Source organism: Nycticebus coucang, chromosome 20, assembly GCF_027406575.1.
Source record: "Nycticebus coucang isolate mNycCou1 chromosome 20, mNycCou1.pri, whole genome shotgun sequence".
Taxonomy (NCBI): domain Eukaryota; kingdom Metazoa; phylum Chordata; class Mammalia; order Primates; family Lorisidae; genus Nycticebus; species Nycticebus coucang.
The window spans coordinates 63693855-63979952 of record NC_069799.1 but is presented as its reverse complement, the minus strand read 5'-3'; the positions used below and the strand labels follow the sequence as shown (position 1 = coordinate 63979952).

The 286098-nt window shown below is 41.8% G+C and overlaps 4 protein-coding genes, 1 long non-coding RNA gene and 1 pseudogene across 11 annotated transcripts; 4 read left to right on the top strand and 2 right to left on the bottom strand.

The window, feature by feature from the left end:
* Positions 1–13927: 13927 nt before the first annotated feature.
* On the top strand, positions 13928–14928 carry LOC128572635 (threonine aspartase 1-like; annotated as a pseudogene).
* A 3784-nt stretch (positions 14929–18712) lies between these two features.
* ITIH2 (inter-alpha-trypsin inhibitor heavy chain 2) lies at positions 18713–52392 on the top strand. Its single transcript, XM_053572953.1, has 21 exons — positions 18713–18940; positions 20885–20959; positions 22853–22885; positions 25000–25169; positions 27905–28009; positions 30547–30709; positions 32352–32459; positions 32971–33099; positions 33267–33383; positions 34997–35165; positions 37926–38051; positions 39853–40034; positions 41978–42163; positions 42403–42542; positions 44366–44535; positions 46676–46810; positions 48388–48501; positions 48955–49153; positions 49669–49841; positions 50454–50565; positions 52085–52392. Exons 1-21 carry the CDS (start codon positions 18857–18859, stop codon positions 52230–52232), a joined length of 2838 nt encoding a protein of 945 aa, XP_053428928.1. The 5' UTR covers positions 18713–18856; the 3' UTR covers positions 52233–52392.
* A 7709-nt stretch (positions 52393–60101) lies between these two features.
* On the bottom strand, positions 60102–87135 carry KIN (Kin17 DNA and RNA binding protein). 3 transcript variants are annotated; one of them, XM_053572144.1, is made up of 14 exons: positions 86930–87068; positions 86184–86298; positions 81984–82078; positions 78096–78139; positions 77889–78011; positions 76146–76327; positions 72412–72460; positions 71539–71599; positions 70288–70414; positions 68851–68901; positions 65771–65839; positions 64899–64998; positions 63437–63537; positions 60102–60430 (listed from the first exon to the last, which is right to left on the bottom strand). In XM_053572144.1, the coding sequence occupies exons 2-14, from the start codon at positions 86220–86222 to the stop codon at positions 60368–60370; spliced, it is 1104 nt and encodes a 367-aa protein (XP_053428119.1). In that variant the 5' UTR covers positions 86223–86298; positions 86930–87068; the 3' UTR covers positions 60102–60367. The 3 variants fall into 3 exon arrangements, with proteins under 3 accessions (XP_053428119.1, XP_053428117.1, XP_053428120.1); XM_053572142.1 differs by lacking the exon at positions 86184–86298 and having other exon boundaries at positions 86930–87135; XM_053572145.1 differs by lacking the exons at positions 81984–82078; positions 86184–86298 and having other exon boundaries at positions 86930–87094.
* A 90-nt stretch (positions 87136–87225) lies between these two features.
* ATP5F1C (ATP synthase F1 subunit gamma) lies at positions 87226–109621 on the top strand. 5 transcript variants are annotated; one of them, XM_053572149.1, is made up of 10 exons: positions 87253–87370; positions 88616–88712; positions 95681–95715; positions 96454–96585; positions 102375–102579; positions 103143–103286; positions 103396–103460; positions 105136–105291; positions 105872–105968; positions 108828–108870. In XM_053572149.1, exons 3-10 carry the CDS (start codon positions 95697–95699, stop codon positions 108832–108834), a joined length of 825 nt encoding a protein of 274 aa, XP_053428124.1. In that variant the 5' UTR covers positions 87253–87370; positions 88616–88712; positions 95681–95696; the 3' UTR covers positions 108835–108870. The 5 variants fall into 5 exon arrangements, with proteins under 5 accessions (XP_053428122.1, XP_053428121.1, XP_053428123.1 ...); XM_053572147.1 differs by lacking the exons at positions 88616–88712; positions 108828–108870 and adding an exon at positions 109484–109621 and having other exon boundaries at positions 87226–87370; XM_053572146.1 differs by lacking the exon at positions 88616–88712 and having other exon boundaries at positions 87226–87370.
* A 196-nt stretch (positions 109622–109817) lies between these two features.
* On the bottom strand, positions 109818–117148 carry LOC128572318 (uncharacterized). Its single transcript, XR_008376169.1, has 3 exons — positions 117035–117148; positions 115890–115993; positions 109818–114860 (listed from the first exon to the last, which is right to left on the bottom strand). It is a non-coding gene; the product is annotated as an uncharacterized LOC128572318 (long non-coding RNA).
* A 116-nt stretch (positions 117149–117264) lies between these two features.
* TAF3 (TATA-box binding protein associated factor 3) lies at positions 117265–280249 on the top strand. Its single transcript, XM_053572138.1, has 7 exons — positions 117265–117635; positions 123070–123312; positions 238016–239844; positions 252160–252242; positions 273519–273765; positions 277499–277605; positions 278356–280249. Exons 1-7 carry the CDS (start codon positions 117470–117472, stop codon positions 278468–278470), a joined length of 2790 nt encoding a protein of 929 aa, XP_053428113.1. The 5' UTR covers positions 117265–117469; the 3' UTR covers positions 278471–280249.
* Positions 280250–286098: the final 5849 nt, after the last annotated feature.

Below are 286098 nucleotides of genomic sequence, written 5' to 3'. Positions count from 1 at the left end.
GGGGACCTGAGAGCGGCACGTGTCCCTGGCTGGGAAGCCGAGACGAAGCAGCCCGGTGCAGAGGGGACTAGCAAGGCCCTTTGGTGCTGTTCTGGCTCAAGGGGACAGATTGGAGTGCTGTGAGGTAGTATTTCTAATCTTTGGTTATTAATCATGAAAATGAATGCTATTATGTATCTTGGTTACAAACTACTGGTGGTATTTCCATCTTGCCCTAGGAAGAATAGTTGCCCACCAGCCGCCCACACCTGGCCATCTTCCTATCTGGTAGATACACAAAGTAGCTGGAGCCACTGTTGTTTCCTCTTCCAGAAGACAGTCACCTCTAAGACGTGTTTTAATGTCTCTGTGACAATTCCATCTGAAAATGGATTTGTCATTTAGGGCCAAGGACTGGGAAATGGTGAATGTGGATAATGGGACATCCGTCCTGTTGGATATTATTTAGCCATTAAATAATAATCACGGGATATCTAGAAACACAGAAAATGTTGACACTATACTCTAAAGAGAACAGCAGTGTGGTTATAATTAGATAAAAATACACACGCATGCATGGGTGGCGCCTGTGGCTCAAAGGAGTGGGGCGCCGGCCCCATATGCTGGAGGTGGCAGGTTCGAACCCAGCCCCAGCCAGAAACTGAAAAAAAAACAATACACATGCATGGACATAAAAACCAGGAAAAACCTGAAGGATGAAAGCAGTGGACGGGTTAGGCTGTGGTGATATCACTTGTTAAAATAGTTATGTACTCTGAGTGAAATGTTGTCTGTTCAACAAAGAAATGTTCAACACAAACATGTTGCTACTGTGAAATCCGTGAAAGAAAGTCATTGTCATTAGCAGTTAATCATTTAATAGCTTAACTGCTGACTAATTAAAGAGCATGCAACCAAGAAGAAATAATAACCGTAGCTGATGCAGCAAAGTTTTCTACAACAGGGCGGTGCCTGTGGCTCAGTTGGTAGGGCGCCGGCCCCATATACCGAGCGTGGGGGGTTCAGACCCGGCCCCGGCTGAACTGCAACCAAAAAATAGCCGGGCGTTGTGGCGGGCGCCTGTAGTCCCAGCTGCTTGGGAGGCTGAGGCAAGAGAATCACTTAAGCCCAGGAGTTGGAGGTTGCTGTGAGCTGTGTGAGGCCACGGCACTCTACCGAGGGCCATAAAGTGAGACTCTGTCTCTACAAAAAAAGATTTTTCTACAACAAAACCGCGTAGAAACCTTGTGGGAATTGTGTTCACATCCTGTCCTCGTTTTTCATGAAGGAGAATAATCCCGAATCTTCTAGAGTCAGGGTTTGCCTATTTTTCTCTAGAGAGAAAAATAACTATTTGTGAACTGAAAGTTAAATTGGACAAAGCCAGGTCATTCAAAAGGGGACGGAACCATGGCTATGATTTCAAACCTGTTAACTTCAATAGAATAGAGATTCCATCTTCTCTTTCCCACCATCCCTCTCTCTGGTAATGCTGGGAGGGCTGAACTATTTTCACACTTATATCTGTCCTTTTTTCCAAATCTGTATGAAGTTTTGCAGCAGTCCAGCATTAAGAGGGTGAGTTTTACTTTCTGCTTCTTGGACGACCCCCTGATTCTGCCCAGGGCCATGGTGCTCGTGGACTGTGAGGTTTGTTTTAAGGCTGGTTTCTCCAATTGGATCAGTTCTGTGAGGAGAAACATCTTCCACAACTTCTGGCACTCTGCTAAATACAGAGTTAGCACGTGATGGCCCTTTAGTGGACGGGACACATGAGGGTGGGGGGCAGGGGCCAGCCCTGCTGGGAGTGAGGGGCTGCACCACAGTGCAAACTTGGCCACCACTATCTAGCCACGGGAGAGAGCTTCTGAATGTCCAGGGTTTGCAAACTGTTAACAGTCCAGCATTCCATGTGACACTCAAGCATCTGTATCATGTTCTTGAATTTAAGACACAGGGAAAGTTTTCCAAGACTGTGGACAAGCATAGGCAATGATCTATTAATAAGCCTTATAAGTAGAGCTGAAAAGAATTGACTGACCCCTAAGAAGCAGACGTGTTTGAATAAGGGCCAAGGTGTCCCTGCACACACTGGTTCTTTCATCCTATTTTTCATTTTACCTCCTCAAGGAGCCGGTTTTGCACTTACTGGATACATAAAATCTCAAAGCCAGAAAAAATCCTGAGAGAAACCTAGTCTCAACTCAAATCTGATTTTTCCACAGAGACACCTCTGGGGGATTTCCAGGACTACATGGCAGGGGTGACAAATCTCAGGCAAAGACCCAGGTGTAACACTGGCAGAATATCAGCTCAGCGACAAAGGACTCAGAGTCCAAGAACGAATAGAAGCTCTTCCCCCTGGGTCGGGGATGCTCCTCTGTCCCAGCTATTTCTGGGAAATGGCTCCCCCAGTAGCTAAATGATAGGCCCAGGGATTCCAGAATTTTAGAACCAGACTCGTTGACATTTATGGGCCATCATCAGCTTTATCTTTGCTTTCTGCTTGAGACTACCCATTGCTGGGCTCAAAGCCCTGGCTAAAGCAGCCAAGGCTGAGATTAAAGAGTTGAAAGCAGGTTTAGTGCTTGTTTTCTTTTTCTCTCCCTTGAATTTACGTCCTGACACCCCATAACTCCTCCCTCCAGTTCAGGCCCCCTGGACCATCCTCCTTTTGAGTGTCTGTTCTATTCTAGGCCACCCCTTCTCCCCCTCCTGGGTCTCCACCATTTCTTATCTACTTATATGGCCTTATTTTTTATTGTCCTCCCCCCCCCTTGGACCCTTGACAACTTCTTATAATTGCTACAGTTTCTTAGAACCTTGCAGTTTTGTTTTATTTCTTGACCAAAGGATCTGGGGTGAAACGGGTTCCTTCTGGCTCAGGGCTTTCGTAGGACCCTGACTCACAGGTGTCCAGTTACACCCTCTGCTCATCTATTTATTACCAAGCATTGTGTGTCTTGTGCAGAGCAATCTTTGAAGGAGGAAATAAAGGAGGCAGTGTTTAAAGTTTATAATTGATGATTGACTCAATTAAGCAGCTATTCACAAAGTCCATATATGCAGGGACCTAAAAACTAGGAAATATTTTAATTTTCTGAGACCCAGTTTATCTGAGTCTCTGATTTCCTCACAGGTAAGGAGTATATCATGTTTATTTTAATATCCGCAGACTCTGACACGTGGCCTGGAATATAGTAGACTCACAGAATGCCTGATGAGTGAGTGAAAGGATGCAATCTCCCATTGTGTCACCTGTGCTGGTCATACACGATGTAATAGATGTTTGGGACATGGTCAGTGACGTGACAGAAAATATGAAGATATGAAGGTGGAGCTAACAAGAGGGAGATAATTAGAGCTCAGTCATGATATGTAAAAGGGGAGGAGGCCAAAGTCATGGCTGTGGGCTGGAAGGCCTCATTGTAAAGCAGAAAATGGCCTTTTCCTTAATCAGAGTTTGAAGGCCAAGCAGAGAGGAGAACATCAAGGAGGCAGAAGGAGAGGGGACAGGTGGAAAAGGCTTTGACACTGGGGAAATAGCAATAGCAAGGTTCACGTCTGGGCACTTCCCTGTGGAATTTTTTTTGAGCTGACCAATGAGAAAGTGTTAATTCCTGACATTTTTCTCTACCTCCTTGGAAAAGGAGAAAAATGAAGTCAGGAGGGTGTGTTTGGTTTAACTTTACAGAACTGTCCTTTGCTTTGCTCTAAGGTTTCTCTCGCTCCCATCAATGGCAGAGTCTCACCTGAGGCCTTGGAGTAGATGAGTGCAAAGGGCATCCCCAGAGAGGCAGGGAGGGGCAGGGATGGCGAGCTGCTGGGGGAACCAAGTCTTCTGACGATTTGGAAATCCTGCCCACACATCCCACACACATAGCACCATATACAGGTGCAGCCGTCATTACTATTTCTGTTACCCATGTTGGCTCCCATTACCAGTACTATAATGTAAGTAGCTGCACACAAGTATCAGTACTTTTTTAAGGACGTCCGTTCTCCCGGCTGTCCGTCCACTATCCATTCAGACCTACAGGGACACCAGTTTATAGCTGTTTATATAAAAGGCTCTACACATTTACCAGCATTCTGGGAGGCCAAGGTAGGTGGATTGCTTGAGCTCAGGAATTCAAGACCAGTCTGAGCAAAAGCAAACCCCCATCTCTACTAAAAATAATAAAACTAGCCAGGTGTGGCACCAGGTGCCTGCAGAGGTTACTGTGAGTTATGACGCCAGGGCACTCTACCCAGGGCAAGGGACTGAGACTGTGTCTCAAAAAAAAAACCTGTATACTATACATTCCTGTAATGTTCCTAATCATGAAAAGCCAGAGCAGCGTCAGCCGCTGACAGTGACCTTTATCAAGTCAGCACACACGTCTACCATTCAACCCACCAAGCCTACTCTGGGGAATTTCTGGTACAAATGAACCTGCTCACACGCAAACGATGTAGGTACAAGGTTACTCATTACAGCATACATTTGTTGGAAGTGTCCAGAGATCAGACCAACCCAAAAGTCCATTGATAGGAGTCTGTGGGATGCTCAGAAGCTGTACTGAAGATTAAGGAAGGTTTCTCTGTACTGCTGTAGAAAGGTACCGGACAGTATACGATCAGGGCAAAAAGAGCAAAGTGCATCTGCCTTGGTGTAAGAAGGGAAGATAATAAGAAAGGGGGTCTGTATTTGCTTGTTTGGGCATAAAGAGATGGTATGAAACAGAAACCACCAAGAAAAGTGCTTGGGGGAACAGGGCAGATTCCTCCAGAGGAAGGGAAGGATTTTTTTTTTGCCAAATACATTTAATGGTTCATTTTTGTTAATACTGTGGATGTGCTATTTGTTCGGGGCTAATGAATTAATTTAATATTGCAGCTTGTTGGGTAAATGCTGCCTCAGTAGCACACAGAGAGAGGGAGCCCCAGTCCCCACTTACACACACACTTGTGCACACGTACACGCGCCCTCCTCAATTACTTCCGGTTTCCTAACCACTTGGGTCCTTTCTTGTTTCTTTGCTTTGCCTGGACTCTTTACTCCTCTGGAATGCCTCCCTCTACCTCCTCACCCAACGCTGCCATGTCACTTCCTCCAGGGTGTCTCCTCGTTGCCTCAGGAGGGTCAGTGCTAGTCAGGCCTCCGATTTAAGAGTGCTCAGCCCTCAGCTTACATGTCTATCTTTCCTGCTCAAGCAAGACCCAGCAGAAGGCAGGCTGTGTCCTCCCGTCTCTGTGTACCTCATCAGCATTCGTGCTGTAGCCCGAGCTTGAGAAATGTTTGTTGAATGAATAAGGAAAACCTCATTAGAATGATACACTTTGCATTTCATCTGAAATTTCATCTGAAATTTCCATAACCCATCTGCATAGCCACTGACTGGACACGAGACCTCAGATAAAGTATTCACCTCTGTGCAGAGGAGCACGGTCAAAGAGCAGCATGATATTGACTCCTCTGTTGCCAAGAACATTGCAGGTCACAATGATCTCTTATTATTATTTATTCATTTTTCTGGGAGTTTTATAAACACTGGGGAAAGACGACTGAATTGTAGACCCTTATTAAAATACTATATTGGAAACTTCATCTTCTCTTAGAACACTGGATTACTGGAAGTCTTCAATCCTGCCTGGAGGAGAAGCAGGTTCTAATTCATCCTTGTGGACACTCTCACCCAGACCCCTTGTCCCTTCAAGAATCTTATCCCCCAAACCCTGCTCTCAGAAACTGCTTTCTCCAAATAGACACACTAACAGTATTTCTCCCCCCTGAAAAACCTTAAGGTTTATAATATGTAGTAATGTATTTTTAATGTATCCCTGAAGTCATCAAAAGACACAAAGAACATTAATTTCCATTGATTTCCTTACAGTGCTCCTCTTCGAAAGAAAATCAGAGCCAGCGCTTCACTCCTGGGTGCTGGCTGCACACGGCCATCCTTGCTGTTGGGCATCTGCGTTAATGTGCAGTTCAAAGCCAGGCGAATAGTTCTGGAGACATATTTATTAGTTGACCAATGGTTTATCCCTAGAGGGAGACTCATGCAATATTGAAAAAATCTCAGTCCAAACATAACAATAGTTTATATTGTCTTTTGGAGAGTTGCCTAGAGCAAGTTGTATCCTAGTTTTCACCTGCAATAGCAGGAGACCTGGGATAGCACAGAGAATTGGCTGCTGCTATGGAATAAGGTGGAGGTTCAGTGCAACCTGCCTCCACAGCAGATACTGATCTCAGCCTCGTACTATCTCTGACTCCAAGGCATGAAGACAGAGAAGCCAGAAAAACTTGAAGTTAATCTGCAGGGTGTGTTTTCTCCCCAAAGAGTTGGCAGGTGTTTTTCAGACAGATGTTGGGGGTGTGCCCAGAGAGCTTTTGCCAAAAGCCACAGATGTGTGTTTGGAAGGGTTTTAGCTAAGGTGAGGGAGTGTTGATTTTGTGGTTGATGCCCAAGGGATATATCTCACACCATCAAACCAAGACCGAATAACAAAGTACCATTCTTGAGTTCTTTAAGTGGTGCTAATAGACTTGTCACCTGGCTGCAGGGAAGAAAGCCTCTTCTCTGTGGAATATTCATAGTGATTTGGATCTCACAAGCACAGACTTGCGGAACAAAAATATCTAAGCCTTTTTTTCTCTATCTCAAGGTTATCTTTGTACCACATTCTCATTCCCCTGAAGAAACTTTTCTCTTGCCAATTCATGATAAACCATCTATACGATTTTTTTTTCAGATCAAAGGATTGTTTTTCTAGTCAACTTAGGGATAATTGACTTCCCACCCCATTGCTAAATTGGTTCTAAGTTCCATGAAGTCTTGGGGGATGAGGAGGGGTCACTTGACTTCAGTCATCACCTGTGTTATGGACTGAATATCTGTGTCCCCCCAAAATTCATTTGTTGAAGCTGTAACACTTCATGTCATGGCATTAGGAGGTGGGGCTTTTAGGAGGTAATTAAATTTAGATGAGGTCATGGGGGTGAGCAGTTATGATGGAATTAGTACCCTTATAAGAAGAGGAGAAGAGACAAGGACTTGCTCTGTTGCTTTTGTAGCTGTTCCCCCTCTCCCTCTGTCATTGTCACTAACTCTGTGTCTCTTTCTCCCCTCCCCCTTCCCTGTCTCATGACAGCACAGCAAGAAGGCTGCCATCTGCAAGCCAGGAAGAGAGCCCTCACTAGGAACCAAATCAACCAGGGCCTTGTCTTGGACTTACCAGCCTCTCGAGCTGTGAGACATAAGTGTCTATTGTTTAAGCCACCAGCCTGTGACACTTTGCTGTAGCAGCCCAAACTGACTCATGCAACCTGACTGTGCTGGCCTGTGCACCATTCCCTCAGCTTTAGAATCATGTCTGCCTCTGTGCTGGGCTCCATTAAGTGGTTCAAAATGCCCCTGTGGCTTCCAGTTACAAGGGTCATCGCCGTCCAGCCTAAGTCCCCTCCTCCTATCTGCAAGGACGGTTTTTCTGAGTTTCTATATGGCCTCCTGCCTCCTCAGACACCTCGGGAAGGCTGACATTTTCCTTTTCTTTCTTTCTTCCTTTTTTTTCTTTTTTCTTGTACAGACAGATTCTCACTTTATTGCCCTCGGTAGAATGCCGGGGCGTCACACAGCTCACAGCAACCTCCAACTCTTGGACTTAGGCGATTCTCTTGCCTCAGCCTCCCAAGTAGCTGTGACTACAGGTGCCCACCACAACACACAGCTATTTTTTTTGCCGCAGTTTAGCCAGGGGCTGGGTTTGAACCCACCACCCTCGGTATATGGGGCTGGTACCCTATCCACTGAGCCATAGGTGCCACCCTGGCATTTTCCTTTTCTCAGGAGCCATGGCTTGTTGAATAATTCATAGACAGGACACCAAAAGCACACTCCATAAAAGAAAAAAAAAATCAATAAATTGGACTTCACCAAAACTTACAACTTTTGTTTGTAAAAGACTTTGCTAAGACATTTTCAAGTTAGGGTATACCTTAAAACAACTAAAAGAGTAAAATTGGAATGTTCCTAAACAAAGAAATATTAAATGCCTGAGGGGATACCCCAATTCCCCTGATTTGATTAATTCACGCTGTATGCCTGTATATGTATCACATATCCTATAAAAATATATAACTATCATGTGCCCATAATAATTAAAAATAAAAATAAAAATTTAAAGAGGTTTATTATTTCTTTTAAGGAATTTCTCACACAATTATGGAGACTTGTGAAGTCCAAAATTGCAAGGTAGTCCAGCAGTCTGGAGTCCCAGGGAAGAGCTGAAGTTCAAGTTCAAAGGTCTCTGTCTACTGGAGAATTCCCTCTGGCTCAGGAGAGGTTGGTCTTTATTCTGTTCAGACCTTCAACTGACAAGATGGGGCCCACCACATTATGGAGGGCCATCTCTTTTCCTCAAATCTACCACTTTCAATGTAAATCTCACCCCCAAAAAACACCCTCACAGAAACAGTCTGAATAATTTTAGATGTAATACCTGGCATTGTGGCCTGGTGAAGGTGACACATAAAATTCACCATCACACTACCGTGCTGAGTCGTATCTGTTCCTGGTTCCCTCTTCCGTGTCTCTCCTGATAGGACACGCCTGGCCAAGTGAGGAGGATTTTGTTTGTGTTTGAAATTCTTCCATAGAATATTTTCTTAGAAAAGAAACTTTGATTCCACGAGGTAGGGTGTGTTCAGCTGCCTGGAGCAGCACACGCAGCCAGCAGCCGCTCACTTGCTCCCTGGTACTTATTTTTCGAATAACAAGAATTCCAAACACAGGAGATTGCCACCATTGATTCAACTGTCCCATCTGTTATCAGGGTCCTGTTATCTGCCTAGTCATCTGGCCTTTCATGCTGTTTTTTGTCTGTGGAAGGAAGGTCGCCATAGCTTCAGCTTTTACGCCCTACGGGGTGATAGATAAAGCAGAGAGAGCAGCTCTGCTAAAAGGTCCGTTGTTTTACCAGGAGAGAAAAACACTTTCTCAGAAGCCACCAGGGTGGTGGTGGGGTGATTATGTGGTCATCCCACAAGCCAGGTGGAAGTTTGATACTTGCTCAGTGGTGTCAAATTATCAGGACTCCCAGGTACTGACCAGTCAAGACTGGCCACCTGGGACTGGGCACATTGCCTCCTGGGAAGAAACTAAAGTGGTGGTAGGAGGGCTGTGGAATAGGGAGTCACCTGTGCCATGGGCCCTGTTGCCTCTGGAATAAACAGACAGGGCTCACACAGTCACTCGGGCTCACACTCTCTCTTCGGGGGTATTTCACACGTCTCCATGCTCCACTCACCCCAGCCTTCGCAGACCGCACACACCCCCACACGCCCCTGCCTGGGAGCCTTTTTTCTTGCTGTTCCTCCTCTGAGAAGATTTTCCTGCTCCGCCACCCACTGAGCCCTTCCCATCCGGGACACCCCTCTCCATCGCTGCTTCCTCCTGTCTGGATCGTCCAGGTCACCAGCGTCACTACCTTCACCCCTCCAGGGTCCTCGAGGTTTAGTTAATTGTGTGATTTCCCCTTCCCTGTGAAATTCTTAGATCACACAGGGCAGGAGCCACACCTCTCCCGCTCTCCAGGCCGTTTAGCCCACGCACAGTGGCCGACACGCTGTGCGGCCCTTACCAGGTCCTGGAGACAGTGTGCTCAGCGAACCCTGCAGCGCCTTTCTTCCTAAAGTGAACAGTGACGTGGTAATGATGACACTCAGACAGCCCTTACCTTGCTCCAGGTGCTATTTGAAATCCTTTGCAAAGATCAATGCTTGGCAATAACCCTGTACAGTAGGTATTATTCCATTTTACAGGTGAGGAAACCGAGGTACGGAGAGCTGAAGTAATGTGCCCAAGGTCAAAGCTGGTATGTGCTGCGAACTTAGGGGACCTGACCTCACAGGTGGTGCTGTCACCCTGCTGTCGGGGTGTGCTGTGACCTGCAGAGTCTAACAGCCTGCCTCACACAGAGAAAGCAGTCCGCGCACACAGGCTGGTTGACTGGCTCAGTAGTGTACTGTAAATGCTTCCCTACATCTTCCGCTTTGTACCTGCAGTTTCTGAGTAATACCTCATGAGTGAATCACCCTTGTATATTCATTGTGTATGTGTATTTTGGGTCAGGATTAATCTATAATAATAGCTCTAATATATGACTATTTAAATATGTTTTGGGAGAAGAAAAAAAGCAGGATTGGTTCTAGTGCTCTTGGTGTGTGTTTATTTACTGCCCCTGAAGTACAGCCGTGTTATTATTCTAGCATGATGTAGTTGTATCCTGCGTGTCTCCTTTGCCGCCAGCACAAGGAGCTATTAGCCCTTCTTGTGCCGAGTTCATTCATCAGCGCCGACTCCTACATCAGCTCAAATAGGTGAGCACTTCCCGCCATCTAGTGGACACACGTTGAAGACGGCATTGATTCCGTCCAAAAGCCACAGAGAAATCCCTGGGTGAAAACAGCAGAAAGTTTGAATGAAACTATAATCTTTCCCCCAGTAAGTAGCTGCTCCAAAATCATTCTTGACATCTCGCCCATTGCTGCCCTTGGTCCCTGATTCTGCACAGTAGCTTCCCACCAAAAACACCCTCAGCATTTCTAGAAGAGATCACAGAGGCTTGTTTGCTTCACGGTATGAGGCAGGGGCTCTGGGCAGAGTCAGTGCCCGGCGAGAGGGGTTCAGGCTGGGAAGCAAGGTGCCAGTCTGTGGTGTGCAGGGGCCCTTCCTCGGCTAATGTCACTCAGCTGTGCTATTTTCACAAATGCTCTCTGAATGTGCTGTTCCATGCTCGGCAGCAAGCTCAAGGGCCTTCCCCAAGATTCTTGCAAATTCTGGGGCTTGTTGTTAGGGTCATGCTGACTTTCCTTCATGTTCAACCCCCTGTATCAGAGCTCTCCTCTGGGGCCAGACACTGGACCAAGATCCAGTTTCCTTCTACTTCCAGGCTTAAGGAAAGATTCCCCCATTGCCTTGGCATTAAACCTGGCCATGCACCTGGCTGTGGTCAGCGAGCTGTGAACAGAAGTGACGTGCAGCTCTGGCAGGTAGGGGCATTCGACCAATGGACCCCTCTGGTTTCTCTTCTCCCTGGTGTGTTTTCTTTTATCACAAATCAAGGGTGTATGTGTGTGTGTGTGTGTGTGTCTATTTTTAGTTTTGCTTGTGTATGTGCCCATATACACATGGTTAAGTCCTCACTTGGTATTATGGGACCACAGACATCATCATGAAGGTTGCCAGTGTGTAAACCCATCTTAATCAATGGGATAAAAATATAATTATTCGTTCACCTTTAACTTGTTCTTCAAAACTTGAAAAGCTCTCTTACTATTTATAAATGCATAGGAACATTTAAAGTAGTAAAATGAATATTTATTTAATACACCACACATTAAAACATTGAGAATTAAAGTACTTGATTTCTTTGTTAAAAATCCTAGTGGTAGTGGTCTGACAGGGCTCTCCCCTCCTTCCTGTGTATAACTTCAGAGCCACAGTGAGCAGCTGGTCTATGCCTGGGACAACTGCCCAGGCCTTTTCTAAGTTTGGATGCACATCTGAATTTTTGTTGTGTGTATTTTCAACAGTCAAATATCTCCAAGAGTTCCTGCAGATGAGTTTTTGCCAGTGTCACTTTCTCTGAGACCTCTTATCATCACAACCACTTCCCTCATTCACCTTCTCAGAGTTCTGGCCGCACACCTGGGTTTGCTGACACTCCGGGTCTGCTGTGTCTTCTGCAATCCCACTTCCATCCAGACTCACATTTCACTCTCAGTATTACTGATTTTGATTCCTTGCTACACTTTCTTCTTTAGCTCTCATTCTCTTTTTCGGTAACCCACTTTCATAAAGTGTCCCATGGTGTTTTACTAGGATATATAGAGGAAGCACAAATACGTACTCTGCTGCCCGTGTGTGAGCCCCGTAGTGGACACGCAGTGACAGACTGTGGAAAGACTTGGGAGAGTGGAGCGATTGGTCACCAATCCTGCATCAGCAGAAATGACCATTATGGATGATGCATCACTACGCACATGGGCACCTGGAATGGAGATCCGGCAGCCAGGTGGGTGTCAGGGCTCACATCATTCCTCACCTGGAGATGGTCCAGTAACTGAAATCAAAACCACATTGTTGGGGGGACCAGAGTCACACGTCTTCAACTGAATGACAGTAACTGAAATCCACGCACATCAGAATCGTGGGAAGCAAGGACTGGCTGTACTGTGATACTCCATATACATCACTGCATTTTCTGCAGAGAAATACACTATTCCTCTAAAGCCAAAAGCAGCTTCAGTCAGCTGTGATTTTAGGTATCATTGTTTTCCTGTCTACACATGAGAATACTCAAGAAGTGTGAGTCCCCTGTGCAGGCAAACAAATGGACAACCTCGTCTCTGTCTAAAAGAACTAAAACTATAGTAAGTTTGTTTGTGCTGATAGGTCCTGTATGAAAAGTAAGGCCACACGTGGAAATACATGACATAGGTGTGTTCAGAGGCCAAGTTTCTGTGGGTTGGTTGCTTCCTTGCTTGGTTTTGCTCTAATTTGAAGAGTGCCCTAGAATGGCACAGACCCCAAATCTTCTCTTTTTGGTCTGTATTCTGACGATGCTCTTTTCATAACTTATCTCAGGTGAGATTTCTAGGTAAGGGAGGAAGGCAGGTAGGAAGATAACAGGTGTTCTGAAATAAGTGAGAGATGAGAAGAGGCCGGGCATGGTTGCTCACGCCTGTAATCCCAGCACTCTAGGAAGCCGAGATGGGAGGATCCCCTGAGCTCAGGAGTTTAAGACCAGCCTGAGCAAGAGCCAGACCCCATCTCTACTAAAAATAGAGAAACTAGCCAGGAGTTGAGGTGGGGACCTGAAGTCCCAGCTGCTCAGAAGGCTGAAACAAGAGGATCACTGAGTTTGAGCTTTATGGGAGCTGTGACACCATGGCACTCTACCCAGGATGACAGAGTAAGACTCTGTGTTTAAAAAAAAAAAAAGCACCATATTTGAAATACATGTAGAAAACAGGCCTCCTCCATATTTTGCATTAGAGTCAGATATACCCATTTATAAGTTAGTTCAGCTTTGACTTTGAACTTTTAACTATATATCCGGTCACAATGATAGGATTGAAGCTGCTTTCATAAATCTGTGACAGCTACTCCAGGCTGCCAGCCAAGCCACCATGAATTGCAGAGCGGTGAGTCTCTGGTCTACCGGCATTTCTCAGCATTCTCAGTGAGCACTTACTGAGTTATTACTTTGTTCACACATTATGAACGACTGTGAATTTTTTCCCCATATCAACAGTATCCCCTCTTTAACAATGAAAATACATTGCGGCATTAGGAAGGTTGAGAACCACTGCCATAGACTTCCTACGGATTTTCACATCCATGACAGTACATATTCTTGGGGCACTTGTGGTAGTGATTTCCACCCTGTCAACCAGCAGCTTCAGCAACAGTGGACACTGTGAATTCACCACAGTGAGTGGTGGGGGTAGGGTAGGGAGGCGGGAAGGGTTCCGAGTTCAGGACCCAGTGACCTGAACACACAGGAACCTCCATGCTTCAGAACGTCATGACAGAGCAAACGCGTGTGTTTTTCTAAGACCTTAACATCTGGAGATATGCCATCAGCCTGGGAAGGGAGTGGGGCCCAGCCTGCCTCTTAGTTTGGTTTATTCTGAGGAGATTCTCCAAACTAGAGTAGAATCATCAGAGATGAAATGAGTGATGGGAGGTGCCATAACAAAAGGTGAAAAATCGCAATTGTTTGTGAAAAGCATGCTGTTACCGCCCAGAAGCATTATCTCAGCAAAGAACAGCAGTGGTGACAAGGTTTTTCCGTGAGGTGTCTGCTGAGGCACCCCCTGGGCTCCTGGGGGAGCTCGCCCAGCCCCAGACAAGGGGGAAGGATCTGTTTTCTTCTTTCCATTCTTTCAGAAGTTATGTTTGCCCCAAAGATAGGCTGCTGTGCGTTTCAAAGGCTGACGGGAAAACCTAGGCAGAAAAATAGCTCTCAGACACCCTGTGACTCAGGCTCTAAGCGTAGCAAGGAGCTCCAGGAAACTCCAGAAGCTGCCCAGGGCGCTTGGCATGAAGATGCATTAAAATTCTGTCCAGACAAGCTCTCAGCTGGCAGAATTCCTCCCTGCTTTCTAGTTGGAGAAGGAGCCTACAGATGGGCAGTAGATCATGGAATACCCTCCTTCCCTCCTAACATCATGACCACAAGATTCAGTTTAGCTGCATTTAAAAGAAACAAGAGGAAACTAGACTGGCAGAAAGGGTGGAAACAGCTTTCATTCAACTAAAGAAAAGAAGGCAATCAAGTGAAAAGGAAAACGACTCAGGCACTTTGGACACAGTAGGTGCTGTGGTTGTGGACCACGAAGGGAACGTTGCTGCTGCTGTCTCCAGGCAGGCTTGGCCTTGAAACATCCAGGGAGAGCTGGGCAGGCTGCTCTTTATGGATGTGGCTGCTGGGCTGAACATACTGGAGCTCATAATCCCTACTCCCACTCATTCTCAGTGTTGTACGCACCATGCTGGCTAAAGAATGTTCACATGCCTTACAAGCTGAACATGCTCACCAAGCTTTGTTGGAAACTATGCAAGTTTATCAGCTCACCTTTCCTTGCCAGTGAGGACGGTGCACTTGGTGGAGTGATTGTTCTCCGATCGTGCAGATGTTCAGAGCCCGACTCCTCCCAAAATAAGCAGACGCTTCTAGTGGAATTTCTGTGGAGCCACACGCCAGAAAGCATGTGTGTTGGATATATGTCAGCCCAGGGTGGGAAAGCCAAGACTCACATTTCAAGACTCCCTCCTGGTGCTGTGGCAGGACAGTCCGTGGCAATCGAAGGTGGGGTTTGCCACCTGGAGAACCCAGTGAACTGACCCGTCAGACTGAGCGTGGAGCCTTTGAGATGCATTTCACAACCTGAACTATTTGGGCTTTTTAACTGAAATTAGACGTTTTATCTTCCTTGTTTTATAATTCCTATTGCAACCTCATGCACCCTCGAGGCACAAGTGCTGCTGTAGCCAGTGCTTGGTGACAAGTGGGCCCAGGCGGGTGAGTAGGACAGTGCACGCCTGGGTGTGCATGTGTGTGCGTGCGAGTGCGTGCGAGTGCGTGCTTGCTTCTCCCTTGATGAAACAGAAACTCCTCATTGTGTAACCTAAGACCAGGAATGATTAAATTGTCTTTGCAAAATGTGTGCTTTAACTGTTTACGAGTAAAACCTAAAGTTGCAGGAAACATTTTTATTTCATAAAGACGTACCAGCTGTCATCAGTGTAATGTGTCAGACTGAAGAGTAAATCTACTTGTCTAAATGATTTTGACAGTGGTAGTGCTCCTTTTAATAACAGTAATAAGTAATAAAGCGTTTTTACTTGATACCCAGTTTAAGTGGATCCTGTGGTAACTTAAACTGTTGCTCTCATCCCTCATATGGGGCATTTTTCTTTAACAAAGAATGGTTTCAGGGAAACACAATCTAGCAGAGATTAAGGTCAGAACCTCTTTGAATAATAGTCTGATAAAGTTTGTACTTCTTTCCACAAGCTTTTCTAAGCTTAAATATTGCATAATCTGTGAGCTGTATGTACTGTATTATGAACGGATATGTAAAGAGGTCATACAGTAATGCACAGTCCTTAATTGTGTATAATGGAATGTTATTTACAATATAACTGTAAATAAGAAAGCAAAGTTTATGGGAAAATTCAATATTATCTTTGTTTCTTGTTTAAATATATTTTTAAGATAAAGTCACAAAAATAAAAGAAGCATATTACTGGGTATCGTGTGTGACTCTGCTTCACAGACTAATAAATTATCTTTTGAATCCTAAAAAAAAAAAAAAAAATTCTGCCCAGAGCAGAAGCTGCCAATTTCAGTCAGTGCTGCATCCAACAGGGTGCATTTCTCGTCGGTTGCAAGAAAAATAAAATCCTACCAAGACTGATCAATGTATAACATTTCCTCCCTGCGTTAGCCTTCTTACCCTGAAACGTGAAAATAGCTTTACGTGCTTATCGCACAGGAAGGGTTCAATGGCAAAGGAAGTGCAAAATTAAAAGGATGAAATCTAGTAAAACATTGGAGTGTTTAAAGAAACAAAAAATGAAAAGCAGACAGCAGTTGTACAAAATGGTCTATGAAGGAAAACCTCATAAATCATTGAGCAGACATTTATTTGCCATCTGTAGAGTGGAAGGAAGTGGGCTGGCAGGTACTGAATTAAGGTTACCATCACAAATTGGACGAACAGATAGAGATGGAACTTTGTGGATAAAAATGGTACTAAGTATCCAACACTATGCTGAGGTGCCCCTTTTATTGCACCTGTGAAATTATTATCTGCATTTCTTTATATGTAGACCACCTGTTCTCAGGGAGGAGCTGGTGGCTGTGTGAGGTGGTGCAGGAGGGATGCGGGCTTTGGAATCTCAGACTAGCATCCCCCAGTTCGCCTCCAGGGACTCTGTGCTAGTTGTTCAACCCCTCCGAATCTGGGTTCTTCCATCCTCAAGCTAGGGGCAAACGTCACACCTTCTGGGGACAAGACATGATTGCAAGAGGGACTTTATCTAACAAATGCAATCAGTGTGACCTGGCTTATTGTACCCTCAATGAATCCACAACAACAAAAAAAAAGAGGGGCAAACGTAAATGGGAGTTTGGCTCAGTGCTGGCAAATTGTAACTAGTTACGCTAACTATGTCTGTATTTTTTTCATTTCGCTGTTTTCTCTGGTAAGTGCCTTAGAGCATATCAGCACGGGCAGGCCACCCAGTGTTCACTCTGGCTTTTAAAACAGAATTCCTCAAACCATTTTGAATTTTTGTTAGATGTGATGGGAGGTATGGTTTAAAGTTAATTCTTTTTTATATCATTATCTAATTGTTCCAGTAGCATTTATTCAGGACTGGATTCTTTCCTATTGTTTCAGGTTTATAATGCATTTCCTACGAAATGTACTTCTGGACTATTTTACTCCATTTATGAGCGTTTATATTTCTTTTCCTTGTCTTCTTCCTTTTCCTTCTTCTTCATCTTCATCTATATCGAGAGCCTGACTTAAGTGTCCGTATTTTAAAGCAAAAACTGTGTTTGGGTTTCTTTCTTTCCTCCACATGAAGTCAAAAGACAGTTTCAAACAGCTGACCTATTGGCCCTCTGTTCAGTTACATCCTCCCAGCGAGGTCCAGAGCCAAGGAGCCCGCTGAGTCTGGTTAGAATAGGACCTTCTGGAAAGAGCGCTGACTCCTGGTGTCTGAGGGCACCGCAGACCTTCTGTCCTGATGCTGGTAGACGCCCCCTGCGTGATTGAACTTTCAAAGAGTAATTGTCCCAGCATGGAATCCTGCACCAGGTGCTGGGTGGAAGAGCACCCAGAAAGCAGAACCCACAAGTCCATCCAGGGAAAGAAACCACCAGAAACCACGTGGGCGTTCAAGTTCTCAGCTGATTAACTGGTGTCCACGGCATACTGGGAGACTCAGACTCAAGAAAACACCAGGGACATTTATATTCTACATTTAGGAAACATCACGTGTACCCTTGTAAGATGCACCGTAGAAGTATAGAATATGAATGTCTTAACACAATAACTAAGAAAATGCCGTGAAGGCTATGTTAACCAGTTTGATGAAAATATTTCAAATTGTGCATAAAACCAGCACATTGTACCCATGATCACATTAAAATACATATCTATGATTTAATTAAAAAAAAAAAGGAAAGAAAACACCAGGGAAGCAAACTTGCCACCTGCCTGGGGCAACAGATAAACTGTAGTTTAAATGCTCACCTAGAAGACCTGCCAGAGACAGGCACAGCAGGAGAACCCTCCCGTGTGGAATCGTGAAGAACAAAGGCTTTGGGGTCAGGCCAGCCCTGCCCTGAGTCTCCACTCACTGTGACATGTGGGGAGAGTCAATTAATCTCATCTTTCCTCAACTGTAGACTGACAATACAGTCCACACCTGAGATGGTTCCTTTATTGAGAAAAATGCCTGACCTCAGGAGGGGTCCAATACATCTTAGTTATAAAATATTTAGATTTTATCATAATAATTTCTAAATCGTGGCTCAGATATTATTATTATATAGGCGACAAAGGAAAAGGGATAATATTATTATAACAGGCTTCCTATAATATAAGTGGGGATGGTCAATTGGTCACTAATCTGAGCTGGTTGACTAGGGAAGCAGGAAGGAAGCTCAGATCTCAGTCAAAGACACTCACAAAGCATCTCACGGAGACTGTGCCTGCTGTCCCCCACGGCACCTCGCCCAGTTGCTGTAAATAATAGGCACTCAGTTACCAAGGGAGAGAGAAATGTTCCCAGTGAATTCTCTGCTCAGAAAACCATTCTGTGCCTACTCCCACTTTTTCAAAATTTCTTCTGCTGAAATTTAGACTAGAGGATTTTACTTGCAGGAACTTCACTGTAGCTTTTCTCTCTCTAACTCTATTTCTTGCAATAGCTCCTCAGTGGGTCCTTTAAAAAACGGTGGTGATTATCTTTCTGTCTCTCTGATTTTAACATCCATTGAAATCAGCAAAAGGAAAAGAAAAAAAAAACAAAACAGCATTCATCTGCCCCTGACCTGTCCTCTCAACAAGCAACTGCGTCTGGCTTCGCTGTTTGAATAACCTCTGGGTGCCGATCCACCCCCACAGCTCAAGTTTGAGCTCCAGAACAAATATTTGTTTCAATTTTGAGCGAAGTAAGAGAGGTTTTTTCTGCTTTCTCACAGTGAACCGTCCTCCTCTGCTGCTCCTTTGAACGTGGCTTAGCAGGAAGGAGTGGAGTGCGCCGGACCTCCTGCTCGGGAGCCTGCGAAGCGGTTCTGCAGAATGAGGCGACTCACGTGTTTTCTCATCTGGTTTCTTCTTTCTGAAACACCAGGCTTTGAAATCCCCACAAATGGACTTCCTGAAGTAAGTACTTCTAGAAATCTCCCTGTTGTTGGCCTACACCTAAGTTTACTAAATAACCTATTGCAATTACTTTACGATGGCCTTATTCTGTGTGTAACAGAAACTTAGGATAAAACTCATCTGAGAACAGATGTTTACTGTTGTAATTACCAGAATGTGTATTTACCCTTTAAAGCATTAACAGGATTTGCAGGAGAGTTAAGTCAAGTTCAGTGGGTCAGCATTGCAGTGTAGCATTTATGGAGTGCAGCGGCTCACTCCTTATCTAGAAAATGGGTAATCAAGACCTGTCCAGAGGTTTGCCATGAGAATTAAATGATGTACATAAACTGTGTAGCCCAGCATCTGGAGTACTTGGTGTTTAATAATTATTAGCTATGATGATGAAAAAATACCATTATCACTTTCTACTAGGAGTGTAAGAAGTCTTTATGGAAGCACCATGGTTTCTTCCACTGACATAAACAATGGCTTTGTAATGAGAGCGTTTAAGTATTCCTGTTTCAGGAGAAGACAGCAGGTGGTCTTCCAGTACAATGTGAGAACAAGTCCCATGGAGCTCAAGGTCTCCACATTGGACCCTTAGCCCCCAAAGTAGGGAAATTCTTGGACTTGAAAGTCATACAAGAGATATTTTCATGCTGAAAAAGCAAAGTGTGTTATGAGAATACCTTGCAAAGGCAGAGATTTGCAGATTGCCTGCAAAAATGCTCAAGAATACAAGGGCATGTTTACAGGGGAAAACATGACCCTTTCTGCTTAGAAAATATCATCTTTTCCTCTTTGAAAACCAGCAGAGTGTGGTAAAGTCTCCAATTGAAGCCAAGCCACCCAAATATGTTGGTGCTTTTTCAGTCATTTTTAAGGGTTATTCCTTTCCTACCTGTATATTCTTTTCATTTTTTTTTCAGTTTCATAGAATTTACTTGAGATTAATATGAGGGTATAAATGATTAGACATACTGTTTGCATTTCTAAGGTAAAGTTCAAGCTGCAGTTGAGCCCTTCATCCTGGGGTGCTGAATGACCTTACATATTATACCCATTGGGTAAGAGGTTACTAACCCTCCTCCCTTCTCCCTTTTCCTCCTCTCTCCACCCCACTTGAATATACTGTGCGGGTGTGTAGTTGTTTTTCTGTTGGTTTCATGTTAGTATTGAGTACACTGGATGCTTGCTTTTCCATTCCTGTGATACTTTATTAAGACTGTGCTTCACGGGTGGTGCCTATGACTCAACGGAGTAGGGCACTGGCCCCATATGCCAGAGGTGGCAGGTTCAAACCTAGCCCTGGCCAAAAACTGCAAAAAAAAAAAAAAATAATAAATTAAAAAAATAAAAGAATGTGCTTCACCTCCAACCAGGTAAATACAAAAGAGGTAAAGCCATTTTTTAAAAAAAAGAGAAAGAGAGAGAGACTTTACATTGTACCTATATTTTCTTTTTTATTTTATTTTATTTTATTTATTGTTGGGGATTCACTGAGAGTACAATAAGCCAGGTTACACTGATTGCATTTGTTAGGTGAAGTCCCTCTTGCAGTCATGTCTTGCCCCCAGAAGGTGTATCTATATTTTCAACTTGGGCAGATGTATGGTTCCCGTTCGTCCAGACACTGCTAATGACTCCAAGACCCACCCAAATACTTCCTGGGGCCCCTCCCCAATCACAGAGGCCCTTCAACTCTACCTGTCTCTCCTACCATCTCCTGGCAAACTAAAAAATGAATTCCCATGTCCAACAGATGTAAGGATGTTAGCTTCCATGTAGACACCTCTGAGACCTAACTAGCAAACATGTATATATGAATAAACAATTGTATTTTAAAAAATAAGCTTGCTCACAGGGGAGGAAAGAATATAAGATAATGAATACCACCAACTGCCTCTTCGACTGTAGACCTTTTCTAAAAATAAAAATAAACACACTGCATTCTTTTTTAAGTTTGTAGAGTATGAAGATCTTGTGGAACTGGCCCCAGGCAAATTCCGATTTGCTCCCGAGAACCGGAGACAGCAGGTACAGTGAGCTTCCCTGTCACAGGGGGCGTGAAGGAAAGGGCTAGCCGTGTCTTCTGCTAGGTTTTCTCAAGACCTTTGATTTTTAGCAGAGAGGCGTCAAAGTGGTTTTAGACCTAGGTGGAAGTGTTGTCCAGGTGAAATAGAGTCAAACCACTGCCTGGATCAGGAGCCCGAGTCCCTTAATTAAGGTGTGTGTTCTTCAAAACTTAAGAATGATTTTACCACCTTATAGGGAAGGATTTCCCATTAGGAATACTAGGAGGACTTTTCTTTTCTTCTTCTTCTTCCTTTTTTTTTTAATTTTTTTGGAGATAGGTCTTACGCTCTCCCCCAAGCAGGAGAGCAGTGGCATCGCTCACAGCAGCCTCACATTCCTGGGCTCAAGTGATCCTCCTATTTCAGCCTCCCAAGGAGCTGAGACCTTAGGTGCCTACCACAATGCCTGGCTAATTTTTCTATTTTTAGTAGAGACAGGGTCTTGCTCTTCCTCAGTCTGGCCTAGTACCCTTGCCTCAAGCATTCCTCCCACCTCGACCTCCCAAAGTGCCAGGATTACAGGCCTGAGCCGCTGCACCCAGCCTCAGGAGGACTTTCTTATTCCAGCAGCGACAGACACTTCCCGTTGCAGCCTCACACTGTCCTTCCTCTCGTCACTCTGTGTTGGGAAGTGGCAGGAAAGATAGCAAAAACCCTCTTAGTAGTGGAGCGAGTGTCCTGGCTTTCCCACATAGACCCACGGGCTGAGAAAGGACTTGTTCGTGGGAGCAGTACACGCTAAGCTGACCAGTGACTTAATTTGCATGAGTATGAATATTTTATTTTCTAAAAATCTAAGCCTTTTGTGTAGAACAATTATATTAAAACCCAATAGGCAAGACTTTAGGTCAAAGTCTTTAGCCACAAGAAAGAAAAAATCGTCATTGAGCATTGCATTCAAGAACTCTAAAATAAGGATCTGGTGACCCCACCACGTCACAGAGTATGCTCTAGAACCTTGGTTCACCCCACACCAGGCAAGTAGCTTATATCAACACCTGGCTTATATGTATAACCCATAAGACATTCAAGGTTCACCCTTTACTCTTGAGCTGTTCAGTTTTCACAGGCAGAAGGATCACCTTTGTCCCACCCACAGGATAGTCACTTAGTGGGTAATCCTCTAGTGCAGTGGTGAAGAGCACAGAATGTTCCAGGTACCAGTCACCCATGCTTGGTTCTGGGGCTACCCCCACTTCAAAGTCCCTGCTGTCAGGTAGCTTAGTCTGAAGGAAGGGGCAGACATTAATCAAATCATCCCTCAAAAAGAAAGGGTAATTATAAAGCACAGTGAGAGCACAGAAGGAAGAAATAAGCTGCTATGAAAACACTCAGCAAAGGAAGCTGACTTGGTCTAGTGGGTTAGAGGAGCTGGGTTCTGAAGTATGAGTAGGAGTTCGCTATGTGGGCCTAGCAGACAGAGAGCGCCTGACAGGAGGAGCAGCACATTGATTGGGAACAGCATGGCCAAAGCCCCAGGGTAGGGTGGTGTATCCAGATTGCCATTCAAGTGAATTAAAAAAAAAAAAAAAAACAGACAAATAGAGTAAAGGGGAAATACTCCCAGTAGGAGTATGGCTGAGCGTTCTTATTTTAAAGATATTTGGTTTAGCATTATAGCAAAGTGTGACATACACACAACCAAAAATGGTTTGGAGAGTCATTCAGAAAAATTCACCAGCAGGAAATTAGTTTTCAAGAATCCTTGGTATTTACGTCTCGGCTGCAGTGAATGAATGACAGCTCAGTGTTGCAGCAAAATAAAATTTTTTTTTTTGACTGAGAAAATGTTTTTTGCCCTGGAGGTAATAAGTAACACACAGTTGAAGAATGATTGTCTAACTTCCTTTCACAGAGAAGCCTTTCCGGAGAATCGGAGGAAACGATGGTAAGTTTGCTTTGATTTTGACTTTGTTACAAAATGATTTTCCTGTTAACGATTACCTTGAAATCAATCCAGGTGTCTCGTTTATCTCCATCACTGTTTACCTGACTTTTGAAATACTCCCTTGCCCAATTCTGCTTGGATGTGTTTCTGAAATCCAGCATTGAAGGGTACTGTATTTTCAAACAGGAGTGAGGCCACTGGGAGCCGAAAGGTCTTTTCTCTTTATTTTCTCAGGTTTTACCAACAGCACAGGTTTCATCCCCCCATACGTATTATTTATTATGACTTAACCATTTTGATTTAAAATACGATGACCGACAGCTCTGGAGAAGGAAAGAGTTGCTGTGAGATTACTTTTTTTTTTTTTTTTGAGACAGAGTCTGACTGTGTCACCCTTGGTAGAGTGCTGTGGCATCACAGCTCACAGCAACCTTAAACTCTTGGGTTTCAGCGATTTTCTTGCCTCAGCCTCCCAAGGAGCTGGGACTACAGGTGCCTGCCACAATGCCTGGTTATTTTTTGTTGTTGTTGTAGTTGTCATTGTTGTTTTAGCAGGCCTGGGCAGGGGTCAAACCCACCAGCCTTGGTGTATGTGGCCGGCATCCTACACACTGAGCTACGGGTGCCGCCCATGGCTTTTTTTGTTGTTGTAGTTGCCATTGTTGTTTAGCAGGCCTGGGCCAGGTTCGAGCCAGCCCTGGTGTATGTGGCCCAGGCCCTAACCACTAAACTACAGGCATTGAGCCTGGGAGAATACTCTTAAACATCAAATGGCCCAGTTCCCTGAGATGCTTCAAGTAGACCTTCCTGTGGCAACAAAACAGCCCACAGAAGAGGTTATGTGGTGCTTTCTACACTGAACGGGCAGAAACTGCCAGAAGTGCCTGCTTAAGTGGAAGGACGCACACCGAATTAGCCAGGATGTCACCTTAGCCGAGGCAAGTTGCCTGTTCATCAGCTGGAAGGTTTACTTTTGGCCCACAAAGTTTTAGGCATGTCACCTTGGATTGAAATAAGCAATCGTTTTGGAAAGAAAAGAAGCAAAATCTAATGAGTCCCATAGTTGCCACGGACTTGAAGACGCTTGCAGCTCCCAGCTACTTCCTAAATAAAAGATGTGGGTTTTGGTGCCTCGCCTTGGAACATCACTGGCAGCCTTGATTTCCTTTCTTTTCTTTTTTTTTTTTTAAAGCCATAGTCTTACTTTGTAGCCCTTGGTAGAGTGCCGTGGCATCTCAACTCCAAGCAACCTCAAACTCTTGGGCTTAAGCGATTCTCTTGCCTCAGCCACCCAAGCAGCTGGGACTCCAGGCGCCCGCCACAACGCCCGGCTATTTTTGTTGCAGCTGTCATTGCTACCTAGCTTGCCCGGGTCGGGTTCGAACCCGCCACCCTCGTCGTATGTGGCCGGCACTGTAACCACTGTGCTACAGGCACTGAGCTTTCTTTTTCTTTTTTTTTTACACTGTGGTTGCTTTAATTTGGCAGAGATGAGAAAAGAAGGTCCAGAGCCTTGGACCAAAAGTCCCATTCTAATGCCCTCCCCATGACGAGCGCTCACTGTGCAGCCCCGTTGGTCTTCTTGTGTTTGTTTTAATTGGGGGGAGGAGGAAAAGACTGAAGATGAAGTAATAGATGAGACTGAAGAGATCAGGGAGCTGTGGGGGGTTTGGGGGGCCGCGTAGGAGTTGGCACCATAGCACCCCGCTGCACCTCACTCTGAAGACACAGCCGGGGTCCCTGCCAAGCCCAGCAGTGCATATCCTTTCCCCACCTGTGGCCCTGCATTTAGCGTTATTTCCTGGATGTCCTCAATCCAACCTGACTTTCCCCAACCATTTTCTGCTTGTATTCTAACTTTTGAAAGAATTATCTTTAGTAGACTTCTTGAGCTAAAAAGACATCTCAAGGTGTGTCTCAAAACAAGGGCAGACTTGCGCCTGTCGGGTATTCCAGGAATCAAGAGGGTGCTTAATACACCTGAGTTATAGTACTTACTGAGCCCTGGAATCATTACTAACAAGGGAAGTGTGCCGCTGATAATAAATCGTCAGTAACAAGTGACATTAGAGCCCCATTGGTAGTGAGGCTGTGTGCTCTCCTGCCCATTTCAGGGAGACGTCGACCAAGTCACTCTGTATAGCTACAAGGTCCGGTCCACCATCACTTCTCGGACGGCCACCACCATCATCCAAAGCAAAGTGGTGAACCACTCCCCCCAGCCTCAGAATGTCGTGTTTGATGTCCAGATTCCCAAAGGAGCCTTCATTACCAACTTCTCCATGTGAGTAACCATTGCGTGAAACCTGCAATTGGTTGTGTGCTGCTCACAAACTCACAGCCCTCGCCGGTAGGGTGGACCTTAGTGACCCACTGTCCCAGGGATCTCCTCTGCAGAGCTGTGGGCCTCCTGGGTGATCAGAGGGTAGGTCCCAATTGTTAGTTTCTGTTCAAAGTATCAGAGTTAGTGAAGGATTTGCTTTTGGTTTGTAACAAGTTACACCAAATTTAAGGCTATCTCTATTGTAACAACCTCCCACTTACTTGCATTTTAATATGCTTTGAGGGGAAAAGTACATGGAGTTGTTCTAGCTTGCAGGAAGCCACATGTGAGGGTGTGTGAAGAAAGTCAGTGCCATCCATTATATGTTTCTGTAAGGAAAAGAGAAAGTTGAGAATCACTGATTAAATCCAGTCTCTACCTGGCCCTTGACTACCTCTATCACCCCACAGATGGGTCTCTCGTCTATTTCCTTAGTGATAAACTCATTCCTTCTCAAGACCATGGTTGATAGCTCTGCTAGAAGTATTTATTATATTTAACTTAAATATTTTCCATTTTCTATGTAATGACTCTAGTTCTACTCACATGGAATTAAAAATAATCTCTACAAAAAATATAATAATCTCTACAAAATACATAGTGAAGAGCTCCTGGATGAAACGATGGCGTCATCTGAGTTTGGCTTCAAAATCATTGAGGCAGAAAGTATTGGCCGAGCATTGATCATGGTGTAGCTGAGTGAGGGGGGGTTTCATGGAAGTCCCTTTTATTATTCTATTTTTGTATGTTTGAAAATTTCTATAATAAATAAAAAAATTTTTTAACTACGCTGATACTTTTCATGTAGTAAAAGCCAGTAATCTTGCTCACTTGAAGGCTTTGTGCTACAAGGCTAAACACTCCCTGTTACTCCACCCGACTGGAGTTGTTGTCTGGGCCCTGGAGCATCCAGGTGGCTGTCCCCGGTCTGGGCTCCAGGTGGCTGCCCCCAGCCTGGGCTCCAGGTGGCTGCCCCCGGCCTGGGCTCTAGGTGGCTGTCCCCGGCCTGGGCTCTAGGTGGCTGTCCCCGGCCTGGGCTCCAGGTGGCTGTCCCCGGCCTGGGCTCCAGGTGGCTGTCCCCAGCCTGGGCTCTAGGTGGTTGTCCCCAGCCTGGGCTCCAGTTGGTCAGTGTCTTTCTTGCATTGACTAGAACAGAGCCCAGTACCCTGCACCTAGTTTGACTATTTTTCATGAAGACATTAGGTGGAGTTACTTCTCATCTGCTTTTGCCTTTCATAGGTAATTTGTAATAAACATGAATAAACAAAATAAGGGGTCAAACCACCAGGCGCTGTGGCTGCTAAAAACTACTGATCCATGTTAATTATATTTCCTAAACAAAGTGAACTAGGTAGGAAAAAAAAGCATTATGTGGCTTTGGTGTCTTTGAATTGGCTCAAAAAATCACCACTGTTTTTGGTCAGCCTTTCCTAAAAAGCAAGAAGGAGAAGAAAAGGTTTTCTGTAGAATTATACAACACCGTTTCTAGGAATGACATTTAAAACTGTTGTTAATAAATTCTGATTTTTAAACCACATAGTCGGAACTTGCTCGTTCTGGGGCTCTCTCCTTTCTCTTGTCTTCATCCTTTTCTTTCTGTGACGTCGCATTCCCTAGATTTGAAGTGACAAAAGACAGGATGGGGAAGCATACATTTATTTTAGTCCCCTCCGGGGAGGGAGGAGACAGGGTTGAATGCATCACACCAGAGAAGAGGCTCGGCGCCCATAGCACAGTGGTTACAGCACCAGCCACATACACTGAGGGTGGCAGGTTCAAACCCAGCCCAGGCCTGCTGAGCAACAATGACAACTGCCACAAAAAAATAGCCGGACGTTGTGGCCGGCACCTGTATTCCCAGCTACTCAGGAGTCTGAGGCAAGAGAATCACTTAAGCCCAAGAGTTGGAGGTTGCTGTGAGCTGTGACACCACAGCACTCTACTGAGGGCGACATAATGAGACTCTATTTAAAAAAAAAAAAAAAAGACTAGAGAAGATACTATTTAATCATCACAGTTCAAATCTTTCATGAGCGCTCATGCTGTTTACCACCCCTCCACCTCATATTCTCTCAAATGCCCGACTTCTCCTGCTGTCATACTGGAGGGTAGTATTCAACAAGGCATCTGGGGGACACAGCCTTTGGTCCATTGCATTCTCCCAGGCTATGCCAAGTTCTTTACTCACAGAAAAATGTTCACAAACCAAACATAATGAGATAGTTCGTGATTCATCAGTCACCTCTCCTAGTCACATTTGTCATTCAAAACGGATACCCAGAAAGAACAACCCTTAATCTGAAGGATAAAATTTAAAAATGAGAGAAAAGTTTAAACACAAACAAGAGTACAGAAGGGAAGGTTCTCAGGATGGGAGCCTGCCCAGCCCCCGCGGTCACACTGTCCAGTAAAGGGCGAGTTATTAAAATGTCTCTGGTTTCTTTTTTTTTAATTTCAGATTAATATGAGGGCGCGACTGATCAGATTACAATGTTTGCATTTGTTAGCTGGGGTCCCTGTTGTGGTTGTACCCCTCACCCGGGAGCTGGGCCTTATACCCTTATATTGTACCCATTTTCCTATAGATGCAAAATGATCAGAGATCCCCATTCATTAAATCAAGCCTGTTGAGTGGTGTTAGTTGTTTTGTTAAGACCGCTATTCTGACCAACTGGTGGCCTTCTGTCTTTTTCTAGGACTGTGGATGGCACGACATTTAGGAGTTCCATTAGAGAGAAAACTGTGGGCAAAGCTCTCTACTCCCAGGCCAGAGCAAAAGGCAAGACAGCGGGGCTGGTGAGGTAAGGGCTGGCCGAATGGCACTCACCTCCATCCACATCCGTGTTCCTGCTCTCATTCCAACCCTGCAGCAAACCAGCCTCTGGACAGGCCCAGGGTCTAAGCAAATGTCAACTCTCTCAGTCAGATGGTAGAATGCAGTATCGCTATTTCTATTTCTTCTCTTTAATCAATGGAGTTTGAATGATCTCACATTGATTGTATTGATACCACCTGTCTTACAAGTAGAGGGATGATCTGTAAAAAAGCACTGGTTTTTCTAAATCGGAGGTCCTCAAACTTTTTAAACAGGGGGCCAGTTCACTGTCCCTCAGACTGTTGGAGGGCCAGACTATAGTTTAAAAAATATATATGAACAAATTCCTATGCACACTGCACATATCTTATTTTCAAGTAAAAAAACAAAACGGGAACAAATACAATCACACTGCCTCATGTGGAGTTTGACGACCCCTGTTCTAAATAGTACAGAGAGGAACTCTAGAAATATTGGTGATCTTGTTATAAAACTGACCATATATATGGAAGAAAAAGTCTGGAATTTGTTTTAGTGATTGAATCTGCCACATTTTTATGACATGGGGCCTTTTAAGCATTAGGTACTTGGTTTGGATTTCATGGATTTATTTTTCTTTGTAACCTTAAATGAGACACTGGGAATGCCAAACCATTCAAAAAGACACCTCTTATGCAAGAAACTTCAAGGGACTTTCAGTGTTTTAGTCCTTAACACTGCGTATACGCAATCTCCTGCCAAACCCTGCCTCGTTTTTTTCCTTCGTTGCCTCCTTTCTACATACCCAAACTTATCTTTAGTGCAAATTCTTTTCATTGAATTCAAGCATTTGTTTATGTAACAAAAGTTCATCAGATGTCATCTGTTCTGTCAGAGGCAGGAGGAACTTAGAAGCAGACACTGTCCGGCTCCTGCAGGGGACAGACAAGAAACCAATACGCATAATATCCACCAATAGTGGGGCAAGCGCTAACATTGAGAGGGATTAAAACACCCTCTGACAGATTGCTTGAGCTCGGGAGTTCAAGACCAGCCTGAGGAAGACTGAGACGCAGTCTCTACTAAAAATAGAAAAACTAGCTGTACCTTGATGCAGGTACCTGTAGGTACTGAGGCAAGAGATTGATTGAACCCAGGACAGGAGTTTGAGAGTTCGAGGTTGCTGTGAGCTAAGATACTGCTCTACCCAGGGCAACAGAGTGACACACTGTCCAAAAAAAAAAAAGAAAAAATTCAAGCAGAGGGACCATTTCTGGTATTGCTTCAGGTTAATCTTTTATGTTTACAAACCATTTTGCCATCTTTATCCATCATTTTCATCATCTCATCCATTCATTATTCACTCCACAAATATTTATGTGTAACAGAAACTCTTCTAAGCACAGAGCTCTCACGCTAGCCCACCCCCAGGTAAACACGGGTCCCCCTCCCCCCAGGAACTCTGCCTGAAGGTTTCCACCAGGCCATGCCCCTTTGCCCTTCTGCAACTCAACGTCCCACGCTGACTGCGCACATGAACTCCCAGATCCCAAATGGGCTGATCATGTCCCAGCTCCCTTGCTTATTTAATTATTAAATAATTTTTAAAACTCATTCATTATTTATGCTAGAATCACCCTGATTTGATAATCCTGCTGTTTTCTCTTTAAAATTGTTAATGCCTCAAAATCCATAGTTATATTGGACTCGATATGTACAGTGACCCTATAGGATCTTACACTACAAATACAAGTTCACCAGGATGAAATAATAGAATTCTTCTAAAAATAGAAAGAGGTCAGGTACAGTGGCTCACACCTTTACTCCCAACACTTTGGGAGTCTGGGGGCCTGGTGGGGGGGAATCACTTGACGCCCAAGAGTTTGAGATCAGCCTAGGCAACATAATGAGATCCCATGTCTACAAAAAAGAGGAAAATTAGCTGGGAGTAATGGTGCAGCTGTAGTCTCAGCTACCTGGGAGGCCAAGGCAGGAGGATCAAGTGGGTTCAGAAGTTGGAAGTTGTGGTGAGCTATGATCACGCCATGACACCCCAGCCTGGGTGGCAGAGAAAGACCATCTCTAAAGAAGTAAAAAAGTTAAATATTAAAATAAAGGATTCCTACAGTGAGTCTCCAATACAGCATGGGAATTGTGAGCTATCTATGGAGTCAATCTTGGGTGTGAGGCCTGGTCCTAGAATTGACTAGTGGTGGGGCCTTGAGAAGATTATTTATCCTCAATGAGACTCTTTTATTATAACATGAAAGATCAGGGTAATGACATATCCTCCTGCTTTTTGCAGATGACACTCAAATCAGTAGGCAGCTCTGGGAACAGAAGATGGGGTAGAAAGGAGACTGAAGGCCCTGTTGGGATTGGCGGGATCTAGGTGCTGCACTTGCCCTCAGGGTATGTGCTGTTCATTTCCATGAACAACTGAGAGGCTGGATTCCCAGGAAAGTCTCCACACCCCCTGCCTAGGTTCTGGGTTGTGCAGCTGAGTCGCACATGATGGCTTCCATTGGGGTCTCTCGCCTTCAGGAGCAAAGCTCTTGATATGGAGAACTTCAAAACAGAAGTGAACGTCCTTCCTGGAGCAAAGGTGCAGTTCGAACTCCACTACCAGGAAGCCAAGTGGAGGAAGCTGGGCTCCTATGAACACAGGCTTTACCTGCAGCCAGGAAAGCTGGCCAAACACTTGGAGGTGAGTATGGATTTGTGGGGTGAACAGTGACTCCATCCTTGTATGGTCCCTACCCCTGATTTATACGTTGTCCTCACTATTTGTGCTGTTTGATGCCACTCAACTCAGCAGGACAGTCTCATGCAATGAGAAGGTCGTGGGTTTGGAGCCGACCATGCCCTGTCCTTGCGGATTTCAGCCTCAGCTCTGGCCCTTAGCTGTGGCGCAGCAGTTTCCTGGGGCTGCCGTAACAACGCAAACTGCACAGAACACAACAGAAACGTATTTTCTCAGAGAACTCCAGCATCAAGGCATCAGCAGACCTCCACTCCCTCCGGAGGGTCTGGGGGCTCTATTCCTTGCTGACATCCCTTGATCTGCAGCCAGGTCGCCCTGTCACTCCAGTCTCTTCCTCTGTGGTCACAGATCCCCCTCCCCTGAGCATCTCAGAGCCCACTCTGCCTTTCTCTTCTAAGAACACCTGTCACTGGATTTAGGGCCCACCGGCTAGTACATACAGAATGATCTCACCTCAAGATCCTTAATTGCATCTGCAAAAACCCTTTTCCCAAATAAATTCACATGCATGGGTTGCAGAGATTTGATGTAAACATTTCTTCAGGGAGTAGCCACGGTCTGACTCACAACAGTCATCTCCAGGGATAAGTTATCCAGAGGTCCATGGTCTTATCTCTACAAAGGATATTATAGCAGGGGCTCACACCTGTAATCACTACACTTTGGGAGGCCAAAGGAGGAGGATGACTTGAGACCAGGAGCTTGATATCAGACTGGACAACACAGCAAGACACCATCTCTACATAATGATGCGATAACAGACTTTTGTTCCTTCGTTGTAAGTGAGTCAGCCACGCTAGACTATAATAAGCATTCAAGACATGGCATTTATGACACCAATTTTGTCAAGAACAACCAAAAAGGATTTTTCCCTGTTGAACTCTGTTCAAAGCAAGAAAACAGAAAGAATAAAAGGCCTAAGATGTGGGGAAAATGGTCTATTCTTGATGAATCCTCACGGAGAAAATGCGGTACAATTAACAGTGACTCGGCTTCTTTACCCCCCAGGCAACATGAAAGCTCTTAAAATAAAAAGACTAGACTAGAAGGAAGAAGGGGAATAAAATCCCAGGGAGACAAGGCCCAGAACGGGAGGACTGAACTGACAGAAAGCGGTTAACCTCTGTGGTGAGATGAACCACAGCCCAGGGAATTTATAAAACAACTGCACAGGGGATTGTGGTGCCAGGCTGGGAAGACTGGAAGATGAGGAAAGAATCAGAGGACTTACCGGGGATTTCTCTCTCTCTCTCTTTTTTTTTTTTCCCCTAGACAGACCCTCACTCTGTCATCCCGGGTAGAGTGCCGTGGCCTCACAGCAACCTCAAACTCTTGGACTCAAGTGATCCCCTTGCCTCGGCTTCCCAAGTAGCTGAGACTACGGGCACCCCCCACAACACCCTGCTAGTTTTTTCTATTTTTAGTAGAAACAGGTCTTGCTCTTGTTCAGTCTGGTCTGGAACACTTGTGCTCAAGCAATCCACATGCCTCGGCCTCCAGAGTGCTAGGATTACAGGCCTGGTTCTTGCTTAAGGATCCTTTAAAGACTTTTAATGCTTCAAGTACTTTTCTTTCCCATCTCTAGGTAGATGTGTGGATTATTGAGCCTCAGGGAATAAGATTTCTTCATGTTCCCGACACATTTGATGGCCATTTTGATGGAGTTCCAGTCGTTTCTAAAGGACAGCAGAAGGTACCATAAGCCTTACATGTCCTCCCTGGGACACAGAGCAACACTCCCAGTTATTTCATTCCATTTGACAGCAGACTGTACCTTCTGGAAACTCATTTTCCCTGGGTCATCTACTTGATCAGCAGCTAAGAGACAGTTTTCAAAAAATATATGGTAGGTTTCCATCCATCACAGCAAGAGCCGTGCAGCTTACTGCCTTCATGGCCAGTGAGAACCATCTGTGACCCCTCTGAGGTCAAACTCCTCTAGGAACATTTCACAGACTCTTTCCAGAGCAGGTCATCATCCCCTCCATGGCAGTGGGGGCGGGGGAGGAGGACAGTCTTTGATCTCTTTTAAAAAGGCCTGAAACCTGGCAAGTGGTCTGCAGGTGGGCAGACACTCCCCTCAAAAGCCCTGGCTGTGTCCCTTCTGTCAGGGCTGCAACCCCGATGCAGCATGGCCACTGGGCAGCGCCACTTCCCCTGGAGAAGGCTGGGGACGGAGGCCTTGACTCCGCCGCTCCTTCCAGGCACACGTCTCCTTCAAGCCCACGGTAGAGCAGCAGAGGATCTGCCCCAGCTGCCTGGAGACCATGGTGGATGGGGAGCTGGTGGTGCTGTATGACGTGGACAGAGAAAAGAAGGCCGGCGAACTTGAGGTCAGCAAGACAGATGCCGGCACACCCACCAAACTGGCAGGGGAAGGGTGGGCAGGCGGCCACCACGCCCGCACCTCCTCACCACTCCTCTTCAGTCCCCGGGACCCCACCTTCTCACCTCCTGAACATTAGTCAGGACTTGACTCGCAAACACCTCTGTCTTCCAGGTATTCAATGGGTATTTCGTCCACTTCTTTGCTCCTGAAAGCCTAGACCCGATTCCCAAAAACATCCTCTTTGTTATTGACGTTAGTGGCTCGATGTGGGGCGTTAAAATGAAGCAGGTAAGCGCTCCCTCCTCTGCAGGGGTACCTGGGCCTCTCCCTGACTTCTTGGGTATCCCCCTGAAATGCAACTGTTCAATCTTCCTCCCTTTTGAGGGTGAAAATTCAGGGAGTGTGGTCAGTGACGGAGGGTGTGAACTCTGCCTAAAGCTGTGGGAGGACTGCATGCTCACAGGCGTACACCCCGCTTAGCCACCCCTCCCTCCACAGCTCCCAGGACACAACCCCTCAGTCTCTCCTCCTTCCAGAGTTCTCTCCCTTCTCATCTCCCTCTTTCTAGATTCCTCTTCCCTCCCTTCCTCTCTTTTCCTATTTTGTGCCCAAAATTTTCTTGAAAACCATCTCTTCAACCTTTGACAAACTTGAGCTCTGAATCAGCGCCTCCGACTCTGACCACGTGGGTTCTTTCAGTTCTTCTGTCTTGAAGATCTTCCCATGTTCACATGCAGCTTTTAGAGCAGCACATGCAGATCGCTTCTAGTTACATCGTAATGCCTCAAACGTGGTTGTTTTTCTCACGTTTTTGAAACAGTTTGGAGCTCATCATAGGCCTATTCAGTGGTAAGTGGTATAGATGCCACTCTAAGAACAAACAAGGAAACAGCCGTCCAGCCCGTTGGAACAACCAGAACCATTCATTCAACAACCACTTTTCTTTGAGGGAGAGGTTGTATTTTATTAATTTGTTTTTTTTAATTTTTTGAGACAAAGTCTTGCTCTGTCTCCTGGCTAGAGTGCAATGGTGTCAATCTAGCTCACAGCAACCTCAACTCCTGGGTTCAAGCGATCCTCCTGACTCAGCCTCCTGAACAGCTGCAACTATACGTGTGCACCAGCATGCCTAATTAATTTCTCTATTTTTGGTAGAGATAGGTGTCTTATTTTGTTGCCCAAACTGGTCTCAAATTACTGTCCTCAACATAATGAGACCCCCATTTCTACAATTTTTTTTTAAATTAGCTCGGCATGGTAGCATACACCTATAGTCCTAGCTACTCTGGAGGCTAAGGCAGGAGGACAACATGAGGCCAGCAGTTCAAGGCTGCGGTGAGCTGTGATGGCACCACTTCACTCTAGCAACAGAGCAAGACTAGGTCTCCAAAAAAAAAGACAGTAAATATTTAAGAATCAAAAAGACCAGGTATGGTGCCTCACACCTGTAATCCCAGCACTTTGGGAGACCAAGACAGGAGGATGCTTGAGGCCAGGAGTTCAAAACCAGCCTGAGCAACAAATCAAGACAGATGTGTCTGGAAAAAATAGAAAAATTAGGTGGGCATGGTGGTGCACTGTAGCCCCAGCTACTCGGGAGGCAGGAGGATCACTGGAGCCCAGGAATTGGAGGTTGCAGTGAGCTATGATGACACCACTGCACTTGAGCTGGGCTAACAGAGTGAGAATCTGTCTCAAAATAATAATAATAATGATAATAATAATAATAACATGTTCAGAATAAGCAAAGGATAGGTCTGTGTTGACCAAGGTGAGTTCAAGAGGTTTTTTGAAAGAAGCTTAGCTTGAAAGGTGATGAGGATCAATGATTAATCTCCCCAGTTTTTTCTCAAGCTTAGATTTTATGTAATGAGATCCTTCTTTAATCTCTTTCCAACTAGACTGTGGAAGCAATGAAAACCATACTGGATGATCTGAGAGCTGAAGACCAATTCTCCGTGATCGATTTCAACCATAACGTTCGAAACTGGAGAAATGATTTAGTTTCAGCTACTAAAACACAAGTGGCAGATGCCAAGAGGTATATTGAGAAAATCCAGCCCAGTGGAGGTGAGTGGCGTGGCTTAAACCCCCGTAGGCTCATCCTCCATTACAACAGCCTTGCACAGTCTAAATGGCCTTTCTCAAATCACACATATATTAGTGAACGACGAATGCTAAGTTTGGGACGAAAGCACAACGTGTAATCCAGCCCATACAAGTCTTTAGCCATCCACCCTTTCCCAGAAAAGGGCCTAGTAAGTGACAGTGTGTTTCTTTGTAGTTTTTCTTTTTTTTGAGACAGTCTCAGTTTGTTGCCCTTGGTAGAGTGCTGTGCTGTCACAGCTCACAGAAACCGCAAACTCTTGGGCTCAAGCAATCCACTTGCCTCAATTTTTTATTTTTAGTAGTGACGGGGTTCTCACTCTTGCTCAGGCTGGCCTCGAATTCGTGAGCTCAAGTGATCGACCTGCCTCGGCCTCCCAGAGTGCTGGGATTACAGGCATGAGCCACAGCGCCTGGCCTAGTGTGTTTCTTTGTGACTTACATTTCATAAAATGTTAGTCTTTAGAGCAATGTTTTTTAAGCTTCTTCTTTTTTTTTTTTGAGATAGAGTCTCAAGCTGTCACTGAGTGCTGTGGTGCTATAGCTCACAGCAACCTTCAACTCTTGGGCTCAAACAATCCTCTTACCTCAGTTTTTCTATTTTTAGTAGAGACAGGGTCTAGATTTTTTTTTTAGACAGAGTCTCACTATGTCACCCTTGGCAGAGTGCCATGGCGTCACAGTTCACAGTAACCTCAAACTCTTGGGCTTAAGTGATTCCCTTGCCTCAGCCTCCCAAATAGCTGGGACGCCTGCCACAATGCCGGGCTATTTTTTTGTGGCAGTTGTTTAGCTGGCCCAGGCCAGGTTCAAACCCCCACACTCGATGTATGTAGCTGGTGCTGTCACCACTGTTCTATGGGCGCTGAGCCTAAGGTCTCAATTTTTGCTCAGGCTGGTATCGAATCTGTGAGCTCATGCTATCCACCTGCCTCAGCCTCCCAGAGTGCTAGGATTATAGGCACGAGCTATTACACTAGGCTTTTTTCAACCTTTTTTATCTCACGGCACACTTGAACCTATAGTTAAACTTCCAAGGCACACTTAAATTACATTGATCAAAGAAAGAGTAAGGCTGGGCATGGTGGCTCACACTTGTAATCCTAGCACTCTGGGAGGCTGAAGCAGGTGAACTGCTTGAGCTCAGGAGTTTGAGACCAGCCTGAACAAAAGTAAGACCCCATTTCTACTAAAAATACAAAAATTAGGGCAGCACCTGTGGCTCAAGTGGTAGGGCGCCGGTCCCATATGCCGGAGGTGGCGGGTTCAAACCCAGCCCCGGCCAAAAACCAAAAAAAAAAAAAAAAAAAATACAAAAATTAGCTGGGCAATGTGGTGGGTGCCTGGAGCCCCAGCTACTCAGGAAGCTGAAGCAAGAGGATTGCTTGAGTGCAAGTTTGAGGTTGCTGTGAGCTATGATGGCACAGCACTCAAGCCAGAGTAACAGAGTGAGACTCTGTCTCAAAAAACATTAACAAGAAAAAGAGTTAAAAAAAAAAAAAAAGAATATACTTACTGTGTTTTGAACGTCTTTCAAAAATAATTTAATTAATGATCTTTAAAATTTTTTGCAGCACACTGGTTGAAAATCACTGCTTTATGGGGCCTTGGTGTGTATCACACTTTATGGGGGCAAGACATGATTGCAAGAGGGATTTTACCTAACAATTGCAATCAGTGCAACCTGGCTTATTGTACCCTCAGTGAATCCCCAACAATAAAAAAAAAAAGAAAAAAAGAAAATCACTGCTTTAGACTATCGCAGAAGGGCTGATTTAGAGACCTTCATTTGTTTTTTTTTGGGGGGTACAATGTGCTTATTTTTATTTTATACAATCTGTCATGGTTATATCAAGCCCATCCACACAGCTTTCACCTCATTTACTTGATTATTGTGCCAAGACATTTATGTTCTACACTTGACAGGTTTGACTTGTACCTTGTCGTATGCTCCATGGTGTGGTCCTGCCTTTTACCCTCCCTCTGTCAAACCTCCCCCTCCCCTCCCCTCCCACTCCATTTCTCTCCTTCATCCTGGGCTATAGTTATGTTCTATCTTTCATAAGAAAGTGTGAGTAAATACAAGTTGGTTTCATAGAAGTACTGAGCACCTTGGATACTTTTTCCTGCACTCTTGAGACACTTTACTCAGGAGAATATGTTCCAGATCCCTCCATGTAAACATAAAAGAAGTAAAGGACCCATCTTTTTTAAGGCTGCATAGTATTCCATGGTGTACATATACCACAATTTATTAATCCATCCATGGGTCAATGGGCACTTGGGCTTCTTCCATGACTTGGCTATTATGAAATGAGCTGCAATGAATAATCTGGTGCAAATATCTTTTTTGCAAAGTGATTTTTGGTCTTTCGGATATACTCCTAGTAGAGGGATTGCAGGATCCAGTGGCAGGTCAATTTTTAGATCCCTGAGTGTTCTCCGATAGAGACCTTAATTTGATGTTTAAATTGTACCTTGTTGTATGCTCCATGGTGTGGTGCTTTATAATGGCTAATTCCAAGGGGCTGGTTTACTTCAAAGTGAATAATTTCACTACCTTGAGAGGACCACCAGCCTGATCAGGATTGGTGTTTCTTAAAAAGCAGTCAAATAATTTTGGTGTGGAGTACATGATGTGTCAGTGATCACCAGGCAGATGAACTTGAGTCAGGGATGGGATCTTGTGTGTGTGGAAAGCAACGTGCGATGTTGCCTCAACAGGCACGAACATCAATGAGGCCCTCCTGCGGGCCATCTTCATTTTGAACGAAGCCAATAACCTGGGCTTGCTGGACCCCAACTCCGTGTCACTCATCATTCTGGTTTCGGATGGAGACCCGACAGTCGGCAAGTATCGCTTCAACTTTCTCCCAGCCAACATTTCCACTGTGGCCCCCTAGGGCGGTGGTGCTTAAAGTGGGAACTCCAAAGGTATTGGCCCAAGTCTCCAAAACGTTTTACACACACTTGATCTTAGCCAAAAGGCCGAGAAGCGATTCCAAAACATTTTAAACCCATGCTTCCCAAAGAGAGCTTCCTGCCCCTGAAGCCCTCACCCACTGAGACTAGTGATCAGCCCCTGCCAGCGGTGCCTAGGAATGTCCCCACGTCACCTGCACAGTCTGGGGACATTTGAGTTTGGATTTTCCTAATGTGTTGAGAGGATAGCTGATGCAGGCTGGAAGAGCGTTTTCATTTCCTCAATGTGAGCTGAGTGAAGAAGGTGTGTGGACATGGGGTTGAGGAGGGCTGGTCCCCTCTGGAGGCCACAGTGACATATCCCCTAGCATTCTGCACATTCCCCCCGGCAGCAGCTGGAGAGTGGACTGCTCTCTGCTACTGCCTTTAAGTGAATCGTTTTTCTGATGTGCAAACCAGCTTCGACATCTGCCCACTTCCGCGGTCTACTTCTAGTTTTACTTGTTTTGTTCGTGTCTTTATCCTGATGAATGTAAGTAATACAGAATGCTGGATTGTGTTGCCTGAGTGTGCTGTCATGTAGACAAGGACCGTGTCCAACTCGTGCCACAGCTGAAGGCAAAGAAAATAAATGAGGCAACAGGCACAAGGGCCCCCGGGGCGTTGGGAAGACCGGGGGCTGCTGGTGGTGACAGGAGACTGAGCCCTGGTTACACATTTGCTGCACACTCAGTGTTTCCCGTCAGCTCGGATTACTTTCAAAATTCAAATTTTGAATAGAAGTAGAAGGAAGAAATAGAAACATGCTATAAAAAAACTTAACTCTGTTTCTCCCTCGTGTCTCTCAACTGTCTGCTTGCTGTCCCCAGAGTCAGTTACTGATTACCAGTTTCTTGTGTATTTTTCCAGAGATAGTTCATGCACACCTGTGCTCTCTGTCTACACAGTTGCACGGATGTGTGTGTTTATCCACAGTGAAAATGCATCCACCCAGCACATACACACACCATTCATAAATGTCTCCTAGACACACCTATATGGACCTTGTTTCTTTCTCCTCTTAAAATGTGTCTTTGAGAATGTCAATGGAAACACACAAAGAATTGTTGTGTCCTTTTTAATAGCAGGTTGGTGTGTCACTGCTTGAATGGACCATAATTTATTTATTTTATTTCTTTTTTTTTTTTTTGAGACAGAGTCTCACTATATCACCCTCAGTAGAGTGCTGTAGCATCACAGCTCACAACAACCTCAAACTCTTTGGGCTTAAGCGATTCTCTGGCATCAGCCTCTCAAGTAGCTGGGACTACAGGCACCTGCCACAACACCCGGCTATTTTTTGTTGTAGTTGTCATTGTTGTTTAGATGGCCTGGGCCAGTTTCTAACCCGCCAGCCTCGATGTATGTGGCTGGTGCCGTCACCACTGTGCTACGGGTGCCAAGCTTAAATGGATCATAATTTCACCAACCTCCCTCACTGGTGTCCATTTGTTTCCGATATGTTGGTATTCCCAAATATTATCTCTAAGTACCAGTGTCCTACTTCATTTGCACCTGGATGGATGAGCGCATCTGCGAGAAAAAGTGCTCTAAGTTGGGTTACTGGGTCCAAGGGTGAGTGCATTTTAAATTTCGGCCAATTTTGGTAAACTGCCTTTCTTGGATTTTTTTCGAGAACATCGTAACATTGCTTCTTTATCCCTTTCCTTTCTGTCATCACCAACTTCAGGTGAACTAAAATTGTCAAAAATTCAGAAAAACGTGAAGCAGAGCATTCAAGACAACATCTCCTTGTTCAGTCTGGGGATGGGGTTTGATGTTGACTACGATTTTCTGAAGAGGCTATCTAACGAGAACCGTGGGATTGCTCAAAGGATTTATGGAAACCAGGACACATCCTCCCAGCTTAAGGTAACACTTTCTTCTGTCCTTTGCTTTTCTGTGCTCAAAATCGAGTAACTACCCATATCTCATGCTTAAAAGAAGGTGGCTGAATCAGACTCAGCATTATCATTCTTCCAGCCATCCTCGGTGATGAGAATCGGGAATTGTTGTACGTCCCCATTCACTCTCAGTGTATTTCTGCACTGACAGTGAGACACACTTCCCTTCGCCCTAAACAAAAAAATCCCCTGAGGCACCATCAAAGCTTCTTGTAGGGGGGCGCCTGTAGCTCAAGCAGCTAAGGTGCCAACCACATACACCAGAGCTGGCGGGTTCGAATCCAGCCCGGGCCTGCCAAACAATGAGAACTACAACCAAAAAATAGCCAGGTGTTGTGGCAGGCACCTGTAGTCCCAGCTACTTGAGAGGCTGAGGCAAAAGAATTGCTTAAGCCCAGGAATTTGAGGTTGCTGTGAGCTGTGACACTACAGCACTCCAGGACTATAGCTTGAGGCTCTGTCTCAAAAAAAAAAAAGAGCTTCTTGTAGCTTCTGGGTCCCCCCTGAGCACTTGGTCTCCATGTTATCATGTCTTTGGGGGGACCTCACCTAATGTGCATGATGCAATGGTACCTTTCAAAACTATTAAGAAATAAGTCTAATTGTGATGGATGTGATACTTAGTTCAATGTAAGCATTTCACATTGTGTATCAAAGCAGTACCCTGAACCCCATAAATGCATCAGTGTACACAGTTATGATTTAATAAAAAATAATTAATTAAAAAATAAATAAAGTACATTGTCATCTTGGACATCAATTTTTATCACGTAAAACAGATCAAACTATGGCCTGTAAATTTCCTTAAATATAAAAGACACAAATTACTTGTTTATTTTGAATAAATGGGCAAGAAAACAATTTAGGGAAAAAAGAACAAGCCTTCCCGCCTTTTGTCTGTGCCAGACACTCTTTAAACTTGGGGACGGGTAAGGGATAAGGTAATAATTTGAGGAATATCAACCCAGCTGATTTGTTTCAGGTAATTTGAGGGTACGAAAAATAAGGTTATAATGTTTGTACTTTTTAGGTAGAGTCTTATAATTGTGTTCAGCTCCCGAGAGGCGTGTCACACCCCTACCACTGTGCCCGTGAAGTGGGAGCACGTCCATCTCCTCCCTCCTCCCCACTCCCTGGTCAGCCGGCCCCCCCCCTTGAGCTGGTTTGAGTTTTTCTCTCATGTGGGTGTGTATTAGCTCATCTACTGGCTTCACATTAGAACTGAGCACACTGGATTCTTGCTCCTCCATCCTTGTGATACTTTACTAAGAATAATGTCTTCCACGTCCATCCAGGTTAATACAAAGGATGTAGAGTCTCCAACTTTTTTGATGGCTGAATAGTATTCCATGGTGTACATATACCACAGCTTGTGAATCCATTCCTGGGTTGGTGGGCATTTAGGCTGTTTCGTGATTGTAAATTGAGCTGTGATAAAAAAAAATCTAGTGCAAATGTCCTTATGATAAAATGATTTTTTTTTTCCTTCTGGGTAGATGCCTAGTAATGGGATTGTGGTTTCAAATGGGAGATGTAGTTTGAGTTCTTTGAGGATTCTCCATATTTCCATTTTAAAAGGTTGCATTAGTTTGCAGTCCCACCAGCTGATTTTTTTTTTTTATTATTATGAGTATGAGATTTTTGCACTGATCATAACAGAAAAGAAAAAAAAAAGTCTGGGCTCTTATATCCAGGGTCATATTCTTTACAAGTCTTCATCCTCTGTCTGTCTTAGCATTTTTTCTAGTAATTGTGAGAACTTTTCCTTGTCCCAGAGGTCCCATAAGAATAATTACGAGGTATCTGCTAAGCATCTGAAGAACCTAAGAGAAAAATACATCTACAAGATGGCAGGAAAATAATGATTTCTCTGTTCTTTTTTTTCTTTTTTTTTTTACTTATGAATTGTAGAAATTCTACAACCAGGTCTCTACTCCATTGCTCCGGAATGTTCAGTTCAACTATCCCCACCCGTCAGTCACAGATGTCACTCAAAACAGCTTCCCTAACTACTTTGGAGGGTCGGAGATTGTGGTGGCAGGAAAATTCGACCCTGAAAAGCTGAAGGAGATACAGAGCATTATCACTGCCACCTCGGTATGCTTCCTCTGTCCCCCATGGGGTGCCCTGGACACAGCCCTCTGCCTTCCCAAATCACATGTGCACCGTAAAAGCATGATGTGAAGGGGAGGACGGCAGACCACGTGTGCCTCTGGAGGTGTATACTCACACCCACCCCTCTCGTGTTCCTATCCATGTACAGCAAGTACCACACACGTGACTCGATTAACTCTCATTCTCTTCCCTGGTGTCTTTCCCCCAAACCTTGGGCCCAGGCCAACACGGAGTTAGTCTTGGAAACCCTGGCCCAGATGGATGACTTGGAGGATTTTCTGTCAAAAGACAAGCACGCAGACCCCGATTTCACCAGGAAGCTGTGGGCCTACCTCACCATCAACCAACTGCTCGCTGAGCGGTAAGCAGACCAGCGCGCACACACCATGGGGATTTGAGAGAGTGAACCATCTGCCTGGATCAGACACCAAAAGAGAGTTTAGAGCCGAGAAAGGCAGTGAGTGAAGACAGGTTTGGATTACTAACACCCCCCGGGTCCGACACTTCAGCTGAAGCGGGTTCTCTTCTTTCTTTTTTATTGAGCTATAACACAGGGTAAGGTGTGCAAAGTGCATTAATTTTCAGTGTACAGTTTAATGCATTTTTACATCACTCACCACCCAGATCCAGATAGAACCACGAGGGTTCCCTTATTGTCCTTCCTAGTCAATGCCCACCCCATCACTACCACCAGTGGACGTCGCTATGTCAACATCTGTCCTCATCGATTAGTTCTGCCGATTACCACAATTCACATCATCACACACCTGCATTCTTTTGTCTCTGCATTTTTTCTCTCACTGTGCCGTCTGTGAGATTCATCCACGTCACGTGCGTATCGGTGGATCATGCGCACTTACTCCTGAAAACAGGTTAGGGTCTAAAGAGAAATTCACAAATGACACGATTATGCTGTCCCCTAAGGAAGGCCTCCCCAAAGCTCACATATGTCACCTCCAGCTTCTCTGCCTGGCTGCATCTGTCTCTCCAACATGAAAACCGTATCAGTAGAGTAGCTGCACCAGGGACATGAAGATGGTTGATGAAGGATGCTCTGCCCAGCCTTACTCCACCTGCTAATAGTAGATCAGATTCTCTAGGACGATGGGACAGGAAGGTCTAAACTAGGTGGGGAAATGAAACATGGTTGTATAACTGGACTCTCAGGGAAAATCCCTACGGTCAATACGATTATAAAAAATACGAAAGGCCGTAAGCTGTGGCTTTGAAGTGAGAAATATCCCTGCCTGTCAGACAGAAGCATGCTGGGAGTATACACAGGCATAAAGCAAGTTGTTGCAGAAGTTAAATATTGATTTTTTTAAATTCCTATCAAAAGATTAGTGGTTGCCAGGGAGTGAGGGAGGGGGAGGGATGAACAGGTGGAGCCCAGAGCATCGTCAGGGCAGTGAATTTACTTGGTATGAGCCTCTAGCAGGGGTACCTGCTGTTATGGGTTTGTCTAGGAAATAAACACAAAGAGTGAGCCCGAATGCAAGCAAAGCGTGGACTCCGGGTGATTAAGAAGTGTCTGTAAAGGGTCGTCAGTTGTAACAAACAAGCCCCTCTGATGGGGGATGCATGGTGACGGGGGCAGGCTGTTCCCGGGGAGGTGGGGGGGTGGTGGTGGTGGCAGTACACAGGAAGCTTTGTGCCTTACCGTGAACCTAACACTGCTCTAACCAATAGTTTTGATTTTTTTTTAAACCCACGTGGCATGGTGGCTCACACCTATGATCCCAATACTCTGGGAGGTCAAGGCAGGAGGATCCCTTGAGCTCAGGAGTTCAAGACCAGCCTGAGCAAGGATGAGATCTGTCTCTACTAAAAATAGAAAAATTTGCTGGGCCCCTGTAGTTCCAGCTACTTGGGAAGCTGAGGTAGGAGGATGTCTTAAGTCCAGGAGCTTGAAGTTGCTGTGAGTTAGGCTGATACCACCTCACTCTAGCCTGGGGGACAGAGACTTTGTCTCCAAAACAAAAACCTACAGGACCGCATGGCTAGATGAAATACTATGCTAAGTTTCTTGAAGCCAGTTAGTTCTGTCTCCTGGTCACCTTGTGCCCCTCTGCCCCCTGGGCCCCAGGTAGGACACCAGAAGTGGGGATGCGGCAAAGGGGTACAGACTTGAGTTCTCCCTTAAATGCAGTGATGTTCTCTAACATCTCTGTTTCTTGGATACAGAAGCCTGGCTCCTACAGCTGCCACCAAAAGGAAGATTACAAAAACGATCCTGCAGATGTCTCTTGAACATCACATTGTGACCCCACTGACGGCGATGGTTATTGAGAATGAGGCGGGGGATGAGCGTATGCTGGCCGACTCTCCCCCGCAGGACCACTCCTGCTGCTCAGGTTGGTATGCTGCCCAGTGGGCATCCCAGGGCAGCTGTCACCTACCCCCGCCCACCTCTCGCCCCTAGTCCTGCAACCCTGAGTGCCCAACTTATTTCAAGTTCTTCCCGCCAACTTATTTCAAGCATCAATTATTGCTGTGGTCTTTAAACATTTTTGCTCTCATATCTTCCAAAGGAATTTTGAAAACCTCTGGATACACCCCCTGATATTTTTTTTAAATCAACGTTTAATTTTTTTTGCCTTCTTTAAATAATTGCAACAGATAAATTTGTGGAATATTGTATATATTGACCTTTTAAAATCAAGGTCAAAATAAAATAAATAAATATATATATATTTTTATTTGAGATAGAATCTCACTTTATCACCCTTGGTAGAGTGCTGTGGCATCTCAGCTCACAGCAACCTCAAACTCTTGGGCTTAAGAGATTCTCTTGCCTTAGCCCCCCAAGTAGCTGGGACTACAGGCACCTGCCACAATGCCCGGCTATTTTTTTGTTGTTGGTGGTGGTGCTGTTGTCATTGTTGTTTTAGCTGGCCCGGACCGGGTTTGAACATGCCAGCCTTGGTTTATATGGCCGGCACCCTACCCATTGAGCTACGGGTACCACCAATGTAATATATTTTTAATTACTGTTTAACCTGTCACTCTGCAAGAAAAATGCTTAGAAATTTAAATTTAATTTAAAAATTATGACCATAGGACTCTGAGTGATCAAAATTTTTTTCTGGATTGAGTTGTATTGAAATTGCTACTAATAGTCAAGTGATCAAAATAATATAAATTTATTACAAATTTTGATACATATAAGTACAATTTGGTTGGAAATGATCGCTTATTGAGAAAAATGTGGCTGAGTATTTTTTCATGTATGTGCCCATGGGTAAATATTATGTATGGATAGATTCAAAGAGAGAATATTCAGCATCAATTTCACTTCTAAAATATTTTTTATAGGCATGAATCCCAATAAACATTGTTAATAAAGATAAGCAGACAGAGCTGGAAAGAGCTTGTTTACTGTTACACTACTCACTTATCTGAACTCTTTTGAATTTATGTGCCAAAACTCACATACGGATTTGCATTCACAACATTTTGATCAGCTGACAACCCAAGCCCTTCTCCAGTTTTGTAGAAAGCAAAGAACTGGAAACCATCTGACTGGCAGAAAGATTTGTTACCTAGTCATTAGAATTGTTCTGTTTCTTTGATATTTAGGTGGTGCTTCAGCTCCTGGGAGACTGTGGGTGAGGACTGTGGGTGAAGGGAGGCCAGGGAAGAGCCCGGCTTCTGTCTGTAAATGAGGAGAAAGGGGTTTCCTTAGGAGAGGGTGTGTGCGGAAGCCGAGAATCTTAAAAATTGCCTTAAAATTGATCCCTATCTCTAAGTCCTGTACAAAGTTTCCAGGCAGTCTCCATAGTCGAGGTGAGAGACCTTTTCCTTTTCTTTCCTAGGGACTGGTTTGATGGAAACATATCCTTGAGAATGACCTTTATGCAATAGAGGGATCATTTTCCCCATTTTTAATTTTGGGCAAGGGTGTTGCCAAGTTTACCACATTTGCCCAGGCTTCAAGGAACTCTGACTAAAGATGTCCCGGTTACACCAGCCTGGAGCCTCACAGACAGATTGATGTAGGGGGTTTGTATGACCCAAATTAGGCTGATTTTGCTTTGCCTTTTTATCCAGTGAGTCTCTCTGTCTTTGAGAAACTAATGTGTGCCTGTTCCCCAGGGTTAAGGTCAGGGAACTGCTTTGGGAAATTAAATTGCTCCATGTTGTTTGGTGAGTGAGTAGAGAGAGATGCAGAGAGGTTGCCACTGTGACCTAGGGCTTCTCCTGGGCATTCGTTACCTCCGGCTAAGGCTGGGGCACTGGGCACTTCCCCAGCTCTGCACGGCAGCTCCCACTGCCACCCTGGCTCAGGGTCCAGACTCTGGAGAAAACCATATCACAGGTCCTCTTGGGCAATGCCAGAGGGAGCCAGAGAAGAGAACACTCTGGAATAAAAATATAGAAGAAACGCTTGCCGGATGGCCTCTGGGGACTGCGTAAAACAGATGCCTGCAACTCTGAGCAGTCTCAGGGGAAAGGCGAACCCGGAAACTAACGCACGCAGCTTCCTCTGCACAGGTGCCCTGTACTACGGCAGCAAAGTTCCCCCAGACCCAATCCCCGATTGGGCCAACGCTTCTCCAACACCAGTGGTTCCAATGCCCGTGGAAGGTCGGGTGCTGGAGTCAACGCCCCCACCACACGTGATGCGAGGTAGGCGGCTTTGACACTGCTTGCTCATCCCGGAGTTCCACCTCCATAATCCCAGGAGGCCACAACCTCTCACGGGAGAGAAAGACCCAGTTAAATTCAAGGAGGGGAGAGGGGAGAAGGGGTTGGGGAAGTTCCCACCCAACGGGTACAATGCTTGGGGATACGGAGTGAAACCCACTTCCCAAGTGAAAGCCACAACTATGGCTCGGACTTTGATCTTACAGAAGCAAACTGTGTAACCTAATTGTACGGATCTTCATATTACCCTGACATTTAACAAAAGAAAAGCTGGCTCCTTCTACCCCCTGGCGCAGCCTGCCGGGGTGCGAATCACCGGCCCATGCTCACTCCCACAGCCCGTTTGTTACCTGGCCCTGATTGTACCATTTACGTGGTTCTGTCTCACCTGGAGGTCATGTCTGCATCCTGCCCCGCAGGGCCACTCTGTGGAAGGTGCAGAACACGATGTATCTGGAGCTGCACCAAACGTTGCCAAAAGTACTGTGTTGCACCTAGTTTTTCTTTCCCCTTCACCAAATATTTGTGGAATGGTTAAATGGAAAATTTTTTAAAGAGCCCAGAAAGGATCAGCTGGATACTCCAGTTCAAGAAGACAGCAGTAATTTCTTGGGAACGGCTTGATTCTTCATTGCTATTAGAATTTATTACTATTACTCTATATGCCAACAATATTATGTTACTTTATTTTTCTACACCATATGGGGCTCCTTAAAAAGATATATCTCTGTCTGGGTGCCGTGGCACATGCCTATAATCCCAGCTCTATGGGAGGCCAAGGCGGGAGGATCACTCGAGCTCAGGAGTTTGAAACCAGCCTGAGCAAGAGTTAGACCCCATCTTTAATATAAATAGAAAAACTAGCCGAGCACGGTGGTGGTGGTGGTGGGCACCAGGAGTCCCAGCTACTCAGGAGGCTGAGGCAGGAAGATCCTTTGATCCCAGGAGTCTGAGATTACTGTGAGCTATGATGCCACAGTGCTCTACCCACGGCGACAGAGTGAGATTCTGTCTCAAAAACAAACAAACAAAAAATTCTATTTATCTCTTTATACAGGGTGTCTGTAAAGTTTGTGTGCAATTTAAAACTTATAACTATGTTAAATTACACACAAATCTGATGTGTATTATATATGTGGATATGGGTGTGTTTCTTATTACTCTGGCTTTCCTATTTTTTTTTTTTTTTTTTTTTTGCAGTTTTTGGCCAGAGCTGGGTTTGAACCCACCACCTCCACCATATGGGGCCGGCGCCCTACTCCTTGAGCCACATGCACCGCCCTACTCTGTCTTTTCTATTTCTTTATCTCTAGCATCTCTCTTAGTACAGGCATGAGAGCTACAGAATAAACATCCATAGTGTTTGTCGAATAAAATAAAGTTCTAATGGAGCCTCCCAGGGGAAAGGACGGTCTCCAGCGCCTGAAACAGAGCCTGGCATATAGTAGAAGCACAATACATATTTGTTCTGGTTAAATAAAAGGGGTTCTGGAACAAAATACCTATTCAAAATTGTAATATCTTCCTTTTTTCTGATTTTGTTTGTTTTCATTTTCCAGTTGAAAATGACCCACATTTCATCGTTTACTTACCAAAAAGCCAAAGTAATATTTGTTTCAATATTGACTCAGAACCTGGAAAAATCCTCAACCTGGTTTCTGATCCAGAATCAGGTAAAATAAAAAGAAATCATATTCAAATTAGGCAATTCGATCATTCTCACATTTTCTTGTCACTATCTGGGATGCCTTTCTTTCGCACCTTAATTGGAGATTTTTATTTTCCAACTTCTGATATTAGTAAGGATTATATTATACATACATTTTGAAGTATTTTGAACAATTATAGTTCAAAAGTATTTTGAACAATTATAGTTCAAAAGTATTTTGAACAATTATACCCCTTCTCAGCATGAACTGGCAGATATTATTTAATATAATTAATTTAAGTTCAGTGGTAAAACAAGAATCACAAGGAAAAAAGTTACATAAATCCTGAAGCAAAATAATAATTTTCCCATATCGTCAAATCTGAATTTTGTTGTCCACACATGCAAAAACCCCCCAAAAAACCAAAAAACAAAAACTTGTACACAAGAGAGAGAAAACCCTTTTTCTTTTCTGTAGGAATTTTAGTCAATGGTCAGCTTGTTGGTGCGAAGAAGCCAAATAATGGAAAACTAAGCACCTATTTTGGGAAACTGGGATTTTATTTCCAAAAGGAAGACACAAAAATAGAAATCAGCACGAAAGACGTCACCGTGAGCCACAGGTCCCGGACGTCTGTCTTGTCCTGGTCAGACACAGCGCACGTCGTCAACCAAAGGCAAGTATGATCCATCTGAATCTAGGCCTGTCCTTGACCAGTGATGGCATAAATCAATCCAGACACCAGTGACATCGACATAGAAACTTAAAAATCATTGTTCTAAATATGAGAAAACTGAGATTCAGAAAAACTGTGTTCCTGGAAGCAGGGTCAGTGGTTTTGGTCACTATCATGTGCCAGGGCCTCGTCCAGTGCCTGCCATTAGTAAGCACTCAGCGCATACGTGTTGGGTCCATGAGTGAGTCCACAGCTGACTCGACGTCAGACAAGGGCCTTGAACATTACAATTGTCCTCATGCGTAACATCTTCCCCATTAGCATCTGTTTACACACACACATACGTACTGAATTCTAGAGTTGGGAGTTAAAACAACATTCTACAGCAAACTCATTGTAAATAAAACTCTAAGAAAACTAGTGGGAGGGAAGAGTTCATACTCTGGGTGAGAAGAATGACTTTCTAGAAAAGTCTGTTTTGGGTTTGATTAATTCCATCTGGACTTCCATGCCAGCGTGCTTATCTCCATGAAGAAGGAAAACGCTGTGACCATCACCCTGGATAAAGGAATGTCCTTCTCTGTTTTACTTCATCGCGTTTGGAAGAAGCATCCGATTAATGTGGACTTTCTGGGCATCTATATCCCCCCCACCAACAATTTTTCACCTGAAGTACACGGGCTAATCGGTAAGATGCCGACCGTCCAGCTGGGGTGGGGCCACACTGGGTCCTTATCAACTTACAGAACAGCGGGTAGAAGTTGGGGAGTGGCGGGTGCAAACCCAGGGGCACAGAGGCCCTGCGCAGCAGTGCAGGGGAGTCAGGAATGAAGCCATCCCAGGCAGGGCTTTCAGCATCACAAACTGGGCACGTTATGACAAGGGACTTAAAGTAAGTTTTATGGTAAAGACTTTTTCTAACTGAAGAGTAGTGAACTGGTTTAGGAAGTCTGTGATAACTGTCCCCAGGATTTTAAGAAGTTGCACCCCAAATGCACCCCAAATGAAACAATACACAAGGTTCCCTACTTGAGCTGTGCCCTCAAGTGCCAACGTCACCCACCTGCCGTCAGGGCGGTCAATTTACTAATGGTTCAGTGGAGGAACCTTGCGTGCAAAATGATTTTGAGCAGGGGAAGAGCAAATCACCGCTTCTTTTCCCTCTCAACTGGTCTCTGTCCACTTGTCTTTGTACCCTAGACATTCAGCAGGGAGGACCAAGATGCAGTTGGCCGGATGACAAGCCTGTCTTTTTATTCTGCGTCAGATATAAACAGATGTCTGGGTTCTGTTTTGCTAGGCCAGTTCATGCAGGAGCCCAAGATACACATCTTCAATGAGAGACCAGGGAAGGATCCCCAGAAGCCGGAGGCCAGCATGGAGGTGAAAGGGCAGACGCTGACCGTCAGCAGGTGGGTCTCGGGTGCACCACACAGGGCCCCTGTTAGAATCGGACCCCCACCTCCAAATAGAAGGGCAGGAAAAGATGCTGCAAGCCCCCCCCCCGGCCCCACATCAAACTAAACAACTCGTTAGGAAGAGACACTTACAGCAGTCCGCCTTAAATGCAAATAATAACCAGACCTATGGTCTTGTAATGTCAAGATTAACCTATTGTTCTCATTTTTCTACATCAGAAGCCTAAGTTCACAAGTGGGATAACTGACAAAGCTGATCAAAAGAGAGCATCTTAGAAATACCCACCCGGCGCCACCGTGCTGGAGAATGAATGGACGTTTTTATTCAGGGGCCAGGGCCTTTTTGAGTGTGGATCTTCTGACTGCTTTTTTGGTGGCTTTTTCTTACACAAACCAGACCCGTGTGCTTCATTTGAAGTGAGAACTTAAGACACTCATGAAGCGTTCTGAGTGTAAAATTCTTATAAATCTTTGTTTTCTCGAGTCCTTTACAGTTACCTCACCCATGCCTAATTTGATACCATTTTAAAGCATTTTTTGCCTTGTTAGAGTTTTTGCGAAGCAGCCTACTTTGCTTTACTAGAAGTGACTCTAGGCTTCCTTATACTTAACCACAACATTATGATGATAATTAAACCTTAAAACCGCAGTACTAGGCACCACCGCAAAAGTAGATTCGGGAGGGAACAAGGTGCGTTCTCAGTGAGGCTGCCACTTGGCTGGGATCGGTTTGCTAGAGAGCGGTAAGTTCTTAATGCCAGTGGCACCTTTGACAGAAGAAAAAGTGAGCAGAACTTAAGCATGCTCATCAGAAGTCATCTGTAGCTGGTAAAAGGGCATTTTCTCTACTCTAATGACATAAAGTAAATGCTGACTCTCAACCGCATCTTCTCCAAGCACAGGATGGTGGTAGCTAAGAGTGAGTTGATCTGGGGGTTGTATAGTCACATACACTTAAGGCTCGTTAGCAAACCTTGTCACATCACTGGTTTCTTTGTCCTTCACGTGGAGGGCATGAATACGCTCAGAACGGCTGGCACCACCTTTAAATATAACACTTGTCCATTAAGTGAAGTTAGGAGGCGTCTCACATTCCTTCTTCAGGTAAATGTGAGGCTGGCCTACAACACTCGGGAGTTCTGTTCTTACCTTCTTTCCATGTGAGTTAATTTCTTGCTCTTTACCTTGCTGGAAAAGTCCACCTGGGTCAACCTCTATTAGGGTTATTTGAATTAGCTATGGGTGCAAAGTTTATTCTCTGTCCTTCCAACACCAAGTCCCAGGTTCTGACATTCCTTATGTCTTGGGGAGGAGGGAGAAGTGGGAGGAGGACAGATAGGGTGATAGAGAAGGGCACAGAGAACGAGTGGGAAAAGAAGACTTCTCGTGCCTGCCCAGCCATGCTGTGGCCTGTCCCCTAACCTTGCCCATGGTCCCCCTGGCAGGGGCTTACAGAAAGATTGCACCTGGGCCATGGTCTGTCCCCTAACCTTGCCCATGGTCTCCCTTGCAGGGGCCTACAGAAAGACTACAGGACAGACATAGTGTTTGGAACAGACGTCCCCTGCTGGTTTGTGCACAACAATGGAAAAGGCTTCATCGACGGGCGTTACACAGACTACTTTGTGCCTCAGCTCTACAGCTTTCTCAAGAGGCCTTAAAGGTTTACAGAGTTTTTGGAAATTATATGTATAAATACACATTTTTTTCCATGCTGCCTTTGCACATATTCTTCAGTTTGAATAATTAAAGACAACCAGATATTATAGTGGTTTATAAAGCCTATAAACCTATCTGAAAAAATAAATGTTTTACAATGAAGTTTTAGGATTTTGTTGTGTTTTCCAATACTGAGGTGTGTTAATCAAGCAGGCATCTGGACAGAGCCCTGGATTTAGCATTTGCTCCGGTCAAGTTTTGTTATCGTTGAAAGTTAGGTTGTCAACTTTGCAGAATAAGTACATTTTTAGTGTTAATTATATGGGAAGTTCAATGATAAGAAGTTATTTGGTGAGTGTGGACTATAAATGGGGGAATTTGCTTGATCTTAGTTGCTTTATTGAGATTTATCTTAAAACCCTGTGGCTGGTTGTAGGGTTAGAGGTAAGTTTAGCCAGCACAGCTGCAAAGGTGCCCAGGATGGCCCAATATGCTGAGCCAAGATTGTTCCCAGTGTTGGCCCTGAGACCCTTTTTGGTTGAGGCCTAGATCAGCCATACTTTAAGGCTTGGATTAGCCATACTTTTCTAGAAAAACAGAAGCAGAGGATTAATTATAAACATTGGCTCACGTGATTACAGAGGCTAGTAAGTCCAAACTCTGTAGGGTAGGCTGAAGGTCCAGGAGACCCAGGAAGAGCCGGTGTTGCTGCTGAGAAGCCAGAAAGGAGACATCCCTCAGGGGAGAGAGGAGTCCCACTGGAGAAGTCCCTCTCCCCTGGGGGAGGGGAGTCCCACCAGAGAGGTCCATCTTCCTTGGAGGAAGGGAGTTCCTTGGAGATGTCCCTCTCCCCTGGGGAACGGGAGTCCCACCGGAGATGTCCCTCTCACCTGGGGCAAGGGAGTCCTACCAGAGATGTCCCTCTCCCCTGGGGGAAGGATGTTCACTGGAAATGTCCCTCTCTCCTGGGGGAAGTGAGGGAATCCCACCAGAGAGGTCCCTCTCCCCTGGGACAGGGGAGTCCCACTGGAGAAGTCCCTCTCACCTGGGGCAAGGGAGTCCTACCAGAGATGTCCCTCTCCCCTGGGGGAAGGATGTTCACTGGAAATGTCCCTCTCCCCTGGGGGAAGGGAGGGAGTCCCACGGGAGAAGTCCCTCTCACCTGGAGCAAGGAAGTCCCACCAGAGAGGTCCCTCTCACCTGGGGATGTCAGCCTCTTTGTTCTATTCAGGCCTTTGGCTGATTGGACCCAGCCAATCACATTAGGGAGGGCATCTGCTTTTCTTTTTTTTTTAAATTTTTTTTTTATTTTTAATTTCTGTGTGCTTGTTCATTCTTCTTTGTTCTAAGTACTCCTTTTTTGTTGATTTTCTTCTTTCTCCTGCAGTGCTGGCTATTTTTGATGTTGTTGGTAGAGCCGGGGTCTTACTCTGGCTGACTGCTGCTCATATGGGTTGTGAACCTCTGAGCTCAGGCAATCCACCAGCCTCGGCCTCCCACAGTGCTGGGACTACAGGTGTGAGCCACCACGCCCGGCCGGCATCTGCTTTTCTTAACCCCACCAATCCAAAATGTTACCCTCAACCCAAAACACCCACACAGAAACATCCAGAATAATGTTCGACCAACTATTTGGGCAGCTGTAGCCCAGTCAAGTTGACACATTAACAATTAACCGTCACAAGGTCTTTGTTAGTTAACCTCATTGTGTTCACATAACTGTTCTCCAAATAAAATACAACACAATTGGGTAGGGGTCTGTTTATCAAATAACCACCACATATCAGCCCTGCTTCCCTGATCATATCCCAAGAGGACCTTGGAGTTGTAGTTGTTCCCAAATTCTGCACATATTTAAACTTGTGCAGCATACTGCCCTGGATGGCTAATTATGCAATGTTAACGTTACTAAGTGAATTTTGAGAGAATTATAGTTCCAAATTCTCTGAACACCCCCTGTTAAGTTTCACACAAATTTAACATACCTTGACCAGAGCCTTTCTTTGTTCTTCAAGCAGAACTTTTATTTTGTTTATATTCAAACAATTCCTGTAAGTAATACCACTTAGATTTTAAACCTTATATCAGACTTTATTTCTTTAAAAAATCTATTCCTAAAATGAACATATTTTCAAAGGCCAAATTGCTAAAATTGTGTTTAAAAAAACACATTTTATAGGTACTTTTTAATGAAACTCTCCATAATTTCCAGAAATCAATTTTCATTTTAGAAAGTAGACAAAACTCCCGTTTGATATATCCAACTTATATTTGATAAGGCAAGTGCCTTTAGACCTAATTGTAAAATGTTATAGAAATGTATTTATTTCTATTATCTAAAGATAACCTCAGTGCTGAAGAGGTAAATAGTGCTACCTTTAAGCTGTATTTTTCTATTAAAAATGGATATTTATTGAAGTTTTTAAAATCCTATAACTTTTTCCATTTTCCAGTCAAAAATACTAATCTTATACTACAAATATTCAACCACAAGCTTCAAAAGTAGGATCTTATAATTAATTTTTACTTGGTAAAAATCTTGAATTTAAAACTCCTACCTGCAAATACGTTTAGTTTGATCTCTAGTATTTTAGGTGTGTACAATGGTTCAAAAGTAATAAAGTAAATCTTGGGGTATATAATTATATGCAGAATATTCGGTAAGAGTCCTATTAAAATGAATTAGATTTTAGATTTAAAATCAGATCCATACATATAATTCGAATTATCAAAATTTCTATTAAGCCAGGCACACTTGGCTCAACCCTCTAATTCCAGCACTCTGGGAGGCTGAAGCTGGAGGATCGCTTGAGCTCAGGAGTTCGAGACCAGCTGAGCCAGAGATAGACCTCATCTCTAAAAATAGCTGGGGGTTGTGGTGGGCACCTGTAGTCCCAGCTACTCGGGAGGCTGAGGCAAGAGGTTCACTTGAGCCCAGGAGTTTGAGGTTGCTGTAACCTAGACGACACAGCTCTCTCCCAAGGGTGACAGGTGAGATTCTATCTCAAAAAATAAATAAATAAATAAATAAATAAGTAGAAAAATTAGCCAGGCATGTGGCATGTACATGTAGTTCTAGCTACTCAGGAAGTTTGAATCCGGAGTTTGAGGTTGCTGCGAGTTATGACAATGCCATGGAACTCTAGCCTAGGCAACAGAGTGAGACTCAGTCTCAAAAAAAAAAAACTTTTATTAATAGTTGGTGTTTAGAAATTTATTGCCTATAACGCTAATCTTATTGAGACCAGAAATCTTATTGAGAGCAGAAATCTTGAGACCAGAAATCTGCCTCCTTTATATAATTAATACTGAATTATAAATCAATTTTTTCAAACACCAAATAAACAATAGTTGGAAAGAAACAACTCTTGTACTGTCTTCCTCCTGATTAGTTTCTATTTACTCCTTCACTGATCAACATAGTGTCATTGCACCTGTTTATGAACACGGCATCTCTATGCTGGATAATGATCCAGTCGGGCCACTGCCTCACACATTTATTATTCCCCTGTGCTGAGAACATTCAAAAGCCTCTCTTCTAGCTACTTGGTTACACGATCTCACCTCTAGATGAGTTTCTAAAGGTGTTATGCCTTTCAGCAATGAGGGCGAGCAGCTTGACAACCTCCTACATCATGTCTGTTCATTCTGTGGGGCACCTTGCCACTGACTGGTGGGGGATCAATGCTACGTTCTACACAGAACACTGGCATTCAGTTTAAATCTCAGCTGGCGCATTAGAAGGCTGCTATTTGTGAGATGATATATTGATCATCTTCGGGACTTAAGTAGTAACCTATGTTCGTACTTTTCCTAAGTATCAGTCTGCTGCATCGATGCCATTAAACCAATGAAATCGATGTATCTTATTGTCAAGAAAACATGGGCCTACGAGAAAAAACAGACTCCTGGCTCACATCATACCTGGGTGGCAAGTTTATGTTTACTTTTAAATTACTGAAAATTAAATAAGTTTTCTTGGAGTTGGAAACCATCAATCTAAAGAAATAAGTAACTGAACAGAATTTAGAAGCATCTCGTTTCATGTTTAGAAGAATGACCTATGAATCAGAAGTTACTAGAATCTACTGACATGCAGTGTTATGCAAATCACTCTGCATGCTTTGAAGGGTCACTAATGCCATCAAGGGGCATTTTGTCTTCAGTCTTATCCTGACTGAGGGAGAGATGTGATCCAGTAACATCAAAGTAAAATTTAGCTGGCGAGCTGGATGGATATATATATAGATGTTTATATGCTGTATGAACTTAGTATTTTCTTTTCTTGACTTTTCACATTGGACAAGTCTATTTCAGACTTTTTTTGAAATATCCATGTAAGAGAAAGAAAAATCAAGGATGCTTCCCTTTAATGGTGTGAATATTCAATTATCCAGTTAACATTTCTGGGGCCACTTGAGTCAACCTAATGGCTAATTTACAGTCCAATCTCCTTCGTACCCTAATTCTGAGATTCAGAGCAGGTCCTGAAGGATAGACTGGGATCAGTTACCAGTGTCTTAGGCCCAGCAGGGTCAGGTCAGAATTTCAATGAACGGCTCCAGATCATCAAGTTTCTCCTACTGGCCTATCATGTCGGGGATTATCATTGAACACTGTCACTTCCATGCGACATGCCCCTTGGGTCTACACCTGTTTCTGATTCCTATTTTCAGCACCTAAAATAGGAGCTTACATACCAAAGACACTCAGTAGTTGCTGAATGAATTTGACTCACTCATGTTAGCAAAACCTAACAGGCAATTGGAAGCAGATGCCAGAAGACAAAGGAAAAATCAGCAAATAAAGCAATGAGATTCAATGGCATTCTGATGAAGAAAACTCAGGGGATCTGGTCTCTGAGGATAGCAATGCAAACAAGTTAATATGACCATCTGCAGATTGATGAGGACAAGTCATAGACCGGGAGAAAATATTTGCAAAAGACATGTATGGTAAAGGACAGTTATCCAAATATTACAAAGGACGCTTAAAAACTCAACAATAAGAAAATGAGTACCCAATTAAAAAAATGGGCAGAAGATCTGAAAAGAAACCTCACCAAAGAACATCCACAGTGGGAAATAAACACATAAGATGCTCCATGTCACAGGTCATCAGGGAAATGGGAATCAGAAGAATGAGATACCAGCACACATCTATTAGAAGGGTCCCAGTCGGGGCACTGACGCCACCAAACGCTGGTGAGGATGTGGAGCAACAGGAATGCTTGCTCATTCCTGGTGAGGACGCTAAATGGTGCAGCTACTTTAGAAGGGAATTTGGTGGTTTCTTGCAAAACTAAACATACTCTACCCATAGGACCCAGCAATTGTATTCCTTGGTATACAAATTAGTTGAAAACTTGTTGAAAACCTGCTCACATGTTTATGAGGCAGCTTTATTCACAATTTCCAAAACTTGGAAGCAAGTAAGATATCCTCTGGTAGATGAATGTAAGAATAAACTGTGTTACACTCGGAATATTAGTCAGTGCTAAGGAGAGCTGCGCTATCAAACCATGAACAAAAACACGTGAAAGTAAATCTGAAAGCTAGATCATAGGAAAAGGCAAAACTATGGAGGTAGTAAAAAGACCAGTAGCTGCTAAGGGACTGGAGGAAGGAAGGGGGAAAAGGGAGTGCAAGGATCTTCCAGGACAGTGAAACTACTCTGTACGATACCTTAATACCTGCAGAAAATGCTCTAAAAAGTGTATGTTTTAAAAAAGAACAGCTTAGGATGCTTCAGAAGTACAAGTCACCGTAAGACCTGATTTGTGTCTACAGTCATTTCACTTAACTGCTATTGGGGTCTATGGAGTTTAGAGGGAAACAAATGCTCCAAAGTCTAGACTCATATTTTTATGCTTCAGGTATGTTTTATGTAATTTAACCTCCAGTGTGCTACTTTATTTTATTCTGAGATAATTTCAGGAAGATGTTAAAGAAAAGAATTAAATGTGGGAGCAGACACGAAACATTTCTTTCTCCAAAGAAGACCAGTGATGTGATTCTAAAGTTACAGATTTGGGGGAGCACATAGAATCTGCCAGGCTTTACTCGTCACACTTTCGTTATTCTCATGGAGATTCTTCAGGCCAGGTTTCCCCGAGGCCAGGACCAACCGGTTGGCTGTATCTCAACATCACCAGTTACTGAATACCTGCTGTGTCCGGGTTTACAGCTGATGCTTGGCGTGCACTTCCTGTAGTCCTCACATCAAGCCTGCAGGGACATGTCCTTTTTGACACCTTATACGTTAAAACCCTGCAATTCAAGAGCATTGATGATCTAAAGGTTATGTAGCTAGTGCACAGAACTACCAGAATTTGAAGACCGCCCAACGGCAAAATCTAGTTGCTTTCTATACTGCATTGTCAAGTCATTTCGTGAAAACCCTAATTCATCTCTGAAGCCCATTTTCTGTAAAGCTGGTGACATCCTATTAGTATTTCTTAAACTCCCTCTTATGTTTCTGATGTCAGCCTATATTATCAGCACCTCCCGAGTCAGGCCAAGAGAGATGGGGGTGGGAGGCATGACACAGGACCCAGATCTGGCCCAGTGGCATATTCCCATCCTCATGTTTGGAGTCATCTGTCCACAGTGAGCCTCAGCCTTCAGTTTGAGCTGTGTCAGAGCATAAACCTTGTGTGCCTGACAGTGGAGCCAGCACAGAAAGCTGGAGACAGAGAGAAACCAGCCCTGAGACACTGTCCACACTGGGGCCCCACTGCCCTGAAGCCAGTGTCTGCCCCTTCTCAGTTACACAAACCAGAACAGCCCTTCTGCTTCCCTTTGGCATGAGCAAGTGTGAGGCGGCCTTTGCATCTTAAAATAACAGCAGCTTCCCTTATTTAAAACTGTGTAGTTCAACATTGCTGGTGGGATTGCAAAATGGTGTAGCCACTTTGGAAAATGGTTTGGTAGAAATGAAAGATACGTTTGCACAAAATCTTGTACATGGATCTTCACTGTAGCATTATCTACAAAAGCCAGGAAGTAGAAAATACCCAATGTTTATCAACTGATGAACAAAACCCCAAAATGTAACACATCCATACAATGGAATATTTAGGAGTAAAAATAAAGGAAGCACTCCTACAAGCTACAACATGGGTGAACCCTGGGAACATCACGCTAAGTGACTCCTACAAGCTACAACACAAGTGAACCCTGGGAACATCACGCTAAGTGACTCCTACAAGCTACAACATGGGTGAACCCTGGGAATATCATGCTAAGTGACTCCTACAAGCTACAACATGGGTGAACTGTGGGAACATCACGCTAAGTGACTCCTACAAGCTACAACACGGGTGAACCCTGGGAATATCATGCTAAGTGACTCCTACAAGCTACAACATGGGTGAACTGTAGGAACATCACGCTAAGTGACTCCTACAAGCTACAACACGGGTGAACCGTGGGAACATCATGCTAAGTGTGAGGAGCTGGTTTATGAAAAACCCCACACTGCAAGATTCCACTGATACGAAACGTCCAGAACAGGCAAGTCCATAAAGACAGAATAGATTAGCAGCTGCCTGCAGCCAGGCAGAGGGGGAGAGGAACTGGCTGTGTGCGGGGCTTTATTCCGGAATGCTGAAAACCTACAATTAGATAGTGGTGACAGTTACACAACTCTGCAAATGTACGTACTAAAGCCACTGACCTGCACCCCTGATATGACCTGTACGGTGTAGGAATGACATCACCATACAGCTGCTACTATGTTTACAGTTTGATGTTTTAAAATTTAATTACATTTATAGTTCAACTTTACCACTCCACTACTGAAAATATAGTGTGTAGGAAAGATTTCCTCCAACTATATGATTCTGAATTGTTTTATATAAAACACTGTACAATAACATTCTTTAATGAAGATACAAAATCATTAAATATTACAAAAGGAAACAAAAATAATGGGCAAAATTCCATAGTTTTGATACTTCAGGAGACATTATTATATTTGTCTATAAGTTTAGCTAACCAACTATACAATAATATTTTCAAAACTCCATTTCTTTTATACAAAAGAAATACCCTAACACAGTAGAGTCTCATAATGCCTTGGTGAACACCAATTTGATGCTTTAAGATTTTAATGTGTTGTTGACAAATTTTCAAACTCAGGCAAGTTTGGAAATGTCTTCATATTGAATTCCTTCAACTCTGCGTCCTTTTAAAGGGCCCTACAAATTAAAATAATTTAAGAAGTTAAAAACACATATGTTAAAAAAAGATACCACAATTAGAGATACAAATTTACCTTTTCCATATCCCTGAAACACCATTAAGGTAGTTAGCATTTCTGTAACTCTATGAATTTTACAGACAATCTTCGGCCTTCTCACTGAGAACTACCCCGTCTTCTTTGATGACACACCTACAATGTGTTATCATAGACACAGTGGCAGAGCTCGCCTGCTGTGCAGCCTCCGCTCTGCTTCCTGGCTCGCCCTGTTGTTAGGTGCAGCCATGGACTGAGTCCAGAGCATGGAAGTGAACAGAGGCGACGGCTCAGGCGTGCTTCCCTCCACGTGCCCCTCATCTCCTCCTGCCTGAAGGACAAGCATGACAGCTGGAGACACCACCTGCTGAAGACGGCACAGCCAGGGAGCTGAGAGGACCCCGACTCACAAATTACCGCTGGGACAAAAGCCATTCCCTGAGCAAGGATACCCATTTAGAAGAAGTTCACTTCTATCGTGTTTGTTATGTTAACCATTTTGAGTTTTCTTTCCCTTTTTCATAGCAAATATCACTCCTGTAAGCAATACAGACACCCTAATATGTCTTGTTTAGCTGTAACTGCTATGTAAGTCTACAGTATAAAAAATGCACCCAATTTTAAATTTATTTTCTTCTTTCCTTCATATGCAACAAAAACAAAGACATTATCTATCACCAAAGGGGATATAACTTGGGAACACACAAGCTAAGAATATGAGGTCTGGACTCAGACCCCACCAAGTTCAAATCCTGTTTTTAGCCAGTGACTTAACCTTTCTGAGCTTCAGTCTCTTAAAATCTTCTCTGGGCCTGGTTATCTGCCAGTGGGGTAAGAGAAGTGCCTGTATTATTGGTTGTTGGGATTTATACAATGGGAATTATGTAACTCATTACATAAATGAATTAAGACATAGAAAGTGCTAAAAAAATACCTAGAATTTAATCTATGAGCTCAATAATTTTCACCTCATTATTATTATTAAATCTTTTGTTTAAAATTTGAAAGTTTTTCCTCTTACAACATCACGATGACTATGAAGACACTAAGCCTAGACTAAGGTTTTAAACTTTTCTTTTAACTGAGAATAACTTCTCCTAAAAAAATGCTTTTTGAAATTGTCATTCTTTTAATATATAATAATCACTGTATTTAAAGGAAATAAATTCCCAGATAGTGCACGACCTAGGTTGAATTCTTCATTATTATGGCCAATTACACTTTGCTAATAAGAACTGCATATCTAGAGAATAAGGTGTGAGCCAAACATTTGAGTGTATTAGGCAAATAGCTGTTCAGAAACAATTTATTAGGTCTTAAAAATCTGCTTAATAAATACATAAATTCAAATATTGTAACTGACATTAAAATTTAAGATGGCAGAAATGATAAAAAGAGGAGAAACTACTTGAACAATTCAAATGACTCAGAGAAAACTTGGAGACAGAAAACAAATACATGTGCATACAAACACAGAATTTTTTTTTTTAAATGGGGACAGGTTGAAAAAAGAAAAGAATAAAAAATTAGCAGGTAGGCTCCGCGCACGTAGCACAGTGGTTACGGAGCCAGCCACATACACTTGGTATAGCGGGTTTGAACCCAGCCCAGGCCAGCTAACCAACAGTGACAGCTACAACCAAAAATAAATAAATAAATAAATAACTGGGTGTTGTGGCGGGTGCCTGTAGACCCAGCTACTTGTGAGGCTGAGGCGAGGGAGACATAGTAAGACTCTGTCTAACAAAAACAAACAAACAAAAAAAACTTTAAAGAAACAAAATCACTGCATGCTAGCCCAGGCAATAGAGCTAGGCCTTGTCTCAAAAAAAAAAAAAAAAAAGAAAAACCTAACTATACCTATATATCGAGCTCTTTAAATTTACAGTATTGATCTCTGCTACCTTAAATGCTTTGTGGAAGAAGGGTGGACATTTGAAAAAATGGTTGACTCTGTGGGTCCCATCCCATTAACTGTTAACTATAGTACCCTTATTAATTTTGCTATGCCAAATTGAGTTTTATATTATATGTAGAGGGGGGGAGTCAAGTGAGAAAACCGCACATGTGTATACAATTTTATAAACTACAAAGACTGGAAAAGAATAGACCAAAAAAATAAATATGTATGTGTGCAAATATGCATGTGTGTGTGTGTATACATATATATATATATATATTTTTTTTTTTTTAAAAGAGATTTTATTTAGGAAGAACCAAGAGAAAGTTTAGAACACTTCCAAAGAGCGTTGGAAGTGGGCCCCTCTCATGGAGGACAAAAGGTGAGAGGGAGACCGAGAGGCAAAAGCCCACAGGGGACAAATACTCCCTCCCTTTGAAACTGGCTGCAAATCCTTGGCTAGCCTCTCTGCACCTCCAGGCAGTACGGCCCTTTTCTATTGCAGACCAAAATACTAATGGGGGTTATAGCAGGCTGGAGGATTATGGGTAATTTTAAAAATTATTTCTATTAAATTATATTTTCCAGGTTTTATACAATGAGCACACATTCCTTTTGTAATCAGAAAACAAAATGCTTTAGCTATGGCTGAGTCATTGGAAAAAACAAGATTACAGGGTGGCGCCTGTGGCTCAGTGAGTAGGGCGCCGGCCCACTATACTGAGGGTGGCGGGTTCAAACCTGGCCCGGGCCAAACTGCAACAACAACAAATAGCTGGGCATTGTGGCAGGTGCCTGTAGTCCCAGCTACTCAGGAGGCTGAGGCAAAAGCATCGCCTAAGCCCAAGACCTGGAGGTTGCTGTGAGCTGGGACGCCATAGCACTCTACCGAGGGCAACAAAGTGAGACTCTGTCTCTTTAAAAAAAACAAAACAAAATTATGATGTCCAAATATCAGGGAAGGCACACAAAAACCCAAATTCTACAGTAAAAGAGTAGTCCTTTAAAAGAAAAACTATGGCACATTTTCAAAGAGTTTTGAAGTTTTCTCTGTACAAACAAACTTACAGTTTCAATGACTATAGTAGCTGAAAAAGTCTTCTCATTGATGGACTCTAGGGTACCTTCATTCCCTCTGTAGCCTCCATTTAGAACTAGGATTCTTTTTCCTACAATAGGAAAGAATATAAACCTTAATGCAAAGAAACACCCACATTTTTCATCACAGCCACTGGATGAACATAATGAAAAATAAAACCCTTTCCTAGACTAGAAGTTCTTAATTATGAAAATTTAGCTTGCTTTAATTTGTCTCTTTTTAAAATTCATAAGACAGCTTGGAAACTTTATACAAATTCAAACTTATGCCTCCATACGACTGAGCCACTTAAGTACCCCAAGAGAAAGCAATGTATCCACACACAGACCTGTACATGAATGCTCATGGCAGTTTTTTTAAAACAGCCCAAAGCCGTAAACAACTCAAATCCCCATCCGAGGTGATTAGACAATCTAATATATAAGCCTATATACGTATTATTGGTTGAGCACCCCCAGTCTGAAATTCAAAATGCTTTAAGATCCAAAACTTTACGAGCACCAACATGATGCCATAGTAGAAAATCCCACATTTGGTTGAGTGTGGTGGCTCCTGCCTATAATCCTAGCACTCTAGGAGGCTGAGGTGGGAGGATCACCTGAGGCCAGGAGTTTGAGACATTTGGGCAACATAGTAAGACCCCATCTCTTTTTTAATTAGTCAGGTGTGGTAGCATCACCTATAGTCCTAGCTAATCAAGAGGCAAGAGGATTACTTACACCTACGAGTTAAGGCTTCAGTGAGTTATGACTGTACCACTACACTTCCACCTGGGCAACAGAGCTAGATCCTATCTCTAAAAACCATCTATTTAGCTATTTATCTAGATAGATATATAGATAGAGATATATATAAAAAATTTTCCACATCCGACCTCATGGGACAGGTTGGAGTCAAAACATAGTTAAAATTAAAAATTATTCAAAATATTATATAAAATTACCTTCAGGCTATGTGTATAAAGCATATATAAAACATAAATGAATTTTATGTTAAAACTTGGGTACCAGCCCCAAGATATCCAATTATATATGTGCAAAATCCAAAATCCAAAAATCTCCAAAATCTGAAATACTTTTGGACCCAAGCACTTTGAATAAAAGATATTCAACCTGTAATAACAAGGCTAATATAATAAATTCTACCCATATATGTCTGTGTTTTGCTTCAGAAAAAATATGTACTCTAGGAAGGTGAACATCCATTCTTGCCACAAGACAGCGGGATCAGTGTGAGCCCACTGTTCCAACACCGGAAGTCAGATGCAGAAGAGTCACACTGGCAGTCAGCATTTCCGAAATGGAAACATGTCTATAACCATCAAGTAATGTCAAAATAAAAACAAAACAAAACATGAAAACCCCCTGGTTCTAAGAGAGGAACTGCTCATTTTGATGACATACGTATGAAATGGTCTACAAACACATTTACCTGGTGCTGGAATTACTGTCTCTAAGTGAGTCTGGTCAAGTTTCAGCTTGTCTCCAGAATCAATCATCTTTACAACAGCCGTGTATTTGTCAATTACTTCCTGTCATGGAAAATTAACACTTGTATAATTAAATAAGTGAATGCTCATTTAAAAGGATAAAAGTAAATAAAACGAAAACAAATGAAATTCCAGTCAAAAGATAAGACACTATTTTCTAGATTCCACATATGATTTCTCAGTCTTTGGTTGTCAATAAGGAACTCGATTCAAAGTTCAGTTAAGGTTCTCATCTGGAAAAAAACAAGACATTGGTGACCTTAGAATAAGACTTTATGAAATCTAGTGGGAGGGGTAATTTTGCCTGTTTTAAAGTACAGTAGAAGAGCAATTCAGGTATGCGCAAGGCCTGGTGCTGGGATAAAACTATATTTAGGAAAAGCAAAAGGAATAAAAGGACTGGAATGTTGTTAAAAAGTTTAAAATCCCAGAGTAGCCAAAAGACAGTTTTCTCAGGCAAAACACATGGAAGCCCTCGTGAGTCCTCTGAACTTTATACTGCCCTTCACTTAAAAACAATGTATTTTGCTGATTAACAAGGCAGGCAGGCTGAGTTTTTGAAGAGCTGCCCATGGGATTTCATACATGTTACTTGCCCCAGTAAGAAAACAGTCCAGGGTTAGATACAAACTATGGTTGGAAAAGAAATATTTCTCTAACAGTCATGAATTCAGCCTCCTTTTCATGGAATAATCAGGAACTTCAGGTGTAATACTTCTGCGACTAGGGCTTGCTTTTCAAGAAACACCAAAATAGCTTCACAGGATGACCCGCGGCTTCCCTCACAATTCTACCCATAATGGTAAGCTCTTACCTTAACAACACCCTTCTTCTTATGGTATTTCTCACCCAGTTTTTTGGTTATAATTTTTACGACAATTTCCTAGAAAATAATAACAACAAAAGATGAAAGGAAAAGACACAAATCATCTTTTCTGATTTGCTTTTTCCTTTTAAATCATGTTCGCCAAAAACCATAGCAAAATGTAATTTTTCTGCTAAATAAGAAATTACAGAGTGCTAAGCCTTCCCAACAAGGACAAAACATTTCCTTAGTAATCCTTTATTTCTTGTTCCTTTTGTTCAACATGGTTACCAAGACAGGAAAAATATTTACAAAATGCCTGATTTCTACAGTTGAAGGTTTTTTGGTGTCTAGGACTTTTATCTATAAATTTCAACTCTATTAATTCATGTCTTTCATAGGCAGCTTTTTCCTCCCCATTTCGGAAGTGAAAAGTGCCAAGGGTATTAAACGGTCAGCGCTCATTGCTGATGAACTCAGATGGCAAGAGTCTCACTGGACATTGCAGTGAATGGAGCCTTAGAGCACATGCCGGACAATCTTCTCAATGGTCTTTCAATTTTTGATACAAATGTGATTCCTCCAGATTACATCGTACTTCTAAGCATCTAATTCTCAAATGGGATAGAAGTCTGGGCTTGTTTTGCATTAATGAATTCTAACTTTGCCTCCTTACATGTTATAGTTGTTCTCCTGATTTGGATTACCTAACTGCTAAAAATGAAAATTAAATTGCCCAACTTACTGCTACATTCACTGCAGTGATTCCATATTTGCTATTTCAAGTGAATATATTAAAGAGTTTGTCACAAACACTTCATAAAGCCATGCTTAAAATTATGTTAACAAAAATTTAGTCAGGACTTAGGGGAAAGAATATTTCATAGTCAAAAGACATGTTTAAGGGAAAACCTGAATGGTCTCTCTAAAGCTTCCATTCTAAAACTTTCTAAATGAAGCTAATTATTGCTAAAACAACTTCCCTGACTAAGCCATAATATTTCTGGGCTAAATATTTCTTTAAAGACACTATGGGCTGACACTCTAATGGAAGATAATTTATTGCATCACTGTATTATTGACTCTTACCCACACCACTTTGTTTGAAATGACTTTTTTTCTGAGTTCAGAAAGAAAGCCCTCCAAGTCTCTCTCTGTGGATTCCTGGCTATATTAACACACACTGACCACTTCAAATTGAAGGACACTGAGTCATTAGAGGACTGCTAGCTGATCTTCGCTTGCAACAAAAACAGAAAATTATCAAAGAGAAATTTTCTGTGCATGAAGATGTTCACACAGAAATCCAGCACAAAACCCAGGGAACATAACTGGCCTATAAACACAAAGAAACCCTCTAGAAAACAGAAGGCTCAGTGAGTAGGGCGCCGGCCCCATATGCCGAGGGTGGTGGGTTCAAACCCAGCCCCGGCCAAACTGCAACAAAAAATAGCCGGGCGTTGTGGCGGGCGCCTGTAGTCCCAGCTGCTCGGGAGGCTGAGGCAAGAGAATCGCGTAGGCCCAAGAGTTAGAGGTTGCTGTGAGCCGTGTGACGCCACAGCACTCTACCCAAGGGCGGTACAGTGAGACTCTGTCTCTACAAAAAAAAAAAAAAAAAGAAAGAAAAAGAAAATTATCAATTATCAAGTTTAAACTTTTGAATTATTCTCTGGTTAAGAACTACTATTTTAAGTAAAATCTTGATTATAATTTAATAAGCAATATATGAAACTATTACTATTCAAATACCAGTTACTCTAATAGAGAAAACAAATCAAAATTCACAGATGGTTTCTTACCTAAAAGTCCTTCCTTTATTAACCTTGTAAGTACAAAAATTAGACTTTTCTATCTCATGAGATACCTCTGAGTCTGTAATCGTCCAAACCTCCACTCACAGATCAGCACACAGGGGCTGAACTGTGCAGACACGGAGGGCACAACTTACAGACTCAGACTGCCAGGGAAGCCCTCCTCTCCACTCCCCAGCGGACCCTGGGGTGATGGTTCTACTTTATGCCCTACTTTCTTTACCTGTACAATGGCAACAATAACAGGAACGACCTTAGAGGGCTGTGATGAGAAATAACTAATTCATACAAAGTGCTGATTTTCTATTTAACACAGCTAGTACTTTCATCTTAAATAATTTATTTCATGATCCTGCATGTGATCAACTGTGGAAATGCTTCCAAGAAAATAAACTAAAACATAGAAACCAAATTATTTTCATGCTTTTAGAAAAACAATTATGAAGCCTTTCTCGAATTAGAATCCTGGACCCCATTTTGAGGTTTTTATTCATTTTATTTCTCAAATCAGAAATTATGGAAATGATATGCAAGTATGATTTTTCACTCCCTATTATTGATAAACCAGATTCTTTAAGAATAATTAAGGCACCCTGAAAGGTTTATGAAAACTTCACATCTTAGTAAGTCCAACAAAAAGCATAAAAAGAATAATTAAAAAAACTATTAAATATTTAAAAATTATTTTTACATTATATTAAATACATAAAAAGTAAATAAGCAGGGCAGCGCCTGTGGCTCAACAGGGTAGGGCGCTGGCCCCATATGCTGGAGGTGGTGGGTTTAAACCCAGCCCCAGCCAAAAAAACTGCAAAAAAAAAAGTAAATAAGCAATAAAACATAAAACTTCCTTGAGATTGTAAAATTAAAACCTGCTTTTTTCCTGCAAAGCACCTAATAGATACTCTAACTTCAGTAAGCTATAAATTAAAAACCAACACTTCGGCAATTACAATTCTACCTTTTAATGCCATTTCTGAAAACACAACATTTTGTCTGACAGTGAAAATCGAAAATTCCTGGCTCCAAGTTAAGATATTCATACATAAATTCAGCACCAAACTCAGGAAACATAACTGGCTTAAAGTAAGAAGAAACCTTCCAGCACAGCTGCCACCAAACTCAAAGATCCAATAGCAAGAAAAGGCATTAGAAATTATGAGTAAATCCATATATACAACTTACAGATGTTTGAGAAATTCAGTAATTTATATCAAATGCTACTCAAATCTTTCACTTGAACTTAGTTGGGAACTTAAACTCCAGCTGAATACTCACAGGCTGCAGCCAGTAATCTGTCCGGGCTGTTCTTTTTTTCTCCTCTTCAATCTGCAGAACACAGAAGACCGCCTTAAGATTATCTCTTTAAAATCCTCAAGTTACTTCAAAATACTATTCTACGTAGGAAAATAACACTATTTTTCACATACTTTACAGAAGACAGATGATACAGTTTGCTCATTTGCAAGTTCTGATAAATACAAATAAACATTATTTATAATTAGTTTTCTGTTTTTAAAAAACCCTGGATTTAAAAAAAACATGTGCTAGAGCAAGTCAAGTGCCCCAGAAAGCAAATAGAAGCAACCCCTGTCCGGCCAGTACGGACAGTCCATCTGGCAGCGCCACACCACCCTGCCTGCTCTGAAAGCTGGAAAACGGGCTGTGTGTTTGTGCAGTAAATATGTAACTCTTGCGCCAGTTGAGCATTGCACAGTTAAGAATACCGTCTAATAGCAAATTGAAAATGACACTAAGTGAAGCACAGGGAAGAAAAACAGATATAAGAGTAACCAGAAGGAAAAAAGCCCTGTCGGCCCTCACTGCACTACATCTCAACTCTCCCCTTCCTGACTGCTTGCAGTTAACCCTCAGTACCAACTTTTGATGGGATCAACAAATGAATTTTTGGTTGATTTTAAACCTCAATTTAAACTCTGCAGCTTTCCAATATGAACAAGGACTATTCTAAATTTAGCATGCATTATATTCAAAAGTAGATCTGACTTTCCATCTTACTTTGGATTAAAATTCTATTTTTTTTGAGACAGACTCTCATTCTGCTGCCTGGGAGTACCATGGTGTCAGAGCTCACAGCAACCTCAAATTCCTGGTCTGAAGCATCCTCCAGCCTCAGCCTCCTGTGGAGCTGGGAATACAGGCACCCACTACCACACTGGGCTAATTTTTCTATTTTTAGTAGAGAAAAGGGTCTTGCTCTTGCTCAGGCTGGTCTCGAACTCCTGAGCTCAAGTGATCTCCCACCTCGGCCTCTGACAGAGCTAGGATCACAGGTCTGAGCCACTGTGCCTGGATTGAATTAAATAAAAAAGAAAATTCGCATCATGTGACAGCTAGCTTTCTCTTGCTAGCTAGGAGGTGGTAACAGGAATTCAGAGGCACCGGGAAGGAGACTACTAGTTGGAGGAGAGAGGGTACCAATGAGGGATCACAATTTCCCACTGAACTGTACTGAACATAGTTGCATGGAGAGTTTCAAAGACCCCACTCGAGGTGAGAAACCGAATCTCCTGGGGGTGGGGGCAACTCTGTTCAGATGGAACTGCAGCTAGGCTCCTACTCCCTAACTCACCTATGAAAATTTCCTAACTTTGTAATATTTAATGATTCACAAAGCTATTCAACTTTCCTTAGGGTTAAATTATATCATCCCTCTAATTGCTAAAATGCCCCCAAGCAGCTCACAAGCCGCACCTCCATGATCTCATCCAGCGCAGATTTCTTCTTCTTTTCTTTGGATGGCGCTGAGCTCTGGGAGGATTCCTTCCGTTTCACCGATGCTGCACTCCCTATCGTCTTCAGTGCGCTCGGGCCCAAAGAACTGATGAAAAGAAGAACCAGGCTGGTTAACAAGAACCATACATGAAGAAATGCTTACAAAGTGCAAAATTCTCAATACAGAATCACCTTGTTACAGAATTCGTTTATAGCAGATTAGCCAACACAATGAAGGGCCTGCCTGCATCTCTTGCAGGATGACCAACACTACCAGAACGTTGAACCCGTCCTGTCCTCAACTCCCTGCACCCTCTGCTCCCCTTTCAGTGAGGGCCCCCAATGTCAGTACAGCAGAGTGATGGAAGCTTAGACTTCGGTGTTAGGAACGTCAGGGTTTGAACTTTCTTCTGTTAGGACCTTGATTCACTTTGCCAAGTCTGAAATCCTCATCTACAAATGGAGATAATAATATCTCCACCTCCTAACTCAAATACAAAGATTAAATGAGATGTTTTTAGATGACTGGTAGAAACCCAGTGTGTTACTGTCATTACAGTGCTAAGGAGTTGACTACTTAGTATCTATTCTTTTTTTTTTGTAGAGACAGAGTCTCACTTTATGGCCCTCAGTAGAGTGCCGTGGCCTCACACAGCTCACAGCAACCTCCAACTCCTGGGCTTCAGCGATTCTCTTGCCTCAGCCTCCCAAGTAGCTGGGACTACAGGCGCCCGCCACAACGCCCGGCTATTTTTTGGTTGCAGTTAAGCCGGGGCCGGGTTTGAAGCCGCCACCCTCGGTATATGGGGCTGGCGCCTTACCGACTGAGCCACAGGCGCCGCCCCTTAGTATCTATTCTTAGAAAACCACAACACAGAGGGTAAAAGAAAAATGTACATGCCAGTTAACATTTAAGCTGTGATATGTGGGCTATGATAAGAAGATAAATGGTTTTATAATAGTGCAGAACTGCTGTATGGAGGATTCACAGTGAACCAATGTGAACCATTTAATCAGAACAAGTCTGTCCTCAAAAGATCAAATCTCATCATACACGGGCTGATAACAGCTGCTAAAAATCAATCAAACAAACTCCCAACCAAGCAACAAAAATCAAAAAAGAAGAAAACTGTAACCAGAAAAAAATGATTTATGATGCTTTAACATGTAATAACCACCTACATTTCACAAAAACCCAAAAGTTTCAAGGTACCTGTGATTAGAGCTCACCTTGACTTTGAAGATGCTCCTCCTGAGGAACTACATGCTCCCTTATTCAAATTGAATGTAACTAGAAGAAAAAGATTATCATTCCATATGTATATTTCAAGAAAATGATAATTGAAATTTATCAGATAAGATACCACAAGGTATTCATAGAAGAATTCACAGGAATCTTAAATAAAAGAGAGCTAAAACGCTCCCATCCAAAAGATCACATATTCCTGGAAAAAATGTCCGAGCCTGACACCCAGAGACCTAAGAGGGACCCTACATGTCATGTCTCTGTAGCAGACTACACTGCTTGCTTCCCCATTCATCCCCCTTTTCCCTGGCTAACAGTACTCCAAGTTGGTTTATCCATATCTCTTGCCTGTGGCTTAGCGGACGCAACACCATCTTCATCTCTAGGGTAAATTCTGGTTGATTAAACCAATCAACCAATGACTGCTTTTAAGGTGGATATGTGACACGAATCTGGCCAATGATATTCAAAAGGAAGCCTGGTGGCAGGATTGTATCCTAGGAAAAGTTTCCCTGCTCCTATAGTAACTCCAGAAAAGATGCTCCCTGCCATTCTCTGGACAGTGCTGATTCTGGTTGTGAGGGCTGGCATGTTGGCAGCTACCTTGTGTCAATATAGCATACAGAACCACCTTACCTCTGGGATTCTTATTATGGCAAGATATTTCCTTACTGTGTAGGCTAATTATAGTCAATTTTGTTATTTGGCTAATGGTATTGCATCTGATTCATTAGGATTCCTTTCCATTTTATAGATAAGAATAATCCAACCCAGACAGATGCCTTTTTACCAGACATGTTGACATGTTGCTCATTTTAGCAAAGCCAACACACACACAAAAGGAAAATTAAAACTACCTTTCTCTTCATCATTTTCTCTGCTTAATTCCGTAAAAACAGGGACCTCCTAAAAAACAAAAAGGTTGAAAGTTTTGATTCACTGTTTATTTGCTATCAATATTTAATAGGCCTAAATTATGGCATGCTACTTGTGTTGTAAGGCAACTCCAAGATGATTAATATCTTAATTAGATGCTTTGCAAATATTCTCCACTTGGTAATTATTCTAAAGGACAAAAAAGGAGATTTCTGTTTCAAACTATCGTTCACCTTTTTATTTCCACTGCAACTTAAAGAGGAAACAACACGTAAGGCAGTAAAGTTCAGGAATCTTATCCAGAGCATTACTTTAAAAAGCAAAATCTTTCCATATGATGGTATGATTTAGTGCAATAATTATAAGCCTTAGAATAGACTCAAATAAAATCACACATATGAAATCCATCCTATAGCCCTTCGGCTTTGTAATCTGTTAGCCTCATCATCTCCCTAAAAGCCTCAGTTATTCTCTCTTTAAATTGGGATAACGTATATGCTTAGAGTTGTTATAAGAATTAAATGGGACAAAAAATAGGAAACACTTAGCATAGGTGCCTGTCATAGTAAGTTTTTCCTAAATACTGTCATTTCTTTTTTTTTTTTTTGTAGAGACGGAGTCTCACTTTATGGCCCTTGGTAGAGTGCCGTGGCCTCACACAGCTCACAGCAACCTCCAACTCCTGGGCCTAAGCGATTCTCTTGCCTCAGCCTCCCGAGTAGCTGGGACTACAGGCGCCCGCCACAACGCCCGGCTATTTTTTGGTTGCAGTTTGGCCGGGGCTGGGTTTGAACCCACCACCCTCGGTATATGGGGCCGGCGCCTTACCAACTGAGCCACAGGCGCCGCCCTTTTTTTTTTTAATACGATTGCAACCCCTAGTTTATTGCATTTTGTTGTTGTTGTTGTTGCAGTTTGGCTGGGGCTGGGTTTGAACCCGCCACCCTCGGCATATGGGGCCGGCGCCCTACTCACTGAGCCACAGGCGCAGCCCCTAACTGTCATTTCTACTAATAAAAAAATGTTCTTCGCCAGGCACCGTGGCTCACGCTAGTCTAGCACTCTGGGAGGCTGAGGTGGGAGGATCACCTGAGCTCAGGAGTTAGAGACCAGCCTAAGCAAGAGTGAGAACCCATCTTTATTAAAAATAGAAAAAACTAGCTACACATCATGGTGGACACCTATAGTCCCAGCTACTTGGGAGGCTGAGGCAGGAGGATCTTTTGAGCCCAGGAGTTTGAAGTTGCTGTGAGCTAGGCTAAAGCCACGGCACTCTAGCCTGGGCAACAGAGGGAGACTCTGTCTCAAAATGAAAAAAAAAAGTTCTTGAGAGATCTAGCTAAAATAATCTTTTCTTAGGTAATAACCAAGTAGTATTTCACACAGCAAGGTAAAAGAACATAACACTAATTTAAAATAATTAATACTTTGAGACCCAGAATGAGGACACACTGATTAGCAGGGTTGCCCCTGCCTTTCAAGGTGAAGATACTGGTAAGACAGTAAAAGGCAGGGTATGCATCTACCTGAAGAGTGTGACAAAATAAGGGGAAGGTCTTGTAATGTTAAGTTATAACATTACCAAACAAGGTTATTTCAAAAAGTAAACGAGTTTCCTCTGAACTAGATGTAATCCTTCCTAATTCCCATAATAAGAAATTATATTTCCTCTATTGAATACAGAGGTTTAAATTTCTGAAAAATGTGAGAATTTCAAGAATAGCTTTCAATATTAAGCCAGGGCTTAAATTTTATAATTACAGCAGTTTTAACCATTGTTCCTGTTTTAATTTAGTATAGAAAACTCCTTAAAAAATGGGTATCTATTAATGCAATGTCGTAATAGACACACATACACACACACTGCCTCGCTTATCAGGAAGTTTAATTAGCGTGGTGTAATGCTGACCCTAGCCTGGTCACTACCCGGGTTGCACCTCTTACTGCCTGCTACTCCCAGCATCACTCCTCACACTGAATGCTAAAACAGGATGTGCACAACAATGGTCACAGCCGCTGTCTTCCTAAGAGCCAACAGCTGAGAGCTGCCTCAGCACAGGATGAATAAACTGTCACATTCAAAAAATGGGATATTATACATCAATTAAAAAAAGAATGAAGGGGGTGGCGCCTGTGGCTCAGTTGGTAGGGCGCCGGCCCCATATACCGAGGGTGGCAGGTTCAAACCCGGCCCGGGCTGAACTGCAACCAAAAAATAGCCGGGTATTGTGGCGGGCGCCTGTAGTCCCAGCTACTCGGGAGGCTGAGGCAAGAGAATCGCTTAAGCCCAGGAGTTGGAGGTTGCTGTGAGCCGTGTGACGCCATGGCACTCTACCCAGGGCCATAAAGTGAGACTCTTGTCTCTATAAAAAAAAAAAAAAAAAAAAAAAGAATGAAGAACACACATGAATCATACAAACATTGTGCTTTGAGTTGCAGAACCAGACGCAAAAGAGTACATTTATAACATCTGTCAAGAACAGATGAAACTAATTGATAATCACTAGTGGCTCTGGAGCAGTGGTTACTTCTGAGAGACAGAGGTATTAACTGAAGGAGTGTGAGGGAAGGAAATGTTCTGTGTCCTTATCTGGGTGGCGGTTACACAGGTGTGTGTACTTGCACTGACTCACTCTCTCCTCTCCCCCGCCCCATCATATTTGTAAAAGTTCAGGCTGGGCATGGTGGCTCACACCTATAATCCTAGCTCTCTGGGAGGCCAAGGCAGGTGGATCACTTGAGTTTAGGAGTTCAAGACCAACTTGAGCAAGAATGAGACCCTGTCACTACTAAAAATAGGAAAAAAAAAACTAGCAGGGCATCTTGGTGGGCACTTGTAGTTTCGGCTACTTGGGAGTCTGAGGTAGGAGGATCGCTTGAGCCCAAGAGTTTGAGGTTGCTGTGAGCTATGACGGCATAACACTCTACCCAGGGTGACAGTGAGACTGTCTCAAAAAAAAAGTTCTTTGAATTGTGTGTACAAGTAAGGTTACTGCACTTCATATACTTTAGTTGATGTATGTGAGTTTTGGGACAAGTTTTAAAAAACACTAACTGGCCAGTAGTTTTGCATACGCACCAGGCTGTATTTTCCTGCTCACATACAATGGCTAGAACTTAAGCTGCGGGGGCCAGTTTTCTGCATTTTTTGGTCACTATGTGTTCCCAGTTCCTAGAAAGGTACTGGCCTACAGAAAGCACTGTCAAATTTTTGTTAAAAAAAAAATGCCTTGACCTACTTATTCTCACACTGAACCCCTTGCCTCCCCTGGTTTCTGCACATTCTCCTCAGCTGAGGGGCTGTCCGTACCTTCCAATGTTCTTTATCCCCCTAGGCTGGGTCAGTGTTGGCCCGGTGGTCCCCACACCGTCCATTTACCTCCAGCACTGCTGTTGTTACAATCAGTTGAAATTATGTTTACATATTGTCCCATTAGGTGGTGTCCCTGTTTTAGAGACAAGGAAACTGAGGTCCAGAAAGATTATACTACGTAACTATACAAGACCGTGAAGTTAGCAAGTCAGGAACTGAAGTGAGGTCCGTCTTAACTCCAGAACACCTCTGAAACGTGTGCTTTGACACCATAGCAACACCTCTTCTCTTAGTTATGAACAATGTCTATAAAAACTTGATGCAAAGATTAAAAAAGAAAACAACAACAACAACAAATTTTGCTTCTTTGGATCTTCTTACGTTGGAGGATATGTTGCCCACCTGTTCCTTCCCTTCCAGACCTCTTCTCACTTGCTCTTCAATAAATTTGGCGGTTTTTTCTTCATCATCAAGATCCTGTTTCTTCTTTCTCTCTAGTTCCAGCTGCCGTCGGATTGTCTCGGGGTCCCTGTCTATGTACTGAATGTACCACCCTTTTGGTGTCTCGTCCACTTTGCACAAGCCTTAAAAAAAGCAACAGACACCACAAATCTGCATAGATCCAAAGCAAACTGTAAATATAAATTGTTCCATCTCTGAATATTTGTTTACAAATTCATTCAAAGACAAACATATTCAAATACACAAATTCATGTCACATATAAGTTTTTCATGCTTATACTTAATGAAACTGAGATACTACAAATGGGATATTTTCTTTGTCTTTTAAAACAGAAAATATTATTATACTGATTTTTAATGGTTAGATTGAGGCAACTATTTTTTAATTTTTTTTTTTTTGAGACAGAGTCTCACTATGTCACCCGTGGTAGACTGCCATGGCATCACAGCTCACAGCAACCTCAAACTCTTGGGCTTAAGCGATTCTCTTGCCTCGCCTCCCGAGTAGCTGGGACTACTATAGGTGCCTGCCACAATGCCCAGCTATTTTTTGTTGTAGTTGTCATTGTTGTTTAGCTGGCTGGGGCTGAGTTTGAACCCACCACCCTTAGTGCATGTGGATAGAGCCATAACCACTGTGCTACGGGCACCGAGCCTTTTTTAAGCTTTTTATTTTATTTTGAAGAGACAGAGTCCTACTCTGTTGCTCAGGCTGGAGTGAAACAGTGTCTCATCACAGCTCATTGACTCCTAGAACTCCTGGGCTCCAGTGATCCTCCCACCTCAGCCTCCCAAAGTGCTGGGATTACAGTTATAAGCCACTGTCCCAACAAGGCAACATACTTAAACAAGGAAAACATACAAAAGAAGTATAGTGAACCCACCATATCTTGTGGACTTTCCCATCTGCTGTTGATTATTTAACCAATAGCAGATGGGAAATATTAGGGAAAAAATGAATTTTGTCTCTGTAACAAACTAGTACAGATATTTTTTTAATCATTATTCCCTAAACAATAGTATAATATCTATTCATATAGCATTTACATTAGGTAAGTTGTTTAGAGATGATTTAAGTATCCAGGAGTATGTTTGTGGGTTACACACAGAAACTGTCATTTATAGCAGGGCCTTGAGCATCCGTGGACTTTGCTGTCAGTGGGAGGTCCCAGAACCTATTCCCCATAGATATTAAGGGACAGCTGTACCTTATCAAGCCTGTCTAAGTATTTAATATTCAATGAATACATGGTATCTGTTAATATAAAACAAAACTTATTCCTCTAAAATGGAATAAAGTAATACAATGGATAAACAAAACACTGACACAAAATTTTTCTCCTTTTTCATACCCCAAACTTCTTATCCTGTGAAGATTAGAGAAGGGAAAAGAAAAGGCAACTTAAAAAAAAAATACCTTGAGATCAGAGTAAAGAAAAAAAGTGGGAGATGGGAGGATGGAGACCATCATGTCAGTGACAGATCACTGTCCAAAGAACTATTCCAAACGTTTGCATTCAATTATAATAAACATATCAATCCTGGAATACTTTGCTCCTCTCCTCCAGTTTTCCAAGTGCCCTGCATCCTTTGTTTTATGAATTTAGATAGAAATTATGGTGCTTCTCTCTCTTCCATCAATGGAGCCACATAACAACTATTCACATAATCTCTCCTTCTCACCTTCTCTGCCCAGCCACTTGGTAAAATCAGTCAGAGTCTCCCACTGGGTGGCGTTCATATGGATGTGCTCTCGGTGGCTGATGTATTCATTGTACACGATGTTGTTATGGACTCTCTTAGTGCCTAAGAACAAAATACCACTCGGTTGACCCTAAGAAGATTGTAAGGTAATAAAGTTATTATGTGTGCAATACTTAAAATGTTTACCAAAGCGTCTCCTGAGAAGTTCTAGAAAGTCGTTCCGGAATTCCCTATAAAGAAAGAAAGGAGAGCATTAAGTTTAAACATCATCTTCCTGAAATTTAAGCAATCACAGAGTTTTACTGCCCAAATAAAATATAAAACATCTGTATGAATATCTGTTGCACCTTTAAAAACTGAACAAGAAAAGAATCCCCAAAGATTATAGCTTTAAAGTATTAAAGATTAAAAAAAAAAGATTAAAAGTTAAAAGTTAGTTTTGAATGGAAACTTTTTATCTTAGTAAGCAGCCATAGCGAAAGCTACCACATGTATTTGGAGAGGATCCTTCCTATCTCTCTTTGTATTTTTTTTTTGAGACAGGGTCTTGCTTTGTCACTCAGGCTGGAGTACAGTGATAAGATCATAGCTCACTATAACCTTGAACTCCTGGGCTTAAGCAATCTTTCCACCTCAGCATTCAGAGCATCTGGGACCACAGGCATGTGTCACTATACCTGTACAACTTTCACTTTTTGTAGAAATGGGGTTTTGCTGTGTTGCCCAGGATAGTCTTGGATTCCTGGCCTCATGTGATCCTCCTGCCTTGGCCTCTAAAAGTGTTGAGGTTACAGGTGTGAGCCACTGCGCCTGGTTCTCCTTCATGGTATCTATTAATGGTGCCAAACGTGGCAGTATAGCTTCATTCTACCTATATAACAACATTGCTTTTCTACATGAATCTGGCACTTAATGTGTCCATCTGAGCTAGATAAACATAAGTGAATACAACATAAACTGTGACCTTCAAGGAGGTTACGATCTAGCACAACTAATCATACTGGGAGGTTAAACTGAAAAGAAATGCAACAAAATGTTGCAGAAAGAGTTAAGGGAGATACCCAGAGGTGATTTTAATATGGGCAAAGAAATATAAATAAAACTTTTATAAGTGAACTGGCAGAGAAGGCCATTTCCAGCTGGCACAGGACATGAAAGCATCACAATTGAAAAATGACACTCAACCTAATTTGGGTAAAGTTTAGGGCAGATAAAAATGAGGGTGAGGAAGGGCAGCACAGAATAAAAGGGAAGATGTGGGTGGAAAGTAAAAATAAAATTCAGGCTTAATTTGTAATTTGTTAAAATCTGTGATTTAGAAGAGATAACCCTGGTGGACAGGAGAGAACAACAGTTTTTAAGTTGTGGTCCTCACAGCAGTAGCATCAGCATCCCCTGAGAAGTTGACAGAAATGCAAACTCCAGATCCCCTATCTCAGACAGCAGGTGCAGGGCCTGCGCCCTGTGAGCAAGCCCCCAGGCGCTTCTGATGCCAGGAGGGTATGTACAGGAGGGGCCGAGGCCGCAGGTTGGGAGACCAGGAAAAAGTCACTGAAGTACTCGAGATGAAAGATGCTGAGAGCTATTACTCTGGCAGTGACAATGGAAAGGATGTCCTTTAAAAGAGCATTCTATGGAGAAGTGACCAGAGGGAATTCCAAGAAAACTCGAGGTTTGTGCTAGGAGTCTGGGTAGATGACTATCAGCCAACACAAGACAAGAAGCAGGTGTGGTGGGAGGCATACGAGTTCAGCTTTAAAAATGTTGACTTTGCAATGGCCTTCAAAACACAGGTTAGAATTATCCTGGGGGCTGTGAGGGGTAGGGGTGGGAATCTATAACTCAAAACTGCTATTAGGAATGAACATCAAGATGAGGCTCTGTCCAAACATAAAGATAATGGTTAAAAGAACAGGGGGACTTATGGAGACTGTGTGGACTGGGATGAAAAGAAGTGGAGTGAGCACCGTGAAGAACTCCCTACATTCCAGGAGCTTAGAGCGGAGGAGGTAAGGAAGAAAGAAAGTGCGAAGGCGTGAAGACCATGGAGGGAGGAAAACCTCCTGAGTGGGAAAACCGGCACAGAGCAGTACAGTTCAGAGCATTATCCTGGGAAGATCAAGGAGGATAAAGGTGGGAAAGGTGGGAGCGACTCTTCAGGAGGGTGGAAGGAAGGTAAAGATAGCTCTTGCCAGAATGGGGTTTCCGGTTGTATGACTTAGGTCCCAAACTATGTGTCACACTTAACCCCGTGTATTCAAGATGGTTTTAGGTGGTTCGCAGGTAAACAATGTTTGCCACTGTCACTGTTACTTGCACTAAAGGAGGTGAGCCTGCTGGCAGCTCAACACAGCTTAGGGCAGAGGGCACCAATACCTCGCTGGCAACCAGTGTGCTCCCACCGCCATGCACCTGCAGTAAGAATTACCCAATCCTCAAATACACGTCTTTCCAACATTCTGTGTGGTGAAATGAGAATTATGAACAAATCACTTCTGTTGCTGTACAACAACTGTCTGAGAAAAGCACCCGAGTGCCTGAAGTGGGAGCTGAAACGTCTTCTTCATGGAACGCCGTCTTAGCATGAAAGAACAACTGACATATAGACTCATTTTGTGGTGGGTATTGGCATACATTTTCTGAAAATTAGAGTGAGCCTGTCACATTAGGGAAAACAACTGACAGTAGCTGTTGCCGATGATAAAATTTGAGCTTGCACAGTAGTATCTGCCACTGTGAGTCTGATAAGCTTCCCAATGTTTAAAGATGTTTCTGAGGGCATCAGTATTGATGTTAGTGAATATGATTCAGTAACATTGGTAAAAAGTGTCACCATTTGGAAGATCTGTGAAATTCAGTAAGACGGTATATTTCAATCAGTGCACGATGTTATAAAACTGTGCGTGGGTCTAAGACCCACCCAAAGTAGAAGATGACCCACAGATTGTAATGTAACAGCACAGAAAGCTCACTGACCTGGTCCCAGATTCCACATTGAAGCTAATCTTTAAGAAACTGCCAAACACTGTGTTTTGATACAGTATTAAACAATAATATCCAAACTTATCTGGAAAGCTTATTAAAATACTGTCCCCTCCCAACTATGTATGTATGTAAAGGCTAGATTTTCTTTCTGTGCTTCAGTCAAAGCTTTTCAACCACCAAACAGAGAGAGATGTGTGAATCCAATTGTTTTCTATCAAGTAAGACATTAAAGAGATTCATAAAAATGTAAAAAACAAAGCATGTTTTTGATTTGGAAAATGTAATTACTTTTCATTTAAAAATTTTAACATATAATATGTATATTGTTATGTTTAAAATTAACTAATAAATATATTTTTAAAAATGTCTCAGTTTTGATTTTTTTAAATCAGTTTTGATTTCTAAGTGTTGACACATGTAACTCTCATAAACAGAAGCTCTTTGGGGTCTCCAATAATTTTTAAGAGTGTTGGGTACAGTGGCTCACCATAGTCCTAGCACTCTGGGAGGCCCAGGTGAGAGATACCTTGAGCTCAACCTGAGCAAGAGCAAGACCTGGTGGCCGGCGCCTGTAGTTCCAGCTACTCAGGAGGCTGAGGCAGGAGGGTCACCTGAGGCCAGGAGCAGGAGATACCATCTCAAAAAAAAAAGTATTAACTCAATGAATCTTTATATAAACCCTACAGAGGATCAAGAATACTTGGAAGAGGTTGCTATTTTTAGTGCCATTTTATAGATGAGCAGCTAAAGAACAGAAAAGCTAAGTAGATCATCCAGAGGCACACAGGAGAAAGGGCCTTGACTTCTGGGAGTCTGCCTGTGGGGCCCCTGTATTAGTCACAAGTGGGTTAGAAGGAAAAAAAGTCTCATATGTTTTAAGTGGATGAAAGAAAAAACTACATTGTAAGAAACAGTTTTATAACAATTTCACACTACAAAAAGTTCTCGAGATAAAAACTGAACATACAGAGAATACAGTTATCATGTTAACATACAAGAAATAATAGAACCTCAAATAAAATATTAACCATCTATTAAACATCCACCTGAATAAAGCTTATGTGATAAGAAGTTCCCTGAGTTACTTACTCTGAAAAATAATCCATAAACTGCTGAGGATTTTCTGAAGCCAGCAATAGTTGCCTCTGATGAGATTCGGACATACAATGACACTTAAAGCCATTCTACAAAAAATGTGAAGGTAGTAGTTAAATTCCGATTTAGGTTATGAAAATGCACTCTAAATAGAAGTATTTAATTAAACCCCCAAAATCTGCTCTTTGATGATAAATTGTAAAAAAATAATCAAATCACTAGTTGTAACTATCCTATCAGGTTTTTAAAATATTTTTTATGAAGTTGAGCTTTGCAACTCTGCTTCTCAAAGAATAATCCTTGAGATCAAAGAGAGCAAAATCGTGCTGTAGAAAACAGGCATTAGTAAGAAACATCACTAGGCACAGTAAGAGAAAAGTGATTTCCCTTCTCGTTCTCAAGTTCGCCATTTCTTATTGAGCACCTTCTTCACACGGTGTTATACTATACAAATGGTGTGAGATGGATCATTAGTGAATTTTCACCCCCAAAACTACTTTCACTCTGCTTCATCTCCTTATCTAAAATACACTGTGGCCTGTTACATTGTTCAACATATTAAATCTGTACTTTCTTAAGCTGGCTGTAAAAACACATACAAGTCTTGCCTTAGTTTCTATGTTTTCCACTCACTATTTGAACCTGATTCTTCACAAGTAATAGATAGGAAAATACACCTCTCCTACATCACCTATTCAGTGAACCATCTCATATCCAATCACTGAGCCCAGGAACCTGGGCAACATCTGAGATTTTTTCTAATTCTTCTGTATTTAATTTGCCAGTAAATCTATTCAATCTTCTTAATAACTCATTTCCCATCCCTCTGCTCAATCCCATTTTCACTGTCCTGTTTTCCAGTCAATCTCACTTGAAGCAGTTTCTTAATCTTTAGTCCACAGACCACCCATATAATTTTTACTTCATCTGTATACTATCTGTAAGAGTCACAGTTATTATTTAAATTTATTGTATAAGAAAAGTTGCTATCAACCTCATAAACAAAAAATCAGTATAGTTTTCCATAAATTGAAAACAGAATAATGCTATTAAACTGTAGAAGTCCACGAGTAGAATGGGGAGGTGAATACTCTGGCTCCAAGCTTCCTCCTGCTCCGTCTTCCAGTATAAGTAGACAGAAGACAAGGGAAGGGATTTGCAGGGCTCAATGTTGCCCTCCCCCCGGTTGCCCTCCCAGATAGGGAAGAGGAATGAACACTAAAAGCAAACAGGCCCAGAACCACCAAAAGAGCCTAACTCTGAAAACTGGGAATGAAAGGAAATAATCATTTATTCCTTTCTCCCAAGAACTGCATTTCAGAATAAGCAAATAGTCTTAGTTGATGTGCAAAAGCTCACTTGTACAAAAAATGTGGCTTGGGGGGGTGACTCACACCAGTAATCCCACCACTTTGGGAGGCTGAGGCAGGAGGATTGCTTAAGGCCAGAAGCTGGAGACCAGCCTGAGCAAGTTAGACCCCTTTACTACCAGAAGTAAAAAAAAATAGCACACCTGTAGTCCTAGCTACTTGGAGACTGAGCCAGGAGAATCACTTAAACCTAGGAGTTGGAGGTTGCAGTGAGCTGTGATTATACCACTGTACTCTAATCTGGGTTGACAGAGAGAGACTCAGCCTCACCAAAAAAAATAGAAAGAATGGCAGCCAATAATAAATGTTGAAATAATTAGAAAAATAACCACTTTGCAACTCCCAATAAAAGAAGTGACTTAAACGAGAATGCTAAGGAATCCAGATATATGGGCATGATTTTAAAATATCAGTCCACTAGTCAACTGCTCTTCAAGGGAGAAAATATTACTTTTCGATATTACTTTATAGGCTGTCACCTTTACTCAATTTATCCCTACGATATACTATTGACTTCATTACATGATGTACTGTGAAATAGACAAGATCATCTATAAAGCATACTACAAAGTGGGCAGCGCCTGTGGCTCAACGGGGTAGGGCGCTGGCCTCATATGCTGGAGGTAGTGGGTTCAAACCCAGCCCCAGCCCAAAAAAAAAAAAAAAACTGCAAAAAAAAAAAAAAAGGTTATATAAGAATACTACAAAGTATTAATCTGTACAAGAGCAACTTATAAAGTATTTTTCCTCAAAATGTTTAACTTGAACCCAATTAAGCCTTCAGATTTCATTTCCAGTTGACAGAAACTGTAAGAGTTAGAGGAATTGCTTCTTGGCCTCTTTGGCAAAGATCAAATGTAAGATCTAGAAGATGAAGGCAAAAAATGACCAGAAGAAAACAATTCAACAAAGTGTGAATGGTACAAGACAGTAACTGGCCGAGTTCCCACAGCAAGGCAATGTCAAGATGAAAAGGGTAGAGAGGAATAGGTTCTATTCTAAATTTAGAATTTAGAAAGAATCAAAGTTAGAATGAAGTCTTAATAACCCAGAGCACAGAGGACTTTTAGGGTAATGTAACTATTTTGTAAGATTTTGTAATAGTGGGTACAAGTCATTATGCATTTATAACCAACAGAATGGACAACACCAAGAGTGACACCCACCTCTGAGCTTTGGGTGACACTGATGTGTTAATGTGGATTCATCCACTATAACAAACATACCACCCTGCCACAGGATGTTGATAATAGGGGAGAGGGTACACTTTGAGGGAAGGGTCTATATAGGAAATTCCTGTATGTTCTAGTTTGCTATGAACCTAAAACTATTTTAAAAACTAAAGTCTTTTAAAAAATCTTAATAACTGAATCCAATTCATGTCTTTAGATTGGATCTTTAAGAAACACTTGGGAGACAATAGAGGAAATGTGAATATGGAATGTGTATTAGATAATACAGAAAGATTTTTATTAACTTTCTTATGTTGATGACCTACATCATGGTTATGGAAGAAAGCGTCCTGCTAATTTACATATGCCTATTTAAGTGTTTGGGGCTGAAATATCCTGATGGTTGTAATTTACTCCAAAATAAAACTAAACAGCCTTAAAGAAAGATGGAGACTTTACCTCTTTCATGTTTACATGGATGGAGCTGGAACATATTCTTCTTAGTAAAGTATCTCAAGAATGGAAGAAAAAGTACCCAATGTACTCAGCCCTACTATGAAACTAATTTAGGGTTTTCACATGAAAGCTATAACCCAGTTACAACCTAAGAATAGGGAGAAGGTGGAAAGGGAGGGGAGGGAGGGGGGAGGTGGGTAGAGGGAAAGGGATTGATGGGATTACACCAGCAGTGCATCTTACAAGGGTATATGTAAAACTTGGTAAAAGGTCTGTGAAGCTAGTGATTGATGCCCCATGAATATATCAATGTACACAGCTATGATTTAATAAAAAATAAATAAATAAATAAATAAAATAAAATTGCTGAAAATAAAAAAAAAAAACTAAACTAAACATGGCAAAATATTTAAAGTGTTTTAAATCTGGATGTTATGGATTACATGTTGGTGTTCTGCCAAAATTCAAAATGTTGAAACCCTAACCCCTAAGGGGATGACATTAGGAGGCAGGACCTTTGGGAAGTCATGGGGTTTAGAGGAGGCCCTGAGAGTAGAGCCCACATGATGGGATTAGTGCTCTCATAAGAGGAGAAATGGACTGGAGCTTGCTCCTTCCACCTCCTGAGGACACAGAAGGCAGCTGTCTGCAAACCAGGAAAAGGGGCTTCCCCAGAATTTGACCAGGCCAGTTCCGATGGCTTCTCTGCCTCCAGAAATATTTAGAAATAAAGTTCCGTCAATTAAATTATCCAGTCTAATGATATTCTGTTATAGCAATCTAAGCCACTAAGACACTAGGCCAGGGCCACATGAGGTGGTGTGATTGTATTTGTTCCCGTTTTGTTTTTTTACTTCAAAATAAGATATGTGCAGTGTGCATAGGAATTTGCTGATAGTTTTTTTTTTTTTTAAACTATAGTCCGGTCCTCCAGTGGTCTGAGGGACAGTGAATTGGCCCCCTGTTTAAAAAGTCTGAGGACACCTGCACTAGGCAATGGATATGTGGATATTCATTAAATAGAAAGAACTAAAGAGAAATGAAAAGAGAAATATCTCATCCCCCACTTGCAGAAAGACTGAATTGGACTAGTCCAATTTCCTCAATGTTCTTTCACCCCTAGCGGATACACTCTCCAGGGGAAAATATGATCACATCACTGGCCTGCTCTCATTTCAACAGCGTTCATCTTCTACCTCTTTAATGGAGAAAAGTGTAGCTCCACAGCACAGCATAGGTCTTCAAGATCTGCCCAAAGATCCCTTGAGCCAGTTTACATCTGCTTCACTCATGTGAAACTCAACGACAATCCTACAAGTAGGCACAATTATTATTCCCACTTTACAGATAAGTAAACAAGCAAAAGGAATGTAAGTAATAACTTGCCTGAGACCACACTGCTAGTAATAAGTGGCAGAATCTGACTTCATAATTTTGACAGTCTGACTCCAGATAAATCAATAATCTTAACCACATTATTCTGGGCCTGGCATATTGTAGGTGCTCATTAAATGCTTGTTAGATGAGTATTGTGGAAGAGCCTCGTTTTCCTTTTTCCTGATCTCAAAAGGGGTGTGTATCCTAATCATTCCGATTCTGAGAGCCAAGACAAGTCACTGATTACGTCTGTCGCCGTCCCGACGTGCATCTGGCACTACACGACTCGCGCCCCCAGGAGGTTGTAAAATCTTTTCTGACACCCTATCCTGGGGGTGGGGACAAGTTGGGAGGAAGGAGGTGTCAAAGACCACAGATTGTCGCTAGGACAGGACTGTAGAGAAGGACGTCTCTACTGTTGGGCAGTGGACTCGCCCACTGCAGACCCCAGAAGCCTCAAGACCCGGAGCCCGAGATCCGCGCCCTGAGCCCCCTAGTCAGGGACCAGAACCTGGATTCCCACCGGGGCCCTCCTAGGGGATGGGGCCATCGCGGGCCCACTTACCTCGTCCCGGCACTGCTTCTGACACATCTGGCAATACCAGCGCAGCTTCTGAAGCCCCTTGGATTTAATCCTGTTGGCAATAGCCTTGGGAGTAAGAAAATCTGACTTTCCCATGGCGACCACCACAGCAACCACTCTCTGGAGTCCAGCGCCCTGCCAACCGGAAGCGGAACCCGGCTGACAGGGGGGGTGGGCGGGACAAACTCCACCTCAGAGGCGGAAGGAGGCGGGCCTGGGAAAGCTGGGTTCCAAGGCTCGCGATACTTCTCTCGGTTGGCGCGAGGAGGCGAGACAGAAGGAGAAAGCGGAGTGGGAGGGGCGCGCTGGAGCTTCGGCGCAAGCGCAGGGAGACCTGTCCCCGACCTTCAGCCTGGCTGCTAGCACCATGTTCTCTAGGACTGGCGTCGTGGGGCTCTCGGTCTGGGCCTTGCAGCCACGATGGTATGCAGCTTGCGGGCGGAGCGGGAGGTTAGCAAGGGAAGTAAGGGCCAGGTCGGATGGGTGGAGGAACGGGCGGGGATGCACAGGGTAGGTTCGGGACGGTGGGTCCGTATCAGGCCCGTCGCCTTGCAGAGGCCCGAGGCAGCCGCGATGCGGGAAGCGGCTCCGAGGCCGGAAGGGCGAGCGCTGGGGCCGGGCCGGGCTCCGGCGGAGCAAGGTCACGCCACATCCCCTGAGGCTGGGTCATCTTGGCCCTTGGGACTGCGACCTTAGATCAAAGTCATGTCAGGGCGGCCTTGGATTCATTCAGCCAATAAGTTGCTCCCTGAGCTTCGGCGGCGAGCAAGGCACCAGGGCTCGGAGAGTCTTCAGCAGGGCCCGCAAGGTGGCAGGGGGAACCTGAGAAAAAGCCTCTAGGTCCAAGCTGTGCTTTTTGTCCTTGAGGGGGACACTAGAGAAACGAAAACGAACAAAATAAGTGTTCTCTGCGCTGATGGTCGTCGGGTGTAGAAAGGACCTTAGAGATGTGTTAGCGAAGAAAGGAAAGACACCCGGCACTATTTGAAATACTGGTGCTGAAGCCGGAACCCTGCAAGGTCAAGAAGTTGTCCTGAGGAGGAGATAGATAGGCCTTAAGGGGGCGGTGTTAACTGCCCTGCAAGTAAAGGGTGCTACAAGTTTTGAGAATTGTAAACATTAGTTGGCAGGCCTGGGTGAAGATGCATATTAAAAGGCCTAGGAGTGGGCAGATAAAAATTGGTTTGGGGATGATACTCTGTAATAGGATGAAATGTTTTGAAGCTTGATAGTATGGAAGAATTTTACACACGGTGCTAAGCTACAGGTTGTGTGTTAGCGCTTCCCTGGTTTTACAATATGGGGGAATTCTAAGAAGCTGCGAACTAAACTAGATTTTTGCATCCTAATTTTCGTAAAGGGACTTTTAAAGCATTTATTGAAATCGTTTTAAATTAAGCAAAGAATTTATGTCAATACACAAGAATATTCATGAAATTGTCACTTTATAGTTGAATTCTGCATTGTGCAGGTTGTCCCATGTTAACCACTCAGTAGACTTTTGCTGGGTGCCTGCCCTGCACCCTTTAATGCTAAGAAAAGTGCTAAAATGTGGTAGTGAACAAGTAATATGGTCTCCCTGAGCTTCCTGGGGGCAGTTCTTGGTGGGCAGTTGTCCCCTCTTACTGTGCATCACTGTTATCTGTCAGTATGTTTATTTTTTTACAGAGATGGCGTTTTGCTCTGTTGCCCAGTCTGGTGTCAAACTCTTGGGCTCTAGTGATCTTCCCTCCTGAGACTCTCACAGTGCTGAGATTATACAGACGTAAGCCCAACCTATTAGTATTGTTAGAACTGTAAAGTATTATTCAAGTCGATCCTTAAAACGTAGAGTTTCTGAAATGAAGACAAAAATATTTTACATAAATTTCTAGAAACAATCTTTTTACAAAAACACCTGTAAGATAATTTAAAGATCTTTTAAGGTGGCGCCTGTGGCTCAGTGAGTAGGGTGCTAGCCTCATATACCAAGGGTGGTGGGTTCAAACCCAGCCCCGGCCAAATGCAACAAAAAATTAGCTGGGCATTGTGGCGGGCGCCTGTAGTCCCAGCTAACTCTGGAGGCTGAGGCTAGAGAATCGCTTAAACCCAAGAGTTTGAGGTTGCTGTGAGCTGTGTGACATCACGGCACTCTACCAACTGCCAAGAAGTGAGACTCTGTCTCTACCAAAAAAAAAAGATTTTAATAAAAGATCATTTTAAATAAGAGCTCTTAGTCTGAGACAAACCACTGTTAGAAACCAAAATTAGAACCTCTATAGTGGATAAAGTTGCTAGTCCTGACCTTAGTCCCTTTGGAATACTGGTTTTAAATGGTCAGACATCAGTGTTCCACTCTGGAAAGCTTACTCTGTCTTTTCACATATTCCACTGCTCTTGGTGCTTCCTATCTTTCCCACCTTTTCTGCCTTTTGAATTCAGAAGTTAAAACCATCTTATGTTTCACACTCTACAGAATTAATTTGGAATGGGAGAAAACTGCCTTTGCCGTCACTGAACTGTGAAGAGTCATTTCTTTGGCTCTGTTTTGATTATTGAAAGCTTTTAAAAGTGCAATCTGTTAGTATAATGGTGACCCCCGCCCCCAGGGATGTAAAGTGAACATTAGTCTTGATTAAAGCCTTGGTGAAGTTACTTTAATACTTATTTAGAGTATCAGCAAAATAGCCTAAGTTTTTGGAAATTAAACTTGTTTTTTAAAAAGTTGCATTTAAAACAGTGGAAATTAAAAATTTAAGAAAAGGGGTCCCTAATTACTGTCTTTAAATCTGGAGAAAACACATTTCTGTTTCGTATTGTTCTGTATAACTGGTTTATAACAAGATACCAACATTCACAAATTAAACGATGTTCACTGAAAAGAAGAGAGAAAAGGCAGGTTGTCATCTGAAATCATGAGAGCAGGTATTTATTGGCAAATGTAAAAAGAGTAAGGCAGCAGAGTGTGGCACTGTGTGGTAAAAGACGCTGGCGCCCAACTGCCCAGCTGTTGGGGATTGAATCCTAATTGCTGCTTACTGGCTGTGTGCTTGTGGGCAAGTTACCTGGTGTCCACACCACAGGTTCCTCATCCTTTAAATGGCAGTAATAAGAGTGCACAATTCATGGGGTTAGTGTGAGGTTTACAGGAGTATTTGCAAAGAATCTAGAATAGTGGGAGAAATGCAGTGTGGATCCAAATACTGTGTATCTGTTGAAAAATAAAAACGAGTTTATAAGCCTCATTGCTACATAAATATGTAAGCAAGTTTATTACACTTGCCAGAGGAGGAAAAGAAGATAAACAGTCATGGGTGTGGGTTGGAGAAGTGTGGGGGAGGCATATTTTGGTGGAGGCAGGTGATGGACTTTTACGAATTCAGTGTTAGAATTAAATGCACTTCATAATTGTCTTTTCCTTGAGAATACTGTTACTTTTTAATTTTTTCTTTTTATGGCGTAAAAGACTTTAAAAATCTGTCAAACTATGATTTCTTGGGGGTTAATCATTCCTGGCTTCCTTACCCACCACCTCCCGCTCTTCTAGCAGTGCGGTATGGTCGTGCTAGGTAACGGTAGTGCACAACCCATTTGATTCTCCATCCACTGTGTTTTATACATTTCAGGTTCTCAATCTCCTGAGGATTTCTTGGGATATGGTGATTCAGAGTAGTCTTAATCTTCTCATTGGCCAAAATCCTATGTTTAGTAAAGCAAGCCATCCCTAAAGACAGTTCGATTAGTTCATGGCTGTTCTGTACTCACATTGTACTTAAAAAATAAAGTAGTAACAAACATCTTCAGAGCTAAATGAAAGCTGAACATGAGCACCTTGAAACCCGTGAGATTAGGGCATGTGCACAGCAGTCACAAAAGGTGCTTCTTTGTCCCTGTCACTTGGAATACTTATGGAAGCCACAACATTCCGCGTTTGTCTAAATACGGTATGCCATTTAAATTTGTTCCATGTGGTGTTCTCCGACTAGGAACTGGTGTCAGTTAAATTGAAGTGTCTGCCTAAAACCAAAACATCCAAATGTCATTTGGTACAGCCGATAAATTTAGAGTGTTCTGCGAGAAAAGTCATTACTAAAATGAAAAAGTTGGCCAAAAAATGGTGTTACCCTCTTCAAGTATCATTCTGTCAGATAGTCTGTACTCTGGAATAGCAGAGTTTGTCAGTATTTGCCAACTTTTATCTTTTCCTTTAAGAGATCGATTCTTGAAAACAAACCTAATATTTTCCACATAATCTCTTTCCTCTCATTTTTAAATTTTTCTCTGTGGCTAAGTATTACTACTATTGAGCTGGATAATTAAAGAATTTTTTTTTAATTAGCTAATTAACTGTTTGGTTATGATCTTCCAGAATTTTTTTTGTTTTTTGGGGGGAGGGGGTTACTGTAGCCTCAAACTAAGCTCAGGTGAACCTTCTACCTCAGCCTCCTGAGTAGCTACAACTACAATTACATGCTATCAGGCCTGCCCAGATTTTTATTGTCAGTACAGATGGGGTCTGTTCGTTGCCCAGGCTGGTCTCCAACTCCTGGGCTCAAGCATTCTTTCCACCTTGGCTTCCAGAGTGCTGGGAATATAGTCAGGAGCCACAGTGCCCAGCCCTAGAATTATTTTTATGTACATAATCACATAAGACCATACAACATGAATTATTTTATAACCTGCATTTTTAAAATTATAATGGATAGACTACTTTTTAGTACCGTTTTAAATTAATAGAAAAATTGAGCATTTAGTATGGAAAGTTCCATATACCCATAATAATATATTATTCTCCCAGAATAATGTATACTACAATTACTAAACCATATTGATAACTTTAAGAGAGAAAGTCTCCCAGGCTAGAGTGCAGTGGTATGATTAAAGCTCACTGCACCCTTGAACTCCTGGGTTCAGGGATCTCCCTCTGTGTCAGCCTCCTAAGTAGCTAGAACTATAGGCACCTGCCACCATGCCTGGTCTTGGTACATTATCATTAACTAGAGTCCAGAATTTCATGAAGGTTTACTCCTTTTGTTATACAGTTCTACAGATTTTGACAAATTCATAATGACATGTATCCACCATTACAGTGTCAGCTTCATGCCCTGAAAATCCTCTGCTCTCCCCCAAACTCTCAACAACTACTAATCTCTTTGCTGTCATTATAGGCTTGCCTCTTCTGGTTTGTCATTTACAGAAGTTAGAATCGTACAGTAGATGGTCTTTTTCAGAGTGCCTCCTTTCATTTAACGATATGTACTTAAGGGTTTTCCATGTTTTTCTAGCTCATTTGTATGTAGGTTTTGTGTGGGCATAAGTTTTCAGCTCAACTGGGTAAATACCTAGGAATGTGATTGCTGGATCTTACGTTAAGACTATGTTTAGCTTTGTAATAAACTGCCAAAGCATCTTCCAAAGTGTCTGTACCATTCTGCATCCCTGCCTGCGGTCAGAGTGAGTTCCTTTTGCTGCGTATCATCATCATCTGGTGGTGTCAGTTTTTGAGGTTTTATTCATTCTTGTAGGTATATAGAGGTATCTTGTTTCAATTTGCAATTAGCTAATGACATGATACTGAGCGTCATTTTATTTTATTTATTTGTTTTTTGGGGGGGGTGGGGAGACAGAGTCTCAAGCTGTCACCCTGGGTAGAGTGCCGTGGCATCACAGCTCACAGCAACCTCAAACTCTTGGGCTCAAGTGATCCCCTTGCCTCAGCCTCCTGCACAGCTGGGACTCCAGGCATCTGCCACAACGCCCAGCTATTTTTTTTGTTGCAGTTGTCATTGTCATTTAGCTGGCCAGGGCCGGGTTCGAACCCACCAGCCTAGTGTGTTTGGCCAGCGCCCTACCCACTGAGCTACGGGCGCTGCCATAAGCATCATTTTATGTGCTTGACTTGCCATCTGTTCATCTTTTTTGGTGAGGTGTCCACGTCCTTTGCCCATCTTTATTTGAGCTATTGTTGCAGTTTTTTAAGTTGTACATTTTATTTTTTAAAATACAAGTCCTTTATCAGAGATATGTTTTCAAAATATTTTCTCCCAGTCTGTGGCTTCTCTTGTCATTTAACTGTGTTTTACAGAATGGGAGTTTTAATAGGTCAACTTCTTTCTGTCATGGGTCACGTCATTGGTGTTGCATCTACAAACTCCTTGCTAAACCTGAGGCACCCACATTTTCTTCTGTGGTATCTTGTAGAAGTTTTATAGTTTGGAATTTCACATTTAGATCTGATCCATTTTGAGTTAATTTTGTGAAAAATGTAAAGTCATTGTCTAGATTAATATTTTTGCACATGGGTATTCAGTTCTTCTGGTACCATTTGCTGAGGGGATATCCTTCATTGAATTGTTTCTGCTCATTTGTCAAAGCTTAAGTGGGCGGACTGTATTGTGTGGGTCTGTTTCTGAGCTATTGCTGTATCTTCATAGCAGGTCTCAAGTCAGGCGGTGTGGCTTCTCAGCTTCGTTCTTTTTCAGTATTGTTTGGCTATTCTGAGTCTTTTGCCTTTCCATATAAACTTTAAAATAGGTTTATTGATATCCACAAAATAACTTGCCAAGATTGTGACTGTGTTGAATCTGTAGATCAAGCTGGGAAAAATTAACACCCTTGCAACATCGAGTCTTCCTACCCATGAGTAGAGAACCTCTCCTTATTTATTTATATATTTGACTTCTTTCCTCAAGAGTTTTCTAGTTTTTCTTCATATAGATCTTGTTTTTATGTCTTTTTAGCTTTGGTAAAGTGATAAAATATGCATAATATAACATTATTTTAACCATGCAATTGTGTGGATTTTTTTCACATCAAGCTCCAGCTGTCCCTAGCTGGTGTGTGGAAAGCAGTTCACTTTGCTGTGCCTGAACTTTCTATCCTGCAGCTTTGCTACACTTGCTTCTTGGTTCTAGGAGGATTGCTTTTGTGTTTATTTTTATTCTTTGGGATTGTCTACATAGATAATCGTGCCATCTATAAACCAAGACAGTGTTGTTGCTTCCTTCCCAATCTGTATGCCTCTTGTTTCCCTTTCTTGTCTTAATTGTCTTAGCCAGGACTCCAGGGTGGTGTCGTGTAAGGGTGATGAGAGATGTCCTGGTCTTGTTTGCAGTCTCAGAGAAAGCTGCTAGTTTTTCACCATTAAGTCACAGGTTTTTAGGTATTTGCTTTGTATCAAGCTGAGGAAATGTTTTTCTATTACTGGTTAAACGATAGACATTATCATGAAAGGGTGTTAGATTAATATTGACCTAACTTTGCTTACCTGGAATAAATCCTGCTTAGTCGTGTGTAATTCTTAATACATCGTTGAGGGTTTTTACACCTGTGCTCACGAGATACTAGTCACCATCCACTGAGATCATTTCATTAGAAACCCTCAATTAGTCTTACTGTTTTCCTGTCCACTAAAAATTTGCTCTCACATCAGTCTCTTGTTGCGACCCAGTTCCCAGTTCTTGCTGGCTTGTTCTTGTCTGGAGGCTGCCGCAGCCTGGGGCTCTGTGTCTTCAGTGTTAACCAGTTGTGCTGTCTCTGCTGTCTGAGATACTTTGCTGAAATGCTGACCCAATTTGTGGGCTTATAAACATTGTTTCCTTGCTTCCTACAAAGTAATACTTAAACCGGTTTGTGTGTGTGTGTGTGTGTGTGCGTGTGTGTGTGTGTCAGTCTCACTATGTTGCCCTGTAGAGTGTCATGCCTTCACAGCTTTAGTGGTTCTCTTGCCTAAGTCTCCCAAGTAGCTGGGACTACAGGCGCCCAAAGGCTGTTTTTTGTTGCAGTTGGCATTGTTTAGCTGGTGCAGGCCGGGCTCAAACCCGCCAGCCTCGGTGTACGTGGCTGGTGCCATAACCACTATGCTATGGGCGCCAAGCCGAAACTGATTTCTTTTTTAATGTTTAAATATCTAAGTAGTAGCTAGCCCAGCCCATGTCTCCAGCTTCCCCTTCTGCCCTATTTCACTATTCTCTGAACATGAAATCCTCTTTCAAAATTCTCTCCCACTCACAGATATCCCCTCCCTAGGCCCTCCTTTCTGTACAAACTCCGCAGTCTTTAGTTCTGCCATGTAACGTTGCTGCCAACACAGGCACTTCATGTGGATTCAAAGGCCAGAAGATAATATGTTTTTAATGTGTCCTCCCCACTGGGGCAGGGATTCGTGTATTTATCTTTCACTGGCATTTAAGTCTACTCATTTTTACTTTTGTGCATTAGCACTTTACTTATGAAATGGTAAACTGCTTCTTGTGGTTAGAGCCCATGTCCTATTAACCAATGCTGCTTAGCAAATGTTTATTAAATTGAACTGAAAACGTTAATCACTTCAGATAAACTAACTGTACTTTCACACAGGTGGCCATATTAGACTGTACCATTGACTTTGCTGTTGAACTAAGGAAGTCAAGGGTTGCTTTTTAGAGGTAGCTGAACTTGATTTGAACTATAGTTGGACATTCTAACAAGTGGAAGGATTTTCTGTTACAAAAGGGATACAGATGAGGCTGTGGGGATCGGAAGGGAGCATTATGGTTGCCATGGCGGTTTCAGAGGGACATAAGTGACAGAGCCAGGCCATATGAAATAAGGCTTTTCATACAAGGTTTGGAATTCAAATGTATACCTGTCTATTCATATACATCCAGAGTCCCGTATTTGATAGATTGTTTCTTTATGGGGTGTTGTTTAAATAAATATATTAACTCTGGAAGTTTTTTTCTTATATGATGTTTCTAAAACCTTTATTCTCAGGGTCCAAGTTCGAAATATGGCAACTTTGAAAGATAGTAAGTATTTATTTCTATCAATATATGAATTACAAAAAACCTAAATTTTGCCAAATGAGACACTTAAAATTGTACTGCTTTGACCCAGTGTATAGTTGGGCTAAAAAGACAAAATGAATCTATGTTGTTCATGGGACATGGAACTCGTTTTGGAAAAGACCAGTAGGAGGTGGCACAAGAGAAAGTTCTGTTGATTCTGTTGCCTGTAGAATGATAATACTATAACCAGAAAAAAATTATACTGTTTGCATGCGTATATAAAATAAATGTTATGGAGTGTGTGGTTGAGACCACTTTTCATACATTTAATGTTCTGAATACATAATATACTGTTCTCTTATGTTGCTATTTGCTTTTCTAAGTAATAGCTAGTCTTGTTCTTTTATTAGTACAAGTTCTAACATTAAGACTGGTTTGTGGCCTGAGCAAGAACAAAACCCCATCTCTATAAAACGTAGAAAATACAGCCAGGCATAGTGGTGCCAGCCTGTAGTCCCAGCTACTTGGGAGGCTGAGGCAGGAGGATCACTCGAGCCCAAGCATTTGAGGCTGCTGTGAGCTATAGTGATGCCACTGCACTCCAGCCCAGGCAACAGGTGGAGACTGTGTTAGCATCACATTATTTATTGATGGTTTGAGTGCTAAACTAATCCTACCCTGCACTTTAGAAAAATCTCTCAGTAAATCCACAGTTAAATTATAATTCCTTTGTCTTAACACAGCACTTCTATTTTTCAGTTACCAGGCGACTAAAGTCCATCAAAAACATCCAGAAAATTACCAAGTCTATGAAAATGGTAGCAGCAGCAAAATATGCCCGAGCTGAGAGGGAGCTAAAACCGGCTCGAGTATACGGAGTAGGATCTTTGGGTAAGAAAAGAGTAATTCACAGTTACAAAGAAGTATTTAACCTAACAAAGATTACTGAGGACTTTTATTTAGTGACATTGGGTGTATTCAGTACACACATGTACTCGTCTTTCATGGATGTACTCTTGACGTGCAGTTACAGCAGCTCTGCAGGCAGGAGCTGTTAGAGCCTCTGCTTCATGCAGTCACAGCAGCTACACAGGCAGGAGCTGTTAGAGCCTCTGCTTCCTGCAATCACAGCAGCTCTGTGCACGCAGGAGCTGTGAGAGTCCCTGCTTCGTGCAATCACGGCAGCTCTGTGCAGGCAGGAGCTGTGAGAGTCCCTGCTTCGTGCAGTCACAGCAGCTCTGTGAGGCAGGAGCTGTGAGAGTCCCTGCTTCATGCAGTCACAGCAGCTCTGTGCAGGCAGGAGCTGTTAGAGTCTCTGCTTCGTGCAATCACAGCAGCTCTGTGCAGGCAGGAGCTGTGAGAGTCCCTGCTTCGTGCAGTCACAGCAGCTCTGTGCAGGCAGGAGCTGTGAGAGTCTCTGCTTCGTGCAGTCACAGCAGCTCTGTGAGGCAGGAGCTGTGAGAGTCCCTGCTTCGTGCAGTCACGGCAGCTCTGTGCACGCAGGAGCTGTGAGAGTCCCTGCTTCGTGCAGTCACAGCAGCTCTGTGCAGGCAGGAGCTGTGAGAGTCCCTGCTTCGTGCAGTCACAGCAGCTCTGTGCAGGCAGGAGCTGTGAGAGTCTCTGCTTCGTGCAGTCACAGCAGCTCTGTGCAGGCAGGAGCTGTGAGAGTCTCTGCTTCGTGCAGTCACAGCAGCTCTGTGAGGCAGGAGCTGTGAGAGTCCCTGCTTCGTGCAGTCACAGCAGCTCTGTGCAGGCAGGAGCTGTGAGAGTCTCTGCTTCGTGCAGTCACAGCAGCTCTGTGCAGGCAGGAGCTGTTAGAGTCTCTGCTTCATGCAATCACAGCAGCTCTGTGAGGCAGGAGCTGTGAGAGTCCCTGCTTCGTGCAGTCACAGCAGCTCTGTACAGGCAGGAGCTGTGAGAGTCTCTGCTTCGTGCAGTCACAGCAGCTCTGTGAGGCAGGAGCTGTGAGAGTCCCTGCTTCGTGCAGTCACGGCAGCTCTGTGCAGGCAGGAGCTGTTAGAGTCTCTGCTTCGTGCAGTCACAGCAGCTCTGTGCAGGCAGGAGCTGTGAGAGTCCCTGCTTCGTGCAGTCACAGCAGCTCTGTGCAGGCAGGAGCTGTTAGAGTCCCTGCTTCGTGCAGTCACAGCAGCTCTGTGAGGCAGGAGCTGTGAGAGTCTCTGCTTCGTGCAGTCACAGTAGCTCTGTGCAGGCAGGAGCTGTGAGACTCTGCTTCGTGCAGTCACAGCAGCTCTGTGAGGCAGGAGCTGTGAGAGTCCCTGCTTCGTGCAGTCACAGCAGCTCTGTGCAGGCAGGAGCTGTGAGAGTCCCTGCTTCGTGCAGTCACGGCAGCTCTGTGCAGGCAGGAGCTGTTAGAGTCTCTGCTTCGTGCAGTCACAGCAGCTCTGTGCAGGCAGGAGCTGTGAGAGTCTCTGCTTCGTGCAGTCACAGTAGCTCTGTGCAGGCAGGAGCTGTGAGACTCTGCTTCGTGCAGTCACAGCAGCTCTGTGAGGCAGGAGCTGTGAGAGTCCCTGCTTCGTGCAGTCACAGCAGCTCTGTGCAGGCAGGAGCTGTGAGAGTCTCTGCTTCGTGCAGTCACAGCAGCTCTGTGCAGGCAGGAGCTGTTAGAGTCTCTGCTTCGTGCAATCACAGCAGCTCTGTGCAGGCAGGAGCTGTGAGAGTCCCTGCTTCGTGCAGTCACAGCAGCTCTGTACAGGCAGGAGCTGTGAGAGTCTCTGCTTCGTGCAGTCACAGCAGCTCTGTGAGGCAGGAGCTGTGAGAGTCCCTGCTTCGTGCAGTCACGGCAGCTCTGTGCAGGCAGGAGCTGTTAGAGTCTCCGCTTCGTGCAGTCACAGCAGCTCTGTGCAGGCAGGAGCTGTGAGAGTCCCTGCTTCGTGCAGTCACAGCAGCTCTGTGAGGCAGGAGCTGTGAGAGTCTCTGCTTCGTGCAGTCACAGTAGCTCTGTGCAGGCAGGAGCTGTGAGACTCTGCTTCGTGCAGTCACAGCAGCTCTGTGAGGCAGGAGCTGTGAGAGTCCCTGCTTCGTGCAGTCACGGCAGCTCTGTGCAGGCAGGAGCTGTGAGAGTCCCTGCTTCGTGCAGTCACAGCAGCTCTGTGCAGGCAGGAGCTGTTAGAGTCCCTGCTTCGTGCAGTCACAGCAGCTCTGTGAGGCAGGAGCTGTGAGAGTCTCTGCTTCGTGCAGTCACAGTAGCTCTGTGCAGGCAGGAGCTGTGAGACTCTGCTTCGTGCAGTCACAGCAGCTCTGTGAGGCAGGAGCTGTGAGAGTCCCTGCTTCGTGCAGTCACAGCAGCTCTGTGCAGGCAGGAGCTGTGAGAGTCCCTGCTTCGTGCAGTCACAGCAGCTCTGTGCAGGCAGGAGCTGTGAGAGTCTCTGCTTCGTGCAGTCACAGCAGCTCTGTGAGGCAGGAGCTGTGAGAGTCTCTGCTTCGTGCAGTCACAGCAGCTCTGCGGGCAGGAGCGTTAGAGTCCCTGCTTTGCTGATGAGAAAACTGAAGCACACTGAAGTTAAGTAACCTGCCTGAGATCACTCCACATACAGTGGGCTGAAAAGTCGCCATGTGAACCTGTATGGTTGGCATCAAAGTCTGTGTATTTGTTAACCACTTTGTTACTGTGTTAACTTTAACAATATTCTGAAATTTTTCCTAAATTGTCAAATATACCATAGGAAGAACTTGACAACAGTGCATTAGACACAAACACCACCACCACCTCCCACCCCCACCCCCCGAGAGCCTGTCCCACCTGCCGCGTCCCAGGCAGCCTCTCCTTTCATCACTTCGTGTATTTAGATTGTGCCACCTCATGTTTTCTTCCTCTTTCATGATTACCTGACACATTGTCCTTGCTGGCTTGTTTTGTTATTAGACTCCCCTACTAGAATATTGGCTTCATTCCCATATCCCCAGGCACCCAGAACACTGTAAGTACTGAATAACTGAGAACAAGAAAGATGAGTCTCACCAGCAGTACATAAGTGGAATACTGGAACATCAACTTAGCAAAATTTGCTTGTTTCCAAATTGAAGATAATACATCTGTGTATTAATATTATTTGTGTTACTGTATTTTTATTAGCTATAGAATTACCTTGTGCAGTAATTTTCTTGTGCTCTTCCATATCTTTTGTTTACATTCTTTTCTTCTGAGATGGGATTTCCTGTGTTGCCCAGGCAGGTCTCAGACTCTTGGGTTGAACAATCCTCCTAGTAGCTGGCATTACAAGTGCACAGCACTGCGCCTACCTCATGTCTTTTTTTTTAAACATACATTTATACCATTGAATAAAATTTTTTATATAAGAAAATAATACTATAGTGCACTGGGACTCAGTTGAAATGCTTCCATGCTTTACCAGTGCCACATTTTGATGGGTTTGGTGTTAGCTATCCTTATCAGTTGCAACCCATTTGCTTTCATAAGTCGCGTGCTCTGCCTAGCACGGTATGAAGCATGTGGTTGATGGCTCTCAGAAAGCACTGGTTGACTCTCAGGTCAAACCGTGAGTGGGACAGTAATACTCAGGTTTACATAGGCTGTCTCTGTTTCAGACTGTGTCAGTATCTTTGGATGCCTGACACACACGTCATGTGTGCGTAGTCGGCACTCAGTAAGTATATCTATATCTACATAGAGTCTACTAAATACTGAATTTCCTTACAAGGTTCCTCAACCTAAAAATATGGCCAGCTCAACTTTTGGAAAGGAAAGACCTTTTTAAAAATTACTCTAGCTTATTTAGATGAAAAGGGGGAAGTTATTTTATTCTTCACCTTCTTTCTGATATAAATAAGTAAATTTGTTCCCTCCAGACAGAGGCCAGGAGTGTGAGGCTTCAGTGAGCTATGAGCATGCCACTGCACTGTTACTCACTCTGGGTAACAGAGTGAGACCTAGCTCTTAAAAAAAAGTCTGTAACAACAAAAGTATATAATAAATAAGAAACCAGCTTACATAGCTGATTAAAATATTTGTGGTACAGTATTAAAAATTCAAGTCAAGACTGCCAGTCAGCTTCTGAGCTCTTTAAAAAGGTTCTGACTGCTAGATATTAAATAGATAATCATTTTAAGAATTTAAAAATTTAGGCTGGGTATGATGGCTCATATCTGTAATCTTGCACTTTCAGAGTCCAAGGTTGGAGGACCACTTGAGGCTAGGCATTTGAGACCAACTCAGGCAACAGCAAAATCCTGTCTCTACAAAAAAAAAAAAAAAAGCCAGGCATGGTAGCGTGCACCTGTAGTCTCAGCTACTTCAGAGAATCACTTGAGTCCAGAAGTTCAAGGCTTCAGTCACTTCAATGACTGTACTCCAGCCTGGGTGACAAAGTGAGACCCTATCTCAAAAAATAAATAGGCTGGGCATGGTGGCTCATGCCTATAATCCTAGCACTCTGGGAGGCCGAGGCAGGTGGATTGCCTGAGTTTACAGGTTTGAGACCAGCCTGAGCAAGAGTGAGATCCCGTCTCTGAAGTAAAAAAAAAAAAAAAAATTGGCCAGGAGTTGTGGTGGGCACCTGTAGTCACAGCTGCTTGGGAGGCTGAGGCAAGAGAATCGCTTGAGCCTAGGAGTTTGAGGTTGCTGTGAGCTGTGATGCCATAGCACTCTACCAAGGGTGACAAAGTGAGACTCTGTCTCTAAATAAATAAATAGTTAAGACAGGCATTTTATGCTCAGTAATATAAAGCATAAACATAAAAAGATTTAACAGAAATATTCTCACTCTCCTAAAGTTTGGAGTGAGTATTTACTTCTCTCTGCTTTTTGTGGGGGGGGTTCTCAAGTTTTGAAATTTGATCACTGCCCTCTACTGTAAAAGGACATGGCTGGAATTTTGGATAAATGTGGCAGTTGTAAGAATGTGTCTTGCACCTACAGGGAGCCCCAGCTCCCTGATGTCTGTTGCTGAAACCCACCCTGCCCTTAACCAGGCCATGCTTCCTGCAAGCGGTTCCTAGCCAGTGACTGAGCACACGCAGGAGACGGAGCAGGTGGGCAGCCTTCCTGAACTGCACAGAGGTCCGGCAGCTGCCGCTGAGCCCTTCTTCCTCCCACCACTCAGCCGGGGGTTCTGGTCTCTCAGCCTTATCTTAACTGCCTTTTAGAGCTCCCAGGTGGTTCCTGTAGTAAATCTCTGTACCTTTAGTCTCATTTAATCTCCATGTGGCCTCTGCTTCTTGGAAGACCAGACCAATAATGTGACCTTGGTAAAGTCATGTTAAAAATAAAGTGGCATCCATTATTTTAATATCAACAGTTTTTCTAAGAATTTGCTATGTAGATTACATTAGTGGTTCAGCAAATACTTCCAGCTTTTTTGGTTGTATGCTGGAGGTTTTCATTCTATAAAAGTCTGATAGGTGAGTAGATACCTCTGTAATTCAAGCCTCTTTACAGGTTCTTTAATTGTACTAAAGATTTCTTTGGGTCAGTATTTAAGATAAATTGGCCATTAATTGGCTCTTAGGATCTTTTGTTAGAGATTTAAAGCTTTATGGTTCTCAGCCTTGTAGGTAGAATAAAAGTGTACAGATACTTGTAATTGTACCCATCAAGTGCCAACAAATTTAAATGTGTTTTTGAAAATAGCCAACTCTTATAAATTGGGGATTATTACTATATTTAGTATAAAAATTTAAAAAAGTTTTTTTTTGTTTTTAAGCTCTGTATGAAAAAGCTGATATTAAGGTGCCTGAAGACAAGAAGAAGCACCTCCTTATTGGCGTGTCGTCAGATCGAGGGCTTTGTGGTGCTATCCATTCCTCAGTTGCCAAGCAGATGAAAAATGAGGTGGCTGCACTCACAGCGGCTGGGAAAGAAGTTATGATTGTTGGAATTGGTGATAAAATCAGGGGCATACTTCAAAGGTAATTTAAATATGTATCATTTATGTTCATGAAGGTACAGCAAGAGGAAATATTCTATGAAACATTTTGATCAATTTAAGGCTTCTTAGATGATTTAAGCAAATTGTCTTTCCAGGTACATTTTTGGTCTACTCACAGGGAGGTTTCAGTTTTGTCATTTTTCCCAGGACCTCCTGGAATACACACACTTCCCTGTTTTCTGCTTGTGTTTTGCATCTCCTTCATCCAAACCATAAATTGAGTATCATGGGAGTAGTAAAAGCTGTTAGCATAGACTCTGAGGAGCTGTTACAGCCTGGAAATGTTAACAGTGAACAGTATCCATTAGTTCAAAGAGAGAAATAAGGGTTAACAGAATATAAAACAGGCCTAATTTGTAGTCTTTAGTTCTTTGCAAGTGCTGATGAAAAGAAATAATGGTGATAATATGTGGAAGAAATTAATTCAGGGAACCTATGCCCCCAAAAAATCTTGATCCATGGTGATGAGGTATTTTTATAGAAAACACAGAAAATATTCTTTTGGCAGAAGTATTCTTATATTTTCTCTTCATTTTCTTATAGGACTCATTCCGACCAGTTTCTGGTGACATTCAAAGAAGTGGGAAGAAAGCCCCCCACTTTTGGGGATGCGTCAGTCATTGCCCTAGAGTTATTAAATTCTGGATATGAGTTTGATGAAGGCTCTATCGTCTTTAATCGGTTCAGGCAAGGAAAATTTACAAAGCAGAGCTGTTTTTGTTCATATTTTGAAATAATGGAGTGTCTATTTGCAAGCTTAAAAATTGAGGTTTACATTTGTTTTTGTTATTTCTAGGTCTGTCATCTCCTATAAGACAGAAGAGAAACCCATTTTCTCCCTTAATACGATTGCAAGTGCTGGTAAGTTGTTTTTATCTGAGAAGTGTTTTTTGCACATGGAGTAGAAAAATCTGTACACAAAGGAAAATAGTGTTTGTCAAGACATCCTGTCACACCTGCAGCAATGGGGCTATTTCTAAGAAGCACCATCTTCTTAGTTACTTTGGTGATATCTTAATTCAGTCATTATTTGATAACTGTTACTCCTTTTCATTAATTGAATAAGTATTTGTTGAGGTTTGTCATTAGATTTTCTGGCCTTAAGGATTAAGACCCTAGCTAGAAAACAGATTTGCAGTTTATGTGTGGGAATTCTCTAACTTCAACACAGCCTGTTTACATTGATCCACTCAATTCCTCTTTTTCTTTTTTTTTTTTTTGAGACAGAGTCTCACTCTGTCCCCCAGGCTAGAGTGCCATGGCATCAGACTAGCTCAGAGCAACCGCAAACTCCTGGGCTCAAGCAATCCTCCCGCCTCAGCCTCCCAAGTAGCTGGCTGGGACTACAGGTGCCTGCCACATTGCCTGGCAAATTTTAGTAAAGATGGGGTCTCGCTCTTTCTCAGGCTGGTCTTGAACTCTTGAGCTCAAGCAGTCTACCCTTGCTAGGATTACAGGTGTGAGCGACGGCACCTAACCTGTTTCTTTCTTAATGGTACATAAAATAGATGTTATGACCAATACCATTTTAAATTTGATGAAAGTACTATTTCACCATTTTACCCTAATGAATGAATTTTGAAACATGCTACTAAATTTCTACAACATTAAATTCAGGTTCATTCTTATTGGTATAAAAGTTATTAAGAAAAAATTATTTTAAATATAAAAGAAAAAGAAAGAAAAAATAGTAAAATTCATATCAGCTTCTGCTCTTCAGTCTCACACTCTTTGTTTGTTTGGAAAGGTTTTTCCTCTCATTTTCCAAATTGACACATTATGAATTCTCCAGTAATCAGAAGGCTGAATTGTAATTATTGTACAGGTTGAACACCCCACATCTGAAATGCTCGGGGCCAGAAATGTCTTGAGTTTCAGAACATTTGCCTATTTATAATGAGATGTCTTAGGAAGGGGACTCAAGTGTAAATACAAAATTCATTTACATTTTATGTACACCTTATACACATGGCCTGAAGGTAATTTTATATAATAGTTTTAATTTGTGTGTGAAATAAAGTTTTGATTGTGACCCATCACCAGAAATTAGGTATGGAATTTCCACTGTGGCATCATGTTGGTGCTCAAAAAGTGTGGGATTTTGGAGCATTTTGGATTTTAAACCTTGGATTAGAGATGCTCTACCTATATTATACTATATTGGTTTTAATTTTTAAGGCTTTTTTTTTTTTTTGAGAAAAACATTTACTCAGTGCTTGATGGCTTTGTAATAAGTATTTGCTAGGTGCTGTGCAGAGGACTTCCTATCCACAAGATTTGGCACCATTACTTTAAATGTTGGCTTCTTAATTTTTCTTAAGCATCTGGAGTAGAGTATCAAATGCTTTGTTACACATATTTAGCTGAACATAAGCTATAATCTATAGTGTGGGAATAGATTAAATTATTGGAACCAATTCACTTACATTTTCTGCTCTGTAGTTACAAAGGAGTTTTATACTGATACAAACTGCCTTTGGTTAAATCAGTCTGTGCTCTGTATGACTTCAAAGAACTCCTTCACTTGCTTTGACAGAGAGCATGAGTATCTATGATGATATTGATGCTGATGTGCTGCTGAATTACCAGGAGTACAACCTGGCCAACATCATCTACTACTCTCTGAAGGAGTCCTCCACCAGTGAGCAGAGTGCGAGGATGACGGCCATGGACAACGCCAGCAAGAACGCTTGTGAGTGCACAGCACACAGTGCCAGCAGGAGCCCTTGTGAGCACACCGTGACTCACTGTAATCCCAGCACTTTACCCTGGTGAAGGCCAAGGCAGGAGGACTGAGCCAAGCAGTTATAAACCAGCCTGAGCAACATAGCAAGACCCTATCTCTACAAAAAGTTTTTTAAAAAATTAGCCAGGCATGGTGGCAGGCACCTGTAGTCCCAGCTACTCAGGAGGCTGAGGTAGGAGGGTCACTTGAACACAGGAGTTTGAGGCTGCAGTGAGCTATGATGACACCACTGTACTCAAACCTGGGAAAAAGAGACCCCCATCTTAAAAGAAAACAAAACCTTATCACAATATTCTCTGCCTGCGGGGAAGTATGTCTCACTTGGTAAGTAGTGGGTTTGCAAGTACTGTGAAAAGATATCCTATCAAAGATACAAAAATATCTTCATAAATGTTATTGTGAGGCTATTTATGGTACCCAAAAAGAACAGTCTCTTATTTTTAAATTAAGCAACAGAAGTTAAATGAGAAGTTCTTCTTTTCTGGTTTTAGATTTTGTTCTCAAATCTTTTGTGTTTTGTTTGTAGCTGAGATGATTGACAAATTGACTTTGACGTTCAACCGCACCCGCCAGGCTGTCATCACAAAAGAGTTGATTGAAATTATCTCCGGTGCTGCAGCTTTGTAAGTCTTTTAGACTGTCGCCTTCGAAGTCTTCTTCTCATCTCCCCAATATCTTGTTTAACCTTTGGGTACTTAAAAGGTTTCGGTTCTGTTCTGTCAAAGTTGAAATGATTCTGTGCTGGCAGTGCCCGTAGCTCAGGGGGTAGGGCACTGGCCACATACACCGAGGCTAGCAGGTTTGAACCTGCCCCCCAGATGCCCCCCCCCAAAAAAAATGATTCTGTGCTAAATCTTGTATCCTTACTGTTAGGATGTACAGATTAGGCAAAAATGGGACCCCTTTGGTTTCTATTGTTTCAGTTGAAACATTCAGGCTTCGTTTTTTCTATTTAGAGATAATTACATTGCTAGCTCTCACTTTCTTTCCTAAAGCATTAAGAACAAGGTAGATTGCTTGAACTCAGGAGTTCTAGACCAGCCTGAAGAAGAGCAAGACCTCCAGTGTCTAAAAGCTAACCAGGTGTTATGGCAGGCACTTGTAGTCCCAGCTACTTGAGAGGCTTAGGAAGACAATCCCTTGAACCCAGGAGTTTGAAGTTGTTATGAGCTATGAAGCCATGGCACTCTACCGAGGGTGACAAAGTGAGACTGTCTCAAAAAACATAAAAGAGAAAAGAGAGAGATCATCCTGCCTCAGCTTCTTGAGTAACTGGCACTATAAGCAACTACCATGGTGCCAGCTTATTTTTCTATTTTTAGAAAACAGGGTCTCACTCTTGCTCAGGCTGGTCTCGAACTCTTGAGTTCAAGCAGTGGTAACCCAACTGGGCCTCCCAGAGTGCTAGGATTACAGGTGTGAGCCACAGGGCCCAGCCATGAAATGTATGCTTTTCTTCCCCTGTTCCCTGTTCTTCTTCCTGTTTATCCTTCCTAACTGAGCTGGGGAATCTTCCTGCAGAAAAGAACTCCTTGGCTGGGCATTGTGGCTGACGCCTATAGTCCTAACATTCTGGGAGGCTGGGATGGTAGATTGCTTGAGCTCACAAATTCGAGACCAGTGTGAGCAAGAGCAAGACCATGTCTCTACGAAAAATAGAAAAACTAGCCAGGTGTTATGGCTCACATCTGTAGTCCCAGCTAATCGGGAGGCTGAGGCAAGAGGATTTCTCAAACCCAAGAGTAAGCGAACAGGCCTCCAGAGTCTTGAGTTACCCTTCTTTGGAATCCTGTGCTTCTGTGTATCTTAGCTCTCACAATATTGTATCAGGCATTACCTTATTTGTCTGTGTGCTCCTTGAGGCTAGGATGTGGGACCATGTCCTTTTTTTTTTTTTGAGACCAGTCTCAAGCTGTCACCTTGGGTAGAGTGCCGGGGTGTCAGAGCTCACAGCAACCTCAAACTATTGGGCTTAGACAATTCTCTGGCCTCAGCTTCTCAAGTAGGTGGGACTACAGGCGCCTGCCACAAGGACCGGCTATTTTTTGGTTGTAGTTGTCATTGTTTGGCGGGCCCAGGCTGGATTCAAACCTGCCAGCTTTGGTGTTTGTGGCTGGCGCTGAGCTGGGACCATGTCTTGCTCACTTTAGTGCCCCATCATCTGGTACATACCTCCTTAGTATAAGTTTATAGAATGAATGGATGGAATGCCATATGAGTATTAAGAACTGGAAATTGAGAAGAGGGAGTACCTCATTTTATTAGGTATGTGAAAATACAGATCTGTGTTTAAGAATTAGAGAAGTCTATCACCGAGGTGACATTTAAAGTGGCCTTTAAGTGTTATCTTTTGAAGGTAGATACTGGGCAGAATGCCAGAGAGACGCAGCTTAGAACTGATTGAGCAGAAACAGGTTGTCAGCTGCATCCATCAGCTTTCCTATCCTAAACATCCTTCTCATTTTTCTTATTTTACTTCATAAGCATAGCTTTGTCAGGACTGGTCCATTCACAGCCAGGTCACCAGTTTTCTGTTGGCATCTTAGAATAGGCTCCTGATGTCTGGCTTTATAAACTTGGCTGAGATACTGTTACCCAGCTTTGTCATCTGTACCAGGGCACTACTATAATACAAGGCTTACTCAGTTGTTCATTACCCTCCTTGGCATATGCTATAAATGCTAAGTTGGTTCTTGGATGTTGTGTTAGTGTGAAATGGCCTGGGGGAAGAACTGCCTCCTGCAGGCTCCAGACTAGGGAGACCAGAAAGCCCGGGTTCTTCTTGCTCTTGGAATGTTGGGTACGAATGTGAAGGATACATTCATACCAGGTCCTTCCTTCTTGACTAAGAATATGGGGAAACCTGACTTTTAGTAGCAAGATTGAAAGAAATGAGAAAAAGGGGACTGGGACATAAAACTAAGAATTTAGAGAAAAGAATCTAGGTAATTGAAATCGACTTAACATTTTTGTTTTCTAGAAGAGTAGTCAAATGCTTACATAAAAAGTTAGCTGTACGAGCTTGAATTGCTTATGTGAATGGACATGCATGCACTCTAACCTTTCCGTTATCATGGTTTAAGACGTTGGTATTTAATATAAACATACTTGAGTATTTAGTAACAAAATTAAGAGCGTGCATAGACATGACATTTGAGGTACCAAGTATTAGTTCCCAGGCTAAAACTTTTAATAGATTGTACACTATTTATTGAAAAAATAGTAAATTATGTGTTCCTAGTCTTGCCTACTTGCATGAACATGTTTTTATTGCTTCTAACCAGACTGAAATCTGTAGCTTTTTGTAACTATTATTGAATCTGTTCTAAAGGGATTATTTTGGTATTTACATTATTATCTACTCAAGGTGTCATGTAAAGGAGTGGATCTTTACAATGTAAATTACCTGTGATTAACTGGCATGGATGGCTTTTTGACCTGCTTGTTTTGTGTTTGTCTTTTTCTTCTAATGTAATAACCAGGGATTAATGAAAATCAACTTCCGTCCTCAGACAAGAGGTAAAGTTCACGCATTCTTCCCATACCTCTCAGAAAAGAAACCTAACCAGATGTAACTGAGGCAAATTTAGGGATGATGAAACTGATCGAGACTTAGATTTACTAGCAGCCAACTGGGGGGAGCATCGGGCTTTTCTTTTTTTAATTTAATATGTCAGTTATACAAAAAGTAGATATAACTAAGTAAACTTTAAGAATAGAGAATTAGCATTATGTTGAGATACTATATTCAGGTTGAAGAGTGGTGGTTCCCAAACTTTGTGGTCTCTGCGCTCTCCCCCCTTCCTGTTTTAACAAAGACCGCTAGACTCTCATCCACCTCTGCACCCTTCCTGTTGTGATGGTATACATCAGGTGGCCTCTGGAAAACACCATTGTGTACTCGTTGGGAATAAAAACAGGCAAAGAATGTTGTTATAAAGATAGTTTTGTCCTTATGAACCCCCTAAGAGGTTCCCTAGACCAAAATTTGAGAATCACCGGGATAGACTAACATTTCTTCATGTAAATTCAGTTGTTTGTACTCCAGTTAAACATGTATTATCTCTGGACACCAGTTTTTTCCAAGAAAAAAAGAATTTTTTTTTTTTTAACTTGTTCTACGTACTTTGTTTTTCAGGTAAAGAAGGAAAATTCAGCCAGCTGATTATGTTTTTAGCTTACTGCTGTCTTTGGAAGAAGTTGTTGCTCCTTTGTTTGAATTACTGAAGACAGCAAGATATTTGTAAATTATCTTACAATAAACAACTTACAATAAGAAAATCATTGTCTTATTATTTAAGAATAGCTATAGTTTTTAAAATGAGATGGTGCTAAGATAGTTTCAAATATTAACATGCTACTATTACAGATTTTAGTAGAAAATTTAAGAGGGTGTTCTGATTTTATAGTTTTGTACAACCTTAACAAGTCCAGCTCTGGGGTCAGGGTGAATTGACCCAGACCTCCACCCTTCTACAACCATAAAGAACAGTCAGCAAAACGAATATAAGTGCTACTAGAGGCATTTGTTTTTTTCTTTTTTTAATTTGCTATTTCTTATACATGGGGTACAGAATTCCAAGCATATATTTATAACTTTTTAAAATGTTTCCAAGCACTGAGAAAAATATATTAATATTTAGATAAACTGTAAAGATACAGTATACCTGATTCCATCAAGTCGACCACACCAAATGTTACTTTTTTCCTATTTAGTTAAAATAGGGAAATTTGGTTATTCATGTTACAAAAGTAATACAAGTTACAAAAAATATATATATAAAGCATTTCTCACTTTTAGTCTGATATGTTACTCTTGACTTTTAGAAACCACTAAATAAATGTATTAATGATTCTTAAATATTTTACCAACAACTTTATTCATAACAATGAACTGAACACTGATTTGTGTAGAAACTCAAGCAAGTGCAAACCTGTGAAGGGGCCAGCACCATGCAAGAGAAGAAAAACTGACCAGAGCCTCAGAGGCTTTTGCCAACTCCCTGAATATTACAGGAGCCACTTCTGAGAAACAGCTGTGAACCAAGTTCCACACAGGACACCTTGTAGGAATGTGGAGAAGGGACTGGATAACGTGTGGGCTTTTGTCCATTTGTTCTGTGTCTTGCTTCTACACTTGGCCCACCTCCAGTTTCCAGGGCAGCAGAACACCTGTGGGGGTGAATTCAGCACCCTGGACAATACGGAAGCAGCAGGACCATACAGCACGAGTAAGAAGGACCATGGCATGCTGCCCCCCGCCTCTCCGTTCGTGACGAGGACTGGGATCGGGGCTCACAGTAAGCCCTGCAGTTGTGGGCATCCATGTTCCTCTGTGGAGCCCTGCACCGAGTCCTCACTGCCCCGGTGTGGGGGCTCATTTCCTATCCCAGCTTCCCCTCTGTTGTTTTAGTGATAACATATCCTCTGTTAGGGGGGTAAACCTTGTAAGACCTATGCGTCTTAAAATGTCTGTTCCATCTTCATTTAAGAGTTTATTTGCCTATTAATTCTAGGTTGAATATTGGTTTTCTTCAGAGTTTTGAAGGCATTTGCTTCATTGTCTTTGATTTCTGACCCATTGTTGACTGTTTCTGCCTGAATTTCCTGATGATTATCTTGGTGTGAATCCATTCTTTTGTTTATTTTATTTAGGTAGAGACAAGGTCTTGCCATGTTGCCCAGGCTGGTCTTCAACTCCTGACTCATGCTTTCCTCCTGCCTTGGCCTCCCCAAACACTGGGCTTCCTGGCATAAGCCACTGTGCCCAGCCTGGAACCATTTTTACGTGTTGTGGGCCTTTTACTCTGTAAACTCAGAAAAACAGTCTGGGGCCACTTCTGCCATTCACTGATGATCTTTCCCTTTCTGATTTCCATGTGTTGAACCTGCTGGGTAGTCCTTTAATTTTGCTTTTTCTTTATATTTTTCATCCTTGTATCTTCTACCTTGTGAGGGATTTTTTTCCAATTTTATCTTCTAGTTCCTTTTTTTCTTCTAAATTTTCTGCCGGGATTAATATGGAATATTTGTAGCTTTCAGAAACTTCAACATTATTATTATTAGAAACTAAGTTAAGCCTGAACGTTGTGCAGTCTCTAACCTCCTAGGAGCTGGCACTCACCCATACAACATGATGATGCCCTCGAAGCTGGGGCCCACTTGTCCTCGACCCCTCTGCGAGCACTGATCTCTACCCCCCCACCCCGTCTTCATCTCAGTACTTTGCATTGTCCTCCCAAGACGGAATGGTAAGATCAGAGTTCTCTCAAGAAGAGAGTTCCGTCCATAGATCCTGTGCCCCCCACTATGCCACCTAGTAACAGTGGGTTCTCAACTAGTGAGAAAGCAGCTGCTCTCTCCTTTCCCGGAAGTCGATCTTAACAATAGGTTCCTCTTCCTGGCCTCCCCATTCTCAATTCTGTTCATTCTGGTTTTTCTGAGACAGTCACTATTTCGCCCTCAGGAGAGTGCCGTGGTGTCACAGCTCCCAGCAACCTCCAACTCTTGAGCTTAAGTGATTCTCTTGCCTCAGCCTCCCAAGTAGCTGGGACTACAGGCACCTGCCACAACACCTGGCTATTTTTTTTGTTATAGTTGTCATAGTTGGCCAGGGCCAGGTTTGAACCCTCCAGCCCTGGTGTATAGGATGGGCGCCCTAACCACTGAGCTATGGATGCTGAGCTGTTCATTCTCTTTTAAAATAGCTTTGAAATTGAAATCATTCATGGGCCATAGAATTTACCCCTTTAAAGAGTACAATTCAGCCTTCAGCTGTCCACTCTTTTTGATTTTTTTTTTTTTTTGTAGAGACAAGAGTCTCACTGTACCGCCCTTGGTAGAGTGCTGTGGCGTCACACAGCTCACAGCAATCTCTAACTCTTGGGCTTACGCGATTCTCTTGCCTCAGCCTCCTAAGCAGCTGGGACTACAGGCGCCCGCCACAATGCCCGGCTATTTTTTTGTTGCAGTTTGGCTGGGGCTGGGTTTGAACCCGCCACCCTCGGCATATGGGGCCGGCACCCTACTCACTGAGCCACAGGCGCCGCCCTAGTCCACTCTTATTGAAATTGCCTCAGCTGGAGATTACCTTGCCTAAGGTCAAGGCCCTCTCCTGAAGCAGCCCACCTATAGCTTTAAAGCTCTGAGGTAGCCAAGGCCTTCCCTGAGTGTGAGCTGCAGCTCCAAGTCTTCTCTACTCTGATCCTGCTGCCTGCTCTGCCCTCCCCAACTCTCCGCCTCCCCAGGTGGTGATCCGAACAGCCGACACTCCCCCACCCCCCACGTAGGCTGCACTCCATCTCAGAGACTGCCTCCTGGGAGTCCCTGTAGTAGAGGGGCCTGAGAGAAGGGACAAAGGTGGCATCTTGGAGCTGGATCACCCCCTGGGCTGGCAGTAAAGACCTGAGCACTGGTGGTGGATAGAGCACAAGGGAGCTACCATCACAAGGTCGCAGTTCCTGAACACAAGTTGCAAAACTTCCACCAGAGGACAACCACGGTGGTCTTAAGAGTGAAGACCAGCTGGTTCGATGTATCAATGTATCACACATTCGGAAACTATGGAGCTCATAGGACCCTAAGAGACCAGGAGGCAGTGCATAAGTGCACAGCAGTCAGAAACCAAGTGAATAATGCAGTTAGGCTAGGAAAATCAGAGGGTGTGGGATCACCTGCATGGTTCCCAGAGCAATGTGCCCTGCATGAGACAACAATAGCCAACAAGTGTGCTCCTCAAGCTGTACAATCAAAGTACTTCAAGAACGGGAAATCAGGTGGCCCTGATAACCCGTCATGATCCTTTGCTCAGTCTGGGAATCTGAGCCAGTTTTCAGACTGAAACTCCATCTACTGAAGGACGCCTGAGTCTTCAGGAGGAAGAACGCTGCAACACCAAACCCAAATGGATGAGGTAATGATCCCCCTCCTTCCACAAAAGAGCTGACAGCCCTTTACTCGGGTAACTGTCCACTGGGGAAAGGGGTTACACACCTGTCTCGCTGAACACAGCCTGAGTGGAGAATGAAACCAGGAAACTATGTCATCATGAGTCCCTTATTAGAGTTGGGGCATCTGAGGCCAGTGATATCTGTATTCTTGGCCCTGGCACAACTCACTGGTCTGCTTGGTTTATGACCCAAACCCAGCCCTGGCCCGCCAAACAACAATGACAACTACAACCAAAAAATAGCCGGGCATTGTGGTGGGTGCCTGTAGTCCCAGCTACTTGGGAGGCTGAGGCAGGAAAATCGCTTAAGCCCAGGAGTTGAAGGTTGCTGTGAGCTGTGATCTCACAGCACTCTACCCAGGGCGACAGCTTCAGGCTGTCTCAAAAAAAAAAAAAAAAAAAAAAAGACTTCCATTCCAACAGAAAGGATCAGAAATAGTTCATATTCACTTGGAACAGACAATAGTATATATTTTAGTCTTGCTCTAGAGCAGTGGTTCTCAACCTTCCTAACGCCATGAGCCTTTAATACAAATTCCTGTGGGTCGCGACCCACAGGTTAAGAACCGCTGCTCTACAGCTACATTGATTCCTCCACTCTGTCATCATATACAGACAGTGCCAACTTACAGTGGTTCAACTTAGGACTTTTCGATGGTGTGAAAACAATACGCATTCAGTAGAAACCATGCTTTGAATTTGGTCTTTCCTGTACCAGCCACGTGTGGTACAGTATTCCCCTGTGATGCTTAGGCGGGGCAGTGGTGGCGAGCAGGAGCTCCCAGTCACCCATGTGATCGTAAAAATTTGTTTTGATGAGAAACAGGTGCATGCTTTTGGTGTGGCTTTGCCTTCCCTCCTCATGGTGTTTATCCACTAGGGCTGCTATCATGCTGAGTCAGACCAAGGGCCCATTTTAACAAAGGAGGGGTGTGAAGGGCACAAGGCCATAACATCACTGGTCAGACCATGCAGCACACCAACCCGGAAGCTGGAGGCCTGGCAAAGCAAGGGAACGAACTGCCTTGCATGGCACAGCTAAAGTGCCAGCTCAGGCAGGACCTCAGGGTGGGGGGTGATCTCGCAGGATGCTGCCCACTTTAAGTCCAAGACTTTTCTCTGGTGCTGTATTCCCAACAGGTAGAGGACATAGGGTGGAGACTAGCATCACTCCTAGGTATTCACCTGGGAAGTGTTCTTGTCCCTGCCACTCTGTAGTCTCCAGGTTTATTTTATCCATCCAATTTCCAAAAGGAGAATGTTTTCACAAGTGGCAACAGCAGGAGTCCCACTGAAATATTGGCTACAGCTGCTGCCTGGGCACTTTGGCCTGACTGGGTCTGGTTGTCAGGACAAGGTCGGGCTGCTCCTGCACAGTGGAAGGGGTATTTGGCTCTCACACAGTCTGTCCAGGTGCCTGTTGGTACTTTCTTGCCCAATTCTTGGTATAAGGACAAGTTCTGCAGCCGAGTCTGAAAAGGGCGTGAACACCAGGGACTCAGACCCCACACATGAGGGTGTGGGTCATGCTGCCAGGCAAGCCACGGATACCAGAATTGGGAGAGATCTAGAATGGATAGAAGAGGAGGAAAAATAATATTTGTTGAGGCCCAGCTGCAGCAGTAGGGGCTGGGATTTGCCTCCTGCCCTGTCCTCTAATGTTTTCCCCAGGGAAAGGGGCCTCTCCAGAATTCTGCAGGGTCTGTTTCTCAAACTTAAGACCAAGAAATGACCCTAAGGGTACAAGAGTGCAGTGAAGAATGTTACAACCCACTGCTCAGAGCCCCCCAGGACTGAAGGACATCAGCTGTCCTTGGAACCCAGCTGCAGACAGCACCTCTAAGATCACACACCCTCTCCCGGGTAACCCTTATGAAATGACCTGTCAGCACGGCAATATAAAAGTCCAGCCACTCTGTCCCAATTCAGGACAACTCTAAAGGGCCACCCACCTTCAGCACTGTTTATGGGACTAGCTGAGGCCACCCTTGGCAGTCTGCACTTTTGTTGCCACAGGTGGTATCCCATGAGCACACCTAAATAAACCTCCTGCAGGCCCATCTCAGAGTCAGGTTCCTAGCAACCAAGCCTGTGACATCCGGTCAAGTATGGCTATGTGCGGGAAATGTTCTGTTTCAGGCCTGAAAGCTATCCCACAGATTTAACACCAAAAAGGTCTCTGGCCACTAAACTCCAGCCTGGGCAACAGAGCAAGGTCCTATCTCTAAGAAAAAAAAAAAAAAAAAGGGCTTGGCGCCCGTAGCTCAGTGGTTACAGCACTGGCCACATACCCCGGGGCTGGCAAGTCCAAACCCGGCCTAGGCCTGCTAAACAACAATGACAATTACAACCAGAAAAATAGCCGGGCATTGTGGTGGGTGTCTGCAGTCCCAGCTATTTGGGAAGCTGAGGCAAGAGAATCGCTTAAGTCTGCCCAAGAGTTTGAGGTTGCTGTGAGCTGTGACACCACAGCACTCTACCCAGGGCGACATGGTGAGACTGTCTCAAAAATAATAAATAAAAAATAAGAGAAAAATGATCCCTGAAAATCTTGGGGACAGAAATATCAAAAGAGTAAATATTACACGCATCTTACCACCTAGCGCCTTGCTTCTCTGTAGAATTGAGACTCAGCTGAAGTACCATATTTCCAGTTCCATTGGGTTTTCAGTATCTATGTTCAACGTTCTGGAATAGTCTCTGGGAGGAAGATGGGTTCAGAAGGCCATGTTTAGGAAATTGAGTGGATCAGCTATTAACGACCTGGGTATCCACAGACTGAATTTAACTAGCCTAACTGTGGGATTAGTTTAGCTTGCAAATTAAAACTTTTAAATGTGCTCCCCAGACTGTATTTTAAAAAACCAAGATGAGGCCTCGAGCTGTGACTCAGCCTGTAATCCCAGCACTCGGCGGGCGAGGAGGATAGACTGCCTGAGCTCAGGTGTTGGAGACCAGCCTGAGCAAGAACAAGACCCCGTCTCTAAAAATTAGCCAGGTGTTGTGGTGGGCGCCTGTAGTCCCAGCTACTCGGGAGGCTGAGGCAAAAGAACTGCTTAAGCCCAAGAGTTTGAGTTGCTGTGAGCTGTGACGGCACAGCACGCTACCGAGGCGACAAAGTGAGTCTCTGTTTCAAAAACAAACAAACAGAAAACCAAGATATTTATCACAAAAACCTCAATTTCTGGCATCTTGGAAAGACCCAGCAATACTTGGCTGGAGCTAGAAGCGGGGTCTGGAGTAGGCAACCGGCCTGCGTCACTGATTTAAGGCACTTGTTAGGCCTCTGTAGGCAGCTGGGTCCCTTATTGCCTGGAGTCACCTACAGCTCACCAGTTTCTGCGCAAAAAAAAAAAAAGTTTTATTGGAACTATGACTGAGATTAGATAAGGCGAGGCAGGAATTTATGCCATGGATTTTTAGAAAAGTGGGGTTACATGGGGTTATGTTAAATGAGATTGTATTTTGATTACTGAGATTTTTGAGAGGGGCCATCAGTTTGGCACAGAGGCCTCCCAGTCCTGTTGTGAAAGGTATCGAATGACATGCTGAACAGCCTGCACGTTATTTAATCTACACAGTTGCAAGCAGCTCAATTGTTTTTTTTTAGCAGAAGACCAAATCAGACCCTCATTTGGGGGAGCGCCCCCAACTGCGGCCCTAACACTTAACTCTCGACTTTATTGACATTAACGTTAACTCTCTAACATTTCTACGTCCTACCCGAGATCCCTCTTTTACCTCTAAAGCACAGACGCCCTCCTTTCTCTCCTCTCGGCGATCACCCCCTGCGAGGGCGCCAACACCTCCGGACCCAGGCGCGCCCTTCACCTGCGCTGCGCACGCGCACTTCGGCCGCCCGCCAGGCCCGCAGGGCGATACTGAGCCCGTCGCTCCGCTTCCACGGGGCGGAGCTTTCTCATCAGCGCGCTCGGCATTCGTCTGGTGCTGCCTCGTCCCGGCGGGCGTCCAGCGGGAGGCGGAGCGAGTCCAAAATGGCGGCTCTCAGGCAGGCGCGCTCCTTGCTGCTGGTTTTTTGAGGTGGTCGCCCGGGGTCCAGGGGACGATTTCCCCGCCGCGGGGGCCCTAGAGGATGAATCGGGGGCTCTGCTAAGGTCAGGCGGCGGGGCTGGAGAGAGGTGGCAGCAAGGGCTGCGGTGGCGTCCACGCAGCGGGATGTGCGAGAGTTACTCCAGGTCGTTGTTGAGGGTCTCGGTGGCGCAGATCTGCCAGGCGCTGGGCTGGGACTCGGTGCAGCTCAGCGCCTGCCATCTCCTCACGGACGTACTGCAGCGCTATCTGCAGCAGCTGGGCCGGGGCTGCCATCGGTACTCTGAGCTCTGTGAGTACCGGGCTGGGTGCGGGAGGGCTGCCCCGGCAAGTCATGAGTGACACCTCCGCCGGTCTCCCGGTCCCTCTTTCGGCGTCCCCGGGTTTGTGTCCTGCACTCGGTTCCCAGATCTGCTCCCTCCTCAGCCTCCGACGCCCTTGGGCTTCCACTGCCCCTGCAAACTCTAGTCATCCCTTAGGTGCCTCTTCCTCATCCGCTAACTTCCCGCCACCAGCCCGGGAACCAGTCCCCGCAGCGGGCTCCACACCTCCTCACCTCTCCTCTGCTCTGAAACGTGCCTCGGTCTTTCCCATTGTCTCATGTCTGCGGCCAGGAGAACCACCGCAGAATGCCTTACCCCTCTTTTACCCTGGTCCTTTTCCTCTTTTGCCTGCAAACTACTACAACTAGTTGTCACAGGCGCTCCGTCTACCGGCCGTTTCATACAAGACTGGCCATTCTTTAGCTCCTAACTACACAGACTCGTTGACAGCTCTCCTCCGTTAGAGACACTGCCTCTTCTTTCCGTGTCTGTTCGTTTCATAAGTAACACCTCCAGTTGCTGTTTCCCCAGGCTGACTCTGTCAATTTCGCTGACTAGATTAGCTTTCACTTAGGTCTCCTTGGCCCATTGACTCCCTCTTTACGTTTGTACGTCACGTGGTTATCCGAGTGCGATAGAAAGGTCGCAGGCCGTTGACAAGGTTCTTCAGGTAGTCTGGGCACCGTACTTAATGGGTTTTAAGTGAGCATCTGGCAATACCTATAGCTAGTGGTATTTAATAAGTGGATAGAAGGAATGGGATATTTTAATAGAAGTCATATATTGTTGATGTGAAGCAAGCATGCGTGTGTTGGAGATGGGTGACTACTGCTTATTTAAATTTCAGGTCATGACTTTTTAAAGTGGTAAAGCTGGAGAACTGGATGAAGTGTTTCATAGGTTGTTTTGTTTTGTTAAAGTTTTTACTAGACTGAAAAATTGAGACCCACAGGCACTGTGTTCTTCTTAAGCCCTAAATTCCATTCCCACTTCAATGGTACTGTGAAAATAATCTGTTCCCAATACAAATCTGACCCTGTCAGTCTTGTCAAAAATAAACGTATTTCAACTGTACTCTCTTGGTTACAAGCCAAAAATCTGAACTCTTAGCAGCACACAGTTCCCTTTGTGAGCTACCATTTTTCTTATCTTCTGCCCCTTCCCATACTAACCTGCAACCATGCTGAGCTACCTGCCTTTCCCACATGTATGTTTTGTTTTGTTTGAGACAGAGTCTCTCGTGGTCACCCTGGGTAGAGTGCTATGGCTTCATAGCTCACAGCAACCTCAAATCCTTGGGCTCAAGCAATCCTCTTGCCTCAGCCTCCCAAGTAGGTGGGACCATAGGTGCCCGCCACAATGCCCAGCTGTTTTTTTTTTTTTGTTTTTTTTTTTTTTAGAGGTAGGGTCTCCCTCTTGCTCAGGCTGGTCTTCAACTCCTGAGCTCAAGCAATCCACCTGCCTTAGCCTCCCAGAGTACTACGATTACAGGCATGAGCCACCACAACCAGCCTTTCTCAAATGTTTTAAGCCAGTGGTTCTCAACCTGTGGGTTGCGACCCCTTTGGGGGTTGAACGACCCTTTCACAGGGGTTGCATACATACATCCTGCCAATCAGATATTTACATTACGATTCATAACAGTCCAGAATTACAGTTATGACACAGCAATGAAAATAATTTTATGGTTGGGGGTCACCACAACATGATTAAAGGTTCGGTGGCATTAGAAAGGTTGAGAACCGCTGTTTTAAGCTATCCATTCCTGTATGCATTCTGCTTCCTTGAGAGCCCTTTGCCCCTGGTGTACAGTATCACTACTTATATTTTAAGATGCACGTATTACTTGTTCTAGGGAACTCATGTTATCTGCTCTCATAATTCTGTGCATATTTCTGCTAGGTTATTCATCACCTTGTTATGTAATTGTGTATGTCTCTTTCCCCTCCCCAGGAGACAAATTGATTATATTTAATATAATAGGCACCCAGGAAATATTTGTTGAATAAATGAATGAACTGATAATCCACAACCATAATAGCTATTTATTGGCTTCATATTTTGAGCTCCAAAAATATATTATTTTTTGAATGCTTGCTTTCACTGTTACTTTTGAATTTGGAACTGCAAACTAATGTGCATTCATTGTTACATCTTTAAAGTCCATCACTAGCAGAATTCTCCCCTGGCTTTTGCTTTTTCATCCCTGGACCCCTTCATGACCCTTGAGTATACTGTTACCATTATGCTAAGTCAAGATTATATTTTTGCTACCAAGTTCTCTTAATAGGGACAGATGTTCTGTACCTTTAGGTACTTAAAATATTCCCTGAATACATAGTTACCTTTCATGCTTCATACTAGTCCAAAATATGTGCTGACATTCCATGTAACTAAGTATTCCAAAGTCATCATTATTATGCTTTAATGTAAACCTTATTCCTGATTACCCAATTTCTATAGTCACTTTTCTTGGTTTCGGTGAGAATGCAATTGTCAGGTTCATAATTTTGCATTGTGGTTTGGTGACTTTCTTTTAGTGCTAATTTTGGTTTGCCTAAAAATTTTAGACAGATATTCTTAGATTTTGTTCTATACTACCCTTATTTTAAAATGGAATTCTGTAACCTCTGGTTGTGACTATGTAGTCTTGTATTCTACTCCTTTAAACCCTTTTTCTTTCTCTATTTTCTTGAGACAGGATCTTTGTCTCCAGGGCTACAGTGGAGTTATCATAGCTCACTGCAACCTCAAACTCCTGGGCTCAAGCTGTCTTCCTGCCTCAGCCTCCCAAGTAGCTAAGACTACAGGATCACACCACCATACCTGGCTAACTTCTCTACTTTTTGTAAAAAGAAAGATCTCAATTCTGCTCAGGCTGGTCTCCAACTCCTGGCCTCAAGCAGTCCTCCCACCTCAGCCTCCCAAAGTGCTGGGATAACAGATGTGAGCTACCATACCTGGCCCCTTTCTGTATTTTTGGCAAAATTTATTGAGCACCACTTATGAACTAAGTGGAGATGTGGGAGATGGGGAATTATAATAAGATACAATCTTTGCCCATAAAATGTGTTCAGAGGTATTAGAATGTCAACGAAAGCAAACTGATGGTCTTGGTGCCCATAGCTCAGTGGCTAGGGTGCCAGCCGCATACACCAGGGCTGGCGAGTTCAAACCCAGCCCAGGCCTTCTAAACAACAATGACAACTACAACAAAATAATGGCCGGGTGTTGTGGAGGGCACCTGTAGTCTCAGCTACCTGGGAGCCTGAGGCAAGAGAATCACTTAAGCCCAAGAGTTTGAGGTTGCTGTGACCTGTGACACCACAGCACTCTACTGAGGGTGACATAGGGAGACTTGGTCTCAAAAAAAAAAAAAAAAATATATATATATATATATATATATATAATTTTAAAAAGCACACTGATGGTATTTTTGTCTTTAAAAAAGTTCTAAAGTTCAAGCAAGTATTAGAAGTTACTTTTCAGGTTTTATTACATTAATACAGATGTTTCTGTACATATTGTATTATATGTGAAATATGTGTGCATGCGCTGAAAGCAGATGGGAAACCTTTCAGAATGATACTTTTTGGACTCTAACTTATTCATGGCTTGGTCCAGGCAGTAAATGCAGGAGTAAAATAAAGGAGAGATGGTTGTAGACTGTGAATTCCTTACTTTACAGGAAAGATAAGATTTGGGTTGAGCTACTATGTATGGTTATCGAAAGGGGTAGTGTATTCCAGTTTTAGAGTTGTAGTTTGCTATGTTGCCAGGGCTGAAGTGCCACGGTCATTCACAGTGTGTATCATCATAGCACACTACAGCCTCGAACTCCTTGGCTCAAGAGATCCTCAGACCTTGGCTTCCCCCTACAGCTGGGACTATAGGTGCCTACTATTGTGCCCATCTAAAATGATTATATTTTTTAGTCCAGGAGAGTCATAATGGTTTTAAGGAATAAAAGAGTCAAATGCATGTCTGTGTTCAGTAAGAGGAAGAATGAATATTTGTTTTGTTTAGTAAACCCATATTTGTAGAAAATTCAAAGACTGCATTAAGTATTTTGAGTTAGAGGTCTCCTGCTACAACCACACCATGCTCCGCCACAGCAGCTTCTCAGCCCTTTACTGTTAGAGATTGCCCATGTGCCCTTCCTTAATTTTCTGTGTATGTTAGCACACATGCATCTTATTCTTACAAAATTTGGATTCTTCTTTTTCATTTTGCAGTGTGATTTAATTTCAGATACTTAGTTTGAAGTGATCATGAAAGATTTAAGTAAAAAAAAAAAAAATAAAATCTTTAGCAAGGGGGGGGGGCCTTTCCATTTAGAGACGGGGGTCTCGCTAGCTTAGGCTGGTCTCAAACCTGTGAACTCAGGCAATCTGCCCACCTTGGCCTCCCAGAGTGCTGGGATTACAGGCATGAGCCACCACACCCAGCCTTTCAGATCATATTTAAAATTGACTTTAAGAGTCAACTTTCTGGGCCGGACATGGTGGCTCATGCCTGTAATCCCAGCACTCTGGGAGGCTGAGGCGGGTGAATTGTCCTGAGCTCAGAGGTTCGGGACCAGCCTGAGCCAGAGTAAGACCCCGTCTCTACCAAAAACAAAGCTGGTCTTTGTGGCGGGTGCTTGTAGTCCCAGCTACTTGGGACTCAAGTAGGGGTCAAGCAAGAGAATAGCTTAAGCCCAAGAGTTGGAGGTTGCTATGAGCTATGATGCCATCGCACTCTACTGAGGGCTACAAAGTAACATTCTGTCTCAGTAAAAGAAATAAAAAACGAAAGTGTCAGCTTTCTGGGACAGATGCAGTGATTCATCCATCACTTTGGGAGGCTAAGGTGGAAAGATCACTTGAGGCCCAGACTTCTAGGCCAGCCCTGAACAATATAGTGAGACTCTGTACAAAAAATAAAAACTTTAGCTGGCAGTGCCTGTGGCTCAAAGGAGTAGGGCGCCGGACCCATATGCCGGAGGTGGTGTATTCAGGCCCAGCCCTGGCCAAAAACTGCAAAAAAAAAAAGAAAGAAAGAAAAAATAAATAAATAAAAACATTAGTCAGGCATGCTGGCATGTGCCTCAGTCTCAGCTTCTCAGGAAGGTGAGGCAGGAGGATTTGCTTGAGCCTAGGAGTTCAAGGCTGCAGTTAGCTGTGATTGCAACAGAGGGAGACCCTATCTCTAAAAGAAAAAGGAAAAAGAATCGGCTTTCTAAAATTTAAATAATGGGACACTCTGTTTATAAGCTATTAAATTATTTTTAACAACTAGGTTCTAAATAATATAGTATATATGATTCTCAGGTGCATATTTACTTCATATTTTTTTCTTAATATTATAAAAAGTATTCATGGGATTTTCTTCAATTTCGATTTACTTCTGACTTTGTTTCAGATGGCCGAACAGACCCAATTTTGGATGATGTTAGTGAAGCTTTCCAACTTATGGGGGTCAGTCTGCATGAGCTAGAAGACTATGTTCACAATATCGAACCTGTCACTTTCCCACATCAAATCCCTTCGTTTCCTGTTAGCAAGAACAATGTACTTCAGTTTCCTCAACCTGGAAGTAAAGATGCAGAAGAAAGAAAAGAACACATCCCTGATTACATGCCACCCATCCTGTCTTCTCAAGAAGGTTTGTGATTGTCGGTTTGTTTCTTCCTCATATTGTTAATGTCACTGTCAGCCAATATGCAGATCGGGGATAGGTCCAGCAAACTGTGTTTGTCCGAAGGCCAGTGATTCTGCAGAACAGTGAGAGTAGCCTCTCTAAGACTGTTCTGTCCTTCCATTTCCAAAATCACAGTTTTATCCATAAAGGTTCAAAGTGAAGATCACTTTAACTCTTATTTTAAATAGTGATCAGCACAACTCAGTAACAATCTATTACAACATTTCCGATTCAAAAGTTAATTTCCTACATCAGTTCTTCTAAAGCAAAGACCACATTAACCCTTATTTTAAATAATAATCAACATAACTCAATGACCTATTACAACATTTCTGATTCAAAAGTCCATTTCCTAAATCAATTCTTCTAAAGCAAAGACCACATTAACCCTTATTTTAAATAATAATCAGCATAACTCAATGACCTATTACAACATTTCCGATTCAAAAGTCAGTTTCCTAAATCATTCTTCCTAAAATATTCAGGGTGGGCATCTTTGGCCTGAGAGCTAAATATACAAAACCCTAAGAATGAGAGACAGGAGATGAAGGAGCAGACCAGCTGTGTCATGCTGCCCTCGCCTGACAGACCCCATCTACTCTCACCACCTGTGCTTTCAATATGGTAGTGACTATTTTATGTGATTTTTAAAATCTTAGCTTTCGATGTTGTGCCAGTATGTAAATTCTAGAAATGCAATCACAATATCTTAATTATTACTTAAAAATTATTGGAACTCCTAAACTTGCAACTGACTTTCCCAGGGGTGTAATCAAGGGTGCGTCTGATGAGGCGTTTATCTCCTCTCTCAGGTTTAAATAGGGAAGGAAAGAATCTCAACCACTTCCTTCTTTTGCTGTCTTTCAATAGACCACATTGTGAAAGAATGGGATATTAAGTAAATTAGAAAACCTTTGAAACGAGAGAGGAAAGTGGGGTTGCTCTTTTCCTCCCCCTCTTTATTAATGTGACCCTGAGCCATTTTACTACGAACAGTGAGTGAGTGGTTCGTATGCACTGATAATTATTCAGGCTCATCTGTTTTCTCTGATGTAGAGAGATGTTTCTCGTTCAGTCAAGTAGAACTTTTGTTTATGAAATGATAGCAAATCAGGCACAGTGGTCAATCTCATTGCCGAGTTCTTTTGTTCTGCATGATTTTACACGTTGATCACCAGGTTCACCAAGAATCTAAAGAGATACTTAAGTAATTTGTGGTCTCTAATGTAGGTACAAAATACTTTCTCTTGTAAAAAATAGAAAAGTTGCAATTAATTTCTTTTATAAAAAAAAATTAAAAACTATAGGTGTACTTTGGGATAATGCAAAAGATGCCAGAAATAACTTTTATGTATGTACAATTTTTCTTTTTCTTTTTTTTTTTTTTTTTTTGAGATAGTTTCACTTTGTCACCCTGGGTACAGTGCTGTGGCGTCATAGCTCTCAGCAACCTCCAACTTTTGGGCACAAGCGATTCTCTTGCCTCAGCCTCCCAGAGTGGGGAGGACTACAGGCGCCTGCCATAGTGCCAGGCTATTTGTTAGAGACAGGGTCTTGCTCTTGCTCAGGCTGGTCTCAGGGCAGTCCACCTGCCTCCGTCTCTCAGAGTGCTGGGATTGCAGGCACAAGCCACTGTGCCGGTCCTTTATATATTTTTTTAAATTGTGGTAAAATATGCATAACATAAAGTGGGCTTATTTTAACTGATTTTTCCCACCTGGTTCTCATTGTGCAGTATTTTAGCCATTTTTAGGTATACAGTTCTGGGACATTAAAGAACCTACACATTGTATCACAACCATTACTACCATCCATCTCTAGAACTTTTTTATCTCCCTACACTGAAACTCGGTCCTCTTGAAAAATAGCTCCCCATTCTCCATGTCTTCTGGTTTCTGGCATCCACCAGTCATTTTCTGTCACCATGAATTTGCCTACTTAGTTACCCTGATGAGAAGAATCACATAATATTTGTCTTTTAGGGACTAGCTTATTTAACTTTAGTATAATGTCTTCAGGATTTATCTGTTTTGTAGCCTCCGTCAGCATTTCCTTCCTTTTTAAGGCAGAATATTAGTACATTACATGCATGTTACACACACAGCTACTCACCTGTCGATGGACATTTGGGTTATTTCCACCTTTTGGCTCCTGTGAACACTGGTACTGTGAACATTGGCTTGCAGATTGCTTTTGTGGGGTCTTGCCTACGAAAGTTCCGAGCATACTGATATTATTAACGCATCAGTCATCCCTAACTTCCCTTAACAATGGCTTAAAATTCTGTCCCCACGCCTCCCACTTTGAATATATTTGTATTTGTAGACTTTATTACCTTTGAGGAAATCTTACTGTTCATATTCCCCTATGTAAAGTTGTTCTATTTAAACCCCTCTGGGAGCTTTCTAGATCTGTTTTATGGTTTGCTTATCTTTTCTATCTCCTATTACACCACCTATTTAATAGTTTAAATAATTTAATAATTTAAATAGTTAAATTATTTCATTCTTTTTTCTTTGTTTAAAAAATGTTTGGAGTCTGATGGACAACATTGGATTAATCCTTTGGGAGGGAATTAATCTTTTTTTTTTTTTTTTTGAGACAGTGTCAAGCCGCCACCCCCCCCCCCCCCGGGTAAAGTGCCATAGTGTCATAGCTCATAGCAATTCCAACTCTTAGGCTCATGCAATCCTCTTGCCTCAATTTTTCTGTTTTTAGTAGAGACAGAATCTTGCTTTTGCTCAGGCTGGTCTCAAACTCATGAGCACAAGCAGTCCACCTGCCTCGACCTCTCAGAGTGCTAGGATTATAGGCATGAGCTGCCATGCCTGGCAGGGAGGAATTAATCTTAATCCTTGGTTCAGACACATGCTGATCATTGGTCCATGCATGACCTGCGTTTATTTACAGTTAGTTATTCTTATTAATGTGATAAACCCCAACAAACTGACTACCCGAAACCAAAGCTAGGACTCTGATAATAATTTACACTTAACCATTTGGTTCCCCTTGTTTTATTTTTATAGCCCACAAATATTACACAACAAAATTCTCTTAAAGTGTTACAGTTATCATGTGTAAAACTGCTAACAGATCAGATTTATATTGGGTAGTGAAGGAGCATGGAAGATAATTTAGTGATTTTTTTAGATACTTCCGGCTGAAAATCACTACATTACAATAAATTGGGGGGCTTTTTTCCTGGATTATCTGAAGTGAAAGAAGAATCTTCTTTAAAGTTTTCTGCAACATAAATTATACACATTTTAAAAGGAAAATAACATAAGCCTTGAGAACAATACCAAGTGTTTTCAGCAAACACTTATGCTTTATCTAAGGAGCAGGCATATTGCTGATTCGTATGATACGCATGTGATTCATAAGGACGCAATAAGTGATGGGCAGTACAGTAAGATGCTTATCAGAACCTTTCCCCCATGCATGCAAACAGGATATAAAATGCAATCCTGTGGTTATATTTTTTAATATAGCCACACAAGTCAACTTAATAAATCATTTATAATCTGTATTTTTTTTCCCTTTGGGTACAGCATGCTAGAGAGTTCCTAGTATTCTGGCTAACGGTGCAAAGCGTGGTACAGAGGTGAACAACTTTGATAATGATACTATTTGCCAAGCTCTGTGTTTTCCTTTTACTTCCTTAAGAGCCACAGACAGGGGCAGGCTTTGGTTATAAAATGTCATTAACAAAGTATTGCCATGGGGCTCGGCTCCCCTCTTGTCAATCACTCCACTTTGTAAACGTCAAGAAAGCATCTGAATGTCTTCTGCGGCACAGAACTTGGAGCACTGCAAGCACAGGAGGCCGTCCGAGACTGAACGTGGACTTCAGGGTGTTAGAGGTGACTCAGAGTCACTCACCCTTTCTGAACTTTAGAATAGGTATAATAACATCTGTCATATTGGTGATAGGACTGAGTGAGGTATTTTTTATAAGACATTTGTGTAAAATAAGACAGTGCTTCTTAACACATAAAATGAATGTTAGTTCTTTTCCCATTTGTCCTTTCTCACTCTCAAGGAAATTTACTTTTGAATTTAAATGCAATATACATGTCTGAAGTCATTCTGTAAAAGAAGTAATAAAAAGCTGTGTGTGGCAGTGACCACCTGTCGTTCCATCCGCTCTGGAGGCTGAGGCAGAAGGATCGCCTGAGCTCAGAAGTTTGAGGCTGCAGTGAGCTAAGTCCTGCCACTTTACTCCAGCCTGGAAGAAAGAAAAAGTGTCAAACGGTGTTAATGCCGCATGCTTCAGAGCTGAGGGAAGACAACTGGATGGCCGGGTGGGGCAGGGTCGGTCCTGGAGTGAAGAGCTGTCTGGTTATGAGCAGGGTGCACTTGACAGGAGACGATAGGGAGGGGCTCTTGTCTACTGTATCTGGTTATGTTTAGAACTGAGACCTCTTTGAAAATATTTTATATATGCACATTTTTGCTTGGACTGTTACAGTTCTGATGGCTGGTACCCAGTGTGTTTTATCCAAGAACATTCTCTCCCCAGCTTGCAATACATATTTTCAGATTCACACCAAAACCATATTTTTTGCTTCCTATTTTATTGTGCTGAGGAATGTCTGAAAATAGTACAATGTCCTGTGCCAAAGGCATTGTTTGGTTCTCAGAGTGTGGCCACTAGATCCCTGATCAGTGATGGTCTTCCGTGTGTCTTTGGTGGGGTCAGAATATTTTCACGAGAAAGAAAAGAGAGAAACCGTGTGCTCTGTTTTACTTAATGCAGGAAACTTACCAAGCTCAACTTAAACTTGGTAAAGATACTGTGATATTGCCACTTTTAGGGTTTCTATTTTTTAAAAATTTTAAATAGGCTATTTTTTAGAACAGTTTGGATTATAGAAGAAATTGAAAAGATAGCATGGAGAATTCTCTTATGTTTTCTACTGTTTCTGCTATTGTTAATATTTTACATGAGTAGGGAACAATTGTTATAATTAATGAACCAATATTAGTGCTTTTCTTTTTTTTTTTTTTTGAGACAGTCTCACTTTGTCACCCTTGGTGGAGTGCTGTGGTGTCATACCTCACAGCAACCTCAAGCTTCTAGGCTTAAGCGATCCTCTTGCTTCAGCCTCATAAGTAGCTGGGACTATAGGAACCCACCTCAGCACCCAGCTATTTTTAGTAGAGACGGGGGTCTTGCTCTTGGTCAGGCTGGTCTTGAACTCCTGAGCTCAAGCAATCTACCCACCTCGGCCACTTAATACATTATTATTAACTGAAGTCCGCTTATTCAGATTTCCTTTGTTTTTATCTAATGCCCTTCTTCTGCCTCAGGATCCCATCCAAGGTTTCATAGAGCTGTTGTGTCTCCTTGGACCCTTCTTGGCTGGGAAGGTTTTCCAGACCTTTCTTCTTTTTGATGACCTTGACAGTTTTAGGGATTATTGGTCAGGTATATTAAAGGATGCACCTCTAATGGAGTTTTTCTGATGTTTTTCTCATGCTCAGACTGGGTTGTGAGTTTGGGGGAGAAGAACCACAGAGGTAAAATGCCGTTACATTATGTCATGCCAGAGATAGGTCTTGTCCCTGTGATTTGTCACTGTTGACGTTGATCACATGGCTTAGGGAGTGTTTGTCAGGTTTCCCACTGTGGAGTTTCTCTTTCCAGGCTGTCCTCTTTGGAGGTAAGTCCCTGTGCACATCCCACACTAAGGCCTGGGGCACCTGCTCCCCTCACTGAAGGTGGAATACCTTGGTGAATTTGGAGCTCTTTTGCGTGGGGATTTGTCTGTTTCCCCCTGGAGGTTTCTATTTTTATTTTGAAGCCCTTTAAAAAGTAATCTTTTACAGGTTTGAAAAAATTAACATAAGTAATAACAAGCTTGTTGAAAAAATCTATTGCCCAAGTATGTTAAGTATAAAATGAAAGTGTCTCCTCACTTCCCCATAATCCCTTTTCCCAAGAAAAACCTGATTTAACAGGTGTGAGTCTGTCTCCATCTGTTCACGTGACAGTTTGGACTCCTTAGACATTGACTTTCAACTTGTGTGCCATGAAAATTTTTGGAGATCATTAACTAAATTATTTTTGAAAGACGTTCAAAACATATTCTTTTTTTTACTTGTTTTCTTTTTGATGAACGTAATTTAAGTGTGCCACACAGGTTTAACTATAGGTTCAGCTGTGTTGTGAGATGAAAAAGACTGAAGAACACGGCCTTAGCCTGAAGGATCTGTGACCCCTTTGCTGTTTCTTTCTCAAGCCACTGGTATCCTACTTTTACTCCCATCCTTTGCCTGACATAGTTCTTGCTGAAATCACCAGGTTCTATCTAATTGGTGACCTAAAGGAAGTTTAATACTTTTTAACCACTTCACGGTTTAAGAAACAGAACGTGACCAGCTGTCTCGGCCTCCCCTGGTGCGCTCAGCCCCTGTCTCAGTGCCTTCTGTCCTGCCAAGAATGACCAGTCTTCTGACTTTTTTTTTTTTTTTTTTTTTTTTTTTTTTTTTTGAGACAGTCTCAAGCTGTCACCCTGGGTAGGGTGCCATGGCATCACAGCAACTTCAAACTCGGACTCAAGTGATCCTCTTGCTACAGTTTTTCTATTTTTGGTAGCGACAGGGTCTCACTCTTGCTCAGGCTGGTCTCGAACTCCTGAGCTCAAGCAATCCCCCCGCCTCAGCCTACCAGAGTGCTGGGGTTACAGGTGTGAGCCACCTTGCCCAGCACCAGCCTCCTGGCTTTGTAGGAATTACTTCATTGCTTGATATTTTATCAGCCAAATGCATATCCCTGGAAACATCAATGTTCTCATGCACACCCCTTTTCCTGCTTTACAAGTCTTTGCTCTCTCTTAATGTACAGTCTGCCCGTTCCTTTCTCTGCCTTCCAGTATACTTATGGAAGGATCCAGGCCTCCCGCAGTTAGGTGCTGCTCACTGTATGCTCTCAGTGAACTGGTTTGCACTGTATTCAGTAGTAGTAGAGCTGATGCTCAATGCCAAGATCCATTAATTCATTAGGTGTTGCGAAGGAGGAAAAAAAAAAACAATTTGTTCCTCCTATCCAACTGAGGCTTGGTACCCTTTGACCCTTATCTCCCATTCCCTACTTTCTCCCCAACCTCTGGTAACCAGCCTCTTCCCCTTTGCTTCTTTGCTTCTTTGCTTCTTTGTTGGAGATTCTACATGTAAGTCAGAACATGCAATGTCTCTGTCTGTGGCTGGCTTATTTAACTTAGCATAATGTTCTCCATTTTTATTCCTTTTTAAGGCTCAATAGTATTCTGTGGTGTATATATACCACATTTTCTTTTCCATTTATCTGTTGATGGATACTGTCTTGGCTATTTTTTTTTTTTTTGAGACAGAGTCTCACTTTGTCCCCCTTGGTAGACTGCTATGGCGTCACAGCTCAAACTCTTAGGCTCAAGTGATCCTCTTGTCTCAGCCTCCCCACTAGCTACTAGCTACTACCTGTGCCTGACACAACACCCGGCTATTTTTAGAGACGGGGTCTCACTCTTGCTCAGGCTGGTCTCAACATGTGAGCTTAAGCAATCTGCCCACCTCGGCCTCCCAGAGTGCTGAGATCACTGTCATGAGCCACCGCGCCCGGCCCTGTCTTGGTTATTGTGAATAAAGTGCCAGTGAAGATGGGAGAGCAGATATCTCTACAACGTACTAATTTCAGTTCTTTTGAGTGAATACCTAAAGTTGGATTTGGGTATTTTGGGTAAATCCCAGAAGTGGGAATTGCTAGATCATAGGGTCATTCTATTTTAGTTTTGTGAGGAACCTCCATTTAGTTTAAGGCTGTACTAACTTACATTCCCACCAGCCGTGCGTGAGCGTTCTGGTGTCTCCATGGCCACACCAACACTTGGTATCTCTCATCTTTTTGGTAATAGTCGTTATGACAGGTAGACAGTGAGAACTCATTGTGGTTTTAATTTGTATTTCCCTTATGATTAGTGATGTTGAGCATTTTTTCATATAGCTGTTGGCAGTTTGAATGTCCTTTGAGAAATGTCTATTCATTTTTAATTGGTTTATTTTCTTTGTATAGTTTTCTGAGTTTCTTACATACAAGTGTCTTAAAAGTTCCCCTGAAAGTTGCCACATAGAGGGAAAATGGGAAGTTGTAGATAAATATACCTATATTTATGAAATTTGACGAAGAGGTGGCCAACACATAGAGAATATTTTGTAATGAGTATTTTATAAATAAAGGTAAGTTTAGCTACAATTTCTGCTTTCCCTTTGTATGGTGACTTTGTGGGCAACTTTAGGGACACCTTGTATTTGGGTGCTAACCCTTACGAGAGGTGTGACGTGCAGGTATTTCCCAGCCTGTGGGTTGTGTCTTTACTCCCTTGTTCCTTTTGTTGTGCAGAAGCTTTTTATTTTGATGTGATACCATTTGTCCATTTTTGCTTTTGTTGCCTGTGCTTTTGGGAGAAATCCAAAAAATCATTGCCCAAACCAATGTCTTGTAGCTTTTCCTCTGTTTTCTTCTTTTAGTAGTTCTACAGATTCAGATTGTGTGTGTAAGTCTGTGGCTGCAGCAGCATCACAGCTCACAGCAACCTCCAACTCCTGGGCTCAAGTGATGCTCTTGCCTCAACCTTCCAGCTAGTTGAAACTACAGGCATGTGCTGCCACAGCTGGCTAGTTTTTCTGTTTTTAGTAGAGATGGGGTTTCACTCTTGCTCAGACTGTCTTGAACTCCTAAGCTCAAATGATCCTCCCTCCTCAACCTCCCAGAGTGCTGGGAGGAGCCTCTGCATCTGGCCCCCTTTAATCGATTTTGAGTTGATTTTTTGTAAATAGAATGAGATAAGAATCCAATTTATTTGTCTGCGTAAGGATATCCAATTGTCTCAGCCCTGGGAAATGGCGTTTCAAGCACGTGATTTGGGTCCTAGGGAGACATATTATAACCCAATAGGTCACTGTTTATAGACACTAAGAAATACATACTTCTGCTGATGCACGTACCTGTAGATGCGTACGGGTAGATAGGGTACCTCAGGAGTTCATACGGGTATTTCCAATTCACATTCAGGACTGCAGAATTTTTACTTTTTATGTTACATCGGTAAATACTTTCATCCATATTCAAAATTTTGGTTTTCAGAAATAAGGATGATACAATTAGGATAGTCTATGATGATTCATTTGTTTTATCCCAAGTTACACGTACAATATTGGTATTAGAGACCGTCATTTGTTATCACTGAAACAGGTGAAAATTAGTTTTGGTTTTTGCTGTCTTATTAAAGTAATGTTCCGTCATTGAACCATATGTTGTCAGACCACAGAGCTACTTTCTTGAAATCTGTCACCTCCTTTCTGAGTTTTTCTAATTCTGATTTATATTCTTTCATGTCTTTTAGATCATTTAAAAATAGAACATCACAGTGTTCGTCTATTTTGAGTGTGTGTTTCTCTTTCATTGTCTGTGGGGATGCTGTTTCAGTATTCAATCCTCTTCCTTATAGAAAGTGTGCATGTGAACACAGTTTTCTGAGCCTTTAGATTAAGGAGCTCCAGGGTGGTTTTGCTGCCTTCGCAGCACTCCCTCTTCTGTTGTGTTTGTGTAATGTCTGGAAACACAGTAGCTGCTTGCTGAGATTTTCTGTCCCTGTTTCCCTGCATCTTCTCTTTCCTTAATGTCAGTTTTCCTTTTCCTGCTTAGCTGGGATTTTGCCCCCAGCTGTGTCTTCCCTGTGGGGCAGAGAGTAGGAGGGTGGAGTCGGGGCCTGACTTTCCCAGCCCCCTGTTTCTCACCCAGGCCTCTGTGCTTGTCTGTTCCTGAACTGCCTACCCTCTTCCCAGCATCAGCCACTGCTCTCAGATTGGCCTTCTGGCTTCCAGGGAATGCCTGCTGGACATCTGGGGTTCTCCCGCTTCAGGTCTCCCTGTCGCCCTTCATTCCTACTCAGGTCTTGTGCCTCCGGTGCTTTGCCCACAGCCACTTGTGTTTGGGTGTTGGTGACTCTGTCGCCTGGGTATGTTAGTTGTTCTATGCTCAGGCTGTGCACTGTGGCTCACTCCCATAATCCCAGTGCTTTGGGGTGCCAAGATACAAGGATTACTTGAGGTTGGGAGTTTGAGACCAGCATGGGCATTTAGCAAGATCCTGTCTCTACAGAATAAATTTTGCAAAAAGTTAACCCACTGTGGAGGCACATACCTGTAGCCTCACTCAGCTGATGGGTTGGAATGGGATGGGGTGGGGTGGGGTGGCTGAGGATGGAGGACATGAACCTAGAAATTTGATGCTGGAGTGAGCTATGGTTGTACCACTGCACTCTAGCCTGGGTGATAGAGCAAGACCCTTCCCCCCCATTAGGTTTTTAAAAAATATATGTATCTTTTCCCTTGCATTCAAGCTAGCAAGATTAGTCCATAGTGGAGATAGCAGTTTCAGAATAGACAGTAAAATTACTAGCACACAGATATGATAACGTATAGTTTATAGTGGACTTTACCAAAAATCTCTTTGTTATAAAATATTTTTTCCTTTAATATATCTGGATATATAAAAGCAAAAGTACATTTCCGGTGTTATAATTAAAGATTTTATGTTTCTGAATCAACAAAGTAGTCACATCAAGTGTCTTAGGAATTGAAAATAATTTTTTTTTTTTGAGACAGAGTCACACTTTGTTTCCCTGGCTAAAGTGCAGTGGTATCATAGCCCACAGCCTCAAACTCCTGCCTCAGCCTCCCGAGTACCTGGGACTATAGGTACCACCATGCCCAGCTAATTTTTTATTTTTAGTAGAGAAAAGGTCTCGCTCTTGCTCAGGCTGGTCTTGAACTCCTGAACTAAAGCAATCCACGTGCCTCAGCCTGCCAGAGTGCTAGGATTATAGGTGTGATCCACCATGCCAGCCTAATAGATATTTTTAAAGTAGGGAGATAAGCCGGTTCAATTAGTAAATTCTGTTGGTACCAGGACGGGTGGACTGAAGGAGATATCATATCGGCAGTAGAGTTTTGCTACAGCTTGTTGTGGTCATCAGGGAGAGGTGATAGGAAGGGCCAGCTTTGGGAGATGCTGAATGCTCAGGATTTGGTGATAGGCAATTGTAGCTGTGATGGTATGACACAGAGAGGAGCCGAGGCTTCAAGCTTGGGAGACTGAGTGGATCATCAGATATCTAAACACACTGGCTAAACCTGGAGTTAAAATTTAGCATCATTCTTATATCCCTCAGGGAATCCTCTAACACAGCAGTTCTCAACCTGTGGGTCGCGACCCTTTCAGGGTCGAACAACCCTTTCACAGGGGTCACCTAAGACCATCCTGCATATCAGATATTTACATTACGATTCATAACAGTAGCAAAATTACAGTTATGAAGTAGCAATGAAAATAAGTTTATGGTTGGGGATCAGCACAACATGAGGTGTATTAAAGGGTCACTGCATTAGGAAGGTTGAGAACCACTGCTCTAACACAACCTTGTGTTTATTTATTTTTTTTTTTCGTAGAGACAGAGTCTCATGTACCACCCTCCGGTAGAGAGCCGTGGCGTCACATGGCTCACAGCAACCTCTAACTCTTGGGCTTATGCGATTCTCTTGCCTCAGCCTCCCGAGCAGCTGGGACTACAGGCGCCCGCCACAATGCCCGGCTATTTTTTTGTTGCAGTTTGGCCCGGGCTGGGTTTGAACTCGCCACCCTCGGCATATGGGGCCAGCGCCCTACTCACTGAGCCACAGGCGCCGCCCTTGTGTTTATTTTTTAAAAATAGGAATTGGGTAGCAGTCAAGATTACATAGTATGGCAAGAACCTGGGACCCAGGACAGACTTTGTTGCTTATTCAGGGCAGCAGGTGCACTTGCTTTGAAGTGAGTGGACGGTGATCTGGTGAGGATTGAGTGCTTGGGCCAGGCCCCGTGCCCTGGTGGGTGGCAGGGGCTCTCACATTCATCAGGTGGTCAAGGTAGGATACTGAATTAATGTTCTTTGAGTTCTTAGAACAGAATTCCCAAGAAAAGCCTAAAACCAGTCCTGTTACAAAAGATTAAACATCAACCTTAAGTTTTTTAGGTTAGGGCTTAAAGTTATATACGTACAACAGTTTGTGCAGCGGTACCTAATATTTACTACTGTCAGAAGATATTTGACTGCCAAAGATTTATAACTTGGTATTTCACTGAAATATGAATTTAAAGCCTTTTTTTTTTACTTTCTTCCAAGTGTACTTTATCTATTATTTCTTTGGAAAGCCCTGATCCCTTCATTTGTAAATATATGAATAATAATCTCCATGGAATTGTCATTATAATTCAATGAGATATAAATATAAATGTTACACTATTATAGGTCTTAGAGAAGATCTTCGAGGGCAGGCCCACATTTATAGTTTGTACCAGAAAAATGTCTGCGCTGAGTATAATGGTTGTCATGCAGTATCCTGAAAAAACAGACCACAATAAATATGTAAATCTGTAATGATGTCCACTCCAGACCTCCCTAATCTGACAATTCTGACATGCTGTGTATAGGACTGTGGACCTGGTAGGACTTAGTTTGTGTCGGGGTTTTTGCTGCAGTCTGGTTATATGAGGCTCTGTTCTACCTTGCCAGTGAAACTGCACTGCTGGGGCACAGATCACAGCTCAGTCTCTGAAGCTGAGGAAAACCCTCGTGAACACACAGTCATGTGGCCAGATCTGTAGTTACCTTGTCAACTTCTACATTCTCTTCCTTTGGTTTTCGATCTACTTTTAAGTAACTTTCCATCTTTTTCTGAACCCTTGGAAATAGTAAGGATTTTTTTATTTTAAATAATACTTAAACATGGTTACTTGCATCTAACCTTATATAGGAAAAAAGTAATACTTCTCTCTCACAGTCAGTCAGGTCATCCCTCCAACCCCAATCTCTCTCTCATTTATTTTTTTTACTATGAACACTACTATGGTAATTTATGTTACAGTGTAGATTAACTGTTGATATTTTGTGCTTAATCTAGTGCCAGGTATGCAATTAAAGCACACATTAATTGATCATTTCTCCCATGTAATCAGACTAGGTTTACATTTCTAATTCATTTTTATCAAGTATTATGTAGTACAAATATAATTTTTAAATACACTTTTCTGTTGTTGGTAATATTTTGTTATCTTTCATTTTACTCTTGGTAGAGACTTCAAACTCTGCAGTATAAGTAAGAAAATCGATTCCTTTTCTTAATACGAAAGGGATTATTATTCAGTAGGTGGCACTCTTTCCTTTTCGGTTAGTGTTAAGGGGCATTCAGTTAAATGCCAAAGAATGTTTGTTAAATCTTGAGACAAAGTGTATAACTTTAAATTGCTGAAGATTTGTTTTAGAAAGCATAGCAATTTTATTCATAATTTAATGGAGCTTTTTTAAAAACAGTTATGCGTAAATACTTTTTTAAAAACAGGTATGTGTAAATATACTTAATACTTGCGTTGAGAAAACTTCTGTCTCTGAAGCAGAATTTCTTTTAACAAAGGCCTCTGATATATCCTTTCTGAAACTCTAGATTTTCTTTTAAAAAATTTGAAATCATTATCATTCTTATCCAGTTTTCCTTCCATGTTTTATTTTTCTTAAACATTATTGTCAAAGTTCTATTAAAAGATACTTCAAAAATTAACATCTTTTTCTCATTCTAACACAGCAGCTTTCCTTATTTTTAATGTGCTCATCTCTTTTATTATAAAGAGAATATTTGCATAGTTGAACCAATTAATACAGCTTTGTTTTGCTCTTTTTGTTCCATGTTATTTTTGTTCTGCTTTATTTTTAACTTAATAGTCTTTGTTACATTTTCTTGTTCCTGTGTATTTTTTATATTTTCTACTTTTTAAAGAGTATACTATAGCTATTCTCTTATTTGGGAGCATTTTTAGTATTTTAAAATATTATAATATTGCATCAAATATCTTTGTGCATGTTTTTATTTTGTATTATTTCCTTATGATAAATTCCCAGGGTGGGAATTTTTAGGTCAAAGGTATAAACACATTTATGGTTTTTGACAGATACTACACATTGCTTTCCAAAAGAATTGTATCAGTTTACAATGCCATGATGAATGTATGATTCTGCCAGTATCCAAGCAGGCTCACTGGAGTTAAATTTCAAAGTATAATTTTTTTTTTTTTTACTAGCTTAGTAAAAAATTGGGAGGAAGGGTCATTTTGTTTAAAAAAAATTAGTTAAAGTACAGGAACTACAAAAGGAAAAACTTCACTGGAACATGACCATTATTATTGTTTTGATATTGCCGTCCAAGTGTCTGTGTGTGTTTGTGTGTGTGTGTGTGTGCACGTGCAGTGCTGATTTTAGCATAGTGTAATTGTTGTACATAATTTTATATGCTGCATTTTTCATTAAACAATTCGCCTCGTATATGCTGGACATTAACGACTTTCTCTTTGCTAGGCAATGCTTGGGTCAGGGTGAACAGGAAGTGTATGAACAGACTGAAGTGGTTTGTTAGGGTGGTCCTGGTAGTCATGATAGGCATGTGCGGAAGCAAGAGTCTGCTTGGAGGAGTGGGAATACTAGGTGCACAAGTGTGTTAGATATTTTTGTCTGAAATGCTTACTTGGGTGAGTATCTGTGAGTAATATAGCAGTTATTTGTTCAGATCTTCAGAGTAAAGGTTGAGAATTCTCATCTGAAATAAAGATGAAGAACATTATTTCATGTTGCTATTATCTTCATAACCATCATTTAAAGGGCTCTATAATAGGCCGTCTGTTAGTGATGAACATTCAGACCCCTGCTAATTTTCAACTTATATGAATAACACTGCAGTATATACTTTTATTCATATAGCTTTCTTGGTATGTTAGTTTCTTATAGTTCTTTCTTATAGTTGAGTTGAAAAAGTTTGATTACTGAGTTTAAAAGGGTGAACTTTTAAAAAAATAATTTTTGATAAAAATTCCTTGGCTGGGCATGATGGCTCATGCCTATAATCCTAACACTTCAGGAGGCTGAGGGGAGCGGATAGCTTGAGCTCAGGAGTTTGAGAACAGCCTGAGCAAGAGCAAGACTCCATTTCTACTAAAAATGGAAAAATTAGATGGGCAGGGCGGCGCCTGTGGCTCAGTCGGTAAGGCGCCGGCCCCATATACCGAGGGTGGCGGGTTCAAACCCGGCCCCGGCCAAACTGCAACCAAAAAATAGCCGGGCGTTGTTGCGGGCGCCTGTAGTCCCAGCTACTCGGGAGGCTGAGGCAAGAGAATCGCTTAAGCCCAGGAGTTGGAGGTTGCTGTGAGCTGTGTGAGGCCACGGCACTCTACCGAGGGCCATAAAGTGAGACTCTGTCTCTACAAAAAAAAAAAAAAATTAGATGGGCATTATAACAGGTACCTGTGGTCCCAGCTACTTGGGAGACTGAGGCAAGAAGATCCCTGGAGCCCGGGCGTTTGAGGTTGCTGTAAGCTACAGTGACACCACAGCACTCATCTAGGGCACAGAGCGAGACTCTCTCAAAAAAAAACAAAAAAGAAAATAAAATTCTTTGAAAAGTATTATATTAACTTACACTACCATTGATAATATATGACACATGATATTTTGTCCGTTCATTTAAATAATGTTTCTAATTTAATAGATGTTTTATTTGTATCTTCTGGTGCTAGCATGCAACGTAATTTGAGGAAAAGTGTCCTTCACCCTCGGGGTACTGTCCAGGTTCATTCTCTCTAATTTTTGTTTTTAAGTTTCATTTTTTAAGCAGTGTTAACTGTTTGAAAGGTGTGGCATTTCATGATTTTTATTCTTTCCTAGAGGCTATGAAAAAAGCAAAGAGAAAATTTGCCTTTAAAAAATGATCAAATCAAACTCATTCTCTCTTGCTGTTACCTTATCTCCAGTGGACCGGACCCTCTTATAAATCCAAGACATTATGGGACTTCAGGGGTCACATTTTCCTGCATCTTTAGACATTTTACTATTTTATCATTGTACAAATTATTATAATCCATCATTACTCATTAACTATTCCCAAATATGCTTAGAAAAGGCTAAAATAAAAAAATGGAGTTATGATAATTGCCTGAATAAAGGGGGTCCAATAGTGAAACAGATCGTGCCCCTCTGGTTCTCTTATTGTTGGACCCAGAGGATTGTCTTCTATTTCAAGAATGTATTAAAGAGGACTAGAGACATCACCTTTTTAGCCTACTTTTAGCTGTCATTTGAACTGTCTTGCCTCAGTTTTTCTATTTGTAGTGGAGATGGGATCTCGCTTAATTGCAATTTACAGTATTTTGTTTTCCACTTGATAATAGAGAAGAAAAAAATTGGCCTGTTTCACAGTTACTAGACAAATCAAAATAAATGCAGAGATAGCACTTCTGGCCTTTGATGATGATAATGACATGGGATTGGTCATCATCCTTTTGAAAGGATGTAAGACTGGTTTTAAAACAATCTTTTGTGGTGTAATGCACCAAAATTTCATGATACAAAGGGTTTGACATGTTTAAGTTCCTATTAAAATTTCTAATAAAATTGTTTTCATTATCTTTTTATTCAAATTTCTATAAATTCTTGATAAAATGGCTTAGAAATGTAAAGGTTCCTTGGACCCAGATGTTAAATGGTTCTGGCTATTCTTCCTGATCTACTGAGAGTTAAAGTAAAAATATTTGTCAGATTTAATGGGTTTATTACATTTTAACACTCCTCTTTAGTGTACAACCCTAATTATGTCTGACAGATACAATTGGGAATAGTTAGAAGGAAACAGTAGTTCTGGACCAATGAGCAAGGAAGTGAAAAACTCAGGAAGTCTCAGTGCCACGGTAAAGGAGAAAAACTCATTTTTCTTTTCCTTCCGTGTACAGTGTGTTGAGATTAACTTTAAAGGCCAGTAAGAGGTAGATCAGGAAATTTTTTTCTACTATTGAGCACTACCTGTATGTGGAGCCCATCTCAGCAGGTGTCCAGCCATCCGCTAAACCTTTCCAGGTCCCTTGACAACTGCTAGGTATCCTGTTGCAAATTAAATATGAAAAAGGGATAGACTTAGTTTTGCATTTCAAGGATTTCTTAAAGTTCAACTTCGTGTGAAGTTTTTAGTGTATTCATTTTTATTGAAGCTGGCTTTGTTGGGAAGGAAAGGATAGCTAGAACTGTCCTCTGTGGTATTAAGAAACATGGTCTAGGAAAACAAAACTGCTGCCTAAAATTTGGTACCTTTACATACTTATGTGGTACGTTTCTTTTTATTTATTTATTTATTTATTTATTTTGTGATTTTTTTTTTTTGGCCGGGGCTGGGTTTGAACCCGCCACCTCCGGCATATGGGACCGGCGCCCTACTCCTTGAGCCACAGGCGCCGCCCCTGGTACATTTCATAATTCTTCTCATAAATACTGTGCCATCCTCCAGCCTGCCAAAGTGGTATTTATTAGCCTCCTGTCTGGACAGCCTATTAGTAAACACATGTTTATAGTTTAACAAATGTTTTACAGCAGGGAGTTTCTGAGACTTTCCCTTTCAACTTTGTCTTTTTTTTTTTGAGACAGAGCTCCATAGCCCTGGGTACCTGGGTAGATTGCCATGTCATCATAGCTTACAGCAACCTCAAACTCTTGGGCTCAAGTGATCCTCTTGCTTCAGCCTCCCGAGTAGCTGGGACCACAGATGCCCACCACAACTTGGGGCTAATTTTTCTATTTTTATTGGAGATGGGGTCTCTCTTTTGCTGGGGCTGGTCTCGAACTCCTGAGCTCCAGCAATCCACCCACCTCGGCCTCCCAGAGTCCTAGGATTGCAGGCATGAGCCACCGTGCCCAGCACAGTCTCTCTAAATTTTTAGTAACAAAAAGAGATAAAACATGGTGAGTTTTACCACACCTGGAGGGACAAGAGGCTAAATTCTGGCTTTGCTGAAACTTAATAAATGCAATACCACCGCTTACATAGCTCTTAATTAGGGGCAGCACGCTGACCTCAAGGCTTTACACATATTAACTCTTTTAATTCTCATAGGCTCTGTGAAGTGAGTGCTGTTATTACCTTTATTTTATGGATGAGCAAGATGAGGTGTAGGGATAATGCCTTTTAAGGTAACACGCTAGTAACTGCTGAGTCCAGGATTCAAATCCAGGTTTTGACTCTGAAGAACTTTTTAAAAACAATTACTGAGCTATGTTTTTTGTTGTTGTGTTGATGTTGTTTGTTTGTTTTTGAGACAGAGTCTCAAGCTGTTGCCCTGGGTGGAGTGCCATGGCGTCATGGCTCACAGCAACCTGCAACTCTTGGGCTCAAAGCAATCCTCTTACCTCAATTTTTCTATTTTTAGTAGTGACAGAGGTCTTGCTTTTGCTCAGGCTGGTCTCAAACTTGTGAGCTCAAACAGTCCACCCGTCTTGGCCTCCCAGAGTGCCAAGCGCTCCCATAGGCATGAGCCACCTGGCCCGGCCTACTGTGCTATTTTTGTGTTTAGATTCTATTACTGTAATATTCCCATTTATAAGGCATTATTCTGAGGATTCAAAGGTCCATAGAGGAGATCTCGGGGATACATTATGCCATTGGTTTCATCCTGTAGGTCTTGGACTTTTGAGAAGACTTAGTGTTATTGTGTGGGATGTGTGAATTTATATTGGATAAGCATTGTATGTAGGCTAGATTTTGTTGTTGTAGGGTACATTAAACTGTATATATATATATATATATATATATATATATACACACTAAATGTACTTAACAGTTGTCATAAAATTCAGATTCATTTAGTATTTATTCCTTAGCTTTTTGTTGTTATGCATTGCCTCAATATATACTAATATAACAATTATTGGGGGTTCATGAAGTCTTTTGATGTTAAAATAGAGAACAGTATTATTTATTAGGAATGGTTGGGGTTCATTGAGTAACATATTACAGGGTTTGCTTGAAATCCCTTCCTCTACTCTGTGATTTCCTACCTGAGCAGTTTGTATGGGAAGGGCTAGAGAAATGCCTGATTGGCTTTTCTTCATTTACCAGTTTTCAGAATAGCGAGTTGGTTTCCTATCCTCTTCTAGTAGTCACTGACTGGTTTTGCATATGTTTTTTGGAAAAGTATCATTACAAACTCAGGTATTTAAACAGATTTGAGAAGTGTCAATCATTGTAGTTATTGTGATCCAGCAGTGTTCAGACTGTCTTGTCTGTGGCATAAGGGACCAGTGGTGTGCTGGAGCTGGCTCATGACCACGCTCAAGAGCTGATTGGTAAATATTGTTCAATATTCAGCAAGTTTGGGGGCCAGTTGTTAAACACAGCCTTTGTTAAAAATTAAATTACAGAAACTTATAATTAAATTATATGTATGTGTGTATATATGTGTATATGTATATATATATATATTTTTTTTTTTTTTGAGACAGTCTCCCTCTGTGCCATAGAGCTCTAGGTAGAGTGTTGTGGTGTCATAGTTCACAGCAACCTCTATAACTCTTGGGCTTAGGTGATCCTCATGCTTCAGCTTCCTGCGTAGTTGGGACTGCACAATGCCTGGCTAGTTTTTCTAGTAAAGAGGGGGTTTCACTTTTGCTCAGGTGGGTCTTTAACTCCTAAGCTCAGGCCCCCATAGTGCTAGGATTACAGTCGTGAGTCACCCTGCCCAACTCATTAAATAAATTATATTAAAAGCAGAGGTACTCAAAACCCATCACTTCCTAGTAACTTTATTCTTGAGGTTAAATTTATTGTTCTGTATGGTGAAAATACTATATAACTGCATGCTATTGAACCTTTCTTCCCAACTCCACATCATACTCATAGTTTGAAATTGGCCATTTTGGCCACGGTGGCTCACGCCTGTAATCCTAGCACTACTCTGGGAGGCTGAGGTGGGTGGATCTCCTGAGCTCACAGGTTCGAGACTAGCCTGAACCAGAGTGAGATCTCATTTCTAAAAAATATCTGGGGGTTGTGGCAGTGGGTGCCTGTAGTCCCAGCTACTTGGGAGGCTGAGGCAAGAGATCTCTTGAGCCCAAGAGTTTGAGTTTGGTGTGAGCTATGATATCATGACACTTACAGAGGGCGACAAAGTAAGACTGTGTCTCAAAAAGAAAAAAAAAAAATGAAATTGGCCATTTCAGGACTATCCTAGAAGTCAGCAAATGCTGCAAATCATGACATGACATATGATTTATTGTTTTGTTGATTGTCTAGACTTACAGCAATGGTGAAAAATGTTGAATATTTAGATTAAACATGTAGTGTCTATAGCTATTCCATTGTAAATGGTACCAAACATGAGGAAATCCCCTTCAGCTGTTATATGATTCAGCAAAGACATAGCTCACATCACTGACAAGTGAAATTCTGACATATGCCTTCCTTGTTTTGCTTTAAATTAAACCAGAGGTTGGCAAACTGTGCCTGGCCGGCAGCCTGATTCTGGGAGTAAAATCTGACTGGGACACCGCTATGCCCGTTTGTTTATGTATTGTCTGTGACTGCCTTGGCACCGAAGAGGAGGGTTTGGGAAGAAGAGACAGAAACTGCGTATCCCGTGAGCCTAAAATAGTCTCCGTATGGCCCTTCGTGTAAAAATTTGCTGGTCTCTGGGCTAAGCCACCATTCACGTCAGAACTGCATTCATCTGTCAGTTATAACCGAGGTTGGCTACTGGTACATTAAGGTTGGCAAATATCAACAAAAAAAATCTATGAGAATCAATTGGTTATATGGAATTTATAGTAAAGAGTACTGCATTTTTTATGTTTGTCAATTATATGCTATGCATCCTTTATAAAAATAAAACTTAAATCCCCACTCCCCACGAACCCCAGTTGTTCAAATTTACCAGTAGACCCCTCAATCCACTTGACCTGTCATCTAGCAAATGGATCCAGAATCAGTCATGCAAAGGGTAAAAACCTGAACTGTGGCGTGAAGCAAGAAAGGGATGCTGCAATAAAGAAGAAAGAAGTGAAGGAAGAGAGAAGCAGCAACACCCCAAAGGCAAGAGAGCTCTAAAATTGAAAATCACAGCAGCGGGAATTTTAAAAGATGAAATAGAGAATTAGAACAAAAGGTGAGGAAATCATGTAGAAAGCAGAACAAAAAAATATATAAAAAGGAAAAATTTTCCTGAAAATGATAGTAGCAGTCCAGGGGTCCAATATCTGAATAATAAAAGTTCAGAGAGGATGCCTAGAAACAGTGCCCCGCCCAGGGAGGAGCCCTGAGCACCAGCAGAGCCAGACTGTCGTCCTGAACTAATTTCCCTCTGAAAGGAACAAGGGCACCTCAGTCAGAGAAGTGGCTGGTGCTGGGTCTGGGGCAGGAAGTCTCCACAGTGATCTGGGACGCGTTGTCTTACCAGGGGGCAGGAGAGCTATTGACAGCTGCTAGGATTCCATCAGGAGGACTCAGAAGCCAACTTAAGAGTGTCCCCCTCACTGTGTTCTGGTAAAAGTTTAACAACTGGTCCTCAAAGAAAGAATTTGTATACATGAATTCACAAGTTTATTGTTAATTTTACTAACAAACAAGGTGTAGTACAAAGTTTACAAATAATAATATTTTTGTTGTAGATCTTTTTAGCCAACTGATTTTCAAAGAATGCTTTTGTTAATTTTTATTAAACTCTCAAGTCCATAACCAGATATTAATACTGTTACAACTGACAAATGAGCATAGTTTGAATATGAATGTTGATTGATATTGTCCTTTATGTTAATGAGGAAGACAAAAGCAAAACAACAAATATGTATGTCAAAACTTCACTCATTAACAATACGAGGGACTACTTTGCTGAGTTGAATACTAGTTTTTGAATACTAGAAGAATATTTTCTCAGTTTTTCTGTCTATTTCACAATGGAATACATACACATACACAGCCTTACATGTGATGGCTCATACACAGCTCACTTTTAAATTTAATCTGCATTTTAGTCATCAGTAAGTCAGTCTATATTTTTGTAGTATTTGCCAATTTTCATGATGTAATAACTTTTACCTTGACCAATTTTAAGCCCCCAGTGAAAGTAACATCATTAATAAGTGGCCAGTTTTGGGTGGCACCCGTAGCTCAGTGTGTAGGATGCCAGCCACATACACCAACGCTGGGGGGTTTGAACCCGGCCTGGGCCAGCTTAACAACAGTGACAAGTGCAACAAAAAAATAGCCAGGCATTGTGGCGGGCATCTTTCCCAGCTACTTGGGAGGCTGAGACAAGAGAATCGCTTAAGTCCAAGAGTTTGAGGTTGCTGTGAGCTGTGATGCCACAGTACTCTACTGAGGGTGACATAGTGAGACTATCTCAAAAAAACAGAAGTGGCCAGTTTTAAGTATTTATTACTTTTGTTTTTGATCTGATTGAGTTGAATTTTAAGCCCGCAGTGAGATGTCATGGAATATGGCATGGTATTATTTCATCATACCATTGGGTGGATCTCACTTTTTGCAATAGATATGAATCTGAAAAAAGTTAATGCTACTCAATTTTTTAAAATAGAAACCAAGATGAAACTAGAATCCTCTCTCCTAAAAGGAAGTGTACCCAGAGTCATTTGTAAAACAACAAATCTTTCCGTAAGACAAGTGGTGATCTCCTAGTTTCAGATAGTTTTGTGAGACACATCTGTTCACACACAGTGAAGACCATGAAACCAAAGAGCTGTCTTGGACTCTGAGATCACTGACAGGAAGATGGGCAGTGCTTCGTACTTAGCATATTATGAGAATGATGTTGGGCTTCCATCACAGACAAGTACCTCGAAGATTGGAATTTCCCGAGTTAATATTCTGGAATTTTTTTTTTTAAAGACAAGGGTCTTGTGCTACCCAGGCTGGTCCTAAATTCCTGGGCTCACACTGTCCTTCTGTAGCTGGAATCACAGGCATAAGTCTTTGTGCCTAGTTCTGAATTTACTTCTTAATAGAATCAAATCCTCTTTCTCTGTCTCTCTTTTTTTTTTTAATAAAAATCAGTGCAAGTGAACTTTGCTTCTAAGGTGATATAATTTGGGTTGTTGTGTCGGTGGCTAAAACTAATGAATGTGCAGGAAGAGGCAGGAAAAACCAAAGATGGACTAAATGAAAGGCAGGGCCTTTAGCAAGCCTTGCACGCTTCTCCCGGACCTGTCTCCCCTGTCAAAGGTGCACCACTAGCAGCTTAGAACTGTTTCTCACCACGGCTCCCTTAGACGAGATGCCCAGGAGAGAGTTCTCTGGAACTGGAGCAGATGGGCAGGACGCCTGCTCAGCGGCAGTGGGTGCTCCCAGAGAGGAAGGGACGGGGCCGCGAAGGCTTTGGGATGCCAGGGTGGACACTGGGTCGGGTGTTGTTTGTGGACTGTCGTGGGACTCCACTCAGACTCACTCTAGAGTTTTAAAAGGCATTTTGATTTTCTGTTGCTTGAATTCTTCACCCTATTTGTGAGTTATTTCAATGAAAGGGTAATTGTATTTTTTTTTTTGGAAGGAATCATGACTTTTCGCTTTCACATGGGTATAAATATCTAAGGAAAGCTCTTAACTTTCTCTCAGCTTGTTTATGTGATTATTTACCTCAGGATCTTAAGTGATACTTTTGTTAAGGTTAATAAAGAAAAAGGAGAAAATTAGAGGAGTTATGAAACTATTAACTTTCCAGATTCGCTGAAGGGAAACTCAGGTTTGCAGCTGTATCAATCCCAGGGTTCGTTTCAACATTTCTGAAATTTTTTTTCTACTAACCTTGGGGATTTCTCAGAAACTTTATCTGTCAGTTGGGTTATTCGGGGATATAGGAGTAGGGAAAAGTGGAATTTGCAGACTTATAGGTTGACAGATTACAAATAATTTGAATAGCTTCAGTAGCATGTTTCCTTTTCAACTCTGTTGTATTACAAATTAAATGTGAAATTATATTACTGTCTCTCGTATCCCATAGTTTAAAAACCGCTTTTTAAAAATAGTGACTGGTCTGGACTGTTAAGGGTCTCTGTCATTTCCCAAAGAATTTTGATGGTAGAATAGTAAAATCTTCATCTTTACTGTAAAGCTACTGGTTTACAAATTATCGAGGAAATGAATAATACTATAAGCAATTTCCAGTAATTTTGTATCATTTGTACTTGGATCTGATTCTGTTGCTGAATTTTATATTTAGTTTTTCTTCCAGGCATTTGATGTTTTAGAAACTCCTAGATGACATGATCATTTATGTCAGCTAAGCTACAATTACTTTCATTGATAGGAGTTGTTTATTCTTGGATAAATATTTAACTAGTTTTTCTTTTTTCCTCCTTTGGAGACAGAGGTTCACTCTGTTGCCCTAGGCAGCGTGACCTGGCATGAGCCTAGTTCACAGCAACCACAAACTTTCAGGCTCAAGTGATCCTCTTGATCTTCCTCAGTAGCTGGGACTATAGGCACCTGCCACAATGCCCAGCTAGTTTTTCTGTTTTTAGTAGAGGCAGGGTCTCAAACCCCTGAGCGCGAGAAATCCCCTTCCTTGGCCTCTCACAGTGCTAGAATTATAGGGATGAGCCACCATGTCTGGCATTTACTAGTTTTTCACTAGTTCTGGTCCTTACTGGTTAGTTAGGAAGACTCTAGACTTTCTTAATCCACTCAACTGAGACAGAAAAATCTCACATGGATGACAAAGTTTCTAGCTATGTCATATTGAGTAGTATCTTAAAGAGTTTATAAACTAAGTTTGGTCTTTTTGGTCTTTTTGACTCTCAAAATCTGTTAATAGATTTTTTTTCCTAGAGACAGGGTCTCATTCTCTCACCTGGCCTAGAGTGTAGTGGTGTCATTATAACTCATGGCAGCCTCAAATTCCTGTGTTCAAGTGGGCCTCCTGCCTCAGCCTCCTACCTGAGCTTCTTGAGTAGCTGAGCCTACACGTGTGCACCACAGTGCCTGGTTAAGTTTTTTATCTATTTTTAGTAGAGACAAAGTCACACAGGCTCGTCTCAAGCTTCTGAGCTCAAGCAATCGTCCTGCCTCAGCCTCCCAGAGACAGGGACATATGATCTACAATATATAAAGTAGTGCTTTTTTAAAAAGGGTTTTATTGCTTTTAAAAATGTGTTAATTCATGTAGCTTATTGGTAATTGCTGAGAACAGTTACACAGAGGACTAGTCATACCATTTGCAAACTCTATACTGAGGTACCTTCGGATGACACAGTGAATCCACGGGGGAAGGGGGGTAACACAGGAAATTTTACATTTTCGAGGGAAAACATAGATACTTACCATCTGTCAGACACTTGCAAATTACTAGCTCAAAGTAGTTTATAGTTTTATCATTAGATCACTCTAAATTCCTTTTGATGCTTCATATCTTTGCAAAACTAGATTTTTTTTTTTTTGAGACAGAGTCTCACTCTGTCACCCTGGGTAGAGTGCCGTGGTGTCATAGCTCACAGCAGCCTCCATCTCTTAGGCTCAAGTGATTCTCGTGCGTCAGCCTCCTGAGTAGCTGGGACTACGGGTGCTTGCCACAACACCCAGCTATTTTTATAGACAGGGATCTCACTCTTGCTCAGGTTGGTTTGGGCCTTCTGAGCTCAAGCCATCTACCCACCTCGGCCTCCCAGAGTGCTAGGATTACAGGCATGAGTCACTGTGCCTGGCCCCAAAGTAGATTTTTATTATTTGCTGGAGAAAAAAGTAAGAACTGATAAAAGGCACTACAGGAGAGGAAATGAGGTGGCTGCATTGGTCTGATTATAAGTGAGAGAAGTTGCTCGATGCTGACAAGTACACGCATCCAGAGTAACTGGCTTGTTCAAGAAAGAAAAATAAGTTTAAAAAATATATATGTGTATTTTATTTAAGTAGCTACTGAGTTGTTAGAATATAAATACTAAATTGTTTGAACCTAACTATTTAACAAATGGATCAGTTAGATATTTTCTTGGCTCTGGTGGGCCATTAAAAAATTACTGAGAAAGTTTGGGGATCTCTGCCCTAGTCCAGTAAGATGTAGTACCATCAACACCAACAAATGGTGGTTTGTTTTGGTATTTCCATTTTTGTCCTGAGATTGCCAGTAAACATATTTTACTTTATGTTCAAAATAAAGATCATTATAGTGTTGGTCTCAATTGATGGCCTTTTTCTTCCATTGGGATGAAATATTTATATTTCTTCATGTGTCTAATAATTTTGGGTTATGTTCCTGACAGCGTGCAGGTAGTTGGCAGAGAGTGTAGATTCTGCTGTTTCTCTGATGAGTATTAGTTTCTTTTTTTGGTTTGTTTCAAGTTGGCTCAACTGAAACTCCAAACTTGTTTCTCTCATGTTGCGCAGCAGCTTAAATCCATTTAGGTTTTGATTCAGGGGTGTGTGTGCTTGTTTTCTGTTTATTTTTTCCATTTTAATTGAGGCAAATTGATATACAGTAAATCCCACAGTTTAAAGTAATATACTTCTGAAACCATTGTCAAGGTCAAAATAAAGAAAATATCCATCACTCCCCAAAATTGCCTCGGGCCCTTTATAATACATCTCTCTTTTCTCCCTAATTCTACCCCTACGCATCCACCAACCTGTTTTCTGTCACTAGATTAACTTGGATTTTCTAGAATTTTATGTAAATGAAATCATGTTATGTACTATTTTTTGTCTAGCTTTTTTTTGCTTAATATAATTATTTTAAGATCTATCTATGTTCTTGTAGATATCCATAATTTATTCTTTTTTACTGCTGAGTATTATAACATTATGTGGACATACTACAATTTGTTTATCTACTTGCCTGTTAATGAGCAGTTGGATTGTTTCTTGCTTTGGGATATTTCAAAAAAGTTGCTGTGAACTTTCATGCTTTTGTTTGTCTTGGATAAATATCCAGGAATGGAATGGCTGTGAGTAATAAGGTGTTTATTTAAATCTCCGACCTGGGAGTCTGATCTTCTATGAAAATTCACAAAACTGACAGACTAACTTTTTGCAAGTAAGGTAGCATTTCAGATACTTTATGGTCCTTGACACTAGGTATTTTATATTTTCATATATAATTTCGAATCAGTATATCAATTTCTGTGAGAAAGATTGTAGAGATTTGAATTGGGACGACTGGAATCCATAGACGAATTCAGAGAGAATTGACATCTGAACGACATTGACTCTTCTGAATTGATGGGTGTGGTCTCTCTCTCCATTTGTTTGGATCTTTAGTTTTTCTCAGCAATGTGTTTTGTAGTTTTCATTATATCTCTTATACATAATAATATATTTATGATTGTACCCATAAATGTTCTATATTTCGATGCTATTTTGCATGGCTTAGTTTCTTTCTAACAGTAGACTTTAAATAGAACAATTTTAGGTTCATAGCACAATTGGGCAGAAAGTTCAGAGTTTCCATATATCCCCTACCCTTCCACATAAAATCCCCTCTTATCAACATACTAAACCAGACTGGTACATTGACAAAGCTACATACAATACATTAATACCTTGTTGCCCAGAGTCTGGAGTTTACGTTAGGATTCAGTGTTGGTGTTGTACGTTCAGTGGGTTTGGACAAATGGATAATGACATTATCCACATTATATTATCATACGGAACAGTTTCACTTCTCTAAACATTTTCTGTGCTATTCCTGTTCATCCCTCTCGCCTCGCTAAGGCCTGGAACCACTGATGGTTTTACTGTCTCCATGGTTGCTTTTTTCCAGAAAGTCATTTTCAGATGGGCTTCTTATGCTTAGTAATATACATTTAGGGTTGATTCCTCGCCATCCTTCCATGGCTTGACAGCTCATTTCTTTTTAGCACTAATGCTCCACTGTCTGGGTGTGCCCCAGCTTATCTGTCCTTTCACCTACCGAAGTTCTTCTTAGTTGCATCCATGTTTTGGCCGTTAGGAATAAAGCTGTTACAAATGGCTGTTTAGATGTTTTATCCTTAAAGGGACTGCTTGGAATCAGCCCTGTGCATGGGTCGTTCAGAGGTCAGTTGGAGATTTCGGCAGAATTTGGGGCTCCCCTCTGTGGCTCTCCTGTGCAGGATGCCCCCACCCCACACCTCATCCTAGTTGTAATTCTGCTCTCTGTCCTCAATTTGTCAAGCTTGTGAAAGTGCAGGTTTCTACTTGAGCTCCTGTCATCTAGTAAAGCACAGACCAGGGCCTGTCCCCAGCCAGAAAGCCACAGAAATGGGATCTCCCCCTGCCCTTCCCTTTTTCCAAGTGGTAACCCCCCTTCTGTTCTGTTTTCCTTCACATGATTGTTTTTAGTACTTTGCCCAAAGTCTCTAGTTGTTATCAGGGAAAGCTTGCTCAGATATGAGCTTTTCTGTTACCACTAGAAACTAAGCTCCCAGCTAACTTTTTTAAAGTATTCTTTTAGATATGGGGGTGTTTCTGTGTTGCTCAGGTTGGTCTCAAACTCCTGACATAAAGTGATCTCCCTCCTTGGCCTCTCATAGTGCTGGGATTGCAGGCGTGAGCCACCACACCCCTTGTCTAACTTCCTGCAGCTCCCCCTTTTGGTGTTTTCGTGTAGCATAAAAAACTGTGGCAGCTGGATTTCCAAGGTGTTTCTGGCTTTATTCAGCCTGATCCTTCCTTCCTTCCTTCAGTTGCAAGAGTTGGCAGAGGCTGGACTTCACCAGCCTCTTTCTTCCTGGAGGGGTCCTGGGACTCGTCTTGTGTTGAAATGACCTCACGGTCCTCACAGTGCCCCTGCTCCTGCCAGTGAAGGCCTTAGCTACTGTAGAGCTTCATTTGGGCATTTGTCTACCTCGACTTGTATTTTGCTCTTGGTGGGGCTACTGTATCCCCTGTTTTATTGTAAATATTACCAAGGGGGTTTGTATTTTGCCATCTCACTGTTCTGCTGTTTTCATGTGGAGGTTTAGGGAGACCCCAAATTATACTGCTATTGCTACCACCATTTCCCCAGAATCTTCAAGAGTAAGTTTTTAAAACATAAATTCAGGCAAAACTATTGAGACAGTACATCTAGACCAGTGGTTCTCAACCTTCCTAATGCTGCGGCCCTTTAATACAGTTCGTGACCCACAAAGTTGAGAACCGCTGATCTGATAGTTTGCTCTCCAACTCGGCTGTGAAGGACAATAGTGTGACTGCTTGTTTGGGGGGGTGATGGGGGTACAGCAAGAGTCTTGGGAGGAGTTTAAATTTCTCAAAGACTGAAGAAGCCAGAGCCTGTTTGAATGTTGGTGGGAAAGGTCAGTATGATGTCTCTAAGGCGGTAACAGGATATGAACACGCAGGAAGAGACAGGTCTTTTAAGTTGGGCTCATAGAATTATAATTTATATGCAGTAAAATTCACCCTTTATAGATATTCGGTTCTACTAGTTGTGTTAAATATATCCAGTCGTGCGACTCCCACTGCAGTCAGAACGTGGACTGCTCCTGTCACCTGGTCAGCTCGGCCCTGCCCCTCGTGATCCGTCTTCTCCCCATCCCCAGAGCCCTGCTCTGCGATCTGTCCCTAGCTTTCTGCCTTTTCTAAAATGTCACATAAGTGGGATAAGTCAGTCTGCAACCTTTTGAGTGTGACTTCTTAACTTAGCACAGCGCTTCTGAGATCCGTCAGTGTCATAACTTCCTATTACCGAGTGTATTCCGTATTTTGAATGTATCACAATTTGCATATCCTTTCACCAGTTGATGGTGGACCCTGCTTCAAAAGTTTTTGACCATGAGGAGTAGGCCTGTTATGAATGTTTATGTACAGGGTTTTTTTAATTGATAGATGTCATTTGTGTGTTTTTGTCATGTTCTAAAGTACATATGCCCCGTGGGGTGGTTAATGCTAGCGAATTAGCAGAGGCATTACCTCACATAGTTACCATTTTTTTGTCATCAGAAATATTTTTAAGATTACTACAATTACCGTTTTGAATTTTAGTCACCTTACTTTATCATAGATCTCTTGAAATCTGTTCCTCCTCCTCCTCCTCTCTGACTGATGGTGTGGCCTTCATGTGGAGGATTTTGATAGACTTGTGTTTTCATTTCTCTCGGGTAAATGCCCAGGAGTAAATGCTGGCTTACAGGCGTGTTTGTCTTTTTATTATTGAGCCGTGCGAGTTCTTTACATATTCTGCTCATCAGTCCTTTATCATTTATGTATTTTGCAAATATTTTCTGTCAGCTTGTGATTTTATTTTTCATTTTATTAACAGTGTCTTTTAAGAAGCAGATGTTTTAATATTGATGAAACCCAATTTGTCTTTGTTTTCTTCTGTTTTTCTTTTTTTTTTTTTTTGAGACAGTCTCACTTTGTCACCCTCAGTAGAGTGCTGTGATGTCACAGCTCACAGCAACCTCAGACTCTTGGGCTCAAGTGATTCTCTTGCCTCGGCCTCCCGAATAGCTGGGACTATAGGTGCCTGCCACAAAGCCTGACTATTTTTAGAGATGGGATCTCTCTCTGGCTCAGGCTGGTTTTGAACTCCTGAGCTTAGGAGATCTACCCACCTCGGCCTCTCAGGGTGCTGGGATTACAGGTGTGAGCCATGGCGCCCGGCCTTCTCCTATGATTTGTAGTTCTTGTTTCCTAAGAAATCTTTGCCTAACCTGAGATCACAAAGATTTTTCTCTTGTGTTTTCTCTTCTGGAAGCTTTATAGTTTGAGGGGTTTTGCTTGTTTGTGGGGGTGGGAAGGGCTTGATTTATGAATGTCATAGGATTGTACCATTTGACAGATTCAGTGATGTGCCCAGGAGAGAGTTCCTATGCATGGCTCCTGACCGAAAGCTTCAGGGTGACAGCTGAGTGTGGAGTTGGTGGGCACTGTGAGCAGAAGTCTACAGCATGGGGAGCTCAGTGTGGGGGCTCAGAACATAGGGAAGCCAGCAGCCTGCACGCACTCAGGGGGCTGCCATGTTACTTTGCAGGTGTCTGGAAAGCAACTGCTGGGTTCCTGTTTAGAGTTAGGACTTCTCACCATGGAATGAAAGAGAAATAGTGACTCTGGTATGTAAAAGCATTTGCCTTGAATGGGCAGTAGCTGCGCTTAGTTCAAACAGAGCAGTATCTGAGCGTGCACAGGGGAGGGGTCTCTGGCCCCCAGCCGATTCCCCTTGTTCCCTGTGGGCACTTCCTGGTGTTTACACCCTGTCCTGCCCCTCACTTCTTACACAGACTGTCCGCACAGCTTACCTGGGCTGCCCTACCCTGCTTCTTACTTAACAGAATATGTTGTCCATCTTTCCATGAGCAAACGACATTTTAGAGTCATCTTAGTGATGGATATACGTAAATATTAATAGCAGTTTTGTTTGGATTGGAAAGTCATTTTTAAAATACTCTCCTGTATTTTGTAAGTTCTTTTAATGTGAGTGTGTTACTTTCATAGTAAACTTAGAAAGTTAAATTACATTCTTTCAGCAGATGTCTATTCTGTGCCGTGGCTGTCCCAAGCTTGGGGCTGTCACTAAAGCAGGCAGAGCTCTGCTTTGTGCCACATGTGCTCTCGGGTGGGCTCAGAGTCCCCAAATGAGAAAATGGGCAGCAGCGCTCAGTGCCGTTAGAAGTATCCTGCGTGGAGAGTGGAAGCAGGAGTGCGGTGGTACCTGTGGGGTTCAGGGCACGGTCCTCTGAGAAGGGAGCACTTGAGCTGCTGTCTCAGCGGCAAGAGCCCATCATGGAGAGCAGCAATGAAGGGTGTGCCGACGAAAGCAGAGCGAGTGCAGAAGCTCTGCAGGAGATGAAACGTGATGTTTTCAAGAAACAGCAATAAGGCCAGGGTGGCTAGACTCCACGGAGAGGCAGGGTGGTGTAAGGTGCCCGGGGTCAAGGCTTATCTGGTAATCAGGAGAGGAATGAGGATTTTATTTTAAGTGCAATGGGAAACCAGTGAAGAGTTTTAAGTTATTAGAAAGAAAACACAGCTATAGAAAAAGCCAAAGTGGCCAGGTGAGTAGAAAACCCAGAAAGCCCAGTTAGAAACGAGGTGCAAGGAGGCCCAGCAGGGTGGATGCATCAGGTCACTGCTGAGAGTGAGACCCAAGAAGAGGTTTATTAATTTGTTGTTATGGTACACTGTAAAATTTTAGATCAGTATACAATTTAAATTTCCAACTGAGGGAAGCAACTTTTAAAGAAGTCATTTCAAGTATGCATTTTAAAACTATTTTGTATTTTAGAGGAATAAATCGGTACTCATTTCATCTAGAGTTATAATACCGATAGTGTTTAAATTAGAGCTCACAAACAAATTATTTCCTCACTCATTTAAAAGTCACACTCTGGCTCTGACTTAGCCAGCTTGTTTTTGTTTTGCCATTTTGAGACCCATAGAGTACAGGGGTATCTGTGGAATTTGAGGGAGGCACACACTCATCCCATGTGCTGCTCACATGTGGGGAGACAAGACAGCCAAGTTCAGGGTAAGGAGAATAATAGTCTTGCACAGCTTTAAATAGGAAGTAAGTCGATGTATTTGTTAGTCAAAATGAAGAGTTAGAGTATTATTATACAGCATGGGGGTTAAGGATGCAGGCACTGCTCCCTGGTAAAAATTGGCATATAACTGACTCTAAAAGCCTAACCACTAATATCCTGCTGTTGACCAGAAGACTTACCAATTACATAAATGGCCCATTAACACATATTTTGTACGTTATATGTATCATATACTGTATTTTTGCAGTAAAGTAAACCAGAGAAAAGAAAATGTTACTAAGAAAATCATAAGGAAGAGAAAATATATTTACCATTCATTAAGTAGAAGTGGGTCATCATAAGGTCTTTGTCCTCACTGTCTTCACTTTGAGTAAGCTCAGGAGGAGAGGAGAGGAGTGGTTCTCAGGCTTCCAGGGGTACAGGGTTGGCAGCGGATCCACGTGTAAGTGGACCTGCGGAGTTCAAACCTGTGTTGTCCAGGGTCAGCTGCATTGTGTGACAGGTGAAATATTCTGAAATAGGAACAATGGAAAAAATCATCATCTAACTTTAGTAAGAACAGCAACAGCACGGCTATAGTAATTGTTTAGGAGTGGAGGAAGCATAACCTGGTGATTAAAACCATAAGCTTTGTGTGCATGAGTCTCGGGTTTCAATTGTGAGCAACCTTTTATTAGCACTGTTTTATCGGATGAGTTACTTAAATGTTCTGAGTCTCATTTCCTTATATATAAAATATGGATCACAAATAGTACCTACAACACAGGGTGGTAGAGAAGATGGAATGATAACTCTTGTAAAGTTCTTAGTGGCGTATCTTTTGGCACCTAGAAAGCACTTAGTGAACAATAACAAAAATATATTTAATATAATGATTATTGTAATTTTGTTATCTGTTTTACTTGTAAGATAAGTATTTATATCCCTATTTTTCAGATGAAAAAAACATACTTAGCAAGCTTTCCTAAGATTGCAGCTGGGAAATACAGAGGTGGGATTTAAATAAAAGGCTTGATTCCAGAATTCATGCTTTTAATCATAATGCCGTATTATCTTTTAACAAAGTCCTTCCAGGATTGGAACTCAGATCCTTGGATTCAGAGTTCAGAGTATAAACAATCATAGAATAATTTCCTATTTTGTTTGTTGATCTGAAGTCTTTATACTATTATTCTTTACTGTAATACATTCTCATGTCTTGCTCCTATTTTAAAAACAAAAACTTTATTATGTAAGAACGATATTGATTTTAGAAAAATTAAAAACTATAGATAAGACAAAAGCGAGCTATCATGTTTAATCTCATTACATAATGGGGATTATCCTTTTGATTTTTTTCTACACACACACACACACACACACACACACACACACACGTGCGCGCCTCTTTTGTCCAAAATGAGATCACATCGTATAGTCTGTGTTCTGATTCAGATCTTTCCTTTTAGTAATTTATTGTGAATGTCTTTCCACGTCTGTTAACTTATGCTCATGGCAGCATAATATTGCATCATGTGCCGTAAGTATTTACTTAGCTGTCTGTTGAGGCAGTTCTTTAGAATTTTTTTCTATTTTAACAATACTTTCTTTAACATCTTTGATCACGCATACTTACTTATACATTCTCATAATTGCCTTAAGAGAAGTGGAATTGCTGTGTTGATAATAGGATTACCACGATTGTAAGGCTTCGAATGCATATTCCACACTGCCCCAGAAAAGCTGTCCCAGCGTGCTCCGGGGGCAGCCTGCACCGCCGCTCCCAACACCTGTGTGAACTGTTGGGGTTGTTCTTGTTGATCTTTGCCACATTGGTGGAAAATAGTTGTATTTTACATGCTTTTGATTACCAACAAATGTGTTCATGTTTATAAATGATTTGTGTATTTACCATTGCAAATTGCCTTTGCCTATTTCTCCTGAATTTTGGTTGGTCCAGAGAAGAAATAGTTTTCAGAGTTTTAAATCTTCCTGAACTACGTTTGATCCCATTTTTTGCGTGTTTAAATTTAGAGATTTCAGGTGAACATCCTTTTTAAAAATAATTTATGTAATTAAGGGACATGAAAGGTGGTTTGTGATATCATACAAAGAGTAAATACAGGTGACAGCATTGAAATCTTGCTCTAAAGGACTTGTCTTTCCCCTTCCTTGTGGTATAGAGGTGTGACTTTGACCTCATTCTTATGAACAGGAAATAATAAAACTCAGAACCCAAGAATGGTCACCTGGATCCTTTTGTTTTCTGTAATCTGTCGCTCCTTCTTTAAACCTATAATTCTCATCAGTCTGTTGTTGTATTTTGGAATTACTGTATATCAGAAAGTGATTCTGACTTTTTCAGGGAATATTCTTTTTTAAAATAAATTCAGATCCATCAGAATATGGTCACCCCATTTTTTTACTTGTACTGTAATTCTCCTCTACATTCATAATTACTTTTGTTTCTTCTCTTATTCCAGTAGTTAAAATATTTCTTTATATTGGTATTGCTTTATCATAGAAGAAAGATACTTGCTGATGGTTTTAAAAAACATTTTTAAATATAAATTTTATTTTCTGTTGATTTCTGATTGGAAATGTGACTGTTATGAGAAATGGGTTCTTTTGCTGAAGAGGAGCTTGGATGGTAACTTGTTAAGCCGTGTGCAGACTCTTCTCGTTTGCATCTTTGGCCCTCACTGAGACACGTTTCTGCTTCCATCTCTGCTTCCTTCTCCTTTCCCTCGTCTCGTCTCGACAGCTCCACTCTGTCACCCAGCCCGAGACCTCACAGACGTCCCTGACTATTTCCTGCTGTGGCTGCTGTGTTCTCCGTACTGTCCTCTCCCTGGCAGCCCCCCATATTTAAGATGCTGGAAGAACATACTCTTTTTTTTTTTAATGGAATTAATCTATTTTATTTTATTTATTTTTTATTGTTGAGGCAGACTTTATGTATTTTGTATTAACCTGGATGGAAGAACATGTTCTAAGTGTTGCTTTTCTTGAGGTTCAGTTTTGTGTTATGTAAAACAAATAGGTTTCCTACACGAAGTTCTTGTATTGTAATTGAAAATATAATTTCCATAACTTAGGTTGTATGTATCTGAGAGAAATAATTCATGTGTAAGGAAAGGCAACAGAAAATTTTCTTGATTGCAGACATATAGTGAATAGTTTATTCTTGCTAAAAATTAAAAATAGAAATACTAAGGTCAATTTATTATGCTTGTTCTTAAACTTTATTCACTTAAGTTTTATATCTTACAATATAAAATTCAAAGATTTTAAAGTACACTTAACTCAAGTCTTATGATTTCTTGTGAATCAGACTTTCAAATGTGGTACTTTCAAACAAAGTAAGTACATTAGTAATGACAGTTATTTTATTGAGATCTGTATGCTATTCATCCATTGTTAATTGTTGCTAAAACCAAGGATATTCCTGTAGAGATATTTATTGGTTTAAAGAAATGTTTTCTGGTTAAAACATTGAAACAGAAATAAATGGAAAAGTAAATTTTCTTTCCATCTAAATTGATTACAAGTAACTTGCTATTTTGATATGACATTATATGCATGAAATGCTAGGGATAATTTATACATTTAGTGAATGAGATTTTTTTCCTTTACTAAATATGTGATCATTAGATTAAAAAATATTGATGAACTATTCATATATGTCTAGTATTTGTTCATCACTTAAAATAAACATGGTTTAAGGGCGGCGCCTGTGGCTCAGTGAGTAGGGCGCCAGCCCCATATGCCGAGGGTGATGGGTTCAGACCCAGCCCCGGCCAAACTGCAACAAAAAAATAGCCGGGCGTTGTGGCAGGCGCCTGTAGTCCCAGCTACTTGGGAGGCTGAGGCGGGAGAATCGCCTAAACCCAGGAGTTGGAGGTTGCTGTGAGCTGTGTGATGCCACGGCACTCTACCGAGGGCAATAAAGTGAAACTCTGTCTCTACAAAAAAAAAAATAAATAAATAAACATGGTTTTTTTTAGCCAGATGGTATATATAGATGGAAATTCACATTTATTTCAAAACTATAAATTTAATCAGGAAGCTTTTCAACTGTCAAGTTAAATATTAACTTAGGTTTAAAATGACACAATTTGAATTTCATTATTTATATTAAAGAAAGTCAGCTAAATTTACATAATTGAAGTTTGTTCTTCCCGGCTTTCCTTTCTATCTTTTTTTATCTGCAAAATTCTAAGTTTACCAGTAGAGGGCACTGTTGTAACATGATAGAAGTGTTTGGTTGCTTTTGCACCGACAACACCGCCCCCACCCCCCACCCCCCATCCCCGTCTGCCTTTGCAGTTTAGAGGTGTTTTTAAAAGCAATGTTTTCTGTGTAATTAAAATCAGTTCCCTGTATAATTAGCAATGCAGCCTTATTCTTTGTGGTGGAGTTTGTGGATAGTGTTATTTTAAGTCTGTGCTCGTCTATAGCTAATGCCAAAACTGTCATCTATTAAAATGTAGAAAGTTATATTGCTGTTTATCAGCACTAAGCAATATTGTAGATGGAAATATATAAAATTACTGTATGTTTCATTTAGGTGCTCTGAGCAAATCATTCGATAGGGAACATTTAAAATTCCTGGTTCTATCTTGAGAAATAGCAGAGTTAATGTGCCGTGGTAATACTATCTTGTGTTCAGGTGCCCTGAATAGTAATAGAGGACAACTAATTCTTGCAGGGGTTTTAAAAATGGATCTGCATTAGTGTACTGCTTTAGGAAACCACAGATCTACTTAGCAAATTCTCGATATAATTTCTTTTTCATGCTTCCTTAAAATCATAACAATATTGATATAGATATCAAACTACTAAAATACTGAATATTAAAGCACAATTAAAGTTATACCTCTCTTTCTTAAAAGAACATAAATGCTATATAAAATGACATTAAATGTACCTTCATTGCCTGGGCTACCTTGGGAAATGTTTAGAGACGGGGAGTTTAAAGAGAATCCAGGCCTGAATTTTAAGTTGTGAGAAGTATAATTCCTAAAGTTATAATTTATCCGTAAATCCCAAAGTCTTTACAAGTAGTTTAAACAACAAACAGAAATCTAATCTATAATTTGAAAATCAAAGTTACTTTCGTTACTTCTCTTATTTGCTGTATAATTTTTTAGAATTAAAAAACAGTAATAACTTAAATGTGTTTGAAATTAATTTTATTCTAGGCTATAATATTTGTAAAAGAAAAATACTTGAGAAGTGGGAATCTTAATGATTTTTTTTAATCTTTAATTGGTAGCCATGTGAAATTAGACAATGGAGTTAGCATTTTTTTAAGGATTTTTTTTTTTAACTTTTTTAATGACTCTAGCTAAAAATCCAGTTGATTCTTGAAATCGTATTTATCTCAAAACAGTCTTTTATTTTAAAAGGTGGAAAGGGCTTTCATTGGCTGTGTGTGACACAGATGCAGGAAAGCAGAACAAATTATTTAGCATTTACTTAGCTATTTACTTCCAAAGTAAAAATGCAGAAGTTAAATTTAAGAGAGGTGTAAAATTGTTGAGGGAAGCTGTCATGTAACTTGAGAAAAACATTTAGAAATTTTTTTTACACATTAGTCACTGTTGGAGTAATTTTAGAATATTTTAGTAGAATTGGAATCAAGTGAAGGATGAAAATTTAAATGCACCTTGAGAGGTCTTTATGTTATTTTTTCCCTAAGTTTCTCTGATATTATAGGTGTCCCCAGACGAAGACACGCTGGTTTTTCCCTCTTCCTCCTACCAGTTCCCCAGTTCTTTGTACTTCAGGGCACATCCTTAGACAGATGAGGCCTGGTGATTTGAAGAACCAGCCAAGTAACAGCACACTATAGAGGCTGCACCAGGTTCTTGATTAAAATATGTTAGGGTGATTAGAGAGATAACTTAATGCTGTTTATCTATAGATATAAAAGTGCTGCTTTCTCATTTCTTATTACCAAAGTGAGACTAAAGCAAATGTTCATTTGGTTGAAGCATCTGTATTGAAACAGTTCCCTGTATCATCCCGCTGGCTATTATCGCTGGGTTTCCCCTCCAGAGGCCATCACAGGTTTTAGTCTAAGCTATTTGTATTCAGCAAGGTCAAGATAAGTTTTATCTCTGCAGATAAGTCAAGTGGATTAGGATCAATAGGTAATAGTAAAATGCACTGAAAATATTATTCCCATGCTCTTAATGAATTTTTAAAGCTGTGAGCTTGTCATATAAAATATACCTCTTACTGTTTTATTTATGTGAATGGAGCTCAGGAGTGCAATTAATTTTGCAGACATTGAAGGAGAGTAAAGAAACTTAGGAGCAGGTTAAAGTAATGTTTTTAGAAATCCTTAATTGCTGTAGACTTAAACCTGTAGTGATGAAGTTTTAGAGGCTAATTTTTTTTTTTAAGTACAAAAGAATAACCATTGGAAGGCATTTATAAATTACAACTATAACTTGAATTTACTTGTTAAGATAACCTTTTTTTGAAGTTATACGTATCTTATCCATGGGCTTTCCTGCATAAACCAGAGTTCTGCTTCCTCATTTGGGGAAATGGCGGTGGAAAAAAAGAGCATTTAAACTTACCAAGAGCTGATGGTGAGTATTTCATTACTTTGGAATTTCTGTTCTAACATAAATATGTAAATAAGTTCTATATAATTAAAGACAAAAATATTCTAAGCTTTTTAATCTTTTTTCTTTTTTACTTAGGAGTATTTTATGGCTCATGTTCATAAATCAATTTTAAAATATGGACTTAAAAGGATATATTTTGTCTTAATTTTTTTTAGTTAATTTTCCATGTGGAACATGACCACAACGTTAGGCGCAATATAGATTCTATTTTGTTTTCTTTCGAGATACAGATTACATGGAAAAGTGTAGTCATAGATTACTTACCTACATATATAATGTAACTCTTCAAAACACATAAACTAAAGAAATTATGTATCAAATTCAAGTTCTTTTCCTTTTTTCAGTGTTCCTTCAAAAAGGAAGCCTTTTCCAAGCTCATAGGCTTACAATTTGTTATTTGCTGTTCTTGGTTGTGTTTATGCTAAATTTTCCAAAATGTGTTTTTCCTTTGATATGCATTTAGAGATACCAGTTTGTAGGTTTTACTTGTTTGAAATGTTTTCTTAGAGTAGCTGATAATTGTAATAAGGACACTGAAACCCACCTTCGTGTTGATTTTAGGGTTACTTATCTGTCATTATTTATGTGGTGGTAAATACTCTATGGCTGTCATAATTGTCCCTCCTTGATTTTTTTTTTCCTCTCTTTCTCCCAACTTCATGCTGTGTTTATTTATTTAGCCATTTAATTTGAAGCTAATGTAAACAGCTGGCACCATTTCTGGAAACTGTAATCATCTTCCTCGCAAGTTCCTAAGTGATGATCTTTGAGCCTTAGGTTTATTAATCTTTATAACTTGGGTCCACGTTTCTGCCTACTTAGCCATTTCTCTTTCTGGCTGAAGAATGACAGTTTTTCCTCAACATTAGGTCCATTTATTCTCTTGCCGGATTAGCTAGATTGTGCCAGAAGAAAGAGAAAACCCAAAGGCGTGGGGGGCCATGTGGAGACTCCACCGCAGAGCAGACGCGTCCTCTGGAGCACACAGGCGTGAAGGGCTCTGGCCTCCACTTGAAAAGTGGCATGAAAGAGAAGTTGACTGTCTCTTTTCAAAACGTATCTTTGTGTGGCCGTCCTAATGCAATGTTAAGAAAATTAGAGCCTTAAAAATAGAACAATGGTCCTTTTAAAATATATCTAGTTTAGTGAATTTACTCCCCTCAAAGGTTTTGGTGTCTAATTACTCAAAAAAAGAAAAGAAAAAGGAGAAATTTTTATCTACTAACGGAAAAGTGCATTGCAAACATGGCAGGTTTCTACTTTTTATGGAGAGCACTTTAATTCTACTTTAATCAAGAGGGCAGTAAAAGTAGCAGTTTTTTAGATAGTCATTTTTTATTGCATAGGACTAATTTTACTGACAGAAAATAACCAAACTCCAAACAAATGATAGCAATCTCATGTTACTGTTGAACTTTTATATTTGTATTTGCAAAAAGAAAATCTGTTTTCCCTGCTTACTTCTGATTTCTTTCTTCTACATAATTAAGAAAGACGCCTAATGACCAAAAGAAAAAACCTTACATGCAGATAAATTAGTTTGGATAGTACTTTATATTTTTCTTTTCTTTGTTCCTGAATAGTCATAAAATAGAAAATTTGAATAAGAGGAAGATAAAACTATTCTTCAGGATAATTTCCTAAAATATTGTAAAGGTTTCTTATTTTCAATTTAAAAAGTTGGTTGTTGCTTACAAACAGTACTTGAGTTTCTTATTTAGGAGTTCCCGTATTACAGGCTATGGACCTGGTTTTCTCTACATTGAATTAGGAGCACTTCTGTAGTGGTGTTTTATTTTAAGTGACGGGTATTTTAAAGTACTTGTTGTCTTCTAAATGTTTTCTCATTTTATGAGAAATATAAAAGAACAACTTATTTATTGCAGCAGTAGCTACTGAAATTCTGTTCTTAGAAACTACTTGATGGTCCATAAGGAGAAGGGGAGGGGAGCTGGCAGCCTCCCAGGTGTATGTGGACTCACCTGGTGAGAGCCCAGGACGGGCCACAGGTGTTGCCTGTTCTGTCACATCTGGTATATTTACAGGGCTTCTTTGGAAATTAGCTGTATGGTCTTAAAAATCATGGAAGTTCTTTGGCTTCATTACCTTTATCTTTGGAGCATTATAAATCATCACTTCTACTGAAATCTCCATCCATGCTTTACATTTTCTTCGGTCTGTTAAAACTCTTTTTTCCCCGCCCCAGAGAGACGGCTTAAACTTCAGGAAGTGTGTGGTTCCTCTCTAGACTTCTTTCTTGTACTGGAAATAGGACAATGCTAAACCTATCGCGTTTACTTTGATTTGCTTCCTTTATCTCAGCAAATCTAAATAAAACTGTCATCCTGATTTTCAAATCTCTCTGAACTTCCTTTACCCAAATTGCTCACTTTCCTATCTGCTCATGCCTTGTTTTTTAAAATGGAGATTCCACATCTGACGTTTATTTTCTACTCTGTTACTGTCTTTTTTTATTTTTTAATTTTTAAAACACTTTTACATTTTAGCTCATCTATTACTCCCTTTTCGTAGCCACAAATTTAGTGGAGAGTCTTAGAATAAGTGAGAAAATTGTCTTGAGTCTCAAGTCTTTAGGAGTAATTAATAGTGAGTAATTTTTAAAGATCTGAATTATAACTTTGGGACTCACCAGGGACTTGGGGTAGGGAGAATGTGCATGTGGATACCTGGAGCGTGTTTGTCTTTCATTTTCAAACATATTTCATACAATTTCTTGGTATTTGTAAAACTTGAAATAGAATAAGTAGATACATTTCTTAGAATTGTCGGCAAATGTTTTAAAAAGTTGGAATTTCTTGCTGAGTTCTTGAAGACACATAGAAAAAATTACTACAAAAAGTACCTATTTACTTAATTCCTGAATATTTGGAATAGGAATGAAAATATAGCATAATGTACTATTAAAATTTTTTAATACTATTTTAATAAAATGAATAATATAAATGCTTTCCCTTTATCATTATCTTAGTAACAGAATCTAAGAAGTTTAGAGCTAAAGTGACCTTGAGATTACTATTTAAAAAATAAGCCAGCTGAGGCCTGTTGTGATGAGGTGTCTTGACCAAGACCTTGAAAGCTGTTAATAGTGGCAGAGACAGACATGGGCTAAGGTTTCTTGGTTCCTATCCTTTTTTTATTTTTAGTGCTCTGAAATATCCTGAGTCCCAGTTTCTCCTTTGAGTACCCGTTATACACCACGTAGGACTTGCTAGAGGGGTAGTTCCTGTACCATAATAGCAACTCGAATCTGAAATACATTGGACCTAATGTTTCTGTTATCTCACCTGTCACAGTGTTCTTTGAGTGGACTTTTGAATTCCAATTTACCTTTCTGAGTACATGCTGTGTGCCACTGCTTTGCAAAATAGCAGATCAGATACTGTGCATCTGACATTCCCATGCTAGTCATGCTAAAACATGATTTTTAAAAGAATCATTTAGATGTACGCAGGAGCGGATCCTGATTTTTTTTTTTTTTTTTTTTGAGGTAGAGTGTTACTCTGTCACCCTGGGTAGAGTGCCATGGCATTATCGCTCACAGCAACCTCAAACTTCTGGGCTCAAATGATCCTCATGCCTTAGCCTCCTGAGTATGGGACTACAGGCACCCCCCCACCACACCTGGCTAATTTTTCTATTTTTAGCAAAGATGGGGTCTCATTCTTGTTCAAGATGGTCTGCAACTCCTGAGCTGAAGCAATCCTCCTGCCTCGGCCTCCCACAGTGGTAGAATTATAGGTGTGAGCCACTGTGCCCAGCATAGATCCTGCTAATTTGAGGCCTAAAGCTTATATAATATGGAGATCCTTTTTATATGTATGTGTTAATTTATTTTACTTATTTATTTAGAGACAGAGCCTCAAGCTGTCACCCTGGGTAGAGAGCTGTAGCATCACACAGCAACCTCCAACTCCTGGGCTCAAGTGATTCTCCTGCCTCCACCTCCCAAGTAACTGGGACCACAGGCGCCCTCCACAACACCCAGCTACTTTTTGGTTGCAGTCGTCATTGTTGTTTGGCGGGCCCAGGCTGGATTCGAACCTGCCAGCTCCAGTGTATGTGGCTGTGCCCTAGCCACTTGAGCTACAGGCGCTAAGCCTAAGTACTATTTTTAAATAGTAGAATAAAAAGGCATTTTTATTTTCTGTTTTTTTTTTTTTTCTTTGTCCTTTTAAAGACATTATACTTTTGGTATAAAATTACCTTCACTGATTATCGTTAATTAAATTGTAGGATAGATTATAAACATACATGAAATATTTGTGGACTCATATACTAATTATAAACATACAAAATATTTGCGGAATTATATACTATGAATGACATGTCATTTTGGATTTCAGTTGGTAACATACTCCAACATATTAAGTTACGTATTATTTTATCTTATATCGTTTCAGTCAGAACTACTTCTGTATACACAAAATAAAATGATACCCACCCTCTTCTTTGTCACAAGATTAAGATGAACAACAAGGAATTATTTTATTTGGAAAATGACCTAGTATTACTTTAGAAAACATTTAGAAATGTGTTCTGGGCGGCCCCTGTGGCTCAGTCGGTAAGGCGCCGGCCCCATATACCGAGGGTGGCGGGTTCAAACCCGGCCCCGGCCAAACTGCAACCAAAAAATAGCCGGGCGTTGTGGCGGGCGCCTGTAGTCCCAGCTACTTGGGAGGCTGAGGCAAGAGAATTGCTTAAGCCCAGGAGTTGGAGGTTGCTGTGAGCTGTGTGAGGCCACAGCACTCTACCGAGGGCCATAAAGTGAGACTCTGTCTCTACAAAAAAAAAAAAAAAAAAGAAATGTGTTCTTTTAATAAACTCTAAATTGGATTCCTACAATACAGAGCGTAACCAAAGGCTTTTCCTCATAGGTAATTCAGACAGTGTTAGAAATAACAGAAGATGTTTTTACGCTATTTAGTTTTTCTTCTCTACATTTTAGGTAACTCACTTTGTTCATCTGATGGGCAATAGTTATTTACCTTTCTGGATTTATGTGTGACTTTTTAAACATTGTTTAGATTCGGGTCTTATTTCTTAGTCTTAGTTTACAGACTTGTATCATTAAAGATAATCATTTAAAATACATAGTCGAGCTTTCAGCATTCATTGCACAGTGTGATCTGGCATGGAGGCTCACTCCTGTAATCCCAGCATTCTGGGAGGCTGAGGCAGGAGGGTTGCTTGAGCTCAAGACCAATCTGAGCAAGAGTGAGACACCATCACCCCCCAAAAATAGAAAAAAATAACCAGGTATGGTGGTGCACACCTGTAGTCCAGCTACTCTAGAGGCTGAGACAGGAGGATCCCTTGAGCCCCAGGGGGTTTAGGTTGCATTGAGGTCTGATGCCACTGCACTCTAGTTGGGGTGACATCGTGAGGCTCTCTTTAACAACAACAACAAAACAGCATAGCCAATTTTCTGCAAATCCAGCGTATCCATGTTCAGAGCAACAAGCAGATAAATTAGGGAGAAATTATTCACATTAAAAAAGCCTTCTCTTAAAAAGTTATTTTGTTGTTGTTTGGTTGAGGTACAGTGTCATTCTGTCATCCCAGCTAGAGTGCAGTGGAGTTACCGTACCTTGCTGCAATCTCAAACCCCTGGGCTCAAGGGATCCTCCTCCTGCCACGGCTGGAACTATTGACGGGTGGCACCACACCCAGCTAATTTTTCTATTTTTTGTAGAAGCAGTCTCACTCTTGCTGAGAGCGAGTCTCGAACTCCTGGCCTCGGGTGGTCTTCCTACCTTGTCCTTCCAAAGTGTTAGGATTACAGGCGTGAGCCCTCACTGCCCAGTGGGACCCAGGGCTTCCAATGTGCTGTTTTCCTACCCGGTGTTGTGGTTCTTGGTGAGTCTGAAAAACCTTCAGTTATATTTCAGTTGTAGCATATTCTTTGTTATAATTAAATTGTAGTTGTTGCAATTAAACCTGAAGAGTAGTTACTAGAACTATCCTAGGTCCCTATCCTGCAAGAGCTGCCTTTGATTTATACCTCTAGCTCTGTAGTCTAGAGAATTCCAAAATTCTCTTTAGAAGGACCGTATGTTGTAAATAGGGTTATCTAATTAAATTAGGAAAGAGATAAACAAAAGACTTTCTCTCAAATACAGAAAATAGAGACTAGGTTTAGTACAAAATTTAACAGTAAAGCATGACATTTGATAAATAATTTGTTTTCATATTAAATAGGTACTCATGTTTTACAAATAAAGGGAGCAAGACATCTTCAGTTTCTAAGGGGCCTCTTAAAATGTAATAGAGTAACAATTGTGCGTTTGAGTGTAATGAAAAAATTGTCCTAAAGGAAGCTTGTTGTTAGTACTGTTAAGCTTGTAGGGTAATATAAAAGAGCTCTGATAGCGGTACCTTAAGGCTTGAGTTCAAGTTCCAGCTTTATTTACTATGTAACTTGGGATAAGTTGCTTACCTTCTCTGTGTCCTAGCTGATTGATTACAGAGGAAAAGAGAGCCACATGTTGTGATTCTTAGCAGAGATGGTGACTTTATCCTGACTGTTCCCGTGAAATTACAGGCCTGTCTTGGAATGATGAACGTAAGGAAGTAGTAAGTTCACTGAAACAAGCATTGATTGGGCACCTACAGTAGGTTCAAAACTGTAAAACAATTCTGCAAGTTTTCATGAACACAGCTATTTCCTACAGTGATATGTTTTATGTTTTATTAGATTACAGGGAAAACTATCAAAATTTTAAAGATTTTTTTTTATTCAAATTTTGAAAGGTTCTACAGACCCTGTGTCATAGCCTGGAGATTTGCTTATTGGAAACTATTCAGACGTTGATTTGGAGGTTCGGTTACTCCTGTACCCGCGTTCACTGTGGTTAGTGGTAGGTGTGCATCTTCTCCACGGCTCTTACCTCCTAGAACTCACTGTCTTTTGATGGGATATTAGAGGTCATCCGGTCCATCCGCCTCCTTTTCTAGAAGAGGAAGTAACTGTTACAGGGATGAGGAAAGGGCTGGCTCTTCAGAAGAAAAAAATGAAAGGGAGAAATTTGGTCCTTAAAGAACGAATTACAGTTAAACCTGAAGGAGGACATAAAGCCTTTGAAAGGTTTTAGGGAAATAACATTGTAACCATGGGAAAAGACACCTAGATTTGATGGATGAAAAATGCACAGGAATCGACTGGAAGGCCCCACGTGGCCTTGAGGCGGCCGGCTCTTCACCCGTGAACAAGATGATCTTGGTTTACTTTTTATTTTGAAATAACTCCCACTTAACAGACAAGTTGCAAGAATAGCATGAAGAATTCCCAGGTCTTCTTTATCTAGATTCCCCAAATGTTACCACTTTACCTCATTTGCTTTATTGCTCTGTTTCTGTATGTATAATTTTTTTTGTATTTGAAATGGCTTGAAAGTAAGTTCCAGACATGATTGATGCCACTTTACCCTTAAATATTATACTGGGTGTTTTCTAAAAATCAGAGGTTTCTCATCTATAACTGTACAGTGATCAAAGTCAGGAAATTACTATTGATGTGATATGGTTATCTCATCTACACACCATATTCAGATTACATCATTTCTCCCAATCATGTCCTCAAAAGGAAAAGGAAGGGAAAATTCATCTGGCCCATGTTGCATCGAGTGGGTGTGTCTCTCGCAGTCTTTAATCTGGGATAGTTCTCAGGCTGTCTTTGCCTTTCATGACCTTGCCACTTTTAGAAGGGAACAAACAAGTTACTTTATAGAATGTCCCTCGATTAGGATATATCTGATGTTTCCTCAAACTCAGGAACACCATGGAAGTGGCAGTGGGTTTTAGTGCCTCACCTGAACAGTCTGGTCGTCCTGACTTGATGGTGAGTTTACTTGGCTAACGTGGTGTCTGCCAGGTTCATCCCCCATCACGTTACTGTCCCGCTTCATCATGGGTAGCTGTCTTGGGACATGCTTTGGCGCCATGTAATATCCTCTTTCTCATCAAACTTCTACCCATTGATGATTTTTACTTGGATTAATTCCCACTGATAGTGGCTCGGTGGCAGATGTCTAATTCTGTCCTTCTGCATTTACTAGCTGGCATTCTACTCATATATATTAATATCAGTGTACACTTTTGGATTTTTGTTTTACTCAGTTATTATATTCTGTCTTATGTTTTCTGTTGCTTAGAATAGAATACCTGAAACTGGCTAATTTATAAAGAAAAGGAATTTATTTCTTATAGAAGTTGAAAAGCTCAAAGTCAAGGGCCACATTTGGTGAGAGCCTGGTGGTGACTCTGCAGAATGGCAAGGTGGCCTGGGCCATCCCATGGAGAGGGGGCTGAAGCACCAGTCCCTTTCCCATGATAGTCCTTTAATTCATGAATGGCTTACTCACCTTTTTAAAGCCCTCCCCCACCCCAAGACTGTCACGGTGGGGATTACATTTCAAATGTTTGGAGAGGACAAACATTCAAACCGTACCATATTCCGTTACCTTTTTTTTTAAGAAACAGAGTCTCACTATGTTGCCCTGAGTAGAGTGCTGTGGCATCATAGCTCACAGCAACCTCACTCTTGGGCTCAAGTGATTCTCTTGCCTCAGCCTCCCAAGTAGCTGGGACTATAGGTGCCCACCACAAGCCCAGCTATTTTTTTGTTGTAGTTGTCATTGTTGTTTTTAGCAGGCCCGGGCTGGGTTCGAACCTGCCAGCTCCGGTGTATGTGGCCAGCACCCTAACCACTGAACTACAGGAGCCACTATTATTATTTATCATTAGGTTGTCCCTGACTTGGTCCTCGGGGGCACCCGCACCCTTTGACCTGCTCTCACTGTTCTTTGGGCACTTCGTACTTTCTGATCCAACAAAGTCACCTGGGCTCTTCTTGTGCTTCTCATTTTAGCCCCAGAATCAGCCATTTCTCCAAAGAGGCTCTCCCTTTTTTTAAGAGGTAATGGTTATGTTAATCAGTTCAGTGTAAGCATTCCACACTGTTTGTTAATTCAGCACATTGTACCCCGTAAATGCATTAATGTATACAGTCATGATTTAATAAAGAAAACAAAAAGAGTAGAATTTAAAACCCACAGCAAGGGCCCAGGGACTGGTTGCTGCTACCTGAGTGCGGTTTTCCGTTCCCCCTGCAGAGCTAGGAAGGGCATGTGTGCGCCTGCACGTATGTGTGTAGTCTGTGTCTGTCTCCAAAGTTACTAAAGTATGATTTCATACTTATAACTCTGGTTCTAATTTAGTATCACAGAGTTTATTCCCTTATTTGCTTACTTCTAGAATATACAGAAAGCCATTTAAGAATTGCTAACCCAGACCTATCTACGTAAAGTTAAATTTTTATTCACAGGTTGTTTTCTTAAATCTTTAATTTGAAGCTACATAGTCAGAATTTTGTGTTCAAAAATTACTTGGAAGGGCCCAGGGGAAAGGAAGTAGGGGAGTCACTGCTCAGAGGCTGCCGAGTTTTTGCTAGGGTTGATGAAATACGTCTTGAGGGCTCACAGAAGCGATGGTTGCACAACACTGTGTGTGAATATAATCAGTGCCGCTGAATTGCGTGCTTAGCTGTTGTTTAAATAGCACATTTTATGGTACATAGATTGTGCCACTCCCACACAAGTTTTTGAGTTAGTTCCTTTTCTTGCACCCCAATAGAGTTATGTTGCTTGTTGAAAATGTAGTTACTTTCGTTTTTTTTTTTTTTGTGGTTTTTGGCCAGGACTGGGTTTGAACCCGCCACCTCCGGCATATGGGACTGGCGTCCTACTCCTTGAGCCACAGGCGCCGCCGAAAATGTAGTTACTTTCATTTGTCCCCATTTATATTCCTCTTCAGGTTTTGCCCTGCCCTTGTTGAGTTTCTTCCTTATATGAAATAGTAACATGGTTCCAAATACTAAGACAGAAAAGAGGTCTACTCAAGAAGCGTCACCCCCTCGTTTCATCTGCCCCCCCACCCCACCCCTGTCCTTCCTGCTTGTCCTGCCCACCCTGGCAGGCAGCCGGGCTCATTGGTTTCTGCTTTATCCTTTGAGATTTATTTTCTCCCTTGCTTCTATATTTGTTCCAACCCGCTCTAATTCAGATACATCTCTCTTTTGTGCCTTTGATCTCATTACTTTGCATTCTTAAGTATCCCTGCGATAACATTACAACCCTTCTTTCTTACAAGGATCAACAGGCAGCGTGTTCTCTTTACGGAGGCCTTTTGACTCTTGACCAGGGCTTGCCTTCACATTAGTGTTTTTGATTACCTGTTACCAGAGTTTTAAGTCTGGGGAACCCCTTTTAGTCCAAATCTTCCTCACAGTGATGCTTTTAGACAAGTTGGCCCCTTAGACGTGCTCAGCTGCTCCCTATCCTCATCCCGACGGTTCAGCCCCTTCTAATGCACTGATGTGCCCTGGACCCCCGTGCTCTCCCTCGACTGGGGGGTCTTTGTTTTCTTTCTCCCACCTCTCCTTTGTATAATCCTTTTATATCCCTTTCAGTTTTTTTTATCCTCAATGTGTAACTAATACTACTTCTTTCTTTTCTCACCGTACATAATAACCAATGAAAAGTGTGGGTTTTGCATTCATAGACTTGGCTTAAAAATCCCCCCTTTGCCACCCTGTGGTTATATGACCCTGTTAACCTTGTGAACTAAAACTTCCTTATAAGCAAAATGAGAGCAATATTATCTCATAGGGTTGTTGGAAAAATTAAATGAAATAACATATACACATATCAGTACATTGCAGCCAGCCAATAAATGGTACTTCCTTCTCCATTTCTCTATCTGAGTACTAATATTCATATTAACTTCAACACTTATTACAAGATCTCTGCCATAACCGGACCTCAAGCAGTGTATGAACTGATACTGTTGTTAAGGAAAATGAAGTGAAATGGGGGCTCGCCTTTTTATGTGAGATGGTTTGGCTACAAACCCAGCTTGAAATTTCACTTTCAGAGTGTTTGCAAATGTGGAGAGAACTTTTTGTGATGACAGGTGGAGAGAGGCTTTATCCTCACAATCAGGAGGCTGTACGCAGCTCTTCTCTCTGTTCCTCTTCTTTTTCTTTCCCCACTTCTGCTGCTTCTTGGGAAAGGCAGCAGGAGGTCAGAGAGCAGAGGAGATGAAAATGCAACGTAAGACTTCCCTGGTGATAACTGCAGACTGTTTGGGAAGATGAATCGCCTGCCTGGGACTGACACAGATAAGAGCTGCAGGGAGGGTTTTGATGCTGAATCATCTGAAGTCTGAGAACAGACTCAGAAAAGGCTTTTCCGTCCAAGCTAAAACTGGGGGTGATAAAGGAAAAGTTAGGGATAGAGAGGAAGAGATACCTGGTTACACCTTTTAGGTTATTAAAATTCTTTCTAGTTTGAATTGGCCACTTAAAAAGAACACCAAAATAAATCATAGAGTTGAAGAATTGAAGCACTGGGAATTTGTTAGTTTCAGAGCCCTTTTTCTGACCCCTCAGCCGGTGGTTCCAGCTCTACTCCATGAACCAACAATATCAGAATAATAACTCGAGGGGCTTTTCTCAATGGGACTTTCCAGGCCCTTAAATCCATATTTTTAAAGAGTGCTGCCACCACTGCCAACCCAGCGAATGTGACCCTTCTGTCTGGTTTAGGGTCTGCTGCTCTGCACCCAGCGTCTCTCCTTGGCTCATCCCTCTCGCCCACAAATGTGCTTAGATCTTGCACATCCTAAGAAAAACTCTCATCCCCTGGGCTGAGATCTACACCCCTTCTTTCTTTTACAACCAAAGTTCCTGAAACATTGTCCAAACATGATTTGTTTACTCCTTTGTTCTTTAACCTTCTTTACACTTTAACCTTTTCAGCAATGGTTTCTAAAGTGGAACACACAATATGATTCATTGGGACACAAGAGAAAATGCTTCACTTGTACCTTAACATTTTATCTGAATTTGTAAAGGATATATCGTTTGATTATGGTTCGATGCATTTGATTTCATTACATTTAATGCATTTAACTATCGACACCTCTGATTCAGCCAGCAATAGGCTCAGGCCACATAACAGGCATGATAATAGCTAAGAGCTACAGGGAGTGTTTTGAGGTTTACTAAAGAAGATGGGGAAGTCTGTGGTGCTCAGAGTTCACTGTGCGGCTTTCAGTCTCCAGCGATGGTAACAGTTATACACGCCAGTGGAGTGCGTTTATGGGCTGGGTAGGTATCTGCCCCTAATGAAAAAGTGTCTAATCCTTCCTAGTAAGAAATGCCCCCATCCCAGGTTAGAAATTCTCGGTGGTACTGTTAGTCTTATGAGGTTTTTTCCCTATTGTTGGTAGGCAGAAACTCACTCAGGTGGATGTTGTGCCTGGAGAGGTTGCCCCTGATCACAGTGCAGTATGTAAGTGATAAAGACACACAAATATACATGGGATATACAATTATATTCTATTGAAGCTGCTTTTATGGACATCTTCAGAGGCTTCTTAATTGCCAATTCCAGTCAACATTTTGAGAACTTTCTCTGCTTCCAATCCCTGTGGGTTTCAGCACTGCCGACCATTTGCCTTTCCCAGGCTATAGACCTTCTTAGCGCCTGTGACACCCTCTTCCTCCTTCTGCTCCTGTCTTGTGTTTTTTTCTGCCTCTCAAATCTTAGTATTGCTGAGATTCCATCTGAGGTTCTCACTCTCCACGTCTGGGGAGTGATCTCAGCCACACAAATGGCTTTGGTTACAGTAACAACGGCAGTAACAACAGCAACTAATACACGATGGCACACACTCGGCACAGCCAGGCCCCGTGCTCAACGCGTCACATTTAATCTTCACAGCAAGCCTGTGAGGTGAGTACTGTTCTTATCTCATTGTTACAGATGATGAAGCAGAGGTGGGGAGAGGGTCACAGGTTGCCCCGTGGTCACAGAGGTCGTCAGTGGCACAGGCTGGAATCAAGCTCAGTCTGGCCTCAGGGACCACGTTTCCCGCTATTCTTGTCCATGGCTAGTGTTTGCCTCCTGGCTCCTCCTCAACCCTTGACCTCTGTTGTGAGTTCCAGACTCATACATTCAGTGGCTAACTGGGCACACTCCACCTCACACTTGTTGTTTCCAATAAGGGATCGTTTCTTCGTTGGTCTAGTTCCCCCGTAGCCATGTCTTGTTGAATAGCCTAATCGTGTGTCTCATTTCTCATGGTGAAAGCCTAGGCATCCTCTTAAATTCTTTTCCACATTCTTCTCATCATTGTTTTTTTAATTCCAGGTGATTTTGATTCTGCCTGCTGAATATTAAATCCGTATTCTTTTCCCAGCCTTATGGGCCCTGTTTTCATTTAGATTTCTAATTCCATTCTTCCCGTTTACTTAGTCTCTCCCTTCCTCTAGTCCATCTTCCATGCTGTGGCCAGAGCAGTATTTCTGAGGTAGAAATCTGGTTATTGTTGTGCTTAAAATCCTTCAGATTGCTTTGCCTTCCAAATGAAAATCAGAAACCATTGGCCATGATGTGCCAGACCTTCCACAGATGGTCTACTGTCCAGTTTCACTTTCAGTCGTTTCTCAGAACCTTTCTCCTGCTTGCTGGCCTAACCTGCAGCCAGCCTAATTCACATGGTCGTTCACCTGCCTGCCTTTGTTTTCCCTTCTTCTCTGCCTGCTGAACTTCCATATTCCTTTCAAGATCCAATTCATTTCAGGTTGTCCTTGACTTCTCCCAGCTCCCCAACCCTTGTTGGATACTCTTGTCATCCTGTTCCTGTTTCTGCCATAGCCCTTCATCTGCTGACTTGTCTGACCTGCTAGTTAGTGAGTGTCCTGTGTCAGTGCTCCAGGCTCCAGCACATAGACCACTCTCACCCTGTCACAGCTGATCAGTTATCTCAGGGAAGAAGTTTAAGGAGGGAATTGTTAAAAGAAGAGAAGATTCATATAGGAAAGCCTTTACCATTTTGTTTAAGTCGGTGGTTCTCAACCTTCCTTAGACCACAGTGTATTTTCATTGTTAAAAAGGGGTGGTAACCCACAGGTTAAGAACTGCTGTTTTAAGTTAAGACATGAATGTACATTTACCTATCTTTTAAGTGTGGTCAAGGCCTTTCTTTTGAGTGTTGCTTCTCTGATTGCAATTTAGTGTTGCCTTTCTCATATAAAACACACTCCATGGCTTGGCACCTGCAGCACAGTGGTTACAGCGCCAGCCACATACACCCAAGCTGTTGGGTTCAAACCTAGCCCGGGCCATCTAAATAACAATGACAACTGCAACAAAAAAATAGCTGGGTGTTGTGGCGGGTACCTGTAGTCCCAGCTACGTGAGAGGCTAAGGCAAGAGAATCACTTAAGCTCAAGAGTTTGAGGTTGCTGTGAGCTGTGACACCACCGCACTCTACTGAGGGCAACATAATGTCTAAAAAAAAAAAAAACTCCAATTTATCATCTATGATCTCCAGTTTCTTTAAAGTGAAGTCATAACTTTAAAAACTTACAAAATAATCAATGTGGAATCCATCTAAATTTTAACTTCTGACTCTTCCAGTCACCTGTTTTTTGAGATGGGCATCATCACCGTGTTGCCCAGGCTGGAGCACAATGGCACGATGTATGTGCATGTATCCCAACGCAGCCTCAGACTCCTGGGCTCAAGTCAGCCTCGTGTCAGTCCCACCACACTGGGCTAACTTTTTTTTTGGTAGAGGTGGGGGCACGCTATGTTGCCAGGCCAGTCTGAAACTTCTGGCCTCAAGCAGTCTTCCCCCTTCAGCCTCCCAGTGTTCTGGGATTACAGGCATGAGCCCCCACACCTGCCCATTTTAGTTTATTTTTTGACTACTTGTTTATACCTACATCATGCAGGCAGTTTTTCCCCAGTGATTAGTCTATATTGAGCCCTTCTGAAGTATTCGATTTAATTTTCATTAGAAAAAAATTATCTTTTTCCATTCATATTTCTTGGATAATATTAAGTAACAACTAGCAAAAATAACTCATTTAAGAGCAGCACAGCTGATTTGGGGTGAGCATATAGCTCCAGAGTGGACGCCCATGTCTGTGGAAGTGTGGGCGCACAGCTGCACCCTTTGCTAGCTGTGTGCCTGCAGCAGGCAGGGAGCAGCACCCTGCGTGTCCTAGAGAGCAGAGAGGGCATTAGCTAATCCAGGGGGTCAGCCACATGGAGGCTACAGGTCTTAGACATAGGTTACCTCCCTTCGTTTGGTTGCTGTATAGTTTTTTTAAAGCTGATTTTACAATATTATCCATTTTGACTTGGGAGTGATTTTGTGAGTCAGTTTTAACCTTTCTTCTTTTATTGATTTACATTTTATTTGTACCTCACTTTCAGAAAAGATTTGAAGATGCTCATATTAGAAGATACAGATACAAGTTAAATTTTATACCTGCAGGCATAAAAAACCCTAAAATTTATACCAGTTTTTAAACTTCCTACAAAAATTTAGCTGATATTTTTAATTGGTCATTTGGTTCAAACTACCAATAAACGTGTTCAGAGGCCTGTTTGATTTCCATGGTATACTACTTACAAGAGAAGTTATGACAGCATTGTTTTCTGAAAATGTCAGTAAGCACTTTTTATGTTTAATTTCTTCTCTTTTCCTCACCTTCTTCTCTATATTTTTCTTAAAAACTTTTCTTCTTCAGATACTTGATTGTGGTAGAAGGCAGCTGATTTAAGCATCTGTTTATCGCTGTCTGGCTAAACTGAATGTAAAATTTCAATTGAATTACCTCCCTGGAGAGCTGCAAGCTCTTAGGGTGAAACACATCATTTTCTCTTCTCTCCTCTGGGATTGTCAGCAGAAAGAATTCATCTAAATAGTTTACATGCACTCTGAAAATGTTGTATCTACTGGATATAGCTTTGTTGTTTGTGGAACATTGCCAATATAAATGGAATATCTAGTCTGCTTGTTAGCTCAAGTACAATGGTGTTATACAGTATTACCATGTCTAGATAAATTGTAGCAGTGAATGACTTTTACTTATAGTTAACGTATAACCAATTTTCATCAACAAATAGATTTTTCTCTTTGAAGAATTTAATTTCAAAACCCAGATGTTTAATCATTCATTCATGAAGTATTTATTGAGCACTTAATATATGTACAACATTACAAAATTCAGATACACGTTGTGAATTCTTATTTTGCCCCTTTGCTCTGGAAGAGTGTTGGATTTTCTGTGTACTTTTGTCTATTTAATAAGGGCTTGGTTGGAAATAGATTATTGACCTAACTGAAAAGATCAATAAGCAGGGGCGGAGACAAGACGGCTGGCTGAAGCCAGCTTTCCACAGAGGCTCCCGTCCAGAAGGAGAGTTAAAGGACAGAAATTTAGCAAGTAACCTGGTGGATTAGAGCTGCACCAAGAGAGAAGGTTGAAGAACACACATCAACCCCACGGAGGCAAGCTGCGACCCCAAGGATACAAACAAAAGGGCTCACTCCCAGATATTCTGAAGCCACACCCCCTGTCTCCCTGGGCAACCAAAGGAGGCCGGGCATCTACTCAGGTGGCAACCACCACGGAACAGATCTGGGACGGAAATGCAGGCCCCCTGCGACTTCAACCCAGAGTAACTGTTTCACTAGGGTCGAACAGAGACCAACTGAAAACAAGACAGAACCACTTAGCCCCACCACACCAAACAGGTCCCCAGTTTCTCGGGCCATAGCACTGTACTGGTCTTTGACAAAGCTCCAGGGGAAAAATCAAATGGTGTAAAACATTCATGGGACGGAATCAGTGGGAAAACTCTAGTAACATGAATAAAAAGAATAGCTCAACCCCCCAAGTAAAGATATGGCAGATGTAATTGAAGATCCCATTCATAAACAGCTGGCTAAGATGTCAGAAATTGAATTCAGAATTTGGATTGCAAACAAAATTAATAAAATGGAGGAAATTTGGAATTAGAAATTCGAGCAGCAATTCAAAAGTCGGAATTAGAAATTCAAGGAGAAATTCAAAAGTTGTCTCAAGAATTTAATGAATTTAAAGACAAAACTACCAAAGATTTTGATGCACTGAAGCAAGAATTTGCAGCCCTCAAAGATCTGAAAAATACAGTAGAATCCCTCAGTAACAGAGTGAAGCAAGCAGAAGAAAGGATTTCTGACATTGAAGACAAAGCTTTTGAACGCTCCCAAACTCTCAAAGAGGAAGAGAAATGGAGAGCAAAAACGGATCATTCTCTCAGAGAGCTCTGGGATAATTCGAAGAAGGCTAATATCTGCCTCATTGGAATCCCTGTAAGTGATGAAGTGGCCTCGCAAGGCACAAAGGCCCTTCTCCATGAAATTATGAAAGAGAATTTTCCAGACATGCCAAGAGATTCTGAAATTCAGATAGCAGACAGTTTTAGAACCCCAGCATGACTCAGTTCGAATAAGACATCCCCCAGGCATATCATAATTAACTTCACTAAAGTTAATATGAAGGAGAAAATTCCAAAAGCAGCCAAACATAAGAAATCCATTACCTACAAGGGAAGAATACTAGAATGACTGCAGATCTCTCTGCTGAAACTTTTCAAGCCAGTAGAGGATGGTCATCAACTTTTAATCTCCTAAAGCAAAATAACTTTCAACCCCGGATCCTGTATCCAGCTAAACTGGGTTTCATTTATGATGGAGAAATTAAATACTTTAATGACATTCATATGTTGAAGAAATTCGCTGGAATCAAACCAGCTCTTCAGGATATTCTCAGACCTATCCTCCATAATGACCAGCCCAATCTTCTATCACAAAAGTAAACTAACTCAGAAACTTTTGATCAAACTCCAACTTCCACAATGGCGAAAGCATTAAAAATGTCCACTGGACTTTCGGAAAACTTGATACCCCAAATTTTACCAGACTTATCAATATTCTCCATTAATGTGAACGACTTAAACTGTCCTCTAAAAAGGCACAGGTTACCTGAGTGGATACAAAAACTCAGGTCAGATATTTGCTGCATACAAGAGTCACATCTTACCTTAAAAGACAAATATAGACTCAGGGTGAAAGGATGGTCGTCCATATTTCAGGCAAATGGTAATCAGAAAAAAGCAGGTGTTGCAATTCTATTTGCAGATACAATAGGCTTTAAACCAACAAAAGTAAGGAAGGATAAGAATGGTCACTTCATATTTGTTAAGGGTAATACTTAATATGAGATTTCAATTATTAATATCTATGCACCCAACCAGAATGCGCCTCAATTTATAAGAGAAACTCTAACAGACATGAGCAACTTGATTTCCTCCAGCTCCATAATAGTTGGAGATTTCAACACTCCTTTGGCAGTGTTGGATCGATCCTCCAATAAGAAGCTGAGCAGAGAAATTTTAGATTTAAACCTAACCGTCCAACGTTTGGATATAACAGACATCTATAGAACATTTCATCCCAAAAAACTGAATACGCATACTTCTCATCAGCCTATGGAACATACTCCAAAATCAATCACATCATAGGTCACAAGTCTAACCTCAGTAAATTTAAAGGAATAGAAATTATTCCTTGCATCTTCTCGGACCACCATGGAATAAAAGTTGAACTGAGTAACAACAGGAATCTGCATACTTATACAAAAACATGGGAGTTAAATAACCTTATGCTGAATGATAGCTGAGTCAGAGATGAGATTAAGAAAGAAATTGCCAAATTTTTGGAAAAAAACGACAATGAAGACACGAATTATCAGAATCTCTGGGATACCGCAAAGGCAGTCCTAAGAGGGAAATTTATAGTACTGCAAGCCTTCCTCAAGAGAACAGAAAGAGAGGAAGTTAACAACTTAATGGGACATCTCAAGCAACTGGAAAAGGAAGAACATTCCAACCCCAAACCCAGTAGAAGAAAAGAAGTAACCAAAATTAGAGCAGAATTAAATGAAATTGAAAACAAAAGAATTATATAACAGATCGATAAATCAAAAAGTTTGATTTTTGAAAAGGTCAGTAATATAGATGAACCTTTGCCTAACCTAACCAGGAAAAAAAAGAGTAAAATCTCTAATCTCATCAACCAGAAACCACAAAGACGAAATAACAACAGACTCCTGAGAAATTCAAAAAATTCTTAATGAATATTACAAGAAACTTTATTCTCAGAAATATGAAAATCTGAAGGAAATTGACCAATACTTGGAAGCATGTTACCTTCCAAGACTTAGGAGAATCAAGTGGAAATGTTGAACAGGCCCATATCAAGTTCTGAAATAGCATCAACCATACAAAACCTCCTAAAAAGAAAAGCCCAGACCAGATGGCTTCACGTCAGAATTCTACCAAACCTTTAAAGAGGAATTAGTACCTATATTATTCAACCTGTTCCAAAATGTAGAAAAAGAAGGAAGACTACCCAACACGTTCTATGAAGCAAACATCACCCTGATCCCCAAACCAGGAAAAGACACAACAAGAAAAGAAAATTATAGACCAATATCACTAATGAATATAGATGCAAAAATATTCAACAAGATCCTAGCAAACAGAATCCAGCAACACATCAAACAAATTATGTATCATGACCAAGTCGGTTTTATCCCAGGGTCTCAAGGCTGGTTCAATATTTGTAAATCTATAAGTATAATTCAGCACATAAATTAAAAAACAAAGACCATGTAATTCTCTCAATTGATGCAGAAAAAGCTTTTGATAATATCCAGCATCCCTTCATAATCAGAACACTTAAGAAAATTGGTATAGAAGGGACATTTCTTAAACTGATAGAGACCATCTACTGCAAACCCACAGCCAATATCGTATTGAATGGAGTTAAATTGAAATCATTTCCACTCGGATCAGGAACCAGACAAGGCTGCCCATTGTCTCCATTGCTCTTTAACATTGTAATGGAAGTTTTAGCCACTGCAATTAGGGAAGAAAAGGCGATCAAGGGTATCCATATAGGGTCAGAAGAGATCCAACTTTCACTCTTCACAGATGATATGATTGTTTATCTGGAAAACACCGGGGATTCTACTACAAAACTCTTAGAAGTGATCAAAGAATACAGCAGCATCTCAGGTTACAAAATCAACATTCATAAATCGGTAGCCTTTATATATACCAACAGTAGTCAAGCTGAAAAAACAGTTAAGGACTCTATTCCAATCACAGTAGTGCCAAAGAAGATGAAATATTTGGGAGTTTATCTAACAAAGGATGTGAAAGATCTCTATAAAGAGAACTATGAAATTCTAAGAAAAGAAATAGCTGAAAATGTTAACAAATGGAAAAACATACCATGCTCATGGCTGGGAAGAATCAACATTGTTAAAATGTCCATGCAATATACAATTTTAATGCAATCCCTATTAAAGCTCCACTGTCACACTTTAAAGATCTTGAAAAAATAATACTTCGTTTTATATGGAATCAGAAGAAACCTCGAATAGCCAAGACATTACTCAGAAATAAAAACAAAGCAGGAGGAATCATGCTACCAGACCTGAGACTATACTATAAATCGATAGTGATCAAAACAGCATGGTACTGGCACAAAAACAAAGAAGTAGATGTCTGGAACAGAGTAGAGAACCAAGAGATGAATCCAGCTACTTACCGTTATTTGATCTTTGACTAGCCAATTAAAAACATTCAGTGGGGAAAAAATTCCCTATTTAACAAATGGTGCTGGGCAAACTGGCTGGCAACCTGTAGAAGACTGAAACTGGACCCACACCTTTCACCATCAACTAAAATAGACTCTCACTGGATTAAAGATTTAAACTTAAGACATGAAACTATAAAAATACTAGAAGAGAGTACAGGGAAAACCCTTGAAGTATTTGGTCTGTGCGAGTATTTTATGAGGAGGACCCCCCGGGCAATTGAAGCAGCTTCAAAAATACACTATTGGGACCTGATCCAACTAAAAAGCTTCTGCACAGCCAAGAACACAGTAAGTAAAGCAAGCAAACAGCCCTCAGAATGGGAGAAGATATTTGCAGGTTGTGTCTCCGACAAAGGTTTAATAACCAGAATCCACAGAGAACTGAAACGTATAAGCAAGAAAAGAACAAGTGATCCCATCTCAGGCTGGGCAAGGGACTTGAAGAGAAACTTCTCTGAAGAAGACAGGCGCACGGCCTACAGACATATGAAAAAGTGCTCATCATCTTTAATCATCAGAGAAATGCAAATCAAAACTACTTTGAGATATCATCTAACTCCAGTAAGATTAGCCCATATCACAAAATCCCAAGACCAGAGATGATGGCATGGATGTGGAGAAAAGGGAACACTTCTACACTGCTGGTGGGAATGCAAATTAATACATTCCATTTGGAAAGATGTTTGGAGAACACTTAGAGATCTAAAAATAGATCTGCCATTTAATCCTTTAATTCCTCTACTAGGCATATACCCAGAAGACCAAAAATCACTTCATAACAAAGATATTTATACCAGAATGTTTATTGCAGCTCAATTCATAATTGCTAAGTCATGAAAAAGCCCAAGTACCCATCGATCCACGAATGAATTAATAAATTGTGGTATATGTACACCGTGGAATATTATGCAGCCTTAAAGAAAGATAGAGACTTTACCTCTTTCATGTTTACATGGATGGAGCTGAACATATTCTTCTTAGTAAAGTATCTCAAGAATGGAAGAAGTATCCAATGTACTCAGCCCTACTATGAAACTAATTTATGGCTTTCACATGAAAGCTATAACCCAGTTATAACCTAAGAATAGGGGGAAAGGGAGGGGAGGGAGGAGGGAGGTGGGATTACACCTGCAGTGCATCTTACAAGGGTATATGTGAAAGTTAGTAAATGTAGAATGTAAATGTCTTAACACGATAACTAAGAAAATGCCAGGAAGGCTATGTTAACCAGTATGATGAAAGTGTGTCAAACGATCTATAAAACCAGTGTATGGTGCCCCATAATCGCATTAATGTACCCAGCTATGATTTAATAATAATAATAAAAAAAGGAGATCAATAAGCAAATTTAGCATTTGCTGCCTGTCAGGGTCTAGAGGAGCTTCAGTGGGTGAGGTTCTAAGGAGCTTGCAAGTTCTTACAATATACATTCCTTTTTTCAAATACAGATTTCATGAGGAAATGCCGTAATGAGTTTCCATTTTTCTAGTTGAGGCGTCCTCAAACTGCGGCCCGCGGGCCACATGAAGCGGTGTGAATTATATTTGTTCCCGTTTTGTTTTTTAGTTCAAAATAAGATATGTGCAGTGTGCATAGGAATTTGTTCACAGTTTTTTTTTTTTTTTAAACTATAGTCCGGCCCTCCAACAGGCTGAGGGACAGTGAATTGGCCCCCTGTTTAAAAAGTTTGAGGACACCTGTTCTAGTTGATCGTAAAAATTGTCAAAATAGAATAAAAAAGATATAAAAGATGGGTGGTGCCTGTGGCTCAAAGGAGTAGGGCACCGGTCCCATATGTCGGAGGTGGTGGGTTCAAACCCTGCCCCGGCCAAAAAACTAGAAAACAAAACAAACAAAAAAGAAGACAAAAAACATATAACAGCAAATAAAAACTTGATTGGTCCAGTTTTCCTCTGTTACAATAAAAAATGATGATTTTTTAAACCAGCATATAATGTGTTATAATCTTTTAATATGTTAAAAGACGAAACCTTACGTTTATGAAATGGAATATATTGTCAGAATATTAAAATGAAAATATGTATTATCTCTGATTATCAGTTCTCCTTTACAGTTTAGGTTGGTTATTAAAGCACTTTGTTTCTCACGACACCCAGCAGTGTGTGTATCTGCTGGTCCGTCCGTTAGTTTGTGTAACCATCTTTACTTTGAAATCTCAAAGAATCTGAAATACAATTTTTTTAATTGTTTCAGTATGTTGTATTGAAATTTATTTTATAAATGAGATTTAAAATACAGTCTTAGTGTTTTCGGATGTATATTGGAAAAATACTAAGTATTTCTTGAGCTCAATATCTTTCTCCTTTTTTAAAAGTTATCTTGTAATGTTGCCTAGGCTGCTCTTGAACTCCTAGCCTGAAGTGAAGGCCTAAATTATTGCCAAAACAATTTGTTATATAGTAACAATTTAGTATCGGCTTAACAGAGAAACTTTTTTTTTTTTTTTTTTCACCGGGGCTGGGTTTGAACCTGCCACCTCTGGCATATGGGGCCAGCTCCTTACTTTTTTGAGCCACAGGTGCTGCCAGAAACTTTTTTTTTTTTTAATCTATAGCTTTGCCTTTGTTAAGTTGACCACTTAAGAGATAATGTTGCTTTTAAGATCAGATAAACAGATAAGAATAGAATACAAAGTACTATGTACTTTGTAAATTTCTGCAAATATTTTCTCTGTTGTGACCTATTAGAATCCCTTGTAAGACAAGATTCCCTTTTAGTGTACCAGACTTTCACATTCTCGGGTATTTACAAGACTTCCTTTTAGTGTACCAGATAGACTCTCACATTCTCAGGTATTTACAAGACTTCCTTTTAGTGTACCAGACAGACTTTCGCATTCTCGGGTATTTACAAGACTTCCTTTTAGTGTGCCAGACTTTTCGCATTCTCGGCTATGTACAAGACTTCCTTTTAGTGTACCAGACAGACTTTCAAATTCTCGGGTATTTACAAGACTTCCTTTTAGTGTACCAGACAGACTTTCGCATTCTTGAGTATTAACAAGACTTCCTGTTAGTGTACCAGACTTTCACATTCTCAGGTATTTACAAGACTTCGTGTTAGTGTAGCACACAGACTTTCACATTCTCAGGTATTTACAGGACTTCCTGTTAGTGTACCAGACAGACTTTCGCATTCTCAGGTATTTACAGGACTTCCTGTTAGTGTACCAGACAGACTTTCGCATTCTCAGGTATTTACAGGACTTCCTGTTAGTGTACCAGACAGATTTTCGCATTCTTAGGTATTTACAGGACTTCCTGTTAGTGTACCAGACAGACTTTTGCATTCTCAGGTACTTTCCTCTGTGTGCCTTTTACATCTCTGTTTATTGGCTACTTGTTTTCCTTCATATATTCATTCTTTTTTGTCCTTTCTCTTCCCTCCTGCGGCCAGCTCTGCCCTGGGCATCTTCAGCTTTGCCTGTGTCCACTTCCTTCTCATGGATCCCTTCTCACCTGGCTTTGTCCTGGCCTGTCTGATGTGTGCTCACCAAGGCTCACTCTTTCTCCCGCTCTTCCCCCTGAGCTTCTACCTGCTTTGCCCATAAGAGCATTTTAACAGGAATTCTCAATCCTTATTAGGATCTTTCTTATATAAATTGATATTCATAATTAAAATACCACCTTTCAAATGTTTCTATATTTGGCATATATATCTAATCCTTCTCAAAACAACTCTTTATTTTTTATTGCTCTTTTAAATATTTCAGCCACCCTTATAAACTCACTCCAATTAAGAAGTTATGTTTATTGTTTTTATAGTCATCTCCCATTACAGTAAAAGTTGTTGGTGACTTCCACACAGCAGGCATAAAATCCATTTGATGAATTAAGCAACCCTTTAGAAACCAAGAAAGACTGTCAAGAGGAAAAAGTTCGCCTTATTTCATAGAACTGGGATAAATCATTAAGGAAGTTAGGAGTAAAATTGAAGCCACTAAAGAACCAGTTATATTATTCTTTAACTTGTGGATATGGGTGAGTCTGACAGTTGTGTAGGTCACTCTAATGCCATGTCACTAGACTGGTGACTGTCTGCACCATGAGGGCCACTGCCAAATAGGTAAGGTTTGCAGTCAGGCTTTGAAGACTCCAGCGTACTAAGGCAATAACAAAATAATTCTTTGAAAGATGCAAAAAGGGGCAGAGTCCATGTCTATTTGTCTCTCTTCCCCTGACTTTTACCAAATGTTTTCACCAGCAGAATTAGGTATAAAAGTCAAATTACTCCAACTGTAATCTTCTGCCCTGTATCATCAAAGGAATGGCACACTTTATTTTATTACTACTAAAATTATCCTTTTTCTTTTCCTCTTGTATATTGTCCTACAGTAAACTCTCAGTTGACAATTAGCCCTTCTAATGGGCACGATGGAATGTAATTCCAAGCTGTAGTTACTCTCTATATTTGACTTTGGAATGCGGCACATGTTTTTAAAAGTTTCCTCCCCAAATCCCAGATTCATTCTTCAGTAGCAGGAAGTCTCAGCCCTCAGGAGACACATTTGGTTAAAGAGCAAATATAAAATTATTTACCACATAAGGTAGAAAAGCATTATATAGAGATCAAAATCAACCAAATAATAGTTTCCTGTGTTCTGTCTCCATGCTGTTTGGTTTCGAGTCGTTAGTCTTCAAAAAGAAGAGATGATATCCCTGTGTCCCTCCGGCAGGTGCCATGGGGGGTGTAAGTGACCTCACTGATTCTTAAGTGATGGCTGGACGTTGAACTGTTCAAAGTGGCACAGTGATTTTTTTACATGCAGTGTTTGAAATCGGGGTTCATTCCCTGGAAACCTGCCTTCTGCTCTTCTTTTTAAGTCAGTTACCATTCGTTGACCACTTATAAATGCCAAAATCTCTATGAAAATTTTGCATGCATTCGTTGAGTATATAAAATCCAGCATTTATTGGAACTAATGGAACGATTTTCCTATTTTTCCTTTGGGCTAGAGATTGGCTAAGACTGAGGTGGGATGGCTGGTGATTTGACTGCAGAGGCCTCTTCCCTCTGCCCTGTAGTGCTGCTTCAGGAACCTTCACACTGTGCTCAAGTTGGGATCTTTGCTCCTGAAACGTTTCCTTTTCTGTTTGATGTGCTTTCAAGCCTCTGCCTCTCTTTGAACAGTAGGTCCTGAGTGAGGCAGTCTCCTCAGTGTCTGCTGTAGTGAGCCCTCAGCTTTCCATTTTACCTGTCTGTTAGACATCTGCCTCAGACACCAGCACCTTCCTCCTCAGTGATTTCAACTTTTCTGGAAAATTCTTTGCTGTGTCTGTCCAGTGTTGGCTTCAGTTTCCCTCGGAATTTAGACTTTATGACAATTGTTTCTCTTCTGAAGCCAGCAGACAGTGCTTTTCCTGAAACCAGTCTGTCACATTTTTTCATTGACATTATTGTCCTGACACCAGTCAGCTTGCCCGGCCACATTTCAATGTGACTTCAGTCATTTGTGATCACAGGAGGGGGATACCAGTGGAGGCTGCAGGTGAATGTAGACCAGGCCTTGGTTCCAACAGGAAGGCCGTGGGCTGTGGAGTGAGACTGTCCACTACACATATCTTGCTGCGGACTATGTGGCCTCCGCACAAAGCACGGCCGCTGGACCCGTGCCGCCTCATCTACAAATGAGCACGGTAGTGTCTGCTTCTCAGGGTGGAGGTGGAGAGAAAGCAGGATGACTTGTGAGCACCTCTGGCGCCCAGCAGGCACTCACCACTGTCAGCGTTGGGCCTGGGTATCCCAGGACCGCAGTCGGTTGTGTGGAGGTGGGACCCCCGGGGTAGGCCAGTGACTGGAGATGGTAAAACAGATGTGAGCAGCAGGAGTAGGGATTAGGGGAGGGGAAGGAGTGGGTCCCTGCGGTGGGTGAAGGTCTTCACATCTGTCGCTGCTGGTGGGCCTCATGCTTCCCTGCCCCTATGTGGAATTTCGGAACCTTGCGCTGCTGTGTTGCACTATAGTGGAAAGCCAGGTTAAACGCGGGTCTGTCTCAGGCTTTTTAATGTTGTGCTTTTGGTAAGTGGCTGGGGGGAGGAGGGTTGGCATCTGGTGGATACCTCCTCCACTGTGGGATGGCTGTGCGTTCTCGGGCGGGCCTGGGGGAACACTCCCAAGGCCTGGGAGGAGACGCTAATACAGGAGAGGGACAAGAGGAGGCTTTGAACACCGACCTCAGACCACTTCCCTTTCTGATCTGTGTCCTGACACCCACTGGGAACAGGTGCCAATGGCTGGGTCCATAGCGCAGCTCACCGTGCAGGCCGTGCTCTCTGCAGCCTCCCATCGCAAACTTTTATGTGGGGACAGATTTAGCTAAATTCTCCCCTTGCCAGATGAAAAACCTCTTCCGCAGAGTGGAAAAGGAATAGTTGCCTGGCTACCTGTGGCTAGAAAGGCTGAGGGGGAACTGACTTCTAGCTGACACATTCAGCCATGTCCATCTTCCAGGGGACTGGGTGCCTCTAATCCTCATGGTTCTGTCCTGAAAAGTATTAATAGTTTATTTACTCATTCACATTAAGTATCATTATTCCCTTCCCTCCACAGTTAAATTCACCATTGCCCCCTGACCATCTGTGACATTCCGAGCACAGCTGTGTGCTCAGTATTGGGAGGGAGACTGGAGAGTCTGTGTCCTCAGGGAGCTTTCAGTCCTGTTGATGCTGAAGAACACTGAGGAGAAAAGTGGGGGGAAGAAACCCACTTTCTTCAGTAGTGGAAGGATTATTGTTGGGAATTATTGAAGGATTAGTGTTCAGTAGTAGAAGGATTGTTAAGGGAATTATTAGATATATGATGACTGACTGTGAAGTGCCTATTAAGTAAATCATGTCTTTGAATATTAATTACTTAGGGGTATGTTTTCTGTAATGTTAAGTGGAACATAGAACATAAGCTGTTTACTGGGCCTGGTGGCTCACATCTATAATCCTAGTACTCTGAGAGGCCAAAGTGGGAGGGTTCCTTGAGCTCAGGAGTTCAAGACCAGGCTGAGCAGAAGCAAGACCCCTGTCTCTACTAAAAATAGAAAACTTAGCCAGGCATGGTACAGGTGCCTATAGTCCCAGCTACTCCAGGGGCTGAGGCAAAAGGCAAAAGGATGATCGCTTGCTGTGAGTTGAGGTTGATGTGAGCTATGGTGACGCCACAGCATTCTACCCAGGGTGACAGAGCTAGACTCCATCTCTCACAAAAAGAAGTCATCTCTTTAGTGTGAGTCCTGGTTTATCGGGAAATACATACGCATACAAAAATATTAGAAGAAAATGTTCCTTATGAGCATACACAACTATTATATACATATAATAATTAAGGAAAATGTAAAATCCAGTACTAACAACTTTTCTAGATTGCAGGATTATGGTGATTTTTAAAGAAAAATGTCTTTTGGACTACATTCTTTTCTTCAGTTCCCATTTTAACCAGCTTCTGTTTATACCCAGGATGGTACCTGTCCTTTTGGGTTGCCTCTTCTTTTCTGTTGGAGTATTTTGAAAAGGGGTGGATGCTTGTGTAATGGCGTAACACTTACACCAAGTGAAGTCTACTGTTGTCACTTGGAATAGTTGTAACAGGACTTCTGCCTCACCCAAGACTTTGAACGCTGTAGTTTAGCCACTTCTATCATTTTCTCTGTGTTATTTCTTACCTCCCAAAATAAGTATTCTTTTAAAAAGTCAAGAAATGAGTCGGGAATACAAAGTGTTTTGTAGCAGTTATCAATAAATCATACTTTTAATAGGAGCATTTGACTCCTATTAATAAACAAAAAGGGACACCATCATTTCTTGAGTTTTGAACAATTTGGGTAGTTAAAAGTTGCAGATAAAATGGGCAACTGTTTCATAAGTCACTGCTGTTGCTGGGTGGGTGACTCAAGGGGCCTCTGAGGACTGGCCTTCTAGTCACTATTGTGTCTCTGAAATTAACCAAGAAAGCAGAGCATCAATGTCGTAATGCTGGTGTGATTGAACACTCTTAAGCTCCTATGAGGCAGAATGTGAAATCCAGCCTCACAAAAGAGAAAGTAAAAAGTTATGAAATGATTTCTGTTCTTTTAATTACTACAGGAACACTATTTTTATAAAAATTTTTACTCATAAAACACATTTAAGTAGGAATTTTCCCAATTTTCAGGGAGGTTACATAATAAGGAAACTGCAGGGATAATGCTTATCTTTACCTTATTCTATTTTACAGAACTTCTTGCTCTGTATTCTTATTAAGAAAAAATTTTTATTGCAAGCATGTGACTCTTATCCTAAGTTACCAGATAATCACAAAACTTTTTTTATCATAGTAAATTCATCACAACATAATTCACTTTTAGGATGCCCTATTGATTTTTCAAATTATTTTTTAAACTGATGGTTCATGAAATAATGATGTGTACACATAATTATAATTTCTTTTGATGTGCTCATGGAAACTTTGTAGATTTTCAGGGTTGTTTTTTTTTTTTTTTTCCTTGAGTTAGAGTCTCAAGCTGTCCCCCTGGGTAGAGTGCCATGGCGTCATAGCTCACAGCAACCACCAACTTGGGCTCAAGCAATTCTCTTGCCTCAGTTTTTCTATTTTTAGTAGAGATGAGGTCTTGCTTGTACTCTGTTTGTTTTACTTTATGCTGAAGTAAATCAAACAACATGTTCTTCTCAAACCTGTGAGCTCAGGGCAATCCACCCGTCTCGGCCTCCCAAAGTGCTAGGTTATAGGCGTGAGCCACCATGCCCAGCCTCAAACCTAGTATTTTGGTTATGTGTTTGAAGCTACTAAGATCCATTCCATTAGATTATAATTTATTTTAAAATGTCTCGTGTTACAAATCTCTACCTTTCATGGGGCTATATCTACACATGTGTTGTCAATTATATTATTAAAGCTATTTGTAATTGAGTAAATACTATAAGGCTGTAATGCAAATCTTTTAGATAAAGAAAATACTATAAGAAGAAAAAATTTAAATAAGTAAATGAATACATTCTTGGAGTATTTCCAGACCTCAGTGTACTCCTTACTACAGAAGTAAGAAGCCTTTTTTGAATGAAGTTAATTACCCACGGGGCACATGTTGGTCACTCTTTAAAATTCTTATAAAAACAAAGAAATTAATTACCCGGTATGAAAACGAGTCCTGCTCTTTCTGGCAAACATTCAATTAACTTTTTAGTGCTTGCTATTTAATGTTGTTTTTGACCAACCAACCATTGAAAACGACTTTCCTTTGAAACAGGGCTTGCGTAGAAATCAACATTGTTTGTAGCTGTTTAGATGGTCAGTTCCGTTTGGCCATCAGCTTTTTTCCCATGATGTTTGAATTCAGCGGCTCATTGTATTTGAGATTCACTACGAGGTGTGTGTTGTGCATAGTCATTGGGTATTTAACAGAGTTAACATCTAAGACCTGTTGGGAATACTCAGAAGATTTCTTAAATCAGTATTTCAAATTATGACACTTCAAAAATGTAATAGTATTGAAAAACTTTACACTTAAATGATTAAGGCCTATGACATCACATTTAAAAAAATATATATATATATATTTTTTTTTTTTCAGAAAAATTACTGCCTCTTTTCTGATACTTTGTCTGGTAAATACTGCCTATATTTTGGAAGATAGAGTCCAAATTTGATAATTTTGTCACTTAGCCACCTTAGCTTTCTTTCTCTTTTTATTTACATGTGTATGTGCACACACATACCCTCAACTTTATTTTCTAAACCATCTGAGCATTATTGCTAACCCTAAACCTACCCCTTATATTCTTCAGCTTGTGTTTCCTAAGAACAAGGACACTTCTCCTACATAACCATAAGCAATCATACTTAAGAAATTTAACATCGATGCAGTATTATTGTCCAGCATTCATTTCCTGCAGTTTTCCCAGTAATGTTATTTGTAGCTATTTTTTTTGTCGCTCAATTCAGGATCCAGTCAGAGATCACATCTGGCATTTAACTGTCACGTGTCTTTAGTCTCCAGCAATCTTGCAGCTTTTTAAAAAATATATCTTTTATTATAGTGAAATTATTGACAAGTCCAAGCTGCTAGGAATATACATGATTGTTTCCTGGTGATGAAACTCAGGTAGAAAACTTTTGGCAGGGATACTTTGTAGGTGACGTTATTTCCTTTTCAGTATGTTATGCCTGGAGGCACAGGATGCCAGGCTAAGTTTTGGGGGGGATGTCATTTTAGTTCAGGTGGTGTCCACCAGAGTTTCTTTTCATTGTAAAGGTAAATTTTCCCCTCAATTATTAACGAGTAGTAATACGTTGAGTGATGTTTGGAGACTATGTGAATATTCTGCTCTTCAACTTTCATTTATCATTTATTGATGACTCTTGCTTAAATGAGTTCTTATATGTAGTAATGGTCACTGTAAAATGCTGATTTTTCCAATGCTCTATTATGGTATTTTTTTAGTATTTTCAATGAAATTTAAAAGCCACAGGTTTTCCACAGGGAATAATATTCCTTTAGAAATTTAGACTAAGATTCTGCTTCTATATATTTGTACTTCTAAATTATTTATGGTAAACACACCAATTTTAGACAGAAAGTTACATTCAAAAGTTTGTTGGCAACTGCTAATCAGGCCAGAGGAAATTTAATAGAATGTGCTTAGTGAATTGTGTCAGAGGTAATTAAAGGTGTTCCCCGGACAGAAGTTGGTCCTATGAAAAGATTTTTTTTGTTGTTGCTTGAGCACTTTAGAATATGTGAAATTTCATCTCTTGTCTAATTTCTCTTTCCTATAATTTTTCCAACTGGCGTTGTAGTTTCATAGTGTCTTACTTTTAATTTAAGTATTGCATAGTAATATTCCTCTCAATTATTGACACATCTTCCTACCCAAGAAGTAAAAGAAACAAGGTATCTGATAATGTCCATATTTGAACAGAGCAGGGCTGGATCATTCCATATTCATTGCTTAATGACGAAGCTATAAGAAACGGGTGGCAACATGATTCTTATTCCAAGGAAAGCCCTATGCTCCTCTGGGAAGAGGGACAATTTGCTGATTAAGATCACTCCTCTAGAGCTCTCTTCTCCTTTCTGGGGAGAAAAACTAGAAAAATATAGAAAGATTTAGAGCAGTAGCTGTCCTATGAAATCTTAGAGGCGTCTGCTAAGATGCAATTAATTTGCCTTATGGAACTGAACCAGTGTGACACTGACGAAGGTACCATATTCTTTTTTCTTTAAGACAAGATCCTGCTGTGTTGTCCAGGCTGGTCTTGAGCTTTTGGGAGCGGAGAGCCTCCCGCCTCAGCCTCCTGCATAGCCGGGACTCCAGGTGCATGCTCCCACACCAGTTTGCACTTCACTCTTCTTTTTGCCTCTGGACCTCTCTAACCCAATAGCATATTGCTTATCTGAGACTTTGCATGTGAAGTCTCGTCTTTCCCCAACTTTTTATTTTCTCCTGTGCATTTTGGGTTGAAACTTAGATGACTGTCATTGGGTGGACAGTGTCCTTGGTGGCCACGTAGCTTAGTGTCCTGTAGGCTTCAATAACTTCTTAAAAGCAATTTTTGTAAAAATCAAACCCAAGTCTGGCTTTGACATCAACATACACGGAGGTCCTCAGAGCTGAAAGCCTGGGAGCATCCACACTCCTATCTGGTGTGCTGTCCCCGCAGAGCTTCAGAGCACCTGTCGGACCACAGCCACTGGGAGGGTTGTCACGGAAACTGGACTTAGGTCACAGAACTGTGATGCAAATGAGGATGTTGAAATCCCGTGTTTCCCAAATGTGGTGTGCATATCCCTGATGGCAAGTGAAATCATTTTTGGTGAAAAATAAATGAGCATTTAGTTTTATTTTTTGAATTTTGATTATATTAGGAATATACAGTTAGCACAAGGACCCCGTGACTTCACAGGTATCATTACTTAAGATGAGGGGGAAGTGAATGTTTACGCTGATTTAAGAGAAATAATGGAATCATGAATAATTTAGGTGTTATGCTGATATTGGGGGGAAACTTCAAGGGTAATACACAGAAACCAGAAGTTTGGGAAATGCCAACTTAGTATGAAATGGCTTTCCCAAAGTTAGCTTACAGCAGAGTCTTCAGTGTCTAACCCTCTTCCTGTCTATTTTAATATACTCATCTCCCAGGGAAGCCTGTTCTTCAAAGAGAGTTCTGTGTCTTGCTGTTTGAAAGCCACTATTGCAATAATGTGGAATCATGAGAGGTTTTTGGAGGTGGGTAAAATGATTGCGTTTGTATTTAGAAGGCCAGAGAGAGAGAACAGGGTGGATTGAAGCAGAAGAGACTGGAGGAGGGCAGCTGAGCGGCTCTGCGGTAACCAGCAAGGGTTGGTGCGGATGGGGATGAGTCTGAAGCAGCAGTGGGAATAGAAAGCAAGGATCCCTCAAGAGCTATTTAGAAACTAGAAACTAGAAACAGTGCAAATTTACAGAGCAGCGGACAGAATTTGCATCTCTGGGGATGACAAGACGGTCTTCATGGCAGAACAGAGCGCAGAGTGTGGAGAGAGTGGTAGAAAGGTGCATGCGGAGAGGTCAGGGGATCTGAGAGGGAAGCAGTGCCTATTCTTAGAAGACCTTGGACGCCATGGATGGGACTTTGGGTTCTTTCTAATCTAGAAGGAGTACGATCAAGGCAGCAGCATATCAATTTCTGTTTTAACAAGCCGGTTCTGGCTGCTCTGTGGAGAACAGAGGCTGCAGTCCGCTCGGGAGGCTGCTCCCAGGGGTAGCCCCAGTGCTTTGCCAGACAGAGGTGGCGGGGAGGGGCGGACAGGTGCGCTTGCTACTGCACACGGGGTGTGAGGAGGAGTCAGGTGGCGGGGAGGGGCGGACAGGTGCGCTTGCTACTGCACACGGGGTGTGAGGAGGAGTCAGGTGGCGGGGAGGGGCGGACAGGTGCGCTTGCTACTGCACACGGGGTGTGAGGAGGAGTCAGGTGGCAGGCAGGGGTGGACAGGTGCGCTTGCTACTGCACATGGGGTGTAAGGAGGAATCTGGAAGCCAGGGAGGGAATTCAGAAGCAAATACTTTTGAGAAGCTACATAAGATGAAAACTGAAAATGGACTATTGGATTTGGCAAGATAGGGGCCATTGTTGACCTTGACAAGTGGTGACTTCAGTGCATGGTTGGGGGTGAGGTCTGAGAGGAGGGGACTAAAGAGAAAGGATGGAAGGTTAGGAGGCAGAGACCAGTAATGAGTTTTGAAGCGTTTAGACCTGGCAAAGAGTAGACGACTGGGGAAAGCAGCTGGGTCAGGGAGGTTTTTTTGTTTGTTTTGGGTTGGTGGAGGATATTTTAGGTTGAGCATATCCTAATGAGGGTTAGGATGGGGACTTTGAGTAAATTGGCCTACTTGGGAAGAAGAGGTCATTCTAGTCACTTCTTCTGGTGACATGAGTAAACAAGAAGCAGTTAAGGCCTGAGAGTGAGGAGCAGGGGTGTGTTGGAGGCCTGAAGAGGGAGGGGAGTGTGAAGCCGGCTTCATGGACAGCGGGCAGCATCGCTGGGCTTGTTCTGGACCCGTTTCAGATGTGTGTTTCTGGGTGCAAAGGTAGAGTAGGTGAGACGATGGCGGGACAGAGGAGCCAGGGGGCTCAGGCTGTGTGAGGGGTGGGCCAGGCTGGAAACAGGGGCTCTAGGAGTCAGTGGGGACCTGAGTCTGTGATAACCCTGCTGAGGAGGAGGGAGCAGGGCACATGCTGGCTGGGAAGGGGTGCTCGGGAGTCCTGATCTGGGCACTCAGCCTGAAGCTAAGTTACATTGTGATGTGATTATATTATGTGTTATGTTACGTTACGTTTTATGTTATAATACTTTTATCTACATTCTGTTGCCTGGGAACACTTCAGTGGAGATAGAATAGTAAACCAGGTACTGAAATCTTCAAAAAGTGGCCGGGTGCGGTGGCTCATGCCTATAATCCCAGCACTCCGGGAGGCCGAGGCAGGTGGATTTCCTGAGCTCAGTAGTTTGAGACCCCTTGAGTCAGAGCAAGACCCCATCTCTAAAAATAGCTGAGCATTGTGATGGATGCCTGTAGTCCCAGCTACTTGGGAGGCTGAGGCAAGAGCTTGAGCCCAAGAGTTTGAAGTTGCTGTGAGCTATGTTGCCACAGCAATCTAGCCTGGGGCAACAGAGTGAGACTTTGTCATTCATACGTACATACGTGTGTGTGTGTATGTATATATATACAGTCTTTGAAAGGTGAGGAGTTAGATCCAAAGATGACTGCTACCAAGAAGGGGAGCTTGCCTGTGTTTCAAGGGGACTGTGGAAGAAGGGGCGGAGAGCAGTCTGGAAGCACAGTGAAGAGCTGAGGGACTCCCTCAGTCACCTTTAGACAGTTTGTACATGGCACGGGGGAGAAAATTTTGCCATCAGCTTAGGGGACCCTCTTGGAAGTAGGTCTTCAGGTATTTAGCAGGAAGTTGGGAAGGAAGCATTTGAAAAGACCCTGGACATATTGGAGACTTCGCTAATGGCAGATTGTTGAGTTCCAGGGGGTACAGTCTGGGAAAGATGGGAGATGGAGCCAAACCAGGGGCTAGAAAACTATATAGGAATCAGAGTTCAGGGGAAGGGAGGGGCGGATAGGATACCCTGGGGGCTTGCCTTCTGGGCTAAGGTAATGGGGGCATGTAATGAAACATGACATCGTCTTGATCGTCTCTTGGGAAAGGTTCTGGGGCTTGGTTTCTCAAGCAGTCTCTAGTGAAGTGGACAGTATTGAGCCCAGGGAAGGGGAGGCCCTACCAAGACCTCAGTGGTCTTTGCTTTAATCTTGCGCGGTACATGCAAGTAAGTTAGGGCCTTCCCACTACTCAGTCTGGTCACCTGTAAAATGGAGCCACCTCTAGTCTTGCTGATATTTAAGATGATGATACGTGGGCAGAGTACCAGCAAGGACAGGGTTATAGCACAGTGGTCCCTTATGTCCATGGGCAGTTGGTTCCAGAAACCCTCCCACATCAGATCCACAAATTCTTGAACCCCTGACCTGAAATGGCATAGTATTGGCATATCTCCTGTGCATGTCCTCCAGTATGCTTTAAATCACCCTAGATTTTAATACCTAATACAGTGTTATTACTGTGCAGTGTTGTACTTTTTATTACTATTTGGTTGTTTCTTTGTTTGTTTTTGTATTGTTGGGGATTCATTGAGGGTACAATAAGCCAGGTTACACGGATTGCATTTGTTAGGTAAAGTCCCTTTTGCAATCATGTCTTGCCCCCAGACCAAGGCCTCACCCCACTCCCTCCGTCCCTCTTTCTGCTTTTCCTCCTCCCCCCCATGACCTTAATTGTCATTAATTGTCCTCATATCAAAATTGAGTACATAAGATTCATGCTTCTCCATTCTCGTGATGCTTTACTAAGAATAATGTCTTCCACTTCCATCCAGGTTAATACGAAGGATGTAAAGTCTCCATTTTTTTTAATAGCTGAATAGTATTCCATGGTATGCATATACCACAGCTTGTTAATCCATTCCTGGGTTGGTGGGCATTTAGGCTGTTTCCACATTTTGGCGATTATAAATTGAGCGGCAATAAACAGTCTAGTATAAGTGTCTTTATGATAAAAGGATTTTCAAAATTTGGAAAAAATGATTCTGCGTTTTGTATGGAACTGGAAAAAAACCCCGTATAGCTAAGGCAGTTCTTAGTAAAAAAAAATAAAGCTGGGGGCATCAGCATACCAGATTTTAGTCTGTACTACAAAGCCATAGTGGTCAAGACAGCATGGTACTGGCACAAAAACAGAGACATAGACACTTGGAATCGAATTGAAAACCAAGAAATGAAACTAACATCTTACAACCACGTAATCTTCGATAAACCAAACAAGAACATACCTTGGGGGAAATACTCCCTGTTCAATAAATGGTGTGGGGAGAACTGGATATCCACATATAAAAGACTGAAACTGGACCCACGCCTTTCCCCACTCACAAAAATTGATTAAAGATGGATAAAGGACTTAAATTTAAGGCATGAAACAATAAAAATCCTCCAAGAAAACATAGGAAAAACACTGGAAGATATTGGCCTGGGGAAAGACTTCATGAAGAAGACTGCCATGGCAATTGTAACAACAACAAAAATAAACAAATGAGACTTCATTAAACTGGAAAGCTTCTGTACAGCTAAGGAGACAACAACCAAAGCAAAGAGACAACCTACACAATGGGAAAGGATATTTGCATATTTTGAATCAGACAAAAGCTTGATAACTAGGATCTATAGAGAACTCAAATTAATCCACATGAAAAAAGCCAACAATCCCATATATCAATGGGCAAGAGACATGAATAGAACCTTCTCTAAAGAAGACAGACGAATGGCTAATAAACATATGAAAAAATGTTCATCATCCCTATATATTAGAGAAATGCAAATCAAAACCACCCTGAGATACCATCTAACCCCAGTGAGAATGGCCCACATCACAAAATCTCAAAACTGCAGATGCTGGCGTGGATGTGGAGAGAAGGGAACACTTTTACACTGCTGGTGGGACTGCAAACTAGTACAACCTTTCTGGAAGGAAGTATGGAGAAACCTCAAAGAACTCAAGCTAAAGTTCTTTTGATCCTGCAATCCCATTACTGGGCATCTACCCAGAAGGAAAAAAATCCTTTTATCATAAGGACACTTGTACTAGACTGTTTATTACTATTTTTTAATTGTTGTATTGTTACTTTTTATTTTGTTTTTTCAAATATTTTTGATCTCTAGTTGTTTGAATCCCCAAATGCAAAACCCATGGGTATGGAGGGTCTGCTGTATATGCTTAGTGACATTTTCCCTCAGAAGAACATGGAAAAATATTTTATGCACTTTTTAGTCACCTTCATGGTCTATAGAGGCTTATTGATATGTTGATTTTAGGTAAAAAAATTAAAACATACATATGTATAAACACTTCTCCCCTACTAGATGAATGCTATGAGTGAGTTGTATGGTTCTGATCTTTGTTTGTAATGTTGAGTTTGTTATGCTGTGCATTTTGTTTTTTTTTGTTTTTTTTTTTTTTTTTTGTAGAGACAGAGTCTCACTGTACCGCCCTCGGGTAGAGTGCCGTGGCCTCACATGGCTCACAGCAACCTCTAACTCTTGGGCTTAAGCGATTCTCTTGCCTCAGCCTCCCGAGTAGCTGGGACTACAGGCGCCCGCCACAACGCCCGGCTATTTTTTGGTTGCAGTTTGGCCGGGGCTGGGCTTGAACCCACCACCCTCGGCATATGGGGCCGGCGCCCTACTCACTGAGCCACAGGCGCCGCCCTGTGCATTTTGTTTTAAGGTATAAATGATAAAAATATTTCTAGCCATCTTAGCCCAAATAATAAAAGTTATACTGATTTTTCGTATAGCTTATAATGAAGCAGAAGATAATCTCCTGATGCCACTTCTGTATTATTCACAGAAACAATTTCTAAAGAACAATTTATATAATATAAGCACTTTATCTTGCTTACTTATATAAACTGACATTTTAACAGTCAGAATGGAGATAAAAATCACAGTTAATTGTTGTCATTTTTTAAATAATACGGCTAAACCCAAAGAGCTTTGTGATTTACAGATAAAACATTTTTGGAATAAAGCTTATCTTCTTACCAAAGATTTTAAGGAAATGTGGTGGTATTGAAATAGAGTGAAGCTGTTTTAGTCAATTTACAAAGTTAATAATTTTTTTAACAGTGATTTATGCTGTGGCTAAAAAGCTGTTGCTAGTTTTACCAAATCTTAAAGCTAACTGACCTTCCATTTGAACCCAGCTTTAGTGTAAACATTTTCTCGAGCAGGCAAGGGTTGGGCAGCCAGTCTGGAGGACATTAGTGGCGTTCTGTTCCAGAGACGTTGGAATCCCCAGATAATTCCCAGGGGTTCTTTTCTAGGCCAGAAGCTGTCGTAGACATTACACACTTCTTAATTCTGCCTTGGTTTTGTTAATGATGCCTACTGTTGCTCTTAGAAATCTAATTAGTAAAAGACATAATTAATTTAACTTTGAAGTCGAAGGTAAGGGTTGCTTTTTTTGGTAGTTTTCTATCCTTTCCACTCTGGTTGCTAAGAAATATAATGTAGTAGCAGGGGACTGAGGTTGAGGCTATTGCCCTAATGCCTATAAAAAGTTTTACTTTTTAGGCATCTTTTAGTCAAAATATTTTTATTCAAAGCTGAACTAAGTACTCTATCGACCCCCTTTGACATTCCTTACCCTTTTTAAACTTTCTGAGATGTACTGAGCAATGTTTTTCAAACTTCAGGTCATGGCCTGTTAATGGTTGTTAACTCAGTTTAGTGTGTTGAAATTAGCTTTAAAAAAATTAAAGCTTACACACCCCTTACAGTAAGGGGAGGTCTAGTTTCATGACACTTTGGTTGCGCTCATACAGGTATATTTGTTTGAGTCTAAGTAAGCGTGAGAAATGCAAAATGCTCTTTACTCTGGACCATCATTAAAGCTGGAAAATTATTACTGCAGAGAATATTTCAGGTAATGGTTTTATGGTCTTTTTTCAAAACATTTGAATTGCAAAATCTTGAAATTTCAGTTATACAGCCAATACCATTGTTAGTTGGGTATTTTAGAAGAAAATTTAGAAGACTGAGGGGTTTTTTTTTTTAAAGAAACTATATATTTTTTTAAACATGGTTTTTCTTCTCTAAATCTGATGTTGTCATATGAAGAAAAGCTGGAATGCCAGAGGTTAGCAAAACTCCTCCTTCTCTTAATTCAGGAAATACCTATCAAGAACAGCATGTTAATTAGTAGAGATATTGAAATAGAAAGATGTAACTTTCCCTCTCTGAGAAATTGTAATCAACTTTGTGTCAGGCCTCAGTTGGAATATATCAGATTCATGTTTGTTTTACTTTATCTCCTTAAAAACAGTAGCTGGTTTACTTAATAAATTCAACTCTCAGTATTCAACCTCGGAGGAATTTTTAAAAGAAATGTTTGCCCCTTGCTTTTTGAATCTTGTCAGATTTCCCCAGGCTGTCATTGAGTACTTCTGTCTGCTTGAATTTCTTTTCTGTCCATTAGATAAACAAACTATAATCAAATTAATTAATGTTAATTATTAAAAGGTTTTAGAGTACGTTTGTATTTGGGTCCTAATATGGTGTGTATATCTTGATTGCTCTTTCTAGAATCAAGAAAGGACCAATTTGTGGGTTTTAAATTTGTGGGATTTTTTTTTTTCCCATTGTAAAATTTGTACTGTCTAAATCCCATCTCTTAATTTCTCCAAACTTCTCTTTGCTTTTCTATAAAACACAGATGAAAGTCATACTCCTTATATCAAATGGATAGCCCAATATTTTTAAAATCCCATGATATTGCAATTATAATATGTTGATTAATAATTTGGGGCATGGTATTTTTATGTTCAGCACTATTTGGACAAAAGTGTAGCATACTGAGATTACTGCCTGGTGATTGAGACTTAATTGTTGTAAAACAATTGATGTAGTCTGTCTTCACTTAGGTAATAGGTTTGTTTGTAAAGCATATGGCTATCAATCTCTTAATCATAGTTTATTACTTGGTTATTGATGTTTTGACTATTACTAAATTCCAGTTTTATATACTGGAACATAAAAAGGTGTTCTGTTTTCAAGCAGTGTTATAGTAATGATGCTACTTATTGAAACATTTAAAAATCACTTGGAGTTCATTTTATCTCAGCCATATCACTTTAAAGGTAACAAAAGCAGGTTAAATGCATAATTGGAGCGGTGTATTGGTCTGTCATAAGCAATAGGCTTATTAGAACTTGTATCTCCCAGTTTATACATTAAGTAGCTTTAATAACTTTAGTTTCTCTTAATGTATATAAATCATCTGTATAAGGTATCTTGTCTACTAACCAAACATTTGATTTCCTCATACTGTCTTTATTAAAAGGTTTTCCTTCTGTGTAAATATGCAAATGTTAAATATGAGCAGCTGTATTTAAATTCTGCTGTGATTATAACAGAAATCTCTGATAATGAAACAGTTCAAGTTGAAGGCTGACATTGAATATCCTTAATTCACAGAGTGTGGACAAAAACAAGAGTTGTGTAAGAAGTGGATGTCAAATGTAATTTAAAATTGCTTTGTGTCACATCTTAATAATTTAAATAGGGTTTATGTGTATATCTGTTTATTTACCTTTTTGTTATAGATTTTGTGTATGTCATAAAATGGACTCTTGTGTACTTTGGGTAGAGCTGTTTAATATCTGTATTCTGTAATATTACTTACATGAAAACTAAGGGTTACTTTTATTCTTCCAGTATTTGCTACACCTTTGTGTTTAAAACGTCTCAAAATGAACTCAGTCATTTTTTTTCTGACTTTATTTTTGGAGTTAGTATTACCTTTGCTCACAGCAAAAGATGCCCTTTCTTCCCTCTCCCGGTTGCTGTGGCGCTCGTCCTGAATTACACAGAATAGGGATGCGGTGCCTCCCTGCTTTTAGATACAAACAAAAATGGACTCCCTTCCTCAGTTTTTTTGATTCACTATATGAATATGTCTATAGTTGATCATCCATTGTATTGCAATGAATGGAGAAAGAATTGGATTTTGCACACATAATTGACTTTTTATATAAAAACCAGGGCTAGATATCTTAAATGTGTATAGAGCTAACATATGGTGTGAAATAATAATGGAACTGTTTATTTTTGTTTTGAATAAAAAAGTATTCCAAGGCATAAAGGACATTTCATACTTGAATTTTGTAAAATTTGGTAGACACAGAAAAACTGGGACATTAGAACTATGTAGTTGACAGTATTTAGGTCATCATTTCACAAAAGCAAAATTCTTTCTGTGCACCCCGATGACATTAAAAGGAAAGCATTCAACATCTTTGCTATCACCACGAATAAGTTTGAATGTGTCATGTTTCAACTTTGTTTATGATGGCGTGTTCTCTGCTTGGTGACAGGTAGTCAAGAAAGTGTGAGGGAAAAATGGGAGGCCAAAGCTTCTCACTTTAGGTGGAGTACACTGAGTTTGTTATGTTTTGTACTGACATGGTAAGGAAGAATATTGGTACAAAAATCTTGAAGACAGCCTCAGTTTTGTGCTAGCATGTTTTGATTTCAAAGAACGTCTGAGTAGTACAGGCTTTTTGATCTGTAAGGGAGCTGGTCTGATGCAGCATCTGTGCTTGCCTTTTCAGTTAGGAGTTTGAAATTCCCTCTGAGCTTTGCTCGTGAAGCCCAGTGACCTGCCCATCAAACAGTATCAAATGTAGAAGTTAAGCGTGTAGGTCATTTACACATCTCTGTGAGGACATGGCTACCATTTTCTCTTTAACCTTTCTCAACACTAAATTCCATTCTTTGGGCAGAATTTAAGCATTCACTGTCTTGCTAGTGACCCTATAAGTCAATAATTACTCCTTAGAAATGTATTCGTGAAAAAAATTTTAAACGTGCCCAACATTACTGAAAAAATTGGAAAGTGGAAAAGAAGAACACCCATCATCACCTCAGCACACAGTACAACACTCCCTATGCTTTTTTTTTTTTTTTGGTGGGGGTGGAGATTAATTTTAATTAATTTCTCTAGTTGCCACATCAGCCTCACCTTGTCATGGCGCACAGCGTATTCATGTCCCATTGAAAAGATAAGCAGTTTGGAGAGCACAGGTCGCTACAAATTCTACTTGTTGAGTAATCATGTCAATTTTGTTTCCTGATTTCTTACTCCTGTTTCATCTTTTCAATAGTGAGAAATAACCTGGATTCATAATGTTTAAACTATATAAATGAGTATTTAAAAACCCACTTGTTCAAATATATAGGGTACCAAATTTTAATTCTTAGCAGGCCACAGAGATAGCAAATACAATCTAATGTGTTGCCTGGGTATCTTGGGATAAAGCTCGCTTTTTAAACTTAGGAAATATGCAGTTGAACACAAAATGTCTTTAAAATATATACACTTATGCAGTAACTTTGCTGATTTTGCTTCTTCCTTTTTAGAGTTTGAATTTGAGGTCATTATATTATTTTTTTATTTTTATTTTTTGGTCACTGTGTTGCCCTTGGTAGAGTGCTGTGGCATCATAGCTCACAGCAACCTCAAATTCTTGGGCTCAAGCAGTTCTCTTGCCTCAGCCTCCCAAGTATCTAGGACACACAGATGCCTGCCACAACGTCTGGCTATTTTTAGAGGTGGGTTCTCACTCTTACTCAGTCTGGTCTTGAACCTCCCAGGGTGCTGAGATTGCAGGCATGAGCCACTGCAGCTGGCCCTTTTTCTTTTTTTTTTAAGAGACAGGGTCTCACTATATTGCCCAGGCTGGACTGTAGTGACATGATCATAATTCACTGCAGCCTCGAACTCCTGGCCTCAAATGATCCCCCTGTCAGCCTCTCAAGTAGCATATACCACCATGCCTGGGTATTTGGGGGAGTCTCACTGTGTTACCCAGGTTGCTTTCAGGCTCCCCGCCTCACACTGTCCTCTCTCTTCAGCTTCCCACAGTGCTGGGATTACAGGCCTCAGCGACTGTGTGCAGCCTGACCTCATTGGATCTCAAATAAAAATTTCAGTTCTCTTTCAAGGTTAACATTAGAAGCAGTATTTTTAAAACTTTGCTGCTTTTAATCATGAGTAAATTAGTTTTATCAACTTTTGATGTTAACATTGTCAGAAAGAGAAGTAAAGCTGTTTTTCTTTTTGGCTCAATGAATATATATAAAGATAAAAATGGCCACCATGAAAAACATTACAGATGGGGAGGGGGATAGATGTAGGAAAAGGTACCTATGTTCTAGTGGGATAAACATGTGGTTTAGCAGATGATAGAGATGTGGGCACTGGCCATGCCTAAATGCAGTGGAAGGGTACCCATCCAGTCTGAAGATTCAGGGAAAGTTTTCTGGGTTAATGTTATTTGCCTCTCGCATCCATGAGTTTAAAATTAACTTATGGTTTTAAGTAGTCAGGTTTTTTTTTTTTTTTTGAGAAAGAGTCTCATTTTGTTGCCCTGGGTAGAATGCCATGGCGTCATCACTCACAGCAATCTCAAACTCTTGGGCTCGAGCAATTCTCTTGTCTCAGCTTCCTGAGTCATTCTCAGCAATTCTCTTGTCTCAGCTGAGACTACAGACACCTGCCACAATGCCCGGCTATTTTCCGGCTATTTTTAGAGACGAGGTTTCGCTCTTCCTCAGGCTGGTCTCTAACCAGTGAGCTCAGGCAATCCACCTGCCTTGGCCACCCAGAGTGCTAGGATTACAGGTGTGAGCCATGGCACTCGGCCTAAGTAGTCCAGTATGCAAGGGGAGCACAGTAAGCACAGATTATTTTGTTCGCGCTTACCCGCGGTGGCCAGGTAACTCCAGGCATCCTCTTTTTCCTCTCCATTCTCCTCTCGCATTTTCCTTTTTCCACATGTTCTTCTGAACATCTCTCAACACATTGGCTGTTGGAAATCATTCAAGTAGTCCTTTGCTAGTTACTCTCTCCAAATTTTTAGGAAGTGTTAGCTCAGAAGCCTATCTGTAAAAATGCGGAGCATTTCTCAGCTCTGCCTAACTTCCCTCTCTCCCCAGATGTATCTCAGTCCCCAATATCTGGTTTTAGGTAACGTGGAATCAAAATCTTCTATGAGTTGCCTAACAACTAATTTATGAAATGGTTGTTCTGTATATTAACAGCAGACAATGTCCAGAATCTCTTCGGATTCTGTATAATTAGTTGTAACACTTCCCCTCTTTTGACTAAATTGTGGTATGAAATATAATATATTTGGTTGCTTATAAAATAGGTACCACCACACCAGCTTTATATAAAGAACCATAAAACTATGATAATTAATTAAGAACAATGAAGAAATAATCAGAACAATGTTTTATTTATGAAGAGGCATTGTTTTCTTTTTTATTCATAGTGACAAGGAAGTTACAAGATTAATGGAATTATGTTGAAAAGTATGGTCTATCTTGGAATCACAAGGATCTTCTTCTAAATCTGGATGTTGTTTTGATTCCTTTTCTTTAGAGTTCTGAATTTTTGATGAATTATTTGTTTTACTGCCTCAAGCATTTTATTTTAAAAGAAATTATCAAAACTCTATTTTAAAGCAGAGGATTAAGATCTCATCCATTTGTGTGGGTTTTAGATATAGAAGATAGGAGTAAAGATGCTGATTTAGGGACTTCTGACCTTCCACGATGCCATGCGGGCGTTCTTGTCTGTTTATTCACGGCTGCGTCCCAGTACCTGGCCATTGTGGCACTCAGGGAGTGAGCAGCCCAGTGTTCGTTGAGTGAGCTCATTGAAACAGTTACACTAGAGCAGAATTACCTTTATCCTCCATCTTCAGGTAAGAGGGGGGGTGTTTACGTAAATGAATTTGCCATGAAATTTTACCTTTTGGGTCAAAAATGTCATTTTAGTGCGTTTATGAAAATCTTTTCAAATTATACCCTAGTTCTTATTAATTTCTTGACTAGAGTACTCCGAACATATTTTGCTTGCTGACTGAAGATTATCATTACAAAGAATAATTACTGTAAATCTTAGGTGGACCAGTGAAGCTTGTAGGACTACCCTTGTGTTAATAACCATGGAATATTGTGTTGGTGATTTAGAACAGATAAGAGTGAAAGTTGTAACAGCTTTAATATTCCTACTGGGGTCTTCTGTCACTCTACTCATGATTATCTAGGTAATGGCCTAATACCTAGATAATCAGGTAATACAAATACGTAGTTCACTGAAGCCTCCATTTCCCGGAATCAAATGATCCTCCTGTTTCAGCCTCCCAAGTAGCTGGGACTAAAGACGTGTACCACTATACCCAGCTAATTTTTGAAAACACTGTTTCTTGTAGAGACAGGGTCTTGCTACGTTGTCCAGGCTGGTCTCAAATTTCCAACTTGGTCTACCAAAGTGCTGGGATTCCAGTGTCCAACCACTGCACCTGCTTTAATCATTGCCATTTTTAAGCACTACTTGACCTAAAAGGGTCAGACTTTCCCTAGAAACAGAATGCATCTGAAAAAATCATTTTGAATAATTTTTATAATCTGCAATACTATAGATGTACTCATGCTGGCATCCATTTTTTTCTCTTACTACTACAAAAGTAGCATAGGGCCTATGCCATTTATAAATATTTTATATATTAATATTTATATATAAAAATATAAAGGTTTATATTTTTATAGCACGTATAATGTTGATATCTATAGAAGGAAAGAGGATCTTTATAAGTATCACAGTTTTCTGTCTCCAGAATTAAATCTGCCAAGTCTGTGGTACACACTATAAATACAAAAAGAACTTAATTTGAATCTACATTACCAATTCAGTCTGTTCGTTGCCATCTGTTGCCTGTAAGAGTATCAAATATTAATAGTAACATTGCCTAGTTTTCCTCGTTTTTTGATTTTGCTTTTGCTTTATTGAGATTTATACTTGAGTAATCCACCTAATAACCTGCATCGCCATTGAAGATTTGTTGAGTGATTAACAGGTGTTATGTTTTGTCCCATCTAATTCACTTCTCACAGTGACTCTGTTTACTGATGGTGAATGGAGGCGTAGAGAAGCCCAGGGACTTCTTAAGGTGTTGCTGCTAATCAATGGCAGACTTGGACCTGATACCCCAAGAAACTCTTCTCAGCCATCATCCTTTAATTGTATTCCTGTTGACCCTGAAGTTCACTTAAGACAAAGATCCCTTCCTATTTCATTGTGGGGTAGATTTTCCGTGGAAGTCTGGTTAACTGTGAGTGTGAATCCTAGAAAATTTAAGCCATCAATTTAAATCTGGCAGAGCACAAGGACAGGCCCTGAGTTAGTCTGCAGTTCTGACACAGTAAGAGTTTATAAAATGAATAAATTGTCATGAAGGTTCTAAAAAGTAAGGAGATGATAATTATATTTTGAAGATTTTAAAATTGATTTCTTAGGTTAAAAGACCATGTTTACAAATCTCGTTGTATGTTCCGTAACTTGATGATGTAAATTAATTCTAGGCCATGAGGCGCAGTGTGTATTAATAATGAATGCTTATTTGTGCCACAGGCATTTATGGACAGTCACTATACGCAAGGGGCTGGGTATATAGAATGATCTGACAGGTCCTGCCTGCTTGAAGTATTGTTGTATCGTCTTTGACTTTGTGGTTGAGGCAAAAACATAAATGGGTTATTTATGTACACTGTGGTAGGTGAAATAATGAACATGCTACAGGTATGGCGTTAGGATATATTTCCTATAAATTATTGGTATTCAAGAAAACGATTACTCCACGATGTACAGATGCAAAAATGAAAAGCTCCTCTATGGATCCTCTAAGGAGAAAATATACCTTAGGAGTTTATCTAGGAGCATATTCAATCCTGGGAGTGTAGTCAGCTTTTTGTTTGTTTATTTTTATAGAGACAGAGTCTTACTTTATCACCCTCGGTAGAGTGCTGTGACATCACAGCTCACAGCAACCTCCAACTCCTGGGTGTAGGTGATTCTCTTGCCTCAGCCTCCCGAGTAGCTGAGACTGCAGGCGCCCACCACAACGCCCGGCTATTTTTTGTTGCAGTTTGGCCGGGACCCTCGGTATATGGGGCCAACACCCTACCCACTGAGCCACAGTCGCCACCCCCGTAGTCAGCTTTTTTAAAGTAAGATGAGATGAGCATGCAGTTAACTGCAATGTTAACCGGGTTCTGACCTGTTTTTCTCGTTATTCTCATTTTCTCTTAATGCCACATTTCCTGCCTTCCCCTTCCCACCATGTCTCTGCATTCTTGAAAAGGAAGAATGACCTATAGCAGTCTGTGTGACAATCGATCCTTTTAAAATGGTATAAGGAATAGATCTGAGCACCAAAGAGTGGTGTCAGTTTTCACCTGGACTGATAATTCTCTTTTCCCTCCTTCTTGGAAAACACAAAAAGCTCATTGAATACTCAGAGCACTGGCCACGCTTGCTCTCAGTCGGCAGGAGAGATGGCGTCCCAGCCAGTCAGCATTCACCAGGCAGCACAAACCCCAGACGTACCACGTCAGAGTTTTCTGCCACAGACATCCAGAAGTTGGGGGACAGAAAGAAAGAAGAGGGAGTGGGCGGGAAGGAGACGAGAGAGGGGTTGATTCCGAGTCTGGGTGTATGTTTTAAAATGTGCGACCAGAATCACCAAGAAAAAGAAAAACATTTCTATGTTCTTTAATTTAAATAATCCCAAATGTAAAGACCAGCTGTGTTAACATCATTCTTAGCCTAAAATTCAAATGTGTAACTGATGTTGAGTTATGTTCCACTTAATATTAAATGAGCAAGATGAAGAGGAACCCTATTTCTGCTTAAATCCTCCGAGTTTGCTGTGGCAGCCTTTCTGCTTAAAAAAAAAAAAGGTGGGGGGCAATAAGAAGCAAACCAAAACAATGACTGGTTGCTCTAAAATCAGTAGGCGTAGTCTGCAGGATCAGTGTTATATTTTATATTACTGAAACACTATTATTTAAGAGGTAAACAGAAATTTACTTTATGAACATAGACACTATGGTATTTTGCTTCTCAAGATGACAGTTCACTGAAAATACACGAAATAAATTCCAGATTAGAGGCACTTGGCAGAGAGTTTTATCTCATCACGCTCACATTACACATTTTCGGAAAGCAGCAGCCTTATGCATGGCACCCACCTAAGGAACGGAAGCTGCCACTCAGGAAACCTCCTTTGGGCCATGGAGAGCAGATCAGTGACTGAAAGTGACTTTTCCAGGGGTGAGGACATCTTCAGGGGAGTTTCTCTGCTGTGTTTCCTTCTCACCTTCTCCATCTTGCCTTCTCCCCTCCTTCCCAAATTCTAGTAGAAGGAAAAGTAGGGCACTATTCACGGATAGAGTGATAGTAAACATTTCCTCAGCATGGACGCACACACACACGTGCCATCTTTCACCCGTCTTTAGAGATGATAGTCCTCACCAGAAGAAAAAAGGTCATACATAAAATAAATAAATAGTATAGTCTACAGAATTATAGAAAACATTTTCAGCCTGTTCTTTGATTATTATATATCAGAGAAAAAACATGTTTTATGGATTTGAGGATGACAAATGCATCCCCAATTTTGACATTTCTGAACTCTAGATGCATCTCACAGTCCCTGCCTGGCAGCTGTCCCGCCATGGTTGTCATCGCGTGCACACGTGCAGAATGAGTGTCAGTGGCTCGTAAGAAAATCCCAGAGATGTTCATTGAGCACAAAACGCTGTCTTTCTGACACTCTTGATGGCATAGAGATTGATACTGTGTGGTAAGGAATGGATTTTGACAACTTAGGGTGGAAAAATAATTGAGAAGAATTAGACACTGAAGCAGTTTTAGAACTCCCTGACCAATTTATTTCACTTTTCTTTTTAACATATGCATGATGTTAAGAAAACCTGAGAAAGTATAGAGCAGCTTATTCAATGAGTCTGAAATAAAATTCCTAAGAAATAAAAACATGTCGTCACAATTTAATTGGCAGGTTTTTTTCTTAATGGTAATAAAATAAGTGTGTCTTACAATTGACAGCATCTCAGATCCAAAGAAACACAGTAGTCATTCCCTTTTAATGTAAAGATCTTAATCTCTTTCCTTCTTTTAATATTTAAAAGCACTATGAGTTTTTTGAGAAGTAGTAATTGGTATCAAACATCAAATGCTACCAGTGTGCTAACTATACTAGTCCATTCATTTATTTCAAAAATATTCACGGAGGTGCTGTTCTAGGAGCTGGAAGCCTATCAGTAAACACAAGCAGGGTCCCTACTGTCACAGAGCTGCATTCTAGGGAGAAAAACGTACATGAAGGCCCTATGGATGTTACAGTTTTATTCCAGGGAGGTCTCCCTGGTAAGAATTAAGCAGGGACTTAGAGGAAATAAGGCAGAGGCCATGTGGCGACTGGAGGCGGGGGCACTCCAGAGACAGGAGACAGTGAGGCAGCTTGCTCAGAGTGAACACGCCTGAGTAAGGGAGAGGTGATAAACACAGTCGGGATGGGGTGGGGGGTTGATAGACAAGAAAAGGGCCTAAGGTGGAACTGTGAGGCAGGGAGCCCCAGGTGCCCTGCACCAGAGGGGTGGAATGATCTAGAATCTTACACAGACTGTCAATTGCAAGGTGCTCAAGAGTGGCAGCAGCAAAGCCTGAGGAGAGGCTGTGTCATCCAGGAGAGAGATGAGGACGTCTTGGACTAGCATGGTAGTTGTTTACCAAAACAGAAAGATGGCGGGACTCCAGCCACAGCGGTAAAGTAACAAACTAGCCCAGACAAAGGACAGCAGAGGAAAGTGGACTCCTAAAGCAGGAAACGAGCTGTGTGCTCGTTTCTGCCCGGACTTTGGGAATGAAAACCTGCAAGGACAGTGACGGGGTTTTCCTGAAGTAAAACAAGCCCTGCTTAATTGAAAAGTTCTTCTTTTCTCTCTTTTTTTCCCCCAGGGTTGGGGGAGGATTTTCTAGGTATTGTGGGGTCCATCAAAAGCTGTTAAATGTCATCCCTGGGAGCTTCTAGTTGGGGAGATAAGACAGGACAATTTCTGTGACAGTTTAAAGCATTATACGATTAAACAGCAAATGTCAGCAGGTTCTTTTTAAGTTGGGGAAAAAGTGGAGATTGCTGTGGGATGGCACAGCAGAAGAGGTAGGATTGGAACTATATCTGTTTTTTTCTTTCTTTTAGACTTTATTTTTTGGAGCAGTTTTAGGCTCACAGCAAAATTGAGCAGAAAGTACTGAGAGCTTCCGCTGCCCCTGCCCACCCTCCTCACAGCTTCCCCACCTCCACCCACCCCACGCTGCCTTCATCACAATTGATGCACCTGCATCGACGTGTCGGAACCACCCAAGTACATGGTTTCCACAAGGCGCACTCTTGGGCTGTGCATCCTGTGGGTGGGGACAAATGTGGAATGACATGTACCCACCATTGTAGTATCAACGTGGAGTTTGTTTCACTGCCCTAAAAAACCTCTTTGCCGGGCGGTGCCTGTGGCTCAGTTGGTAGGGCGCCGGCCCCATATACCGAGGGTGGCGGGTTCAAACCTGGCCCCGGCCAAACTGCAACCAAAAAATAGCCGGGCGTTGTGGTGGGCATCTGTGGTCCCAGCTACTCGGGAGGCTGAGGCAAGAGAATCGCTTAAGCCCAGGAGTTGGAGGTTGCTGTGAGCTGTGTGAGGCCACGGCACTCTACCGAGGGCCATAAAGTGAGACTCTGTCTCTACAAAAGAAAAAAAAAACCTCTTTGCCTCTTCTCTTCATGCTTCCCGCTAACCTCTGGTCACCACTGACCTTGTTTTAAACTGCGTTCGTAGTTTTGCCTTTTCTAGAACATCGTGTGTTCGGAATCATAGAGTTCGTAGCTTCTCAGATTGACTTCTTGCACTCAGCATTATGTATGTGAGGTTCTTGGCTTGATAGTGTGTTTCTTTGTAATGCTGAATAATATTCCTTTGTTTGAATATGCCACAGGTTACTTATTCATTCACCTACTAAAGGACTTCTTTGTTGCCCCCCACTTTGCACAGTTATGAGTGAAGATGTTATAAACATCTGTGTGGACTCCTGGTAAATACCCAGGAGTAGGATTTCTGGACCCTATGGCAAGAGTGTGTTTGGTTTTGTGAGAAGCGGCCAGCTGTCTTCCGAAGTGCCCACACCACTTTGCTTCTTACCAGCAGTGAGTGTACAGACCCCTTGCTCTGTCTTCGCCAGCATTTGGTGGTGTCATTGTGGTGGCTTTTGGTCATTCTAATAGGTGTGTCGTGGTGTCTCATTGCCGTTTAAATGTCCACTCCCCTAATGACGTACGATAGGGAATCTTTTCCTCTGCATGGTATCCATCTGTAACACCTTCTTTGGTTAAATGACTGTTCAGGTCCTTTGCCTGTTTTTTAACTGGGTTGTTGATTTTCTTATCGTTGAGTTTTAAAAGTCCTTTCTGCATTTTGAATCACAGTCCTTCATCAGATATCAATGTCTTGCAGATATTTTCTCCCACTCTGAGGCTTGTCTTCTCCTTCTCTTTGTTGAGCTGCATTTTGAAGGACGTTAAATAGAAAGGAGGGAGGGAGTAGCGTGCACAGAAGGCCCAGAGCAGTAATAATAGTGGCACCTAAAATTCCAGAAGCAATTACTGTGAGTCAAGCCCTGTGGTGAGCACTTGTGCTTGCAGGAAGCATTGACTCTTAGCCGGGAGAGGGGTGCTTTTCAAATTCTGTTTTACAGATATGTCAGCTGGGGTCCAGTGACGTTAGGTAACTCACCCAGTAGCTTGGAAGGGAGAGGACCTGCATTTTCTTAGTTTGACCCAGGGCACTGACAATGGGTAGAATAGCCTGCTTGGAAAGTAGGTTTTATTAGAGATGCTTTGTGGTAAATGGTGACCAGTTGTTTAGTACTTTAAATCCCAGGGTAAGATATCTATATTTATATATTAGATATAATTGTTTTAGTAGTGAAATAGTTTCTCAACAAAATAAAATTTAGACTCCGATTGTTTAAAATGATAAACAGTCTTTTTAGGTAGGCTAAATCATTTGTGGCACGCACCCCTGTCTAAAGATTCATGGAGTTTAAAACTCACTAAGACAGTTGGGCACTCTGGGGAGTTGGGTATGGCAAGGGTGGAAAGGGACCGAGAGGGTAATGTGAGGTGAGGACCTGGGCTAAGGTAGCAAATGGGAGGAAGACAGAAAATGAAGATTACGGGAGATTTTTTAAAGGAGGGAAAATTAGTGGCACTTGTCCAGTGACTGGATAGTCATGCTGAATGGTACAGTGAAAATTTGTGTCTCTAGATGACCAAGCACATGGAACTTTCAGACAAGAAAACTGGAAGTGGGAGCTTTCTTTGATGGAGAAGTAACAGGATCGATTTATGATCTGTTGTTTATGAACTAGTCCAATCAAAATGCCTGGTATGAGGGTCGGAGCCATAGCTCAGTGGTTATGGTGCCGGCCACGTACACTGGGGTTGGCTGATTTGAACCCGGCCGGGCCTGCTAAACAGCAGTGACCACAACAACAACAAAAACAACCAGGGCGTTGTGGCAAACACCTGTAGTCCCAGCTACTTGGGAGGCTAAGGCAAGAGAATCACTTACGCCCAAGAGTTTGAGGTTACTGTGAGTTGTGATGCCACAGCACTCTACCCAGGGCAATGTAGTGAGACCCTGTCTCAAAAATAAATAATGCCTAGTAGGAAATAAAAGAAAACAAAACTGAGATAAGAGAGGAAGAAAAAAGTGAAGATAAAGATTTAGGAGTCAGCAACGTTGAAGTGCCAGCTAAACTCAGGAGGAGGAATGAAGTTGCCAAAATGCCAAGTGTGGAAAGAGGCTGCCAGTTGATCAGCAACTAGACCTTGGAAACAGTGGAGTAAGATCCTGAAGGAGCTGAGATCTCTGCTTAAACCTAGTGGACTGACTCCTCAAGTTCAATGCTTCTTCCTAAACCTCACTACAGTGACAGGAAAGTACCAGCAATTGGATAAAGCCCCAGGGACAAGAGAGCCAGGGAAGAGACGGAAAGTGTGAGCCGTCAACTGACCCAGCAGAGCAGAGGGAACAGGGAGCCTCCTCCACCTCAACTGTATACAAATGGAGTCGGAACGAAGGGGCAGAAACAAGCCAGCAGCCTCACAGGCAGGGATATGGCAGAGGTGGCCATGCGTTTGTGTGTTTGTTTATTGGTGGGATTGAACAAGTGAAGCACAGCAGACACAGAGTGATTTAATATAAACAGGGAGTTTAGGCTAAAGTCCACATACTAAAAGGTGAAACTTCTGCCCATTCTCCATCAGGCTCCCACTGGGCAGGAAATTGGAGGCTCCTTCTCTGAAGAAACTGAGCTGTCGCAGGAAAATACATAGTGGTGATAACGTTTTAGAGCTAGATTACCTTACAGTGAAGCTCTGCGGTCAGCAAAGTCCCAGCCGTTTCACTCAGAGCTTCCTTCCAGTGACTCACTGTCTTTCAGGGAGTCAGTAACTACCAGACATGAAAAGTACCCTACATGAAAAGCAGCAGCCAAAGCCTCAGAAATAGAGACAATGCAAGAAATAGAATAAAAGTTTATACAAACACACCTTCAAAGAAAGAAGAATAGACGCTGTCAAAGAGGAACGAGCAATCAAAGAGCAAGAACAAGTTGTTGGAAATTAAAAATACAAGCAGAAGAAAAAGTTTTACAGAGGGGTTTTAAGATACAGTCAAAGAAATCTGAACATGTAAAGAAAGAAATAATAGGAGAGAAAAAGTGAGAAAAGTACAGAATTAATTCAAGAAGTCCTTTAGTCAACCAAAGAGAGAACCATGAAAGCAAAGGAGATGAAATTATCAAAGAAATAATACAAGAAAAGTTTCAGAAATAAAGGATATAAATCTTGATGTTAAAAGAGCCTAAAAGTATCCATAACAATGAATGAATAAAAATGATCACCAAGGCATATTATTATGAAATTAGAGGAAATCAAAGATTAAGAGAAAATGATACTCACTTGAAGGTCAAATTCAGAGGACTGCCGTTCATAATGGAGTCGGAACGAAGGGGCAGTGGTGAAAGTCAGATGCCAAGTTATCAGGAATGTTAATGAAATCATTTCAACCTTAAATGCTATCTATATTCAGCCAAACTTTCAGTTCATAGGGTCAAATAGGGACATTTTAGATGTGTAGTCTAAAAACATTTAGTCTTATCAGGAAACTGCCAGATGATTTGGTCTAAATTCAATTAAATAGACACTTGAGCACCCACTTTATTTTTACTATGGTCCCTTGCATGTAACTACCCTGTGAATATTTATAGATTTTAAATTGAAAGGTTCAGAAAACAAAGATGAGTTAAGACACTGTCGATGCCTTTGATAAGCTTGCAGTTTACTAAATCCTGCATAACTCAGGTAAACAACTGTATACAAAGCATAATAAGCACAAATGTTCTCATAACCTTAAAAGCTGCTGTGGGGATTTGGGAAATGGAGAGCTCAACTCAGATTGGGACCTGGGTTTTAGGAAGGGAATTATTACTGAGACACTTGTTATAAAATAGATCCGATTTCGGTATCAGATATGGGGGAGGGAGTTTTCCAGTGAAGAAACGCCATAACCAGAACCATGGGAATAGAAAGCTGGTGAGCTGTGGGAGTGAGTAGTCCAGGGCTGCTATAAGGAAGGAAGTCAAGGAAGGAAAGAGTGAAAGTTAAGTTCAGGCCGTATTGTGGACACCCGCACATGTCACGCTGAAGGTGAGAGGGTCGTCCTCAGTTCCTTACCTGGAATGGGGATTTCCTTCGGGAGAGCTGTCTTCCTGCAGGGTTGATCCAGCAGGCAGATGACTGTTCTGCCAGGCAGATCCAGCTCATTGACAGGTACCGTGTCTTTTCTCTATCTAGTACTTCTTTAGTGCTTGGCATTGAATAGAGAAACAATAAATATTTGTTGAGTTAAACTTTAAATGAATATAATAAAAGAGAATTTCAAGAATGTGAAAAAGCAGTCGGCAGTTGATGCTAGACAGAGGTCAAACAGTGAGGATTATTTGTAATTGTAAGTGAGGACTCCATTAGGGCCCATGGGGAAAGTGTCTCAGGAGAATGGCTGGTGCAGGTCCGCAAGGGAAGTGTTAAAGAGCGAGCGAGCAGTAAAGTGGAACAATCAAGGCACACATGCTCTTGCTTTGGCAAAGGATGAACACCCCTCTGCTCTGTTCTGCCTACCTCCCTGTGTTCTGAGTGTCAGGGTGGCCTTCCTGTGCACCAGTGTCCAAGTCCCGCTGTTTCCATTGGGACTAGAAGGTAGTGAGTTCTCAAGGATCACTGGGTACAGGACAGTACTTGTTATACCTGGGCTGAGTAGCAGTGTTGAGGAGCAGTGAGCAGCCACAGTAGCTGGGTGTTGGATTTCAGGGAAGCGTAAGTGGTGGAGGACAAAGGCACGTGTGCTGGATCTGGCTCCGTGCTCCTACTTTCTTGAATTAAATAAAATTTTACTTTGGAACAGTTTTTGTTTTTAATAGGTTCATTTTAACCTATTGTTAAAATTGTTAATATTGTTTTGTTTTTAATAGGTTCATTTGGGGGAAATGACATTCCCCAAAAGTCATTTCCCTAAAAGTGTCAGATTTAGTACAGCTTCTTGTCATTTCCCCAAAAGTGTCAAATTTAGTACAGCTTCAAGGAGCAGGGAACATTGCTTTAAGGCCACCTTTTTTATTTTACAAGTGGGGTTATATCCTGTGGCTATACTTCAGTTATATTTCAAGAGGTGACAGATTGACACTTTATTAAGTTCTATAATGTTTTATTAGTTCTTATAAATATTGTTATTCTGAATTGGAAGAAATCTCTCTGTACCAGTCATGGGAAAGGAGAGTCAATCTAGCAATCATTCGTGACCGTCCATGAATTGCCCTTTATAGTTTTCAGAAGGGCTTCCTGCATAGAATGAACATACAAATAGCACTATCTGAAAAGATATTTAAGGTAAATATTTTATCAAATATATATATACACACATATATACTTTTTTTCTTTTTGTAGAGACAGAGTCTCACTTTATCACCCTTGGTAGAGTGCTGTGGCCTCACAGCTCACAGCAACCTCCAACTCTGGGCCTAGGCGATTCTCTTGTCCTCAGCCTCCCAAGTAGCTGGGACTACAGGTGCCTGCCACAACACCCAGCTTATCAAATATGTTTTTAACCCATCTGCTTTAATTAAATTTCATTGACATATTTATAGGACTTATCTCTAGCACTTCTGGGGCTTTTTTTCCAGCCAAATATTACATTTTTTGGCCAACACATTTGAAAATGTGTTTACATATTTATATGATACTTTTTCTACAAGTAACAGTGTATAGGACACTTCCCTGATATGCCTGAAAGCGGAAGCTTTGCTTTTCTAGAAGCCAAACTGCTGGGTTTTCCCAGAGAAAATTTCAGGGAGTCCAACCTAGGTCATTGTGACTGAGAAAATGTCAGAGTAGGTCCATTTTCGCTTTTGTTCAGTGGTTGCAAATCCAGGCCCCAGGAGGAGCTCGGGGATGCAGTGACGTGAGATGCCCCCTCTCAAGTGGGCAGCCTGGGAAAATGGCTGCAGGATAATAAAGGCAAGAAATTTATATTTTAAATTTTTTGCAGTTTCTGGCCTGCTAAACCTTAGAAGCTAATTTAAAATGTTTGAAAACCTGTATAGGCCACACACAAGTCACATTTGTAGGCTGAGTCCGGCCCAGGCTTGTCTGTCTGATCTTCTCTTCACGGGAGTTTGACCACCTGTCACAACTCGAGCCACGGGAGGATCGTCTGTCCTGAGCACTTGCTATCACCTCCCATCTTCTTCGTGTGTCCATATTTGTTTGTGGTGAAAGTCTGTTCTTAGCCCAGCAGCCGTTGTGATCCTGCCAAAATCACATGGCCCGGTGCTGTCACTGCCACGGCTCCGGGAGACTGCTGAGAGCGCCCAGCCTTCAGCACTGCTGGACGCCAGGCCCTCCCCCCCTGGATTCTTGGCTCATGTCTTCGTGTGGATCCTGCTCCCACACATTGTACAATCTCTTGGTATCTCTCTGATGCCTTCGAAGAGATATAAAGAGTTATGTGGTCTAAGGCAGAGAGTTGTGAAAACCATTGAAGATTTTCAAACAAAAGAGTAGATGATCAGTACCAGTGACTGCAGGGGGCCTGGAAGTACCAAGAAATTGGGAGCCAGAAGGCCAGCCAGTATTAGTTCCATTTTAATAATCTAGGCAAGAGATGGTGGTAAAAATCTGGGCTACAGCATTAATTATCACAGCCACCGTTTATTGACACTTCGTATGTAATCGGTGTCACACCGAATGCTTGGTGGCAGTGACCAGCTGTGTCCTTGCATGAGCCTCATAGCATAGAAATTATTCCCACTGTCCCATTTTACCCATGAGGCTCAGAGGCCCCACCAAGTCTGCACAGCTAGCAAGTGGTGTAGGCAAGATCGGAAGTCCAGCCATTAGACCCCCGTGCGTACCCGCTGCTTTATATTGCTCTCTGGCATCCAGGCAGAGAGGCATGCAGCAAACTGAGCTAATCTGAGAAATGCACACGTGAGTAGAAGCTATAAAATCTGCTCTTGTTTAAACCTCGCACACTGCTGTTTAGGGCCCACGGCTTACTGCCATAGAGCACCAGGCTTTAGTGTTTCTCTGTCCCTAGCAGGACATTAGTAAGAAAGTGTTCACCTGTAATCCCAGCACTCTGGGCGGCCAAGGTGAGTGGGTCACTTGAGTTCAGGAGTTTAAGACCAGCCTGAGCAAAGTGAGACCTTATCTCTACTAAAATAGAAAAAGTAGCTGGGGCATTATGGTGGGAGCCTGTAGTCCCAGCTACTTGGGAGACTGAGGCAGGAGGATCGCTTGCGCCCAAGAGGTTGAGGTTGCTGTGAGCTGTGACACCATGGCACTCTACCCAGGGTGATAGAGTGAGATTCTGTCTCAACAAAAAGGAGTCATTTCTTCTTGACCTTTTTTCTCTACTTGAGAAACTTTGATTAGACTCTGCATCCATCTCTGGGGCTGCTGTCCTGGTGTTCCCTTCATTGCACAGTTAGCCACATCTTCAGTCTTTTTCTTCCTGTCTCTCAATGTACCTCTTGCTTCATACCTCAGAATCCTGTCCTGGTCTTCACCCTGAGTTGTCCTCAGAGTTATAGACCCCAGCGTCCAGCATGGCAGCCACCAAATGTCTATGGAGCACCTGAAGTGTTCTTATCTGACCAACGGACTGAATATTTCATTTTTAAAATTATTTATTTTTGTAGAACTTTTAAATATGTTTGGAACATGTTGGGCAATCTGCTAGGCAATCTAAAATTACACTCTATGGCACACTTTGTATTTCTATTAGATAGCATGCTCTGAAAAATTGTTTCTTGTTATTCTGCTTGCTCATTATTATTGCAGGAGGCACATTTAAGATGACAAGTGTATTTACTAGTTTGTAGGTATCTTCTGGGTAAAGATTTTAAGGGTCTTTTTCATCTTTGACTTCTCAGCACCTTGCGGCCAGAGCATAATAGATACACATCAGACACTTACCAAGTGGAACCTCTTATTTTGGCAGCCTTTTTTCCCCTCCCCTTTCCTCACCTCCCCTCCCTTTTTTTTTTTTTTTTTAAGACAGTCTCACTCTGTTGCCCAGGCTACAGTGCCATGGTGTCAGCCTGACTCACAGCAACCTCTAAATCTCCTGAGCCCAAGCAGTCCTTCCACCTCAGCCTCCCAGACAGCTGGGACTAAAGGCACCTGTCACAACGCCCACTGATGTTTTTATTTTTAATAGAGGCAGCGTCTCAGTCTGGCTCAGGCTGGTCTTGAACTCCTGAGCTCAAGCAGTCCTCCCTACTCAGCCTCCTGGGGTGCTGGGATTGTAGGTGTGAGCCCCGCGCCCACCTTGACACCCTTCCACATGCCTTCCGTATCATGCTTCATTGTCCTTGCCAGTTCCACTTTAAGTGCCAGTGTGTCTGGGAGCCACTGAATTGACTGGACATTGCTAGACACAAGGTGAACGTGGCTCGAAGAATAAATACTTTTCAGTTTTCTCTGAGCTCAGATGGTAGGTGCTCAGTAAACATTAAACTCATGAGTTATACCCCTTTTTATTTCTGTGCCAACTAAACAGAGTTCTAGGAGGAGCTAAAGGCAAGCAAAGCCTAGTTGTGTGAATTTCCAGGGTTGTTTAAGGATGTATTCCAAAGCAATTACTAATAAATTTGGAATAATTATCACTATCATTGCCATTAGCATGGATACTCAAGAACTGATATAACTGATTTGGTTTATTTGGAGGATGGACGATTTCTAAAAAAATCATTAACCCTAATAAATCAAGTTTGAGTCAGCTTATTATAATAGGGTTCTTTGTACTTTGATAAGGGGTGGGTTTTCTTATTCTTCAGTTGATATGCATAAGAGGAAGAATGCAAAACCATGAATCCATTTATGAAATGTACTTTTGAAATTATTCACTCATTTTTTAAAAGAGAGAGTGTGTGTGTGTGTGTTGGGGAGGGCAGTTGTAGAGAGAGTAACTTGTTTAAGCATGATTCTCAATTTTATTTTCTGTCTACTTATTGCTTTGGGTAAACATACTGGAATGCTGCCAAAAATTCAGGTGACTGAATACTAATTTTGCTGAAATTAGATGGAACAGCCATCTCCTGCCAATTTTCTGTCTACATTATGCAGAAATTTGACTCTTTTAAGACATAAATCTGGTCAAAAATAGAGTTCTAATTTTCTAGTTAGTCAGTAAGACCTTCAATAGAGTAATTATTTTTGTTTTAGCTTTTACTTTTTATTTAGAAAAAGAAATGAAAGAAAAATGAAATGTAGTAAAAGTTAGTACTCATCGTCCTCACATAACCAAATGTGTTTCCACAAGGTTAAAGAACATGACGTGTAGACGTTTCTCTGACATAAAGCAGGAGTGAGCCTCCGAAAACAATTAGTGCATCTTTCAAATGTACTGTAGTTATTGAATAATTACTGAAATAATGGTCAGTAATGGAACACAAAGGGTTATCTCTCAGCTAATCCTCAAGTAATGGAATTGGTGTATCTCTGATTTTTCTCTGGCCTTCCAGGGTTTAGAAGAATGAGACCGAAGTGATTATGGAAACCAGAGGGAGCCACTGGAGGCCACAGGAAAAGGAGACCTTATCTTAAGCAATTAATCAAGAAACTCATATTGTGGGACAGTTATTCAGAGTTAATTCTAAAATAGCTTTAGAGCCCCAGGTCTTGAGATATTTTTTCCAGAATTTTGTCAAGGTCATTTAGAGCACTGGGATAATCTTGCATTAGAATAAGGTTTGGTTAAAGGTATATATGATACATTACTCTGTACCTAGGCATACGTGCAGTATGAAAACGTAACATTAGATTATGTAAGTGTGGTATTGATTTTTTTCTTTACTTTCGCTTTTATGTTAAACTGTACAAAGTTGTGTAAGACTTATCCCAGAGAGAAACAGCCCTTCTTAGTGACCTTCCTCAGTGCACCGGGCTGTGGCATCTGCAGCAGTAGCGGACAGTTGAGGGGACCGCTTTGTAGTCCCGGCAGTCTGCCTCTCCTTCTGAAAGCTGGGCAGTGGTGCCCGATGTGGGGTGGGTTTGGTTGTATGTCATTTCACGTATTTGATTTCCTGTCGAGTATGGGTCAGTGTGACCAGTCACCTTACGCTCCCTACTACTGTGAATTTTTTCCCATCAGTGTAATAAAAAAATTGTTATTTTATGGTCCTTGTTTTTGTGTTATCTAATAGTTTATCTTGAGCATTTTCAGGCCTTCCTCAGCTTTCTCTTCCTGCCTTCCTTGGTCTTTTTCTTTCTTATGGTTGTTGAGCTTCCTGGCTGACACAGCCCAGTGTCTCTGCGGCCCTGAGATGCTCTCCTGATGCCTCGGGAGACCAGGCCTGCCTTAGCCCCACAGGCCCCGCCCTTCATGCTGCCCCGCTGTCCTCCAAATGCCTGCAGACAGCAACATCCCGTCTGTGTCCATCTTATGAATGTGGTCTCCACTGAGACGTCCCTTCCTCCGTGACTGCTCCCTTCATGGTGGCCTTTCCCTCCCCACTCACATTACCCTATTTCATTCTCTTTCCAGCACTTAATGACGATGGTTTAATCTTTGAATGTATTTGTCCCCTATCCACCATGCTATAAAGTCCAGGAAAGATCCACGAATAGAGAAACTGTGTCATTTGTGTACCAACCTCCACATTGCCTGCCGCACACACATCTTAGTGAGTGTCTGTGAACAGATGCCACTGCCCTGACCTGGTGGCGGGCACCGTACCCTGGCTGCACTCCTGCCCTGGACTCCAGCCCCGGGCTGACACTGTTAGTGGTTAGAGCACCACTAACCTCATTAGTATTCTTTGCATAGCTCCAAGAGTAATCTTTTTCAAACCAGACCCCACTGTTCGAAAACTACCAGTGACTTCCTATTATCCTTCAAGTAAGTTCCAACCCCTTGGCTGTGATCTGGGAAGCCCTGCTGGCCTTCCGGCGTGTCCGACACCTTCCCTGTGCTTGGGTGTCCCTGGCTCCCTCCTGTGTCTCACGCAGCCTCACTCTTCTGTGTGCTGTTCCCTGTGCCTGGAGTCCTTTTCCCCTGGCTTGACTCTGACCAGCTGTTCTGATTACTCCCATCTCAGTATAAGTAAACCTTCAAGTCGTTGCTTCATTCTATTCAAGAAGCCAGCGTTCTCCCTCCTGACCACTTCCCAGTTGTTTTCATGTGTTTCTTTATCCCGACTGTTTATTTCATAGCTCTTACCACGAAATCACATAACACTCTTATATGTATTAGCTTTTCTTATTTTTGACGCAATTGAATTGTTGCAAACTCTTCTTTCTTATACTTTCTCTTCTGGTCTTTTTCTTTCTCCTTCTTTAATCTCTTTGGTTTTCTTCCAGCTTACTGGCTGTCCTGCCTCGTTCCCCTTCTCCAGCCCCGCTTCTGCGGGTACAGAAAGGCTGGGCAGGCCCTGGAGCAGGGGTCCTCAAGCTGCGGCCCGCAGGCCACATGAGGCGGTGTGATTGTATTTGTTCCCATTTTGTTTTTTTACTTCAAAAGAGATACGTGCAGTGTGCATAGGAATTTGTTCATAGTTTTTTTTTTTAACTATAGTCCGGCCCTCCAACGGTCTGAGGGCCAGTGAACTGGGCCCCTGTTTAAAAAGTTTGAGGACGTTGCCGAGAATCTGTGCGTGGCCTCTGCTCTTCCACTCTGTGCATCCTGCAGGCCACCTCTGTGCCGCAGCGTCAGCCGCCATGGTAGTCCGCGTGGCAGGTGTTAAGCCCCCCTCCGGGAATACAGTCTAGAAGTGACAGTCTCTGCCCTCAGAAAGCTTACTACATCTAGTGGGGGAGACAAAAATGGCAAAATAAACATACGCAGTGGTGTTGGGGGGCGAGTGCCGAGGCAGGAAAAGAAGCTGATAGAATGACCGAGAGGCAAGTAACTGCGGGTTCCAGTGACCAGGTGGCTTCTGAGTGGTGACACTAGAGATGTCAATAAAATGAGAGCAGCAGCGTGAGAAGACCTGGAGGAACAGCGTGGCCCAGTGGGAGGGCCTGAGGATGGTCCTGGACACAGTGGGGCGCACTGAAAGTCCATGTGCTAGGGAGGAGGGAGCGCACGGCAAAGTCTTTTGGGCCCTTCCAGACCATGGGAAGGAGTCGGGGTTTATTCCCATTGCGACAGGAAGCATTAGAGGCTCTTAAGCAGGGAAACAGTCCAAGTGAGGGTTTGGAGTTGGTGAGAGTCCGTTGCAGCCCCTCCCATCTGTGAATAGACCACGGTCAGGATCTTCTTGGCCAAGACTGTAGCTGAAGTCACACAAGTACAAACAGTGAACGATTTTCACAACTCTATCTCCGAAGCATTGTCGCTTCCTGACCTACCTTTGTTCAGAGGAGGCTTAAATTAAGCCCCAGGTAGTTTGCTATTAAGTACAGTACTTTTTGATTTTGAAGGTGTCCCCTCTGTCTGCAGTGGGGTGGAACTTTTTATTACTTGTAGGTAGGCTAAGCTCCCCCTTCCATCTCATCTGTGTCAGGAAAGAGCTGGCGGTAATTTCAGTGTTTTGCTACTAATTTTTTTAATTTTTTTAAGTTGTGAATTGCTTATTTTGTGGATTACTTATGGGTGGTTTCTTAGCATGGTGTTTGTTTTGAGTTACCAAGTTTTGAGAGTCTGACAGCAGATTCTATATCTGTCTCCTAAACATGAAGGTCTTTGGAGTTGCTAGAATGAGACAAGGATTGATACAAGCAAATCAGAAGCTTAAATACTGATTTCCTTTTCCCCTATCAGATTTATCATTTGGTACTAAACTAATAATGTTTCTCTTCCCAGTTCAAACTAGATTCCCCCCAAATTTGTTTTTCTTTCTAACCTTGCTTCCTAACAGTCAGTGTGTCATTACACTGAGCTTTCTTTTTAAAGTGTGTTGTTAAAGTCTTTGGGATTGTGTATGCATAGTTGGGGGAAGAGGAGGTGGGGCAGGTGTGAGAGCCGCTCCCCAGAGGGGCTGGTGCACGAGGTGCTGGGCTGAGGGTGTCCACATTGTCAGGATGACTTCCTGTTAAGTTTGTGTTGACTGCTGGTGATAATCCTGGGAAGTGAGTAGGGTCAACATTGTGTGTGAGTGTGTGCACAGGTGAAGACTCTTCTACTCATCGTCACAAAGAAACAAACAGTGGCTGGTTCTGTAGACCAGGGTCGTCTTGCTCACCACTGTCCTGCTGCAGTGGAATGCTGTCTTAATGATAAAGTTGTGCTTCTTAACACTGTCCCCAGACCCACAAGTCACATGGCATGTCAGGCTAGTTGACAGGGGATGTAGGAGATGTACTGACTGAGTTGTATGTGTGGGCACAAGAAGGGAAAGGAGAGGAAAGTGTAGGCAGCAGCCAGCCCCGCTTGCCCTCGCCCTCTCAGTGAGGTTGTGAGTCTGCCCATCTACCCCAGGGTTTTGGACGTCCACTTCAATGTTGTTTTAGTAACTAAAATCATTTCTCTGTATTATATACAAGTGGCATAGTAAGAATTTAATAGTAGTTTGGAACTGTCCTATTGCTTTGGTCTTAAGACATCAGTCATAAGGTACCATTCCTTTATGCGCTGCTCAGAAGAAAAAGTAACAGTGTCAGACTAGGAAGCAGTTCTTCTTTGTAACAGATATTTCAGATTTCTGAAATGGTTTGTTGACTGAAACATCAAAGGGTTGTGGTGAGTGGGCAGTCTGTCTACCAAGAGTAACAGTCACCTTCAGGCTCCGGCAGGCAGTGCGTGACCTCTATCCTTATCACCGCAGAAGATGCTATTAATTATAAAAGATGTCCCGATTTCAGATGCACATTTTTTCACATCTTAACAACTTAGAGTCAGTTAAACAAAATAGTTTTTCTTATTTTTCTAACAGTAACACTGCTGAAGAAAGTACTTACCAGCCTGTGATAGCTGTGTAACAGCTAATGGTAAAGATGATTCCTATGTCATTGACAGACAAGAAATGCAAATAATCAGTCGCAAATTGTACCTCTTTAATTTGAGCTGTAAGATGACCAGACCATACTTTGAAAAATGGTACTAAGCCTGAGACTTAGAGGGTGAGAGGGAGACAGCCTGGAAGCCCCTGAGGGAAGAGCGTTCCCAGGGGACAGAGCAGAGGGTGTGCGCCAGACCCTGAGCTCAGGGAGACGTTGGCATGTTGCAGAAACAGGAAGAATGGTCATGTGGCTTCAGGCAGAATGTTCTACACGTGGCTGACTAGTTCTTTGAATTAAACTAAAACATGTCCCAGTTTGGATTTGGAGAAATGTCCCACCAGAGATAGGCACAGTGTTATACATAAAGCACATTTATTCTTTTCATCCAATGCTTCTAAGTACTGGAAGTAAAATCTCTTTTTAAATCAGAAATCCATACAAGTACTTGATGTTGATGAAGTGTTTATAAACAGTTAATCCTCATTATGTGCAGATTCTGTTTTTGCAAATTTGCTGCTCGCTAAAATGTATTTGTTACAACCCAGAATCAGTACTCATGGTCTCTCACAGTCGTTTGACAACGTGTGCACGGTGGCAGAAACTTGAGCAGTGGTGACTGGAGCTTCCTTCAGGAGTTAAGTCGCAGTGCTGTTGGCCAGGAGTTTACTGTTAACGAATTAACAATATGCCTTAAATAAGATGCCTTTAAACAGAAACACAGATGAGACAAGGTTATGTGTTCATCAGTTGATGAAATGCTGTGACCAGAGGCTCACAGGAACCTAACCCGGTATCTCCCAGATGAGCAGGGTTCAGTGTTTGCTAAGGCAGCAGCATTCACTACTACAGTAACAAGTGACTGTGCACGTGTTTGTGAATACTGAGGTACCGGGCTGTGAGGTGGCAGGCCACCCCAGAGTTGACTGGTTTGAACAGGAGCTTTATTAGCTCTCAATTCCAGATGTTGGCATTTTGCTTCCTGCCTCACTCCTATGTCTAAGGCTTTGGCTGGGACTGTGGGCCATGCACATTTCATCATTCAGCAGGCTAACCTGGGTGCATTCACATAGCAGAGGTTTTTGCAAATTTTTCAAGAGCAACAGGAGGGCAAACCCCATTTGGAAGTGCTTCCTAAGCCTCTGCACTGTCACATAGGCCAGCTGTGACCCACTGGCCACAAGATTCACATAAACCCCACTGATGAGAACTTTAGTACTCTATTGAAAGAACTTTAGTAACTTATTTTTGTTTTTTCTTATATTAAACCCTTTGCTGGGTTCTTTTCATACTCTGTCTTACTGTTCCTCAGAAGCCAAAGAGGTAGTTCTTTCTATAACCTGAACTGGCATAAAAGGAATTGGAAGTTCAGAAAGATTAAGTAACCACATAGCCAAAAAAGACTGTTTTATTCTTTCTGTACTATTTTGCCTTCTGACAAATGAGTGCCTAATATGCCTCTTTATCTTATTCGGGGTTGGGGGGACAGCAATAAGATTAGTTTCATCAGTACAGGACGATACCAGTGTCCGTCTCGGGAAGGAGACCGCATCCTGTGCACAGGCTCACTACTGCAGGAAGTTTAAGAAAGTCACAATAATAGTGATTTGTGAATGTGTGATGCTTGATTATAAATGTGATTTGCAGGAAAGACCTACATGCAGAATATGGAATCTTAGTTGTAACCGAATTTATTCTGAAAGACTTAAGGAAAGATGATTAAAATATTAGAGACATTGACATTGTCTGAAGAGATCTACTTGTATTTATTTCTTGTAAAAAAAAAATCCATAATATTACCATAGCTAGGCTCTATTATGCTATTGTAATCATAGTTGAACCGAGAAAGGTGATTAACGATAGCAATTTATTGTATCTGAGGAGGAGAGAAAATAGGAGATGTTGTCGTTATCATAAATCATATCATAAATAACCAAAAAGCAGCACTCAGAATGCTAGTGTGGTGTCAGCAGCCAGCCTTTCCAGGCACGTTAGGCCAGGATGTAGCCATAGAAACCCCAAAGTCATATTGTTATCTTAGTCTTGCTGCAGTGATGTGATACAACAGTATTAACATATAGATTAGGCCATTTATAATACTCGGTGTCATTTCAGGCTGGCTGGCTTATATAGCATTTTAGTTTTTTATTGTGCAGAATGTTAGTGAAATAGTGCTTTTTCACAGGGCAGTGTGTATATAGGTATTTATAACACATCATCTTCACTCTGCTATTATTGTGTTATTGATCGGTTGTATATGTGAATTGTTGCCTAATTGTCTTGTCTTTGCTAGTAATTTCATTTTTTTAAGTAAATAGGTTAATTTTAAAAATACACGCCCACCTAACATTGAATTGTGTTTTAGGGGTCTTATTTCTGTCACATGATAGGCAGGACAATTTAAAAAATATATTTTCTAAGGACATGTAGATGGAATTAATTGTTTTAGCCTCATTTAGAACTAAAACATAAAATGATGAAGTGGGTTATGATTGTTCTTCATGTCACTGCCCTTCCTCCTTCCGCAGGCCCCAGTGCCCGTCTCTCCTTGTCATTTCCAGCTGCCCCCTCCTCAGGGCCCCAAGCCACCTGAGCACGACCTTCCTGCCAAAACCCTGTGTCCTACACCAGTTGGAGCCTCAACATTACATCACAGTCTTTCACTTACATTCCATCTTCCCAGTCTTCTCACCTCAAAAAGTAGGGTGGAGTTAGTCTTAAAAATATTTTAGCAGCAACGTTTAAAGTTAATGCCTTTATCCGAAGACATAAACCAAGTGGTCAGAGTTCCAAGCACTGCGGCGTGTTGGCCACTGCAATATAAATATCTCACTGGAATAGCTCTGTCCTGCCCTTTAGCTCCCCACTTTGAAGTCAACCACCTGTAGAGACGGCCCTCATCGTAAAGATCTTCAGCTCACAGCAGTAGGAAGTCAGATGACAGTACTTTTCTTTTTCAGATGAGAGAACTTAGGTCTTGGGAGATTAAAAAGGCTCTGCTAGGTTGAAGTGTGGCTCTGGGAACAGGTCCCAGATGTACTTGCAATCCAGTCCCTGCCTGGTCACCACTTCGGTTTCTTTTCTCACAGTCCTTGACATGGCTCTGTGTGTGCCCTGTGCAGTTCCCTGTCCCCACCTCTTGATGTCCACAAACAAGGTTAGAAACATGTCCTATTTGACTTCTTCTTCCTAGCAGACATGGTGCTCAACATAGCGGCATTCTGAGCGCGCTCCGTAGGTGAGTGAATGAATGAATGAATGAGTTTAGTAGCATTGAGTCACACCAAGGAACTGGTTACGCTAAACATACCTGATATTGAGATAAGCACAAAAATATTTTTTGAAAAAAATATGCCTTTTGAAGGATTCTTTAATACTTGTTAATAAAAAGGGAATCTAGACCAATCAGAAAACAGGAGAATTTGTGTGATCATTGTAGAAATTAGTTTCTTGATGTATATTTTTAAACAATTATAGGAAACTAGCTTTAAATACATTAAGATTTTTGTGAAATATATGCAGATAGCATTTTATTGTTTCTTTATTTAAAGCTTAAGAATACAAGTATATTTTCTGCTTAGTTTGAGAACATGCCACTGAATTTTAAAGTCGCACGCATCTGTGCAGTTAATGAGATAAAAAGCTTTCCTGCCATGTGTAAACAATTTCCCTTTTTTTCCAAATGTCTATGAGCTTTTTAGATTATAGTGTTTCTTTAAAGGCATTTACTATTCTAGTTAAAAAGATATTTTGTTCTAAGTCAATATTTATAGAAGCTTAGAATTAACGTCCCCAAAATCCTTTTGGTGCGTTCAGACCTTATTGCTTTGTTTTGTTTTTGTTTGAGAAGTTTGGTTAAAAAAAAAAAAAAAACATGTTTTTCTCATTATTCCTCAGGAAAATGTCCAGAGAGTGGGATTATTTATTTGTGTTATTAAAGAAGGAAAATTGGAATGGAGTGTGGAGTATCCTGCCCCATCAACATTTGTGAAGTTTTTAAAAGACAGGCATTAATATAAATACATTTTGTTTCTTTTATGTGATTAAAAAAGAATTTGGCAGTTGTTCCTTAGTCACACTGCAGTGCATTTAGGACGAAGGAGTGTGATGTCTGCAAGTTATTCTCATATAATTCCCCCAAATTATGATGATATAACTATGTATATCACTATAACATTATTATGTAAGGCAAATGTTGGTGAATCTAAGTGAAGAGTATTCATGAGTTCTTTGCATATTCTTATAACTTTTCTATAAGTTTGAAATTATTTCAATTTAACAAGTTAAAAAACAACTTTGTAATCAAATGTTGACTTGGAACCATTGAGGATTTAAATGAGAAAGCATCTTTATTGCCCTGTTTTCCATACATTATGATAAGATGTCCTGCTACCGATTAAATGTCTGTTTTAAATCATATTTCCAAGTGTGCTGATGAGTTTGAGCCATCGTTCATATTATTTCACATTGCTCCCTTTTGGCTGGTGACAAAGCATGCTACACGTGAAGATGTTTGGCAGAAGGAAAAGTTCTTACTATGGCAGTTTTTACTGTGGTTAAATAATAGCATTCAAATTTTAGTTAATCTACGGGAAAAATGTGAAGGAAAATAGAGTTGTTAATATCGGATGTGAACCTTTACCAGTAAGTTAACTTTTTTTTTTTGAGACAGGTTCTCACTATGTCACGCTGGGTAGAGTGCTGTGGCGTCACAGCTCACAGCAACCTCAAACTCTTGGGCTTAAGTGATCCTTTTGCCTCAGCCTCCCAAGCAGCTGGGACTATAGGCACCCGCCACAACACCCAGCTATTTTGTTGTTGTTGTTGTAGTTGTCATTGTTTTTTTTTTTTGTTTGTTTGTTTTTTAATTTGGCCGGGGCTGGGTTTGAACCCGCCACCTCCGGCATATGGGACCGGCGCCCTACCCGCTGAGCCACAGGCGCCGCCCTGTAGTTGTCATTGTTGTTTGGCAGGCCTGGGCTGGGTTCAAACCTGACAGCCTGGGTGTATGTGGCTGGTGCCCTAACCGCTGAACTACAGGCGCCGAGCCAACTTTTTTTTTTTATTAAGTCCTAAACACATAGATCATGTATACATTAATGTATTTATGGGGTACAGTGTGCTGATTTCATATACATTTAGGAACGCTTACATTGCACTGGTTAATATATACCTCATCTTGTTTACTTAATTCTTGTGTTAAGACATTTATACTCTATACTTAATAGATCCAACATGTACCCTTGCGATATGCACCATAGGTGTTATCTTACCATTCACCCTCCCTTGATCTGACCTTCCCCCTCCCCACCCACCCCTCCTTCATCCTGGGCCATGAACTTTTTTTTTTTTAAATAGGCATTTCCACACCAGTTTAAGTGTGATTCTTTGTGTCTTTTGTTGTTGTCAGTGTCTTGTTGTTTCCTAAAGTATAGGGGTTATATCATAATTTATGATATTCTTTGATGAATGACAGTGCTGTTAATCATAACATACCATAATTTTGAATAAATCCTCACACAGGGGAAGAACAAATCAAAGGTCATATCACTGTGAATTTGAGAGCCAAATTTTAGCACAAGCAGAAAAGACAAGACTGGTTTTGTGAATAATTCCTTACGAAACTTTCAGCAGCAGTAACACTTACCCAGTCTTCCCTTACTTAAACATCCTTTATCCTTAAAAAGTCTTCCCAACAGCTCTCAGCTGCTTTCATTGGAGGACAGAGTTACTTGGGCTGATGTCTGAGGTGACATCCATTACAGGGATGAGAGTTGTTTTTTGCTTTTTATAATCTCAAAACAGTTCTGAGGTTGGCTTTACAACGTGTGTCTCTATCATTGATGGGTGTTACCATGTAGAGGTTTGAGGACTGACTTCTGATTAGCGGTCTTCACAGTGCTGCTGAGGTCAGTGATGCTGACGCCCCATTGTCTAGGTCAAGGAACTAATGCACTAGGAACTTGTTTAAAATCTCACAAATAATCCATTTTTCTTGAATTATTTTTTCTTCAGTATTTGTTTATCACATATATACAGAGAGTCTTTTCCTCCACTTTCAAAGTTGTAGACCAGTAGAAAATGAGCTCTCAGTTCTTTGGAAATAAAAACCTTCCAAATACTCTTTATATCATGGGATCACCCTTTTGACTCTACCCAGCTTTTATGATGTCTCTGTGTTGAAATAGAAAGAGCTCATGATTCAGATGTTTTTCTGACTGTTTTTTGCACGTTTATGTAATAACATATCAAAATCAGCTATCTTGTAATGTTAAGCTTCCATTAACCAAATTTTGCAATTTTATAATAAAACGTTTTCCACAGATGAGTATAGGAAAACACTAAAATGCTCGTAGGACGTTTTTCCAGGCTATAGTAAGTGGTCGCCGTGATACACAGGCACACAGAGTCCTTGACTGCCATTCTGTTGTTACCAAACTAAAATTAACCTTTACTGGAGGTAAAGGACAAACCAGGTAGTAGCCATCATGCATTTATCTCATTCCAAACTCTTAGAATATAGAATTAAAATTATTCATGTAGTAAAAAGCAGAAACTTATTATGCGTAACCATCAACAAAGTCTGTGTTTAATCAGGCAAGAGCTAGATCACCTGTACTTGTTTTAATTTTGTAATACTTTAAATATATGTTCACTCAAGTGGAAAACTTTCATACCAGGAGAATGGATTAATAAGCATGGGGCATTTCTCCAACAGTGGAATCACTGAGCTACCTGCATCAGCCCATTAGATCTCAGAATATAACACTAGGTTAAAAAAAAAAAAAAAAAGGGCGGTGCCTGTGGCTCAGTGAGTAGGGCGCCGGCCCCATATGCCCAGGGTGGCGGGTTCAAACCCAGCCCCGGCCAAACTGCAACAAAGAAAATAGCCGGGCGTTGTGGCGGGCGCCTGTAGTCCCAGCTGCTTAGGAGGCTGAGGCAAGAGAATCGCGTAAGCCCAAGAGTTAGAGGTTGCTGTGAGCCGTGTGACGCCACGGCACTCTACCCGAGGGCGGTACAGTGAGACTCTGTCTCTACAAAAAAAAAAGCCAAAGAATGTCACAGTGTGATGCTAAATATATGAAGTTCAGAGACAAGCCTATGACATACACTTGTGGTAAAACTGTGGCGTCGAGGAAACAAATAGATGGAAAATCAAGGTCGTAGTTAGCTGGGGGCTGGGGGTCGTAGAGGAAGCAGGGGGTGAGTGGGACAGGAGCCGGGAAGGTGGGTGGGCATCCCTGGTGTTTCACTCAGAGCTTATGTGATGGTCTCACAGGTGTTCCTTGGTTCTTATGCTCTAGACTAGGCATCCTCAAACTTTTTAAACAGGGGGCCAATTCATTGTCCCTCAGACCGTTGGAGGGCCAGACTATAGTTTAAAAAAAAAAAAACACTATGAACAAATTCCTATGCACACTGCACATATCTTATTTTGAAGTAAAAAAACAAAATGGGAACAAATACAATCACACCGCCTCATGTGGCCCGTGGGCCGCAGTTTGAGGACCCCTGCTCTATACCTTACATGTATGTTACTTTAACCTGCTGGGGAGCATCCGATAATTTCTCATTTTAAAAAATGTTTTAAATGTGTTCACACTTTTTTTCTGTACTTATTAGAAGTTTAAGGCTTTCTCTTCTGGCAAAGTTCTTTGTTCATTTTAATTGTTCATTTAATTTTTATGCTGCAATTAAGCTTTCTTGTAAAATCTTTAAAAGTGAATAAGAAATTATAAATTAAACTATGAAAAATAGGAAACCTCTGTTGGTTCTAAATCTAAAATATCTATTTTTTAAAAACATTTGTTTTTTAAGTATTCCTAAAATCAGCACTTACAAGTACTTTTATTTTATAATTTATTTCTACTCCTTTAAATTATGTAAAGCTTCTAGAATACAAGTTGACAACAGGGACTTGAAATAAACAGAAACTGAAAATAAACTATAAAATAAAATAACAAAAATAGAATAACTCCCTTTAGCCTTTTGGAATCCTACTTTGAATTAAGCAGTTATATTAATTTTTAAGGCTTTCTCTTCTACTTAAACCTGACCAACCACCTTTTTTTTTTTTTTACTTGAACTTGAAATTCAAAATGAACCAATATATTTTCTGAAGTATTTGTACCAGACCATTACCTTTTGGTGGCCAAGCCTGTGATACTTCCTTCAGTCCCGGTGCCTGTCTGGTAGCCGTATACCCAGTTTCAACCTGATGCGAGTGTCCACTGGTAAAAAGGTATCATGTCAAACACACGTGTAGACAACCCAGACTTTTAAGTTGTCCTAACTAAAAGATAGGTCTTACCTCTGCAGAACCTGGAACTATCTTTCTGGTATTCTTGCGTACCCCTTTCTAGGGACAGCTTGTATCTAATCTGTTTTCCTGTGGTCTCCCAGGATCACCCTAGGGCAGTGTTTTTCAACCTTTTTTTAATCTCACGGCACCCGTGAACCTATAGTTAAACTTCCAGGGCACACTTAAGTTATGTTGATCAAAAAAAAGAGTAAAGAAAAAAATATACTTAACTGTTCTTTGAACTTCTTTCAAAAATAATTTAATTAATCTTTAAAATTTTTCTTTTTTTTTTTGTAGAGACCGAGTTTCACTTTATGGCCCTAGGTAGAGTGCCGTGGTGTCACACGGCTCACAGCAACCTCCAACTCCTGGGCTTAAGCGATTCTTTTGCCTCAGCCTCCCGAGCAGCTGGGACTACAGGTGCCCGCCACAAGTCCCGGCTATTTTTTTGTTGCAGTTTGGCCGGGCCTGGGTTTGAACCTGCCACCCTCGACATATGGGGCCAGCACCCTACCGACTGAGCCACAGGTGCCACCCTAATCTTTAAAAATGTTCATGGCACACTTAAGATACTCTTCACAGCACACCAGTGTGCCACACACACTGATTGAGAATTGCTGTTATGCAGGCATTTCTCAAAATAGTAGTGCCTCCCACCTCTACTTCTCCCTGGGTCATAGCCTCCGTTACCGTGATTTCCATGATCTCAGCAAAGCCTTTCTCTCACACGCTACATCCTCGCTGCTATGCTTTTCAGCTGCCCATAGGCATCGCTGACTAAAGGTTCAAAATCTATGTCTTGGGATGAGCCAGTAGTCAACGGCCCTCTGTCTTCTTAGTTGCTATTTCTTTTCATCACTGTGCTTACGATTCAGCTCACTCAGAGCCTTGGAATTGTGTGAATCCTGCCTCAGCTCCTGACCCCTTCCCAGCTGCTGCCCACTCCACCTCCAGAGCAGCAGTTCTCCTGCTGCCGGTCCATCCCCGCTGTTCTCATTCCAGCCCATGTTGCCTTTTGCCTTCCTCATTTCAGAAACCCCTCACGTGCCCCCTCCCTCAGGGGTCTCAGACCTCCCATTCCCGTTCTTGAGGTGCGTCCCCACTAGGGTGGTTTTCGCAACCCATACCCCAGCCGTCTTTCTTTTTTTTTTTTTTTTGAGACAGAGACTCAAGCTGTCACCCTGGATAGAGTGCTGTGGCATCACAGCTCACAGCAACCCTCCTGGGCTCAAGCGATTCTCCTGCCTCTGCCTCCCAAGTAGCTGGGACTACAGGCGCCTGCCACAAAGCCCAGCTATTTTTTGGTTACAGCTGTCATTGTTGTTTGGCAGGCCCAGGCTGGATTCGAACCCGCCAGCTTAGGTGTATGTGGCTGGCGCCCTAGCTTCTTGAGCCACAGGTGCCGAGCCCAGCCATCTTTCTCTGTTGTTTAAAAGGCTCTGCTACCTCCAAACTACTTGTAAAATAAAGACCATGTTCCTTTTTCTAGAATTCTAGGACCTGATGCAATTTTATTAAAACTTCTTTCTACTGCTCCCCACCTTGCACCCTACATTCCAGACAAATTAAGTTGCTTTCTGGTTCTTAGGCACTTCCTGTGTCTACCTCTGTCTCTCTGTGATCTGACCCTCTGTCCTGGACTTCACCAGTCCCAGTCTCCAGGAATCCCAAACACCACATAATTACTCAGCTTCCCCCTTGTGCTTGACCGGGTGGTCATCTGTCTGTCCTCTGACCTGCTACCGTGTCTGTTTGTGGCACTAATCACTTTCTATGGGTTGGACACATCCAGTGTTCCCCCACTAAGCCGTGCACTCCTTTAGGTAATGATGTTCTGATTTGTTCCAGGAGCTGTTTCAGCCTTTATCATCATGCATCGTATGCTTAGCATGTGTGGAAAGAAGCAATCTGATCTTACAACAGCTCAGCCAGGGAGGAAGAGCAAGTAACACTGACTGCTTTTGAAAAGTCAGGAAACAGGCTCAAAGGGGCCAAGAGCTTCCCTAAGGCCTGTTGCTCTCTAGGCCAGAACTCCAGCTGAAGCACCATGTTACCCGAATGCCCAGGCCAAGTGCACTCCACTGCACCATGACAAGCAAGCCAAATAGAGACACGAGCCGTATATGAATTGTGTCTGGAGAGTTAAAATTTGTTACAAACAGCATTAAAAGGTTTACTTTTCTGTCATTTCTGAGGATAGTAGTCATCTAATAAATACCCCATCCCTTAATTTCTGGGGGGAGGGGGTGTTTATGAGGAAGATGGAAAGGGAGAGACACTGTCTCCTCAGCTTAGGAAAGAAACCAACTAAGGAAACAGGAGAAGATGGGTAGGAAATGTGTACCAAACGCCAGACCCTGGAGTTAGAACCAGACCAGGGGAAGGGACAGCATCAGCTGCTGCGTCTGCTGTCCCTGGTGACCGCTCCTGGAAGAATGGCACACCATTTGGGCAGTCCGTGGAAACTTAACTACTTTGCTCTCTAATCTTTTTTTTTTTTTTTTTTTTTCAGTTTCTGGCTGGGGCTGGGTTTGAACCCACCATCTCCAGCATATGGATGGGGCTGGCACCCTGCTCCTTTGAACCACAGGTGCCACCCTGCTCTCTAATCTTAAAAATAATATCCCTTCTTTCCTAGAAACCACGTTGGAAGTGTTGTTTTACTTTAATTTAATTAGGTTTTGCCACATTCCAATAATGCTTCCTTTCTCTTCCTTTACAGAGGAAGAAGAGGAGCAGGTGCCCACAGATGGGGGCACCTCTGCGGAAGCCATGCAGGTTCCCTTGGAAGAGGATGATGAACTGGAAGAGGAGGAAATTATTAATGATGAGAATTTCCTGGGTAAGAGACCGCTGGACAGCCCCGAAGCTGAAGAAATGCCTGCTACCAAGAGACCCCGGCTGCAGAGCACGAAAGGGGACAGCCTAGATGTTGTGTTATTAGAAGCTCGAGAACCCCTCAGCTCAATAAATACGCAGAAGGTCCCACCCATGCTTTCTCCAGTGCACGTGCAGGACAGCACAGACCTCACCCCTGCGTCCCCAGAGCCACCCATGTTGGCTCCAGTTGCAAAATCACAGTTGCCAAGTGCAAAACCATTAGAAACCAAGTCCTTTACACCTAGAACAAAGACGAAAACGAGTTCTCCAGGACAGAAGACTAAGTCACCTAAAACTACCCCGTCACCAGCAATGGTCGGAAGTCCTATTCGGTCACCAAAAACCATGTCCAAAGAGAAGAAATCACCGGGACGGTCTAAGAGCCCCAAGAGTCCCAAGAGCCCAAAGGTTCTGACTCACATTCCTCAGGTACCCGTCAGACCAGAAACACCAAACAGGACTCCTCCAGTCACAGTCAGTGAAAAGATCAGTAAAGAGGCAATCCAGGTGAAGCAGACACAGACACCCCCTGATGTCGGGAAGCTGAGCAATGAGAATCAGCCGAAAAAGGCTGTGGTGGCAGATAAAACAATCGATGACTCTATTGATGCTGTGATTGCACGCGCCTGTGCTGAACGAGAGCCAGATCCTTTTGAATTCTCTTCTGGATCAGAATCTGAAGGAGACATTTTTACCAGCCCCAAAAGAATTTCAGGTTCGGAGTGCAACACTCCAAAAGCCTCCACTTCCTCAAACAACTTCACGAAGTCAGGATCCACTCCTCTGCCTCTTTCTGGTGGAACTTCCAGTTCTGACAACTCCTGGACAATGGACGCTTCGATTGATGAAGTTGTGCGGAAAGCAAAACTGGGAACACCTTCAAATATGCCCCCCAACTTCCCTTATGTCTCTTCTCCTTCCGTGTCCCCTCCCACTCCGGAGCCTCTCCACAAGGTGTATGACGAGAAAGCCAAGCTGCCTTCATCAGTGGACGTGAAGAAGAAATTGAAAAAGGAACTGAAGACCAAAATGAAAAAGAAAGAAAAGCAGAGAGACAGGGAGAGGGAAAAAGACAAAAACAGGGAAAAAAGCAAAGACAAGGAAAATAAAATAAAAGAGAAAGAGAAAGAAAAGGAAGTTGGGAAGGAAACCAAGTATCCATGGAAGGAGTTTCTGAAAGATGAGGACTCAGATCCCTACAAGTTTAAAATAAAAGAACTTGAAGATGTTGATCCAAAAGTGAGATTGAAAGATGGGGCTGTGAGGAAGGAGAAAGAAAAGCATAAAGATAAAAAAAAGGACAGAGAAAAAGGTAAGAAAGATAAAGAGAAAAGAGAAAAAGAGAAAGTGAAAGACAAAGGCAGAGAAGATAAGTTGAAAGCAGCACCAGCCCCTCTGGTGCTGCCCCCGAAGGAGGTGGCTCTGCCCCTGTTCAGCCCCGCCGCAGCCCGGGTCCCCGCCTTGCTGCCCTCGCTGGCGCCAATGCTTCCGGAAAAACTCTTTGAGGAAAAAGAGAAGCCTAAGGAGAAAGAAAGGAAAAAAGACAAAAAGGAGAAGAAGAAAAAGAAGGAAAAAGAGAAGGAAAAGGAAAAGAAAGAGAAGGAGAGGGAGAAAGAAAGAAGAGAGAGAGAGAAGAGAGAAAAAGAAAAGGAGAAACACAAGCATGAAAAAGTAAGCAATTTCTCGCTTTCGGCACTGTCTGAGCCAAGTCCTAGTGAAAAATACAGTAAACAAAGGCAGCATTTATGTCTGTACCACGGGTGTCAATCACCCATCACTAACGTGGAAATATGTTCAAAATGAGGTTACAAAATTTAATTTTAATTCTAAAACCCGTAAGCTTGTATTTGAGCCCTCAGTACCCTAGAAGATGTCAAAAATTCGTAGCCTGGGAGGAATCTACTCAATAGACTATAAACTCTCTACTAACCATACTAATCGCTGGCAGTTTTTAAAAATCGGTGATCTTAGATTATGAGTAATGTCTTTACTAATTATCAAGTCTGCTACATAATATTGTGTACCCAAACATTAGATGTCTGAAACAGAGAGCCTTCATCTGTGTTAGTGCAAAACCAGGGCACTATTTGAAGAGGGTGGCAAGGCCCGTGGGAGGGCTGACTGCTGCCTCACCTCTCTTCCTGGTGAACCATTCTGGCATGCATTTAGGATTGCAGCTGTCTATGGAATTTTCATTAGCATCTCCTATTCCTTCCATTTTCTGCTTTAATGAGATTAAAACACGTTTCTGAGCATTTGAGCCTGAGTATGTAGGCTCCTCTGGCAGCCTGGTTGGTGGGCAGAAAGTAATTCCACGTAGCAGGACATTTTCCCTCTTCTCCTGAGGTACAGCCAGAGAACTGACTTGTTTTGTAAGAACCAGGACCCCAGTCCTGGGCAGAGGTGTCACTGCTTCCATGGGGACCTCAGTCCTGGGCAGAGGTGTCACGGCTTCCGTGGGGACCTCAGTCCTGGGCAGAGGGCGTCACGGCTTCCGTGGGGACCTCAGTCCTGGGCAGAGGGCGTCACTGCTTCCGGGGGAACCTCAGTCCTGGGCAGAGGTGTCACTGCTTCCGGGGGAACCTCAGTCCTGGGCAGAGGGTGTCACTGCTTCCGTGGGGACCTCAGTCCTGGGCAGAGAGTTTCACGGCTTCCGTGGGGACCTCAGTCCTGGGCAGAGGTGTCACTGCTTCCGTGGGAACCTCAGTCCTGGGCAGAGGGTTTCATGGCTTCCATGGGGACCTCAGTCCTGGGCAGAGGGTGTCACGGCTTCCGTGGGGACCTCAGTCCTGGGTAGAGGGTTTCACGGCTTCCATGGGGACCTCAGTCCTGGGCAGAGGTGTCACGGCTTCCATGGGGACCTCAGTCCTGGGCAGAGGTGTCACTGCTTCCGTGGGAACCTCAGTCCTGGGCAGAGGTGTCACGGCTTCCGTGGGGACCTCAGTCCTGGGCAGAGGGTTTCACGGCTTCCCTGGGGACCTCAGTCCTGTGCAGAGGCATCACTGGTTTTGTGCCTTTGCTTTTCAGTCTGTGGTTCTTTGGATTACGGAAGTTGGTTAATTTGAAATTTCTTTTAAACTTTCTTAAAGAAATTGTCTGTTGGTTGGGCGGCACCTGTTGCTCAGTCGGTAAGGCGCCGGCCCCATATACCGAGGGTGGCGAGTTCAAACCCGGCCCCGGCCGAACTGCAACAAAAAAATAGCCGGGCGTTGTGGCAGGTGCCTGTAGTCCCAGCTACTCGGGAGGCTGAGGCAAGAGAATCACCTAAGCCCAGGAGTTGGAGGTTGCTGTGAGCTGTGTGATGCCACGGCACTCTACCGAGGGCCATAAAGTGAGACTCTGTCTCTACAAAAAAAAAAAAAAAAAAAAGTAAAATTTTGGGCGGCGCCTGTGGCTCAAGGAGTAGAACACCGGTCCCATATGCCGGAGGTGGCGGGTTCAAACCTAGCCCCGGCCAAAATAAAACACACACACACACAAAAAAGAAATTGTCTGTTGGGCCAGGCACAGTGGCTCATGTCTGTAATCCTAGCACTCTGGGAGGCTAAGGTGGGTGGTTTGCTTGAACGCAGGAGTTTAAGACCAGCCTGAACAAGAGCGAGACCCTGTCTCTACTAAAAATAGAAAAATTAGCTGGGCGTTGTGGTGGGAACCTGTAGTCCCAGCTACTTGGGAGGCTGAAGCGAGAAGATCTCTTGAGCCCAGGAGTTTGAGGTTGCTGTAAGCTGTGATGACACCAGGGCACTCTACCCAGAGTTTCAGAATGACACTCTGTCTCAAAAAAAAAAAATTCTCTGTTGATGACACTGTCCCCAGAGCACCTCAGAGATCCTCTCCCCTGCCCTCCCTCTAGAAGCCTTCCTTTTTGTTAGAGCATGTCTACAAAATAATTCCCAGTAATTTTTCACACACTGTAAAATATATCTGATCTATAGCAGGTAAATGTATTACCAATTATTTTGCAGTACTTTTTTCTTCAAACTTACTTGGCAAATTAATTTAGCTGACAGCAGCAATGTCAACTCTCACATTTTTCTGCCTAGCTTTATTCTTTAGGTATTCTAAAATATAAAGAAAAATGAAAATTCTGATAGCAATAACTAAACACTGACAAGCTAACAAGACAGGGAAAATCCAACTCTTATTTCCATTTTAAAAATCATTTGATCGTTCTATTATCATGCTATTTTTATGCAGTACTTGTCAGATTTAAAAGTATGTCCACACACCTTATTTTCTCCCCCTAACACAGCTGTAACATAGGTCTAGCAGGTGCCATTATCAACATTTATGGACGAGAAACTGAGCCTGAGAGAGGGCCTTGTCCAAGATCAAATCATGGAACTAGCAAGAGCCAGGTCCTTACACTGCAGAGAGACTTTGCATGTTGTGTTGTTTATTGTTAGAGCTGTTGACTGACAGCTGTTAGTCACCTACCCCTCAGGCACCTAGGAGCTTGGTAGCTGAGTCCTCAGGAAATCATACAGGGTGCTCTTGCTTTCATTATCATCTTCACTGTGGAAATTCAGTGGAGATGATTCAACGAAGTCCATCAGATTAGGTTTGTAATCATAGTCGTTGCTTGTGACTTTGGGGAAGAAAAGTCCCCCAGACCACCTTGGTGGGAGGCAAAGTCCCAGTTACCAGGAGCACAGATTGCCCCTGACAGAAGAATACAAGTGCGTGCGTCCGTTCTGATAGGTCATGGGTCAGATAAGTGACAGAAAATAAAAATTTATAAAAGTTAGTTATAAGGCCTTCAAAAAATAATAAATGATGCTGTCTGCAGAGTTAGACCTAAGTTCAAATCCTGACATTTGTGAAATGGGGCAAGTGGCTGCTGTGAGGATTAGATGAGAGAACACACAGGATGCGTTGGGTGCGGGGACTGACGTGTGTGTGAGTGCTCTTGAATGGGGGAGCTGGCGGCTCCTCTTGGGTCACCCCATAAAATGTAACGAAACCTGGAATTCACTACTTAACTGGGCCGTACTGGCCAACCCACGTCAGTATGGGTCAGTTTTAACAAATTATTTTTACCTCCTTGGCATTTTTTTAAATTTTTGCCCTTTAGGGAAATAGGAAATGATAAAGGTCTCAGCAAATGATAAGGCCATTGCCAAGGAGAGAAATTGGGATATTAACATAAACAATAAGATTTTATCTTGTTCAACCCTACTGATTCCCCCATTATTAAGCCATATGAGTAAGCATATACATACCTGAAATGGGATTACATATGGTCTAAGAATTTTCTTAGGTGGACGGTGCCTGTGGCTCAGTGAGCAGGGCGCCAGCCCCATATGCCGAGGGTGGCGGGTTCAAACCCAGCCCCGGCCAAACTGCAACCAAAAAATAGCCGGGCGTTGTGGCGGGTGCCTGTAGTCCCAGCTACTCGGGAGGCTGAGGCAGGAGAATCGCCTAAGCCCAGGAGTTGGAGGTTGCTGTGAGCTGTGTGATGCCACGGCACTCTACCGAGGGCAATAAACTGAAACTCTGTCTCTACAAAAGAAAAGAATTTTCTTAGGTATCCACAGAAATAAGGCAACAAGGAGAAATAAAAACAAGGCAAATCTAAGCTGCCACAAGAAAACATCTTGTGTCAGAAGAATGAAGGCTGCAGTCTCGACACCTTCCTTCTTGTCATCTGAGCAACTCATGATATTGACCCAGGTCGACCAGCAGGAGCATTTTTTTTTTTTTTTTCATTTAAAAAGAACTCAATGGTATTTTGCCTGCTTATAACATTTTTCCCAGCCTGATCCACATTTATCAATACCAATAACCAATAAAGATATTAATGAATAAGAATTTACATTGCAGACAGAGGGAACTTTGGCTTTGGAATCTAGCAGACCTGGAATGAGATCCCGGATGTCTTTTAGCTTCTTTAATCCTTACGCATTTCACCTTTAAAGAAGAGATAACGATGATCATACTAAAAACAGCCCAACAGTGATAGTTAGCACTGAGTAATTACCATGTGCTGTGTGCCTTGCTAAGCTTTCTGTATGTTTAATTCCTTCCCACAACCCTCTAAGTTAGATACTGTAATTATTGTCACTTTAAGATGAGAATCTGAGGCATAGATAGATAATAGACTTGCCCAAGATCACACACCTACTAAGTGATTGAACAGGAGCCAGAATTTCAGCCCAGGCTTTCAGATGCTGTAATTCATGGTCCTAATCACTGAGTTAAAAATGGGATTGGGCTGGGCAGTGGCTCATGCCTGTGACCCAAACACTTGGCAATCACTTGAGCCCAGCAGTTAAGGACCAGCCTGGGCAACACAGTAAGATCTCATTTCTACAAAAAATAATTAGCTGGGCATGGTGGCATGCACCTGTTGTCCTAGCTACGTGAGAGACTTAGGCAGGAGGATCACTTAAGCTCAGGAGTTCAGGGAGTCTGAGTTGTGTGGATTGCCTGAGCTCAGGAGTTCATGACCAGCCTGAGCAAGACTGAGACCCCGTCTCTACTAAAAATAGAAAAGAAAAAAACTAGGGGAACATTGTGGCCAGCGCTGTAGGCCCAGCTACTGAGAAGGCTGAGTCAAAGAGGATCACTTGAACCCAGGAGTTGGAGGTTGCTGTGAGCTATGATGCCATGGCACTCTACCCAGGGTGACAGAGTGAGACTTTGTCTCCAAAAAAAAAAGAGCTCAGCGCCTGTGGCTCAAGCAACTAAGGCACCAGCCACATACACCTGAGCTGGTGGGTTCGAATCCAGCCTGGGCCTGCCAAACAACAATGATGGCTGCAGCCAAAAAATGGCCAGGCATTGTGGCGGGTGTCTATAGTCCCAGCTACTTGGGAGGTGGAGGCAGGAGAATCACCTGAGACCAGGAGTTGAAGGTTGCTGTGAGCTGTGATGTCACAGCACTCTACCCAGGGCCACAGCTTGAGGCTCTGTCTCAAAAAAAAAAAAAGGAAAGAAAGAGCAATTATGTTGTTTATTGACCAGTTGCCTGCATAGCCAGAATAGTTTTTAGCAATAATAAAACTAACAGTCAGTACATTTTAAGGCAGTTTAAAATGTTTATTAGATATTTGTTCTGTGCATGTCTGTGTGTCCACTGCTTGACAATTTATTTCAAACTGTTGATCTTTGGGGTTTAGATGAGTGTACAGGATTACTTTAATTATAATTCCTCGTAGCGTTTTAAGTGTTTTTTGGAGGGGGGATCATTGTAAAGAAATAAATATATCTTCATTTTTGGTAGGGGAATTAGATAGTTATACCTGTAATCTTAAATGGAAGATAAGCTAAAATTCATCTGTCCAATTTGGGACTATATCTTTGTATTTTATACTCTCATTCAAATCTGGAAAGGAACAGCAGAGTTTCACCGAAAAAATGATGCCATCACCTTCACATATGATAGAGCCCACAGAGTGTGTGGGTCTCATCAGTCCCCCTGACCGGGGTGGAAATTCTAGCTGGGCCACGTCCCCTCACTCATCGCCCTCCCTTGACCTCTCTGCTTCCCGCTCCCCACCCCCATTCAATACCAGAAAGAAACAGTATCATTTTAAAACATACATTACCTCTGCTTAAAAATAGTAGTTTCATGTTTTCCCTGAGAATATTTTGGTTTAAAACACCTTTTCTCCCTTCTAATAGAAAAGTATGAGATGATTAAATTAAAGGAGTCATTTCATTAACACGGGTAGATGACTGTGACAGTGCAGAATTTCCTTACCAGTAACCAGCTATGTTGATAATCAGCCCATGCATAATTGAGAGTTGTCTATAATGGAAAAACCCCTAAGTTCTACAAACTATTCTCAACATTTTTATCCTCCTGATTGATAACTTGTTTTATTTGAGCTAACTTTGTTGAGTGTACGAACCAGGACAGTAAATGATATTAGCATTTGCTACTTTGTGAATGGGCACCAGTGCCAGCTATCACCAGCACTGGACTACTCAACCTCCCAGCAGTGCAGAGGGTTTAGCGCTGTTGTTTCTGTTTTACAGTCGACCAAACTGCCCAGAACAGTTCGATAACTTGCTTGGGCTAGTGAGGGGAGCTGGCCCAGGTCAGTCTACTTGAGGCCCGTGTTCTTTACCACCCAGAATGGCCTTGGCAGGCACGTCAGCCACCATGTCTTCTCTGGTGCCCTAGGTAAGGATGTGAATAAGGGGCAGAAGAGTGGTTAACACTGGGGTAAGGTGTCAACAGGAAATAAGGCACCTGCTCACTGCCATATTGGAAAGAAGAGCAGGGGACATGGTCACTTCTTGAATGACTAGTAATCAGAACAATTATAGTTTAATGTATCTTTAGTTTGTCCCCAAGTCTTGTAGGATTTGCCACCAGACAATCTTTTATTGAATTTAAACAGTTTGTTCTTTAAAGAATGATAAATAGGCTTATTGGTTTGTGCTTTAATGAAAGATTTTCATCTCGTTTCCCTTCTATTTAAAGTGATACCATCTCATTTGAAGTCTCATTAGGAGAGACTATTTCATTAACTAGTGAGATGAAGAGTTTTACTAAATAAAATAACACAGTAAAAGGGGGGTTGGTCCCTTCCTGTTTCTCACAACTATCTGCTCTGAGAGGAAACTAGTAACCTCACTTTTAAAGGAGCGTGTTTAAAAGTGCACCACCCAGGCTCTGCAGAAGTGCAGTCAGCACTTAATGAAAGCCAAGTTCTGGTTCAGTTGTCCCAGTGGGGATAGCACTTGTTACACTTAAACACAACCACACAACTTCTATCCTTAATATTTTAAATAGTCTAGCAAAGTTTAGTTAGACTATGTTTCTAAATGGAAATAATGTAAAGATCTTAATTGCTAAGACATACAAGATAGTTTCCAGCCATAATTTCGACACCCAAAATGTTATTAAATTCAGCTTTCATCAGTACTATTTATGGATTTTTTTCTGCCATATCAGCATAGATGGGAATCTGAACCAGTGCTCGCTGAACTTGCTGCTACCTTACCTAGTACACACATAGATGTTTTAATGAAAGGCGTTTAACATTTAAAAAAATAGAAAACTCAGATTATATTGACAAAGCTGCCCATTACCTTTGCAAAAAGTCTCTGTCAAAAGATAAACTTTAAAGCTGGAATGCATGAAAGAGTTCCAAGATAGAATTTAAATTTGAGCTGATTCTTGAGAGATAAGCTTTTTAAAAATCCACCTCTTTGCTTCAAGTCAGGATTTTAAAAATAAATTTCCCCTTTAAATCTCTTGAGCGATTTTCATTTTTTGCAAGGCCGCACTGCTGGTGTCCTGGAAAAATGGAGAGTTAGAGTTTTATCAGTCGGAGCCCTGAGGTATGTGGCAAAGAAGCTAAATCCTTGAAGATTAACAAAAAAAATGCAGCACATGGCAATAAGCGGCTTCTATGACTACCAGTATTAGTTCAGGTGAAAGAAGTATTGCTTATACATAAAACTGGACAAATCCACTGACAATGTATTTTTAGTTAGTTACAAAGGAGTCTTACTTTGCTGGACTTTACCTCTTTGGTGAATTGGGAAGCTTAGTAATCCACTGTAAATGCTCTTCCGCGTGCCCCAATTCTCAGCATTACTCCAAAGTGCTGTTCTTTTATTTTAACCCTTCAAAACTAATGTTGGCCCCAGATTTTGGCTTCATGCCATTTAAAGATGGCATTAGCTGTGGTGTCTAAGTAATTGAAGTCATTGTTCTTTAATTTGTTGTTATCTGGTAAATACACTTGAGAGATCATGATTATAGGAAATGTGTCCATGTTTTTATTTTTGGTAGGTGTTCAGATAAAGGTCACCAAACAAAAATCTGAGAAGAAATTTTTATTTACATATTATGCCTTCTATATATTATTAACATTCCTGTTAATCTTTTTCTGTACTTCATTGAATTTTCTCAAGTTGAATCTAATTTAACTCTTTTAGGAATGAAATTAAGGTTTTTGATTTTTTTTGAGACAGGGTCTCACTATGTCACCCTCAGTAGAGTTCTGTGGCATCACAGCTCACAACAGCCTCCAATTCTTGGGCTTAAGCAATTCTCTTGCCTCAGCCTCCCAAGAAGCTGGGACTACAGGCACCTGCTGCAACGCCCAGCTATTTTTGTTGTTGTTGTTGTTGTTGTCGTCGTTATTTGGCAGGCCCAGGCTGGGTTCGAACCCACAAGCCCTGGTATACGTGGCCAGCGCTCTAACCACTGAACTGTGGGCACCGAGCCGAAATTAAGGTATTTAAATAGTTGTTAGATAGGGTTGCCTGGAACAACTGCAGTTCACACTATGAGGTGGTATAATTAGTAGCTCTCTCGTCCACAGTCAGAGGCATCCCTGTCTGGATACTGTAGCCACTGTACGGACAGAGAAAGCTTTGCCCAGTAGCAGATACCAAATTGTCGGTTAATTCAGTTGCTCAACTGAATACCTGTTACCTTCAGGGCTCATTGATAACATTTTAATCTGACTTACAAAATGCATCTCCATTTTCATCTGCCTGTTTTTCACGTGTTGTATCATTTACTTTTTTTTTAAAATAGCAGGTCATAATAGACCATGTCTTGATTGCTTTGTCCTGCCAAGCCATTGAAGATGGCCTTGAAAACCCAGCTAGTTTTGCCAAATGGAGGTGATGCCAAAGTTAGGCTCAATTTCCATATATACTAGTTCACTTTCCATAGAGGAAAAAATACAAGTAACACTAGCCATCCCACAAGTACGTGTCATTTATCATAAGAGACAGTGGCAAAGGAAGTTTATAGCTCCACACAGGACGTGCAATGCCAAAAAAAGGACTGATAATGGCTGTGTGCGAGTGAAGGGGCAGAGGGGCAGGGCAGTGATTTGGTGCCGGGCCCTGGGCGTAGACATTTATTTACTTTGTACCTCTGGACAAACCACTTAACTCTCTCTGAATCTTCATTACGTGGGGATAATAATGCCATCCACACCTACGTTATAGAGCCGTGAGGATCATATTGGATAATACATATAGGACACATTTCCTTGAGTGCTATACCAGTGTAGGTTGTGATTGTTATGTGTTGTGATAGAAATGGACCAAACACAATGCAAAGCATAATAATAGTACAGCAGAATTTCTTCTTAAGGCAGGGCAAACAGCTTTATTTTTAAATAGAGCTTAAGAAAAGGTTATTTGAATGCTTAAATGATAGGATTGTCAGTTGAAGAAGTAAAAAATGTTATTCCTAATAGCTTATCGCTTATGAATATGTAACCCTACATTTTTCTTAGAATTGAAGAATCTAGGAGGAACTTTATATAATTTTTCATTCATGAATCAAAAAGACTTCTTTCAACCTCAGTTTCACTATTTGTGTGACCTTAGAACAGAAAAGGGAAACAAAATGGGAAAGAAGGAAAATAGTTGTTCCACATATGATCGGTTTACCTATAAAACGGAACTTTGCATGTTTGATTAAAAAACAAAAACTTAAATGGGAACATCTGGAAAATAACCAAGCATAATGCCTGGCAAATTACAGGTGGCTTTGTTTGTTTATTTTGGTAATTTTTGTTTATTCTCCCACAGAGGTGAGAAAAAAATAGAAGTCTTAATAGTTCATAAAATAAAGAGTGGACCATTGGTTTTCAGATTTGTTCATCTGTGGAACTCTGTTCCAACAAAATTGGAGAAGTGAACACAAACGCTAGTTAGTTATACTTTCTCTACCCATACCAATGACCCTTGACCCTTGACCCCTCTGGGGCCTTGGGCCGACCCGCAGACTGCACCATCCACTGAGGTGGGCAAGTAAAGGAGAAACGTCAGCTGTAGGCGAGACTAGTTAGAGGAACAGGTTTTCATGGGAAAGTTGGTAAGTTGTGACTTGGACGTGATAAGATGAAATGCATTAGGATATTTAGATGAAAATGATCAATAGCCATCTTTATAGTCTGGTCTTAGGGTCAATCGGTGCTAGTCTAGGGAGGGAGATTGGAAGACTTGACGTTTTTAGAGACCAAGTCTTGCTCTGCTGCCCAGGCTGGAGTGTTGTGGCTTAATCACAGCTCACTGTAGCCTCCAACTCCCGGCTCAGCTGATCCTCCCACCTCAGCCTCCCCAGGAGCTAGGTCTGTAGGCATGTACCACCAGTTCCAGCTAATCTTTAAATTTTTTGTAGAGATGAGTTCTCACTGTGTTACCCAGGTTGGTCTTGAACTCCTGGTCTCAAGCGATCCTCCCACCTCGGCCTCCCAAGTCACTGGGATTATAGGAGTGAGCCACCACGCCCAGAAGTCATGATGTATTTAAACTCACAGTTGAAACCCTGGGTAGGGATGAGATCGCTGACGAAACTGCAGAACAACCAGAGGTCAAGTGAAAATAGAGGACTTTGTAAAGGAGAGGGAGTGACGTGGTAAGACCTGTAATGAAAAACATGCCTGACGCTGGGGAATTGGCCTGGGTTAAGGGGTAAGTACAAAGGGAAAACACGGGCCATAAAGTAAAGACTGAAAACTGAGAGGTGGTCGGTATTTTTTTACCTTCAAGGGAGGTTAGAAAAAAAAATTAAAGAGTTGGCACATTTAAACATGAGGCTAACTAATGAAACAGGTTGACAGTATTGTAAATAAATAAGCTGACAGGAGAGGAATGATCTCCAGAAGGTGGGGGGTGGGGGGTGGACGCTAGCATAGCTGTGGGTGGAAGGCAGTTTGTATGTCTGCTGGGACCGGGAGGAACTTTCCTGCCCAGTGGCCATGGAGTTGGATGAGCAAAAGGGGGGAAGAGCTCATGGGAAGGGTCATAAAAGACGTGAAAATCTGAAATCAGCTTTATTTTTAAATAGAGCTAAAGAAAAGATCTGAAAACAGCTATGATGGTCACTGGGAAATAGCAGTAAACAAAACGCAGGGTCTCTGCCCGTATCTGAGTGAGCTGGTTGGTCTCTCAGCATTGTCCTTGGCATCGGTGCTGTGCAGGACTGTTGTAGTTTGACCCTTGACATAATGCGTATAGTGGGATAACCCAGAGCCAAGAGAGTTGAGGGCACTTTCAGGATAAGTTCTTAATTCAGCAGATGTCTGTTGGGCACCTCCTGCGTGCCAGGCACTGCTCAAGAAAATGGTCAAAGCAGTAGATCTTGATATAACAGTAGATTAAAAAAAAAACAACTCTAGAAAGACGTAAATGGATATGAGAAAATAGATTTCATCCGTGTGTAATATGTTGACTTCATAAGGTGTTATGTCAAGCCCCCATTGAAAAACTCTGATATAGACAATAATTTGAAACTGCAGAGCTAGTATTTAGTTTTTCATTTAAAATATTTATTACACTATAAGATCTCCAAACCAAAATTGTGAAGACACCCTTTGATGTCCTGGGTAATTTGTATAATTTATATTCTTCCTTTCTGACTAATATCTTTAATGTTCATGAGGCTTTTGACTTACTCAGCAGTCATTGCATTCACTGAGAATACTTTCTAAAAAGAGAATATAAATTTTTTTTTCTTTTACAGCATTTTAGATTGTTTTACTTCTAGCCAAAAATGAAATAGTTTAATGCTGTAATTACACTGGTGTTTTTAGTTTTCTCATTTGGTAATACAGACTTAAGAGGAGTTTAATGTTCGCCAAGGACTATAAGTAAATCCTTTTATCTTACGGGGAGATAGCATTGCAGTTTTTTCTATTTATGTTAATCTAGCAATTACTTAAATGCCCTACCAAATGATCTAGATATCAGTTTTAAAAAATTCTAACAATGTAGTTAAGTCCAAGAAATTAATCCAAACTAATAAGAGAGAAATAACTACTATATTTACATAATGTGATTAAAGTTCATGGGATTTCCCATGATGCTGGTAGTCTTCAGTTGTTGAGAAAGGAAAACATAGCATAGCCCAGATTGTCTTCTTGTCCAGCAGTTTAACCGCGCTTGAGGCTTAAACTTGCTTACTAAGTGTGTGGAGGTGGGAGGACAGGAGAAGGGGCAGGAGGTGCTTGTATTGAAAAGAAACAAACTGAACTGTTGTACTCACTTCCACAGATAAAAGTGGAGCCAGTCATCCCAGCCCCAAGCCCAGTTATCCCCAGATTAACCCTCCGAGTTGGTGCTGGCCAAGACAAGATGTAAGTATGGACACTTTGGATCAGAGTAACACAAGTTAAACTCAACCTCCTCTGTTCTTTCCTAATGGACTTCGAACTCTACAAACCTTTTCTAGGTGTGAACATGTAAAGTTTATTCTGAGAATACTGGGAATACAGGTGCCCGCCACAACACCCAGCTATTTTTGTTGTTGTTGTTATTGTTGTAGTTGTCGTTGTTTAGCTGGCCCAGGCCAGGTTCGAATCCGCCAGCCCCAGTGTATGGGGCCTGCGCTCTAGCCACTGAGCTATGGGTGCCAAGCCCATTTTCAAGTTTTTATTGATTTTTTTTTTCCACAAAGTAACTGCTTTTGCTTTGTTTAATATAGAAAATTCTTTTTCTCTTTTCCCCCCCTCGTTAAGGACTAGTACATGCCATTGTGTCTTAATGCCCTACCAAATGATCTAGATATCAGTTTTAAAAAATTCTGGTCACCTGGAAACTAAACTGTGGGTTAAAGGAACTAGCTGCCACTTTACACTCCCGGAGGTGTGACTGTTACCCTATCACCATGACAAAGAAGGAAGATTCTCTCTCTGCTCAGATGGCAAAAGGTTTTACTCTCTACCTGTAAAGCCAAGCTACTGCCAAAGGCCTGGGGAAAGGGTAGAAATAGCAGCAGTTGATGTCTTAGTTCTTTAAGAGAGAACTGGAAATATAAACCCCATATTTGCTATTTATTTGTCTTAATTTTCATGCAATCATCTATCAACCCAGCCTTCTTTAAAGTGCATTACTTGGATTTTTTATTCATTTTTTGAGGGAAGCACTGAGGGTCCCCATGCTCTAGCGTCATCTTCACAAGATAATGAAATGTTGACTTCTTTTTTTGTTGTAAATCATGCTGAAAATCATTCTCCTTGTTCTAAAAGCATATTATGTACCATTTAAGTAAAATTCACAAGCCCCAACTATCGGTTTTACACCCTTGCTTTTTCCCAGTAAGCTTAACAATGGGGTTTACGTTGTAATCAATCAAATATTGGGTAGCGAACAGGCTTATAAAACATTCCATTTCCATCCAGTTCTTAGCCTAAAAGTGAGAGTGGGACCCATGAGTTTATTTGGAGCTGGAATAGAGAACAGAAAATTTACCTTGGGTTTCAAGTGATTGGTTTCATCTCAGTCTGAGTGTATTTTATGCTGTTGCTTCTGTCAAATGCAAAAGTAGTGCAGAGAAACAGCACAGCATAATGAATGGTGGCGGAGAGGCAAACACGGTTTTCCTGGGAGCATAACTGTTCTGAAGATGTAAAGGAGAAAATCCAGGTGGTTCATAGTTTTCTTACCTAAATTCTCTGGGTAACTTCCCCATAACTCTTCTGGGCTGTGCAGAGGAGACCTAGACAGTAGGTGCGAATGCTGCTGACAGGCTTAGAAAATGTAACAAAAATACTGTGGTTCTATCTTTTTTAAGCCACCTTAGAAAAAGATGGAACCATGTCTGTGCCTGGTGCCCTCAGTCTTACCTACAAAAGCTTGAATAATGCCCTCCCTCAGCCAGCAGCGCTCAGAGGCGAGCCAACTCCAGCAACTCTTCTCCCGTCACCTTGGGATTCTGTATGCGTGCTCCTTTCCCCAAGGGGAGATATTCTTACTCATCATTCAACACTTTTCTTCTTCCAGTTCACATTTATTCCTGTTTTCTCAGCTCACCATTCCTCAACTTTAGTCCCACACAGAAGTGTGGCTTGCCATTCCCCTTTGAGAAATAGATGAGTGAACCACGCATTGGCACTATATTCCTCTCATCTACCTGCAGGCAGCTTTTAATTGTTTTGTTGACTGTTTTTTTCTATTTTCTCCCCTCAATAAATCACTCATATACCTTAAATATTGGAAGATGTGAGAAATATATCCTGTTAACTCTGGAACACATTGTCTAGTGTCAGGGAAATTCTAATACCCATTCTAGACAAATTGCCCTCGAAAGTATTATATATCACGCAAACTTTCTGATATGAAGGATTATCTGACCAAGGGCAGATGCAACAAAATCCCTATAATGAAAAAAGAGATAAATTAAGTGAAATATATTTTAAATTAAAATGAAAGGAAAAGAAGAGAAAGATCTAAGTCACAAAGTAACAGAATTTGATGGTAAGTGAACTACTTATTACTTTTTTGTCTAATTCAAAGGCCCATACACTATGGTGTGCAGCCCATTGCCTATTTTTCTATGACCTGCAAGCTCAGAATGGTTTTTACATTTTTAAATGGCTGAAAAAAAAATTAAAAGACGAAGAATATTTTGTGACACATGAACATCACATAGCGTTCGAAGTCAGGCACCGTGGTGGTCGCAGTGTAAGGGTGCACATCTTATTCTGTGGCCGTGGAAACGGATCAGAGCGAGATGTCCGTGTAAACTTGAGCACCGTGGTGGTCACAGTGTAAGGGTGCACATCTTATTCTGTGGCCATGGAAACGGAACAAAATGAGAGGTAAATGGGCCTCTGGCCGCTCAGGTCTCCTGTGGGGGGCGGGGGGGCAGCATAATAATAATCTTTTGAAGTGAAATTAGTAAGCTGACTGGGACCAGAACAGGGGAGTCTGAAATAGTCCAAAGGTGGGGGATGTTTATTGCTGAAGGACAGGCAGAGGCAGAGAGCAGTCTTTTGAAATTATGGGGAAAAGAAAAGGCTTTACAGGGTTCAAATTATACCCTCTTGCTGGAAGATCTTTAAGGCAATTTTTAGTTTCCAAGTCTTAAGTAAAGCAGTTATACCTTCTGCCCCTTGATCCAGAAAAGTACTTTGAGGTTGGATTGTTTCCTCTGTTCTCTATTATTGTTCCTTGAAGCAAGACAGAGGTAACTGTTTTTCCTTTGATTTGACATTCCTGGAAACTGTATTTGAAAGGGGTCCCTGGTACGTCAGTACCTTCTCCTGATAGTAATGGGTAGTCAAAGTTCCATGTAGTCTGCATTGAAGATGAAACCAAGATCCCAACCCTGAAAATACAGTCTCAGCACCAATGAGTATGAACAGGGAAACACACATTCAAGTTAACTGCTGACCTGCCTGGTCCACTGAGCAGTCAAGTCCTGCCTTGACGCCGGGTAGCAGGTGGTTTCAGCTCGCCCATGTGCAGCCGCCTGGAGCTCTGTCGATCCGAGCTGGGAGGTCCCACCCAGACTTGGGCAGAGGGTACAACACATGTGACATCTGCCGTGGGGTCACCATGTTATCTGTCCTCTGATCTTATTATTTGCTGAGTTTGTTCATTTTGAGCAAATGCAGGATGTTCATTCTCTCGTTTCTGTGGAAAAAAGGAGAGCAAAGTAACGTGATGGATGTATCTTAGGGACAGGGCCTGGAATTGTCAAGAAAGACATAGCAGAATAGGACCTTCAGCTTTTCTAAGTTTAAATTCAGTTAAAGAAGCCTCCTGGAGGGCGGCACCTGTGGCTCAGAGGAGTAAGGCGCCAGCCCCATATGCTGGAGGTGGTGGGTTCAAACCCAGCCCCGGCCAAAAACTGCAAAAAAAGAAGCCTGGAAAAAAAGAGTTTTAAATATTGGTGATGTAATATGAAACTGCATGAAAATTTTGGGGTGAGTGATGCTGGGCTGGAGGAATAAACATTCTTCCCCTAACATTTCTCAAGGACTGGAGAGGAAACTCCAACCTTGCCCATCTGCTTCCCCGCCTTTCCCGCAGCCCAGGCCTCCTACCAGCACTGCAGGCAGCTGGGCTGTGCCCTGGGTAAGTGAGGGCTGCTCCTCCTCTCAGGGCCTCCCTGCCTTCATCCGCCAGCTCACCAGAGAAGGGGTGCTTGCTTGGGCCCCTCCAGACATCTCCTGATGTTTGGTCACTTTTTAAAATTAATGTCTAATTATACATTTGATCAGGTGATACAGATACCATTTACGATGCCTTTCAGAGAATAGTATTGTTCTCCATGATAATTCTAAATTCACTTTAATAACTCACAGTACAAATTCTGGTTGGGCAAATTCAACCATTTTTTCAAAATATACTAATTATGTTGAGATACTGTTTGGAGACCACTTTACTGCTGGCAATTAAAGTTTCCTTTCTGCTGACATTTTGATTTCTTGGAATGATTTCTTACAATGCAGTACTTTTTTCGTTCCTACCAGAGGTGCTAAAAATGCGACACTTTCTATTCATGTCATTTTCTTTTACTGCAATTCACGGGGTTTAGCTTATGCCTGGAGGGGGACTTTTTAATATTTACTATTTCTAAATTATTTCTGTATAGTATGAAAACAAGAGCTAACACTTTGCTTGTTAATCTCAAAAACATGCAATATTTATAGATATTTGTTGCCTTTGAATGATCTAAACTTTTCCAATTAACACTTTTTGACAGTATAAATAAAGAATAATCATGGGCAATTATTAAAAAAAATATTTTTAAGGAAAATATGTATTTTATATTTTAAAATGTAGCAGATTTAGCCAAAAAAAAAAAATACCATTTAATAGGGTAGAACTGGTATAGTTATGTTTGGGTGAAAATTTCTTTACAGCCGTAACAACAATTGGTTTTTATCTCACTTTTTATCTGCATTTTTCTTTCTGTACTTGAAATGTTTTTTATTCATGTATCTCTTTTCCAGTCTAAACAAATTTAGCATAGCTTAAAGGGAGAACTTACAGCAAAGTAGGAGATGGAAATAGGAAGTTAAGGCCAAAGAGAGGGAAAGGAGCAAGTGCTTGTGTAGCAGACGGGAATGTAGTGTCCCAGCTGGAAGGGGAAAAGTGAAACTCACTTTTAAAAGGAAAGGGACTTCTCAGTGTCTCAAAAGTGGCAAAGTTTTTCAAAGCACTAAATTTAAAAATTGATTTCCTTATGGAATCAGATGTCAAGGACAGTAGCCTCCATCATAGTTCTTACAGCTGATGCAAAGGTAGTTTTCATTGGCTGTTTGTCACACTAGCACCAGTCCCTAAGCCACCAGAAGGCATCAAAGCTCAGCTCAACCAGAGGGCATGTCCAGGGCCGCCTCCCCTCGAGTTGAAACGCTCCTATAACCTTTGGAGCATTAGGTTAATCAAGACTCTTGGTCACAAGTAGCAGACTCCCAAATCAAACCAGGTTAGAGGAGAAAAATGAAGGGGTTTCCTGGACACTTGGGGGGCATCTGCAGGGTTCACTTTCCCATGCTGCACCTGGCCTCTGTGGCGGCAGAGGGTCCACCTCGCTCCAGGGGATGTGGTTCTTGCAGCTGACCATCCAGGGAAGGGTGAAGCCCGTCACCTGTAGCAGCCACTGCCACTCCTCCGCTGAGGACTGACTGCTCCCCCGGGTGGGGGGGGGGGTCCCAGGGCGGGGAGGACCAATCCATTTACTTTACTTTAGTTAGAGAAATGCAGTCAGATTTCGAAATTTTATAAAGGCGTGCTGAGGAAGCAGGGCAGAGTCAGCTGGTTTTCAGAATGGTCCTGTAGAAGTAAGATTTCAGAGCATCCCCTCAGGCTTGCCAGGCCTTTTGCTCTTCTGTGTTTGTTTCCCTTCCAAGAAAACTGCTTCTGATTTTCAAAAAAGTATTGATAGTTTTGTTTTGCCCTGATGAAGTTGCTACTGAAACCGAAACATTTCATAGGTATTTTGCCTACGTTAGCAGCTAACTAACAAGAACAGTGACCCCCCCCCAAAAAAAAAGAACCTTAAGAATGACTATGTTTAAATCCATACATGACATTTAAAATTTTTAAATGAACTATTTTTAATGCTAGTGACAGATGCTAACATTACAAATGAAATTTCCTAGCAGCCAGACCATTGTGACAAAGGTTACAGGCTGTCCGCTCCGTCCCCACCACCACCTTCCAGCACTCAGAGTCAGCAAGCCCACGCAGCCCTGTTGTAATTCCAAGCCGCCTGCAGAAGAAGCAGGAAGCTAGCCCTCTTGTTCAGATCTTCAGCCCTTCCCTGCTTTTTCCAGATGAGGAGTTTAGGACCTCCTTATATTGCTGTCCCATCTTTACTGGCCTGGAAGTATGATGGTGTTTCTAATTTTTTCCCCTAGCACCCTGTAGTTTGCTCGTTAACACCAAACACACAACATGTTTAAGAGAAAAAATAGTATGCCGTCAGAAAAACTGGCTTTAGGTTTTAGGGAATGCTTTTACTACACAGTAAAACAAGGGGAAAGATTATAATCAAAGCATTTCCATCTTGCTTGTAAACAATTACAGCAGTTCTCAGGTGGCTGCCACATTAGAAGACTTGGAGAGATTTACTGGGTTCCATTCTAATGCAATTAGAGCTAATTTTGTTCTTTAAATGAATAAAAGGTCAGCTAGTAAATCTAGCTTATCTTGAGTCCAGACTTCAATAAATTGTTTTATTTAATTTGTTGTAAAAGATCTTATCCTTAATGGGCTTAGGTCTTATTAGTTCACTTAGGTTTTAAAATATTTATGACCACCTTTTAGATATGATTTGAATGATAGTTGGAAAGTTTCTCTCGGCAGTGTTATCGAGGTCCTGGATCACTAATTGTGTGAATATAGGAAGGTACTTAAGATTTGTTATCAAGAAAAAGCTGATGTGAACTTCCAGAATTTAAATGTTCTTTAACCTGTGACAGGCAGAGGTAATTCAGCTGTATCATGGTCGTCTTTTGGATACTGATTACAATTTCCCCTAAAGATCAAATTACTCACACTTTTGGCATTTTAAAAAGAATGTGTACCTACTGATGAAGATACCTGGGCACTCTTCTTACCAGCAGCATAGAGATTTTGACTCCTTGCATACTGTTACTTCCTTCATTTTAGGGGCCTGTTGTATATTGAGATACTTTAGAAAGATTTTAGATGCTCTGTGTAACATTTCTTCTCTATTCCCACTCCCACCTTTGTAGCTTATAAAGTGAATGTTCTTGTCACTGCAGGACTTCTGTGACTTAGAATATTTGCAATTATTTTAAATTATTTTTATAGATGAGGTCTTGCTCTGTGGCCCAGGGCACTGGTGTACTCCTCTGACTGCAGACTTCACACCACCGTGCCAGCTTTTTTTTTTTTTTTTAGAGATAGGATCTCACTATGTTGCTCCTTCTTGTCTCAAGCTCCTGGCCTCAGTCTTCCTGCCTCAGCCTCTCAAATAGTGCGATCCTTTTCTAGCATGGTAGCCAAAATCCCAACACATGGGACTAGCTCTTTTACTCCTTGCTGTTTGGATTTGCTCTTTGGGGTTCCAAACCTACCTGCTTCCTCCTCGCTCGCCTTCCATGCTTCCCCTTGTTCCCAAGATCAGCCCCTCATTCCTGCCTGCCTCCCCATCTCTTCTCCTTTCTTCTTCCTCTTCTTCCTTTTCCTCATCTTTTTCTTCAGCCTTTGTTTTCCCATCTTCACCAAGCTTTCCCTCTTCATGAGAGAAAGGCCATAAGACCAACCACCTCTGTGTCATTCCAGTTTCTCAAAACTTTTTCTTCGGGTCACTTTCTTCCAATTTTTCACTTCCAAACCCACTACATTTTTGGTTTCTACCCTAGAAACTTTTCTAAACCTTCCCGTTAAGATCAGCAAATGCTCCCCGGCTCTGGGATCTACAGAGCATCCTAGAGCTCTTTCTTCTGTTTTGGGCACTGGGTTTCCCCAGCCTTTCGGAAACGTTCTGTTCCTTTGATTTTCCTGGTACTGAGCTTTCCAGGTCTCTTCGCTCTCCCTCTTGCCCGCCCTTCTGTTTTTCTCTCATGGACTCCTTTTTCCTTCTTTTCCTTGCCCTTGGACCTATTCTTTCTTCCTGAATTTCCTCGTTTACTCTTTATGTTTAGTTATGCAGTGAGCATTCCCACATCTTTACCTCCAGCTCAGATTCCTCCTCCACGATTCATATTACTTTGCCCAGGGCAGGAGCCTACTAGAAAGTTCCACCAGGTGAACAGTGACCCCTCACATGTAGCATTTCCAAAACTGTTATTTCCCCCCAGCTGGTTCTTCTCGTTTTGTTTCTTGTATATTGGCAATGAGATCAGAGACTTAAAGACATTTTAGGCTTCTTTGCATGAAGGCAAAAACTATTCAACTAACAGAATCAGAAGATTTTATTTATTTCATAATACCAGACTGGACATCCTGAAACTAAGATCTGAATGTCTCCTTAGTGCCAGGTTCAGTTTCCAAAACTGAGCAGAACAGAGGAAAGAGAAAGACCTTGTCCTAGGACATCTCCCTGGATCTTCACTTGAACTTTGAGCATCTTGTAACTTCCATTCAGCATCTTTAAGTTAGGGTCTCTCCTGTCTAGGTACAAGGAGAATTCCAGATAAGAGAGATTTCCATACCTTATTCACAAGAATCCATAATTTACTCCAAGCAAAGAAACTGTTGGCTAGGATACCAGGGGAGAAGGGGGGCATACTTAGCTAGAAGTTTAATAAATAAAAATTATACGAGAATATCTGGAAAACAAAGCAACTCAGAACCCTGGTACTAGGCCTTCATATATGTTAAGTACGTATTTTTCTCCCTTTAGCAATAGCTGCATACATTTGCTTTAAAGATAAATAGTTTTCATTAAGGTGTTTTCTTTATTCTTTTATGTGCTTTGGATACAATCAGGTATAAAAGCAAAGGGGGGTTTTTAAAAAAAACATTTGAACAAGGGCAACAAACTATGGACGAATTTGGCCTTGGTTTTTTTTTTCCCCTTTTATTAAATCATATATACATAGATCATGAATACATTTATGACTTTGTGGGATTCAATGTGTTGATTATTTGTACAAATTGGAGTGCTTACATCCTACTCATTAACATAGCTTTTATCTCATTTACTTAATCATAGTGTTAAGACATTTGTGTTCTATACTTGATAGATTTGACTTGTACCCTTGCAATATGCTCCACAGGTGTGGTCCCACCATTAACCCTCCCTCTATCAAACCACCCCCCTCCTTTCCCAACCCCCTCTCCTTCCCTCTAATTCTGTCAATACTTTCTTTTTTAAAAAAGAAGATAAAGTGTTTAAAACTGCGTAACCTAGAAACCAAAGGTTCCTCCCAAACCCCACCCTTTCCCCAAGTAACCACTACTAACTATTTGGCATGTATTTCAGCAATTTTTATTTTAAAAATTAGGATTATCTTACATACACTGTTCCAAGGTTTGTCCTCACTCCTTCTTTAATGATAGATAATGAAGCCAAGTGTGGTACATCATGCTTGTAATCCCAGCATTTCAGGAAGCTGAGGTAGTGAGATTGCTTGAGGTCAAGAGTTCAAGATAAGCCTGGGCAGCATAGCAAGACCCTGTCTATACAAAAAAATTTTAGTTGCAGCTACTTAGCAGACTGAGGCAGGAACATGAACCCAGGTGTTTGAGGTTGCAGTGAGCTATGATCATGCCACTGCACACCAGCCTTGGCATCAGAGGGTGACCCTATCTCAAAAAATAAAACAATAAATAAAAAGGAAATAGATAATGAACACCTTTCACATGTCTCTATGACATGGTATCTTATTTTGCTATTATATATTCCAATCCCTAATTTTTGGACACTTGAGTTGTTCCAGATTTTGCTCTAACAAATAAATAATATCCTCATCAATCTGGGACTACAGGCTTGAGCCATCACACCCAGCTCTTTTGTTTTTCTTTTTCTTTTTCTTTTTTTAATTTTTTATAGAGACAGGTGTCTGGCTATATTGCCCAGCTAGGTCTCAAACTCCTACCCTCAAGAGATCTTCCTGCCTTGACCTCCTGAAGTGCTGGGATTACAGTCGTGAGCCACCACTCTAGGCTCCAAAATTTCTTTTAATGATATTTTACTATTTGAGTCCAGATGCAGATAATATTAATTAGATAAGAATGAGATAATGAATGGTACTGGTCCGTGATCCAAAGTTTGAAAAGTAATGTCTGTGATATAATATACTTCATTTTATTTTTATAAACATGTGCTACATCTTAAGTATAACATTTTTCTGAAGTTTCTTATAATTAAAAGACATTTGCTGGGCATGACGGCTCACGCCTATAATCCTACCACTCTGGGAAGCCAAGGTGGGTGGATTGCTTGAGCTCAGGAGATCAAGACCGGCCTGAGCAAGAGCAAGACCCTGTCTTTAAAAAATAGCCAGGAATTGTGGTAGGCACCTGTACTCCCAGCTACTTAGGAGGCTAAGGCAAGAGGATCACTTAAACCCAAGAGTTTGAGGTTGCTGTGAGCTATGGTACTAGAGCATTCTACAGCAGGTGACAAATTGAGATTCTGTCTGAAAAACAAACAAAGAAAAAAACACTTTAAAATTACCTTTAGGGGCAGTGCCTGTGGCTCAAAGGAGTAGGGTGCCGGCCCCATATACCGGAGCTGGTGGGTTCAAACCCAGCCCTGGCCAAAAACTGCAAAAAATAATAATAATAATAATAATAAAATAAATAAAACTACCTTTAGGGCCAGGCATGGTGGCTCACACCTGTAATCTCAGCACTCTGGGAGGCCAAGGTGGGAGGAGCACTTGAGCTCAGGACTTCGAGACCAGCCCAACTGAACCAAGATTCCCATCTACTAAAAATTGAAAAATTAGCTGGGCATAGTGGTGGGCGCCTATAGGCCCAAGTACTCAGGAGACTGAGTCAGGAGGATCACTTGAGCTGAGGAGTTTGAGGTTGCTATGCGGTAGGCTGACATCACAGCACTCTAGCCAGGTGAGAGAGTGAGACTCTGTCTCTAAAAAAAAAAAAAAAAAAAAAATTATCTTTAGAATTATGTTTTCTAAAAGACTGAGTTCAAATTAACTGTATATTTTAGATTAACTGTTGGAGCACTTCTGGCCCACGTTAGGCATGAACCTAATTTTGAACCTCTCTCAAATGCATGTTCTGCCCCAGCTGGGAAGGACTAATGGACGTGTATATGGACATGTGAGTTCCCTCTCAAACGGTGAGGAACACGGAGAGTTAACGCAGTCAGGCTCATTTGTTCAGAATGAGTCAGTCACAACTGTCAGTGTAAATGGCCACATTCTGTTTTTTCACATTCAAAGCCAAGTGAGTAAGTCCAAATATCTGGCTACTTTTTTATTGTTTTTATAGTGTTGTTTATTTGGCTTGTAAGTAATACAAGGAAATTTGTATTTGCCTTATATTGAGGCCACATTCAAAGTACATGGAAGGGTCTATTTTACTGGCCTTTTTTCTGGCCTTCCTAACATGAACTGTTTTTCTGTATGCATGTGTATATCTGCAAATCAGTACATGTGCTTTAAAATTTTGTTATTATAAAGAAGAAAAATAGCTCCTGAATAAGAAATGCGTTTTCAGATTGTCTGGTGTTTGGCTGTTTTGCTTGTCTGCTCGCTGTAGTAAACTGCTTAGACATCACCTCTCAGTCCCCTGCAAGGCTGCTTTACTGATGGGAGGTCTGGGGGGTAGAGGAGGAAGAATTTCCCATGGTGAGCTCTGTTCCACAGCTTCCCCACAAGGGAAGGTATGGTTGACTGCCATGCTTCCCCCCACCTGTCCCTCCAGCGGAGGTTTGAAACTTCTTTTGCCCTTCTCTGCAGAGGATGCATATAGGAAACACTCAGAGGAGACCAGAGCCCAGAACTGGAGCAGCTGCCCAACTCACAGCTCAGTTCTCCCTTCAGCCTCTTACCTGGCTAGGACTTGCAATGACCTATCTTATCTTTTCATCTCTTTCTTTTAACCTTAGTGTGAATCTGAAGTCAGTGGAATCATTTCAGAAGTCTTCTCTTGCTTCAGAAAAAATTTTAGAAACTTTCTTACATGTGCGGATGTTTAAAATGTGTGTGTGTGTATTTTTTTGCTTCAAGTTCCCTTGGACACCTTTTTCCCTCCACTTTTTTAAAATAAATCTACTTGTTCATAAAAGTTCTTCAGATCCTAAAGCAAACAAAATGATTGCTCGTTAAGTATTTTATTAAGTAGTTTTATTAAGTAATTTTTTAATGTTTATTGTAACTAGTTTATTTCCTTAGAATATGGAAAACACATTTTATCTTACATTTTACAACTTAAACATTGCATTCTTTCCCCAAATAAATTGTTAAAAAACCTCTTTGCTCATTTTGAAAGACCTTTTTTTTTGTTATTCAAGATGTAGCACCAAGCAGACAATCTAAAAGGATAGCACAAGGGTCAGGAGTATCCACACCAAGACACTCACACACACTCGCAGCAACGTCCGTAGCCCATGCAGATTTGTGTGCATGTTCTGTTTGTATGTACAGGTTTCACCTGCTTGGCCTGTCTGTCTATATCCCCTCTCTATCTATATCTTACATATATTTTTCTATGCTGTTTACAAAGGAAGGTAAGAATTCATGTAAAGCATGCTGATTGGGGGAAAGGCCCAGCAGCTATTTTCAAATTTTAATATATTTTAGAGTGGTAATGTTGGATTTTCCAAGCGTGACTTCAATAATAACTGAATTTTATAACATTCCAGTGAGATACAAATCTTAATCACAATCTCGTTCATTTTTCAAGTTCACTGAATATCATCTTATTGCTTTTAATGTTTTCAAATAACTTGGGATGTTATTTGATCCTTTAAAAAAAAAAAGTAAATCTTTTATGGTTAAATCTCAGCTTCAACATATTTTCATGTAAAATCATCTCTTGCTAACTATTAATAATTACTTATCCTCCTCTGTAGACTTTAGGCTCAGGGAGACTAAAAGTTTCATCCATATTGAATGTTCAATTTCATTTGGCTTTGCTTTTTCTTACCTAAAGCATCCTCTTGTTTGCTGTAGAGAAGCAAAAGTCTTTCTGAAATCACAAAGTCTTTTATTTATTTCTTTATTTATTTTTGAGAAAGTCTCAAGCTGTGGCCCACGGTAGAGTACACTGGTGTTATAGCAACCTCAAACTCCTGGGCTTAAGCAATTCTCTTGCCTCAACCTTGCAAGTAGCTAGGACTACAGGCGCCTGCCACAATGCCCAGCTATTTTGTTACTGTAGTTGTCCTTGTTGTTTGGCAGGCCCAGGCTGGGTTCAAGCCCACCAGCTCCAGTGTATGTGGCTAGCACCCTAGCCGCTGAGCTACAGGCGTCGAGCCAATCACAAAGTCTTTTAGAAGTTCTGACTCCAGAGGATTTGATTGTTAAGAAGAACCTCAGACAGCACTTCTAGGGTTTTCATTTGTTAAAAAAATTGATCTGCATTTAACAAATATTAATTTTGGTTATATACCTAATATAACTTTGTCAGAGGAAACAGACTTCAAAAAAGCAAATTGGAATTAAATGTTGATTCTCAGGAACGTAAGCATAAGTAAATATCACAATGGCAGGTAGGAAGTGTTAGATAAGGGCTGGGAGAGGTAGACACATCTGAAATTATACAAAAGCTCACTGTGATTATCCCAGCTAGGAAGGGTTAGGAAGGTTTGAGCAGAGTCCTAATGGATTAGTAAAATTTGGAAATGGAGAAATGTGAAGAAGAAGAACAAAAGCAAAGATGTATCGAGCCAAATAATGAAAGCATGTTTTTCCCTAAGAAATTTCCATAGTATTCTGTTGACATACTGCCTATGTGCCCTAGATTTATGTTTTATGACTCTAAAGCATTCTGGATGTAATGCATATCACAAACATTTTTAAAGTTTTTCCTAATGTTTTCAAACCTAAAAAAGAATGAAGAAATACACTTTCATATACCCGGCCCCTTGATGGATTCAACAGTTATCAAAATTTTGCCATACTCACTTAATCCTTTTCTTCTTTTTGTCTTGTAAAGCATTTCCAAGCAAATCAAAACCCAGTATTATTTAACCTCCATATTCTTCAGTATAGAGCTTGAAAAATATGGTAACTTTCTTACATAATCACAATGCTGTTGTCACACATAAAATATATGAGCATTTTCCTTTGTTGTTATATAATTCTTAGTCTATATTCAGATTTCTTCCTTTGTCCCAAGTATCTGTAACAATTTGTTTGTTTGAATCAGGATCTAAAGAAGACTGATAACTTGCTGGGTGCCTTTCTAGAGCTGCCAACTCTGCCCCGCACGCCCACGGCTGCCACCTTTGTGCCATGTAAGGGACTTGTTGAAGAAACGAGATCATCTGTCCAGTAGAACTGGATTTTTCTATTTACTTCCTTGTAGCATCATTTAAATTGTTGTTCTATCCCTATGAGGGCATTCAGCTCTAAAGACTTCATTAGGTTCAAGCTCAACTTTTTCCCAAGGATATTTTGCTGCTGTATACTTAGTCCATCACATCAGCAGGCACCTTCCTCCCTGACCATCACTCTCTTAGTGATAGTTTACTGGGGAATGGTGGGTTTTAAATTCAGTCATTCCTTTCATTAGCTGAAATTTTCCAGTAAAGGTGAACTTTTCTTCATTAGTGAGTACATATGTGTGATTATATGTGACTCTGAAATACAGTTCATACAGGAGAGGTAGGACAAATCACTTTTTTTTGGTTTTTTAACCTGCCGGTCTTCAATGAAAGAAAGGAGTTGATGGAGTTGATCACTGGGCTTTAGAAAGGACTCTCTCTCTGTCTCTGTCTCTCTCTCCCTCCCTCTCCCTCTCCCTCCCTCTCTCTCCTTCACTCCCTCTCCCTCCCTCTCTCTCTCTCCCTCACTCCCTCTCCCTCCCTCTTCCTCTCCCTCCCTCTCTCTCCTTCACTCCCTCTCCCTCCCTTTTCCTCTCCCTCCCTCTCCCTCCCTCTTCCTCTCCCTCCCTCTCTCTCCCTCACTCTCTCCTTCCCTCTCTCTCCCTCCCTTCTCTCTCCCCCCTTCCTCTCCCCCTCCCCCTCTTTCCTTGCCCTCCTCTCCTCTTCTTTTTCCTTTAGTGTTCTTTGTGTTCGTATTGACCAGTGGGAATCCTTCATGTCATCTACTGGGCTGTGACAGCCACTTGTGTTTGATGCAGCTTTCTTACTGTCCGGTATAAAACCTTCCTCTTTATCCCATATGTTCCCTGTATATTCTTGCATATTTTCATGGGCCTGGAATTAGCCCCTCCTGTAGGGAATGGCTGGCGAATGGTCTCTAGGGTTCGCGATCTGGCACTAGAGTTGCTCATTGCTACAAGGATGTCATTACATCAAGGCCTTTACAAGGGGCAGAAGGTGGAAACAGGTTCAAATAGAAAAGAAAAAATATGACTATATGCTGATACTTTGTAGTCAGATTTAACATTACTATTACCTCATTAAATTTATCTCTGTATCTTTTGCATTACAAACCTTGAGTCTTAAGAGCATTGTGATAATTACTTGCTTACTCTACCAGCATCTACGAAATGATCTGAAAGTACTACTAGCATTATTTTAAGGACTACTAAGACTATTAAATGACGTTAAAGATTTTGTTTTTTCTGCATGGAGGTGTAATCAGCATAATATACATTACGGTTCATTCCTTTCCATTTATTTTTGATTCATAGGCAATGTTTCTAAAATTTAATTTTCTGAAGATACAGACTATCTGCCCCTTCCAGAGTTGAAACTATATAACAAAATGTTCACAGAAATCTGGCCTCCATCGCTTTTTCCCCTTACACTGCTTACCCCATTGGTTACCATTTTTGGTTTCTTTTTCATTGTTATTATCCTTCTACTGTATCTTTTTGCAAACATGAGGAAGTGTATGTTATTTCTTGCTTATCTGAGTATGAATGCCCTTTTAGGATATTTTACAGATTTTGAACATTTGACCATAGAAATATTTCATAATCATTTGAGCATCTTCCTTGGAAATAAAGATTCTGTAATGGCTATTACTTGCCTCTAATTACTTCATACAGCTTGTTTCCTTTTGCAAATAGGTCAGGCCTGCATTAAAAGATAACATGTTTGCTACTTGATATGTACTTGGGCCATGAAAAAATAAAATAACCATTCTATGAGATGATGTAAATATTCAAGAGGCACACCGTGAGCTGAGGAATTAAATCCATTTATACTTGTGTTATAATTATGTGAATGCTATAATTTGAGCTGTGAGGATCAAGAAGAATAAAGGATAATGATTAATTTAAAGAATTAATTTAAAGATTTTCATAATTATCTTTGGGTATTTGTTCCTTTTGATCAAATCTGAAATACGGAAAACGACTGTTAGAATTTGGCACCTTAAGTACTGGTACTCTAAAATACAATTCCTCTGGAATTCTGAATATTTGTTTATGTATCTGAGTTAGGTAAATTGAGTACTGGGTGTGTTAATTTTCTATTTCTGCATAATAAGTGATCCTAAAACTTTGTGACTTACAGCAAGAAACATCTGTTACTCACCAGTTTCTTGTAGATCAGAGTTTTGGATGGTTCTGGCTCGGGTCAAGTCTCACTGCTCTGCAGCACCCCAAGGCCTTACCAAGACAAGGGCTGCACTTGGGGCTCACACACACAAAGCTCCTGGAGCCTCTTCCTAAGGCAGCTCCAGCGCCCTCACTCCACAGCAGCTGGTTCTCCAGAGCACATGCTCCAAGAGGGAGCAGATAGAAGCACAGTATCTTTTAGGACCTGTCCTTGGAGACCACGTGCTGCTCTCCTCACTGTGTCCTGTCAGCCATTCAGCTCCACACAAGGGTGGGAACACCAGGCGGCCAACTACCACATTTGGGCTTAGCATTTCTGTCTTTTAATATAAGTAAAAAAGAAAAATATGAAGATTGTGTGTGTGTGTGTGTGTGTGTGTGCGTGTGTGTACGTGCATGCATATGCATGACTGACCTAAATATGAGGGTTTATAGTAACGTTATTGTGAGATCTCAGTGATCTTTTTTTATTTGTTGTGAGGAAAGGTTAGTTGAAAGTGCAGCATGAGAATTTAGTTCTAAAAATGGATTGTATTTCTGAGTTTGACTAAAAATTGAAATCTGAAGAAGAAAAGTGAATCATTTTATAAAGAACATCTTTTTCAGGCTGGGTGTGGTGGCTCATGCCTGTAATCGTAGCATTCTGGGAGGCCGAGGCGGATGGATTTGCCCTGAGCTCACACGTTCAAGACCAGCGTGAGCCATAGTGTGACCCTGTCTCTAAAAACAGCTGGGCATTGTGGCGGGCGCCTGTAGTCCCAGCTACTTGGGAGGCTGAGGCAGGAGAATCACTTGAGCCCAAGAGTGTGAGGTTGCTGTGAGCTATGACACTACGGCACTGTACTGAGGGCCAGACACTGTCTCAAAAAAAAAAAAAAGAACATATTTTTTGATCAAAGTGATTTTTCTCCCAAACATTGAATAACTTCCCTGTTCAGAAGTTGCTGTAAAATTTATGGGCATGATTACAATAGTTTTCATCTGTAGCATTGTTTGTTACCATTTAGAAATGGCTATTCACTTCTAGGAGTAAATAAGTAAGCCATTGTGAGGGGACTTTTGAACTTTGTGTGCAGTTTGGTAGCCAGTTATTCAAACTTTGATAATTTGGATTACTGGTTTCATAGTGTTGGCACACAGTAGCTGAATAATGAGGCTCATTAAACTCCCTGGGCAGGCACATCCAAATTGCGTTTGCCTCTAACCTTGGAGGCTCTGTGTGGCTAGACGGTGAGGATTGCCTCTTTATTCCCTTGTCAAGCTGTGAGTTTGCATTGCAGGCCAAGCAGCTCATGACCCAGTCTATTTATGCCCCTCAGTGAGACATGCTCCTTGGGCAATGCAGTGAAACCTTGTCTCTACAAGAGAGCTCTGGAGGAGAACGTTCTGTGCAGTTAAACAGGAGGGGAAAGTAATGCTCAGGGAAGACAAACGCAGAGAAAGATGGCGGTGTCGAGAAGCTTCACATGACAGTGAAGACTGACGGTGCACAGGGCCAGTAGGAAGAATCATAATCAAATGAGATTAAGTGATGGTAGCTTATCTCGCCAGGGAGGAGAAATGGGATCATGTTATTCTGTTATATATTTTTCTATAATATTCAAAATTGAAGAAATAATAAAAGGGTTGTTTTTAAAACTGTGTGTTTAGTTACCAAAAAAGTAACATTAGAAGCTAAAATCAAAATAACTTTCAAATTCCAGTGAATTTTCTCTTGAATTTCAAGAGTTGGGAAAAACAGGTCACTTTAGTGCCTATATAATGCTAGTCTAGTCCATTGAACACAGAAAGGCAGGGTACAAGCTTGTGTCATCCATAGAGTAGCCACTTTGATGTTTTTGCTTTTATTACTCAGGAAATTTGAGTGAGAACCTATATATATATTTTTTTTAATTTAAAAGGAAGCATTTCATTGAACTGGAAAGGGAATATGAGGCTTGACCTTCAAGTGCTCAGAATGTCTGGGCACAAAGTAAGTGCTCACTAAATACTTGCTGTTAATTAGAGGCCCCATGTTAAGTTATCTTGGCCTTTGGCTGTGTTCAAGGCAGGAAGTTAATCACACTTGCAGGAAACAAGTTGAGAACAATTAGATAGAACAATTAGATAATTAAGTTACATACTGCAATAATGGCAGACTGCTTGAAATAGTTTCATGTTTTATAAACTTGATCAGACCAGCAAAGAGTCAATGCTTTTTAGTGCGAGTGGTTTCTAAACTAGGACTCCAAGGAAGAGGAACCATGCAGGCTGCGGAGAGGACGCCACGGGTCATCAGGAACAGCACTGGCAAAGACAGTGCCCGTGCTGACACTTCACACCTGGATGCCTCTGAAGTATTTCCCTCTATTGAGGCTCTCCATACATCCCTCTGTGAGGCAGCTGTATGAATTTTTACTTTGCCAATCAGAAAAGCAAGGCATAGAACCTTGTCTAGAGTAGGAAAAAGAGGTAGGCTGGTGTGATCGGCAGCTGGGTGATCCCTGGCAAAGGTGCTGATGGGGATATTCCATGGCCCAGCAGCTTTATTTCCAAGAAAAAACCTAGGGGAATTCTTGAGCAATTCTATTTACAAGTGAATATTCTCTGCCTTCCGTAGGTTGATGGACAAAACCCTTTGTCGTGTGTATATCTTGGAATACCATGTAGTAGTTAAATAAATAATATACAGGATGTTCCAAAAGTTGCCCATAAATTCACCGTACGCAAGGAAAATGGGAAATTATAGCTAAATGTACCTTTACAAAATATCTATTACCAAATTTTACAAAGAGGTGACTAACAACTAAAGAATACTTACTCTGTAAATACTTTTAGCCAGGGTTTCCCATCTCCCTCTTCTAAACTTCATGGCGAGTTTAGGACATGCCGTAGATCTATATCAACATGGACGCACCAGAAGACATAGTCCAGGCATGACGAATGGGCGTGTAGTCCGAGGCTTTGGGAGGCCAAGGATGGGGGATTACTTGAGGACAGCAGTTCCACACTTCTTGGGCAATGCAGTGAAACCTTGTGTCTACAAAAAACATGTTTAAAATTAACAAGGTGTGATGGCACATGCCTGTAGTCCCAGCTACTCAGGAGGCTGAGGCAGGAGGATCACTTGAGCCCAGGAATTTGAGTTTACAGTGAACTATGAGAGCACCACCGTATTCCAGCTTAGGTGAGGCTTTCTTTCTCTGAAAAAGAAAAAAGAGAGAGAGAAAGGCATAAAACTATGTGGGAAAAGCTGGTTGCACAGACAGGTTTAGTATAACATTGTTTATAGAAAAGTGAAAATACATCATGCATTGATACAGTATTTTTTTTTTTTGAGACACTTTGTTGCCCCCAGTAGAGTGCTGTGGCATCACAGGTCACAGCAACCTCAGACTCTTAGTCTCAAGTGATCCTCCTGTCTCAGCCCTCCCAAGTAGCTGGGACTACAGGTGCCTGGAACAACGCCTGGCTATTTTTTAGAGACGGGGTCTTGCTCTGGCTCCGACTGGTCTTGAACTCCTAAGTTCAGGCAATCCACCCACCTCGGCCTCCCAGAGTGCTGGGATTACAGGTGTGGATTAAAGTATTGTTTATGGATTCTTAGAAAGGCATAAAAAGTACAAAGAACAAAAATATGAACACATACTTGCCAGTTTTAGGACAGCAGTTGCTCCTGGGGCGGGGGGAGGCATCTGAAACAGGTCCATTGTAGGCTAACACTGTCTATCTCTGAGGATCACCTGGGTATCTGTCATGCTGTTTTCTCTGTGTATGAAATTATTATTACTTTTTTCAATAAAGAGGCTTTAAAAAAAGAATGAAAGAGCTTTGGAATCAAGGAAACCGTGGTTCCAAACCTGCTGTCCATTTACCCAAATTCCTTTCTCTATCTTCAGTTTCCTCAGCTATAAAGTGGGGTGATTGTTACTTCTTTGCAGTTGTGGGAGGCCTAGATGAGGTGCCTGCATAAAGTGCCTGGAGTGGCATCTAGCTTCCTGTAAGGACTGAGCAAGTGCTTTCCAATGACTTACCCAAGGTCACGGAGCTGGTCTATAGCAGTGCTAGGATTTGAACTCAGACATCCTATCCAGTTTCTTCCCTGCCTGAGGGTCCTATGAGGAAAGTGTGCAGGTTAAGAAGCCAATCACCACCGTCACATTGCCCTGGTGACTGGGCAGCAGCATCACCAGGAAGGGAGCCAGAGCTGCTGTCCTGCCAGGGAAGGCTGCCCCCACCCTGCTCAGCCGCCTCTGCAGCCTGGTGGAGCCTTCCACCTTTGTGCCTGACCCTCACGCCAAACCCAGAAGCCAAAAGTCTTTATACTTTTATTTTTTAGCAGCATTGAGAGTTTTTAAGAAGAAACACTGGAATTGAGAAAAAAGATAAATATTAAGTTTTTTTGTTTGTTTTGTTTTGGCCAGGGCTGAGTTTGAATCCACCACCTCTAGCATATGGGGCCGGCACCCTACCCCTTTGAGCCACAGGTGCCGCCCCAAATATTAAGTTTTTTAAAGGCTGCTGTGTATAGCAGCTTAGGCTAGGTTAAGCTGTGGTAATTATGATAACCCCAAAACCTCAGTGGCCTCCGGTGACAGATGTCTATTCCTTGTGCACACTCTGTGGCCCTGCTGCATGCTGCCTCCAGCCTGGGGTTGCAGAGGAAGGAGCAGCCCCTCTGTCTGGGCTCTCCTGTCCCAGGGGCTGCCACAAACTTCATCCCAGCAGAAGTCACCGCGCCCATCTAAGGCAGCGAAGGGAGGGGGAGGACTGCTGCCACAGGAAGGGACAGTTGGGGACGTACATTTCTGTGAACAGTGTATGTGTATGGGTCCTAAAAATTTCTAAATACCTGGTCATTGAGGATCAATTTGGGAAAATTAAAAAAAAATTGTAAATTGAGAGGGTAGCTGATGAAGGGCCTCGAACTCTTGCATTCCTTAGTTATATCCAAGAAGTATTTTGCTCCTCAAAGGACATGATTCTGTCATGTTTTAAAGACAGGGTTGGGTTGTTTGTCCTCTTCCAACTCCTTTCCTCCCTTCTGTCCGCAGTGTCATCAGCAAAGTCGTTCCCGCTCCCGAGGCTAAGCCGGCCCCCTCCTTGAACCGGCCCAAGACGCCGCCCCCGGTCGCCGCGGCCCCCGCGCCCGGCCCCACGCACGTGGGCCCCGCACCCCCACCGCCGCCCCTGGCGCCCGCCGCCTGCCCAGCACTGCTGCCCTCGCCAGGTCCCACGGTGGCCGGCAGCACCAAGGCCCCAGTGCGCAGCGTGGTGACCGAGACGGTCAGCACTTACGTGGTAGGTCGGCCCCGCCCCAGCCACCTCCGGTCCTGGGGTCATTACCGAGTTGCACCGAAGTTCTTCACGCCAGCAAAGCGTTTCCACTGCGTTTGCAGGGTTTTGGCTGAATGCCGTTATTCTGCTGTGTCACGTATTGAATAATTGCAGAGCACTGCCTTTCTTTACATTGTTTTGGAATAGAACTATATGGAAATGTACAACCAGGCTATGAACATAAAGATGAGTAGCCATCCCGCCAGGCCAGCATTGTGGGAGCCCGAGGAGGGTGGATTGTCTGAACTTACCAGTTCCAGACCAGCCTGAGCAAGAGGGAGACCCCGTCTCTAAAAAAAGCCGGGAATTGTGGTGAGAGCCTGTAATTCCAGCTACTTGGGAGGCAGAGGCAAGAGGATCACTTGACCACGGGAGTTTGAGGCTGCAACGATCTGAGATCATGTCTCAGCATGACTGGGAAAACTTAAAAAAAGAAAAGAAAAAAAGAAAATTTTAAAAGGAATATAATTTATGTAATATACACAGATCTTATGAGGCAGCTGGTGTTTCTAAGTAACAGCACTAATTGTATTATTTCAATGGCTAAGATCCAAAATATGCCAAGTCTTACAGTCCAAATGGGAATGAACTTTTCAGCCACAGAGCTTCCTGGGTATCCAAGCATGACTTCAGATTGTCAAACCCACTGTGCTGGATGGGTCCACGTTGTCCTGGGACTGTTTTTAGGTGCTTTTCTCATACTTAACAGTATCAGGTATTATTCAAACTCTGAATTCAACCTAGTAATGAAGTGTTTGTGCAGATATATTGTTGCAGCATTATATATAAAGAAGTATAAAAATATCTGAAGTGAATTCAGAGAGGATATGAAGATATGAAAAATTAACCATAAAATATTAAATTGGCAATTTAAGACAAAAATAGAAGATGTGACATAAAAAGCTGGGATCATCAAATTGGTCCAGTCAAGGACCAAGAAAGAAATTAAATTTCTTCATCCCAGTAGATTTTACCATCCTCACGTCTAAGTTTCACAACTTCTTCCTTCTTGACACCATTATTTTAGGATCCAGTCACAAATCTGGGCAATCAACATGTTCTTGATTCTTTCTTGAGGAAGGCCTAAAAGGGCATGTTTACTGACACATCAAGAGCCGGAAGTCGGCTGATTAACCCACCAGGTATCACAGCAAGTTAGGTTTTCAAGTCCACTGTGACTGCTGTATTCCAGGGTATTATTTTTCTTTTTCTTTTTTTTTTTTTTTTATTGTTGGGGATTCATTGAGGGTACAAGAAAGCAGATCAGGGTATTATTTTTCATATTTCTAGAGCTAATACTTTAAGTGTATAACCATAAATAAAAGAATTAAAAACAATTATTTTTTTTTTATTTTTTTTTTTTGTAGAGACAGAGTCTCACTTTATGGCCCTCGGTAGAGTGCCGTGGCCTCACACAGCTCACAGCAACCTCCAACTCCTGGGCTTAAGTGATTCTCTTGCCTCAGCCTCCCGAGCAGCTGGGACTACAGGCGCCCGCCATAACGCCCAGCTATTTTTTGGTTGCAGTTTGGCCGGGGCCGGGCTTGAACCCGCCACCCTCGGCATATGGGGCCGGCGCCTTACCGACTGAGCCACAGGCGCCGCCCAAGAATTAAAAACAATTATATAGATACAGAATTAGTACCACGTATGTGTAATGCACATCCTTACTTTTCCCTCAGAAATTTTGGGCAAAAAATGTTGCACATTATACATGGCAAAGTGTGGCAGCTCCCTAGAGATAAGTCCATTTGGAATAGACAGTGTGGATGAAAACCTTCTGACTTCAGAAGGAACACTTGGTGGACAGGGAACAAAATGTGTACTTAGATGAAATACAATACATTGTCCATAGAGCAAACAAGTGGGTTTTGTCACTGTCTAATGTGATATTGGAAATGTTACTTAAATTCCTTTAGCTCCACTTTTCCCATTCCTTTTTTTTTTTTTTTCTTTTTTGAGACAGAATCTCACTTTGTTGCCCTTGGTAGAGTGCTGTGGCATCATAGCTCACAGCAGCCTCAAAGTCCTGGGCTCAAGTGATTCTGTTGCCTCAGCCTCCCAAGTAGCTGGGACTACAGGTGCCCACCCACACTGCCCGGCTATTTTTAGAGACGGGGTCTTGTGCTTCCTCAGGCTGGTCTCAGACCCATGAGCTCAGGAGATCCACCCACCTCGGCCTCCCAGAGTGCTAGGATTATAGGCGTGAGCCACTGCGCCCGGCCACTTTCCCCATCTTAACCTGCCTGTAGGTTGTTTTACAATGGTTGAATGAAGTAGTGTTTGAAAGAATTTAGGGAACTTTGCAGAGTTGGGTGTTGGCAATTAAGGATGCTGTGACAAATTTCTTAGGGGGACATGTAGTCATGACATTCTCATTTCGGTCAATGAGCCGCAGCCTGGCCTGGTGACTGCTGGTTCCCTCCCTTTGTGACATTTTCTTTGGGAATTAGAGAGGGCCAGAGGTGTAGATTGCTTTAGGGGATTTTCATAATGCACTTTGGTTTTGTAGAGATTTAAAAAAAAAAAAAAAAATGGTAGGCCTTAAAGCCCCTCAGTAAGATGTGTGTGTGTGTATTTAACTCACTCCCTAGAGATGAGCCCAGTTGGCACGGACAATTCAGACATGCATATACACACGTATACATACACCGGCCATATATCCAGCATACACAGAGAAAGCCTTTTTTTGAATATCTAGTCAGTGTTGTATTTAAAAGTATAGAAATAGAGTGTGCACCTTGCAAAATAAACCTAACAGAAAACATGTATGCCATCTTATTGCAAAAACTTTTTTGAAAGTTACCTTTTACTTACTGCTGATGTTGAATGCCCATCAGAAAATTATTTCTTCCAGATTGGTTTTGTTAATGTGCAGGTTGAGGACACGGTACGGTGCTCTCTGTTGAGAACTGCTCAGCTAAAGATACTCTAGAGCAGTGATTCTCAACCTTCCTAATGCCATGAGCCTTTAATACAGTTCCTGTGGGTCGTAGCCCACAGGTTGAGAACTGCTGCCCTGGAGCACACATTACTTACGGCAAAATAATGCTTAACATATAGCTCTTTGGCCTCCTGAGCCCCTTCTTCATTTGCCCTTTAGTTGACTGTACTTTACTTAAAGTGTCATAAGGGGAATGGAGAGTTACTTAGTAACAACTCTTTTATGTACTTGATCTTATCAGCTAGTTCAGGGGAAGGTTGGCTAATCAGTAATGAGGCAATGCACGCACACTGGGCTACATATATTAATTCCAGGCCTATGAAAGTGATTGAAAAAAGTACATAGAGTTGAGCTCTGTAGCTTTTAAAAGTATCATTTGTTACTGCCGCAAAGACCCTAATCATTAAGAATTTATTTGGTTGTAAGATTTTTTTAGATAAAAGAAGTTATAGCTCATGTTGTTCACAGAGATGATTATAAAATAGTTTTTATGACTTACAAAAGAAAGTTTAGAATATTCATTAGAAATCTCTTTTCATTGAGTACTTAGTAGCAATTTTCTTTTTCACATGATTCCCAGAGCAGTGATGATCATGACGCAGCTTTAATAAAGCGCTAATCCACTCTGTTTTCATAGTTACACTTTTCTGTTTAGTAGATTTACAGTGTAAAGTAATAATCCTTTCTGGTCTCTCTCTCTCCTTTTTGCCCATTCCATCTCTGGTTGTGCCCCTCCCCCCATGGGAACACCAGATCCGAGATGAGTGGGGCAATCAGATCTGGATCTGTCCTGGGTGTAACAAGCCTGACGATGGCAGTCCGATGATCGGTTGTGACGACTGCGATGACTGGTACCACTGGTGAGTGCTCAGACTGCCCAGCCAGCCACAGGTGGCTGCCCCTTAATCAGGACAGCAGCGGTTACTCCCATGAAGGGGTATCCCACAGAACAGATCCAGTGCCCTTGGTCCATTCAATAGGTCAGTTCAACTGCTATCCTAAGAATAGTGTATAGTATGAGATCCCAGTGTAACTACTAATTGCATAAATCAAGAGTCTTTGGAATTTCTGAATATGTTGTTTAGCTTTGTATTAAAGAAACAGGCAATGGAGAGCTTTCCCTCTCCTTCCTTTCCAGTAAGGTTCCGTAAGAGCCGCAGTACTCGACACAAACAGTAAGAGGTGGCCCTGGCTAAGCCAGCACAGGCTAAGCCTCAGGAGGAAAGGCAGCTCCCCCAAACCGAAGAAGCTTAACCAAAGTTTATGCAAATAATACTCTCACTTTATCTTTAAAATGTCAGATACAGAAAGATAGCAATCTGCTCAATTATGATATACGATCTCTAGAAGGTAAATGTATGCGTCACTCAGAAGAATCACACTACTCCCGGCTGAAAGGACCCGAGCTGATTAATCTCTGCAGCGGGCCTGTGAGGGAGGCGCTGTGTGATTGTCATCCACACGCACGACAGCGGGGGCCCCCAAATTAGAACTGTTTGGGTTTGATTTCCACTAAATCTTTCCTAGACTTTGAAAACTATTTAAAGACAAAGGCAGGAGAAGAACACAAGTGTGCGTCTTGGTCATCTGACTTTTGTTGTGACGTGCAGGCCCTGTGTGGGGATAATGGCTGCGCCCCCCGAGGAGATGCAGTGGTTCTGCCCCAAGTGCGCCAACAAGAAGAAGGACAAGAAGCACAAGAAGCGGAGGCACCGGGCGCACTGACGGCGGCGCGGCCTGCTCCTCGGAGGGGCGCGGGCAGCTGGGCTCACTGCCTGTGGACGCCGATCCCGGAGCGCACCACCCCTCTGCGTCCCCTTCTGAAGCCCCGGGCCCTGCGGCTGGAGAGACACTGGAGCAGAGGCGCGGCACCCAGGCTGCCCCCCCACACTTTTCTATTGCCAGTTACGACAAGTATTATTAATAAAAAGACCGTGTACCTTCCCTTTTGATTTCTTTTGTTTCTCCAGGGCCTGTTCATGAAGGTATTAGATGAGAAGATAATGTGTGAACTGCTTTGACTGTGATTTAAGGATGAAACCGTTAGTCTGTATACAGTTTTCAACCCCTTTTTCCTCTATAGTAAAATAATCATAATAACAAAAAAGAAAACTCCAGTTGGAGTACTGGTAAATATTTTTGTGATAAGAATATCTGAAGCTTCCCTCCCTCCCCACCCCTGTTTTTAGTACTAACATGTAAAATGTTCAGGCTTTTGTGAAATACCTTATATTTTTTAAGAAAAAGGTTTCTATCATGTCCTGTTTGCTTTGTGCAAATTATTTTTGTTTACTCTAACGTATTTTATATCTTTGTTGCATTTTAATTTTGCCCTTCTTTAAACTGCTGGAGTCTCTTCTCACTGCTTGTACATTTCATCAACTTGTATAAAAAAAATCTTCATACTAAAAGATTTCCCCTAATGTAAATAATAAATATTTATGAAGTAGTTATTTTTTAAACTTTTATTGTGTTTAATTCTGGCTTTCCCTGAAATCCACTGTGATTTCAGCCATGTCTGTAATTATGCTGTACACAGGCAGAGAAGGCGAGAGAGAAGGGGCCACAGTGCAAAATAATTGACCTGGGGCTGAGCCTGTCCAGTGCCCAGAAACACTGGGGGAAGCAGCCCCTAGCAGTTGGAAGGGAAACAAGGCGATTTCAATCCGTAGCTTATGATTTGAAATTGTTTTGTTTGTTATCTATTTTGTTTTTGTAGATTTCTTTGACTTTTATTAAAAGGACACGTAGGTTACATGAAAGTAAAAAAAGAAAAATACTGTAGCATTTGTGTTTATATTGTTTTATTTCTTTAAATCTGTTCATTGATATTGTGCTTTAAGGCTGAAATGAAGTATATTATGAATTTTTTAAGAAAACTCATCAAATTTCAGGGTATCACAAAATTTTATTATATTACTATACTGCCCACTATTTATTATATGTTGTAGATGTCTGAGAGGTAAACCAAATATTTTATTTTTAATGTAAAAACATCAAATTTAACTTTATTAGCATATTTTAGCAACTTTGGAATAAATATGGACTTTTACTTGGTTTTGAAATAATCTCAATTTGGGCCCGTGTGATGGATCTCTTGAATGCTAAAATATGGGCTTTGAACCTAATACAAATATATTAATAGAAAATGCGATTCCTTTAATGCCAATTAAATTGATATTAGTATATGAATTAGTCATATTTTAAAATATATTATGTGGTTAGAGAAAAGCAGTTTTCTGCCGTGATTGTTAAATCGCAAATCAGTGGAAATGAAGTAGATGGAGTCAGAGTGGCATTGCCCTCCTATTCCAGAGATCGCAGTTTTCCTGCCCCTGCAGAGAGACAAAGCATCTATGTTGAATATGTGCTTTTTGTTTTATGAACTTCAGATCATTCTGAATACTTTATACAATATTTTCACATGCACAAATATCCCCGTTAGTGCTTTTTGGAGAGGGATGAGGGGTGGGGGAAGTGCAAAATAAAGATTATTGGCTATTTCATAGTTTGCTTTTCCATTTTCTTTATTTAGGATTTAGTCCCTTGAGGCATGGCCAGTGAATCTGAAGTTGCCACGTTTAAGTGAGCAGGTCGTGCTGCTGAAATAAGAACGGAGGTGCCTGTATAAAACTTCTCCCCCAGTCCCACCATCTGGGAGACTTCAGGCCATACTACATTTAAGGAATTTCAATCAATGTGTTGTCCTTTGCCATTTCATGGTTGCTTTCCTAAATCCAGTTCATGATTTTATAAATGGTCTTTGCAATAATAAAACCAAAGGATCATTTTCAGGGGGCTGGATAGCTTGAGGGATTAGTAATGGAATACAGAGCCTTTCACCTCTGGACCAGTGAGTCGGATCCAGTCCAGGTCACTGGAGACCAAAAGTCGTCACCATCTCACGACTGTTCAGTGGCCTGTGTGAAATGAACTGGTGGTCTCTGTCTCCACTGGGTGGCTGTCTGTGACACCAACTGAAGGACGTTCCAGAAACTGCAGAAAGAAATGTGGATTAGAAAATAAAACATCTATGTTACAAAGTTAGAAAGTTGTACATAGCCATTCTTCACAAAGTAATACTGAAGGAAAAAGAAAAAGCAACTTACAAATACAACAGATGTTCCCAGACAAAAGAGATTAATTTACTTAAGTCAAAATAGGAAAAGGAAAAGCCTATATTGGGCAAAAGGGGAGAAGCATAAATTGGAGAAGAGTTAATCAGGAAAAAACCTTCAGGAGCCCTAAACAATAAGAAAATGCGGGTGTCAACTTTTGAGAGGGAAGGAAATCACAAAAGGCAGCAGGGATTTGAGGAGCTCCTGAGAATTAGAAGGGAAAGTATTTCCCTTTAGAGGGCTAGAAGCTTTCTAGTTGGAAGTAAAATGGAGACCTGTTTTAATTTATTTCAGCACTATCATTTCAGTAGTATCAATACTTCCTAAAGAGTCGTCATCAGGGGAAAAAAGTTTTGTCCCAGCTACTGATTTTATTGGAAGAAACGGAGAGACCCTCACTCAGGAAAACCGAGAAGCCCGCCGGGTGCGATAATCCTCCTCCAGAGCCAGGTGTGGCTGGCAAGGCGTCATTCCTATGTGACAAGGTGTTTCTTTTCCAAAGGTGTCTGCAGCTGAGTACAGTGAGGATCTTTATCCTCCAGCTGATTTGTGGTTCCAAACGTCCTGAAGAGAATCAGAGGGTATCAGAGTATTCTGACTGTCGGGCCTTTTCTCAGAGATAAAATACAGTGCATTACTCCCCCCTGTCTCACCTGCACCACCTTTGTTCTCCTTTCAATAGGATGATTAAACAAAGACTTCCCAACCAAATTAAAGTATAAAATGAACACTGAGATACGGAAACCTTGCCACTGAGAAGGCCAGTGAATGAAGTTCACCGAAGACACCCTGGCTGAGTTTTCAATACAGTTTGATGGCCAATCTCTTTAGATCATAGCAGTTTTCTTTAGAGGTCTGAGTCTCAAAGTAGACGAGTTACCTTGACTGAAGAATGAAACAGATAATGCCCTGAATAATGACTCTTTCCACAATGGTATCAGTTATTCTGTTAGGAAACTGTTTCTTTGAGAATCTTGCATGAGTTGTAGCCTAAAAAGTATAAAGTAACTATTAATCCATGTGGGCAGGCCAGTAGATGACATTGAAATTAGATACATAGACAGGCAGCCCCCAGTTTATTCTTCATTTCACTTGAATATAACATTTAGTCTACAAGAGTTATTAAAACAACTACTAGTTTCTTGTTTTCATCCTGGGCGGCTCCAGGTTTGTTGGGTTTTTTTTTTTTTTTTTTTTTGAGAGATACAGTCTCATTCAGTTAGTTGCTCTCAAACTCTTGGGCTCAAGTGATTCTCTTGCCTACAACAGGTCCCTACCACAACGCCCGGCTATTTTTAGAGACAGGGTCTCCCTCTTTCTCAGGCTGTCTCCAACTCCTCAAGCAATCCGCCCAGTTGAGCCCCCCAGAGTGCTGGGATTACAGGGGTGAGCCACCACACCCTGCCTGATAGCTGTTTTTAATTGAATTTGTAGAACAGCGTTAAGCATGTTCCTTTATTTCAAATTTGCCAGGCGTATTTCCTGGAAATGGCAGTGATGTATCAGAACCAAGTTCATTTCCAGAAGTCTAGTTTCTAAGGTGCTCCAGGCCTTGGTCTCACCCAGGTTTTTGCAATTGTTCCAGCAATACACTGTGTATTAAAATGCATTTCATCCCCAGCTACTTGGGAGGGTGAGGCAAGAGAATCGCTTAAGCCCAGGAGTTAGAGGTTGCTGTGAGCTGTGTGATGCCACGGCACTCTACTGAGGGGTATAAAGTGAGACTCTGTCTCTACAAAAAAAAAAAAAAAAAAAATTAAAATGCATTTCATCAAGTTCTAAGCATATTACATACTTTTTTCTCCATGTTTCTATACGTAATCTTTGTATCCACCTAAGATCACAGCTAGGTTTTCTTGTGTTTTTTTTTTTGTTGTTGTTGTTGTTTTATTTTTTATTTTAAGACAAAATCACCCTGGGTAGAGTGCCATGGGATCATCATAGCTCACAGCAACCTCAACTCTTGAGCTCAAGCGAGCCTCCTGCCTCCGCCTCCTGAGTAGCTCGGACTACAGGGGCCTGCCACAATGCCTGGCTAATTTTTCTATTTTTTAGTAGAGATGGGGTCTTGCTCTTGCACTGTCTGGTCTCAAACTCCTGAGCTCAGGTGATCCACACACCTTGGCCTCCCAAAGGGTTGAGATTATAGGCATGACACACCACGCCCAGCCTCACAACTGGTTTTTAATAGAGTTTTATGCTTTTAAATGTTTACAACAAAATAATTAAAAGCCTAGCAAATACTTGCATTAACTATCCTAGGAATTAGCAGAGTAGACATAGTGAAAAAGATAAAGACATATCCTGCACAAGATTTACATATGTTGAGCTCTCAGAAGTGTATTTTAGGTACTTAGCCCTAAGCAATAATTCCCTCCATCCTTAAAACCTTAAATAATAGTCAGTATTGTGTTAACCTTTTGAAGTTTCATAGGTTTTTTTGTTTGGTCTTGCTCTTGATTAATGAAACGTTCATAATGAGACTGTCTTAAACAAAAACCCCAACCCCACGAACCTGAAAAATGTCATTGTTGTCATCCTTAATGAGTTAACTATTGCCAAGTGAAGTGGTTTGAAGAAAAGGTTTTGCTGGTTGTAGTTAGAGCATCAGAGGAAATTTAAATCATCCAAAAATATTGTCAGGTTGTATTTTTATTATTTTCCTTTTTTTTAAGAAACAGGGTCTCGTTCTGTTGCCTAGTCTGGGTGCATTGGTGTCCTCATAAGTCATTGCAGCCTCAAGCTCCTAGGAGCCATCCTCCTGCCTCGGTCTACCACGCTGACCACTACACTCCAGCCTCAGTGACAGCAAGACCCTCTCTTAAAAACAACAAAAAAACCCAAAACTTAGGCCTGGCACTTCTGTAGGCCAAGGTGAGAGTATTGCTTGAGCCAGGAGTTCAAGGCTGTAGTGAGCTGTGATTGCACCACTGCACTCCAGCCTGGGTGACAGAATGAGCCCCCATCACTATATATATTTTTTTAATTGCAAAAGTGAAGTGTACAAAATTACGTTCTTCCCAGGAGGAATTATTGGATCTGAAACTATATAAAAATAAAGATTAGGCCTATTAATAGATATATCTTTATTGAAATATATACATTCCTGATGCAATACACATAGATTAAATTAAAAATAATTTGGGGGGGTTGGTTAACAGAACAATAAAGTGAGTTCTCACCAAGGAAATAAAATAAGAAGGAAAAGATATTAAAGAACACTTGTATAGTTAAAAGTATGAGGGGTCAGGCACAGTAGCTTATGTCTGTAATCCTAGCACCCTGGGAGGCCGAGGCAGGTGGATTGCTTGAGCTCAGGAGTTTGCGACCAACCTGAACAAGAGTGAGACCCCATCTCTGCTAAAAATTGAAAAACTTGTCAGGCATTGTGGCAGACGCCTATAGTCCCTGCTACTCAGGAAGCTGAGGCAGGAGGATGGGTTGAGCCTAGGGGTTTGAGGTTGCTGTGAGCTAGTTAGTCTAAGGCCATGGTACTGAGCCCGGTTGACAGAGTGAGCCTCTGTCTAAAAACAAAATCTGCTTTGGACAGTTGTAAAATTAGAAGAAAGCATCAGACACTAGGCAAAAACTCAATGAATGGCAGCTACAGTAACTTTATTTATTTTTGAGATAGAGTCTCACTTTGTCACCCTCAGTAGAGTGCTATGGCGTCATAGCTCACAGCAAAATCAAACTCTTGGGCTCAAGTGATTCTCTTGCCTCGGCCTCTGAGTAACTGGGACTACAAGTGCCCACCTCAACGCCTGACTGTATTTTTTTTTTTAGAGAAAAGGCTGGTCTTGAACCTGTGAGCTCAGGCAATCATCCACCTCAGCCTCCCAGACAGCTAGGATTACAGGCATAAGACCCTGCGCCCGGCCTCTTGTGCCTTTTTTCAGGGCTCTCACAAGCTCTGGGCTCTCTGTGAGCCTCCATACTTGGTTTCCACATCTCATTCAAAGAGGTACTTTTGATATTACAATCAGTGCTTAAGAAGTTGGACAGGACAGTTCAGTGCCAGCCACATACACTAGAGCTGGCAGGTTCAAATCCAGCCTGGGCTGGCCAAACAAGATTGACAACTACAATCAAAGAACAAAAAAAGCCGGGTGTTGTGGCAGGTACCTGTAGTCCCAGCTACTTGGGAGGAGGCTTAAGCCCAGGAGTTTGAGGTTGCTATGAGCTGTGACATCACAGCACTCTACTGAAGATGACAAAGTAAGACTCTGTCTCAAAAAAAATGATAAACTTGGACAGACTATTAAGTAGTTTCTATCATCAGATGATTAGATATTTGACATAGAAGACAGCCTGAGAGAGGCCTCCTTCCAATTTCAGCTACCTGGTAAACAGGTAGAGAATGGAGGAGTCAGTTGGACCCAGCCCAGACCTTCGCAACACATCCATTAGCATGATTGCACAGCCAGGGCTGACGCAGCAGGCAGCGTGCAGCAGACACGCACTAGCAGATCACAGGGAAGAGGCCCTGTACAGGCATTCCGCACCCTCAGGTCCAGGGCTGCATTCTCCTTGTAGAACTACTTCCAGGAGGAAATGCCTCAGATAAAGTAAGAACCCAGCTTCCACCTTTCATGATCATGGTAAATGCAGTGCAGGTGGGAAAGCACCAATTTACAGAGTGTGACACACGTTACACTACGTCCCTCTCCCTGCACAGATATTTAGGAATGTGTTCAATATACAAACATTTATGTTCTTTAAATGTTCAGGCTGTCCAATACAACTTTCTGTGATGGCAGTGGGGACTGTATTTGACAGTCCCCACTGCCACAGACCACCATTCAAGCACTTGAAATGTGGCTGCTACAACTGAGAATCTGATTTTGTTTTTGTTTTTGTTTTTCTGAGACAGAGTTTCACTCTGTCATCCTGGCTAGAGTGCCGTGGTGTCATAGCCCACAGCAACCTCAAATTCTTGGGCTTGAGCAATCCTTTTGCCTGAGCCTGCTGAATAGCTGGGACTACAAGCATCTGCCACAACACCCAGCTAGTTTTACTATTTTTAGTAGAGACAGGGTCTCGCTCTTGCTCAGACTGGTCCCAGAGTGCTAGGGTTACGGGCATGAGCCACTGCACCTGGCCTAACTTATTTAATTGTAACCAGTGGCCACCACATTGCATGGGGCAGTTCTAGAGCACCCACGTACGTAGATAACCTTGCCACTTCACTCCGGTCATCCTAATCTTCCATGTGGGCCATCCCAGCCACGGCCC

Coding starts and splice junctions, on each gene's coding strand:
- ITIH2 (XM_053572953.1), top strand. CDS start 18,857: ATGAGGCGACTCACGTGTTTTCTCATCTGGTTTCTTCTTTCTGAAACA. Junction 44,536..46,675: donor GGACCACTCCTGCTGCTCAG/GTTGGTATGCTG, acceptor TCCTCTGCACAG/GTGCCCTGTACTACGGCAGC. Junction 50,566..52,084: donor CAGACGCTGACCGTCAGCAG/GTGGGTCTCGGG, acceptor TCTCCCTTGCAG/GGGCCTACAGAAAGACTACA.
- KIN (XM_053572142.1), bottom strand. CDS start 87,043: ATGGGAAAGTCAGATTTTCTTACTCCCAAGGCTATTGCCAACAGGATT. Junction 82,079..86,929: donor AGAAGCAGTGCCGGGACGAG/GTAAGTGGGCCC, acceptor CATTTTTTGTAG/AATGGCTTTAAGTGTCATTG. Junction 78,140..81,983: donor TTTATGGATTATTTTTCAGA/GTAAGTAACTCA, acceptor CTTTCTTTATAG/GGAATTCCGGAACGACTTTC.
- ATP5F1C (XM_053572146.1), top strand. CDS start 87,315: ATGTTCTCTAGGACTGGCGTCGTGGGGCTCTCGGTCTGGGCCTTGCAG. Junction 102,580..103,142: donor ATCAGGGGCATACTTCAAAG/GTAATTTAAATA, acceptor ATTTTCTTATAG/GACTCATTCCGACCAGTTTC. Junction 103,461..105,135: donor TAATACGATTGCAAGTGCTG/GTAAGTTGTTTT, acceptor TTGCTTTGACAG/AGAGCATGAGTATCTATGAT.
- TAF3 (XM_053572138.1), top strand. CDS start 117,470: ATGTGCGAGAGTTACTCCAGGTCGTTGTTGAGGGTCTCGGTGGCGCAG. Junction 117,636..123,069: donor CCATCGGTACTCTGAGCTCT/GTGAGTACCGGG, acceptor ACTTTGTTTCAG/ATGGCCGAACAGACCCAATT. Junction 123,313..238,015: donor CATCCTGTCTTCTCAAGAAG/GTTTGTGATTGT, acceptor CTTCCTTTACAG/AGGAAGAAGAGGAGCAGGTG.